Raw genomic sequence first — 278522 nt, 5'->3', positions numbered from 1 at the left:
TTCACTGTGTACTGTGGCTTGAATTCAGAGTTTGGGGGTCGTCTCACAAACTGCCTGTGGCCCTTGGACCCAAAAAGAACAATTTTACTCTCATCAGTCCACAAAATGTTCCTCCATTTCTCTTTAGGCCAGTTGATGTGTTCTTTGGCAAATTGTAACCTCTTCTGCACATGCCTTTTTTTTAACAGAGGGACTTTGCGGGGGATTCTTGAAAATAGATTAGCTTCACACAGACGTCTTCTAACTGTCACAGTACTTACAGGTAACTCCAGACTGTCTTTGATCATCCTGGAGGTGACCATTGGCTGAGCCTTTGCCATTCTGGTTATTCTTCTATCCATTTTGATGGTTGTCTTCCGTTTTCTTCCACGTCTCTCTGGTTTTGCTCTCCATTTTAAGGCATTGGAGATCATTTTAGCTGAACAGCCTATCATTTTTTGCACCTCTTTATAGGTTTTCCCCTCTCTAATCAACTTTTTAATCAAAGTATGCTGTTCTTCTGAACAATGTCTTGAACGACCCATTTTCCTCAGCTTTCAAATGCATGTTCAACAAGTGTTGGCTTCATCCTTAAATAGGGGCCACCTGATTCACACCTGTTTCTTCACAAAATTGATGACCTCAGTGATTGAATGCCACACTGCTATTTTTTTGAACACACCCCTTTCAACTAATTCAACTAATTGCCCAATTGCACAGCCTTAAGAGCGTGCATATCATGAATGCTGGGTCTCATTTGTTTTCTGAGAATCTACTGAACCTACTGGTAACTTGTTTGCCACGTAGCAATAAAAAAATATAAGAAAAACCTTGATTATTCTGGTTAGTCACATTGTACTGCTATTATTTTGAACAATACTGTAGTTAGCGATGATAAATATTGTGGTCAGATGCCAACTTTGTCTCCATCATTGAGCTTGCCTTTTGCAATAACAAGTACAGATTTTATATTCCTTTTTTATTTTTTGCTCTTAGCATTTTGTTTTTACATTTATACTGACATTTTTTGAGAGATTAAAACAGGTCACCCATAATCCACAACAATAAATCTGAAGTCACTGTATTATGTTATAACATAAAGCACGATAAACTTTCATGCCAGTCTCTCTATGCAAAGTCCTACCTGAACTCAGCCTCACAATTTTCAGTCTTCAACATTCATAATCATACTTTAAAGGAAAACTTGTGTATTTCAGATTAGAGTGAAAAATGTCACAGGCATACACTTCGTCTCTTATCAAGCATGCTATAAATACTTTTTCCATAAATGCAAATGTGAAACCAAGCACCAATTCATCCTTGTTTCAGATAAGTCTTATTACTTTACACAAGGCCTTGTTTAAACTGCAGGGTTTTTTTTACTGTTGCTGAGCTGCGTTACCATGATATTATGTAAAATACCTGTTTTTAACACTGTTTTGTGTGTATTAAAACCTCATGCTTATCTTGACACTTCCTGTATTAATCTTAAAGTGGCCTTATGTCTGCTTCAAGTGTACTTGAAGGGGTTTTATGATAGGTGAGGAGCAGAATTAACACCACAGAATGAACCAAAGAGATTTATCTTGATCTGTAATTGTCTTACTCTCTGCTGTATTTTTGCAGACAATTATTTGTGCTGTCATTTATGTGTATATTTGGTTGAACCTGAATTGAACTTGAATTGTCTTTGTATGATACCGTCTGTCGACACAGACCACAAACTTCATCTTATATTATTTGGACATGATCATGTTTTTATAAGTTGTTTTTACTGTAGCACAAATAATACAGATTTTTATAAATGGCACATTATTGGAAAAAGCAGATTATTGTCTTTTGGTTAAAAAAACTGCCCTGGTAAAATCTGCTATTTTTGACTTTTGTATTTTGCAACAATAAAAATTTTTCTGTGAAACATTATGTAAATGTTGTCTGCATGTTGTGTTATGGAGTCACTTTTATCTATGAATAATAATAATTATAATAATATAACCTTATACATGGCTGCACTTAATTCAAATCGCATGTAAATAGCATTCAAATTCAAGACACATCCACTTTTGAATGATGAAACACCAGAAAACAAGGATTCAGATTCTTTGGACTAAAATGATACTCGTTTTGAAATGTTTGATACCAAATAAGATGTATCATAAATTGTTTATATCATCTGAAAAGTAACTTGTACATCCTTGTTCTGACCACTAGGGACACCACAACCCATCTCGGTATACACTCACTGTCATTTGATTAGGTACATCTGTTAATTTGCTTGGTAACACAAATTGCTATTAAGCCAATCAAATGGCAGCAACTTTCTGAAGTTCAAACCGAGCATCAGAATGGGGAAATATGGGATTTAAGTGACTTTGAATGTAGAATGGTTGTTGGTGCCAGAGGGGCTGATCTGAGTTTATCTACTGGGATTTTCACGCAGAACCAACTTTAGGTCAGAAAAAGAGAAAATATCCAGTGAGCAGCAGTTGTGTGGACGAAAATGCCCAGTTGATGTCAGAGGTCAGAGGAGAATGGGCAGTCTGGTCAGAGATTATAGAAAGGCAACAGTAACTCAAAAAACCTCATGTTACAACCAAGGTATACAGAATATCATCTATGAACGCATAACACATCGAACCCTGAAGCAGATGAGCTACAGCAGCAGAAGACCACACTGGGTGCTGCTTCTGTCAGCTAAGAACAGGTAAGAACGGAGGCTACAATTCACACAGGCTCACCAAAATGGGACCATAGAAGATTTGAAAAACGTTGCTTGGTCTCAACGGCTCAGGCTGGTGTAATGGTGTGGGGGATATTTTCTTGGCACACTTTGGGCCTCAGTACAAACTGAGCATCATTTAAAGACCACAGCCTACCTGAGTATTGTTGCTGACCACGTCAATCCCTTTATGACTACAGCGTACCCATCTTCTGATAGCTACTTCCAGCAGGGTAATGCACCATGTCACAAAGCTCAAATCATCCCAGACTGGTTTCTTGAACATAACAATGAGTTCACTTTACTCAAATGGCCACCACAGTCACCAGATCTAAATCAAATAGAGCAGCTTTTGGATGTGGTGGAATGGGAGATTCACATCATGGATGTGCAGCCAACAAATCTGCAGCAACTGCGTGATGCTATCATGTCAATATGGACCAAAAGCTCTGAGGAATGTTTCCAAAACTTTGATGTTGAATCTATGCCACGAAGAATTAAGGCAGTTCTGAAGGCAAAAGGGTTCCAGCCTGGTACTAGCAATGTGTACATAATAAAGTGGCCAGTGAGTGTATATGAAGACATGTTTTTATACAGTCTATGAAGAAGACCGTATGTCATATTTTCTGTAATAAATACACCATAGATACATACTTAAAAAGGTTTTATTGGGTTGCATGAGTGATGGCGATTGCTTAGAAAGGAGATTATGAAACACATTTATGGCTTTTGCAGGACAAAGTGAAAACAAATCAGATAGCACCTTATATAAACATTTTACAGATATATTAACAGCTTCATCATAAATTCTTTTGTAAACATACCAAACTAATATAAAATATTCCTGACAATTACAAGGTAAATAACAAAGGTTATAACGGCAGGCAAATTTGGTAACTACAATAGTAACACAAACTACTTAAAAAAAAAAAAAAAAATTTAAAAAGGAAAGGAATTTTGTGACAAATCAAGAATGACATTCATATAAGAATGAGGATTTTCGCTCTACAACATTTTTACACCAGATTGGAAAGACTGTTGGATTACAAAGCATATATGCTTGGGAATGTTTGTAATTGGTCTTTTGTTGTGGTCGTTTAAAAAAAAAAAATGCTATTGAGGTCAGCACAGATTTGAAAGGGTTTGGGTTGTACTATTGATCAACTAACCTATGGCTTTTTGAGCAACCACTTGAAATTTTTTTCTGTACGTTTTTTGCCTGTAATCCATTTTTCTGGATTACCATCGTCAAGCGCATACATCGCACCTTGACTTGAATTGCACCAAAATGTTTTAGGCTGAAGAAATACGATGGGTTTGTGGGAAAAAAATCTGAAATATTTCCCCTCAAAAAAAGACTGCGTAATCAACATGAAACCTGGCCCACAGGAAACTACTTTCTATCAGCTGTGGAAAGATGCATAAGGCAGAGTCAGCATTATTACGTCAACATGAAGAAATCGTCAACCATCTTTTCAAAATTTGTAAGGAATGATTTTATTATTTTTCTCTCGTGTGTAGTCAGTCAGAGCCAAACTGGAATAAAAAATCCTGGGTTTAAGCTTTCTTAGCGTTCACGGATTGTAAGCAGGGTGATCCAACAATACAAAGTTCAAAATTAGGTCATAAACTACTGAGTCACATCATTGCAAAAACAAAGGTAACACAAAAAAATATGTCATGGTCAGATCTGTAGAGAACAAACTAACCTAGAGACGTACAGCGAGACATGTACACACAAAGTCAGGCACAGAGCGTGTTTGAACAGAACATAAAAGGAGTAACCAATGAAAGATGGGTTTTGTCTTACCACACTATTCAAAGAAAATAAATAAACGTAAATAATAATTCACATGGAACACTGTAGCTCTTTCTTCTAGGGATCGCACTTACTGTATGTTGCTGCTACAAGGATTTTCTTCTTTAAACACAATGAAAAGTCTATGGTTGATGCAGTTTTACACAGATGCCTTTTTTTTTCTTTTTTCTTTTCATGAAATATGCATATTAAATTAACTGAAAATCACATATATTAACATTCACTTTCCAATAACTTTACACAAATGTTACCAAAGAGTGTGTTGCACTGATGTTGCATGAGAACCAGAACATTCTGTGAGATCAAAAACTGGAAGACTGTTGCAATGAGCTTGGATTCGTCCTTGAAACGTAATTTAAAGATAATACGAGCTGAACACCACTACTTTTGCTAGCACTTCAAACAGAGAACACGAATGAGATGATATAATGGACTAAAATTACACCACCACAAACACTGTAAAAGTCCTCCTTCCGGCCATCAGGATAGAAATGTGGGTATTTCGTGGGTGACGTGGTGTGGGATTTTTTTTTTTTCGGTCAAAAAAATGGGTTATCCTGTAAGTATCCACCTTTGAAAAATATCTGGTGTCACTAGAATGGGGTTGGGGTTACAAAAAGTTGTACCTGGTTATCATTCAGTCTGAAAACACTTTCTTCAGCCTTGACTACCACACGAGGACAGGCTGTCATAGAGGGAATCGCTCAGGGACTCGGGAGTCTCAAGGACCTGGGGATGGCTTGGAGACAGGCCATCGTCAGGTCTCTCTTTCACCAACTCCAAACCAGTGTCCCTCACCATGTCTGGGTTAGCGGGAATCCGGCTTTTGACTCTACGTGCCTGACTGGGTTGAGGAAGACTTCTCAGGTCTCCCTCGCGGCTGGCTACCGAATCACTAGTCTTGTTGCACTGCAGGATAAACAGGCCCAAAAAGACACAATGAGTAACACTGAACAGTACAGGATAATATAAAATATGACAACAGATAATAATACTTTAATTATTTCATTAATCATAATATAACTTTATAACAGTTTATATGTGGCTATTTAAGTCAATTAAAAATCTTAATTCTTAATTCTTTTCAGTAAATAAATTAATTTGAAAAACTCAAATCTACAGTTTTGAATGCTACAAGTGAATTGATTTATTTTGAGGTTTGCTGAATTACATTAACAGTGTTGAAAGATTAACTTTCAGTGAACTTTAGAGGATGGCAAAGGTAAACTGAATGCAAGAAAGTAAACATGCTGCTGAAACATGCTGTGTGTACAGAAATACACTGTTCAAAATGTTTGGGGCCACTGATTGATTTGGTTTTTTTTCGTTTTAAATAAATGCACTACATTGATTTAAAGTGGCAGTAAAGACATTTATAAACAAAAGCTGTCCTTATGAGCTTTCGATTCATCAAAGAATGAAAAAATGTATCACGTTTTCAACAAAAACGTTATGCAGCACAAGTGTTGATAATGGAAGAAATGTTTCTTGAGCACAAAATAAGCATATGAAATTGATTTATGAAGGATCATGTGACACTGTAAATATCTAATCTTAACAATATAATTCACAATATTCCTGTTTTGGTCAAATAAATGCAGCACTGCTTACGGTCTATATATTCTGTCCTATCAAAATAAAAGAAAAAAATGGCCAAAAAGCAATAAGAAAAAAACATTACAAAAATCTTACAGACCCCAAGCTTTTGAATGGTAGTGCATATAAATAGTTTTAATAAAATAAAAAAAATGTTGTAATTGTTTTGTTGGGTGACACTAGGATCTAAGGTGATGCTCACCCTCTTAAATGAAGTCTTGTGACTCACTGGCTCCACTCCGTCTCCAACGCCAAGATAAACCTCAGACGGCTCTGCAGATGCTTTGAGGTTTGGGAAAGTCCAGTTCTTTGTAGGGCCTAATTTCATAGGTGCTCCACAGATATCAGTGTCTGAAATAAATAAATCAAAGCTGAGAAATAAAGGAAAAAATAAACACTATCTGGATAAGAAACGCTATACTGTACAATCATTCTATATTGAAAACTTACATAACTGATTAACCTTAAGTGACGGCTAAAAAGTACTATATACCATCATGAATGATGTTTGCAATCTGGCTGGATGGAATCTTGTTTTCCAAAGTGCTGTTGTGATGATCCATATCCTGACCCCCCATATAATCCTCTTCTAAACATGACAGCTCTCTCTCCAGAGTCCAGGTCTTGTGGGACATTTTCATCCCTGAGCCATGTTTTCCCTGGAGATGAGAAGGGTCACTCTCCCCATGGGCCTTCCCTTTGGGAATGCTTTTGCAACCAGCATTTGCACTATAGTCAGGAAGAGGGAAGGTGCCAATGCCACTGTCAAGGGTGTGTGTGGAGATTCCAGATCCTGAAAGAGAGGAATTTCAATAGAATATATTATTAAAACTTTATTCATTTAAAATACAAGAATGATTGTGCTTAATAATATTAATTAGAATTATAATGAAATGACTTAATATTAATTTTTATCTTATTTAAACTCTGCATGGAAACCTATCTTCAAGTAGCATTGCATAACAAAGGATCCCACCCTAAAAATCATGATAATGTTTTCCATACAGCTGTTGCTGGATGACTCGCATATGAGAGCCACAGAAATTCAGACGCACCTAGACTATTTATCATTAGTGACAGGTTAAAACCCATTTTGTCGCTACATGCTAACCAATTGAAATTCCTGCCTCTGGAAACACTGAAAACCATGATGTCATGCATTGTGATCATGCCTTACCTGCAAAGTGTTCATGATGAATCGTCTCAACCAGGTTCTCATCTGACGTGACATCTTTACTCAGTATTGCAGAAACCTGTGAAAAAATGTTTACGTGAAAAAAGTGCCATTTAAAGTGACGGGACATACAGCCAAGAATGGTCACCCATACTCAGAATTCGTGCTCTGCATTTAACCCATTATTATTATATTCATGAATTTCACTTTTTACCTTTTCCATGTCATCACTGCTTCTTGTCTGTGCAGCAATGCCAGCGCTCTGGTGACTGAATACAGGTCTGGATTTACAGTCAAACGAGAGGCGTCGATGTGCCATACTGATGCCACCAGTGTCCTTCCCATCAACCCTTATAGAGGAATTTGAATACAATTGATGTGAAAGTACTATTCGTTGTTTGTCTACAGTATATTTACATTTCAGCCTGTTCATCTGAGACAAAGTGTATGGCTTTGGAATACCTGGAATATAGCAGGTAGACTACTTTTATGATAACGCTATCTTCCTTTCTGTAGCTTTAATTTAATTTAAAGCATATTCAGCAGCCCAGCCATAATGAACTTCAAATCCACAAGTCATATTCAAATGAAATCTCAAAGCACATTTTCTCACCATACTGATTCATCAGATATTTCAATTAACTTTTAACACCTGAAAAAGAGATGTCAGAGTGCACTACAACTATGCACTTGAAGATTAAAGAATTAAGGATTTAAGTCATTAACTTGGTCTTTGACTTGTAGCTCTACTGTGGGTTGTTTTATACACGTTTTATACATGTATAAATAAAAAAAATTCTGAGAATACGACTGAAAATAATAATTAATTTAATAACATTCAATTGTGCTGAGCCAATCCAAATGGCATAAACCACTTTTTTTTTTAACCTCCTTGAAATATATACTTGTGCTGGCTTTCTTAAAATGTAAAAAAATAAAAAAGAAGTACAAATTAAACACGTTTTAGAGTTACTCTAGAAGTTGGTTTGTACGAACCGGTTTAGCAGTTGCTGCATGAAGTTGTCAGATGGCACTCCTCTGTACATCACAGACAGCTGGCCTTGGGCTTGGTCCATCACCACCTCACAGGAATGTCCCTTTCCTTGTCGGTCCAAGGCCACTCCATTCACATAAGCCCGTTCTTCTTCAAGAGCTTTATGCAAACCCTCTGCCTTCTCAATCAGCATGGAAATGTTTAGGCTCTCGCTCCCGGTCTTCTTTGTAGCCCCCTTGGAATCCTTGCCCACTGAGGATATATTGAGTTTCCATTCTCTCTTGTCATCCTTTACTTTTGATGTCTCTGGTTTACGGCTAAGAGCTGGAAGCTTGCTTTTTCTCAGACCAAACCAGTTGGCAATTCCATTGGAAGCCTTTTGCTTGACCTCAATCATTTGCCCTTTATCTTGCTCATGCAGTTTCATCATGTTTTCCTCAATGCCCTTCATGACCTTCTGCTCGATAGAGGAATGTGGACTGGGAGCAGAGTGCCTTTTTTCTTCAACAGACTCTACTGGCCTTGGTGGTGGAGGAGGAAGACTCTCTCCATAGGAAGAATTCTTCTTCTTATTTGCCCTGAGATGGCTCCTGTCCTCAGATTTGGACATGTACCTCTGAAACTCTTGAGTAGGTTTCCCATCTCGGTTCATAGAGGGTGGCACAGTTTTAGTTGGTGATTTGAGGGCGATTTTATTGGGGCTCCCAATATGTGAGCCAGCAACATTTTTTGCATTGAATGAAAGGTTATGAGGTGTCATACTCTTAGCATAGCTCCGCAAAGCCTGCGCAGCCTCTAAGTTAGTAGATGGTTGCTGCATCTTAGATTTTGGGCTCTCCTGCTTTGCTAAGAATGTTCTAGAAGATTCCTGTTCAAATTTGGAGACTAATGTGCAAGAGGGAAGAGACCTGACAGCTTGCTCAACATGCTGAAAGGCTGCTTGGTGTTTTGATACAGCACCATCAAGATGACCTGAATGGTATGATTTATCCTCAATGGAATCTGTATTTTTAGGAAGTCTATATTCTCCTGACTTACAATCAGAGTTTCTGTCAGCAATTTTGCTTTTATCGGTGGTTCGGGTTGATGTGCTTGCAGTGGACTGAATTTCAATCCTTTCTGCAAGTGGAGGACAAGTTGTGGGCTCATCTGGGTTCCTCAACTTGCCAAGTGCAGCTAGTCGTTCTTTAAAAGAATGACTTGATTCACCTGAATGTCTGCCAATCCCTGATTTCTTAGGAACAGGTGGTGGATCGTTCCTTTTCAAAGGTGATTCAGAGCTTTGTGAATCATTATCTACCATTTCATTTTTCTCTTGGCTCCTGGACCTCATGCTAATCCCACTCTGAGCCTTCTGGGATGACGACTGACTAGGCAGACTGCGATGATTGACTTGCTTATGCCACACTGGGCTATCTGAGCTGTCCTCTTGGTCTGAAGAATCAGACTCTGGTGAGACTTCCTTCTGCTTGAGACTCGATGGTCGTTCTATGCCAAACTTTGTCTGCTTTCCTTTCGCACCTTCATTAGCTGGGCTGGAATTTTGAAGAGATGAGCTCACTTCTCCAAGCAGCTGGGATACATCGGTGCTGCACGTTTTGGAGATGTCAGAGACATTTTCATAGTGTGGAATTTTCTGAGGGGTCTTTTGAACGTGAGAACTTTGTGTAGGCTTGGCTACAGGAGTTGTTTTAGGAATACCACAGCCAAGGTCCTTTGGCAATGGTTCAGGGACATCATCAGGCTGGGGTGGAGAAGTTGGAGCAGAATGTGACTCCGATTTAGAAGGGGGCAGCTGTCTTTGCCTCTCTGTCGTAGTGGCTTTTCTCGTGGCTACAGGTGAATTGTGCACCTCATAGTTGTTGCTCCGACAAGGAATCTTTGAGCTACGAGTCAACTGAGGACTGAGACGAGGTGGAGCAGGTACTGTAGTACGTTCTCCAAGAGTGGGTATCTTAAGGAACTTGAGCAGTTTGGAGGGGGAGGCCTTGACCTCTCTAAGGCAGGAAACTTGATTTGGGCTGACTGCAACTTTCAATCTAATGGACTGAGGATCGGATGGTGTGTCTTTCACAGGGACGGAGATATCATCCAGTACTTTTGAGGCAGTATGATTCTCATTAGGAGAAAATAACAGACCTTTGTGGACTAGTTCATTTTCTTTGAGTCCAAGAGTAGGCAGCTTTGAGTCTTCTTTTGTTGCAAACTCTTCTTTCTCGAGTCTTTGTGGCGCTAAAGCATTTAAGTGCTTCAAGTCCGAGTCCAGTAGCACCACATCAATTGTGCTATCATCACAAATCGTCTCATTGCAGGTGGTGCCGCTTGACCTGTTGGATTGAGATTCAAGCAGAAGGTCAGATAACCTGTTCTTGTCTCTTGTTTCTACCAACACGTGATCGGATCCTCTGGGCTGATCTCTTTCTGAAATGGTCAGTCTTGAGTATGCTTCAGGGACTTCTAATGACTGGGGATCATTCAGAGGGTTAAGACCTTGCTCTGCTGAAAGAATGGACAAATCTCCAGATGTCCTATTCATGAACAGTTCACTTGTACCTGTGGCAGGCTTCAGGAGGCTCTGCATTTCCATGCTCTCTTGGAAATCCGGCCGAGCCAAATTGAGGTTATCAATGGTAATGGGGGCTGAAGTGCAACAAATGTGGCTACTCTTGGCTAAGCTGCTTGAACCTTTATTGGACAGCATCAGACATGTGCTACAACTACCACATTTTACATTGCTGTGCTCTCCTCCATTCAAATGCTGATGTGTGCAAACATCTGGACAGGAATGGGAACAATGTGCTTTGGGTGCATTGCACCTGGATGAATTGTCTCTACAGGCTAATACAGCCTCCTTGGAGGCAAGAGCCTGGCTATAATCACAGATCGAGGGAATGCCAGAGGAACGATGGTACCGAAGCGGATCTGTTTCTTCAAGCTTGCGGAGGACCTCCAAAATGTGTGCTTTCTTCTTCAAGAATGGGGACATGGCCTCCATGGACGTGGATGAGCCTTGGGTCTCTGGTATGACATTTTGTGCACATTCACTGCTTCCCTGTGGAACCAAATCATAAGGATGAGGTAAAGTTGTCATACAAGACTGACTTAACAAAGACTTTGTGTAGAGCTCTTACCTTGGCCTGCGCATTCCTCTGAGCCTCAATCAGTTTGTTAGGTTCACTGTGCTGCAGCTCGCCGATGTGCTCCAGACAGGGTCCTGGCTGCTATGATAAGACACATCAGGTAAGCTTTAAGCTTCTTATATGAATTAATTTTTGGATTATGCAAAACACCTCATGTATAACAACTATGCATGCACAAGTTTTTTTGTTGCCTGTTTACACACAAATTCCTTGTAGTTACATGAAAAAATGCTGCCCAAGCAGCCCAAGAAAATTAAACAGGAAGAAGTTAATTGAGCCATATTTTCATTTTGCAAACAAACATAATAGAACATCCCTGTGGACTTTGAAGAATGTTTTGTGAAAAACAAATTTCAAACTAAAATCGGACCTGCACTGTGCATTTTGTCATTGTATGTTGAAGGATTTAATCATTTACCTGCTGATGTACACATGACTGACTGTGCAGTTTCTCCTGCAGGAGCTCACACAGTGTTCTGTTCTGCCTCTCCAAATCAAACACACGCATTTTCAGCTTAATGCATTCCTCTCTGAGATCCTAAAAGAAGAATCCATAGCTTTTAAAAACATTTTTAAAAAATATATATGACTAGAATATTTAAATCACTTATTAAATATACAACCAACATATAAATAATCAATAATTTAATAATTCAATAATTTGTAAGATATATGAAAACAAATATGAATTAAATATAAAAGTCTTTAAGACTTTGTAGTTCAAATGAAGTTTTTATAACTATGCTCCTGATGCAAAACCACAAAGTTTTTACCTTTTGATTGAGCAAAGCTTGGACAACATGGTTAGCGACCTACAAACAAACATACAAATTACACATTTAATGCTTTCCGGACTATTTTATTTATCATCTGAATATCTAATTGGCTTCTGCATTATACAGAAACAGCAAATATCCACAGGAAGGCAAATGCATGGGTTGGTATGGAACTCACCTCATCCAAGCATCGTTCATATGCTTCTCTTTGACTCTCGTTTGCTAATGAAAGGGCAGAGTTCTCGGCCTATACAAAAATAGAACAGTTTAAACAGTAAGTCAAGGAAGAAAAGTCAACAAAACTGCATTCTTGGTGAAAGTAGATGGTACTTACTTGAAGTTCTCTCACTCGCTCCAGAAGCTCACTGCTACTCTCTTCCTCTAGATAGGACTCCAGATCACCCTCCTCAGACTCAAAGTCCTCATCTACTCTATGTTGGGCCTCTTCCGACATCATCTCTACCTAACAAAAAGAAAGAGATTTTATTGTGTCTTTTTTTTTTTTTACAGTTCCCACTACCTAAACCACTCAGAGTGAAATAAAAGCTGTAATAAATAATTTCTTCATATAATCAAACTGTCAAATGTTTTTAATGTCGACATAAATACATTCTTCTGTCCCAGCTTGATATACAGAGAAAACTGTAAGTATGAGGCAGGGCTGTCTGTTTGTCCAACGGATAAAAGATGTGGGGCGTGTTTGGCCAAACTGGTTTGAAGACACATCATTAATGCAATTCTCTTTAGTGTGCCAATGAAGCAGAAATTGCATACTCAACCTTTAAAGAGTTTCAGATTCTTGCTTATTTTAAACTGGGTGTTTGCTTTTTTCAAACTGGGTGTTTGCATATTGTAAACAACTGGTTAAACAATCTGTAAACCAGCCTTCCATTCATTTCCAACATTCTTCTGTGCTTTCTGAGTTGCTACAGAACACACTCGCAGTGAGCCTTTTAATCTCGACGTAAAAGAGTTAGTGTGATTATCAAGCCTTTGAGACAGCTCTGAGTGATTAAGCAGGACTTGAGTCCCTGGCAAGACACATCTTCAGAGAGGATTAGACTGAAGAGGTCTGAAAAAACTTGAGGATTCCAGTCATCATGCAGATTCATGACCTACTGACTTACTGAATGGGGCACAGAATCAGATCCTCTTGACCTGCATTTAAATTAAGACAACAAAACAGTGTTCAAAGAAGCCTGTTCTAGTGCGTGCTAAAGAATATGAGAACACTTAAGTCTGAGGTATTCTGAAATTAAACCAATTACATAAGAAATGTTTGCTATCCAAAGCATTTGTGCATTTAATAAATTATTATGGTCAAACCTGCTTGGCAAACCAAGAATTACCCCAATTTTGCAGTGCACAAAGATATTACTTTATCAAACGTAGGGATGCACTGTATTACCCATATTGATAGGTATTTACATTTTGAAGCCATTAACCAATATATTGTCCAATATTCAAACTTTTTACTTATAATAAAACTTAATAAAATTAACATTTATGAGCTAAAAACAAGAGTGACCAAAAATATACTGGATACATTTTGAACTCCAAGTGATATAAAAATATATGTAAAATTTGCCTCTCGTGTTAAAGAGCCACACAGATGGGAAATCAAAAATTACCTGTATTACAGTGTATGATGTTGTCCATCAGTGTAAACAATGTGCAAAGTAATTAAAAATACACGATTTATAAAGTTATTGGCTTCTAAAGAAAGGAGTCGACTCTGAATCGCTGAAACGAGTCGTTTCAAATTATTTCAAATTCAGATTTCAAATCTTTTGCCCATCTCTATGTACGTCACTAGGAACACTTTGCATAATAATCTCCGCCTACCGTCTTGGGAGAAACGGAACTCTGACCTGCCCCACCCCCAAACACAGACGCTCTGGTTGGTGTGATAGCATCATGTCGAGGAGACGGTGTGTTTTATTTTCACTGCCAAAGAATGAAAATCAGAAGAACCAATGGCTAAAATTCATTTTTACCACAATACCAGAGCAGTACAACAAATCCCTTTTGTTGTGTTCACAACATTTCACTGATGACTGCTTTTCTAATCTCGATGAGTACAGCGGGATTTTCAAAGCGTTTGGTTCATTACCAACTTTATTTAGAACAACGAACATCTCCGAATCACAACGCGAAGTATGATTATGAAGTTATGTGTCTGTTTTCTCCCGAGCGTCTTATCAGTATGTGTGCTGTCTGCAGCCTTTGTCTGCGCTGATCTTCATTTACAAACACGTCATTAAAATGAAGTGTAACTCCGTGAATACTCAACGAAGAGACATGAGAGAGATATCTATAGAAAGCTTGACATGTCTACTTTAAAACTAAACAAGTGCTGCCGAAAACAGATATTCTGTGATAAAGTAACACATATGAAAACAACGTTATATCTAATGTGACCACGCCCCCGCGCTGAACGCGCTATTCAGATTCAAACTGAAGCACGCGGCTTGAATACAGCCACACAGAAGAAAAAGCAGCGAGACTGTTCAAGTTTTTTTATTTTACTGTTTGCTTCGCGATGAGAGGAATAAGACATAATTCACCCCAAACAGATGCTAACGCATAGTTTACCGTGGAGGTGTGTGCGGAACAACCAATCAAACCTGACTATGTTAGTTGACCAATCAGAACACAGGATGCTACCGAAAGGTGGGGTTTAAGGAAACTGAATCTTTTGAACAGCTTCGCGCGAACCGTTTGGGGATCTCTGAGAATTGAGGTAATTTTAAAATGATTGACAATGACAATGTTTTTTAACCTTGGATGGATTTAAACCTAATGTACAGGACTTATAAACAGTGATAGGAAGCTTAGAATTTTCATCTTACTGGCTCTTTAACAATCACATTTTAATGGCTAACAGTGTTTTTTTTGTTTGTTTTTTTTTTGTTAATTTAAGCGTCCTTATCGTTTAACTACACGGTAGCCTCCAGTCACCTTTATCCACCTATTCCCATCACTGCACTATACCATAATCTTGACCTTCAATATGAACACCGGATGTAGTCTATCACAGCAAAACTGAATCAAAAAAATCAATATGTTCCTGGGATGTATTCTTTATTGATCCTCTAGGCATTCTGTGTGCTCATTTATGTAGCAAGGTTATCCCATAGACTCTAAATGTTTGCTAGTGATTAGCTTAAATGAAAACCACATATCTGGAAGTAAATGAACACAAAGGCTATTGGGGTCAGAGGGTTGACAGGGTGCAGTGGGTCAGAGAGCACTGCTCTGTTTTAACAGTAAAGATGGCACATTTCGACAGGCTCCAGGCCACACTATAGAGCTGGTAGTTCCTGCATCGCCAGGAGGCTCCTTTCACATGACAAACTCTTTTCACAAGGACACAAGGCATAGCCTTCCGATTGAGAAAGATATATTTGCAGCCTAACTGTCAAACATTAAGCCATGCAAAGCAGAAGCATTTATATTATTCATACAGAAGACACTTTTAAGAAATAAAAAGACAATTGATACATAAGTGATAAATGATCATTTAAATCCAGAATTGAATTCATCTACAAATCCTATAAAAGTATTTTACGGCCAATGTACTAGATATTTAATAAATAGATAACTATATAAATACATTTTAAAATAATAAAATAAAATAGTAAAATAAAATAAAACTCACCAAGAAATCAATATAGTAAAAATCCAATGCACTGTAGAGTGAATAAAGCTAGAGGAGTAGTAGGTATTTCAGGTTAGTACTCTTGTTTCTTGTCTGAAAAGAAAAATCCTAAATAAAACTTCCCTCTGGACTTCACTGTTTCACGCTCGAGATGTGCATCTGTCTAAAAGAGTTGTGTGATAAAGATGATCTCGAGCAACAAGGAAGCTAAATCTGCATATTATGCGTACGTGATGGCATATTGGTTTCACAACATTTGCAATACTGGATTAGCTAGAACTGTGTCGCGTCTCTACATTTTTACCCTATGTTGTTAATGCTTGACCGTTTTCCAAATGCTGGAGGCCAGGGCAGGGCAAAATCTCAAGAGGATCACCACCAGCTTAGATCATCTTTCTTTTTTATCTACGAATCACTTGCAGGCAATAAAAAAAAATAAGTATCAGTAAACTGATTCTGTTGAAACAGAGCCTCAAAAGCCTATTTTAGAATCTTTATGATAATACTGTCAGTGGAGAGATCAGTCAAGAACTTCCCCTCTGTTGCTACTGTACTTTTGGGCCTTCCTCTAAAGTCTCCAGAGAGACAACATCCAACATTATGACCAAACAAAAACATTATTTACTGGCAATCATCAGTGAGCTATTAATCGCTGCAGGCAATGAGTGGACTAAACTTCAGATCAGGTTTAGTCGAATGCGTGAAGAAATTATTGAGATTAATGTGAATTTGATAAAATTATTAATTTAAAACATGGAAGACAAAATAATGACTCTTTTACAAAAAACGATGTCATTATCATGCATGAATCGCATGGACCATCTTAATGACTTGCAACATTGACAGTTATTGAACCGAAACAGGACTGAAGTTCTGAACTAAACGGAGCTGAATAATGATGATTTCATCTTCTGGTTAATTTTACAACATTATTATTTTCCTGAAAAAATCTGTACTATATAAAAACACCATATATAAATGATGTGACTTTACTTTTTTTGTTATTTTGGAACATGACAGCAAAATATTGGCAGCATTATACACTGAAAAGAGTGGCCGAGACTTGCACCTTTTGTGTTCATCAAAAGCCAAACAGGTTTGGAACAACACGAAGGTGAGTAAATTACATTTTCGGATAAAGTGTCCCTTGAAGAATCATGCACGAAAAATCCACATTGATCAACATCTATTCTGAACACACAGGATGGATGTGCCCACCATAATATCTAGGCTGGTTATAGCCCTGCTGTATATACCATAACATAGTGGAGTCGGTTTTAGCGACAAGCAAAAACAGACGCAAACAAGCACCCATGCCAACAGGATTCTTGGCAGTGCTCAGGCACAATGCAAGCCCCATAATCCACTGATATGCTGTATAGTAAATATAGCAATAAAGCACTGTGGCATACCCAAAACAGGGCCCCAAACTCATTTGTCTGTAAAGCAGTACATTTATCGAGGATAAGCTTCTGAAAGACTACTGTTAACGTTGGTAGGACTTATATTCTCACATACTTCTGAGTCACTGGCTTGGTATGATGCCCAGAGGAGAGAAGTCTACACAATGTGATTAAGACTAGAAATCAAAGCTATGCTCTGAGACGAGACTCAGACAAACACGGCAGAGTCAGACACCAGAGGCCACGGTCTCTTTTCCTGAATTAATCAAACACAAGAGAGCCACTCTTATCTGACAATGTAGAGGACACAGCTTCTTGAGAGGTTGATCAAAGGATGTAGAGGAGAATGTCTACTCCATCGGGGAGAATAATGAAGGAGTTTTAGATTGCACACAATGTTAAATGTATTTTTATCATTGAACCACAGGCATTCATTTATGGTCCTATCTGTACAAGAGAAGGGCGTCAAGACCAGCAGAAAATCAACAGCATGCCTTCTAGTTAATGTAATTTATATACTTTTCGGCAATTACAAAAACAAAATGATTGGTTGGCAGATTAAACCATTTGAATCTGGTAATTAATAGTACAAACAGTTATTATTCAAATAAATTTAGTACAAGCCTTTTGAACTTAGTCCTTTGAGTCGGTGCGCAAAAATATTCATGTTTCTACAACCAGCTTCATTGGAAAGCCGTGAATGAATGAACGGCTGCCATGGCGCTGCATTTTTTGGAGGTGTGACCTCGTACAGTTATGAATGATATCTCGAAAAATGCAAATTAGGATTTAAAGTGTGTCGATAGAAAAAGGGAAAGTGGATGTTGGGGGAGGCCCTGGATGGCTCGGAGGGGTGGAATAAAGCAATCAAACAGAACTAGGGCTCTCTGGGATCCCAAAATGTGCTGGGAGCTCCGCCTCCATCCCCCACACTCGAAGAGTTATTAAGAAGCAGCCAATCGGCATCTGCAGAGACGGTCTCTGATTATTCACACCCTGCACAATGGGCACAGAGCCCACTGACACCTTCATAACCCAATTATTGATCTTTTCGCATGATTTACGAGCTGATAAAATGATCAATCACAGAGAGAGAGGGAATACACAGTCTGCAAATGCACTGGATAGAGTTCTAATGAATACAAGCACTCTGTGGCAAAGCAAACAAACATATAGACCTTCCATCAAGTCCCTAAGGGCATTATTTTTTCTCTTTGATGTAAATTATTCCGGGGATAAAGAGTCTCTGAAGTACGGCGAGGAAGCTTCTATTCCTGAATGTGGCATTTAATATATATAAAATCTTGAATAATGCAGGTTTATGCAGCTGCGATAAAGATTTCCATTCCAATTTTCGGTGTGCTCTAAAGATTATTTCGTCCACTCGCTCGGGATGTCGCATCAGTGACAGCAAAGCCCTCCCCACCAAAATGTTTATGGACTCTCTGGTCCTCCATTTTGCACAAAACATAAAAGGCAAGCCATGTTACTCAGTAGCTTTCAGCAAAGTTACCATGCAGGCATCTGCAGACTCATGCACTATTGCTGTCCTTTGCGGTAGCACACCTATCTAGACGAAGTACGTTGTCTACATTTACACGGCCTTAACTGTAGAATTATCTACCTAAAAAGAGGAGTAAGCAAAAGCTTGAGCTTTTTCAATGTCTATTTTGATTCGCAGACTAACTGTGAATTAACTCCATCTAATTCTCAATTACTTACAGTCAGCTTAGAGTTAAATAAGGGGATCACTCACACCCAAACAATGAATCCTTCAGGCATCACACTGAACGATGAGCCATGTTGTCCCTCATCCAAAGCAAATAGATTTATTTTATTTCTTTACATTTTAGCATGCAACTGCTTCTCTAAACTAGATGGCGATGCAATAGACTTTTTAAAAGTCCATTTAAAAATGGCATCAGCTGTTTTCCGGGACAAGGAAAACTTGTATTGGTCATTTCATTACACTATGCAAGCTTAAGCAAACCATTTTGATTGATTAACACACAGAATCAATCAATGACCTACCTGCAACTTTCTAGAGCTTTCAAAAACATTAATGCAAATAGAAATATATTGTAAAGATTGCTGTTAAACTGTTTGCCAAGCGTTGAATGCATAGTTATTCCATACCAAGCCAAATCTGATATCCAACATATCATGAAACGCACTTCTGACAAAGTGCCTGCAAACACAAGTCAATGAAATACAGCGAGAAACATACAGACAGGATTCAGCCGGGGCTAAAAACCAGCGCTGTGAACAGCTATGGATAAAATTACCTTTAATTCCAGTCAGAACATCCCAGACGTTTCAGTGCAGCCCATGCAAGGCACATGTGAAACACGGGACCCGGATCCGCTAACGCCACAAAGAAGCCCGTTGCAATTTTTTAATGTTCCCCTTTGGAAATCCTCCTCACATTATTCGGTAAGTACAGTGCCTGTCATTAGGTAAGTTCGGGGAAGCTGTCTATGCTGTATGCAGTGGCCTCCATGTCCTCCCATTGTTCAAGGGAGTGTGAGGCAGGCATTCTACCCCAATAGACCCAACCTACTACAACAGCTGTGGGCCAGCCCCCACCACCTATCCTCTGAGTGTCTCTCCCTCCTCCAACGGCTGCAGCTAAATATTAACCCTACTACTGCTGGAGAGGCCATAAAATCAGAGGGGGTTATATTTCAAAAAGGCATCCCGAACAAAGATGAGGACAAGGACGGATATCCGAACGAGCACAGGGGAGAAAATGGAGTCACCCAGGCAACTCAGCCCCTTGTCAAGGAGCAGGAGCTTCTTTTCTAAGAGGATTGAGACTGCTTTATCAGACTTGCACTGATTGGATTGCGACTGCAGATACTGTGGAAGTTAATGTGGAGCTGCGTGACCAAAAGCTGACCTGGATAAAGAACACTGCTGCCAAAGATGCAAGTGTCTGGGAAAAGAAGACACATCCCGGATACATACTTGAAATAAAAAATAAGAATAGAAATATGTAAAATAAACATGGCAAAACTCATAAAAAAACTAAAACTACACTGAAATTATAATAAAAAGCTAATTCAAAATATTAATACACACTATAATAGTACATGAATAACACCGTGAAGACATAATACACTCATATTCAACACTAATATTCAATATACCATCTATGAAAATAATATCTTATGCAGTGTTGTTAAAATTATTTTGTTTTAGGAAGTTTTAGATATAAATAAGATCATTTGTGACTAGAAAACAAGAAAAGACCAAAATTAAACAAATGAACCCCTTTGAAAGCACCACTACATTAGCTATACACATTCAGACAGACGTATTTGGCCAGTAGATCACATCTTCCAATGTTTTATTGGTGTGCTTTGCCATGAGCATTAAGATACTTCATTAAAGTAGTTTTAAACTAAAAAAGATGTTCTTTTCCATTCAGTTGCGTTTCATCTAGCTGTTTTTGAAAGCATTTTATGTCAACAAAACCCAACACCAATTTATCAAAATACACAGGTCACCCTTAAAACAGATTAGGATGAACACGACAATCTCTAAACTCAGGTATATAGTAAATTTTCCATGTTTTGCTTTGCCACACACACTCCTTTGGCAGTGAGCATGGACAGACGCATCTAGTGGGCCGCTCTTTTTGAGCGCTTTAATCACTCGCACATGCACAATAGCCCCGGGCTGCACGTGGATTGTGTGCAAGGACATCAGCGAACTGTAACACTGACGAAAAGCTGTCCGCAAGCTGGAGCTATAGAAGTAAACATAAGGTAACTCACTGACTAGTCAATTTAGAAAATATGTCATATGTATATTACTTAAAAAGTGTTTTTTTTTGTTTTTTGTTGTTGTTGTTTTCTTTTAAGAAGTCGGACTAAAGCAAACTTTTTAAACTGTCCTGTAAATGCTTTAGTATGACTGTAATTGTACCGGTCTGGGTTAAGCGTCCTCGTATGGATAATATGGCTGTAGCTCACTTACACATTGTGTCATGCATACTTCAACAGACAGATTCAACTCTTGCTCAGTTGTAATTGTGCATGTCACTTACATACTCATTGGTAACTTGAGAGGAGATTTTGACACTTTCGTAATCCTCCCCTAATAATTTTTTTTTAAAAATCACATTGCTCAAAGGGCAACAAAATTCTTGCAGGCACTTAAAGCTTATCTAAATATCTTTGAGTTATGGCTACAGGGCCGTCTGCAAGGCCAAAGGGCTGAAAGAGCTCATCCTTGACTGTGAATGAACCTCAGATCATGACCCTGGCAGACACTAATTCATATGTGCATGCCTCTAGGAGGAATTCCACCTCAGATAGTGTTAGTGTCTTCACATGAGACGACCAAATTGGATGAAATGACCCAAATGCAAAGGGGGTCACATGTTGTCTTGGAGTTAACAGTCAAGGGGTGAGAGCTTTCTGGACAAAGGGCTATTGTGATCCTTTAAACTCCACTTTCACGTCTCTAAACACCCATGAGGGATAGACTTACGTCATTACATATGATCCGGATCCATAATGAGGTGTATTGTGACATGAAAGTCTTAAATGTCAGGCATTCAGAGTCTTATTGGGAGGTCGTCTTGGCTTTCCAATGTGTTACCAATTCACTACTCAGCAATGACATGCAAAGACGAGCACACTTGAAAGCGTCTGTAAGCCCCAGGTGCCAAGTGACATTAACATGCTTGTAACAGTTCTGCTGAACTACATCTCCTTAAACACAGCTGGACATTTGGCCCAATTAGAAAACCTCAAAGGAAGTAATGCAGGCAATTACATTTAAAGACGGTTGATTGAGCCTGACTGAGCAATATCTGGAGCTCACAAATGTTACATAACTACAATAATGTTGTGATTTGATAGAGCTGATTAAGGAATCTTGGATTCTGTGTGGGAGACTATCGGATGCTTGAGAAAAGCATGTTACTGAGATACCACAAAATTATACTCCACAGGATACAGAACAGAAAGTGAAATATTTTAAAAGACACATAATATATTACACTACATCAGTTATTTATTTTTAAAATTAGTATCTATTACTTTTCAACATATTATTATTATTAAATGGTATTATTGCATTACTAATAGTAATTATTGTGCAATATTATTGTAGTGTATCTATATGTCCATGGATGGATGGATGGATGGATGGATTTAAAATTCTACAACAAAATGGCACTAAATTATGAATAATAATAATAATAATAATAATAATAATAATAAATATTTTATTGTATTGTATATTTTATTGTATTGTATTTTTCCTTTAGCAGATATCATAATTAATATTAATTTCTATAAATACATCATGTAAATAAATATTTCGTAATGTAAAAAAATATCTAAATAAATAAAATGTAGGCATCACAACATTGTTGTGAAATTTACTGTTGATTTTAATAATTGATTTTAATGTGTTTTTCTTTTAGATAGTAATACCATGCAATAATAATAATAATAATAATAATAATAATAATTAATGACTGCTAAATTTAAAAAAAATATATCAGCTAATAGGTATCGGTCTGAATTTTAATACCATACCTAATAAAAAAAAAATCTTTGCAACAGACATTTGTTAGCGTTAGGTCCACTTCCATTTGCCAGCAGTTGGTCAATGACAAAGCCTTTGGGTGACTGAGGATTAAAGGAATAAATCAGGCTCATTGTAAAAAAAAAGCCTCCATTGAGAGTGAGACAGCTTAATGGGCGGTAATGTGCTGAACTCCAAGTGAGGTGGAGGGGATGATCCACCTTTTAGAAATGTGACACTAGTCCGAGGGGGAGAAGGAGGAGGGGTGGGACGCCACTGTGCTAAACTGACCAGTCCTTCTGCCCCGCGGGGAACAGTCTTCAGTATTACAGCAACAATTATGTAGCAGTAAACACTGAAAATTGAGTACCATGACTTTTTACAATAAACAATGACTTATCTAACAGTATTTATCCTCCGCATCTATTCAAGGATGAACACTAAATTCCAAATACACCATGCAAGTACGAACCGTACAAACACGGCGAGACAAAATAACCCGCCTGACAAAGCAAATTTGACTTGGAGGTCACAAACACACGAGTAAACGCTGTATCTACGGGACAAGGACATCTGGTAAAGCCAAAGCAGAATAATCTTGTAGTCATGGTTACCACCTTGACTAAATGTCACCCTGGCTACTGTATTGGGAAAAATGAGGGAGGGTCGGGATCGGGTTCCATTGATAAACAAAGGAAAGAAAAGCCGCACGTTTAACAAACCTGGAAAAATGTTCTTCCATTGTAAAATAAACAGCTCAGGATAATAAAACAGTGGGCTATATGCTTGGTTTAAAGACTGGCATGTGAGTTGCGCTGGCCGAGCCGGTGTCCTCGTGCCGGCACTGTAGTAAAGTGCAGCGAAGCCGGGCTTTCAGCAGACTGCAGAGCCAGTGAACATGGACACAGCCACTGAACATCTGGACACCAGGCGCGGTGGCTCAAAGAGGATGCCCTCCAGCACCTTCCAGCTGGGATGCACAGTCACTTCAGCTCCCTACCTTCCCTCTTTTGTTCTGCCGCATGTGACCGCAGTCCACTTAGAAATGCAAGAATTTATATTTAAGCGTATTAATGTGTTCTGCATTCCGTCCCACCATTAATCCTCTGTCCTACATACATAAGTAAAGTCTGTTGGTTGTGATGCCTAAACAAAAATGTTGATTCATTATTTTAAAGATTTTTATTTTAATAGTGTAGTTTTTTTTCCCTCTATTGTACATAAATAAATAAATGTATTCTGTCACCCAAAATCATTGTAATGCCTAAATCACATTGATTTGATATTGACAAAAACTTTTATTGATTGTTTTTTATATATAAATGTAGTTTTTGTTTTATTTACATTACGAAATATGGATGACCTCTTCTGTTCTGCCACACTGTCCACTTAGAAACGCTAGAATCCATATTTAAGCCATATTAATGTGTTCTGCATGTACTTATGTCTAGCCATTAATCCTTTCAGCTACATAAATATGCCAATTCTGTCAGCCAAAAGAGGTTGCAGAGATAACTGACCGCTCTTTTGAGCCAGATTGATAATGTGGGTGTTTTAAAAGAAGTGACCCTGTGGAAGGGCAGGATGCATATTTAACATAAACATAACATACATCAGCTTTGGTAAGCCTCTCAGGGGAATAGTTGGCGTAATTAACAGGCTAAAGGTCACTGGATCCTAAACCGCCAATGCTTTCATTTGGAGAGAAAAAAAGAAGGGAAATGAAAGCACGTGAGGCCATTTTTCCTGGCTTTCAAACAGGGTGGTGGTGTGGCTTTTCAAAGGGGGTCCGTGACTGTAGCCTCTTTGTGCCAGAGAAAAGGGACCCCTGCCATATCAAGTGTATGGTGCTGTACAACTGCCCCACTCTACAGCATTGATGATGAGGTTTGTTTGACTCTCATTGCTGCCCAACCAAATCGTAGACATTTATCCCCTCTCTCCCCAAACAGGATGTGCCATTGACCTGGTTTGCTTGAATTGATTAAGGCCACATTCCGAAGCATATTTCCGCTGAGTAAAACTATGAATTGAATGTTTGTTGCAGCTGAAGACTGGCGCACTGTGAGAAACCAAAGCAAATGTTTGCTTCGCTTTTTTTTTTTTTTTTAAATCTCTGCAGTGTGAATGTGAAGCAAAATAAATCCATATATTTTTGCAATGGTGCATTGCTTTCACTTGGTCACCACTGATAGGTTCTCTAAGCACCACTGTTCAATGCAAAAGATACTGTTACTGGCCAAGTATCCAGGAAGGTAATCTTGACAAACCCACTGTAATAATATATACATTAACATACATGGGTCATTGACATAGAAGACTGTCAATGAGAAAGAAATGGAAAAAACATTAGAAAAAATATAGTTTAAAATGCATTGGCCATGTTTCTGTTTAATATCAGTACTCAAACATCTTTTATATCATTTTCTACAAAAGTCTAATGAGTTAATGACCAATGCTGATAACAAAAACTATTACAAATAGTTATGTTAATTGAAATAATGCTAAAATGAAAATACAAATTTAAATATTAGATGAAAAACATAACTTCCAAAATGTTTAAACAGAAATGCTGGCAAACAATTCAAATAAAATAAGCTGAAATTGAACTACTAAATTTACTAAAGCTAAAATTAAAAAAAAAAAAAAAATAAATAAATAAATAAATATATACATATATATATATATATATATATATATAATAAAACAATATAAACATAAAAGCTAATTAAAAATATTAATCAATATTTAATTACTACAGAAATACTAAAATAACACTGTTAATGGCTAACAATGTCATGTGGTGTAACCAAGAAAAATAAAATATTTTCCTTACACCTTTTAAAAGATGTGACCAAAAATCCTAATAATCATCAAAAAAAATTTTTAATACTACTCTAAAGGGCTCCTCACCCTCCTAATTATTAAATCATAAATATGATTATGGATCGACCATTTACAAATTAACTAACCTTGCCTTGTTATTTTATCAGGAAATCTTGTCAGACACCCATATACATGTGAATGTGTAAAATACAGGTAAGAATTTGCAAGAAAGCCTCACTATGCACTTCAAAAACACAACACAGACTGGAAGGAGAGAATGCTGCAAGAGTAATTGCCCTCATCCAAATATCTGCAGTGTTTGTGAAAACAGTAGTAATGTCTTGGGGAGATGGCAGCCCACTTCCCTGCTGTATACAGCATATCTTTCCAGCATCCCAGAGTAATTGATGAGTTTTCTGCATTTATATGATCCCCCAATCCATAACCATGGTAACTGTTTTCCGGGGTGCAGGGTGAGGGGAAATGCACCAGCAGGGAAAACTGATAACAGACATTGCCGTCCTAACCCAGCATGGGTAAAACGAGAGCCTGCGTGTCTAGAGGGAGTTTAAACACGCTTTGTGCCAACTCTGGCCCATCAGTATACTTTTTAGCATTTTATGTTGACAAGAAAGATGCTGCTGTAATGACGGCTTCCATTTTCTCACACTAATGCAGGACTACTGGGCCTCAATCGGGCTGCCTGGTTATACAGTCACTGCCAAAGGTCCAATTTCATGTCTCAGCCCTGATTGTCCAAAGAGCCATGTTTAGATGATCAAGCGCAGCACGAATTAAACCGTGCAAGCTATAAAAACTCTACAGTTTCACATCTGTATTTAAGGAACTGTTCACTTCCCTACTTTCAGAGGTGTTTCCTTAAGGCGAGACACTACAGGCAAAAACTATTTTGAGATTTTGAGCTATTGGGCTATTTATAACATGATGTTGCAGACTACTCCAAAATACACTTTTAAGTGTTTTATTATTATTATTGTACCACATTTATTTGTATAAGTAGATTTCAATTACATTACATTTCTATAAAGGTTTCCCTGATAAAAAAAGGCATAATCTAGTTGGTTTTAGCTGGTTTTTCAGCCTGGTCATTGCTGGTTAAAGAGCTGGTCAGTTTGGGAGACCAGTGAGACCAGTTTGACCAGCATATAGGCTGATTTCAGATGATTTTATTTACTTTTCTTTCTGCAAGGTTCTCTTGCACTGAGCCAAAAAATCTCTAATTCATTAGCACCAATCTTTACAGTTTTACTCCCATCTATTTTCTGAAGGTTTTTACTTGCTAATAAATAATCTGCTTTTATACCAATTTATTCCCCAAATCATAGTGACATTTGCTGTTAACAGTATTTCCATGTTTCTAGATCAATAAAAAATACTCCAAATCCCCTCTGTAAAAAGTTCGGACTTCAAAACGTAAACAACATTTTGAACGTGGCTTTATCCGGTGCTCTGGAAATATATAATATCTGGAAATGACTAAGTAATGCCTAATTGACATATAATGCAATCAAACAACTAGGAAGGAATGGTGACTATTATAAATCTTTACCATATTCACTTAGGACGTCTCGCCTTAAAGCTGCACTGTAGGGCTGCACAATTAATCTAATTTCTAAATTGCGATTACAATTATGGATGGCACAATTACGTAATCGGACAAAGTGACAATTAATCGTTGCGTGCTTAAAATGTTTTTTTCTTCTTTCTATGTTATCTTAAGGGTTTTTCCCCATTATTTTAATTTTAGTTTTAGTATAACATTATAATACAATTCACATTTTAATTTTTTTTATAATTTAAAGAAGAAACAAATCCGATGTATATTTGACTTTTGAGGCGTAATACTATAGAAAAGCACTAAAGTTTTCAGTAAGTGTTTTCAGCTTGTTTTCATATAAAGATACGGCATGCAGTTGCATCAAACAATGGTATAAACATCATTCAATGTGATAATCGTAATTAATAAAAATCGCAATTACAATTTCAAGGGAATAATCAATAATTATGCCCTTCCACACCGAATAACAAATAAAGAACATAAACCTTTCAACAACAAAACATTAAACCTGGGGAAGGGAGAAATCTGAAAGGTATCACTTTCAAAATTTTCCCACAGCACCCTGTGTGATTTAATTTCTTTATCAGATGTTTCACAGGGGTTTTGTTTGTATGCGGCTCTGCTTTGTGATAGCAGCTGATCGGCATCTCTGCCGCGCACTACGATCAGGTGACCAAGCACAATCTCCCCCATCCATTCTGGGCTGCAATCCATGGAATAACATCATGAGCCACAACCTGGAAAAACAACGAGTGGCACTGTTCGCAAGCTACAACATAACAGAGAAACAACTTCAGGCCACATGGGAGCTGTACATGTTGAAATGTATGACTGATAGCATCTTATTTAAATATGTATATATGAGAACAATAGCTGCGCGACCTCTTTGGTCAGCGGCTTTCTGCAGAATTTGCTATATTTATTAGTATGGAGTCCATCTTTTCTGTGGGAGAACATAATGAATGAAATTTTGAAAGGTGTTTGCGATTCATTTAGGTCAATCCTATGTAATGTCAGAAATAGTTCAAAGCAGAAAAAAGTCTCTCCTATGTAATGAAAGAAATAGTTCAAAGCAGAAAAAATTTGCATCCAAAATTGTTTTGGTGACAGACATGAAACTAACTGAATTGCAGAGTAAAGATGCCCAATGAGGAAATCAGCTTCACATGAACTGCCTAGGGCAAAACAAGCATGTGTGTGTTCTACAGGTAAGAATACATTTTAAAAGTCTTTTAAATAAGCATAAAACAACACAAACTGTTTAGATATACTTGGACAAACAGATAAACTGGAGCCATGGAAACGGTTTCATAATTTCGCACATCTCTTGAGTGATTCCACGAAGGAAAACATTCTGAATTCCTCACTAAGTGTCTTGGAATCTTTAATAATGTGAACTTGCCTATGTCATCTGACTCTCATTAAGGACAATGCATGTCCTTCGGGCATGCAAAAACATCAAAAGCCACATGAAGATAATGTTGTGATCATGGGAGTAGTTCACAAAATCACCACAAGACCATGACTATCAGCAAACAAGGGAGCAAGGCCCCCTGCTGCCTCTGATGTCCTCTGTGGCCATTTGGTTTACAGAGCAATTTGGAGTTTATCTCGCCTCCAATTGCTGTCAGCTATTTTGGGGACCTTATTTATCTAATCGGCTGTGCATCAAAATTCCAAAAGCACTATGTAAGAATAAATGGGTGGATTCTTCAATTAGAGGGACTTTGGATTAAATGAAATCTTTAGAAATGAAACTTTCTTCAATCTATGTTAAGCTTTTGGCACATAAGGAACATCTGATCATGGTCAATCAACTTTTAAATAGATTTTGGTACAATGTGCGATTTTAATGATATTTTTCACTTTCTGGTAAAAAAAAAAAATTAAAGGATAAAACTTTATGACATCAATTTAACTAGCAGTCAATTAACTTTAAAGAAATCGACAGCTTATGACATACATTTTTCAAAAACCAACTTTTTTGTTTTTTTGTTCTTTTTTGTTTGGTTTTGTAATGACACCCAGGAAAAAAAAAATATTGTATTATTAACTGGAGATTTAATTATAATTCATTTCTGAAGTTTAAATGCTCATTTGTGCAGCAAACTGAACATCTCAACACTCTTACATATTAGGAAAATAAAAATGACCTTTTAAACAGCAATGCTTTGTTTTTTTTAGTTATATTAGAAACAAGAAAAATGACCCAAATATCTCTACTGCACTGCCATTGAAACTTGAACATTAAATGTAGGAGAATAGTAGGTTGTAAGCCAGTCTTAACATGCTTTTGAACATGGGACTAGCAAATGTGAAAAACATCTGTAAAATATTAAAGGGGAGGGGCTGGGGGGCATGTTTTTACCCTCAATTACTCTTGAATTAGTTGCTGTTTTAGGGTCTCAAGCAGAATGAACTGCCAAAATTAGCAGTTTTACAATGCAGTCTGCGTTCTCATCACACACAAGTAAACACAAAAGTTGCGGGTTGCCAAAGTGTGTAACTATAAACAGGCTTCACGTATGACGTAGAAAGAGGAAGGGCTATAACTTAAACTACATAAAACACAGTGATCCGGGGAAAACTGATGCAAAGGCTTAGGATAAAATCGGATTATTGTGATTTTTGTGCCCTGCAATAAAAAATATATGAATGAAATGTTTGTTTATATATGAAGCAAACTCAAAAGAAGTCGATTGATGCAGAATCAGTAATTAAAGAGCCAAGCGCATTGCTTTTCTGAGCAAAGCAGGATATCACGACAAGCATCCTCAGTCTACAGCCCCACCGGTGTCCCAGATAGCCGGATGGCTAATGCCCCACATTTCCCTTTCCAATCTTACACCACCCACTTCAACATTGAATACCACAATATAACCCTCTACGCCCATAATACATTGCACTTTGCAAATTCAGCATACTTTCGACATGTAAACGTCAAACTGCGTGCGATAGCAGGGGGAAAAAGGGATCTTTACCTCGCGCGGTCCTTGTGTTGATTCGGAAGGTGTGAAAATATCCCCGATGAATATCGCTAAGAAATACCTTGAACTCTACTTTTAAATTCACAGCTTGTGGACATTTTGATCTGTCTCCCCAGCCGCTGATTAGAGGTTTTATCGTCGTCTCTTCCCATCCGTCTCTCTTCCCGTGTTTAGGTTAAAGCACTCGCAGGAAAAGTGATGTCATGGCTTGAAATTGTGTTGCCCGCCCCACTTTTAGTAAAAGGGCCTGTCTTGTGCTCCACGTAGCGTTTTCAAAAGCATGTTATCATTCATCTTATTTAATAGTAGTTTTTATTTGCTAAAGCAGTTTATTTTATTAAGCTACTCTGTCATTGCATTTTTTCTCTCCCTTTTCTTCGCATCTGCAGTGATTTCATTAATCATGATTTGTGACTAAGCAACGATTCAGCTTTATTTTTTTCGTCAGGGCTGACATGCAGTTTTTAATGCTCTGTGTCCAATCTTTATTATCTGTTTTTAATTTGACTTGTTATATAACTATAACATAAATATTAATTTAAAACTTATTTTGAACTATGTTTTGTGTTATAAAGCTACCATACTCCTAAAAAACAAGTACCTGCATCATTTCCCAGCTTGGAAAGAAAGCAACTAGTAAATGTTCAACATCAAGACACTATTTCATTGTCTGGTGTTCCCGCTTTTTGACCGGTTTCCATGACCTTTCCTGTCATTTGTTTACTGGATACAGATTCCTAAAAATATCAGTTCACTGATGTATTACTCAGATCTTTTTTGTGAACCCCTTTGCCTTTATTTAACAAACAAACAAAAAAAACCTCGAAAGAACGGTTCACTCACATATCAAATGGTGTTTGCAATCAAGTTCACCCCCACACACTGAGCGGATCATTACTAGAACCTCGTATATCCACTATAAATATTTCCATTACTCTGAAGATAAAAACTCCCTGATGTTTCTAGGTTTTCCAAGACCGTGGGAACCCTGACTATCCCAGAGGAGCTCCTTTCATGAGTGCAAATTTATAATTAACAAGAACAAGATGAGATGTAAAGGTTTATTTTAGTGAACGAATCCCAGTTATGAGTTATAAATGCCATATGGAACCAGAAATGTACTGGATAAAAGTAGAAATGGTGCTCTGAGAATTTTTGTAGTGAACTATGTACCTCATCTTTACCATATAAAACACAAACCTCCAGCTGTGCATATAACTGTCCCTTTAGTTTCACAAGACACTAACAGTCTATATCAGAACATGTGCTGCTGTACTATTTTAGTAAGTAATGAGAATGTTAAAAATCAAAGCAAGCTTCCGGAAATATGGCTTTTAAATATATATGTGGCCTGTTTGATATATCAACAGTACGACAGCTGATTAAATCAGGTCACGAGGTGCTCAGGATAAGGCATCTGTTGTTTTCGTGTCAGAGTCCTTTGATGAATTCTGCATGGGAACTGCTTCAAGTATTTCAGATTCAACCTGAAAAACAAGACAGCAGTTTTGGGGTTTAAATGTCCACTTGTCATTGCAAGGAACAGACATACTGCCTCAGCTGCATTGTTTAATTATTCCGACAAGTGATAGTGTAACAATCATTACCTGATCTTCCACAGACACCTCGTCTCTCTCCGAGAGCTCAGCATCTTGGGAAGAGCCATCCAGATAGCCCTGCTCCGCCCCTGTCAGTATGTCCATGGGGGCCTCGGCGATCGCTCTGATGGTCTGGTCTTCTAATGCAAGCGCTGTGTCGAACAGCAAGGGGGACGGGGGACACTGCAAACCCTCATCTTCAGCGTCAAGATCCTGCACATTGGCAGACTTTAATTACCATAGTGATAAGGGATACACAAATATTTAAAATCTGGACAATAATTAGTTTACGCTATGGCAAATAACTGATACATTGCTGATATTAAAGCTCTTTGCTATATATATATATATATATATATATATATATATATATATATATATATATATATATATACTAATCAACAAATCATTAAAAATAAATCTTTTTAAACGTCAAAACTGAAATTAGGCTTCACACCATTATAATGTATAGTATTATATTTTGTGAATTTGTAAATTAAATATAACTATTGGACAAAATGTGTAATATCAAATGAGCCTGAATATTGACTGATAACTGGAGTGGAAATCAAAACATTGGCACTTTTGTGCCAAAAAAAAAGATAAAAAGAAAATATATATATATATGCAAAATATAGTATGAAGGGCCATTGGATTTTTTTTAAAGATACTTTCATGTTTTTGAATTTTTGGCACATTTCTTAAACTTAAGTCCATTCATTCACAGTAAATCTAAATATTTCCACAATCTATATTCAGGTTAAGTATTAAGTCAGTTAAGTATCAGTTGCAAACCCGTTTATAATCTAAAATATACTAATAAACATCTCTACATTGTCGACAAGCAAATAACCAGCAAACAAAATCCAGCAATATGGGTAAATTTGCAGTATTGTTTGTGTGCTTGAATGCAAGCAATGGGAACAAGTAATGGAAAAGCACATAAATAGTTTGTAGCATAAGAGGAAAATGAGACGTTTCCAAAAATGAGATTAAATTAGAGGTTTTACTGTGGGCACACAGAAAATGTCAGACACAAATTAAAGGAAGATGACTGCTGAACATCCAGATTAATTTGTTTTTCATTCATGCAAGGCTATGATATTTGATTTACACAGCAGGGGACATGTTTGAGCAGCACTGTTTGCAGGCATGTAGATACTTGATGGATACCTAAGCAATCTGAAGCGGGAGCAAGGTGTAGAAGAAATATAGTGCAGATTGCAGAGTTAACTGATCTGATAATATGAAACTTAGTATGAAGAAATGTGCCAAAAACACATGAGGAAAGCAACTGCACACAGCTAACTCTAGTTTTAATGAGGAAAACCAACACAATTCATACATCACTGAATTCCAGAGGTAGATTTTCTGTTGGCTGGAGCTCTGCGGCACTGAGGTACATGTCTGTGGGTGCAGACGGCAGCTGCTCCGGGGCAATAGACTCCTCCTGCTCAGGCTGGTACATGGGAGGAGGCAGGGACAGGTGCAGAGGACAGCGGGGCTCTTCTGACTGTCCCATGTGCACAGGACGATCACACGGAACGTCCTTCAGACCAGGGCACATTTTGAATAAAACCTGGCTACTATCTTGATAAATGTCTATGGTGAAGGGTTAAGGAGATTAGGAGAACCAACACTGGCATAGCTGGGAAAGAACTTTTAAATGTCAAAGATATCGAAGGCTGGAGGAGGTGGAAAACTTGAATTGTTCCTTCAAAGTGAATCGTCTTTACCCATTAGATAACTCTGGGAAAGTCAACATACCATAAGAAGACTTTTATATTAGCCGCTGTTTGAAACCAACAGCTACAGCAAGCTGTGGGCCTTGATTCAGGGCTACAAAAGTATATATACATCTGTGTCTCTATACATTTATACCCATATAACAAAGAAATATATACGTGTATTTAACAAATAAATACATATTCTTTAGCAGTAAAAACATATACAATGTTACAAAATATTAATATTTCAAATAAATGCTATTCAATTAAGTTATTCACTAAACAATCCTGCAAATACGTATATGTAATGTATCACATAAGGACACAGCACATCTGTTTTCAGCACTGATAAGAAGAAATGTTTCGTGAACACCAAAACAGCATATTAGATTGATTTATAAAGGATCATGTGATACTGAAGACTGGAGTAATGGCTTAAAATAAATTCATATACTTTAAAATTTAATTCATGTCATAGTATTACTGTTTTTACTATATATTTAATCAAATAAATGCAGCTTTAGTGAACATGAGACTATCAAAGAAGAAATTCTTACAACACCAAAACAGCAGTGTGTGTATACACACACACACATATACACACACACACATATATACACACACACACACACACACACACACACACAATATATATGTACGGAAACAATTAAGGATACGAGAGACACAATGTCGTGTCATTGGCAGACACGGATTTGAACAGCGAGTCCCTTCCACAAAGGAAATGCATCTCTGGCTTAAACGCATCGTCTGTGCAGAAAAATACACAAAATAATTTAGATGTGCATACACATTAAATAAATAAAAAAATAACGGAGCATGACAGTAGGCTCCGACTGTCTCATCTGACAGTATGGGAAAGCCAATAAAACTTAATTCAAGTCTGTCTCATTTGTCAGTGTTCAGTGTTTAAAACTTCTATGGTCTTTAAGACATTATTAGAAAGTCCATCCATACCTGTGGCGTTCCTCCCTCAGTAATTGCTTGTCTTCTTTGTCTGAGTTGGCGATGCAGCAAGGCCTCCACACCATAGCGACGGCGATAACGTCGCAGAGCCTTTAGTTTTTTCAGGTTCTCTCGTTCCTTCATGGACAGCCCCTCTGGACCCGTTAAAAGGCTGCTCCCTGAATCACACACACAAGTGAGTACACATTGATTGTAAATGTGACATAATGCAATCAAATGATAAAAGCAGCTGCCTTACCAATGGTCTCATGTTCAATCTTGCGGCTGTGCAGGTAACGGCGTTTCTTTTCTTTTAATAAGTGTTGCAGACGTTTAAATTGGTCTATGTAGAGAGACTGAAGTCTGATCAATTTTTCACGCGTGATGAGTGCTACTTCCTCGGCTGTGTACACCCCCGCATGCCTGTAGAAAATCTCATTTCAATCTCATTTTTGACATCTCAGGTGACATTATTAAACCTAATTTTGACAAAGCAGATAAGTAAAATAAATTGAAGAATATATCACTTTAAAGGGTCTTCGTGGTCACTGTCAAGACTTTCATCTTCACTGTCAGGGTCTCCTCTCCATGTCTGATCCAAAACAATAGGATCCTGCTCCTCTTCACTCCAACTCTCTTCATCTATACAAGGAAATAATTACAGAATAGATCACCATAAGAATCAAATGCTACACTGTGTCCCTTTATACAATTTTTTTATTATTTTGTTCAGATCTATTAAAAGTTATGTCAAGTAGTAAAACAAAATGGGTCTTATTTTAGTAACTTTATACAAAAAAAAAGACAAATAATGAAAAATGTCAAATTACATAAAAGAAATGTAAAAAAACATCAGTTATCAGTCTTTAGCCCTATTCGGACTGGACTAGTTTTACAGGGGGTCGTTAAGAGAAATCGGTGTTTCACAGACGTACTTGGTGATTTTAATCCAGTCCGAATCTGCCACGTCTGTGTTTTTCTCACACAACCTCTGTGATAATTCCAGAGCAAATTACCTGTTTTTCAGCAAACTCAGTGATCCTCTGAGAAAACTAATCCTGTCCGAATGCGAATGTCTGTGTTTGCCAGCGGTATTTTATTTCACAACGCGTTTCCTTGTATGTTTTGGCCAACGCGAATTACCGAATTATCTTACCTCCGCACGCATGTTTGATATATTTGCTTCCCGGCAAAGAAATAATAATAATAAAATCATGAGCCAGATCACGTAAACTTAATACTGATTACTAGCGTTCATTTATGCACTCAGTTACATAATGTTTTAATTACAGATGTACCTTTATGAAAATTAAACATGGGTTTAGCCTACTACAAAAATAAAAGGTAAACCAGTTAAACTAAAGACACCACACATTAACATGGTTTTAACATGGTGCAATGCACGCATACGGAGCGCGTGACCGTTCTAGCAGAAGCACAAAACAGACCCTCCCACCTCTGTAATAAACATGGAGATGTTAGTCCCGCCCGAATTGGTACATGAAAAATCGCAGACATCAGGTGGTAAGAATCGAAACTCAAACGTAGTTTGGAAAACTAGTCCTGTCCAAATAGTGCTTTAGATGCAATTTTCAATTGAGCAGAAAAAAAATCTTATATTAATCTAAATATTCTTGTATATAAATTAATAATAGTAATAATTCAGATTCAATTTAAAATATTTTCTAGGGTATAAATAATTTTAACCTATTATTCATAATTTGTTCTTTCAATACTTATACTACACTTTACACACACATGCACAGGTTTGTTTGCATCACATCCAGAGATTTAACGTTCACAAGAGCAAAAGCATGCCTGGTTAATTAGTAATGGCACAAGTTTAAAACCAAGTCACATCTCACCTAGTATGCGGCTAGCTTCACTACGGCCCTCTTGACCATAAGTTCCAGTTTCCAGCTGACTGTATCCACTGATCTGAGACAGCAAAACTTCAGGGGAAGGTCCTGAAGTGGATGCCTTCCGCATTTGAGCTTGTTGCACCAAAGCATTTCTGCGTGCATGTTCTGCACAGAACGATACCCTAAAAAAAAAAAAAAAAAAGTCTAAAATATCTCTAGTAGTTACTTTAAGGCCCAGTTTCATAGACAGATCTTAGCCTAAGCCAGTATTAGGCCATAGTTAATTTAGGACATTAAAGTAATTTTTATAATCGTGCCTTGGAAAAAAAAAAACATTACAGGTGTGCATCTTGACTCAAAAGATCAGTCAGTGCAAGTTTCTTTCATTTGAAACCGCTCAGACTTACATTTTAGTCTAGGACAAGGCTTAAGCCTTGTCTGTGAAACCAGGGGTAAGTGTGTTAAGGGAATAAACAAACCCCCTCACCCCTCTTTTTTCTCTGGTTTTGGGGCTGCATTGGGGCAGCGCTTGCCATTCTTGTTGGACACATAGCTGCATTGCCTGTAGGGAGCATTTTTATCTTCAAGTACATGTTTGATGCAGAACTCTAGGCCCTCCAGGCGAGGCTGTGAACATGGTCTCTGGGCGTAAGAGCAGGTCTGAGGTTCTTGGGTACGAGCAGCTTGAGTCACTCGACCTCTGCTGGACGGCAGCACGTGGATCCGAATCCTGTTCATCACTGATGCTGTGAGAAAGCCAACATAACCATTCAAATACAGGCACCATGATGATATTACAGTTCATCGTTACTGCATGAATACATTTAAAGAAATGTTTCCAGCTTAACAGAGGATGCATAGAACATAACCCCAGAAATATACATTTTTATTCCATCTTCTTAAGTTTTAGCACATCTGTCCAGCACTCCCTTAGTTTTTCAGATTTTTTATGAACTGATAACGTTATAATCAAATAGATACCTTACCGACCACGTCATGAACCATGCACTTCGTTGTCATGACTGTACATAAACATGAAGTTGACAAAAAGATCGAAAATGTAGCATACAACTTAATTATACAAATCTACAAATGATAAACAAGAACTGGTTCAAGATAATGTTACGTAAAGCTTTTACCGTATAAGTTACCAGCATCAGATGGATTCGATCATATTCCGTTAAAGCATGAATCATACGGTCTCAACGAACATTCAAATATTAAATTCTTCAACTTTGTATTAGCAAAACATGGAAACAATAACATAACAAAAGCTGTCAGCCCTAAAACTTTATTAAAGAAGATTGAGGTTTTAATCTTATGCAGAAAGCGCAAAGTAAGTTATGTTACTGCTGTTCGGCCATCTTTGAATTGGGAGGATAGGATACTCTTGGTTAAAACTGATATAATAAATCCATACTTATCATTCATTTAGTCTAAGACTGTTTTCGTGTGTTATAATTTGTCATTTATACGTGCAAAACTCACCTATAAAGTATTACTTGGTTATCGTTTACGTGAGACTCTCCTGCCGCCCCTTCAATGCACAACAATGAGCCGCGGAGGAACGTCATCCATTTTAGCGCCCTCCTACGTTTCAGTTGATTGGACCACAACCTTGAAAAGAACAATTTGATAGGAGGAAAATGTTCCATGATCGAGTAAAGTCCTTTATTATTGGCTACTCTATCTCAGAGCAGTGTTGTTGCTAGCAGCTGTATGCGCCAAAAGGTGATACATAATAAAAGCCGCCCATCAAGCAGAATATCTATATTAAAAATAATTTTATACAAAAGCGTAAAGTGCAGAATGCTTTTGCTTGTAAATTCATTTTTTTGTGCAACAGATAGATTTTTTTCCATGGAGCTGACAATACTTTTTTCTCAAGTTTCCTCAGATTTGGTTTGGAAAGATCCTTTGGGGATGAAAAAAATGAATACAATGAAACTATCCAAGAAAAGCTTTAAAAATATATGGGGGAAAATCAAAATATATGATATGCTATGGCTGATCATGATATGCTTATGATCATTTATGATACTCAAACCTGTTTATAGTCGACAAAAAGTGCACTTATAAAATCTGATTTGTTGTAGATTAGTTTAAACATTCCTGTGGATCTTCCAAGTGGTGAAGATCAGCCAGAGGGATGATTGAAAGTCTTCCGTGAGCACACTGAAATGGAAGCTGACGAGAGGAGAGCAAGCTCACCAGACTACAGCACTCCTCTTTACTCAAAATGTCATTGAACTTAATAACTCCTGGTAAAATGAATAATAATAATCATTATCAATCAAAGAAAATCTGAAAACATGAGTCAAGAGAACAAAATCAGTCATGTAGTAGGCCTATCCTTCGAGCTCTAAAACCAGACTGCACTTGTACTATTCGGTTCAAATATTACATACAAATCACATATGGACATGCCGGCTCACCTCAATGTGTTCTCGCAGATGGTCCTACAAAATAAAACAGTTAAGAGTCTAAACTGAGTTTAATTTAATTTAAAAATTAATGAATAATCAAATTCAAAAACATAAGAAATGAGTCTGACCTCTGCAATGGTTTTAATTACTGACCGTCTTCCACAGCAGAGCTCTTTGCTTTCTTTCTCTATAAAACATGTGGGAAGTCTCTCCAACATTCAGTGACTCACTCTTTGGGAACCTTACATCTAAAGTTAGACCCCTCAGAAAGGCCCGACAAGACCTTTTGAAGAACAAAAGAAAGATTTATGGCACTGTTAGACAAAGGTGCAGGACTAATTGAACACACATGTATGTTTCAGAGAGAAGATGACGGCAGAATCAGGAATGTTCACTCAAACAGCTGCACTGACCTCAGAAGTCTCAATTCCTCCTCAGTTTCATTACTCTCTAAGGGTGGGGTACCACTTGAAGAACACAGCCTAATTTTTCCAGGTGTGCCTGGATCATCTTCATAGGAGTCTACATCAGACAACAAGAGCAGTGTGGGAAAAATAAATGTATTGCTAATGTTTTACATGGAATTAATTTAGTTCTTATATACTAATAAGTTTGGGATCAGCACAATTTTCCAATTTTTTGATCAACCAGCATGTTGATCAACCAACACTAGAAGATTTCCTGCAGGTGAGAGCAATGACAGATGTTTAAGGCACATCAGACCATTCAATGTAATGATTTTCATCCTGCGGCACCTTTTATTTATACTGCTTTCAGAGGCTTCCTGCTCTGTTGTATTTATCAAACAAGCAAGGGATTTCTTGTCCACTTGATGGATGACCTGAGGTAAAAATACAACAACACAATCTTGGATTCGTTTTCACCACATAAGAAAAAGGCTATGCTTTGTGACATTGCTATATTAAGTGTCTAGCCATGCAAGTTCCTCAAAGCACAAAAAGAGCAGAAGGGTAAAAATACATACTCTCATTGTGTGGATCATATTGTTGGTAAACCGGTAGGGGTAAATAATGTTGAGGATTTTTACAGCAAGACCCTCAGCTTTTCAAAATAATTAATAGAATATGTGAGTCAAATTAATAATTTTTACATTTACCAGTGTTAAATAAGGATAAATTAATTTAAAATCTTTACATGATTTATTAAATTAGTAATCTTTTTACCTCTGGAGGCCATATGAATGCTGGGTTACTCCATTCTGAGAATAAAGTCGAGAGTGAATTGGGACCTTGAGCATCCTCTTAAAAGAGTAAAAAAGAAAAACAATTAGTTAATGTGCACTAAAAAGCTGATTTCAGTCCTGAATGTCAGTCTAGAGCTGTACCTCTGCTGTCTATCCCTGAGTTAAGGGCTCTTTCTGCTCTGGGCTTGGGCAGAAAGGAAGTGCAATGTCTGTGTGAAATGGATAACACTTGTACTCAAATCATATGAGCAAAGAAAAGCTAATTATACTATGAATATCTGTTACTGACATCTGTGATACATGGCACTTGAGTCTCCTCCAAAGGAGGAGAGTTGTATTTGCTGAGCCCTGTAACCTTGTTGTTGTAAACCAGTTTTCCTAGCAAAATGTCTGTTTCAGCACTTTTATTTGTAGTCTGACCTTCATTTACTTTGTTGCTGCACTAAGGATCATGCTGAGAGGTTACACTGGCTTCATCAACACCATTCACACTTCTTACAAAGGAAGCCACATTCTTGTTGCACAGGTGTGAGTCTCTGAAACGGAGGAAGTTTCTGGTATTGTGGTGTCTTGATCATTTACAGCGAAGCCTGGAATTTTTTTTGAAGAATCATGTACAACTGCACCAAGAGTTCCAGTGGATCTTCTAGAATGCTTTTTTCTAATTCACAGGACTTTTCTTCCGGGAAAGATGAATTTTCCATAGAAAGAAAGTCTGTTTCTCTTCTGACCTCTATAATTGGCTATTTGTCATGTTTTAAAAAGGAACATTTGGCAGCTAATGATAGTTTGTCTCCCTTGTACCATGATGAATATTCAGCAGAACATTCAGAACTATAAGGAGAATAAACACCTGAAATGTTCATCAAAAAGGGCTTGTCTAAATCATCTAAACACAAAGTAGATACAACAAAGCAAAGCATTAAAATAATGTTTTTCCTGTACTCTGTTGTTTTTTCTCAACATCCTTCCCAAACAACCTTTTGACCTTGTCAAGAGATCTCGTTTCACAAGACAAAGTTAATTTATGACATGATGTAGCTCTGGAAGTCTTTGTGTTGGTACCATAAAAACCATGTTTATCATTTAAAGGCAACTGCCTCTTTTTGGGGGAAATTTTATTTGGGAAGCAGAATTTTTTTCAAACGATCTTCTGCTTCTTTTCCATCCATAACTGAAATCCTTTGGTTTTCGCTTCCCATCACATTGTTGATGTTGTTAACTGCCAAATCATTCTGGCTTATATTTGGCAAACTGCATTTTCATCTTCTTTGTAATTGTTATTAATTTCTGTAGCATATGCAAATGACAAATCACCCTGAAGCACTTTTTCTGCTTCTGACTCTTCACTGGAGAAGGTTTCAGTGTTTGCTGATAACTCCTCCAACATATGAACCCCACCAGAGAGGTCCACACTTGCAATGTCCTTTTTCTCACATAGTGCATCACATGCTTCAAGAATTACCTCAGCACTGAGGTTTTGTACTGCCACAGGAGTCTTAGCATTCCTCAATGGACTGCTTGACGGACCATCCCTGCCATTCATGGAATACTCTGTCATCAGGTATTCTTTAGTAAGGAATGCTTTGACCCCTTCTTCAGTGCAGATGAGCACATTATCCCAGTCTTTGAACTCTCAAAAACTTGGCTGTTTGAAGCATATGTCATACTCTGAGTAATGGCATTTGTTATTCAACACATAGACACTATGGAGATCTCATCCACCTTTTTGTTTGGGGCTCGACGTTAACGAATATACAGCTGGGCTGTGGTTTTGTCTGGCAGCACTGCTTACTCTCTACAAAAGGCAGTTGAGTGTTTTATGAATGTGTGTCTTCAAGAAGAAGCCTGCCATATAGGAACAGGAACAGGAATTTCAGGCCGTTATTGTAGTGACCCTCACGGCCGATATGACCAGTTATTTTGAACTGCTCGTGGACGTAACTGACCTCTCCAAGCTTTTTAGCTCAGTTCAGAAAGTAACTGCTTGTTTTAGAGAGCTGCACCACCATGTGAGCTGAATTTTATTTTTCCACTGTAAATGACACAAGTGGGTGCATCAGAGATATGTTCTCCACTCTCTGACGGATGTGTTCGGTTTCTAAAACCGTATCCATTCTCTTTCTTTGAACTGGCATGTTGTGGAAGATATTGTAGACGGACACAGATGCCCTGCAGAAGGACAAACGGTTTGAGCTTCAGCAACATCAAATGCATTTGCTTAATTAAAGGTTTTAACATATGTCTTCAACAACATCTTAATGATATTTCAACCATTTCTGCAAGAATAATTATTATTATCACAGACTCTGTACATGTTCTCCCTGTACATTCCAGAGCCACTGTCGATCACCTGCAGCTTGCAGGCTTCTATGTCTATTTTGACAGCCACACATGTTGCTCCAGCTTCAATGCTGTTCAATATGAGCTCCTCCACACAGTGCTGCAATGAGAAAATAGTGACGCCAGAGTGCAGTGTGCAGTGCTTGAAGAACTTTGGGCAAACTCTTGATCATTATGAAAAACATAAATATTAAAACACTTTAATTCACAGAGGCAAAAAAGTCGACTGAAACATTTATGAAAAATACATATAACAACGCACGTGAGAGAATTAGAATTATTCTTTCATTTGAATGATTATTTAAATTAATACAATTAATACACCTCTTTGGTCAGTTGTGAGGTGTAATTTGTGACTGAACGAGCAGAAAGCTTTGAGAGATGCCATGGAACAGCACTGGTATGTTTGCTAGCTGTTATGGTCAAGATGCATTTCGGTCTTTTTAAAATGACGGTTTCCTTTACCGCTTACTGTGGTAAACTTACTGGGCGTTTCTGTAACTTGTGAAATAAACAATGTTTGTATGACATTTTATTGAATAATTCATTTATTAAGTGCCACAACATTTCTTTCTGTTATGTTTACAATGGTACAACATACTATTACTAACAACGCAGCGGAAATAACGTCGAAGGATAAGCCGCAGCGTGAAGCAAGCGACCGTAGCATAAGCCACATTCTAATGCAAAATAAAACGTAATGATTAAAAGACTCCATAACACAAATAAATAATAATTTCACACTAATATTTTGGAAATATATCATAATCATTATAGATTTTCTTGTAGAAAAAAAAACTAAAGTATTTGTGTGGACCTTATAGACATTGCTAATTTTGATACATAGGTAAAATAATAAAATAATCCCTGTTAAGATATGTGCTCATTTAATATAATTTAGGTAAAATATGTAAGAATAAAGTTGACTGTTTTGTAATAATTCTAACAATAATATGATATCATAATATGTCAGCAAATCACAGAACAGAAGTTCTTCCACTAGGAAAAGCTGTAGAATCTACTATGTTATGTTATTTGTCTTTTAAATGATACTAGGAAAACAAAAAATAATTAAAAGTATTTATCATATTTAATAATATAATATAATAAATACTATATTGTAATAAAGCAAATGTAATACTTCAAATATTTTATATTTTTAAAATATTAGAAATTTTACAAATATTTAATTTATAATTTTACTTATAAAAAAAATATTTATTTTTATATTAGATGTGGGGTTTGGAAAGGAAAAACAGTTGCAAAAAAGATTCCAAGTAATCTAAACATTATTATACAAACTCATTTCTTTTTCCATTTCATTCAACGTTATGTCAGCTTATTGAGTTTGATGGAGAATCCGAGAGAGAGAGAGAGAGAGAGAGAGAGAGAGAAAGAGAGAGAGAGAGAGTTTGATGGTGGTCAGCAGTAAATCTTTACTGTGCTGCTCTCCAGGGTGCTGAAATGTGTTGTTGCTGAATGTGGGGGGCATCGTGGCTTGTTCTCGGTGACCTTCATAAATAAACACGTGTCATCAGTATATTAGCTTTAATGAATTAGTGTATAATAGTTCAAACGAAAACAGCGTCATGTTCTGCATTAAAAGCTTGTTGAAAAAGTCACTAATAATGCATTTTCACTTGTCACAGCACGTTGTAGTACAACAGAATGGATTTGGTTATCGTTTTGGCTATCACTCTGCATTACTGCGCGCTCTGGAAAGAAACTGAAGTGCATCAAGTAGGAAATTGAATTAAGACTTAAAGCTTGAATTCCTGCCAAGTCAGTCAGTACTTTGTATATTCGGCCAAGGTCCTTTCACATGTGTTAGTTAACGTGCCAATCATCAGGAACATGAGATACAGAAGGTGAACAATCGTACGGGCTAAACGAAATGGCGCAATATGAACTGCAGAGCGCGTGAGGGGGCGTGAGGATGGGTTGGTAAAAACTACACGCTCCTTAGGGGATGGCTGTCCTATAATGGAGTGCATTTCGTTAATTGGAAAACATCGGCCGTGTTTTCACGGGAAAAGTGAATTGGTGAAGTCTCTTCTACCACTCCCCAACCAAACCCCCTCTCTGTCTCCCCCCTAACCCCTATCACGCGCACATTACGCGCACGCACCTCCGCGAGATTGGTAAGAAACGCTCATGGCAGCCTTGGACCAAATAGCAGGTTATAACACTGTGATGGCAGATTCTGCATATAAACCCATATGGATATTTAGAAAGAATCTAATCGTATGCTGACTTAAAGAAGCCTACTTTACCAAAAACCTAAAATGTGTGGCAAGCCATTTTAATATTATTCCTTAAAACTTAAAATTAACTAGTATCTTTCTGTTCTCTGATTTGCACCCAAAATTACATGCAGTCCAGGAGCTACTATATTTGGTTTGAAACTTACTTCATTACTTCACTCAATTTGTATGTACTACATACACCATGCTGTTATACTGTCGCCTGACCTACCAGCTTTAGTTCCATTGCTTCAATGACATTCAAAAATCTTCTCCCATGGCTTTATGGGATCTCGGTAGAAGTATTAGGTCATATGGTTCTTTTCACATACTGTTTGTCAGAAACTATGAATGGGAACATACTACTTTTTTTCATATAATTTTTCATCTACTGTTTCATATACTGATTTCATTTTCTGAAATCAGCAATTAACATTTCTTATCTTATCTCCAGTTGCTGCTGGTACTTGTTTCAGTTTAAGTAATATTTATTTATTATTTAATTATTATTTAGCTGCATGCAACTACAGGTGCTTCTCAATAAATTAGAATGTCATGGAAAAGTTAATTTATTTCAGTAATTCTACTCAAATTGTGAAATTTGTGTATTAAATAATTTCAATGTACACAGACTGGAGTAGTTTAAGTCTTTGGTTCTTTTAATTGCCATAATTTTGGCTCACATATAACAAAAACCCACCAATTCACGATCTCAACATATTAAAATACTTCATAAGACCAATTAAAAATTTAAAAAATTAAAAAAGAATTGTTGGCCTTCTGGAAAGTGTGTTCATTTACTGTACATGTACTCAATACTTGGGAAGGGCTCCTTTTGCTTTACTTACTGCCTCAATTCAGTGTGGCATGGAGGTGATCAGTTTATGGCACTGCTGAGGTGGGATGGAAGCCCAGGTTTCTTTGACACTGGTCTTCAGCTCATCTGCATTTTTTTTGGTCTCTTGTTTCTCATTTTCCTCTTGACAAAACCCCATAGAGCACCCTTAGCCCAGGTAAGACGCCTCTGACGTTGTCTGTGGTTCAGGAGTGGCTTAACAAGAGGAATACGACAACTGTACCTAGGCTCTTGATGCCTTGACCCCAGCCTCAGTCTATTCCTTGTGAAGTTCACTCAAATTCTTGAATCGATTTTTGTCGACAGTCCTCATAAGGCCGCGGCTCTCTCTATTGGTTGTGCATCTTTTTCTTCCACACTTTTTCCTTCCACTCAACTTTCTGTTAACATGCTTGGATACAGCACTCTGTGAACAGCCAGCTTCTTTTGCAAAGAATGTTTGTGGCTTTCCCTCCTTGTGTCTTCTGGACAACTGTCAGATCAACAGATTTGAATGAATGTGTAGCCTAGTGAACTAAACTTAGAGAACATTTTGAAGGCTCATGATACCTTTGCAGGTGTTTTGAGTTGATTAGCTGATTGGCATGTGACCATACCAATTTGTTGAGGTTTTTGTTAAATGCGAACCAAAATCATCACAATTAAAAGAACAAAAGACTTAAACTACTTCAATCTGTGTGCACTGAATTTATTTTATACACAAGTTTCACAATTTAAGTTGCATTACTTAATTAAACTTTTCAACAACATTCTAATTTATTGAGATGCATCTGTATGTATTCCAATTTTTAGCTGGTAACAGTTTTATTTTTGTTAGATATTTTAAATCTTAACTTAAAAATAGCCATAAATATATTTTTATAAAGAATGTGTCTATATATACATATATTATATAGTTTCCATACAAATATAAAGCAACACAACTGTTTTTTGAATTGATAATAATAACAATATTTCTTGTTTGTTTGAGCAGCATATCAGAATGTTAGTATTATTTCTGAAAGATGATGTGACAGTAATGGTTGCTGAAAATTTAGCTTTGCCATCACAAAAACAGAGAGCAGTTATTTTAAAGAGTAATAACATTGCACAATATTTGTACAGTTTTTTACTTTTTGATCAAATAAGAGAGAAACTTCTTTCAAAATCATTAAAAATTGTTACTGACCCTAAACGTGTTTGCATGCATGCGTGCGTGTGTGTGTGTGTGGGGGGGGGGGGGGGCATGTTTTTGTGACATATCAGGACACAACTCTGTATAATGACATGGGTATGACACAGGTATTACAAGGAGAGGGTGACTTATGAGGACATGAGCCATGTCCCCATTTTTCAAAACACTTATAAATCATACAGAATGAGTTTTTTGAGAAAGTAAAAATGCACAAAGTTTCCTGTGAGGGTTAGGGTTAGGGGTAGGGTTGGTGAATGGCGATAGAATATACAGTTTCTACAGTATAAAAACCATTACGCCTATGGGATGTCCCCACCTTCACAAAAACAAACATGTGTGTGTGTGTGTGTGTGTGTGTGTGTGTAATACATTTTATATAGGCCTATGTAAGCACTAGTGCCATGTTAAGAAGTGAATGTCAAAACGGCTTGCCATATACAGTGTGGCGATCACAGCAGATGTAAAGACGACTACACATTTCTACAAACAAAACCTCGACGACGAATCTAAGGTCTACTAGATGTCAACACCTAGACATATATATATATATATATCAGAGAATTAGCTGAGCCTGACATCGCTAGTTTTCGCAAGACGTTTCCAACGGCGTCGGAACGCGAAGGAGGAGAGAGGCAGCAGCATTAGTAATCAGACTAGGACGCGTTCCTCAGCTCCCTCCCAACCGCACAGCTGAGGCGGATTCAACTGCAGCACTGGGGGAACGTATCGCTGGATGTGGGTGAAGACAGTGTGAATGCGCGTGTAGGCTCATCATACGTTGGGATAGCGAGATCTGCTCATCCTAACCCTATGCGCCTTAAGAACGCTTCCCAATCTGGCGGGTTAAGGAATGAGGCAGGTGTAGCGGTGAGGGCGCATCCATGAGCGTCTTCTCCCGGGACGGCATGTTTTTAGTTTAACCGGATTCGTTGAACAGACTGGGGAAAAGGAAAGGCGAGTTCGGAAGTTTTGATGCATATGATCACAACCACCATGATTTTTATGATCCTCGGTGCTTCAGTTGTCATGGTAAGTGCCTAAGCACTTCATAATTGTGCATTTCTGTCATTTTCAAAGTGAAATCGGGGGTTAACAAAAGCGTGGACCGCTTAAAGTCCATTTAAAAATCTCATTAAGACAGCACAACCGTACTCATGTCTATTACTGGCTGATGTGGGAATGTAATGTGTATTTTCCCCTGCAGTGGTCACAGTACCAGGTCATGTAGCGGTTGCTGTGTTCCAATACTGCTTGTCATGTCCCGGCTGACTCGAATGGTTCTTTGCAGGCGATAGCGTGTTTAATGGACATGAACGCACTCCTGGACCGTTTTCACAACTACATCTTACCGCATTTACGAGGGGAAGACCGCGTCTGTCATTGCAACTGTGGAAGGTAAAAACCCAAGCGTTAATAAAGAAATGAATTCTAGCACGAGAGCCAGAAATCGACAGGTTTCCCCTTCTATTACTAACAGTTTTTAGGCCTGAGCTATTCTCCAGCCCCTGAAACACTGTCTTTTCCATTTCATCTCATTTATCCAATCGGAGATTGTCACATTAAGGGCCTCATATGTGTATTCGCGTGGTTTATGTCATAATTTAGGCGTAATTTAAATGGCTTTTCAATACTGAGCAGCTACTGTTGCTTTGCGTCGGTGTGAAATCTCCTTGATTTCTCTTCTTGTGTGTGTGTGTTTTTTTTTCTTTCTGCGTATCAAGATGTGCTTTTTCTCCAAGCACAGCCAGAGATGTTGTTCTTTTCGGTGTGTGTGTTGGCCACAAAATAACGTTTATATTACTGAAATAAAATATGATTTTAATACAGAAGGACTGCGCTGAGTTAATGCATATGAGTAACTACAGTGTAAATGCAGTTTTTTGTTGTTGTTGTTTAGTGTAGTACATGAATGGTTTAGAAAAATATTCTTATTTGTATTTATACACAGGATTATCATTTATTTTATGTCGAATAGTATCTGAAACTTGACTTGTTAGTCAGCCTTCATTTGCACAACAGTTTCTGTTCAAGCTGTCTGTTGATTACAAGTTGTTGATGTAAGAACATCTGAGGGTAGTAAATGAGGTCAAATCATAATTGTTCTCAATTAGAATTGCATGTTTTAACACTTTATTGTTGGTGAAGAACTGTTAATAACTTAATGACTTTGTGCCACATCTCTCTTCAAACATATTCTGTTTGACATATCAGGACCAAGTGCATTATACAAATAGGTCATGGTCAGTGAAAACTTGCTTGGTGTCCTGATATTAGCAAGACAAGGCATAAAACTCTTATGTGAATTATTTGTTCATGCATGAATCGTAAAGCTAATTTGTAGATAACCAGAGGAAGCATACTGATATGTGTTGATTATTGCCATAAATAGATATCATTTATCATTCTTCATCAAAATATTAATCTATTCATATAGTTCTTTAACATCTTCATATCTCTGCCTATCAGTATCTAATGTGCAAAAGTTGAGCTCTCGTAATTCATTTTATTTCATGTAAATTAAAATCTTTTTGAGATTTTTTCTACTTTCCACCCAAATTTGACACTGTTATAGTTTTTCCATCCCGAAAAAAAAGAAAAAACCTATGTCAAAACCAGATAAAGATTTTCAAATGCATTACATCGTTTAACCCTTATCCAAGACACATTTGTACAATGAGTATTTTCACATAGACCTTCATAAACAACAGAGTGTGACAAAAAATATATATGGTATTATTTGTAAAAGCTGTGGGCCAAACCATATATTTAATGCATTTACATGTTCCAAGACAACAAACCTCACTTGACTGAGCTCAGTTGGATCCAAACAGTGTCAGTATAGAAATGCTGGCGTTCCCACCCTGCTGAGAGCATTATGAAAGCAAGCATTTGTAATTGACATAATACTGTATGTCATCATTGTCTATCTCTTAATTGACTGTTTTCTTTATCACTATATATTTCATGTTCTTTTCTGTCACTTTTTGTTGCTGAATGTAAACCTCTAAACACAGATTTCCCCTTTCTACCCTAGGCATCATGTTCACTACGTAATTCCATATGACGGAGACCATTCGCTCGTGGACTCATCTGAGAATTACTTTGTGAGTGACAGTGTGACCAAACAGGAGATGGACCTCATGCTGGGGCTGTTGCTGGGCTTCTGTATCAGCTGGCTGTTGTTGTGGCTGGATGGAGCTTTGCACTGTGCTGTGAGGGCCTGGAGAGCCAGTCGCTATTATGGTGAGTGGGAAGAACATTGTAACCAAGAGTATATGGAAAGCATATATGTGGATACATGTAAAAGACAAAGGATTTGCTTGTGAGAACAGTATGCAGACCATGATTTGGTTACAGAAAATTACATTTTATGCATTGAAATAACACCAAATCAAGATTTCTTCCCTCATGTGACAATTTATTTAATGTTATGAACCGAGGTAATGCTATTTGTAAGTCTGTTTGAATTATATTTCGTTAAGCATGATCATTTTGAGTTTGAATGTTGTTTCCTTGCTCAATAAATGCCATGTTTTGTGTGCAAGATTTAAATGGATGTATTCAGGTACTTACTGGTTACTGTATTTGACAAAACTAAAGAACTGACAAATTCAATTGGTCAAACACTTTACTGTGAAGAATAAGTGCCTTAAATGTTAGTGACAATATGAACACAGCTTGTGTAGATAATAAAACATACACTGAAAGAATTTGGTGTCAAAAAAGTTTTAATTGCCAGCAAATTTCTCAATTAATTACAAAGAAACCAATTGAAAAATTACATTTTAAGGTATAAAGGCTGAAAACATATATTCTTGTAAAACATACTCTAGTAACCTTTGTTTTATTTTCTAACTTTGTTAGCTGTGTCTCAAAGAGTAAAATACAGTAATTAAATGATTTAAAATTGTACATTTACTTATTATATCAGTGGTGTTTATAATATACCATAATAGATCAACTGATCTGACAAAATGATTAGGAGTTGGTGTGTTAGAGTGCTATATATACCCAGATTTGTATAGGATTAAATCCTCATAAATTTATAAAACCATCTTTAAAATGCATGTGTCCCACTGTATTGGTTTTATGTTAATAAACATATTTTTTTCCAAACACTCACAAAATTCAGTTTTCTTTCCCCAAACATTTACACACCTACATTTGTCATTTTCATCAGCTGTCAGCGGTCCCCTTCTGCCCTGTTATTATCACCCCCAGTAATGAATGTATTAAGATGAAGACTGTGGCTGCAGAAATTAACAGCGGGCTTTCACTTAGTGTAACTAAATCGCAGGCAACACAGCAGTTGTTTATAACAGTTGTCCATGGTCCTTTGAGGGCAAAGTGGCAAAATGTGTAAATAGTGCATTAAAAGGGAATGCTTTTAGTTTGAATACAGTTATTGTGTTCATCAGATGAGCATTTGATGGTTATTATGGGTCAAGGAGAGTCACACATAAAATAACTGCTTGGAAAAACTGAATATATTGAAAAAGTAGGTTATAATGTGGCCACTAGCTATTTAGTAATTAAATGCTCCATGTCAGAGAATGGTTAGTCGGTCAGAGGTTATTTAGCGAATGAGTGGTTAAATGTGCATTACCCCACTATACTCACCAAATGAATAAATACGTGGACATGAAATGTGAAGGCTATTTGATCTATTCCATCTGATTCTTACCTGTATATTCTTAAAGCTTCCATTACAATATACAAAAGCAATAAGACGATAAACATCACAAAAATCTTTAAATTAAAAAAACATTAGGTTATTTGTGCTACAATCAATAAATGAAATGCACAGGGATTCATATGAAATTTGAAAAAGAGTGAGTCAGTGGTGTGATATGAGAGAAATGAAAGCCAGTTTTAGTACTGGAGGAGTGGACTGATGTATAGAGCTGGACGATGGTGAAAATTGGGAAATATCAAAGTATGGAATGCAGTTACTGACCATTCAGAATCAAGTATTAATTAAATCTCGATTCTAATATATATATATATATATATTCTATAATAGTATTATAAAATATACTGAAGGCATAGTTCAACGAAAAAAATGCATTGTTGAAAATTGTTCACCCAAGAATGAAAAGTTTATGTTTATCTGCTTACCCCAGGGCATCCAAGATGCAGGTCTCTTTGTTTCTTTATTAGAACACAAACAAAGATTCTTAGCTCAAACCGTTGTAGTCTATCAGTCTTATAATGTAAGTGGATGAGAAGCACGGCTAAAACATACAATAAAACAAAACAAAAAAACATGCACAAACAAAACCAAATTAATAACCCTGTGGCTTGTGACGATACACTGATGTGTAAAGAAACAAAACGCAATGTGCAAACTGTTAGAACTCTCCTGAGCGCGTCCTGTTGTGCGCATTCTCAGCAGCAGGCGCATGAGGCATCTTCTTTTTCTTTCTTTATGGCGGATTGCAGACTTATGAGTGCATTACCGCCACCTATCTCTCAAGTGGACCATTGACACATAAAGCAAGAAAAAGAAGATGCCTCATGCGCCTGCTGCTGAGAATGCGCACAACAAGACGCGCTCAGGAGAGTTCTAACAGTTTGCACATTGCGTGAATTAAAGGGGAAAAACAGTATAAACACTGTTCAGTTTCTTGCACAGACCGACCATTTGTGTCTTTACGGATCAATGTATCACTACGAGCCACAGGGTTTAATTTGGTTTTGTTTGTGTATGTTTTTTATGTTTAGTTTTATTGTATGTTTTAGCCGTGATTCCCATCCACTTACATAGAGTTTGTGTTAAAAATCTTGGTTTGTGTTCTACTGAAGAAATAAAGTCACCTACATCTTGGATGCCCTGGGGCTAAGGAGATTAACATACAATTTTGGGGTGATCTATTCCTTTAAGATATTTGAATGAAACATGAGAAGTTTCTTTCTCTTAGAAAAAAAAAAAAACACAAAAAAGGCATTGTAAAATGAATCCATATTTATTGAGTGGTTTAATCCAAGTCTTGTGAAATTATCACTTTATATGAGAAACAGATTTAAGATGTAAGCTTTTACTTACATCTAAACATTGATCAATGCAAATTTGTAGAGTAAATCACAATATGGTAAATAACAAAGCTTTATTCATGTGTTTATATGGGAATAAAAGCCTAAATTAAATGTTTTTAATATAAAGCAATTGTATGTATTCACAAGACTTGGATTAAACCACTCAATCCTATGGATTCATTTTACAATTCCTTTATGGCCTTTTTGGATCTTCTAAGTTTTGGTTACCTGGACTCTATGGAGGGACAGAAAACTCTTAGGTTTTATTAAATACATCTTAATTAGTTTTTCAAAGATTTACCAAAATCATACTGGTTTAAAAGACACACAGGAACCAAAGAAAAAATATATTCACTTCAGTTCACATCTAGATCCAGAATAGCATTGAGGAAAATTAATACCACATATATTTATCTGTATCCAAGAAAAAATGGTATCCATATGATATGGACTAGTGAAAAATACTGGGGATGCCCTTCTAGTAAAGCACACCACAGCTGTGAAAATGTGACGTTGATTGCAGGTCAGCCTCATTTAGCCTCACCAGGATAGGGAGTGAAGGTGAGGTTGATGGAAACGAAGGCGGGAGGGAGATGCTGTCATGGCCCCACCCCCACCAGCAGACACACACACACACACACACACACACTGACTTGCACCCTTGCACTGTTCGAGCGCTAAAAATAGACAAAGAGCAGCTGCATAGAGAAGGCAAGTTGGCGAGACGTGTAAGCGTGCAGTCATACACACACACACACACACACACACACACACACACTGCACTGCATTGAGGCACATACCTTGAACTTTTCATTTCCTATTTTAGAATTACATTCAATTGCTTTGACTTTTTCTGTTTCTGTTTTGTCTGTTCAGCTCAGGAGTAATATATCTGATAACCGATTTATACTGTCATAACTGAAATAATCAATATTTGATACCTTTAGCTTTATATATTTTATAGTATATATTTTTTATATTTGATTAATCTTATAATATTAATAATATATTGCAAACATTTTATAATTTTTTTCACATTTTAATTATAATTTTCTGTTCAGATCAAGAATAATATAAATGTTAACTGACTTCAATTGTATTAATAACATTTTATATATTTATACTTTAATATATTTTATATTATGAATATGCATATCCATATTTTTAAGAACAAATAATTATTTGTACAGAAAATCCTGTTTTGCCATTTCAGCATCTCCTAAATAAGCCTTAGAAGAAGTAAATTAAATGGTTACAATCATGTAAAAAAAAAAAGCAACAAAAAAGAAAAGAACAGTAATAATACAATTAAATATTACAGTAAAAAAAAATATTTAGGAGGGAAAACATTAAAAAAGAGAGAAATAGATTTAGATTTTTGAGAGAGAATAGATAGATTTATCTTTTTATATATTTTTTATTAAAGGGCTAAAATGACTGTTTACAACAAACATCCCCTATACCTTTCTTTTTTTTGTTTTTTAAAAAAGGAACTGATACTGAATCCCTTTAATATTAAGCTCTTCACTAAACTCATTCTTTTGATCCAGCTATAAGACTTAAAAACCCTTATTCACCGTCTTCCTCTGTATACCCTTCACGACAGTCTTAGTGGATGGCATACCCATGGAATGCTATAAATAACCCCCCGCTCCCCCATCGCCTCCCTCACACACACACTGACACACTTCCAACAGGGCTAGTTCTGAGGGGCCGGGCTGTCTGAGGAACTCTCTGTGGTTTCGTTATACCTCTACATCCCAGCGTCTGGACCTACATGCTGTTTGCATTAACACTTTGTGTAGACGTGCTGGTTTATTGAAAGCTGTACATTTTTTTTCCTTTCCTTAACCATCTCATTAGCTTAGTCATTAAGAATGTATGGAACTCCGCCGTTTGACTGGTGCTAATTAGTTTTTCTCTGCACCACTCACAGATACTCCTTCCTGGTCGTGGTTGCCACAGTTCTGCAACCTCCGGGACCTCCGTAGACGCGCACAGCTCCGGCAGCTGGAGGATTCCAGCGGAAACATGGTGCACATCAAGCAGAAGCTCTATCACAATGGTCATCCAAGCCCCCGCCACCTCTGACTGTAACGGCAGTTTCCCCAAAACTGCTCCATTACCAGCTGCTGCCTCAGAGACCCACTTTAATTGTCCCACTACATTTTTTAGACCTTAAAAACCCACTTGAGTAGTTACCAAAAGAAGAAAGAAGATTATCGTTGCCAATATGCCGATCTGTGTCCACATTCGCCATGTTTGGTGAATGGTTTAGAAAGTTTTTTTTTTTTTTTTTTTTTATGTACAGGCATTTTATTTTCAATTGCTGAATCTAGGCATGCACTTTTAGAATGAGGGAGGATGCAAGAAATGGTTTTGTGAGACATTGGGAGTCGTTTCATGTTTTTTCCTTGCTTTTTAAGCTTTTTCATTAGGAAACAATTTTTTTGGGAGTGGGTGGGGTGGGTGGTTTGAGGTTATGGATTTGTGATGGTGTAGTTAGAGATTAACGCTCTTGTAAATAGTTATACATATTGTTTTATGGGATTTAAGCAAACACGGGAGTCGGAGGTTCTTAGATAAGAGTCAAGTAACTGAGTAAAAAGACTGAGAGGAACATAAAGAGGAAAGAATTTTGAATGCTGATATGTGAACTTTTTGGATGGATGAGAAAACAACAAAAAAAGATTGATTGGCTTGGTTATCATGTGAAATAAATGAATGTATTCATTTTTTTCTGTAAATAAAGGAGCGTGCAGGAATGTTGAAATGAGGGGTCAGGGCTCTTTTTGCTGTTTTGAACGTCATCCGTCATATGCGAGGGAACCGCTAGCACTTGCCTTGTCTTCACTGTGTCCAATAGCCCTTTCTGGTCTGCTTTTAAACTACTCCAAACTCAAACAAGAACAACCAGCCTGCCAGCACACAGAGTCCTGACCCAATTTTCTCTTCCTCTTTATGTCCAGACATTGCTGTTGTGAAGATAAAATGTCTGTTTTATTAAAAGTGCCATTGCAGCACAACAGTGACCCCTAGGTTTGGGATGTGTCATTTCTCAACAACTGAAGGTGGTGTGCACGGGACAACAACATTCATGCTGAGGGGAAAATTTCAACTTGAAAATGTATGATTAATGATATAAAACAAGTAGAATTCAAACAAAATATTGTATAGCAACTAAAACCAAAAGAAATGACATGCCTGTCGCTGTCGAATGAATACTATTGTGTTTAAAACCGTTCAAATGCTGTATTAGGTGGAACGAATCAATATGAGGAAGTGAAAGACACTTTGATACTTTCAGGAACAACTGATATGATACGATATTAATATAATATGACAGATATAGCCTACGATGTTTAATGTTTTTGAAAGATAAATCAATGTTATGCTCACCAAGGCTGAATTTATTTAATTAAAAGTGCAGTAAAACAAAATGGTGAATTATTATTACAGTTTAAAACTGTAATAATAATAACTGTTTTCTATTTTGATATATTTTAAGTTGCAATTTATTTCTTTGATGGCAAAGTTGAATTTTCAGCATCACTGCTCCAGTCTTCAGTGACACATGATCTTTCAGAAATTATTTGAATATGCTGATAATATAAGATAATAAGAAGATCTATTAGTATTTGACAACCAGTAATAATTGATTATAATTGAGCACCAAAGAAAGACTGGGGAGTAATGACTGCTGAGAATGCAGCTTTGCCATCACAGGAATAAATTAAATTTTAAAATACATTGAAATTGAAAAGAGTTCTTGTAACAACTTTACCGTTTTTATAGTATTTTTCAAATAAATGCAGCCTTGGTGAGCATAAGAGACTTTTTTCAAACATTTCATATTTGACAGATTTACAGTGACTGACATTAAGCCACATAAGGCTATAAATGTGCTCTGTTTTGGGTGGCAAATTAAATATCTGAATTGTTTAACTTGACTGAGGACACTGACGGATTTACATAAAATCCTTTCCAATTTGCCTGAGTATACCCTACAGTGACTCATAAGGTCAAAGGGATTTATTAGAAGCTCTTCTGGCAGAAGTGGGACTCATTTGACAGATAAACGTGGACTACTCCACTTGAGGCCTGAATAAGATTGCTTTTGATCCAGGAGTCACTGCAGATCTCTGGAAATGAGACAAGACTGATGAACACCATTCCTGTTTTCCCTTGAAGGGATGTTTTAATGCTCCTTCAACCGTAATTCTTGATGTCTCTCAAACTAGCGAGGAAAACCTCACTCAAGATCGATTCGCATCTCGGGAACTCTACAAGATTAAATACACGTAGGCCAGTTTTCCGCTGTTATAGCCATGGAAAAGTGTCTGAGCTTCTAAAACGGCAGACTTCTATGTCATTGTGCTCTGTTCCTATGGGTTTATCTCAAAATGCTGTCAAATGTGTTTTAAAATGCACTCTACCCTGTTTTCACTTCTAAAGTAATGGGGGGGGGGGGGGGTCAGCAAAAACCTGAATAATTGTTTGCACTAATGTTTTCAGACAGGTTAAGCAACAAAATACTAAGATAAAATGAACCACATCACAGTGCTCAACATAGTTGGGTTTGAATCAGGGATATATATAATATGAATATCTGTGGGCCTTTAACCTAAAATAGTATTTAGGTTAATACTTTGAGAGAACAGTTCCCTCAAAATGATTTGAGGTTTTGACCTGCATGGCACGTTTGACTATTTCTCTAAATGTAATCAATGTCTGAATGAAAAGAATGAAGATGTCAGACGTTTCATAACTATTATGATAAAGTCTCAGAAATATGCAATATAATGGTAAATTTATGCGATGTTTCTCAGTTTAGTTTAAGTATGCCTATTTATGTTTAGGGCTGTTTAGGTTTTTACTGTGCGAAACCTGACCTTTGTTGATCCTTATATCATATACAGATTGTGGCCTTTGCATCTGCTTATCATTTTTTTATATGGATTTTAATATCAGCAGCCGATATTTACAGAAAAGTTTATTTTTTCATAGTTAAAGTCATGGGGGATCTCACATTTTAAAAAATTAAGGTATTTATATTTTTATTATAATCTATATAAGCAAAAAGTGCTGATCAACTAAAAATAAAATAAAATAAAAACTCCATTTATAATTATATGAATTTTAATACCTGGAAACCATAATGTTTCCACATTGTTTCCAAGCTTTACCTAACCGTGGGATGCCTGAAAGACGCTTCAGCTTCTTGTTGCGTACGAGTCTTTGTGTCGCTCTTTATTGACGAAGGACAAATTCACGCCCAGCTGGCATTTGGAGGAGGAGCAGATCACAGCTTACATATCTGAAACTGCTGAAGCCGCTCATGCGAAGAAAGTAACTCCTACAATACATAACAACACAGAAGTGGAGGATGTTAGCTTGCATTTCTTTTACTCGCAGTGCTGTTGCTTTTCGCAACTTTAGGACGTTGGTGGTAAGTTGTGTTAAGAATCCGCATCTGTCAGCATCTTATGCGTGTGCAAGGTGATTATGTGAAAATGTACGAGACCATCGTAATATATTAGGACGTTTTCGTTGTAACGAATTTGTCACGTGTGAATTGTGGGCTGAGCTGGTTAGCTGACAGATAAAGCGTTAACCTTTTTAATCAAGTTACATAACCGCTGTTGATTAGCTTATAAAACATCTGCTTCATCAGATTACATAAATGTGACGTTTTTTTAATTAAACTTATCTTCTAGTATGGAATAGTGATATTAATACTCAATTTTACCTTCAAAGTGAGTTGAGTAACAAGGTGATATAACTCCCGCACACTTCTCTATTACACCTAGAGGTGGCGCTCAGTGGCTTATACCAGTGGCTTCATTTTTTCAGAACAAAGACACCTTGGATAAAAAAAAAAAGCATTGGTATATTAATGTATTTACTTACCCGACAAAGCCATGAAAAAAAATATAAAGTCATCTGTTTTAATTTTACCAAATATATTTTAAGGTTGGAGGGATGTAATGTGTTTTATATATGTGATCTCAGTAAACTCAGCATTGAGCATCAGCTGTCTTGTGTTGAGCTCATCTTTTGCTTTCCTCTCTCTATATCAGCTGGTGCGGTATGCCCAGACAGCAGCTGCCCCTGAGCCAAAAATAAAGACATTTCAGATTTACAGATGGGACCCTGACACACCTGGAGACAAGCCCCGCATGCAAACCTATGAGGTTGATTTGAACACGTAAGCTACAGATATTTACACCGTTGTTACATATCAGTTTACTTGCTTTGAATAAATAAATAAAATTGGACCGAATTTCTGAATAACACAAAATTTTAATGCCATTTTCTTATCCTAGATGTGGTCCAATGGTTCTTGATGCTCTCATCAAAATTAAAAATGAAATGGACCCAACACTCACCTTTAGACGCTCATGTAGAGAGGGTAAACAAATTAAAATAGAATTAAAAATAAATACATTGTACTCTTTTGAGCAGTCTGTGTCCTGTTAAAGTAATAGCCCACCCAAAAATGAGAATTTGCTGAGTATTTACTCACCCTCAGGCCATTTAAGATGTAGATGAGTTTGTTTCTTCAACAAAACAGATTTGGGGAAATTTAGAATTTTTGGGTGAACTATTCCTTTAATATATTACATCATTACGCCAGAATGTTATTGAATTTCTTTGTATATAATTTACAGGTATCTGTGGCTCATGTGCTATGAACATCAATGGGGGCAACACCTTAGCCTGCTTAAACAAAATAGATACAAATACCAGCAAAGTGATGAAGATTTACCCCCTGCCTCACATGTATGTGGTGAAAGATCTTGTTCCTGTGAGTAAACCACAGTTAACTGAAAATCCCAGTGACAACATATGACAATATGACTATTTATTTGTCAAATAGAATTAACCTACATTTTCAAACTGATCCTATTTCTTGTTGTTTTAGGATATGAGCAATTTTTATGCACAGTACAAGTCCATCGAGCCGTATTTAAAAAAGAAGGACGAGTCAAAGCAGGGAAAAGAGCAGTACCTCCAGTCAATCGAGGACCGCCAAAAGCTGGTTCGAAACCTTTTCTGAATATTCTGCTGATTTTTGTTAGTGTGAAGGATGATTGTTATCTTTGCTAATGATTTTTTAAACACTTTTTCCCATGCCTATAGGATGGTTTGTATGAATGCATTCTGTGTGCGTGCTGCAGCACTAGTTGTCCGAGTTACTGGTGGAATGGAGACAAGTACCTTGGTCCAGCTGTGCTCATGCAGGTTTTTTTCTTTTCCTTATAGCACTGCTTATATGGACAATAAACAGCCATTTATCATTGTTGATTAATTTAACAATAATGAATCTACCAGTTAAGTCTTTGTTAGTCTGGATCACAGTGAGTTTTACATCTTTGCCCTCACATCTCTGTTGTTTTGTATCCAATTCTCAGGCGTATAGGTGGATGATTGACTCTCGAGATGAGTTTACAGAAGAGCGTCTGTCCAAATTACAGGACCCTTTCTCCCTCTACCGCTGTCACACAATAATGAACTGTACAAAGACATGTCCAAAGGTATGCCATCTTCCCATTAAACTGGAAAACAACACTTTACTTAGATGAACTAGATTCTCTGTTATTGGAAATTAAGGGACAGTTCACCACCTAAAAAATTGGCATCATCTTATATAGTCATCATTTCAAAATTGTATGACCTGCTTTCTTCTTTGGAACATTAAAGAACCAAAGCAAACTTTTTTAATTTACTATAAACTTCTATTGTATGGACAAAATCTACAATGGAAGTCAATGGGAACAGATGAAACTATTTGGATTTTTGGGTGGACTATCCCTTTAAATAAATGTTTATATGCAATAGCTTGTGTTTTGTGTCTCCCGTTTTTTTTTTCCTGTATTTTAAATTGAATCCGTTTTGTCCTCTCTTCTGTTTAGGGACTCAATCCTGGAAAAGCCATAGCAGAAATTAAGAAAATGATGGCAACTTATAAAGAAAAGAGATTGTCTGCCATCTGACTTGTAAATGCAGAAAATATCATGTACATGGTTTAAATGATTGTGTAAATTCAGCATGGAGTGTTTGCTAATGTGGGATATTCTTTGATAGTGGAGACCTGTATTTACACCTGATGAAGTGTAAATCTACAACAAGAACTGCTTTTCATTTCCATTTGAACCTGATTGTAGTTATACTGTACATGAATGTCTGAATAAGAGTATAGGCTTTAGTGCTCACTCTGTTGTTAATAGATGAATTCACCAGGTATGAGTTAGTCCTGTTCGCCTGTCTGTAAAAACAAGAATAAAATGCTACTAGAGCTGAGCTTGTGAATCAACCGCATCACTTAGGTATTTTGCTGATTACAGTTTAATCTTAAATTTTATGTATTTACAAGCTGTACATTTATTTTGCATGAGATATGAATAAAACTGGATATCGTACATTTGTTTAGTTGATCTGATTGTTGATCAAGAGCAGAAAATTTTATCTGTAGATTGCTTTTGTTTTAGTCATGTGTTCAATGTATGATGTCAGAAAGTTAGATTAATTAGGATTTTAATAAAATAAAACAATCTCTGTGTGTGTGTGTGTGTACAAAACGAGCTTAATTTTACATAATGCAATGGGTTTTAAACATTTTATCAAAACGTCCAAAAAAAAAAAACTTATCTGAGTGATGTAAATATATTAGTATTGTATAGGCAACTTACAGGTTCTAAGTCACTTTGTTTTTATTAACTGATCATTGCTGCAAAAAAAACAAACAAACAAAATAAACATTCAAGACTGAAAACCTAATAAAAAACATTTGCATATACATATTGCCTAATAGAAAGTTTTCTTTTTGTTGTTAAAAAGAGACAGACTTTGCTTTGGTTTACCTGGACAGGAGCATTTCCTATGCAGTGCCTACGTAACTTTTTTGTGTGTTCAAATTGTACACAGTCTGTATAATAAGTGAGTACACCATTAATTCATTTTCAAAACTTGTTTTGGCTTATCCTGAACCAATACGGTACACCTATATTAAGTGTTTATATTCGGACTGGTTTAGACTGCGGAATAGCCGGTATCTGCGTGATTCGTTACAGACATAAACAGAGAGAAGTAGCACCGGCTACAAAGTTCTTCCGCAAGACGCACGAAGTCCGGTTTAGTAACCGCTAGAGCGCCAAAGCTTACGGACTGTATTACTGTAATGTGGGTATTTCAGCCACAAGAATCTATATTTCTTAGACAAGTCTTGTGGTAAATATTTTTGGACCTTTTGTTAGGAACTTGCATCAGGGAAAAGACCAAAGGTGGTAAGATCTTTTGAAAATTACACCTGTAAAGTTATTCGTTTAGCATAACGTTATACAGTTAGTTTTAAACATAGTAACGTTAGTCGTTTCAGCTGTTAGAACTGACTGAAACTCTAATTAGGCATATTTTACATTATGTGGAATCAAAGTCAGTTGACCTCAGAAATAGTGTTGAAAGGGGGTATTATGTTTCTAGCACATTTACTGCTTGATATTTCCTCAGGTCTTTTGTATTTTCTGCTGTACTGAAGTGGATGAACCTGTTTTTCAACCTCTAACGTTACTAAAAAGATTAAAAAAATAAAAAATAAATAGCCCAGTATTTTATTGTATTGCAAAGTTTCTGCTGCTAAAATACTTAATTTCTTAAGAATATCGTTCAGCCCACCGTTATAAATATTTAATACAAGTATGTTTCAACACAGTGTATGACGAAATTATAATTACTTAACAAACACCATTAAATCTTGGAACGTAAAAAAAAAATCAAGTTGTTTGTGATAAAAGTTTGCTGTTTCGTGGTTTCTCACTCTTATTTGAAGGAAGCATTTGCAATGTAAAAGTCAGCATTTTTTATTTTGGTTGTGTAGAAACATCACAAAGCAAGCACATGACCTGAAAAAAGAGGAAAGATATGTTTTCAGTTTGCTTCTTCCAGTTTAAAATCCTCCATGACTTTGGATAAACTCACAAGTGTCTCTGCCTTAACCTTTTAAAAATCTCTTTACAAACCTTTCTTCAAAACATATAAAAGCAAATAGCCATTTAATTCATTTTTCATAGCTAGAAAATGACAATTTGCCAGCATGTTAATCACAACGTGGATGTGTTTGATCTCAACATTACAATCAATGTCATATCCTACTGACGTCAGATGGTAGAGTCTCTTCTTGTATTTACAAAAAGGGAGTGTGCACTACACAGGTTATGTAGTGTGTTTGCACTTATGGCTTAGTGCACTTAAGGAACTACTGCTCAACAGGACCAGTTGCGGATCTTGTCTTTTAGGGAGCTGTGGTCCGGGGCTGGATGGGGTGACCTCTGCAGACACAGAACCCCTCATAAAGGATCCAAGACCCAAGGAGCTCAGTGCCGTCTCACACATGGTACTATGTTGGAAAACTACACATATGTTTCTTGTTATGTCTAGATCTGATTATTTTATCATGTTATTTGTTTCTCAGGATGTTCAGGGGTACAAATGGGTGTGCTGGAAGGTGTGGTTGTGTCGTATTGGGGCGGTATGTTCTTTAGGCCTGCTACTAGTGCTCTTCAACTGGCGCCCTCGCCTCAGCATCCTGGCCCGCTGCAAATCCTGTCCCATTTCAATGGCGGATGTTTTGCTATTAAAGGTATTAAAATTTGTTTTACTCAGACATTAGACACTGGATGTAAAAAAAAAAAAAATTTAAGTGGGAGAAGAATTTACAGAAAATGACAGCTTTTCCATAATAAGGAAGGATATATTTGTTTTATTTGGTTATGACAGGACCGATATGGACAGCAGTTTGTAGTAGATGTGCTTACAGAGGATATTGAGGAAGGCCGGTGAGACCCACAGTACATTTATATCGCATGCTTTCCTTTTTTGTATTTATGCATTATTTTAGTTTCCTACAGAAAGGATCCAGCTACTTGTGTTTAAACATTCTTTGCATTTTAAAAACATTTAAAATGTTTACTAAAAGTCATGAAAGTGCAAACCTATACCATAGCATGATATTTAGATTTAGATTTATACAAATATTGAATTTCAGTCCAAAATCAAAAGAATAAAGTTGCAATTTTGAATGTTTTTTTTTTTTCAGTTTTTTTATTTTTTATAATTGAATGTAACAATGTGATTTCACAGTATTTGAATCTAATTTTAAATAATTAGAATCCCATTAAATTATTTTTCATTGTGACAATATTTTCATGACAATTAAGCACTTTCTCACCTAAACTGCATTTGCTGTAATGTAGGAAAAAATATATAATATTTCAATGGTCAAATATTGTTCCATGTAATTTAAAAGCTATTTCTGTGTCATGGTAGTATTTGTTGTACTCAAGATAATTTGTCCTGGGTTTAATAAAAAAATTAATGCCCAGACAGTATATTTTCATAACTGTGTTTTTTACTGTATTTATTTATTTATAATATTAATTTCATATTTAAATGATTTTCAATAACATAGAGCTATTAATCAAACCCTTTTGTTGAACTTTTCCAGTTTGGAGTTCGCAGTAGGAGAGACAGATGAGAATGAATGGAGAGACACCGTGCAGCTACACAGTGAAAAGGTAACATAAGGGCAGTCAAAAAAGATGGTGTAATGTACATTTCCGTTGCATCTGCTTGATTGTGTCTTGTTTTTCTTCCATCTAGAAAACACAGCTCACATACTATGTGTTTGAGGGCATGCGCTACATATGGATTGCCAGGAAAGGAGCCTTTTGCAAAGCAAGGTACTGTTTGATATTTATGTATGTATAAGTTTACTCTAGGCAACCTGAAATTTAGTTTTAGTAAATGATCTTATGTCTACAGCATTCTCAATGAAGGCTGGACCTGCGCTGACTTGCATGGCCAACAACAAGGACTGAGTAAAGCAGACCAAAGCACAAGGTCTGTACCCTTTCAATGCCTACATGAATTATAAAAAAAATGTTGTTTGCCTTACACATTTTTTTTCCTACAGAAAGCAGATTTTTGGGGCCAATGTCATTGATGTACCTGTGAAATCTTACTTACAGCTTCTCTTTGAGGAGGTAGACCTGTTCTTTATTACTTTTTTAACACTATAATGATTTACAAATACAGTGAAATCTGTACCTTGCAATTATAAACAGTGTGTGTTGATTAAACAGCATCATTCCCTGGATTTTTTAAGTGAAATGCTTTGTGAAAGGTTCATATATTGATCATATATTGATCATATTTTTTTTTTTCAGGTGCTCAATCCATTCTACATATTTCAGGTGTTCAGCATCATCCTGTGGATGTCAGACAGATACTATTATTATGCTGCTTGTATCCTAATCATATCCTTAATTTCAATTGGCGTGTCTCTTTATGAGATTCGTAAGGTATGCGAATATTATTTGTTCATTCAAGTCTTCAGAGCTGTTTTGTTGTATTGTGAATTAAAATAGTAAGTAGATGTATTTTTGTCTCTGCAGCAAAGCACCACTCTCCGCCGCATGGCCCGGTTGATAGTGAACGTGACCGTGCGTAGAGACACGGGAGGTGAAGTTGCTTATCAAACGCCAGAAAAAGGCTCAGTGTTTTTAATGTGGCTTTTAATGTTTGTCTGTTTTTCCAGAGGAGGAGTGTGTGAGCTCTGAGGAGCTGGTTCCAGGGGACTGTATTGTGATTCCAGCCGAGGGTTTGCTTCTGCCCTGCGATGCCGCCCTGCTGGCAGGGGAGTGCATGGTGAATGAAAGCATGCTGACTGGTGAGAGAAAACAGACCGCCTCTGAAATTGTGTATTGCATTAATTCTATGTGCATTAAAAAAAAAAATTCTGTTCTCATGTTTTGCTCTTCACTCACTGACAGGTGAGAGCATACCAGTGATGAAGACACCATTGTCTGTGTCTGAAGCCACATACAGTTCAGAGTCTCAACGCCGACACACATTATTTTGTGGCACACAGCTCATCCAGGCTAAAGGAGGCGGTCCTGCTAGGAATGGGGCCATTGCTGTTGTAACATGCACAGGTGACTTACATTTACAATATATTGTTTTTTTTGTTGTTGATTATACACTACTGTTCAAAAGTTTGGTCTTTGTTTTAAAGAGAAAAATTAATACTGGTGTTGTGCAAGGATGCGTTCAGTTGTTCAAAAGTGAGGTAATGTTACAAAAGATAACTCTTTTAATAGTATATTCTGTTCTTTTGAACTTTCTAATCATCAAAGACTCCTAAAAAATATTACTGTTTCCACAATCATCTTAAGCAGCACTATTGATTTCAGTATTAATAAAAATTAGATATGTTTCTTGAGCAGCAAATCAGATATTAGAATGAACTCTGAACGATTGTGTGACTGGAGTAAAACACATAAAAAAAATTCAAATTTTTTTTTTAATAATATATATACATTAAGCAAATGCAGCCATTAGTGAGCATTACAGGCTTCTTTCAAAAACTTTCATTTTTAACTTCCTTTTGTTGTTTTATCATGAAACTTTATGTTCCTGTTTATGTTCCTCAGGGTTTTTTACTGCCAAAGGAGACCTTATTAGCTCTATCCTTTACCCTCAGCCATTAGACTTTCGCTTCTACAGGGATGCTATGAAGTTCCTACTATTTCTAGGACTTTTGGGTAAGTTGGGTTATTTGCAAACTTAAAGGAGCTATATGTAAGAAATCTATTTCAATTAATCATAAAATGGCCCTGATGTGTTACTAGACATTAAGAAATCATGTTAATTTCAAATACTTATATTACTGAAAACAGTAGTCCAGCCAGGATATTGTCATTTAAAAAGTGGACTTGCAGCCCTCAACTGATGTTGATTTTGTCATTTTGTGTTTTGGCCTAACGCGCCTCCCTCCACCTATCTACCAATCACGAAGTCAGTAGTGTTTCGGGATCCGTGTTGCCAGCTTTGCTGTAACCTACCCTAACCCCAGTCGGATAAAAATGTCTAATGTTACTAAATCAAAAAGACCTCGTTATAATTCAGAAATTCGTCGTGACAAAGTCCGAAATAAAACCAGAATTTGTATTGGAGATGCTTTTGAAAGATGGAGACGGCTGAAAACGGAGAAGAATTTGAACACAGACGCCAACGTTGCTAATTTTCTCCCGGACAGATTATACTGTCACATACGAGCAGAAATCTTTCCGATTATACTGTCACATGCGAGTATACATTTTTACGATTATACTGTCACATGCGAGCATAAATCTTTACGATTATACTGTCACATGCGAGCATAAATCTTTACGATTATACTGTCACATGCGAGTATAAATTTTTACGATTATACTGTCACATGCGAGCATAAATCTTTACGATTATACTGTCACATGCGAGCATAAATCTTTCCGATTATACTGTCACATGCGAGCATAAATCTTTACGATTATACTGTCACATGCGAGCATAAATCTTTACGATTATACTGTCACATGCGAGCATTAATCTTTACGATTATACTGTCACATGCGAGCATAAATCTTTACGATTATACTGTCACATACGAGCATAAATCTTTACGATTATACTGTCACATGCGAGCATAAATCTTTACGATTATACTGTCACATGCGAGCATAAATCTTTCCGATTATACTGTCACATGCGAGCATAAATCTTTACGATTATACTGTCACATGCGAGCATAAATCTTTACGATTATACTGTCACATGCGAGCATTAATCTTTACGATTATACTGTCACATGCGAGCATAAATCTTTACGATTATACTGTCACATACGAGCATAAATCTTTACGATTATACTGTCACATGCGAGCATTAATCTTTACGATTATACTGTCACATGCGAGCATAAATCTTTACGATTATACTGTCACATGTGAGCATAAATCTTTCCGATTATAATGTCACATACGAGCATAAATCTTTCCGATTATACTGTCACATGCGAGCATAAATCTTTCCGATTATACTGTCACATGCGAGCATAAATCTTTCCGATTATACTGTCACATACGAGCATAAGTCTTTACGATTAAATTTAACTAATGACAATTAGTACATTTTTAAAATACATAATTACTTATAAAAATATCTCTCATGAAAGATTAACAAAATTAAAAGAAGAAAAAAAACTTACTGTGTACGTCTGTTCGTCACTTGCCATTGGAAGCTCATTGAAGCAGCCTACGTTTCTGCTGAATCCTGCAGCTCATCTGGCAACGTCGAGTCAGGGGGTAGGGGGAGGGCAGTGCTTTAAGTGGCCCAAAAGAGGTGCCGGTACTCTATTTTAACATATATATATATATATATATATATATATATATATATATATATATATATATATAGTTTTTTTTTATTTATATAATTGTGTAGCGGAGTATTTTTTTGTACACAGTGCCGCGAACTGTCAATCACTCCTGTACGCGTGCATCACTGTCCTCCTCGCAGCTGCAGCAATTTGCGCTCTCTTCATCAAGCTTTAAAACAAAAAGGGGATAAAAAGGTTGTATTGTCTTTGTGCATATAGATTATTTCGATAAATGAATATCTAAATTCGTGCCTAGCCGCCTACGGTATTTTTTTAGAACTTAGAAAAAAGATCCTGCAGCCAATGAGCAGCCGGCGGGGGCTGGCTGCAGGACGACTCAACCTCCGCGGACAGTTTTTAATGTTTATCAGACAATAACTACTCAAGGTTTTGCTTTAGAATAATTTTTGGGACAATTAGGGCCAGATTCGGGATTCGGGACAACAGTTTTCGATTTTGGGACTGTCCGGAATTATTCGGGACACCTGGTCACCCTGCCTGAAAGAGCTACTGCATTACTTCATTAGTTTGCGTCTGACCTGCAGCGATATTGCGGGGTGTCAGCGAGCGAGTCATCTGATTTTGACTGTTTTGTTGTAGTTCTCAGAATCTGAAGCTAGGAGAGCATATTGAGTGTTGTTCATTGTATTTGAATTTTTGTGCGCGTTTCACAAATTCTCTCCGGTCGCGTTAAGTTGATACTGACAGCGACAAAAGCAACGCATGCGCTTCTCACTTGTAAAAGTGATGGGTGTGTGGGTGATGTAGTCTCTATATTATGGAAGTGGCGGTACTGAGTACCGGTGCGTACCGGCCCACTTAAAGCACTGGGGGAGGGGATACACCGCTCTACAGTATTTTTATAGTGATTGCAGTACCAGTTTAGGCCACAATCCTACATACAGCTCCTTTAATGTATGTATGCGATATAAAGATTGTTTGTGAAAGTTGTATATTTGTTTCTATTAGTCTCATAATGCAGAATATGGGCCTTCATTGATGTGAATTTCTGTATTTCAGCTCTGGTCGGCACTATTTATAGCATTGTGATACTTTTAAAGAGTAATGTAAGTATTTTTAAGTACATATAAAAAAAAATTCCCTTTAATGTTAGTCAAGAGTTCTCTCACTACATCAATTTGGATTTAGATGCTTTCATCCTCAATAAAAAGCTGTTGCTGTTGAATTATTAACAAATAATTTAAAATTCAGATTCTTTTTAATTTTGTTGTGCCTCAGACAACCTGGCAAGACGTAGTCATCCGGTCTCTGGATATTGTGACAATAATAGTTCCACCTGCTCTTCCGGCTGCTATGACTACAGCCACTATCTATGCCCAGAGTCGCCTGAAGCATCACGGGGTATTCTGCATCAGCCCACCCCGCATTAATATCTGTGGCAAGATATCACTTTTTTGTTTTGATAAGGTGAGAGAACAACGTTTCTGGAGATCCTTTGATGGGAACAATCTTTATTGTTTCATTAAAAATGCTGTGATGATTCATATCTTGAAGATGGATAGTTTAACTCAAGTATATTGAGATTAAATATTTGCTTCATCTTATATTTGGTTATTCAAAGCCTAAGCTTCAGGTTGTTAAAATAAACTTTGTTTAATTACTCAGTGCAGACGTTCTGTTTGTGTAATGATTACATCATCAGTGCTCTGAGCTAGACCAAAAGACAAAATATTTCCTTTACTGCCAGTTTGTGACAACTTCCCGTGCTACATAATCTATTTAACATGGATAGATTTATAGACTAGATTATTAACCTTGGATTGCTTGCATTATGAAATCAATTATATATGTAATTTTATCTTTTTTCCATAATCTATCTGTAAGTACATATTCTTACATTTTATTTTAATAAATTATCATTCATATTTATGATTCGAAAAAAAAATTAGAATTCTCAAACCATATTGGTTTCACACTGCACAGCATTATGCAAATAATTTAAAATGACTAAATCTTTTAAAATTTACTTTACTCTAATATAGTTTATATTTTATGGGAGGTTAAATGTAATTAAAATTAAATGTTAAAAAAATGCTTCTTTAAGGGTGGTTTTCCAAAGCAAAAATGTTTACACCCTTTCCAACAAGGTTTTTTTTTTTTTTAATTCTGAAGTCATCATTATTAACCATATTATTGGCGTCTTGCAAGCAGCATGTGCTTTCAAAGCTGGGAAAATGGGTTTGTTAGAGGTTAGATTGTGCAACTGAGGGTTAGCCATGACCGATAAAGATCTCTTCTGCTTTCTTGCTAAATATCAAGATCCTGTCAAGTGAATGAGAACTCCCTATATGTGCTCCAGTCAAACATCCTCATCACACTGTATATATATATATTTTGTGTCAACTACAACATTTGTTTATAAAGGTGTTCCTGTTGATTTTACAGTGTTTTAAATGCCATTTTAAAATTAAGTTAGACAGTCAGACAAATTGTGTCTGATTTTCATTTGGTTCAATGAAAGTTTTGATAAAAGATGGCAATGTTTCTGTGTATTGTTATTAAAAACGGACTGAATGTGATCGTTTCAGACTGGTACTCTTACGGAGGAGGGTCTGGATGTGTGGGGCGTGATGGAAGTGAGTGGAGCAGTATTCGGTGAGCTGGTCCCTGACCCTCTCTTTCTTCCTCCTGGACTGATGCTCTCTGCGCTTGCCTCCTGCCATTCTTTGGCTTTGTTGGGGGGTCAAGCACTTGGAGACCCACTAGAGCTCAAAATGATAGAATCCACTGGATGGGTAATGACTGGTTACTCAAAGTGTTTGATGTCTTTAAAGAGATAGTTCAGCCAAAAATGCAAATTCTTTCATTATCTACTCATCTTCATGTCCTTACAAACCTATTAGACTTCATTTCTTCTGTTGAACATAAAAGAGGCAGTGTTTTGTTTAATTGATTTGATGGCAACTTTGATGCAATCTTGCATTCAACTGACAGGAACTGACAGAGCCGGAGAATGAGATGGGGCTGGACTCTGAATTTGGCAAACACAGAGTACTAGCAGTGATGAGACCTCCTGCATCTGAGCTCCCGTCACAAGGAAATGTAAGACGATTCATATACAGAACAAGAAAATGGTCATTGGGTGTGAAAACACAAGGAAATGTCTTGAAACTTTGGGTCTTGGTTATAAATTAAGCGGATAGTTCACTCAGAAGTGAAAATCATTAACTCCCCTTCATGTGACTTTCTCTCTTCTGTAGAACACAAAAGAAGATATTTTGAAAAATGTAAACACAAATTTGTCCATTCAATTCAATCAGTGCTGTCAGTGCTGTTTGGACCCCAATGTTCTTCAAAATATCTTTAGTGTTTTACAGAAAAAAGAAAGTCTTCAGGTTTGGAATGGCCTGTCGATGATGTTCATTTTTGGTTGAACTCTTCATCCCAGACACTGGATAAAGATAACGTGATTTGAATCTGTTTTTCAGTCCGTCAGTCAGCCAGTGGCAATCATACGGCGATTCCCATTCTCCTCTTCTTTGCAAAGGATGAGCGTGGTGACCATTGGTCCAGGTGGAGCTTGTCCTGTTGCATTCATTAAAGGAGCTCCTGAAATGGTTGCCAGCTTCTGCCTTAGAGAAAGTGGTGAGGACCTGACTCTTAAAACTTGTCCTGGTTCTCATTTCACCTAGAGATGAACGATCAGGAGTATATGGAACACTGCCTATTTTTGCACTCAGTGGTGTTCTGTCTTTGTGCTCTCTGTTACAGTGCCTTCTCATTTTTCACCCACTCTCCGGGAGTATGCGAGCCAGGGCTTCAGAGTCCTTGGATTTGCCTACAAGCACCTCACTAAGGAGACCAACCTAAAAACTGTTGAAAGGTCAGCTGCTCTGTTTTATAAGCATTCAAAGATCTAGGGTCGGTAAGATGTGTTAATGTTTTTGAAAAAAGTATCTTAATGCTCAACAAGGCTGCATTTGTTTGAACAAAAATACAGTAAACACATTGTGAAATAGTATTACTTTTTAAAATAGATATTTTCTATTTTAGTATAATTTAAAATGTGATTTATTCCTGTGATAACAAAGCTGTATTTTTAGTCTTAAGTGTCACATGATTCTTCAGAAATCTTTCTAATATGCTGATTTGGTTCTCAAGAAACCATTATACTTTTTTCACTGTGAACAAACATTTTTTTGTACATTATAAATGTCATTGCTGTTACTTTTTAAATGTATTACATCCTTGCTGAATAAAAGTATTATTTTCTTTAAAGAAATTGTACTGTTCCCAAACTTTTGAATGGTTCTGTGTTTAATTACTAATTATTTATTATTATAATTATAATATATATATATATTTTTTTTTATTTAATGCATTCCTGTTGAATAAAAGTATTATTTTTGCTAAAGAAAAAGTTTTTAAAAATCCTACTCACCGCAAACAAAGTTATTCCATCAAATATGATAGATATTTCAAAATAGACAGATTCATGCCTGTTGCCTCATGTTTACAATAAATGTTTGCTTGTAGGGTGGAGGTGGAGAAAGACATGAACTTCCTGGGTCTGTTGGTAATGAAGAACCAGGTGAAGCCAGAGAGTGCAGAAGTCATTCGCACACTTAAATTGGCACAATTACGGCCTGTTATGGTTACAGGTATGTAGAAAAATGCATTGCACATGTTGAATTGTCATTGAACATTCAAATTATTGTTTTTGTTGGCCTCTCTACTAACTTTATAGACAAAAAAAAAGAAAATGTAAAAGTGAAAATGATTTGTTAAGGGCTCTTTTTTTTTTTTTTTTTGCTTTGTCAGGTGACAATATTCTCACTGCTGTGAATGTAGCAGGTGCGTGTGGAATGGTGCTGTCACATGAGAAGGTTATTTTTGTTCATGCATCGCCCCCTACCGCCAGTGCAATGGCCTCACTGCAGTTTCATCAGGGAGATGGTGCAGTAGCCACTATTGATACTCAGGAGACTATTGATATTTCAGCACAGGTTTGCTTATTTGACCTTTTAAGTGCTTTACAGAAGTAACCACTGACATACCACGTAGTACAGAGTTTTTATTAATGCAGAACAGCAAGGAGATTAATATGTCTTCTTCCTGTACCATAAGGGTCTCTACCAGAACGGTGCCGGCTATCATTTGGCTATAAATGGCATGTCCTTTGCGGCACTTTGTGATTATTTCCCTGAATATCTGCCCAAGGTGACTTAGATTCAATTTTAGGCATATTGATCTATTCAAGTTTTAGACTGGTGGCACCAGAGTTTTCAAATGCATTAGCTGGAGATTAACAGTGCTCATTGTTTTTGTGATACAGATTCTGATGAGGGGAACAGTGTACGCCCGCATGACCCCAGAACAGAAAACCCAGCTGGTAAAAGCACTTCAGAATCTCAAGTGAGTCCAGTATTTGAATTGGGCATAAGCGCGTATTACTTGAAAATAATATGACAGCCAAAAATGTAGGATGATAAAATATCATTAATAAATAACCAATGAATGAAGTAATCTTGTTGGAAGCTGTTGGCAGGGCTTTGTAAAACTGAATATAACAGCCATATCTTCTGAATTGCATGCAGTTACAGGGTGGGCATGTGTGGTGATGGAGCCAATGACTGTGGAGCACTGAGGGCTGCCGACGTCGGTGTGTCGTTGTCTGAGGCTGAGGCCTCTGTAGCGTCTCCTTTCACATCCAAGTCTGACAACATTAGCTGCGTGCCTCTACTCATCAAGTAAATAACACACTTTTACCATTCTTATTGATGGACTTTATCCATAAATTGGATAATAAATATTGTGTTTTTGGCTTGAGGTATTATAATAGGAGTAATAATTGTATTAACCGTGTATAATTTAATCAATATATATGTTTTTTATTTTTATTTATTATAATTTGTTGTTGTTAATTGCTTTTAATATACTGTTATTATTATTATTAATAATAGTTGTAATAAGAGATTTTTTATTCAATGTTGTATCCTTGACATAAATGATTATAATAATATCAGTATATAATGAAGCCATTTATATTGCTGTTTTATAATATTATATACTTTTAAATTATTATATTATATACAATTAATAACAATAACAATACTTTTTTTATTCAATATTGTGTCCTTTTTTGTTATTATAACATCAGTATATAAAAGCCATTTATATGCATTGCTATAATAATAATATTTTATTGTTTTTATTATTAATAATAATAACAATGATGGTGATTATATTATTTTTAATAAATAATAATAATAGTGATAGTAGTCTTTTAAATTGGATATTGTATTCTTGACTTAAGTTGCAATGTATAATTATGTTATCTATTAGTATTTATATTTATTTATAGTAATTAAATTATGATGGTAATGATTTTTACTATTATTATTATTATTATATAACAAAATATAATGTCTCGTTTGAAATAAAAAAAATGTAAACAGGGAAGGCAGGTGTTCACTGGTGACATCATTCAGTCTTTTCAAGTACATGGCCTTGTACAGTCTCATCCAGTTTGCCTCTGTACTTATTCTCTACACTGTGAGTGTTTGCATGTCCATTTTACTTGTTATATCAGCTAAAATCAATATCCTAATACAATTATGTAATTAGGGCATTTTAACAATAATGTTTTTGAATTATTTTATCTATTGTAGGAGAAAACAAACTTGGGAGACTTGCAGTTCCTCTTCTTTGATTTAGTTTTGGTGACTGTTTTGGCTATAGTGATGGGACGGGGAGGTCCCAGCGATGAGCTCCATCCCCAGCGACCCGCTGCCAGTCTTCTGTCTCTGCCAGTCCTGTCTAGTTTACTGCTGCACACTGTGCTGCTGATCCTAGCCCAGGTGTCTGCCCTGCTTATCACCATGTCACAAGACTGGTAAGCAGCTAACTAGTGTTCATTTAGTCTTAGTCTTAGTCCTGGGTCAAATGTACTTTTTAGTTATTATCGTATTAAGTCAATCGTGTCCTGTTTTGTTTAGTCAAGTTTTAGTCGACTAAATAACTGAGCGTTTTAGTCAGTGAAAACGTTTTTGCCATGCTGTGTAATGTTTAAACTGATATTTTTAAACGATTTAATATATAAATTAATGTCAAAGACTTGATATGCACTCTCTCTGTCTACATTGCGAAAACCGGTAAAAACAAACCATAAATATTATAACCACACACCCGAAAGCTCACTTAGTAGAGGCACGTACAGCAGTCCACACTTATATTTTGTCTTTCTTTCTATGAAAATAAAGAGATTTTTGTATAGTTTTTATTTTTTTAAGTACATTTAAATACACAGTTTTATCTTTTGTTGTTTCATGACTGTTTTCAGGTATGTCCCTGTAAATTCCACTGTGACGGGAGCTGCAAACTTGCCCAACATGGAGGACACAAGTATATTTGCCTTATCGGGATTCCAGTATATCATCATGTCTATTGTGATCACCAAAGGATACCCTTACAAAAAACCACTGTATTACAATTGTGAGAATTTAAACTTTGACCTTGCTGTGCTCAGACAGATCTGTTCAACACAGCAAACACGAGCTTGTTTTACAGAAAAATGCTTTGAAAATTGACCTATTTCTCAATTTTTTATTATATAGGTTTTTATGAAGCAACATTAAATAATGGAGTGAACAAATAACAGTTTGTTTGAAGAAGTTTCTATTAAGTAAATCTGACTGAATCCAGATGATTTGAGCAATTTATAGCATCACTTTGGGGTTTGAGTTCCCTTTTATGTTGACTAATTACCATTTAGATGTAAATGTGTTTCCCCTTTATATAATATTATATAGAGAGGTATAGAACAAGTAATACTTTTTAATCTTTCAGTCCTAATTTTCAGCCCTTTTTTAACCATTATAGTGATTATTAAAGTAAATTCTCACTGTGGCCGTGTCTAATATTTATGTTTAGCTTTTTTAATGTTTTTGTCTCTTTTAGATTGGTTTGTAGGGGCACTGTTGGTTTTCTTTGCACTTATGAGCTGGCTGGTTCTTTTCCGTCACACCATCATCCATAAAGTGCTGCATCTGTATGACATCAACGATATGAACTATAAACTACTGCTGGTGGCTGTAGCAGCGCTCAACTTCTTCATATGCTACTTGCTTGAGGTAAAGATAAATAGACGTATTACCACATGGGATCTGAAACATGCTGCCAATATCAGTAATTGCAAATTTATTTTTCTTCACAGATTCTTATTGACCGAGGTGCCCTGAACTGCCTTCAAAACCTCAGGGGAAAACGCGAGTCCAAAAAGCAGTACAAACGTCTGGATGCCCATCTTGCAGGAACACCTTCATGGCCTCCCCTGAACCAGCCCTTGTTCCCAACTCAGTGCTCCGTCATCGGTGTTAGCTAACACCTACCTCCTGCTTTAGAATTTCAATTCCCAATGCACATATCCAGGATTGCCAAAGATCTGATACCACCTCTCAGTGCACTAGTGAGGTATGCGTACCAGGTGTCATCCTTGTCTGCCTATTATATATGGCACAAAACTTACCATGGCAACAAAGAATGGACTGTTAGCAATGGTGTTTCCAATACAAAACATAACCGAAGAATAAAATCCTTTAAGTATTTTGAAAGGGTGTTCTGATTAATTAAGAAAAAGGGTAAAAACACATTTCCCCAGAATATTTATTATATTTACCAAAAGATTTTTTTTTTTTAAATCATATTAATTCAAATAGAGGGCATATTGCCTTGAGAAGTGCTTGATTCAGTTACTAGCTTAAATACAAAATACTGAGTATTTCTAAACATATGTTTTTTCCCCCCAAAGTTATTTTATACATGCTACCTACCGTACTTTATTCTCTGTGGCCTCTATGACCCTTAATTAAAGTCACAATGAAAAGAAAGTAGCAACAGATTCTTTGTTCCACATTGTAACATATATCCAAGTAAAACACATTATTGAAAAAGAAAATTAGAGCAGAGCTTGGTTTGGTGTTGATTGAATATCAATGGATCTTTATGCAGACTAAATGTTGTCAATATTTTCAATAAAACATAAGCACAAATTGTTCAGAAAAAGATCAATAACATGATCTTAGGATTTTTTATTAAATGCTTCCTTTAAACAATTTTGACATAGAGCGGTTACTGGAAGGACTAGTTTGCATCATGTGTCTGCAAACCAAGGATGCCATTAGAAGTGAAAGTAAGAAAATTCCCCATTTCAAATCATTGAAAGAACTGAAACAATTAAATTATTTAAAAAGTCTTTATTAAATGGGCATTTTGAAAAGTATTTACAGACAGATTTCCGTGTTCTCAGGCAGACTGTGACAAACCCGTCTGGTCTGATTGGTTACAGCACAATGGGTGAACAATGACATGTCAGATTAAAGGGTATTTCTATAAACTGCATGAGGCAGAGGTATCACTCATGGATAGCACAAGAGAGTAAGGTTTAGGAAGAAAATTTAAAAAAAGCAAAAAAAAACAGGGAGTTACAGTCAAGAAAGGTAGTATGGCTCTTCATGTAGACACTGTATTGCGAGAGCCTAAGCAACTAGGTCAACTTAACACTCTATTAAAGTTGCGTTGTTAAGTGCGGTGTGACACACTTTTCTCTTAGGTTTTAATAAATGTTAAATAATCTCTTATAGGATATTCTGTAATCCAGTCATGGAGGTGTTTCTCAAATGATCTTGAAGCCATACTTCATGTAAGCTAAACATTGCACCATAATTCAGTTAGAAACCTATCCACTGATACACAACTTCATTCATCCGCTCTTATTTCCTCACAACAACCTGAGTTCCTACATGCGTTAAAAAAAAATAAAAAAAATACGAGAGAAAGAAAAGATAAATGGCCAACAGCAGATTTGATGAGAAAGTGGGGTGAGAGGAGCTAGCGAAATGATTTCTCCCCCCACCCCCCTTTCTTCTTTCCAGCACAAGGAATATTAACACAAGTCATCTTTCCACTCGATTTCACTTTCAACGCAGAGCTCTAAAAATGACAACCTTTTTAAATCATATGAAAGGCATAGAAGCGGTTTAAAAATGTGATTTACTGCACTCATTTAATACTCTACTAGTTCTTTTCTTATTCTTACTTTATGTAGAAATCAAGACAGTCAGAGGAAGACCCATGAGTAAAACAACATTAAAAAAAAAGAGAAGAGAGAGAAAGATAACCGTAAACAATAAAGAACTTAAAGTCAGTTTGAGTTTCCACAACATACCCTAACTGTTTCTTACCCATTTAAAAACATATGGAAATAAGCAGACCCTGCCGGTAATAACCAAAATTAAAATAAAAGACAAACACTAGCAATACAAAAAGCTTGAGAAAAGAGTGTGGAAGGGAGGTCTGGATAATTAGTGATATTTCTAGAATTATTGCTGAAGGAAGCTGGTGCCTCAAAACATCCTTTTAAAGGTTCTAGCACATCCAGCGCTTGTTTTCTTCCGTTTCAAATGTTTCTTCAGAGGACTTGACTTGACAGGCTGGCTGACACGAGGAAGGGACAATAGTTCTGCAGTTTGTTTCATTTCTCTCTATATATTCGTTTTGATTTTGGCGGGTGGGGGCTGGACATCACAGTGAGCAGTGTCCGGATGCGAGGTCCTCATCACAGTGTAAAAGCGGGGAACGTTCCCCATTCGCTCCTCTGGATCGTGTTTCTTTCCCCAGTTACATTCCACACATGCCGTGCTGGATTCAAGAGGGTTTCGTACTTACTTGAAAAACATCCCACATCCTAAATATTGATTTAAAAAAATTTGAATTTCAACAGTATTCTGGGAGACCCACTGTAGCCTCTCCTTTTCTCCCAGGAAAGGCTGCTATTCCTATCTGCGCTGGTGGTGAAAGCCTTGTGTACCATCTGGACCTGCTGGCTGTCGAACCACGTGGTTTCCTGAACGGTTTTCCTCTGAAAGTGTATGGCTGCTTCCACGTGGGGATCTGATTGAGGATAGACAATATGTAAAATACACAATCAAAAATATACTGAGCATTTTAACATTTTAAAAGCAGCCGTTTGTAAATAACAAAATGCCCTGAGCCTTGGTTCTAGAAGTCTCCACAGAGTTTTCTTAAAGGGGACATCGTTTGCATATAAATGTGTCTTAGCAGCGTGTGGACACAAGCATACTAAAATCATAAAAACCATTCACTGCTTTTTTTTCATCCCCAAAAAACCCTACCCACTCTCAATTATCAAGTCGTTTCGATTATCAGTCTCCGCCCACAATCACTGATGGACCCCGTATTAGCATATTCCTCCAGTTGTACATTGTCCCCCATTTTCTCTGTGCTGGAGCAGCTATAGCGACGACGATGTCAAATAAGCAATGCAGGGTTTTTTTGTAGTTGGATGTAAAAGTTAACTTGGAGTCAATCTTCATTTTCTCCTAACATGAGAACCACTGAGGACACGGTGCATTAGTTTTGTTACACAAAAACAGAAGAGAGGGGTGGACTGAGCAGTAGCTCATTATCATTTAAAGAGAACAGAGTTGTTTTTGATGGGGTAAAAAAGGGTGTAGTTTTACATGACCACTGAGGAATTTTGAGCAAAGTTTTTTGCAGATATTTCATGAAGACCCTAAAGAATCATACCAACTTGTGGAAAACGGACCATTCACACAGTACATGTTATTGCTTTGAAAAATGTGAGATGTGGGCAGTGGACTCGGGAAAAAATGCGGGGTCAAGAGAGGAGTTCTTTAAAGGCTGAACTTATTTTAACTGGAAAAGTAGCACAGTAGAATTAAAAAATGCATCCTATCTAATCCAGCCTGAAGCCATGAACAAAACAAATCAGCTCTGCAACAAATTACAACTTTAATAACTCTGATAAAAATATGTGAAAATTGTCCACAATTCTTTGAATGAATTAACTATATTACATTTAAATAAATGTATGCCTTTAACAGAAGCTTTTATCCAAAGCGACTTACAGTGCATTCAGGCTAACAGTTTTTACCATACATGTGCTAATAATGTTAATATAACATGTGCGAACTATATGCAATGAAACACTGTCAAATTTGTTACCGATTTAGAAAAAAGCTTATGGGAAGTATGAACAACACATTTTGCTAAAAATTATACATACACTACCATTCAAAAGTTTGGGGTCAGTAAGATTTAATGTTTTTAAATTGATTAAATAATGTAATAGTATTATAAAACAGTAATATAGTAATAATTAAATATTACAATTTGAAATCACTTTTCTCTTTTAAAAAATTTATTACTCCAATGGCGAAGCTGAATTTCCAACAGTCATTACTCCAGTGTCTTCAGCGTCACATGATCCTTCAGAAATCATTCTAATACGCTGAATTGCTGCTCAAGAAACATTTCTTATTATCATTGTCGAAAAACAGTTGTACTAAATATTTTTGGGGAAACCATTCATTCTTTCAGGAATCTTTGATGAATATTAAGTTCAAAAGATTAGTATCTATTGGAAATAGAAAACTTTTGTTACATTATAAAATCTTTACGGTCACTTTTGATCAATTTAATAATATTATGCTAAATAAGCACTCTATATCAAGGATCTTCCCATAATCCACAACATAAATCGAAGTTGTTGACTCAGCTATTATGATGCTCACTTATGGTCTTCTACAGTAGCTTATTTAGCTCAGTCTCAGAGCACATGGAAAAGTTTATACAATATCATACAAAAAATACATATTTAACTTCCAGAACCATGAGAGTTTTGCTCTAATGAGCGTGTCAGTATTTTACCGGTCTGAATTGGGTCTCTCCTGTGGCGTGTCATCAGGAGTAGCACTGCCAAGGATTCTCTTCCTGGCCTCTGCATATTCTGCCTCTCGCTGAGCTAAGGATTTGACTTGTGGGGAAGGTCGAGTCTGCGTCACAGATGATCCTAAAGATCCATTACTGGAGGGTCGCTTTAAAATACGAATCTGAGGTGGGGGTGCTGCGGGGAGGGAGTCATCCTGGATGACGATGGCTGTTCTCATCGGAGAACGGCTCGAACTGCCACTTGAAAGTCTGGAAGAGCATCCAAAAAAAAAAAAAAAAATGATTAAGAGTAAAACAAGCTACACTGAGCAAAATATGGACTCAAAAACTAAAGGATGAGCAGACACACCTTTCTTTCTGACTGATTCGAAGCTTTTCCTCTAGTCTTCTTTCCATTTCCTAAGTCAAACACAAAAACATGAACACTTCTACTAGAAGAAGATCTCATAACATCTTACCTTATTAAACAGTACAGGCAGGCCACTTCAAAGAGCCCCTGAAGCAGCAGCACGTTTTCAGTTTCACAAAGTTATTTATATATCCTCAGTGCAGTGGCTAAATTAATGACAAGGCCGAATTACAGAGTGCTGCTTGAGTAGGTAGACAATTTTATGAGGCTTTTCTAAACAGAGACTTTAGGGAAACATTGAAATGTGTTTACAGAGCCTAATGGCTGGGGGCTTGACTTCACTGCCAGACAAATACTGACATCAACTCTTTATGTCTCAACGTTTTAAAAGAGCTCAATATTTGAAAGCAACCATGGTACACGGTAACATTCTGCGTGATCGCGCTCTCTCTATATATGCTACTAAATGTTAATTCCAGTCACGTATTGAGAGAAATGTCAATGAAAGTGAATGGGGACTGAGACTGGATATTGCCTCTTCGCAGTACGGACGAAAAAGGGCCAGAAATGCGAGTAGACGACAGCTTCTTTTTTAATTGAGTGAGAAATTATTGTAAATGTATCTACAAAACAATGTTAACTTAGCCCTCATGAGATCCACACATATGCACGATACGAAAGTTGTGACAAGAACGGGGCTTATTGAGATAAACCTTCCATTTGTAATCTGAATCACTACAAATACTTAACTAAATTGAGATATGCCGATTTGCAAATACATTGTTCCACAGTATCATTGACAACAGACCCCAGGACAAATTGAGAACTTGTGAAACCGCCTGTTGACTGTCTGAATGCAGACTCTCCCACTTCGATACTCCGCTGCTTTGAATTCGTATTTCCGCATCAAATAAACTCATAAAATTCTACACATCAAAAACACACAGACCCTTCTCTACGACATCCAACTGGTCTCGGCCGATTCGGCAGCCAGCTATGTTTTTTTATGCGGTGGCAAAGAAAGATTTTTTATTATTCATCTGAAGTTGCCCCTGCTAACTAGTTAGCAGACAGTTTTATTTTATTAACTTTACGTCAATATTGCTTAGAACACAAATTGTTTTACGCGACGCACGAACGCGTCACTTCACCAATTGCCATTTTCAAAATCTCCTCTAGTTTACATACTGGTTTAAATTAAGAAATATCCCACAACATCTGATATGGGACCAGTTTCCCTTTAACTGCGGCCTACCGCACAACTCTAAATATACAGGCGTGACTAGCGCGCTAGCATGAGGCCGGTGGAATGAATCAGAATAATGCTCCACGCGAGGCTATCTACGTTGAAAATACTGTTTGTAGAAGACAGAAGAAATGCGCAGCTGTCGCATATTTACCCCACTGTCGGCAGCCTCTTCCCAGCTCTCGGCGACCTCCTCATCATCCATGTTTCCACTCTTGGCTAACTAGGGGCTTCCCTCAGTCCACACGCTAACGCACATTTTCCCTCTACAGCGTCAATGAGCCGCTTAGAGTTACACAGTAGCGCCATCTGCTGCAGGGAGGATAGAGTTACACAAATGCTAAGAATAATAAAACAGTGTTTACACAGGTAATAGGAATAATAAAAAAAGTACTAGTTTAACAACAAAAGGCAGATCACGTGCACGGGCTGCTACACTCCAGGTTTCTCAAAGTATCAACTTACAAATAAAAAACAGCGGATAATGGTTGCAAGGTTAGAAAGTTAGATTTCATGGGCTGTATTGAAAAATATGCTACTATGTGAATGCATATTAATTTTTCCATAGGTTACATAGCTATATGGCCCATAAACAAAAAGACACTGTGGTTTCATATTATCATTTTGACCCAATGAATCTTCAGCGAGCCTGGCCCTTTGCCACAATAACAGGAAAAGTCATGCATTCTGCAGTTGAAAGATACTGTTGACCACAGCAATTGCCTTGTTTTGTGTAAAATGTGAATGCACTTAATTATGATCTTGAATGAACTCCTAATGACTAATCATTTTTTAGTGAATTGGGGATCCTGGTATGACCGCGTTAAAGGATACTGGAGGGAAAGGCATAACAAGAGAATCCTTTACATATTCTATGAAGACATGGTCAATCAGCTTTCATTAAAACATTACATATTATTTTCTTATTATAGAATTAGTTCAGCCAAAAAAAAATATACATATGTATAAATATATAGAGATGAGTTTGTTTCTTCATTGGAACAGATTTGGAGAAATGTAGCATTAGCCTGCTTTATTTGCTCACCTTTGGATCCTCTGCAGTGAATGCATGCTGTCAGAATGAGAATCCAATCAGATGATAAAAAATCACAATAATCCACAAGTATAAGTAATCCACAAGATGCATGTTTGTAAAAAAAGAAAGAAAAATTAATCAAAAAACATTTTGAACTACAAACTTCTGCTACTGTCTAAAATATGAGTACTCTGTACATACTATTGCTTTCTCCGGTTAAAAGTTATCTTGTCTGAATCAGGAGAAAAATATGCACATATAAAACATTTTTTACAAATGAAAAAAAAAAAAAAACTTTTTAACTGGAAGCGCTGAGAAACATGTTATGATTAATTTAAATTGGATTTCTATTCTTTTGCAGAATTTAAATTGATTTTATTTTATAGATGAGGATGGTGTCTAGAAGAAACAAATAATGGCTGATTGTCCTATTCCAATACGGTTCACAATATGAAAGACTGAAATGGAGTGTGTCTGTTTTCTAGTCCAGAAAAGATAATTACAATTTTCTAAATAATTTCTAAACTATTTAATCCCATATATGTTTCTATTTTGCCTCATAAAATACATTGTAATGTTGGGCAACAAACTGTACAATAGATGTACTACTCTGGATGAGTGGTAACTGTTGACTGTTCAAAGCTCTTGAATGCAGTGTAACGTTCAAGCCCCCTTATAAAATCTCTGGAGAGTACACATAATATTTGAACGAAAATGAAAATAATCCCCAGCAGAGGGCAGAATTTAATGTTTCTTTATTTCATATTTTTACCATTTTGAATCAGGAACAGGCCTCCGAAATAATTATGAAAATACATTAATGGATTAATATTGTGTGGCTGTAGAGAAACAAATCATACAGTTGTAAAAGCTGATCAAGGACTAAATGACCTTTGAGACTTTGCTACCAAACCTCCAACTCTAATATCTTGATAAAGGTTAAACGTGAGTGAAGATCGCAAACGCAACTGAAAATAACAAAACAAGGTCAGTAATACTTTTGATTTAAGATTTCAAATTTTCTTTTCTTTTGTGTGTGGCCAATTAGACCAGTGTCTATGTAAGCTAATCACTGGCGCACTAAACAATTTCTCACTACATAGGCATGTTGTCCTTCATTTCCCGGTTTGTGCCAAGTGTTCCTTCTTGTCTAACACTAAGTGCTCTTCCTCTACATAGCGTTTTACAAGGTGAGTAATTAAATTATAGTTCTGTCACAAATTTCCAATAATAAAGGCGTTCATTCAATATAATTCTGATAATATATTTATTAACTTATTCACACACACACACACACACACACACACACACACACACACACACACACACACACACACACACACACACACACACACACACACACACACATATATATATATATATATATATGTCCTCTGTTGTATGTTAATCACAGGGCTTGTGGGTGCTTGTGGAATCTGGGTTCTTCGTAACCTTTTAAAAACTTACTTGTATGTTGAGGCACAGAGGTTAGTTATACTTCATGTTCTATGTTGTTTAACTCATGCTTTATGGCTGGATATAGTAGATATTTAATATTATATAATATTTAAATAATAAGATGACAGTTTTTGTACATTTCTCTTGTCTGTCTTTTAAGTAGTATCACAGATCATGAAACAGACATTAAACGAAGGAACAGACTAAATGGCGGACTAAAAGAGAAAATCCAGTTCTGGATCCTAACTGTGGTTCTTTCTGTTGTGGGCTCTCGTGTTGCATCACTAATAGTTTTAGAGTTCTCCCTTAGAGCCATTTCAGCACGGATCACAGGAGGATCAGTACGAGCATAAGTGATTTATGACATTTAATAGATTTGTGCATGACAACTCGTTATCATTCTAGATAAAATGTTCTTGTTCTTTTTTTTTTTTTAGGACTCAATAATGGACCCATTGTTACTGCTGATTATCCAGTGCCAGTTCTCCTTGGGCTGCGCACTAACCTGCAGCCTAAATTTCCTCCATGAGGGGGCACCGCAAGGCTGGCTAAGCCTTCTCCTTGCAGTTGGACTGAGCTGGTTCTTGGCAAACAGGTGCAGCAGAGTATGGCGACATGTTAATACAATGTACCCAATACACAGTTCACAGCGCTATTGTGGACTTTGTATTGGACTATTAACCACTGGCACTTCTATATTAGCCTGGCTCTGCGTTGCCCTAATTATAACTTTTAGTGTATCTGGAATTGCTGCCATATCAAACATAAACCAGCACTTTCTATCAACCACTGAAGCTCTGAAATTTTGGACCCCACTCACAATCTGCTACACTCTTCTGGTTGTGAGCATGAATGGTAAGACAATCAAATGGCAACACTTAATAGTTTAACCACTTTTCTTTTCACTGGAATTCAAAAGCACAGCATTTATTTAAAATTGTATATATATATATATATATATATATATATATATATATATATATATATGTATGTGTGTGTGTGTAAATATAAATATATATAAACAACATTTTAACAATATTTTAAATTACATGTCAACACTGGCCATCATTTCTAATCTAATCATAAGTATATAATCAATCTTTCAGAGGATCGACATCAACCGCCCGGCCAACAGATTCTCAATACAGTCTTTGTGCGCCTGGGTGGGCTTTTTGTGTTACTGATTACAGTGGGCAGCTGGTCAGATGTGCTCCATGTTCTAATCTGCTTCATTGGTGAAGCTGTGTGCCTGTTACCGTCTCAAGACCTTTTGGAAGCCATATATCAGGTTAGAACTAATAATTAATTGCATTTGCTGATCTCTTCATCTGATCCTCAAGGCATCAATTAGCTAACTAAGATTATGTGCATAAAATGTAACCACATACTGTATTTTCACAGCATGTCACCTATGTGTCTAAAGGCCCGTTAAAAAGCCACAGAAAACGGGAGGAACAAGGGACATTGGAAAGGAAACTGGAATAGGCTTGGATGAAAACAAACTTGACTTATGTATAAGCCTATTTATATACTGTACACACACACATTCTCTTCAAAATACAATCTAGGTCGTAAACATAATCCCATGAGGGTCTGTTGTTTGTCTGAAAAATTCACATTTTAGTAAAGATTATTAATATTTAAAGTCCATTTAGCTTTACTCCAGTTGCATTTTAGTACTGCCTGAAAAATCTTATGAATAGCTTCCATTATAATAAATATAACTATTCAGTGCAATGAATTGCATTCCCTCTATACCTAAATACTTTTTTTTAATCAAATATATAATTAGAGAACTTAACGAGATTAAATTAAATTTCATTTCTTGCCACAAACGATATTTATTCTGATTATCTAGCCTATGCCTTGAATAGGTACAGATAGTTGTATTTGCTAGGGTCACCCAGGCATTATAATAAAGGTAACTAATACAACAAAAACAGCTCAAAGAAGCAATTACACTCACTAAATAAATGCGTGTTGTCTTGTAACATTTTTGAGCCCTTAGAAGCCTCCAAGTGCTAAAGAGGTTATACTAAACTTGAACCCAAAATAGCTCCACTGGAAACAAAATGGCCGTGGCGCTGTTATTTCTTTTGTTGTGTTTTTTTTTCCTACACTAGGTTATGCTCAAAATGGCGTCATATTTCAAAGAACATTCTTTCAATAACTGGCGCCAAAAATTAACATCTGAACATTCACGAACATCGAGTGTGTGGTCTGTTTGTGACGCGGGCATGCAATCTGCAAGTGTTTAATTCTCCACGGTGAGGCTGTTCCAGGGTGTTTTAAAGCGCTCCAACACACAAGCTCAAACCATTTCTCTCAAACGCATTCCACATTCTGTCGCTGTTTTGTTTATAATCCCGTTGTTTCCTCTGTCGAATAAACACATTATAATTATTTTTTTTTTTTTAGCAATTTAGCAGTAAATGTCTTCATGTCCTTAGAAGTTTGCCACACCGTCTTGTGGTGCTTGGAAACAGGAAGAAGAAAAGAATATTGTTGTCCAAGTATCCAGGGGATTCATTTATTGTATAACATGCAACAATATTGTTTAGGCCTAACGTGCGCGTTTGTATTTCCAACGTGCAACCAATCCCAAATCCACTGTCAAAGAATTACATTTTATTAGTTCTACTCCATAAATATTAAGGATTTAGGCAGATCCAGAAAGTCCATGCAATTCCAGTGAAGCCTCAAGACTGAATCTGAAGATTATGTGGCTTGCTCAAGATCCAGTTTGAGAACCAGCTCCACCTCAGTACAAGTTCCAGAATTTTCTGCCAGTCTGAGGGTTTGTAATTGCTCTTTGTCAAAACTCTATGTGGGCGTGTAAAGCGCACGCGCCATTCATCCATTGCAGTCCCTGTTTTGCCGCATTCTAGCGCATGCGTACATCAGATCTCACGCCTCGTGCATAGTTGGAAAACTGTCAAATGTTTGTTTTAATAAGGAAATGTTATATGATTGGACATTATATTTGGGTGTTTCTTCAGTACAGCATTTGATTGCAACAAGGTGATTAATCATCGCCTTTATTTACATTTTGGACAGTTGATCCTTTTATGTAAACAGGCTGTACTCATTAATTATTAAGCTTACATTCTACGCGATGCTTGTCTTTTCAGTAACTAATCACGCTAAAGGCATCGTTCTCGTTGTAGTTAAGACTGGGAGATGTCCGACCACTAATATCCCACAGATACAGATTAAACTATTATTATCATCATGAGAGAATCAAGTTGAATAAGTTATTTCTTCTAAATACACTACTCCACTACAGAGGACCTCGCCATGTCTTTGGTTTTGACTTGTAGATCGTATATCAAACAGACAGTCCCCACCTGGATTTTGGGAAAACAAATGGATGTGCAAACGTATACAAAGCAGCAGTAACTTACTGAAACTAATAATACTGTCAACACCGTCCAGCCACTGACTCGCAGATAAAAAGTTTGCGGTAAACCACAAGTCTCATACATTTACAACCCACGATAACGATTAACTTGCATTTTAAAGACACATTCTACAAATAGGCTGTCAAATTTCAAACTAAAGCAAATGAAACCAAGTCTGACTTTTACATTGCAAGTGTACACAGGGCATTTATCCAATAAATGAATGTTTGTATATTTCAAAGTGATTTACAATAAAATATGTCATGTCCGATTTTATCCATGTGGAATTCCGAGTGCTTATTGCATATGCGCGATCTCGTCATGAACCGGAGCGCGCTCCTCGACAGCAAGGTTCAGGCTCTCGTAGTCAACACAGCTTTCAAGTGCAAGCGGGTCCAATCGTAGTGTCGAGTCAGAGGAACTACTTGCCCCACCACACTCAGTCAGTCGGATTTAACTCTGTAAAATCTTCTGTATGATCGGGGGACACCAAAACGCAGTATGGTCCGGGAAACCAGACATTTATGGGTGGGGAATTTACCAGAAAACGTACGAGAGGAAAAGATTATCGAGCACTTCAAACGGTAAGTGACGATTTGCCGAGACAACATCCAGCAATGTGCTTCCTTCAAGTGTTTTGGGGGGAAACAATAGCAGCACACCGGTGCAGAGTTAAACAGCTTAAATGTGTGCTACAACTTTCGCAGCGACGCTGCTATGGAGTTGGCTTGTTTTGGCTCACTTAACGTACGCTGGCTAGTGAGTTAGCTTTCGAGAGTCGCAGTCGTCGCTAGGTTGCTAATTAGCACGGAGGGTCGCATACAAGCGCATTACTTGTAGCTGCATAACTATTGGCTTCGTCTTGCTTTTTAAAATTTGCAACCCAGATGTTAGTAGCACATCTTAAAGGTAGTAACGTTTATTGATCGATGGTTGAAAAAAAAAATACTGCGAGCGAGTTGAATGGGTTAAATGGTGTCTGTACTACTGAAGGCATTACAGTGGGTGTTGTTTTGAGCTTCCTCGGCTCAGATGTCATGAATGTCAGGCGAGCGCTGACCGTCAGTGGCTGCGTCCACAAGAAGTCAAACAATAGCAGTGTGGGGATACTTTCAAGACCAGTTTATGTTTGAAAATGTGCCAACCTGCAAATTAACGTGGCATTATATAAACTTGGCGACGGTTCCTATTACTGCACCAATTACGACGTTTAAGTTGTCAGCCAGAAGTTTGTGTATGAATGGCGGTGAGGTGAAATGTTTTGTTTAGCATGGCAGCAAGATGTGATCTTTAGTGTTAAAAGAAACCTCTAGAGTTCAAAACCATCCATATCTACACGTTATACCCTCATATCTGAGGGGGTGTTATGCCCATTTCTGACCTGTATGGATTCAGGTAATGCAAGGTGTCGTTTTTCAATGAATTCACTCATAAGTTACAACCTGGCTTCGGTTGGAAGGCGTAACTAAATCAGAATAGCACGGTTTGTTGGAGCTAAATGGTGCGAGTCTGTCTTCATCTGAAACAGCGTGGTGAGATTTTTCCCTCAGTAGTGACATCGCAGTATCGTGTATTACACGTCGAACACATTTGACTTCGTATCGTCCCAAAACATTAACTATATCGCACAGTTCTCTATAAAATGTTGGATTTTTACATACATCCAGCTTTATCCGCATTCATATACATGCAGTATGGCCAAGTAAAGCGAAACTGCATTGCAAGTATCAACTACATGATTGTTTGCAAAATGTAAACTATATAATCGCCCAGCTCCGTGCGACGAATACATGAAGGTATTATAAACATTAACGTTATATTCTTCTGTAAAGCTGCTTTAAAACCATGCAAATTGCAAAAAGCGCTATACATATAAGATTTACTTGACCAAAGGCTGTATAACGACGTTAGTGACCACACATGCATAATCTGTTACGTGTTTGTACAAATAGTCAAAACACACAGATGTAGTCTTTGAAAAAAAATGCAGGTGTGATCGAACTCATCACAATGGTGTTTTTGTTAGGTTGTATAACTAGTTTGTATTGTGCTGGAGATTTCCAAGCTGAAGTTAATGAACATAACACTGAATAGCAAGATATTACTTTGCGAGTCGAACCCGCATATGAGATTTGTGTAAATAATTTATTCATCTACCAACCGCTTTGTTGTCTCAACGGCAGGCTTTTGTTCTATTTAGCTCTGAATTGTGGTAATGACGGTCAGCCCCTTGAACGGGAACTAAATAAATCGCGCTCACGCTCAATTGTGACGGAATATTAAAGGAGAAATTGTTTTTTGTTGTATAAAGGAAATACATGCAGATCTATTATGCTTCTATGTAAATAAATGCAACATTTAAGTACCCCGAAGTGATTTGTGCACGGTGACTGTCAGAGCTCAGGTCAGTGCTGCAGAGGTACTTCTTGAAGATGGGGGACGCGAGAATGAATAAGCAGTGTGAATAGGTTTGTAAAATGGCGACGGAGATGTGAGTGTGTGAACTGGTGTGTCAGACAGCTGCTCACCTAGAGCTGCCATTTGAATGCCTGTTGTTTATTACTCATTTTCATATTTTGCTTACCAAGTGTTGTTTTAACCCCCCATGTACACCTGTAATCGATTTACGCATGTTTTATTTTATTTTTTTGATGATTGACAGCAAATTAATGTGTACTATAGTTACTTGAAGCTTATGTAAGCACCGTGTTTCAAGGATTTGATAAAGTGAAGGATTTTAAATAAAGTGAAAAATAACGTACATTTGTTAATTATCCAGAGGAGGTACATAGGGAAGATGGAGTGTTACCAGTTTGGTGCCTAAAGAAGATCTGTAAAGCTGCAAAGACTAAAGTCTCAAATCCAAAGAGATATTCTTTATAAAAGTTAAGACTCGTCCATGACTTCCAAAAACGGCTTGTTTAAACACGCCCCCACATGTCTACATCACAATGTTGTTGCCAGCACCATGTTGTGGAGAAGCTGTGTTTCATTATGAACGTGAAACTACTTTTTTTTTGTTTTGCTTTCCAAAAGTGGACACGACTAGAAATCAGTGGTTAAGTTGCATTTACAACACTGTTCCAGAACAGTTTAAACCTAAATATTCGAATGTGTGCAGCAGATTTTATGGAGGACTGTTTCTTGATCCTGGGATTGTAGACTACATGCTGGCTGTTCTGACTCTCAGTCTGTAAGTACGTTTTCATATGTAAAGGATTTGCCACTGATGATTCAAACGTCGTGTCGCACCAGTGTTCTGACTGGGACAGGCATCGCAGTATGGCAAGGGGCGTAACAATTCTGTTACACGCTTTTGGCATACAGTTTTGGCATTCACAATCACAGCACACTGGTTAGCTGGCCAATCAGAGCTCTCGCTTTTTTGCGATGAGTTTTGTAAAGAATGATGCGTTTCAGAAAGGCGGGACATAGAGGTGAAACAATAATGCACAGTATGTTGAAAATGTGTTTTTTGAACCATAAACTTCATAATCACATTACATTACACCAAACACACAAAATAATGTTATTTTTAGCTAAATCATATTACCCCTTTAATGCTAGGAAGAGGCTATGTTGGTTTTTTTGCAACTCTGTGGTGCACCAGAAACAGGTTATCAAAATCTGATATTTGTTTTCCTGTCATGATTATTGGATGTATTCAAATGAAGGGAGATATTACTGGCATATGGTTGATGCTACTCATACAGTGGTACTTTTTTGTGGGATGATGCAGAAGGCAGGCTGTTTTTATTTGAATAGACTTATTTACATATTGCACAAATGACTGGCATGCAGGTTTGTTTTTTATCAGCCCTTTGCGTATTGGATGTAGATGGTTATTCATATCAGCATAATTGATTGCAAGTATCATGCAGTGCATCAGTGTTGGCTACAATTAATTTGGCAATTTTTGTTTTGCTTTTTTAGGTATGGACGTGTGGAGAGTGTCAAGGTGCTCCCGAAACGTGGATCGGAGGGTGGAGTGGCAGCTTTTGTGGATTTTGTGGACATTAAGAGTGCTCAGAAAGCTCATAATTCTATCAACAAGATGGGAGACAGGGACCTACGCACCGATTACAATGAGCCAGGAACTATTCCCAGTGCAGCTCGAGGCCTGGATGATAGCCTGTCCATAGCCACTCGTGGGCGGGATGTTTCAGGGTTCACAAGGGGGGCGGGGGGCCCTGTGTATGGGCCTCCTGTGTCACTCCACAGCAGAGAGGGACGCTTTGAACGCAGACTAGACGGGTAAGTGGACATAGTTTTTCTGAAGGCAGGGGAACCATTCGTTTCTCGTAACTCATCTCTCCCTCCCAGTTATTTCCGTCATTAATTGGGCTGATTTATTGTTTTGGGGGTGGGTGACATAAGGGAAATTAAGAGAACACTCTGGAGAGTATTAATTTGGGCATCAAACTTTGATGGTCGAGGTCTGTCATCAATCACCATGTAAAGCGAGCCAGTTTTGAAGTTTGTCAAAAGCATGGTGATCATGCAACGAAATTCATTATAATTATGTAGAGATTAGCGTACCTCTGCATGGGGATTCTCTCAGAGTTGGATATCGCTGCGAAGAGAATCCAGGGCATGTTTTGGATATCAAAATATTCCGGGATTTCTGGAAACCAATGTGAATCCTTGACCTGCGGCCTTACCTGGAATTGCCCTATTCTGGAGTACTGTACCGCCCAAGGTGGATTAATGTCTTACATCATGTGTTTTTGCTCCGTTATTGTAACACGATTACGGTGTTAAACAATTAAGACCCATTGATTGGTAATTGGATTATTGAAATGGGTGGTTTAGGATCAGTTCCCTTCCATGATCTGGAGTGCTCTGGATGGTATTCTCTGGATTCTTAATCACACTGGATTAATACGACCCAATGACAAGGATATTCTATCACTACGGTTTCTTTTCTATATATATATGTTTTTGGGGGAATTATTTGTGGTGTTAGGGTTTGGCTGTTAATTACATGGGAGACTTCTGCCATTGATCAACATGGTAGAATGTGACAGAAACATAGTGAGCAAATCTCTTTATTTATCCATTACTTATTTCTCAACCATTTAAGTTCATTTTTGCTTTTTTCGTAAACGCCGAAGAAAAAAGAATGGATTTAACGTAGTATTTGGTCTAATATACTGAAGAAAGAACTGTTTTTTTTTTTTTTTTTTTTTGGATTTTGGATCCACAAAGTAAAGCATGGAGGTATTGCTGTTGTGGGGCTGAAGACTTCTCAGTTTGGATGTGAAATATGTCTTTGGATTACAAAGCCCCATAATGGATCTGGGACTACAGCAGACTCTGGATACATTACAATTAAGAAGAAATTGGTTTCTCCTAATGGACTATTGCAATGCCAATGGATTATCTCTTTTTCCAGACATCAATGAAGATTCCACTGGGATTTGTAAAACATTTACCGAATCCCCATGTTTTCAGAGTTGACTTGGATTATTAACATTCACAGCGATTAGAACATTGCTACCTTGTTCTGATGGGATATGAAAGAACTTAACTGTTTTCACCCTTGAGGTGATGGGATAAGATTTAAATAATTGAATCAGATTTTTTTTTATGCACTGAAGAGGGATTTAAAAGGACAGAGGCATCATGCAGATTTGAAGTTTCAAGTTTTGCATTTTCATATTTTTTAAAAACATTTTCAAAGACTTTTCGTTTTAAAGGACCAATGACAATGAAGAACACAAGTAATGCTGAATGAAGAACATCATTATGGATTTATATGTTTTGACGACTTTCGCCTGCCTGTTTTTGATCTGATGGGGATTTTTTTGCACTTACCTGAGTTGGACATTCCACCTCCTCACTTTTACCTCCATACGCTTTTTGCATATTGATATTGACTTATTTTTTAAGACGCATGGATTCTTTTTTGCCAAACTATTCTGTTGGATCCTGAAAGATAAGGATTACTTCGGTTTTTTTTTCTTACCATTTTTTACATTCTACATTTTTAACCCCTTTTTTTGCTCACAAAGTTCTGTCTCCCTAAATTGTATTTGGAATTGTAGGTCGGGTTACCGCTGTCTGAAAAGGTTGGTATGTTCTGCCCTGTGTATATTAGCTGTTCTCTAACCCCTAGTTTGATCCCCTGTCTTTTTCCCATCTCCCACTAACAGATGTAGCTGTTAAACAGGCTGTTTTTAGTAGCTTGTTGGCATTTGCAGATTTTTACCTCACTTTGCTGTCCCTTTCCTGATTCTCACTCTTTTTCACACTCCCTGGCCTTTTGCCTCTCTGCTTTACCTATGTGAATAATTTGAATAGTGTTTGAGGCATATTAAGAAAAAAGCATACAGCAAAGCTGACCAAACACATAACAGCTCTATGGAAATGGAGGAGATGGCAAATGAGCTGTGGAGTGTCGTGATGCAATGTGTCACCACTGTTTGTCAGTTCTTGTGGAAATTACAGGAGTGGACTATATGTACTGTAAAGGTTGATCACAGTCAAGTTACACAGCTGGTTTCACTAAACAAAAGCATCTGTTTCTAATGGAAACCAAACTGATTTACTAGGTCAGATTTGTTGCTACATGCTCATTATCACTCACTGTCAATGACTAACAAATGCTTATTCTGGAGAAGCTGCATCTCAAGCTATAAATGTAATTTGTCAGGTGTCATTTCAACCTTTTAGTGATTAGAAATGACAGAATTTACTTATAGCTAATATATTAATGTGTAAATTTGTTTTGTTGCTTGGCAACCATGCAGTTATTAATGGTCAATATAACGTTGCAAAATATTAGTTTATTTTCATTATTATCTATATTATTAATAAGATTAATAGATCATTTATTTGTCCTCAAAGAGGAAATTAATTTTCACAGTGGGTGTGTTTATAACACCGACAGCTGCACAGTACATATGAACTTATAACAATAAAAAAAAAAAAAAGGAACTATTGGTAGCTCTGTTGCCAGGTTGAACAAACTTTAGACACACTGCTTCTAGCCGTGCCTAAGAACACTTCTTAACTATGGTAATATCACTGTAACAGACTACCTTTTGTAGATTATTGGTTATTAATATTTTCTGTTGCACACTGAAGACTATTAAAGTTTGAAAAAGTAAACAGAATAATTTGTATTTGTAATTTGTACATTTTATTTGTTATAATTAAATTGATAAAATTATCAATGTAAGATTCTGAAAAACCGGCAGGTAGATTAAAACAGTTATGCATTTTATAAAATGAGCAGAACTCATTTTAGTAAATATATCATTTTTAAAATATAAAAATATTACTGCTCAAGCAGGGTTGTGGAATGATTGCATGTGTTCATAGTTTGCAAAGGACTACTGAAACTACAATGTTCATGCATTTCAAAATGGCTGTTAAAGTGAAGCTAGAATAGTTTAGTGTGCTTCAGCATCCCCTTCACTAATTCCATTTCTTTACGGTTTATTTTGTTCCTCTTTAAAAAAAAAACAAACAAACAAAAAAAAACCTTGGTTGAGAATTGCTCTCCACACGAATAATTTTTAGGGTTGCTCCGATCAGGATTTTTGAGGCCGGTCGCCGATCACAGAAAGCAGTATCTGCCGTTACCGATCACAGATACTGATCTTTTTAAAGCCATCTTTTTATCATTTATAACTATATAAAGTGACACTCCAATCAGGATTTTTAGACATTTATTCAGGGGCTGAATTTCATTTTTGAAAATGGGGGGAGTTTTCTTCTTAGGTGACTCTTGTGAGAGGGGAATCGGCACAAACTGTGCTTTCACACAGAAGTAGGGCTGCACGATATTGGGAAAAAATGACATTGCGATATTTTATTTTTCTGCGATAAATATTGCGATATGAAATCTAATCAAATTTTTTCTTACAAAAATGGGGTGAGCAGATTTACATTCTCATTTTAAATGATTTAAACATCGACACCATCATGTCAATTGATTAATATGCACAATGGAGAGAGAGAGCAAGATAGCGCTCATGTTGTTTGAAGCGCGCGCTCTCTCTCTCTCTCTCTCTCTCTCTCGCGCGTGCGTGCGCCTTCTCTCGCGCTCTCTCGCCGCTCTCTTTCTCGCGCGCTCTCCGTGAATCACATTCGTCAAGGGCCGGGGAGCAGCTGGCCCGTACAGTTAATGAATAACGGATCAACTACGACAGCCTACATCGCACATCCTGCGATATGACTATCGTGGATTCGTACATCGCGATAACGATGCTTAAACGACACATCGTGCAGCCCTACACAGAAGTCCGCTACTGACCCGTGACTGTTTACCACAAACACAACATTTGTCCATTAGTTTGATTTCAAATCCAAACATTGTCACTGAAAATGTTTTTTTTTTAAACAGTACAGTTATACAATCTTTAACAGACATGTTTAAACACAATAAATATAAATAACACATTATTCAATGCTTTTTACTTTTGCATTTACTTCTATATATTAAGTTGCTCAAGCAAGGTGGTACATTTCTTTTTCGTATCCCAAACTTACCATTGACAGAAATAGTCAGCCCTACTGCCTTTCCTTTAGCATTTAAATCTTTATTACAAGCAATCCTGCCGTTCATATAGAACTTTGTTTTTCTACCTCCATGAGTGCCATCTTATTGCTTTGTTAATCTAAAAGTGCTCTTTCCCTTTAAACCTAGCCAAAAGGCCATGTGTTGACTGTGAAACACAGTGGACTTTACTAATATTAATTTATGGTGTAATTACTACATTTTTGTGCCAATCAATGTTCATAGTTACTAAAAACAATGCGCTGTTACTTTTAATGCAGTGCTTGCAACACAGCAATAGACTTACTAAAACGATCACTGCACTGTTACAGATGTTTAATCTGCTAACATGAGCGCAGAAAAAATACGCACAGCATACGCACCGCAAATGGAGTAACGTCAACTAGGCATTATGTGTGCTCGCCAGGAGAGCCTGTGAGCACTGAATGGTTAAAGAATAAAAAAGTAATGCCATTTATAAACTTTAGTGATGATATGACACTGCCTCGATTGTGCAAGTGGCAATTCCTGTGTCAATGCTTCTAGACGGATGCGATGTGTGGTGATTTGAGAGAGAGAGAGAGCACTTACTTTAAGTTATTAATAATAATTTCACCAACACTGGACAGAGACTGAGATGATGCTGCTGCATGTCATGCCAAACCTCTCATGGCAGCGTCATAAGCTTTAGATAGTGTTTTTATTTTTTTTAGATCGGCCATTTTAGAGACCACCGATCAATCATCCCAGTCATCAGTAGCCGGTCAATAGGAGCAGCCCTAATCATTATTCTGCAGAATTACCAGAATAAATTATGTTTAAGTGTCTCATCACAAAATACCTTTATTCAAAAATAATGAGTTTTTATAACCTGTGGCTTTGATTTTATTTTTTGAGATCGACTTTGTTGTATTCATGAAACCTCAGTCCTGATAGTTAATTAAATCACAAAATGAGTTGGTATTACGCAGTTATGTCATGCTATATTGGAGGGAAATAGGTCTAGAATTTCTAATAAAAATACATAGTTGCTTCATTATATTCATGGTAATACAGAAGAAGTTAACTGTATTTAATTGGACATCTATTACTGTGATGTAATTACAATTTCTCACTAAAAAGACACATAAAAAACAGTAGGTTAATGAATAAGAAAATTAAGCACATTTTAATTATATAGAAAATTGTAAATTGCCATTGTAAAATAAATCTTCTTATGAAAAAAAAACAATTCTTTACCCTGTGTAACTTGGAATGTGACTGACCATGACATGCATGACTTTTTCATGCATAATTCTCTTCCTCTTTCAATATGGAATCAGTTTGATTTCCGAAATGCCAAAAGAGTAAATTGCAAAAAAGCAAAAAAAGACTTGAAGCAATAAAAATAAAATAAAAATACAAGTTGTCCTGTCCTGGTATCTATATTTGTGTTGAGTGCTACAGTAAAAGAAAAGTCCAAGACAGCATCTTTCCAACATGCACTTGCAGTCTGTGTTTTGATTAAATCACTCTTCAACGCATGTCACTTGACTCGTATGCCTGTCAGGAATAAAAATAACATTCATTTCATTCTTTCCATTTTTCTTTGCCATCCTCCATCCCTTTTCTTTTCATGTAGGGCTGCGGACGGTCGGGAGCGCACTTACGATCACAGTACCTATGGACACCATGAGCGTAGCAGCAGCAACAGCAGTGGTTTCGATCGCCAGCGTCACTATGAGACTGATTATTACAGAGACTCTAGGGACCGGGCCCTCAGTGGAGCCAGCGGGAGTGCCAGTTCTGCCAGTGGCAGCATTGGAAGCGGCTCATCAGGGGCCAGTGTAGGTGTTGCAGGGAGTGTTGCAGGAAGCACCGGTGCTGGTGGAAGCAATAGCAGCACTGCTGGAGTAGGAAGTGGCGGCTCGACACCGGGAGGCATTGTTTACTATGGTTCACGAAGCCGGAGCCCTAGTCGTTTTGAGACTACAGAGACTCGCTATGAGCCCCGTGCCCGTGAAGCTTTCACAATAGCCAGTGTGGTCCATCGGGATTTATACAGAGAAGAAAGAGGCAGACGAGGAGAAAGGACATACCACCACAGTCGCAGTCGTTCGCCACACTCTTCGCATTCACACAATCCATCACCACAGAGGCTGCCGAGTCAAGCAGCGCGGCCGGCACGCTCCCACAGTGGCTCAGGATCCCACAGTCGTTCCTCCAGCTCTGACTCTGTCAGTAGCACCAGCAGTAGCGGCAGTGGCAGGTAAGTGCAGTAAAGCATCTTGATGCATTACCATTTCTTTAGCATATCGATGGCAGTATATAAATGTGTGTGTATGTGTGTTATATGTGTATTTATAATATGAAGACTTCAGATGCAGAAACCTCTGTCTGAGATTTTTCTGAGATTTTGTTGCTGTTAAATAAGCATTTTTATCAGGCTACTTTGTTTAGGTTCTGTAATTTCTCTATAATCCCAAAGAAGAGGTTACTCGTCAGTTATTGAATACCTTATTTTCATAGGAGCCTGATAAAAGTCTCACTTAACAGCAACCGAATCACAGTCAGATTTAGAGGTTTGAAGTCTGAAGTACACACACATGCGTGACCCTGGACCTGGTCTTTAGTCGCTGGGGTATATTTTTAGCAATAGCCAAAAAACATTGTATAGGTCAAACCTATCCATTTTTCTTTTATGCCAAAAATCATTAGGATATTAAGTAAAGATAGTGTTCCATGAAGATATTTTGTAAATTTCCTACTGTGTATATATATATATATATATATATATATATATATATATATATATATATATATATATATATATAGATAGATAGATAGATAGATAGATAGACCAGCAACTGTTTGCTTACCCGTATTCTTCCGAATATCTTCTTTTTTGTTTTACACAAATAATTGAAACAAGCTGGATACTTATTTACATAGTAACTCTATAAAATTATAAACACTTTTGCTGGAAAGTGAAAGCATATTATGCAAAACATTGGTCTATATTTTCCAATACTTCATAACTGAGCTTTCAAGACTACCACATCACTTTTGCAATTTCAAGCAAAACCTCATCTGTTAGCCAGCTAGATAGTATTATCTTTCTGTAAAATCTGCAGATTTTTCTAAAGCGTTGTAGATTACATCACTGAAAATCAGACATGTAAGTGTGCAAGGCATATTAATGGATGCAAAAGATCTACAAATGTAAAATTTTTAGTGGCAAAGCACCACTGACTGGAAAAGACAAAGTGACTTCCGTCAACTAGCTCAAAGCTTGTACTAGCTCCAAAATATTTCATTTCTTTCTTTTGAAGAATAGGCACTAAATTATTATGTGCTTATGTACAATTTTCAGTGTTAAAATAATTTGTCCTAAATTAATCTGAATAGGTGAGTAAAAATGTGTAGGTTGGGGCTCTATGACACTATAAGACATTGCTTTATTTGTTTGAGCATTTCGATTAGACTGACACAGCCACTTTGGCTCACCCAGCAGCGTCAGTTTGAGTCAGGACTATCTCTTCGGCTAATGTAGGTTTGGGCAACCTTGTCTTAGCATTGCTTCAATTCAAAAATGATCTTTCAGAACTTGTTGATTTTTGGACTCGATCCACATGCTGATGTAATGGCATGTGATAGCTTTGTTTTTGTTGGTCTTGGTGATCACCTAGGTTTTTCAGTAACAATGGATACTGATTACAAATGAAGTAGTTATTCAGCAACAGTAAACATGCTTCTGCTGCCATTTATCATTACTTATCACCCAGTCAACATTTACTGTTTATACAGATGTTTGTTGCCTTTCCCTTTTGTATTACATTTTATAGGATGCTAGAAACTATAGTACCTATAAAAAGAAACCAAATAGATTTTAAATGTGTTATTCACTTATGAAGAATATTGTTCTGCTGATCAACTTTCTACTAAATTTATTACAGTTCTGATGAGTAGCCTATTCACCTCACTGTCACGTCAATGCACAGTCAATATGTTGATGTACCTTTGGTCTGTGTGGAAAGGTCTCGCTCTTTTATGATCAAGCTCGGGAGATTACATAAAAATCGCTAGTGTACAGTGATCCAGTGTTTGAGGACAACAAGCATTACAGTCGGTAGATAATAGCTGTGCCACCCTTTTTCCGATTCTTAATCATTGATTTAACTTTTATTTAACTTTAACCTCTTACTTGTGTAAGAGTACATTGATTGAATACATTGATTGTGTTGTACTTAAGGCTGGACCAGAATATTAGATTATTGGAATATTCATTCGGTGGGTTGTCATTCGATTTTCAGTTATGAAATTCAAATAATCTTTGAGTATGTGCAGTGCATTTAATGGAGGAAAGCTTCCTAAATCTGGTAAGGGGAGAAACTCCGTCACATGCTTGAGGTTTTCGACCAATCACAGTGCACTAGATAGCTGGCAAATCGGAGCATATTGCACTTTTCACAGAACAGTGAGCTTTGTAAAAATCAGCATGTTTCAGAAAGGTGGTGCCCAAAGGAGCAACAATAATACACGTATATAAAATGTGTTAATTGCACCTTAAACTTCGTAAACACATTGCATTATAGCAAATACACAAAAATTATTTTTAGCAACGTCATATTACCCCTTTAATAGAGTTCAAGTTTTTTACAGTTTTTTACCAGTATGTGTGTTCCCTGGGAATTTAACCCATGACCTTTTGCACTGCTAACGCAACGCTCTACCATTGAGCCACAGGAACTCAACAACGAATTGATAAGAATCAGAATCGATAAACAGAATCGGAATTGGAATTGATCAAATTCATTCAATGATACCCAACCCTAGTTATCAGTAAACAGCTGGGTGAAACATAAATTCATAGACTTCTTGGCTTGCACCTCTGTTTTGTTGACTCTGCATAACCAGGAAATATATCAGTTAAAATGATGTAAAACAAACATGTAGATGAGGTGCTTTCTTAGTAAATCATTACCAGTTACAGGAAGTAATTTCTAAACCAGTTTTAACAACAATGACATCATATGTAAATGGTCCAAATGTAAAAAAAATATATATATATTTTTATAATTTTCACTATTTTGAACTGAACTAATTATTAATGACAGTGGCAATGTTACACAGTCATAAAACTCTAAAGGCTTTTTTACACCAAGAAGAATGTTTGGTGTGGTAAACAATTTAATTTGAATTAATTCCAAACCAGCACAAACATTCACATTCAGAATACCAAATTTGCAAAAATGTAAAATCATGTGCCCCTGTCCTGTGTAATGCTGAATTCTTGCTGTTTCATCATTCATCATGTTTGCTGTTTCTTTTGCACTTGTCTGAACAATCAAATAACATGCAAATTATAGTGCTGGGCGATTTTACAAAAAAAGATTTTTCCAGATTATTGACTGAATCTGTTGTTGTTGTTGTTGTTGTTGTTGTTGTTGTTGTTGTTTAGATTTTTAACTAGTCAACTTGAAAATGTAACTACAACATTATTCAAGCTACTTTTTCTTAAATAACCCTCTAGTTATAGAAAATTCTATTCCAAGTGCACCACAAGTTGTCATCATGATGTAAATGTTAAACAAATCACTTGTTAAATATCTGCGCAGAAAAGATGCAAAAACTACAACTACATTTTGTACAAACTTGTCTTATACATATTATGTGTTCAGAAATAATACAAGGAAAATTCTTTTAGAAAATCTTACAAGTCAAGGTAATTCAAATTCAAAATGGCTGAAGGTAACACCAGTAGACTTTAATAAAAGTCACACAGTGAAAATGACACGATTATGACTGGGTCAAATGCATAAAGAACAGCATTATTTGAAATCACAATTTTAAATCATCAATTATAATGTTTGCCTTTCTATTACCTATAATATAAAAGCAATCGTTATAATACTTTCTGTGTATACATTAATTCCTTTGTTTAACCGTTCTATCTGATTATTAGACCGAACTGTTAACAACGAGAGGAGATAAGAGGGAGAATGTAAGCACTGTGTGCTCAGGCGCTGCCTTTCTCAACACCGTCAAAATTCAAATCCCGCCTCGAACACATCGGCCTAGCAGAAAAAACATTGTCGACCACTAGTTTTTTCTATGTAAACATGCATGTGTTTGACTGTTGCGCTCACGTCTCCTGCATAAAACGCCATTCCAAAAACACTGCGCTCAAGTTCAAATAAGTTCACTCCCATCTTTTAGCAGATTTTACCTTTTCCACTGCCTGCATTGCATCTTTGTCAAAACATAAGCAATGTGTGAATGACTCCTCTAAATTTATGGTCATTCACAGAACAACACACGCGAGCGGTTAATCATGTGCGCTGACGTGAGGTTGAAACGTTCTCAACTGCTGGAACTGTTTCCACGGCAAATTGTCATTGTCTAATTCTAACATTTGGTAATATTTCTATTCAAAATCGTCATTCCTCTATTTATAAAAATTTTAATTTTGTCAAAACAATCAATAGTGTATGTCTTTTTGTCAACAAGCCTTAAAGTGCCCATTTTATGCCATTTTTAAGGTTCCTAATATTGTTTTGGGAGTCTCCTACAAAAGGTTTACATGCGTGCAAAGTCAATAAACACTTTAGTTATCTCAAGATAAGCATTTATATCAACTGATTTTCCAACGATTGGTTTGAAGCAGTTCTTAGATTCATCTCTCTAAACCCCTCCTTTCTGTGAGCCCTCTCTACTCTGATTGGCCAGATGGCCCAGTATGTTGTGATTAGTCGATACAATACGCCCATTGCAATAGTTCCCTATTTTGAATGTTTGATTGAAAATATAAATATCTATTGTTTATCATTTGTACAGTTTGTGATTCACTGGAGCCAGCTGGTCAAAATTAACTGGGTAATGAGGCATCTTTCAAGACAAAAAATATTGGGCTTGTACTGCTGTAAATTTTAACCACTGATTCTTTACTGCTTCATCTTTCATAATTGATAATAAATGAATTTACCATCACAGTGTAGCACACGGCATGATCATATACAAGCTACAGTGTTTGAGGGCAGGTCAAGTTATAGAACATATAACTATATTTTAGGCATTATGTCTTACCCCATGATGTGTAGCCATCAGGCAAGTGGTATTCGAATTACTGACATATCGTTTTGGCTGTTAAGAGACAATTCTCAATAACTTTATTTATTGTTCACATTTGGCTTTATGACTTTGGCAGATTGTTTACATTTACATACAGCTACATTACACACATGAAAGGCAGTATTCAAAATGGCATAATAGGGGCACAATAAAATGTGATATGTTGACTGACCTATTTGATGTTGCGTTTTTTCATCCTCTGATGTTGACTGGGCCAGAAACTGGCTACAGGCATTGGGTCAGCCATCAATTACTGATACTTCAGAACCTTTTATGTGCAAGATGCATTTTGAGAGTGACTGACAGATAGCCCTTTGGCTTTAGGACATCAACACAGAATGCAAGAATGCAGCATGCAACAAACAACAATTTTTGTATTATTTAGATGTGTTTCCATAGGAATTGAGTGCTGTCATATTTATATTTATTTGTTAACGTGGAAGTAATCCTTTTTTTAAATGAATGCTGAGTTGTTTCTTTTATAAATAAAGGACATTGTGCATGAAAAAAGCATATTGTTTTCTTATATGTTAGTTGTATTGTACGCGTCTTGAGGAGAAAATGCTGTAGGGGAATTTTAAGAAACAACGGCTGGTGTATTTTCACACTGCCCACTTGAACTCCCCCCACCCCCGTGAGATCCAGTTGGAACTGGAAATTTCTAGCCACTGCTGGCTCCCTGCCCACTCCCACAGGCTAGCCCCTATCAGCCGCACTTCTGAGAGAAAGAGCGAGTCAGAAAAGAGGGCAGTGCAAAGATGTAAACAGACAAAAGGAAAGTCGTGTATATGGCTGAATCATATTGAGGAAAGAAGTATCCACTGTAATGACAAAGTGTCAGTGTTAGCCAGTGAAGATGCATTCATTCACTGCTTGAAACTTGAAAATAACAAACACCAGTGTAGTATATATGTGGATTTAGTAAACGGCCTCATACAAATAAGTGTCAGTTGTGCTTGTCAGTCCTTTGTGTGTGATTAGAGGAATTCGATCTAGATATCAACCTTTTTTCCTCTGTAATACTCTGTTGCAGAGGCCAAAAAACATAACCTAGAGTGTACATATTTTTCACCATCATCAAGAGGCACTGTGTCTTTTTTTTCAATACTAATAGAATTTCTTTGTTGCAGTAGTGCCTCTCTGAGGTGGGAAAACAAACTGCATGAATAAACAGTATCTCTCTCTCTCTCTCCCTCTCTCTGTCATATATATTAGTTATTTTTTTTTTTTTTTTTTTTTTATTCCCTTAAAGGATTGACCTTTCTTCTGAGGCTGTATGTTTGCCTATGTTTGTTATTGACTGATCATCCTGTTCTGCAAAGTTCTGATCCACAGTTTTTTAATGACACTATGTATTTGTTAGTGTTCACCTTTTGTTACAGTCTACATTCTAAGCATGTTTGTGTTTTTCCTCTCTCACAGTAGTGATTCCAGCAGTAGCTCCAGTGATCAGTCTCCAGCTAGATCTGTTCAGTCAGCAGCTGTACCTGCCCCTTCTGCTCAGCCCCTACCTTCACTGGACAAAGATGAACCTCGCAAAAGTTTCGGTATCAAAGTGCAGAACCTCCCTGTGCGTTCAACAGGTGAGGCTTTTATGAGTTTAAGTCCAAATGAAGACATGCACTTTTCAAACAGCAAAACAAAAAACATATTGCCCAACTAATTTAACCATTATCTTGGAAGACACTTTGGTGACACAGCAAAATCTAATAATAATGTATTTATGATCTCCCTGTCTATTTCAGATACAAGTCTGAAGGATGGTCTTTTCCATGAATTTAAGAAACATGGCAAAGTTACATCAGTTCAAATTCATGGTGCCTCTGAGGAACGATATGGATTAGTGTTCTTTCGCCAGCAAGAGGATCAAGAAAAAGCTCTAAGTGCATCTAAAGGGAAGCTGTTTTTTGGCATGCAAATTGATGTCACTGCTTGGCATGGCCCAGGTGGGTTCCTTGCTTTTAGTACAGAATCTGTTGTTGTTATTATAGTAGATTTTGAAGTAGCATTGGACCCAAAATTGTTCTCTATAATCTATTGCTCAATAGAAACAGAGAGTGAGAATGAGTTCCGACCTTTGGATGAACGAATAGATGAGTTTCACCCAAAAGCTACAAGGACATTATTCATAGGAAATTTGGAGAAAACCACAACCTATCATGACCTGCTTAACATATTTCAGCGTTTTGGAGAGATTGTTGTAAGTAGACATTTGAAAGTGTGATTAAAAATTGTCTTAAACGTTTTTAAAACAGTCACTGTATTAACACTGCCAGTTTATGTACATTTTCTGTTTTTACCAGGATATCGATATAAAAAAGGTAAATGGTTCCCCACAATATGCATTTCTCCAGTATTGTGACATAGCAAGTGTCTGCAAAGCAATTAAGAAAATGGATGGTGAATACCTTGGCAACAACAGGTTAAAGGTGAGGATGAGATCAGATTATTATTGGACTTTTTTTTTTTTTTTCTTTTTTTTATGTTATGTTACATGTAGCTAACATCCAGTTCTCATTTGGTACAATGAGAAATTTTTAAAAAAAAAAGAGTGTTTACAGTTGTAATTGTATTTTTATTTGTACTCATTGTAATTAAAAACTATGGATTACAAAAGACATATTGGTTTTCTTAATGTGAATTTTTCTTTCCTTCAGCTTGGTTTTGGCAAGAGTATGCCTACAACATGTGTATGGTTGGATGGCTTGTCCTCCAGTATTACTGAACAGTATCTCACAAGGCACTTTTGTCGTTATGGACATGTTGTAAAGGTGATTTACATTTTTAAAAATTGTTGTTCTGTTTGTTTTTGTTCTGTAGAAAAAATGCATTGCATTTTGAAGTTCACTAGTTTTCTTTATATAATTATTATTATTATTTTTTTTTAGGTTGTGTTTGACCGACTAAAAGGAATGGCCCTCATCTTATATAATAATATAGAGTATGCGCAGGCCGCTGTCAAGGAAACAAAAGGTTGGAAAATTGGAGGAAATAAAATAAAGGTCTGTAATCTATTATGAATTGTACCACTGACAAACCCACAGTTTTTTTGTTAACACTGTTAATTAATTAAATTTGTTTGCAGGTTGACTTTGCCAACCAAGAAAGCCAGATGGCTTTTTACCGTTCAATGCAGGCATCTGGACAAGACATAAGAGATTTCTATGAAATCACAAATGAACGAAGGTGAGATGTATGGTAACACCTCTTTTATTTTGTAGAATCCTTTCATATTTATTCACTTAGTTAATTTATTTATTTAAATATTTTTTTTTTGCAGAGATGAGCGCCGGCCGCCATATCATGAGTTCACAGCTGAACGGGCATACTATGAGAATGTACGTGCCCCAGGTTCTTACACAGAGGATCCACGTCGAAAATATCCTGCCAGAAGTCGAGAGTTTTATTCAGAATGGGATCCTTATCAGGGAGATTATTATGATCCACGATACTATGATGACCCCCGTGAATACAGGGATTATAGAGACCCATATGAGCAGGATATTCGAAAGTACAGCTACTTACAAAGAGAGCGTGAAAGGGAAAGAGAACGGTTTGAAACCGATCGTGAACGTGACCACAGTCGACGAACAGTCGAACACAATCAAAGCCCTTCCCATCCACGTCGCCCTGTTAGTCCTGCTGCTTCCCCATCCCATTCTGAACGTCCTCCCAGTGACTCTGAACATCATGTTTACAGCCGCTCATCTGAGCGAAGTGGCAGCTGCAGCTCGCTTTCTCCACCACGATTTGAAAAGCCAGATAAAATTCGTTTGGAGAGGCACAATAGGAGTGATAAATCAGAGAAAGACAAATCACTATTTGAAGCAGAGCGTGGAAATGGAGGAGAAAAAGACAGACGTGCTGGACGTAAGGAAAAAGGAGACAAGGACAGGACTGAGAAGCAAAAGCTGAGGAAATTAAAACTTGCATCCCCTACGGTTCCATCATTAGAGCCAGACCTTGAACTTGACAGGGAAACTAGCCCAGAGGCTAGCTTAACTCTTCGAGGTAAATCCAGCAAATCATTGTTCAAAGACAAAGACTACTCTGGAAAAGGAAAACTTGATCTGCTACCTTGTGTTGTCCAGCTAACAAGAGTAAAGGAGAAGGAAGTGAAGTTAATAGACAGTATCCTCAGTGAGAAACAAAAAACAAAGGTTGGGAGTGACCCTGTTCGGTCTCCAACCAGCCCACCCTCTGCTGATCACAAAGGTATGCATTTCCGCATAGATACTCAGGCTAGAGATTTCTTTAAGCATGGAAAACATCTCAAGGAGAAAGGCTTGGCTAGTCAAGTTGAGGTTTTGGATAAAGAGGGCAACGTGAAAAACAAAAAATACTCCAAAACTGATCTTGCATATGACACTAGTTCTTCTGTGGATGCTGACCGCTTAGCTGCACGAAAGAGGCGCTTTAAAGAAACTTGTGGAAAGGCTGACCATGTAAAAAAGATAACTCAGGAGGAGGATGAAGTGAAGTTAAGGAGAATTATTGATGAACCATTGCTGAAAGACTTTGATTATGATGTAAAGATGCAACGAAAAGAAGTGTATAAGAGAGAAAAAATTAAGCCAGAGAGAATGGTAACTGTTAGTACTACAGAAGAAGAGCTGGAAACTGTATTATCAGTAGGCCCCAGTCTAGACCTTCAGGCTCGGCTTCGGGAACCAACTGAGGAGGCAACTGATCCTTTAGATAGCCTTGATCAAAAGACACAAGGGACAATTGAAGCTCATAGTCAACCAAGTTTCAGTCTTGAAGTCTCTGATGATGGAAGTGTAGATATGGAATTTTCAAAAGACCAAGAACAACAGCACATAACAAGCTACCACATACACTCCTCAAGGATAGAAAGAGATTCTGAAAGTAAAGAAAGGTTGCTCTCAGACATTGATCACTCGCAGAGTTGCAGAAAACAAATGGAGCAGAACCGTCGCCTACAGCAACAATTGCTAGAGTATGATAAATCTGATAAAACTGAAAGCACACCCAGCACCGATGCAGAGGACTTTGAGCATCGAAGTCTTGTGCATGAGGTAGGAAAACCACCTCAAGATGTAACTAGCAATTCACCACCCAGCAAGCGAAAGAAGTCAGGACCATTTGAATTTGATTTTGGCACTAAAAGAGAGCGAGATTATCAGAGGTTCAAACACATAAATGATGAACCTGAAAGGAGACTTGATTCACTTCCAGGGACACCCTTTGCTGAGGATGCATCACAATTGTTGGAAAAAGAGCCAGATTCTCCAGTAGCAATGAGTAAAAATTGCTTGCAGTTTGATGTATCAAAATACAATATTGGCAACACAGTGTGCCAAGGGCTTTCATTGCATGCTGAAATTTTGAAAGTGAAAACATCAGTGACAGAAGAGGAGTTATGTTGGGAGAGCAAAATTAGGCAGGGCACTTTCAGAGGAGAAATGAGCTTCCCCACCAGCATTGTTAAACGGGAAAGTATCCGAAAACGTCCAGAACGTGAATTGGAACCTGGAGAGGTTCAGTCAGACTCTGATGAAGATATTGAAAGCAGACACCTTTCACTAAAGCCAGACTCTTTCAATAGAGAGCACGAAGAGAGGCTTTCAGATGTGACGTCTTCTGAGTCACTTGAAAAGAACAAGTTCTATGAATTTGCATTGGATAAGACCATAACACCAGACACAAAAGCTTTGCTTGAGCGTGCTAAGTCCCTGTCTTCATCTAGGGAAGAAAATTGGTCTTTCCTTGGTCATGACTCAAAATTCAAAAGCTTTCGGAATAGCACAGACAAAGAGAAGTCTGAACCCACTCCAAGGCCTATTCCTTCATGGTACATGAAGAAAAAGAAAATCCGTTCTTATTCTGAGGGAAAGCTTGATGATAAAAAGGAAGATGCCAAGCACATTGAACAAGAACGACAAGAGCTCTTTGCTTCACGCTTCCTTCATAGCTCTATCTTTGAACAGGACTCAAGACGACTTCAGCACCTTGAGCAGAAAAATAATGACCCTGAAGTTAAAATCAGTAGAGATCATATTACAAGCAATTCCCAAGAGGAACAAGCTGGACCAGGAGGATCAGACCTCTCTCAAGAACCAAGAGTACTTTTTCATAGCCGCTTCTTAGAACTTCAGCAGAAAGATAAGAATCAACAGTTGCGAGTTTCAGAAAGAATTTGTGTAACTGAGGAGGAGGAGGAGGAGGAGGAACAAACATTGGATGAAGAATTTGAGCCATCCCCCAATATATCAGAAATTTCCCAAGAGTTAACAGTTAATCATATTCCAGCTACAACATCACCAACATCTCTGTCTAAAGTTTCAGAGATTTCTGTGCAGCATGATAAGCCAGATTTGTCCTCTACATTTACAAACAAAGATGGTCCAGAAGTAGTGAATGAGCAGTCAGAAGATGCTCCAGAACATTCTCCACCATCAGTCAGCCTAAAGGAGCAGAACATAGCTGCCCCAGTAAGTTCTACGTCCACTGGACTAAAGGAAGATGTAACTGTCAAAGAACCTAATGAAAAGCTGAGTGAGTCCATAATGACTGTGAACCCAAGTGTTGAACAGAATATTGATGTCAAACCTCCTACTCCTGGTGCATCTCTAAGTAATATTGTGCCAGAATGTGATCCTTTTCAGGCAACTTCTCCATTGTTTTCAAACCCCAGTCAAACTCAAGAGATCACAGAGCTTCCAGAAACAAAATCAGAAAATGTTAATGCTTCTCTTCACAAGATTGCATCCCCACTGGATGTGGAGTTGCCAGAAACAGAACCTGAGCTTGAACCGGAACAGCCACCACGTAAACAACCCAGGAATAAAAAAGTAAAACCTGTCTCACCAACACCAATCCCTCAGGTTTCTAATGAGAAACCAGCTACACGAAAGAGTGAACGAATTGATAGAGAAAAGCTGAAAAGATCCTCATCCCCCAGAGGAGACTCTTTAAAACTCATTGCTGACCCCAAAAACTCAACAAAATCTCCTGTTCATGCAACCGATTCGGAGCAGGGCCTGGAATCAAACACAAACCATGGCAAAACACGACAGCGACGGAATGTGCGTTCTGTCTATGCAACACCCCATGAGGATGAGGCTCCTCAACAACCAGGAAAAGAGATTACCGAACCTTCTCGTTCCACACGTAAACGCTGTACTGATAAGGAGGCTGCAACACAGCAGATGGCAACCACACTTGGTAGGAGAGGTCGTCCACCAAAAACTCGCAAAAGAGATGATGATATGTCTCTAGTTAAGGGAGATCAGACCAAAAATTCTGAGAGTGAAGACACTGAAATTAAGGAGTCAACAACTAGTGGAGAAATATCTAAAACAGCTGATACATGGCGCTCTCCGCGATCCCAAAAGGGGCAGTCTTCACCAATAAGAGCAGGACAAAGTAGAAAAACATTGAAATTGGACAAAGTTTCAGGTAGCCCAGAACCTGTTCAGTCAGATTCAGCAGCGGTTGATGCATCACCTGCCCTAGATCACCAGAATGAATCCAAAGATGAAACTTTAATGCAAGTTGGACAATTGTCACACAATACCAAGCAACATAACATATCTAAAAGAGAGAAGGAAATTGCACATCCTGCTGAGGAAAAATTAACAGATATAGAAATCACATCTGTAGAAAAAACACAGGCATTAGATCAGAAGAAGGTCAAGGCATCAAGGTCAACACGGAACACCAAAATAATACCCGATGATAATTCTGTCAATGTTGTTAATCTGACTTTGGATACAGTTAAGGATGCCCTTCATTCAGGTGATAATAAAGCTGTAAGTTCGGAAGGGTCTTTGAAAACCAAAACCGCAGTGTTAGTAAAAGAAGACTTAAACGTCCCAATTTACCACAAAGAGGAAGATATTCACGGTCTTGAAGAAATCGAGCCTCCTACTGATCCTGTGGCTGCCTTCCTTGCCCATCAAATGGAACTGGAAAGGGCAGTGGAGAATATTTCAAGGCTTACAGATGAACAGCATCCAGCACCTTACAAAGAACCTCGTGCTGAACCAGCTACCCTAACTCCAGCTGTTATAGTACAACCTGCAGATGAGACGGAGGTAGAAAAGCCAGCCAATCCAGCAAGTGAAACTGAACTGGCTGCTGCAATTGATTCCATTACTGCTGAGGATATTTCAGGTGAAGCAGATGGATTCTCTACTCCAACAACATTCACAGCCCTCCTTCCCACACCAGAGGCACTTGTTTTGCCAGTATCAAGTGAGGGGATTGAACCTGAGACAGACTTAACTGTAAAGACTATTGTAGAATCTGAACAAGATAGTGTTATGATTCCAGACTCTAAACCTTCTCAAACAAGTAACACAGATACTTCACTAACAGAATCTCCATTATCAGAGGCAGCCAAAAAAGGAGGAAGAGCACGGCCAAAAACACCAAAGAAATCCAGAGGTCGAAAGGCTTGTTTAAACAGAAAATTAGAGATCAACGATGATGCAGTGCTGGAACCTGAATCCACTATAGTTAAACTTCCAGAATCTATCCCAGAAGAAATTCAAACTGCCAACCCTAAGGCAGCGACATCAGCAGCAGCAGCAGCCGTAGTTACTGTTGCTGCTGCATGTAAACATGAAGCTACAGTGACTTTAGACACACCAAAAGAGGCAGAACAGCCTGCTGTTGACCAGCCTGAACCTCAAGAATCTGCCTTCCACTCTGGGAATAACAGTCCTTCTTATTCTAGGACTCAACAGCCATCTCCTGAACCAGAAGCACCTGCCCACATTTCACCTACAACTTGTCTGAATTCACCTGAATCATCCAAAACTCCTCTCACACACCCTGAGTGGAACACTAGAACAGAGGAGAAAGGAATTCCACCTAAACCACAAGTTAGTATGGCATTTTCTACACCAGGAGTTGCGGGACCCCCAGCAAATCCTCCCATGCCCCCGGACACAAAGGCCTCTGATATTGACCCAAGCTCCAGCACATTGCGAAAGATTCTAATGGAACCAAAGTATGTGTCTGCTTCAAATAGCAATGCAGCCCCAAGTATGCAGTTCACAACCACAACAGCAGATGCACGGATATCTGAAAATGAAAATTCAGTTGAGGCTGTGCTGCCTTTAAAGACTTCTCTACTTGAGGACAGACCTAGCCCTATTACTCAACTTGTACCCCGTACAGCACCACCACAGCCGCAACCTCTGCTACAATGTGAATCACCACAGATCCTAAAGGAGAAACTGGGTATAACTTCAACCGCTACTTCAGTCATTAGTCGGATCCCTATGCCTTTTGATTCTGAGGACACTCCTCGTATCTCGTTAAGCAACCGTAGCTCTGGAATGTCCTTACCCAAGCAGAAGTATCGTACAAGCTTGAATGATAATAGCAGGTATCATGGACTTAACCCCTCTGATAATGGTGGAAGTGTTGGGCGCCCTGTTGTTGAAAGCACACATTGTAATACAGGATCAAGTGCTGGTTTGAGGGTCAATACATCCGAAGGTGTGGTAGTTTTGAGTTATTCTGGACAAAAGACAGAGGGACCACAGCGGATCATTGCTAAAATAAGTCAAATCCCACCAGCCAGTGCAGTGGATATAGAGTTTCAGCAGCCTGTAACAAAATCACAGATAAAACAAGAACCACCACCTCACCCCTCTACTCCAAAAGGATCACAGACACCCACAGGTTATGGACATGCCGGGGTAGTATTAGCTGGCCAAGCATTCAGTGCTCAGCCTGTTATTTCTTCAATTAATCAGGAAAGTCCTAGCTTTGAAAAATCTGAACCATCCTACCACACTGGTCAACAAGGTGGTTCTGTGAAAACCTTCCAACAATCCACAAGCCATTCTCAACTTCTGAGGTATAGTCTGTCAATTGCACAGCAGCAGCATATTAAGAAAAATGGAGCAGCAGAAACAGTTTCAATTAAAACTGATATAAAACCATCACAGACATTCAATATTAAACCAGTTTTAAGCCCACACCATCCATCTTTGGCAGTCAATCACATTTTAACTCCTAGTGCTCAACATGAAAGAGTGGTCTCACAACCCAAGCATGATTCACATTCTCCAAGGGCGTCAGGCCATTCCACGTCACCCTTTTCAAAGGTTTGCCCTCCTAGCAGCTCAGTTGTTTTGGGACCATCTCGTCCTATATCTCAGTTTGTGTCAAATATACACCATGCTGAGCAGTCAGTTATCATGCCCCCTCATAGTGTCACCCAGTCTGTGCCCATAGGTAATTTGTCCCAAGGAGATGTCAGAGCCAGTACGCCATTATCTGGAATAGGTTATGGAATCCATTCAGAAAACCTATTATCACCTCGATCTGCACCTCCACAGCGCTCCACAACACCTCAGCCTGCAGTAATCAGAGATGTTGTACTGAAATCACATGCAAGTTCATGTGGTGATGGTCAAGTTGTTGGGACAAGCAATGATGACATGCAAAGTCTCCCTCAAGGACTTCGTAGAGCCTCTGCACCACAGTTACAACAGGAAAGCATAGTAATGCAGGCTGATTTCAAAGGTCTGCATCACAGGGCATTGCGTCTAGATCAGTATGCCAGAGATGTACGTCTGCTTGTGCACCAGCATTTGACTGACCATCCAAGTGTTGTTGAGAGTCGCCAAACTCGAACACCAGAGACAATGCAGTCATCTTCACACATATCATCTGCCCCTTCTAAAACCTCCCCTGTGGTAAAGAATACACCACAGACTGTGAGGGATGCATCAAAATCAATGGATCTTAAGATGCCACTGTCCCCTCACTCTGACAATAGGATAATAGGACACCCACCTGGCTCTGTGATGGTATCTCCTCAAGGAGTTCAATTGATTCATCCTGGAAATGCAAACTCCATGTCTGAATACTACAGAGAAATGCGTGGCTTCCATCCTCAGTATCCAGGTCATTCAGTAATTGGAATTAACTTAGCTAATCGTGGAATTGTTTCGTCACAGGTGAGAGTTTGTTTTGTGCTCTACAATCCTAATTTGAGTATTACAGTTAACAATTATATTAGCTATGAACGTTTTTTTTTTAATCTTTTTTTATTTAAAATGTACTTTCTTTATCAGGTCTCACAAATTGATCATTGTCAGAGGCACAAGGTGCCCTCTGTCTCTTCTATTGAGTCTGTGGGAAGTTTTGGCGAATCAAAACTTGATGGTTCTCACATTCGACACCCAAGCTCCATGGATTTGTGTCAGATATCACGAGTTCAGGGTGAGACTGGCTCCCCCTCTTACACTTCACCAGTAACTATAACACCCAAATTGGAGATGCCTATCACTGTGCAAAAGGGACCTCAAGGACCTATTTCTAGCCAAATGCCACCTCCATCCTCAGTCAGTTCTCAGATGCGATCAGACTTTAAACTTGACCACACCGGACTTCGGTCTGTTGATATGGTGCAGTTGTTGACGGTTTGTAATCTTTTTTTTAATTATTATTATTGTTTCTATTTCTTTTTTATTTTCATGATAAGTTAAGTGGAAATAATTCTTAAGGTTTTAACAGCGTTTTTGTCTTCCTTTATGCAGAAATACCCAATTATTTGGCAAGGTCACCTGGCACTTAAGAATGATACTGCAGCAGTACAGCTGCATTTTGTGTCTGGTAACAATGTTCTGGCTCACCGTTCACTGCCATCTCCAGAAGGAGGTGCTTTTCTACGAATTGCCCAGAGAATGCGCTTAGAAGCCTCACAACTTGAGGGAGTTGCAAGACGTATGACTGTAAGCATCCTGTCGACTTTTATGGCTATGAGTTTTTTCTCAATCCACATTAAGTGTAATTTATACATGTCAAGCTCATGAAATCTCTGGACAGTATTACGAATTTAAAGGAAAAACCTTTTTCCTAGGCTGAAAATGAATACTGCCTTCTGTTGGCATTGCCTTGTGGACTGGACCAAGAGGACGTCCACAACCAGACCCATGCTCTTAAAACTGGTTTCATCACTTACCTGCAAGCAAAGCAAGCTGCTGGAATTATCAATGTCCCGAATCCAGGTTCAAATCAGGTAAGTCCTCCCAAGAATGTGACAATTATAATGAAAATAAAATAAAAAAAGTGAAAATAAATAATTTAGCCAGCTGCTTACTTAAAATTGTACATTCCACTAACAAATATTTGTCTTCTGTTTTCCTTGTATAGCCAGCCTATGTTGTCCAGATTTTCCCTCCTTGCGAGTTTTCTGAGAGCCACTTGTCTCATCTCGCTCCGGACCTTCTCAACAGCATCTCCAGTATCTCTCCCCATCTTATGATTGTTATAGCTTCTGTATAAGAGGGAGATCCCAGCTTCCAACATGCCAACACCAGCCTTTGGGACTTAACTTTTTTTTTGTACTCTGGAAATCACCCAAATGTTAGTCAAGTTTACTCCTCCTTGGCCATGTATTCACTCTTTTTTTTTTTTTTTGTTCTTTCACCAGCCTTTTAATCCATTGACTCATTGCCGCATCTGTTTAACTGTGTATCACCTTAAAGTACACAGAGATAGATGGAGCTATCTACAACGATCAATTTTCTGATCTCTTTTTTTTTTCTTCTTCTTCTTTTGGAGATTTGTATCTATGGTTTTTAAAACACTGAGGATGTTTGGGATTATTAGGACTTCAAGAAACCTTTTATTGATTAAGAAATGTTTTTTTTTTCTGAAAAATATTCAGACCAATCATTGCACTATGTTATGAAAATCAAAAAATTTGTACAAATTTGGTTATTGAAACTGTACTTTTACTTTATTACTTGGACATGCTTCATTCACCAGCCATTTTTGTGGTAGAGACTAAAATGCTATTTAGTCGAAGTAGTTCAGTTGAATTCCTTTGACAAACTTTATATAAAAAAATATAATGTAATATAAAGCAGCTACTGTTCAATCATAAGTAAAGAAGTTACTTCCATGTTATTTGTAGAAATGGCTCTCAATATAGTCCTTGTTATCTCTGAAAGGGACTAAATGTGGGAGCATTGTGAGTTGTACAGTTTACATTTGATGCCTCAATTGGGGGATTGTATGTATACTTTTTTCGCTTTCCTCTTAATATTGCAAAAGTGAATCAGGCGAAGGCCTGGTTGTAAATATAATGTATATTTAAAGACTTTCAAAGCAGTTGACAAGCATAATAAGATTGACAACCTATTGCCATCAACCGTGAAAGTGAACTGTCAGTTACCACTTGATTATCATTTCAGATTATTGTTTGGTTGACGTTTTTTGAAATCAATCCTGTGCCATAATTTTTAAATGGAGAAAACAAAATGAATCAAGATTCATCAAGTTTTATTTTGATACTTGACTTTGTATTTGTCACTTGATCTTTAAAGCCTGATTTTACATTGCCTTGTTTTATGATTTGTCCCCTACCTCTATTTCTGCCTTTTTCTCTGGTAATTATTTCTAAGTTGGGGGTGTCTGGACTGATGATGATGCCCTTTAAGACCCCTGAAGTGTAAAATTCTGTTTTCCCACTGTTCTTTCTTGGTTTTTTGAACATACCTCAAAATGTCCCACAAGAACAGTACAATGCAAGTGGTGGATATACTTTGTAAAGAGAAAACTAAAAACTAAAAAAATGAAAATCTTTCAGGAGACATGATAGAGACTATCTTTTTGGTCTCCTTTCTTGATTGGTGTCTTCTTGAGCCAAACTGTAAATAATCATTTTCATTTTGTCACTTTTCTTTTCTTCATTGTTTTGTTTTGTAAAACGAAACAAAAGTATGTAAAGAAAACCGATGCAGAAAGTAAACTATGAGTCTTAGTTTTGCAGTTTCATTGGGTTACTACAAATTCTCATGGTCATTTTGAAGGCACTTACATTTTTTGATACACCAATTTAAAATATTACTATACCACACGAAAGAGTAAAAAAAAACAGCCGATCTTAAAATTTTGTCTGATTTATCTTTTCGTCATTTTGATTGTATTTTGCTGTTCCTCTATGAGGACATTTAAAGATGTAAAATAAATTTTGTTTAACACCTTTGCAGATCATTAAATGGTCATTCACTCTCTGCCTGTTGGTGTTTTTTATTTATTTATTTTTTTTGGCGTTGTTCTGATTTCCATTCACTATGAATTGTACACATTTTATACTTGTTTATCATCATGCACTGCCTGGTGTTGGCTAACTTCATTATTTTAAGAATAGCCTTTTTGTAAAATAACAGCCTTTGAAAGTAGAGACGCAGGAATTCAACATTCGACGTAGAACGTTGAAGATCAGTGACCTACAGTGGAAGTGGTAGTGTGAGTAACAGCCACTTGATGGCAGTATTGTGATAATAATAATAATAACGTTCTGTATTTTCATCTGATGGTTTATTATGGGTTTTGTCTTATAGTTCACTACAGCCTTTTGTTTGGTTATACAGTGAACGTAAAAAAGAGTTATATCTAGTTTTTTTTTCCTGAGGCCCATAATATGACACCCTAAACTTTTTTCTTTCTTTTTCGCTCATACAGTAGAAGTCAATGGTAACCTGAATGGTCTGTTTCATTTTTTAAAATATCTTCTTTTGTGTTCTGCATAAGAATGAAATGTTTACGTTTGTGGAATGACATGACATTATGGAAAATGACAGGACTTTTAATGGAACAATCCCATTACTTTTATAGATACAGTTATTTCAATGTTTTGCTGCTTTCCAAAACATTAGCAAAATGTTGGCCAAGTATGCTTGTATGTAAGATGAATATAAACAATTAAGATTGAATGTTTGTGTATTTGTAGGCTTATTTAGGTGTGTGTGATAGAGAGTAGGAAAGAGGTATTTTTTTGTCCTGACCAGCTCTTGGTTTGATTTGCATGATCCCGTATCAAATTTACAAACCCGCATGATGTTCCAGAGGGAATTCATAGAATTCCCAGGGGCCGTGTTTTGTGGTCATGCTGGCATGACCCTGAAGATCAGGAAATTTGTGAATGCTGTGATCTGGAAGATACATCACAGAGAAAATAGACTTCATTTATCTAATGATCCAAATGTTTTCCATCCCGACCACAGTGCACATTATTCAGGAATACTATCTTGCTCCAAAGCTGTGGCTTTTATGTCAGGTTTAATCATAGAATATATACATATTTTCAAATGTACTTTGGAATGGGAATGAAAGAAAGTTTAGCTGGATGCAAATCTGATAAACTTTGTACTATCTATAAATCTGAAAGACAAAATGAGGGGCAAGTTGGAGACAGGTTATGCCAAAGCCCTCAGACATATCACTCTGCTCATCTTTCTTTTCATCCCAGTAGGAAGAGGGTGTGATCATGCAAAGAAAAGGAGGTGAAGTATATAAGATTTACAATGCCATGACAGACCAAGACCAGGAATGCTAATTAACACCCACTCCCAGCAAGCAGTGATGCATTTGCAGGAAGTGTGAATCTGGAGGGCCCAAAATAATGAAAGGATAGAAGCATCATCCATATTGTTCCTTTCCAGTTATAAACCTGGCCGATGGCAAACGTAACAGTAGAAAGTTAGGTATGTAGTAAAAACCACAGTTGGAGGACATTGCAACAAGTACAGGCATGCAAATATCTAGTTCATTCAAATTGCTGGGAGGGTTTTTGACTGCTTTATTGAGGCCATATGTCGGCGGCCGAGTACATGTGATATGATACTTAGATGGTATTTTTATAAACACATCAGACCACTTTAGAAAGATCTGTTTTGCATTTCTCCCTAAGCCTTTACTCATGAAAATCGGAGTACAAAAATATGAGAAGTATTTGATTAGGACCACTATACAGTTATCCAGTTATACATAAATGCTTTTATTATTTTGTACTTATGGTACATGTAGGCATATATGTGTGTATGCAGGTGCAGGAATGCATTGCAAAAATGTCTCTTCATGGCACGTGTTTGTACTGTCCTTCCTCTTTCTATCTCTCTTTAATTCTATGGTGATGAACCACACTGACTTGGCTCCAAAGGACGAAATTAGAAAGAGAAGGAAAATGTTAAGAATGCTGAAAATACTGGGGTTGGCTTTTCTTTTTCTGATAAGTGTCCACTTTCCACTAGTCATCTGGGCACGCTAAACATCCTTGCGATTTAAATTATCTCACAAGCTGCTGAGCTGATGCATTCCTTATCAGAAATAGATTTACACATGCAGTGTGTGCATAGTCCTTTTGTTTCTTGAAAACCTATGCAATCATATATTTATTAACTATAACCTACACATTTCAAATGAGATGACAGGGTGGGAGTTGATTGTGGAGGAATGTAACTTTGCTCAAATGGTAGCACTGAAACATGAAGGCATTCTGAGGATGTAACTGAGTTACTAGGTTTAGTTACAATAAGAGGTCACGGAAGCCCTAATGTAGATTATGCTATATAAATTGTATGTAACAGATCATTTACAGTCAGCCGGTCTAAAATAAAAACAAGAAACCTGAAAAATAAAGCACCACTCGCACAGCAGTCACTTACAGACTAAGCAGCTTTTGCCAACTTGAACATGAGCAACATCTGTGCAGGGAACAGGGAGTTTGATTGACAGGAGATCTGACCAATCATAATGACGAATCTGCCATTTTGTCCAACAAACAAACCAGACAGGAGAGTCGATTTGCATTGGTGGACTTGAACTTGAAAAATGGTGTGTATTTACGTTTTTCCGCGATTTAAACAAGTTATATTCTGTTGTGCATTCATGCTTATTTTTTGCTGAAACTAGTAGTCTCAGCCTCAGACGTCACGCCCACGGTCCGGTGGCTGAACGTCTGATGCGGCCAAAGTCCTTTTAGGCAAGTCATGCCACTCCGCCGCCATCTTGGCAACGCCTCCGGGCCGCTATTTCAGACTAGCAAGACCAGGCTCCTATCTAAATGAATGGGCATAGAGTCAGAACTGCACTTTCACTGGTCACCGGGACATAAAATTACATGTATAGAAATGTATGATAAAAAAATGATAAAAATTGCTGAAAAATGTTGATGACTTTCCCCAAAATAAGGTTTAAAATGCCTTTTTCCCCACAGCTTATACTTTTAATACGCATGCGCAAGGGTTCCTCAACTGTGCGCGTACGTCAGTGGAATCAGACGATAGGCTTAAATGTTTCCCGGCTTGAGTGTTAAACGCAGATGATTGGCTTTCCAGCGGAGGGGCGGGACATGGGCATGTCTTTTATATATTGTCTCTGATATGGCACACAAAAGTGGAAACACTTCAGGAATGTCGAAGTTGTCATCGGATTGGTTGAATTCTATAGGATTTCCGTGAGACGTGTGTGTCGCGTTCTTTAACGTTCTGCCTGGAAACAAAGATACTGTGGCACCAAACCCTGTCATTAAAGAAGAAAGCCATCGTGTTTACATAACTAACAAGACGTTTACACGACTTGTTAGTTATGGTGGTCTTCTTGACCTCCAAAAGGCTATTACATATCATTTAAAATATCTTTTACAGAGAAGAAAAGCTGCCGAAGACACTTTTGGACGATTAAACCTCTCTTTACAGTATTCCTCTCTTAATGTCACTCTTCTTACATCATGCTTAGACATTTGATAACATAAATATAGGCTGCTTTTATATAATCGCTTCACTTCAATGACATACTGTGTTTATCTGATATGAACCTCTTGCGTGATGGCAAATTCAAACCAGACGTCGTTTTGGGGCCCACTAAAGCTTCGTGTCAAGCTTCAACACAGTTTACTGTGAATAGCTGATTCAAAACAAAGCAACAACAAAAAATTGTGAATATGAGATCCTTCTGACCTTTCAGTCAGGGAAGACTCAATAGAATCAGTTTGAATGGGCGATGTTCCATTTCTATCTCTGAATTAGTCATAAGAAAAAGGAGACCTCGCTGAAGATCACGCAAAATGCTCTAACAGATGACGTATGTCCAGAAGCCATGCTGTTGTGTCTCACTTGCTGGTAGAATAGTTTGAAGAAAGCTTTAGGATTTGATGCAGCTCTTCTTTTCATACCCAACACAATGGCCAGGATGTGTTCAGTGCTGGATCAGATAGCACTGGGGTCAGCTTGCTGTTTGCGTAGCAAAAGACTGGAAAAGGTCATTGCTTCTGTGATAGTATTCACCTGGTGACTAAAACCATGAAAACGTGTTACCTCCTCCGTGACATCATCTTCTCTTCTCTGAGGCAGAAATATAATCTCAGATGCAAGTAAAGATGGGCCTTGCACATAATAATATCTCACTGCAAAAATGTTTCTCTTTGGGTCAGTTGGGCAGAGCTGGCATCAGATCAAGAAGGTATAGTGTCGGCTGGGATCTGGTTGTACTTTTTGAGATTGGTTTGGTTTTGCATCTCTCGGTTTGTGACAGTCGTGATTACCACATGAAATCATTTCCACTTGTTCCTTGTTTTCTTTGAAAAATGAAAACAAAAAAAAGAGGTTTCTGCAAGGTTCCTACAAAGGAAGCGAATGCGGTCAGTGAATGGTGTTTTTGTTTAGTTTAGAGCATGCATGGATTCAACAAATCCAGAACTCCCACAATGCCTGCATGAGTTTTGGGTGAGGCAGTATTTGGGCATATCTGTTTGCCTGTGAATTTAATCCATTAAAGTCAATGGATTACACCAAGTTTGACTTGTTGGAATTGTTGAAACAACATAAGATGAATGCAGTCCCAGCAAGGATGTTTTATTTAGAGCGCTTGATTGATGTAGGTGCATTTATCTGGATGTTTTGATTAAAGGGAGTGAATTTCATGGCATACACTGTCAAGCATTATTATTTATTATTTTTTGTCAACCTTTTTTGTGAGAAAATTCAATTTAGCATTTTTATATTATATTATTTTTTATTTTATATTATTTTATATTATTTTATATTATATATATTATTTTATATTATTATTATTTTATATTATTACTGTATTGACAACTGCATTACTGTTTCTTTATTTTTTTTCCCCTATCATCTCAGTAGCAAAAAACGTACAAAATACAATAAAAAATAAATAATTTTTATACGGTGTATATATATATATATATATATATATATATATATATATATATATATATATATATATATATATATAAGAACGGTTCCTTGACTATCAGAATTAGCAACTTGCTGTTCGTGTGCAGTGGGCATGTGTGGTCTTGAAAGAATCATGCATGCAGGACGACAATGCAGCATTTCATATTGCATAAGTTGTTCCTGCCTATTGGAAGTCTCTCACACACACCCTACCAACACACATGGTTTATTTGTGGTTAAGGTGGAACTTTAGGGACATGTAAGAGCAAGCAGACGGAGCAGAGAAAGAGAAATAGGGCATTAAAAGAGGAAGAGAGATGCAGTATAGGAGTACTGCAGTACTGGCACCAATTTAACTCTCACATGTACCGCACCATTGCCTAAAGCACTCATAAGAGAAAGAGACACTTTCTGTAATATGACATGCTCTCTTCAGCTCCACACATTTGACAATCTGAATACTTATCATGTTCAGTGAGATACGTTTCGGTAAAACACTTTTGAAATGTTCTGAATCATCATAACCGATAGTCACACTACGTCCAAACTAATTCAACAGAATGAAATAGAATAATGATTCAATATTAAAGTGCTCTCTTTTAGTGATTAATGGTTGAAGTAAACTGTTTTTGTTCACCTGTGGATTTTAGTGTGTACTTGTTGGGAAGGGGGTGGGAGAGAGAGCATCTGTATCTTTAAATGTGCACACATGTGCCAATGTGTTTAAATTGAAGAGGGCTGCTGTCATCTGGTGAATCATTCTGAGGGTGGTGTTTAAGTCGGGCCATCAAGGACAGACATGTTCTCGTAAGCCCCCCATGAGAAGATGATGGGTCACAGATTCACAGCAGCGTGTAAGATGTGACATCTGTCAGCAAATTAAATGATTTGCAGCCTTTCTTTCCAAGCCTCTACTTACCTGTCAAAATAGAGGAGCTTTCTCTCTGCCCACCTGTCAATGTGATAGGACTTCTTGTCTCAGTGAAATTACTTATTTATTAAACATTTAACCTTTATTAAAAATGCCGTTCATTAAACAATGAATAGACCTTTTCTATGATGTATGTTATAAATGTCTTTATTCAATTTGTACTTTTTTTTCCTGGGTGTGGATTGACTCTCCAGAAATCTGCATTTTTGAATGAATAACTCATGATATTTATAAAACAAAAATTTGTTTTTACCTCAGAAAATATACGTTTTTGAAAATGAATGAATACGATTGGCTAATGTACTTATGACTTAGTAGCACAGGAATTCAAGGTATAAGAAAATCATATTTTTTGATGGTTACGACACATGACTTTTTCTTTTTTCTTTTTTTTTGAATCGCTAAATTAACATTTTCTTGAAAATGGTGTACAAATTTTCAAAGCCACATGAAACCAACGTAAATACAAAGAAGAATACATTTCTAAAAACCTGGCATGTACTGTGTTTTAAACATCTAAAAAATGTAAAATGTAAACTTTATTTAACTTAATTTGACTTTTAAAAGCTTCCCAGAACAAATATTTGCGTTTAATTTTTTTTGCTCATTTTTGTTTTGGGAATGGTTTTGTAAAAAAAGACAAAGTATTACTGACTTACAGTTTTTGTTTCAGCTTTGTGCACAACACACTACACAGTTCTTTGCCACACATCCAAACTGTCTCTCATTTGTTTTTGATTGTTATCGTGATAATGAGGCGTATGTGACCTACATATCCATGCAGCAAATCATGCCTAAGCTGCTATTTTGAAAATTAGGGTCCCTCATTCTTATCAAGAAAATAACACATTTCCACATGTTGTTATCTTTTTTATCTCATTTTTGACCAATTTCCACTTTGATCCTCCTCTTTCCTCCTTTTCCTTATGTGATACCACTACATTGTGAGTTTCCCCCTCTGTCAGTAATTTACACAGCTGCCTTCCACTCTCTCTTGGCTCTGGCCCCTTTGTAGGGCGAGGGAGGAAGGAAGGGTCAGTCAGCTGGTTTTGGGTGACATGCCTTACGTTCCTAATGCTTACCTCAATAAACCAGTGTTAACCTCCTGGGGCTCAGACTGCTGGAACAGGTGCCTTATTGCCGTCTGCTCACTTATGACAGAGCAGTGAAGCTGTAACCCATTAACCACTAAGAATTCAATCACGCGGTTAGGACACACAAACCTGTGCATATTATAAACTGCCCTATCTTTTACTGCTGCCATGCTCATCTGATAGGACACATGACTGAATACACTCAGTGTTGGGTGGGTCGTGAGCACTGAATCAACAGCTGGCCATTCAACAAGATTGGCATTAATACAGTAAGTAAGCCATGATGTGATTTATGCTAACTTATTTTGAGTAAGTAAAACAAACCAGTAAACTAACGATATCTGTATTCTCTCTTCATTTCTTAAGCACATACAAGTTTTCTCGCATAGATAACTTTGCTGAAGGATGAATTCCACACTGACAAGGTCATTTAACTTCAGTGAGCATCTAAAACATCGCTTTTGCTGGTCTTGTGTTAACTGAGCCTTGAGCATATCTAATTAAACAGGAGGTATATTGTTGTAAGTCAGAGCATTGGAATGTTGTTAAAAAAGGCCCTTGGTGCCCAGAGAGCATTTATTCATTCAAGTGAATATATGCTCTGCTTTATGTAGTCTTATGATCATGTGATTGCCCGGCTATCGGTGGCTGCTCATTTCCCTGCCGGTCTCGACTCTTTGGTCTGTTTGTGTTAGGGTGTGTCAGTGAAATGATAAATGAGATTTATGATATCAAGAGAGATAATTAAAATTGCTGTAATCCACATGAATGTTGCATCAGGTTATCTAAACTGTATTATATATACAAGCATAATATAAAAAGCATAGTTCTGACTCTCAACTCCGATTGGATAAGACATATTCATAGTTGGGAGATGACAGTATATGTGACAGCACATTCAATATTAAAGGGATAGTTCACTCCAAAATGAGAATTCTATGGTCATTTACTTAACTTCATGTCATTCCAAACCAGCATGACTTGCTTTCTTCTGTCAAACATAAAAGAAGATTTTTTTAAAAACTCAACCATATTTTAAAACCAAACCATCTTGGTTACCATTGATATCTATTGTAAAATTAAAAAAAAAGAAGAATAAAAAAAATAAATAAAAAAAACCTGACACATTCTTTTGTGTTCCACAGAGGACAAAATGAATCATAATGAGATAAATTACACCCACACCCACAAACACACACACACACACACACACACACAGTTGTGTATAGAAGCAGGAATGAAAAGGAATGACAAGTAACACATTGAATTAAACAGGAAAAAGGTTTGAAGTAGAAAGACTGAAATAGATTTTTCTTGTAAAACAGTTCAATAATCTTTGTTTTATTTACAACTCTGAAAAATCTATTTTACATTTAGTCTAAAACAGTCAACATTTCTTTGTCATCTTGTTTACAGTATAAATAAGTGAAATGTTGAATAGTCATGCATTAAATAAGTTTTGATTTTGTTTGTTTTTTTACTTGTAAACACTCTTTACTGTATGCAGCTCTTTATTGAACACTGGTGTTTTTAATATAGCGCTGTTGCCACAATGAGTCTGTGTTTGCGTAATATCTTTTCATGGTTAAGGTAGTTTTAGGCGTTCTGTTTTGTTTAAAATCACTGTAATGCATCTCTCATGGCTTATTGCTTTAATATAACCTGATTAGTTATAATCATTTCATTGTCTTGATTACACAGTTGTGACTCTCTCTCTATACATTTGAAATAAACATATGATCCACGAAGAAGATGTGATGCAAAGGAAAGAGTGAAGACCCCAACTCCGAATCAACAGAACGGACTGCATTTCAAAAATGCTGAAGCATCGGAAAATTGGTCAGTGGAGTGGAATTTCTCTTATGTCTCTTTATTCTCTTATTTCTCTTATGTCTCTTTCTATCGACCACACAGTTTTGCAAGTAATTTTAGGGTTAGGGCTGCAGTGGCATCTCCTCTATTCCCATCATTATCTGTTTCTGCAACCACATACGGTAGAGTCTACACTGCAGCTAAACCAAAGATGCTGAAACTACATTTAAAGTGTTGGCTGTGTGAACTAGATACAGTGAATACTCTCCCTCCAGTTCAATCATTCAAATGTAGACTAGTCGTTGATCTCACTACCTAATTCTGTCTATCTTTAAGAGCTAAAGTGACCACACCTTATGTTTAGTGCCCTTCGTAGTTATCCTCATTCAAATTCTCTGTTTTATGATTACGTATGTTATCACTGAAGTCGCTTCATAAACATTCTGTGGTGATGGTTCCCAAGCGAAATCTCTGTTCAAGCCCCTTCATGTGGCTTTACTGTGTGTGTGGTCTTTCAGAATTGTGGCCCATGGTCTGTGATAGTCTGTTACAGTAAAATTAACTCTGACCATGATCAAAGTAATTATATTGCCACGCACTTTGGGTCGCAATAAAAAAAAAAAGTAATTTTGAACTTTTGACCAATTATGTTAATTTACCTGCTGATGACCCTTATCATGTTGTTACACGCTGTGTGCTGCTTCAATCGTTACCATAACAAACTGAAAGCCGTATAAAATTCACACCCTATTCATTGTCAGCTTCAGTGTTGAAACGGAATATTCATTTAGAATTTCCCTTTATTATTCAGATATCACTGACAATGTTATTTTAGAGTGTTTGATATACTATTACAGCATATCCATTTTTCACTAATTATTTTATATACATTTTTTCTATTATTATTAGAATTTTAGTTAACGTTTAGTTGTTTTGTTGTTTTTTTGTCATTTTTACACTACTACTAATTATTATTAGACTTATTCAGTTATCAAATTGTGCTATTTTTTTGTCATTTTATTAAATATTTTATGAGATTATTTTACATTTCTTTTTTTTAATTTCAGTTTTTATTTTAATCCGTTAAACTAAACGAAAAAAAAAAATATTATTGCCTTGTCAGCTAGCTGAAATAAATGTTTATTTTGTTTTAGGAGTATACATCATTAGTAAGACTTTAAAGGGATATTTAACACAAATATAAAGATTCTGTCGATTTACGCACCCCCAGTCTTCAAAAAGAATATAACAGTGATTTTTATATTTAGAAAAATGTACTTCTTTTGTTTTCTCCAGAGGAGAGGAAGTCCTACAGGTTTGGAATGACACGAGGGTGAGTAAATGATAGCAGATTTTTCATTATTGGGTGAACTGTCCCTTTAAGAGCAGGAAGTCCCAGTGTTTCCACAGAGGTGATACACTGAGATATACATTAGCTCACACATGCGTCCTTGAGCAACACTTGCTGCTGTATGTTGATGGGCTAAGTAACAAAAGACCTGTTGTTTAAGTGGACTACCACCTGTCCTCCAACAGCACTCCGATCAACTTCCCCCACACTTTCAAACCACTCTCCATCCATTCAGGACTTAAGTTTCAAGATTTACAAAGTTATTTCCACCTGGGTAACTAGTGTATTTTAAGTGCTTTATATTTTAATCTCAAATTTCTCTCATGTAAGAAAATAAACAGTCACAAAGAATACAAAAGAAGAATACTGCTCTCATCGTTCACATAAAGGCCTTAAAATGTAATAAATATAACTATATTCCAAAATATGTTGCAAAAGAAGTGCAAGAGTAGCTAGTTCTACATTTTAATTCTGGATTTGCTTTTTCAAATCAATCTCTTCAATTCATATGCATGTGTGACAATGGGTGTGAGGTGAGAATAGTGGTGTGGGGAAGTTCAGGAGATGCCATTGTGAACTAAACAAATCTGTGAAATGTTGGGAGCAGCCCCTGGTGTGAAAGATTCTGTGGATATGGTGTCGTCAGAGGTGTGGAAAGTGGATATTTTCACAAGAGCAGTGCAATGCAGCAATGTACTCCCCAAAAAGGGGTTGCACATAATTTTCAGCGTTTGTTCATTTCAGTAAGAAAGACATTTTGAAAAACAGATCTATATTTATGAGTTTGAGTAATTTTGTATAATAATATATCAGTTATGTGCAAAGAAAAAGAAACATATTATTATAGCCCTATTATAGCCATTTGTTGCTGTTTTTAATGAATTGTACAGGAAGTATAGGGTGATTGTCGTAAACTGTTCTCTGTCAAATTAACTGTGTGGCTGTAAGTGGAGCAGCTAAGGGGTCTCAAACACAGGGAGCTTGACTCCTAAATTCATAAGAGTTGCTATAGGACACTTTGGTCATGATTTAAGTATTGTACTCAAGCTCTAGTTCTGCTTTTCCAACCATACAGCAACTTTCATTATACATTTTTTAACCAATAAACATCAATTAAATGTAAAAAAAAAAAAATGTATTTTAGTGTTTCATATAACATTATATGTTTTATTAATATTTTGAATTCTTTTTTCTTTATATTTTCCATTATCATTTTAATTTTAGTTCACATTTTAGGAATTTTCTTTATGTTTCGGTAGTTTTTATTTTTTACTTTAAAAAAAAATCTATATATATATATATATATATATATATATATATATATATATATATATATATATATATATATATATATATATTTTCTATTAGTTTTAGTTATTTATAACACAAAATATATTGCCTTGGAAAGTAGCCTAATAAGATCAATTACAAAATAAGTTTAGGTTTTATTTCAGTCTGATTTTTATTTTTAAGGTTTCGTTTATTTCAAGTAAAATAGTTATGGTTTTAGTTTTAATCAACAATAATACCCTAACGTCATAATTTAAAAAAGGAGAAAAGGTTATTTATGAACTGAAAGTAAGAGCACAAAATAAATTTCGCTTCTTTTCAACAATAAACATGACAGAAATTGTTTAAATAAATTAAAGACATTACACAGAAGTTTATTACTACAATGCATTGGAAATCAGTTTAAAATATAATGTAAAAATGATGGCATTTGTTGTATAGTTTTAATTTGATGTATTAAAAGTTAAACATTTGGCCTAAGTTACTGTAAATTTTACAGGTAATCTACTCTCTGAAAGAAAGGTCCGAGGCGGGGTCCCAACAGGGAACTCGTACATGTCAGTGCCCTTGACCACCTCCTTCCTATAAAGACGTCGATCAGCTTCCAGCAGGCGGGGTTCATGAAGCTCCGCTCGAGAGCGCAGCTGGAACAGCAACTGTCTTGAGCGTGGAGCAGCCGACTTCACTGTCCACTCCAAAATGGATTACAGCCGGATTAAGCGTACTTTATTTGTCAGTGTATTTATGAACTTTGTATTTATTTCTCTTCAGAAAAAGCAAGGTAGGCTACGTGGAATTTATCCTTCGAACCTTTCTAAAACTTACACCTCAGATTCACACACACATGGATTAAACTGTGTTAAAGTTCTGTGCTAAATGTCTCTATGGAGATAATGTGCGTTGTTTTATTACCAATGTTTGGCATCGTGTTAAATCAACCTGCGCGAGAGAAAAAAAAGTGATTTACTAACTAGACAACTACCTACGTCGATCTGGTGAAGGTTGTGCATAGAATTTCAGTTTAAGTGTGAATATGCTACCTCGTATCGTTAAAATTCTTTTAAATATAGTGCATGGCTTAAATAGGCTGTTTTAGATATAAATATAAAAGCATTTGATGTAGCCTATCATACGCGAACGTAAAACAAACTCTAGTTTTGAAGTAAATCTGTAAGCAAAGTGTGAAAGTTACTTAGCGACGAAAACAACTGGACCGAGTCTTTCTATGAATTGTTAATGTTTATTTAATTACTATAATTTTTCTATGGATATTTTTTTTAATGAGTAGTATCAGACATAATTTCCACGTTTGTTTCTAGTATGAATGTTCTTGAATGAATCATTGGTTATAAATTACTGCTATGTATCCTGACAAAAATATTTAATATGCAAGTTTTTATTTGTTGCGTTGTGTCACAGAGGTGCTGTTGGATATGGTGGCTTCGGGAGCAGAGTTGGGTTGGTTGACATCTCCTGTTGAGCACGGGGTGAGTTTACTGAAGCCTACTTCTAGTTCTTACCGTAAGAACCTTCGAAGTTCTGCTGGCTGGCAGGGAATTCAAGGGATTTTTGAATAAACAGGTTTTTCGTTATTGGATACGGATAATTCCGTGTTTACACTCAAAACATTCCTGGAAAAGTTTATAGCATTGCACATACTTTGCCTGCTGAACACTTGTAGTCCCGTGCGATTTTAAAGCCCCGTGTTAGCGACTGTAAAACTGAGGGTGCAATTAACTTTTAAAGGTCGGCGCATATGGTGCTTTTTGTGACGTGAGCTGAGGCTATAATGTTAACTAGAATTTAGAAGCCTAATCAGAAAGGATGTGTTTTAAAACATGGTAGCTGGGTGGTTTCTAACTGGTAGACCAAATTTGGACCAGCAATAAACTATAGGGGTCATAGAATCTTAGGGTAGTCAAGCTGGGTATTGAAGAATTATAGCTGGTTGAAAAGTTTAGATCAGCTAGTGTATTTTTAAACCATGTTCCAAAAAAGCTACTGGGCTTTCCAGCAGGGAATGTTCTGGGATGCCAAGTACCTTAATATGTGGAAAAAGTAAATGCACAAAGTAATTAAATCTAAAGCATTTTACTTCAGCCAGTAATACAAAAAGCTGAGATATTAAGAATGTGAACAAAATGTCAGCACGCTCAGCTTTATAGAATGTTATCTGAACTCTTATTGAGCTGCTGTTTATTTAAAGAGTTCAATGTCTTTCAAATGTATGCAATGCTTTAAACCACAAAGTTCCTTTTTTATGGAAGCATTAGTTGCAGAGACTGTTTTACTGCCGTGCCACACACTACGAAAACAATGCACATCTCCTGTAATTAATATCATGGTGCACATGAAATTAGAGCTAAGAACACACATGTACACCGCATGTGAACAGATATGTTTCAGCATACGTCAGTCATGCAAAAGAAAGACTGCTGCATTGTTCCTTGCCAGAAGCTGGTGCATGGGTAATTGACCAGCATCCTTACTACTACTTAAAATTCCACGGTTAGGGCATTTTGTGTTATTTTTGTCCTCAGCATTCACTGGCATCTTTTATTGAATTGTTTTTGTCCACAATCTTGGTTTTGACTTTCTTGCTAACATCCTTTTTTTTTATTTCACATTGTAGTGGGAGATAGGCCAGAGGGCTGTGAATGGCTCTCTGTTGTATAACTATTATATATGTAACGTGGAGGAACGAGAACAAGACAACTGGCTTCGTACTACGTTCATCCAGCGCAACCCCACCGCCTCTCGGGTCTTCGTGGAGCTGCAATTCGTAGTCCGTGACTGCAACTCTTTCAATGCAGACTCACTTACCTGTAAGGAGACCTTTAACTTGTATGCCTCTGAGGCTGATGCAGACATTGGCACAGCTTTCCGCAAGGGCCAGTTCCGCAAAGTGGCCACCATTGCTCCAGATGAAATATCCAGCCTTGGGGAAATGAAGATGAACATTGAGACAAAAGTAGTAGATAATCTTTCTCACAAGGGCTTCTACTTGGCCTTCCAGGACATTGGGGCCTGCGTTGCCATCTACTCAGTCAGGGTTTACTATAAAACATGTCCTGCAACAGTGAAGAGCTTGGCAAAGTTCCCTGAGACTGTAGCAGGGGGAGAGAATCAAGCCCTGCGGGAGGTGACTGGAAGTTGCGTCTCAAACGCTGTAAGTGAGGACCAACCTCGCATTTATTGCACCACGGATGGGGAATGGGTCGTGCCTATGAGCCAGTGCCAGTGCATACCTGGGTTTGAAGCAATGAACGATGCATGCCAAGGTAAGACATACGTTTCTTTGTTTGGTTTCCACAGATTGAGGCCAGCACCAGCTGTTGTCACTTTAGATCTCTGGTTTAAGTCAGGAATTTGAATATTGATTAGACTTCCACAAAGAATGTGATTAGCATTTTGGTTGTAGGATATCATTAAATGAATTACAGATTTTTTTTGGTGAATTTTGTTTGTCCTTACCATACATGCTTGTGGCTTGCGATTATTTTTTTCGGTGCTATATATAATAAGTATTATAAGAAGTCTTATGACTCTCATTTCATATGATAGGCATTCTTTTCACACTATATTTTTCACATTTTAAGATGCTTACAAGCTGTTTACTTTTCTACACTGTACGTTTGACTCCCATAACCCCCAGCATTCTTTAAAACACCAGTTCAGATATCAACGACTTTTGCAAACCTACTGTGCTTAAGGCAGAACGTTTCAATGACTGCTTTAAATCTCACATTGAGGATGTGACAATTTTGTATGTCACAGTCACCTGTTTTTCTTATCTTCTTCTCTTGTGTTCTCGTCCCTGCCACACCAGAGCAAGATCAGCCACGTGACAGTCCTAAAGTGTTTAGCGATTATAGAAATGAGAGAAATGGCATGTTGGGGCTTGTTTAGAGCAGGCCTAATTCTGTTTTAAACGTCCTCTAACCTCAACACTTTAACATATTTCCACAATTCAGCCACATGCAGTGACAGGTAAAATACAGGCAAATGAAACTCAAAAAAAAAAAGCAAAGGCAAAGCGATTACACATTACAGTTGCCAAGCTCATGCCCATGCATTTTTTTGGTTCGCTCACATTCCTTGTTTTACAGATCTGGAATTGTGGGAACAGGTGTGTGCATGGTTTAGAATGGGAAAAATAAAGTGTTAGACTTTGGAGAGGGAGGAGATTGTATTGGAAAGGTGGAGAATGGCATTTAAAGGTAGCAGAACAATGTAGTGCTGTGTTCAGAGACAAACCCCCCTCCGCATTCCCCCCCAAGCACCTCTTTCACTTGGCTGATGCATTCTTGCTAGGTTTATTAAGGAGCCTTCCCAACTACTGCCGGCCTAAGGAATCCCCTGAGGAGAGCTCCAGGCAAAAGCTGACTCACATTGATGGATGGACTGTTGATTAAAGGCAATCATTGTCAAATAGCCAGATCAGGGGAGTTAACCGTTCATTCTCTAAAAACGATGGCAAAGTATCCTTCGGTGGTGAAATTTTTAACAATATGTATATTAGACATGTACGCAGCACTGCAGTTTAACCAGTATCGATGCTGACACAGTTTTCCACTAACAAAACACACCATTTCTCAGACATAATGAATAAAAGAGTGCCTTTGTTGACCACACAGAGACGTGCTGCCTGACCTATGCTAGATTGCACTAGGAATTCATGCCCACACCCTGTCACTCGCAGTGAACCGAGGTTGCCAGAGTTGGATAGCTATAGTTTCTGGAATGTATCAGAGTGCTATTGGCCTCCCTATTGTTGATCTGTAGGAACAATATGACACTGATGATGAAGCCGGATGGTCTTGAATCTTTCACAGTTGCATTTTTCAGGACAAAAATCCTTGTGCCTTTCCTGCACTGGAACATGTTAAGCCGAGAGTTATGGGTGACAAAGTTAGAGTTTTGCGCATATAATGTGTGGTGAGTGACTGGCTGGGTAGTAATTGACTTGGGTGTGTGTCCTCAAGAGCCATAAGTACTGGTTTTGGATAGATCTTCTTCCTATCCTGTTACTCTTGTCTTTTCTTTCTTTTTTGCTTCCTTGTTTTCTTGTACTTAGTTTCACAGTTTTAGATGCACTCCCAAACTGATCGTGATCCCTAGAGTCTTCCCAAATTAAACCAACTAGGCATGGTTTTGTATTTATTGTCTTTAACTGTTGCAATGACAATATGTTGTCTTTGGCATTGACTGCAGGTCTTGGAAGTGATATGTACTAAAAGTTTAAACATCCACTTTCACACGGCCCTGTAAACACTGTTTAAGCTCTTCTTGGAGATTTCAATTGGTATCTTGTAAATAAACAGCTTTGCTTATCCCCATCTGTCTCGCAGAGGCAAATAGGTGCTTTTAGGTCATCCCAAGTTTACATGCAAAAACATTTTGAATAAACGTTAGCTCTGACTCACATACATGTATGTTTATGATCAAAAGGTTGTCAAATTTTGGATTTCCTTGCTTGAGAAAGTGCACAGAGCACTGGGATACCTCAAGTCATTGGGTGACAGTGCAGAAAGGGAATAAAGAAATCACCCAAAAGTGAGATATCAGAGTTTGCTGGGCTACAAGTAAACTAAATTAAAAATTAGATGTTTAGCTAAAATATTAGCAATTGTACAAGCTTAAAATCAGCGCTTAAATAGTTCAGCAGTATTCCACCAGAATAGAGCTGATGAAAGCTGTGATAATCTGTACCCTGAGGTGTAATTATTCTCTGCTTTATGTGATGCTAATGCCCTCTTCTTTTGGCTTATTTAATTCTTGTATACCCGTTAAGCCACAGAAACCCTTTATCTCCACCTATGGGATTCTTAATCTTACTTAACTAGCAAGCAACCACAACAATTCATTGCCGGTTCTTTCCATTGCGGTACCATTTGCCTGGGCAAGTTTAGATAATGATGAGCACTTCCAAATGGGTTTGGTTGACTTCTCTGATCCTCTGTCAACCTCAAGTGCCAACATCAAATGAAACGAGAGTGGATGACGTGGTTGTTCTGATCATTTCAGGATAATGACTGCTGAAACATTCAGATCAAATTAAACTATGCTCACTGGGACTCAAAATGTTTGCGTTGACCATGTAGGAGGAGGTGAGCAAATGATAAAGTGAGTCACCATATAAGGAGGGATTTCTGTGGCCATTTTTGCGTATATAATTTTGTTACTTTTTTTAGTTCACTGACCCATTCGGTCCACCAGTGAGGTGGAACATTTAGGTTTGACGCTCCAAATACACTGCGGCTCATACATGACAGGAGTTAAGTTTAGGATTGTGTGCATGTGCTGAGTGTATTGTGCCGCTAGTATGTGAGATCAGCAGTTTCCTGACTCCAACTCAGCTCTGTGTCCCCCGAAACAGGACAAGCTATAGCGGAAACCGGAGGCCTGCTAATCCTTGGTGACCCTTCAATTCATCCGCTCAGGGATTTCTATGGTCACTCTCAGTCACTGGCTCCATTCGTTTATTCATTTCCCACTTAAGGAATTTTGTTTATGCCTTTGCTTAACATTTTTGGCCTTAACCAGACTTTTCCCATCTGTGTTGCCATCTCAAAGTTTGGACAATGGGCTGATGTTTTGTAAAGGCCAGAGCGAGAGCAAACCAGAGCACTAGTTGTGCTCATTCAGTGGAGAGCTTGTTTTGGGGGTTTTATCATAGTGTTTTTAGGTTTCTTAGTTAACTCCTTTCTTAATGGACAAATATTTCTGGATGAGTCTCAGTGTTTGTGTCCTTTTGTGTTCTGTCATCTCTTCCTCTTGCCCTCTTTCCTTTAGAATGAGTGAAAAGTGTGAAAAGAGAGGGATTAGAGCATTTATTGTGAGTGTTAAGGACTAGATGAAAGAGTGAGTGCAATTGTAAAGCGTAGATGTAATTCTCTTACAACTTTTCCATTGGGCTGATAATCCCTTGCACTAATGCTCTCACCACACCTAGAGACCATTCCCTCCCTGCTGGCTTCATGTTACCACTGCACCCCCCCCCCCCCATACATACAAACACACACACACACACACACTCACAGCTCTGGCTTTGTCCTGTCTGACCATAAGAACCATTCCACTGACCATACATCTTTTAATTTGCATAAACCTTTCAGCACACCTCAAATCTGGTAAAATCAAAAATATTTAGAATTGAACTGATTTAAAAAAAAACTAGCCGATAACAACCTGAATTTATTTTAATATTTAGTATTTTATTTTCATGTCTGATAGTACTGACTAGTTTTTAGCTGGTGTCTTTTTTGACATTAAATCAATGTTATGTATTGTTAAGTGAATTAAGCAATCCCAAAATATTAGTTACATTTGTGTATGCATTTAAAAAATAAATACTCCTGAAAACTAACAGAAAATCTAATAATAGACAGAAAAAGACAGTAGACCATCCACCAAAAATATCCAGTGTCAACTTAACATTTTCAAAATTGATATGCTAAATTGATATGCACTGATATGATAAATTAAAATCAATACTATCGTCCAAAACTTGATTTTGTCTTATATTGTGCATCCCTTAAAAAAAGTTAATTTTATTTATTTGTTAAAAATGAAACAATTACACTAATGTGTATACATAAATATATAAACACACACCTATAAATAAATGTTTTTATACATAAATATATAAACATACACACACAAACATTATATATATAATATATATACTTTTTAAACTGTTTATAATATATATCCTTTTTATAATATATAATATATATTGTTTATGCTTTATTTATGTATATAGATATATATATGCACACACACATCTTCATTTTCTAATGCGTGTGGGTTGTATTTGTTCTGCGGGGCTCTGTCTGAATTGAACCTCTTCCCCTGTGAAACTAGCCCCTGGCCGCTGTCCGCACTCACTCTGCTCTGGTGTTTGTTTTACTTGGCCATCAACACCTGGCGGAGCAGCACACTTTAACTCAACCATGCCTAGGGCTACATGTAAGCCCCTCCGTGCCTAGGTTTAAATGACTAGGCCTTTTGTTTTTCTTTCCTTTTTCTCATTTGAAACCCCTTCCGTCAAACTCTTGTCCTGGAGGGGTTTGCGCTGTCCCGCCGCCATGTAAACACTCATTCATTCAGGCCTCCTTCCCCTTCTCTGTCGACCCATCCATCCATACATCCGTCCATTAACGTCACCCTCTCATCAGTCTTCGCTCTGACCGCTCCACTCAACCCACATGGCTCACAGACCCCAGTAGGTCATCGGCGAGCAGGATCCAGCTACTCTCACAATAAACAAACAGTCACTCAGAGGCTCTTAAGGCCTGGGCTCTTGGTGCCAGATAGCGAGACGGGGCCCATGAAAGACAGCCGACATATATCCTTTGCATCTCAGCTGGGAAATTTGTATTACATAGATGTAATCAGTGTTCCTCAAAAGCCATAAGTTGTTGTTCGCCTCTGACCTCTCGCTATGATTTTTGCGAATGAGCCAGTTTCTTCTTTCCAGAGCGTGTCTAACATTCACCTTCTCTGTTCATGCATGCTTTGATTGGCTGCTTTAGGAAGGAAGCTACGTGTCAGCCTTGTGCTTCCTGCTTCCTGTTGTGTGCAAAATGTGAATACAAAGCCCCTCGTGCTGAACCACATTCCTGCTGTATTTTGGAAAGTGAAACGTTGGCTAAAATTACCACAGAAGCTTTAGAATTCAATCAACTATTTAATTCAGTGTGTTACTTGCATGTTCTTTGTAAACATTTTAGTTTTTTTTTCATTAATTTAATGCAGATAAATAAAAAATCCATTTTTTTTTCTGAAAAACAAACAAACAAACAAACAGTTGATCTTAGTTCTGAGTTTTTTTTGTCAAGTCAATGTTGTTAAGTGAATTTAGGAATCAAAAAATAACCACAACATTTATTAGTTATTTTGTTGATTAAAAAAATCTCAAAATAGGAAGAAAAACACCATCCTAAATTATATATCTATTTTTTTTATTAGTAGTGAAATATCCTAGCAATTGTTGAGTGAAAGTAGTTCCAAAGTAAATCCTACACCACATTTATTTCAGTGTGACTTGAAAAGTTTGATTTGTTATACACAAAGTATTTTGAAAAAGTATTTTGTAAACTTTTTGTATACACTGTCAGGTTTTTCTCTGTGGCTGTTAAGAAGCCAGCCAGCGTATTAATGTGTCGTGGCATCTACACTGTTCAAAACAAGTGTTTTCTCTCTCGCTGCCCTGAGTGGCATTCCGTGCCTGTTGTCCAGACTAAATGGGTCTTCCAATGTTGTGCTAGACGCTTGCATGTGGCAATGCGGCAAGCATGGGGTCTTAAGAATTTGGAGATTACGAGTGGCGAGCCGAGAAGGGGCCGATATGAAATGGGGTTCGCAGCAGCAGCTGTTTGGCCCCCTTTGCTGTGAATAGGACAATTCTTTTTCTTCCCCTACTCCCCCCTTTCCTTTCAAATCCCACCAGGACTCGTTATCCCTCGCTGTCTCTCCCTCAGTCCCCCTGTCTCCCGCACTATCCCCACCTCCGCAGAGGGGCGCGTTAATGAGTTGCAGTAAAGTCCCCACAACAGCTGGCACAGAAACAAGACGAGGAGACAACTTGAAAGAAGGAATAAATAACACATTGGCCCGATCTTCGCTGCCACGCTGAATTCTTTTCATGCTGCGAGTTTTCTTTTGAAATAAGAGAATGCATGCTCTCAAATATTAGAGGTAATGTATACTACCGTTAACCCCCTTCCTGTGAGGGAGAGCAAGTGGCTCAACCCAAAACAAGGCCTCCATTGATAAAAAGCATTCAGGAAGGAGGAAGCACCCTATTCTGTAATTATAACTGTTTGGCAAATCTTTAGATAACAAACCATTACAAAATGGAAACAATGATTTGGTATGAGGTCACTGTGCTACTGCAATACAATGACTGCAAAAAGTATTTTTTTTTCTTAATTTTATTATAATTCTATATTTATTGTCTTAGTCTGTTTTATCTACATTATTTTCTAATATGATTATAATGATTACAAATAAATATATATATATATTTAAAAATTATTTATTTTTTTAATATTATATTATAACAGTATATCTAATAACGTGACTTATTTTACACTAAGTTATAACAATAATAATCGTAAAATGAAAAAAAAAAAAAAATACAATTAAAACTTCAAAAACAATCAATTCAGAAAATCAAATGCAGTACCGTATGTTATTATACTGATAAACTTCCTCATGAAAGGTATATGTTTTTCACTTCTTTGAAGTGTCCTAATACTGATTTTCTTTTTTGGCTAATATCTATAATCATCTCTCTACTAGTATTACACAATCTTTGCCTCTTTGGCAGTATTTCAACACACAAATACAGATATTTCTCCTGATCAGACACATGGTGTACACGGTTGTGTAATGTTGCAACCAATAATCTTAAGTCTTGCGTGTGTCTGAGCTTGTCTGTTGACTGATAAGACTTGCACTTGAAACTGAAAACGAGATATCACAGCACATCATTGTGAAGATGAATAAATGGTCCTGTATATGGCTGCTCCAAGAAATGAAAGAGCCAGATTCAGAACGGAAGCAGTGTGTGTTTGTGTGTGCGTACGGTGGTGGTGGATTGTGAATGGATAGCGGAAGGACATGAGCTGGGCATGCTAGAATGTTTCTAGACAGATTCCTAGGACACCTTTCTTTTTTCTTCCTGTTTGTACATTTACAAAGTCTGATTGATTAAATTTATGCTTGCAAATAATTTTTTTCTTAATGTTTTTTTTTTTATTAATCACAAATATTTTGTTATATAATGCAAAGATTTTCTTGCATTTTTAAGTGTGGCTTAGTGGTCCAAAGACATTTAGGGACCATTGTATGTCTATATGTATAATGTCTGTATGTATAATATCTACTGGACTTAATTGACAACAACATTCTTCTTTACTGAATTCGTAGTTAGATACAGCTTGTATGTTGTTTTTATGCAATTTGTTCTGTTTTCTCTCGTGGTGGAATTTTGAGAGCCAGAGGTCCCGTGCTGGAATGTGGGATGACTGGTCTTGTTTGTAGAGAATTGGGGGGATGGTTCACACAGGATAAGTAGGAGTGTGCTTAGTCTTGCTCTGTCAACTTTGCGCACTCTTGCACAGGGCTTCAAAAAAAAAAAAAAAGGATAAGAAAAAAAAGCTATACAGAGAGAGAGAGAGAGAGTGAATCTTCAAAGGAGTTTAATTTAGTGCTTTCATATGTAGATGATCACTTGATATATATACTGTGAGCAGTTTAATTGCACAGTTTGCTAATCTTACATGTGCTTTTGTACGCAGAATGTCAGCCTGGCTTCTTCAAACCTTCAGTGTCCAGTGAGACCTGCAAACCCTGTCCAGAAAACACCCAGCCCTCTGGTTCTGGCGCCATCAGCTGCACCTGCAAGGACGGCTTTTATCGAGCACCTGAGGACCCCGAAACAGCCGATTGCTCTGGTGAGAGCTGCCTCCCTTAAACTTGTATATCTCACCTGTCATGAGCTAGTTGCTGTCATTTTGTAATTACATACGACATCCTTTCTCAGTCACTCTTTTCTGTCTGGATTAACTGAACCAGTACAGGTGAATGGGTTAATAAAAGGCTTTTCTGCTGTTTGTCTGTTTAGGTTTACCCTCCGCCCCTCAGGATCTGGTGGCCACCACAGCTCAGACGTCAATAGGCAGGCTTCAATTGTCATGGAAGCCCTCTGCGGACACCGGTGGGCGCAGTGATATCAGATACACTGTGGTTTGCGAGCGGTGCGAGGGGAGGGCATGTCAGCCTTGTGGCGAGAAAGTGCGTTTCGATCCAAGCAACACTGACCTGAAGGAGACCAGAGTCACTGTTAGTGACCTGGAGCCCCATCTGAACTACACCTTCACCGTGGAGGCACGGAGCGGAGTGTCCCAGTTCAGCAATAAGAGAGCCACCAACAGCATCATCACTGCTCTACCTTATACAAGTCAGTGCACTATAATTACAATATTACTGTTTTTACTGTATTCTACTGATCAAATAAATGCAGCCTTGATGGGAAATCTTTAAACAATAGTGCTTTTTTAATTCTCATTTCATTTTCAATCTCTCATTTTCAGCTCTCTTTCATTTCATTTTCAAAAACAAATAAATATATTTTTTTAATTGTATCAGTAGGCTTTAATATAGGCATTGTTTAACCATGGAACAGAAATCAAATCCTTTAAATTTTTGCAGTATAAACAGCAAAAACAGACTCACAAAGATGTTTACCAACCTGATTCAAACCACATCCATTTGTGGTTTGAAATCCGATTAAATCTGATATTTTGAGAATTATGGTCTGTACGGTGATTCCAGTCAGATCATATTTCAGTTTTTACCTCACCGAAAGTGCAGTGTTTACTGGGACTGTTTCCAATTACACTCAATTTTCCTCTCACTCTAGTGAACCATGTGACATTCACTAAAGATCGGATTTAAAACTTTTGGGTCTACGATATTAACAAACTCATATACTTCAGAGACTCAAATTTAACTGCTGTTTTACCTCCAGGTCCCATAAAAGTGACTGCCATGTATGTTGTGGACAGGAGCTCCACCAGTCTGTCGCTTCAGTGGTCTGTTTCTCATCTTTCCAAGCCAGTTGCCACACGTTATGAACTGATGTTTCGCAAAAAGGTCAGTAGCAATATCCATTTCAGCCTTAATGCGTAACTGCAAATCTTGATCCATGATAGTGGCGCTATTATTCTCCATTTCATCATCTTCCTTTCATTGTCATGTCTGCAGGAAAATGATGAGGAGATCACTGGAAAGGTCACTACCTACACTGTGCTGGTGCTGGAAAAGAACTCTGTTCAGATCAGTGATCTGTCTCCTTCCACCGTCTACTTGTTTAAAGTTCAAGCTCTCAGCCCAGAGGGAAACCCAGGCAGCTACAGCTTGGAAAAGGAGTTTTCAACACTCCCCGAAGGTGCACAAAGTTAAAATGTTTGCTTTTATTTTAAGACCCTACAAAATCAAAATGATATTTTTATGGGTTTCAGTTCTCTGGTTTTAAGGCCATTTATATGCTCACACACACCTAAATATTAACAAAATTTACTATTAAAAATCTACAGCCTATTTGTAATACTGATGATGACTCATTCTGCACTACACAGATATTTGTACATAGTCCAATCAAATGTTCTCTAGAATGAGAATGTCCCGCCCCTAATACCACCAGCAAGACAAGTTCATGGCTGTTTAAAATCAGGGTCAGAATGTTTTTTGTTTTTTTTGTAATAACCTATTTGTTGTGAAGTAACGGATAATGTTTCTTTGCTATGGAAGCCCGTTTCCTTCACTGGATAATAATTAGTCAGAATTGCGAGATTTAAACTCGCAATTCTGAGAAAAAAAGTTTTTAAAAAAAGTTTAAAAAAAAATACATACAATTTTGAAGTTAATATCTTGCAATTCTGACTTTATAACATGCAATTGAGAGTAATAAAGTCAAAATTGCGAGTTATCAAGTCAGAATTGAGAGATATAACCTCGCAATTCTTACTGTTTCTCAGAATTGCAAGTTCATATCTCGTAATTCTGACTTTTCTCAGAACTTGGAGTTATAAAGTCAGAATGGTGATATAAAAATTAGCAACTACCTTGTTTATTTTTTATTTAGTGGCAGAAAGGGGCTTCCGTCCTTTGCTCTTTTTAGTTATGTTGTGTGTTTTATTCTTGAATGCTTCCCAGCTTCTCAAAAAACAGGAAACACAGCAGTGATCCTCGGGGCTGTGATCGGAGGAGGCGTCATGCTTTTCATCGTGGTAGTGGTCCTGCTTCTGCGAAAACGGTTAGGAACAAGCACTTCACACACACACACACACTCGGCTTTGTACCTCTCCCCCAGTCAGTCCTTCAAGCCGTTCCTTTTCTTTCTCCTTAAAAACCATTCAGTACTTCCTTTTCACCGCTCTCACACTCTTTATGAAATGGCGCCTTACCACTTTTGAGGAAGAATCGATTCGCTGACTGTCCACTGACTGCTCACTACGTGTATCTTAACAAGAGGCATGTTTGAAAGGAGATGAATCAGAGAGGCATATTGTGTATAGGATAAGAGGCGAAAGGATTGTAGGAGGTTCTGTGAGGGCGACGTGAGCCCCTCATGGTTCCCTGTGATAACCCAGACCTCTGTCACCACTTGGCAAACACAGATGCTTTTTTTTTTCTCTAAGCACTCCTCAACTACTCAACCTCACTCTTCAAACTCAAGTCTGAAAAGAAATGTGTCGGTTTGCTGAAAAGTAGAGTACTCATTGAGTTGTTTTTCTTCTACAGGCGAAGAAACTCTCACACCAGACAAGGGCCAGAGGACACCTATTTCTCCAGCCCAGGTTAGTGGCGTTGAATTTCATTTGGTGGCGCTCTTCGTCCCTTTCCTTCTCTTAAATCCTCCCTCAATTCTCTTCATTCCAGACCAGTTGAAGCCATTGAAGACCTACGTTGATCCTCACACATATGAAGACCCCAACACGGCAGTGCTCAAGTTTGCCAGCGAGATCCATCCTAGTCACATCACCAAGCAGAAAGTCATCGGAGCAGGTTGGTAGATCCATGGCAGTTTGACAAGCCACTGCGGGGCTCTTTTGAATGCATTCTGGGGGAAGGGAGTTTCAACACTCATTGATTTGAAGTTTGAAGTTACGTTACAGTTCATTGAAAGTGACAGCTTTTTTACAGTTCATTGGAGTGACAGCTTTAAAAAGGCACACATCAGAAATTATCTGATTCGAGCTTTACATGTTAGAGCTGGAATATTTTTAGTGTAGTGATTCTTTCCCTCCAGAGATGTTTCTTCCCCTCCCAGTGTCATTCAAATTGAATTAGTGTTGTTTTCTTAACCCGCTCTGGAGCATTATTTCATGTCCCACATGGAGGAGTACTGCTATTAAAGTTAATTAATCATGACTGAAAAATAAAGCAAACAACCGCTAAATTAGTTCTAAGTCCTAAAGTGTTTATAGGCTTTATATCAAACGGCACATTTAAATGAGAAGATCAGTGCACCGTGGTTGTGTTTCCCCTCTCAAAACGCCCACAGGACATGGCCCTTGTCCACTTTCTGTCTGCTTGTTGTACACAGATTCTCATGCCCCCTCTGACCCCACACACACATGAATCAACTCAATAACGTTCATAGGCTTCTCCATGCCATAGCACCAGATGCATGCTGCTCATCATTTCAAAGCACCTCCTTCATGTTTTTAAATAACCCCTATATGTCATGAGGCACGATTGAAGCATTGTCATTTGGTATGTTGCTTATCTGATCTGATGCCTGTATGCCTCTTCCTTTGGTGGTTTGTGTTGCTGTGCTGTAGGTGAGTTTGGAGAGGTGTATCGAGGAATTCTGAAAGTTTCCAGTCGGAAGGAAACAGCGGTAGCAATAAAGACACTGAAGCCAGGATACACAGAGAAACAGAGGCAGGACTTCCTAAGTGAGGCCAGTATCATGGGACAGTTCTCACATCAGAACATCATCCGACTGGAGGGGGTGGTCACCAAATGTGAGTGCCCTATAAATTGTAGCCTACACCTAGTTTTATAACAAACATGCAATTCTTCTAAAGACAAATATGTCATTGTGTATTAGATAATAAATAATTTGATTTATGATTACATAGTCAAGTAGATTAAAAAATATTATATTATATATATATATACATGCACCTTTTTATTTGATTCAAGAAAATAAGGAATAAAATATAAACTTTATAGTATATGTAAAAAGTGTGTATATAATAATTTTTTTTATTATAGGTTTTATTATTTTTATACACCTTTTATTAAATTCAAGAAAAAAATATTACATTTATAGTAATGAATTATTTATAATTTGACACCTGAAGCCAGACACTTTAAATTTCCAAATGGCCACGCCCACACTTACGGGAAATATGCAAATATTTGTATTAAAGGTATAGTAATAATTATAAATAACTATTTCAATAAAACATGCTATATGTGTGTAAAAAAACATAAAAATAACTGTATTGTATTCAATATTAATAGGTCTTTTTGTTGAATGAGAACTCCTATTTATTATACTTTCCGTTTTGTAAAGCCGCTTTGTCTTTGTCTGTTTCTTTTCAGTCAAGCATGCCATGATTATTACTGAGTACATGGAAAATGGCGCTCTTGACAAATACCTGAAGGTAAGTTTGTCAAATTCATTGCTCGGTTCGAAAAATGATGACAGATGGTACTGACATAGTATTGCATAGTGATTTAACATAGCAAATCATTTACTCAAGAATTCCCTTGTGTGGTTTTCCTTTCACAAGAAAAACTCGAAACTCTTACTTCTTCACAGGACCATGACGGCGAGATGTCATCCTTCCAGTTGGTCGGTATGCTCCGTGGCATTGCGGCTGGAATGAAGTATCTCTCAGACATGAGCTATGTACACAGAGATCTGGCTGCCAGAAACATCTTGGTCAACAGCAACCTGGAGTGCAAGGTGTCTGACTTTGGTTTGTCGCGTGTTTTGGAAGATGACCCTGAAGGAACCTACACCACCAGCGTAAGTTCTCTTTATTATACCATTACTACAACCTGGTTATTATTTCAGGTTTTTCTGAAATTACATGGGATTACCTGACACTTGTTTAAAAGTTATTTTATTCCATCAGGGAGGTAAAATTCCTATTCGCTGGACTGCTCCGGAGGCCATAGCTTACAGGAAATTCACGTCAGCAAGTGATGTGTGGAGTTTTGGCATTGTCATGTGGGAAGTCATGGCCTTTGGAGAGAGGCCCTATTGGGACATGAGTAACCATGAGGTATGGACTGGCCTCACCACATCGGCTACGAATGATTACTCTGCTGTCCTTTGAGCAGAATGTCTTATCTGACTACTTTTGTCTCTCTAGGTAATGAAGGCCATTAATGAGGCTTTCCGCCTTCCTGCTCCGATGGACTGCCCCTCTGCCGTCTATCAGCTGATGTTACAGTGCTGGCTGCAAGATCGCTCCAAACGGCCCCGCTTTGGTGACATTGTCAGCATAATAGACAAACTCCTCAAGAGCCCAGATTCTCTGAAGGCCATTGCAGATTTTGACCCTCGGTAAGCGCTCAACACATACTTTGAATTCTTAAAAGGCTCGTATGAAGCATCACAAGACGTGAACGGCAGAGAGAAGTCGAGGCATGTACTGTCTGTTACAAAGAAAGTTATGTGGCAGTTCAAACAAAGCCATTCCTTGGTAAAGTTAAGACATGCAGCTCATACCAGTAGTACCGCTGAATGATTTGACATCTTCTGATGTTTATCACATTGCATGCGTGCAGGAGGGAAAAATCTGACAGTTACGTATCTACAGTTACTTATTCTTGAACCTGATAAAAGCCTGTCTGTATCCCAATCAACAATTGCAAAAAAGTGTGGTTTGTTGAATGTATTTGTGTTCTGTCTTTGTCAGGGTTTCCATTCGGCTTCCCAGCACCAGTGGCTCAGATGGCTCTCCCTTCAGGTCTGTGGCCGAGTGGCTGGAGTCCATCAAGATGAGCCAGTACAGTGAAAACTTCAGCAAAGCTGGAATCGTCGGCATGGAGCAGGTGCTGCAGATGAAGAGCGAGTAAGTGCCCCTCGTTCTGGACCTTTAGCACGCTATACAAAGGAAGCGTGGTTGTGAACAATCAGATGAGATCACGCCAACTGTCCAAAGTGCATTTCTGCACAACTGATTTCTTCTTTAGTCGGTGTGTCATATCCTGATGTCCAGATAAATGGAATGTTTGACTTTTTAAATTTTACCGGAACCAGCTAACATCTAGGGTTTTCAGTAGGTTAAAGTTATATATTTGTCTATAGTTAATTTAGTCTCTAAACATATAGAGACTGGAGTCATAAAAAGTGTTTTTCTTGTTCTGTTATCATGACCATTTGCCCATAAATGGTGTTTCTGGCATGCACAGACGTCAAATTACCATACTTTTGTTAAACATCTTATTAATTTAATTTATAAATGTTGTAATAGAAAAAAGAACTTAATGAAAAAATACAATTATACATTTTGAATCTTTATTGTTATTATTTATATTATATTATAATTATTATTATTATCTCACTATTCAAATATGTAATTTTGTTCATATTTATGTGTTTTATTATTTTCAGACATTTTTCCTCTTACATAATACAAAATTAGTATTAAATATAGTAAAGTAGTCCTTTGAATAAAACGGCCCAAGGGAGTTCTGGGAATCTGTGAAGGAATTCGGAGTGTTTGGAGAGCTTCCTTTCTCGCGGCATACAGCCTACACTGAGGCTGATTGGTCAGGACAAAATCATATTTAAATAAGATGGTATCTTTAAACTTTTAATAATTCCTAGAACATATAAATATTTTCCATATTTTTGTTTTAGGGATCTGGTAATTGAAAGTGGCTGACATTCATGCTTTGGTTGCAAGGATAATCTCGCACAACCGCAGACCATTTTTGATTTACTGTATCTGGCGAGCTCGGAAACCACATAAATTGCATAAACTATTTAAATTTGTTAAGACTTATAATCGAGTCAAGTGATAACTTTTTACATAAAATCATAAAAAGCTTTCAGGGTCTTTTCAGAAAACACCTTAAAATGCTACTGGTTGTTTCAAGTTTGAACGTAACACTGTGGCAGCAGAGAAAGAGTAGACTTGGCTTTTAGTGGCCTGGATGTGGTGAATTGTGGCATGCTGTTACCCCTCCCCTCTTCTACCATCCCTCCCTTCCTCCCACTGTTTCGGTAGACTCTCTCTTCCCTCCCATTCCCAACAGAGCTAGTCAAAGCCTGTGCTTTCACTGTAGCCAGGAACCACTGTTTCTGCCTGCTGGGGCCATGAGGCTATGCGGCTGCTCCCCTCACATTAACACGATTGGACTAAAAAGCCAGGACATGAGATGAAAGAGTGTAGGGGTGGTGAACGAGAGAGCTGATGAAGATGTGGAGGTAAAGACGACAGCTCTGGACCTCACAGAGGAGGCACTGTGACTGATGAAGGGGTTGGGAGTGTAGTAACAGCCTAGCTCCAAGACCTCTGGCTCTGCTCCCGTGGGTGTTTTTAGCTTAGAAGCTCGCTGAACTTTGTGTGGAGGACCAGAAATGTCTTTGATGTGTTTGTCTTTTATTTTATGGCCGACTGTTCCATCTGGTGTCATCTGGTAGCACTCTTTAAAACCAGAAACTTTTTACAATTCCCCCGCCGCCTGTGCCGGCCAGCTCTGATTCATGGTGGGGGAATCCTTTTTAAAATCATCAAGGCGCTAATTTAAAATGTAATTATGACTCTGATAATCTTTCAAACGCTTCCTCAGAGTGACTTTTCAAAAGACATGATTATGTATCATTTTAAAGCACCCTACCATGTTATTATCTTTGATGACAACTAACTAAAATTGTATAGAAATAAATAAATAAATGAATTAATTAATTAATTAAAAGGAAAAAAAAAGTCTAATTAAAATGTAGTGAAAATGAAAAAAAAAATCTGAGTTTTAGTTTAAGATTCATAGTATATAAAAACTGCTCAAAAAGTAAAGGGAGCACTTAAACAGCACAATGTAACTCCAAAGTATTTAATAACACTATTTCATTCATTCAGATCTAGGATGTATTGCTTAAGTGTTCCCTTTATTTTTTTTTTGAGCAGCATATATACAGTCATGCCCAAAAATATGGACACCCTTGGTAAATATGATCAAAGAAGGCTGTGAAAATTAATCTGCATTGTTAATCCTTTTGATCTTTTATTTTAAAAAAATCACAAAAATCTAACCTTCCATTGGATAATATCATTATGAAATAAATGTTTTTCTCTAATACACATTGGCCACAATTAAGGACACCCTTTTATTGAATTATTTTTTAAACCTCCATTTGCCAGTTTAACAGCTCAAAACTGTCTCCTATAATGCCTGATGAGGTTAGAGAACACCTGACAAGAGATCAGAGACCATTCCTTCATCCAGAATCACTCCAGACCCTTCAGATTCCCAGCTTCTCCTCCTCAGTTCACTCCTCTCATTTTCTGTAGGGTTCAGGTCAGAGGGCTGGAATGGCTATAGGAGAAGCTTGGTTTTGTGCCCAGTGACCCATTTTTGTGTTGTTTTTGAGGGTTGGGTTTGGGTTATTGTACAGTTGGAAGATCCAAACATGGCCCATTATAAGATTTTTAACAGATTTTTCACTTTTAGATTTTTTATCTGTTGGTATTTAATATAATCCATGATGCCATGTATCTAAACAAGATGTCCAGGACCTCCAACAGAAATATTGACCCACAACATCAAAAATACCGCAGTATATTTCATTGTACACATGGGGTACTTTTTAGCCCTGTTTTCACTAAACCCATCTTGAGTGTTTGCTGCTAACTCAGCCACTCAAACTGAGCTCCTCACCATGCAATATAGACACACATCCTCTTCCAGGCAGTTTCGTTACAATTTATGTTGATTGGAAATTTCTTAATTATTGCCCTGATGGTGGAAATGGGAATTTTCACTGCTCTGGCAAAATTGTGAATATGAATGGGAATATACTTTAGAGTTATTTTACTCATAAGAATTTCTAGGGGTGTCCTTAATTGTGGCCAATGTGTATTAGAGAAAAACATTTATTTCATAATGATATTTCCCCTCCATTTTAAATTGTTATTATCCAATGAAATGTTAGATTTTTGTTTTTTGTTTTTAAATAAAAGATCAAAAGTATTAACAATGCAGATTAATTTTCACAGCCTTCTTTGATCATATTTACCATATTTTGATCATTTTAAGGGTGTCCATATTTTTGCGCATGACTGTATATATATATATATATATTTGGTTTGGTATATATATATACAGTCATGCGCAAAAATATGGACACCCTTAAATATATATATATATATATATATATATATATATATATATATATATATGAATATGAAACTACAGTAAAACTGCAAAATAATCAAAACTAAAACAGAAACTAAAAAATAAATATTCAATAAAAATCAAAAATGTATTGGCAAAATTTAAACTAAACTAAAATATATTTCATGACTCCAAAACCAAATCAATCTAAAAATAATGTATGCCGATTTTTATTTTTTGAACTTTTTGTTAACAAAATCAAAACTGAAAAAAAAAAAAAAAACTGAAAAGACAAATTTAAAATAAAACTAAAAGTTACCTGGAAAAACTGAACATATACTAAAATAAAATGAACAAAACTTAATTTTTGTTTTAGTTTTTATAAATGGTATATTATAAAACTTTAACTCCTATTATAAAACTATAAAAAGCATTTGCATGGCATGTTATAATATGTTGCTAAAACAATATAAAAACTAAGACTAAACTCAAACAGAAACTAAAGAATAAATATTTTTTAAATAAATAAACGAAAATAAGAAAAACAACTTGGCAAAACTGAAAATAAGCTAAAATACATTTTTATGACTCCCAAGCTAAAATAAACTAAAATCAAACCAAAATGGACATGGAGCTAAAATAAACTAAAATCAAACCAAAATGGACATGGATTAAATTAAGATTTAGTTTTGGATACATGCTGTATTATTAAAATTTAGCGTATTAAGTTTGGCTGAAATTAAGTAAAAATATAAACAAAATCAAAATGTCAAAACCTTAATAACCCTGCCCTCCCGTTCTCACACACTCTTCCTGTTCTGTTTCCCAGGGATATCCATAACATTGGCGTCCATCTGCCGGGCCATCTGAAGAGGATTGCCTACAGCATCTTGGGGCTTAAAGACCAGACGAGCACCCTGAGTGTGTTTGCAGTGTGAACTGTCTTTAAAATGCACCGAAGGGACCAAACCCTTTGGCTGTGGACTGAATAAACTCTCAGCTGCCTCGGGATTGGACTGCAGGGACAGCCCTTGAACAGGCCACAACCCTCCAGTCTAACAAGATGAGCTTTCACCGCTGTGGAGTCGAGACGTGTAGCATTTGATGTACTTACCAAAAAATGCAGGAAGTGTAAAACAATCAAAAAGCTATTGATGTATGCATCAAACCTTGTATATTAGATCTATTTTTACCATATGCATATGTTTATTTTTTTAGAGAAGATATAGTAATTTCTTTAGTTTTAGTTTTTTATTTTTGGTTTAGTTTCATATGCATGCTTGATTTTTGCCGGAGAGCGATCAATGCTAGTTAGCACTCACGTTATGCTCAGATCTTATGCGTTGCTCCTCCAATGCTGATGGCACTGTATTACTCTGTACTTGACTGAACGTTTCAGCAATACGAGAGAAAAGCAGACCCACAGGTCTTTTTCTACCAGAAATGTGGACTCAAAGCTGGCCGTTATTGGTTTAACGTAAGACTTGGCGACTTTCTGCTGAGATCAAGGTGATTGTAATGCGCTCTGGTTTCTATCATGCTTGAATTGGCCATGATTTGATGTCTCGTGTGATGACATTTCTTTACAATTGCACTCTCAGCGCTATATGCTTTGGACCATCAAGTTTAAGGTCTCTGGTTTAGATGAAACAGAGCAGCAAGGCGTTTCTTAAATCCTGTTTTCTCTGCAAACAAGAAGAGCGGAGGCACCGCTATGAAATAGCACTTAAATCAGAAATCTCAGCAGCTGTCTCATCCCTTATCATTATGAAAGGTTACAGCAATAATGACATTAAGGATCAAAAGGAACAAAGAGCTAGCGAAATGACAAAATGGAAGAAGAAAAAACTTTCTGGAACAGATTGTCGGACTAAATCAAATGGGAAAATGCGATCCGGCGGTGTATTGCAAACAAATGCACGGTTCTGATTTTCAGATATTTGCACCAAGTGACAGTCCTAGCAAACTAAGAAAATGATCAAACGGACAGTTATGTGGACCAGGATATGTGGATGATATACCAAAGTCTGTTATTCATTCTGTATCAGCAGATTAAAGTCGCCTGGAGCTGTGAATTGCGGAGACTCATTTTGGAAAATCTGGTTTATGATTAACTGCTGGGATGAAGCATTCCTTGATTATTTCCTCAGACATATAGGACTGCAATATGATTTTTGATCCCCTATCTTGGTTACGACCTTTTTCTAATCATTGAAATTTGAAATGCTTCGTACAAACACGTATTTCCAAACAAAAAACAGTTTGATTGGGTTTTGTACTATATTTAATAGTCTATTTATTTTTTACTTTATTTATTGTTTTAACACCACTGATTTGGGATTTATTTGTAATGGAAGTTTGTCTTTCAGTCACAATTAAATCTTTGTAGCCTTGAAATTCAATGCCACTTGTTTCTTCAACAATAAAAATGCATTATAGAATAGAAATGAAGTTGCTGCTCCTAATTACAGCTTCATTGCCATGCATTAAGTGCTGCCATCAATATAGCTCTGATGTACTCACAGATACCAAGAGCTTAGCACGACTGCATTATCTAATTGGTCAAAGCAGTCCCTATTTTATTAGTTGCAAGTTTGCAGTCCATTTTTAAACTATGACAGAAACCTATGAACCTTATAACCAGTGCAGGACAATTAACTTTGTTCTCAGTTTGAAAGCCTCCTGTCCTTAACCTCAGCTACACTGAACCCAAATTAAGAGAGGCTTTAGTCTGGTGCCCAGAGTGTTGAATTTATCAGCAGCTGTTGAGTGATGTAGGTAACAGACACTAATGCACCCTTTTGATAAGGTGGAAAATGTCAAGGTTGGAATGTAAATATTTACAAATGAAAATAATCGGACAGGGGAAGCTGGCTAAAGAACGAAATGCCATCATGGAAGTCAAGACAGGTAGAGAAGGGAAACCAAACGCCCCACATCCGTTTCTTTGACCTGCATTATGTCTGCATATCTGTCATTGTCTAAGGAGCTTTGTCTTCTTTTGTCCAGATGTTCTTGCACACATGGCCTGGGATTACTGTTGTACGTGATATGTGCCTCATGTGGTTCAGTGTGTATGCTGTAAAAAAAAAAAAAGGGCACACTGTACTACATTAATATGAAGTAATTCGATTTTCTACAGGTCTTTCACCGGTGTTTTGAATTTTGCACTTCATTGTGTTTCAAGAGCAACTGAATTGTCAGTCAAATTAATGTATGTCTGACCCAGAAGAATTAAAAAAAAAGAAGAAGAAGAATGTGTTAACTTGCTTTCACATCTGAAAACACATTCATGTTCCTCTGATGTCACTTAAGTCACATGTGCTTTTACCTTTTTTTGCCCCCAATACTAGTATATACAAAATATAAAGAGAGAACCAGTGAAAAGAAAGTGAATATCAGAGTCAGGTTGCTGTGAAAGTGAGGGGAAGATATTTTGAAAGCACTAACCAGAATATACAAATTAAAGTACATTTACATAAGTGTGTAAACAGGACCATTCCTGTCTGTGAGCAGAAATGTCCCAGAATGTGGATTATGGGAGGCACATTGCATTAAGATAAAATTACAGGCTACAATAGCATAGGTGAGGACTGTGTTGAAGGCTGTGCTGCGGTGCTTTATGCACTGTACACATGGTTTAACCTTAATGGTAAAATGTCCTGTGTGAGGCCTGTGGCTTTCATTTGAAGGTTTCCTCCGTCTTTACAGTGGCTTTGAAAAGATCCCTGCTCTTTAAAGAACTCCCATTGTAAAAATCATCATCATACAGTTCAAGTAAGAGTTTATTTCTTGTCTTTTCCATTGCCCTCTTTTTCATCTGAGCACACAAAGCCAGAAGCGTTATGGAATTTATATCCCTGGCTAATTTTAGGGATGGGTTTCTGACCATAAAACACATCCTCCAATTTGGGGCTATACTGGTCTTCGTCCCTCAGTTTTTTTTTCCCTTACTTATCCTCACTCTCTTTCTCCTCTTCAAGTCATTCTGTTTGTCTTCATGACTTTTCCAAGTTTTTAGGCTTCGCTACCGCACTCACCAACTTTTTCTCTTCATAATTGGTGTTTTTGGTAACTTGCGCTCAACCATGTGGTCCTCAAAGTTGTTTAAGGGAGAAAATTTTGCACTGAGCATTTAAGAGGTGAACTAAATCCAATTTTAAAATGGTTTGATACACAAAAGTGAACAAAGTGTTCTGAAGTCAAACATCACAATGTATTAACATTGGACTGCATTAACCCAACAATGTGCAAAATGACTGACAGTTCTCGGTTTTTAAATGTCTTTTTAATTTCGATGGTTTCATGCTTTCTGCAGTGCGCAACCAATAATTTACCACACAAATCACACTGTACTCAGCACAAAACCATCATTTATCATTGCCATGCGTGTTCCTGCAGAGCATTACTGTGATTTTATTCATCTTTATTATCTTTATTTTTTGAACTAGAGTTTTAAAATATATTCACTATATAGCCTACAATGATTAACATATGTATTAAAACAAATGTAAGGTTTTTAAGCAGTTTTGTAAGGTCTGTGCCACTGCTGATTCCTAAAATATTTGCGTTTTGTCTTATGACAGCTGGTCTACTAAACTGTATGTTTTCATAGCATTCAGTTGGCACATTTGTTTTAAGGACAATGGACAGAATGTGGAATAGTGTGTTTTTTGTCAGTAAAATTAAAATAAAGAAAATAATCAGATTAATCGAAAAAATAATCGGCCAACTAATCGGTTGTCAAAATAATCGTTAGTTGCAGCCCTTGTAACCCAATTGAGAACCACTGGTTTAAGTTATGTATGTCTTCATTACTATGTGCAACAACTTGCTTTTATAGGCTTTTTTCCTGTAGTGTGTAAACACGTGTATTGTGTATATGTGTAAAAACATCTGTGGACTGGGAAAAATGTAAGAGGTCTTTTTTTTCAAACCTAGTTATATACAAAGGCCACAATGTTTGTTCTCAGCTCTTGAATGTGTATTATATTATAGGGCAGCATGTGTTTTGCAAAAAGATATCCTTTCCTTCTACCCTAAAAACGTTAGTGTTTTTGTTGACGACTTTATGGAAACAGACTGAACTGTTTAACTATTGTGACACATATAAATTTGTTACAGTGCCTAATGCTGCTTTGTAATGGAAGTGTCCTTGATGTGTTTATCTTTAACACAGCTTATCTTATCACCATTTTTACAATGTGCAGGAAAGTGTAGTTTGGTTAATTATGCTTACTAGACTGTAACTCATCTATCAATATGCCGTAAATACGGTTCTTTAAGACCTTGACAGCTCGACAATGAAATGTGAACTTTTTCCCTTTGTTTCCCCCGTTACGCTTTAAAGAAGACATCTGCAAGCGGCACAAAACTACCATGATTGCTTCCTGTGAAGTTTCTCTGTGTTGTTGTTGTACGTTTTCAGGTCAGATAATTACCCGCTCGACAACACAAGCTCTATTTTCAGTTGTCTGTAGTATTCTTTCAATTAGATCTGTTTTGCCTTGTCCCTGAGTGGCCATGACAGTCCTTTCAAACTTGATCGACTCTCTTTCTGCTGGAGTTCTTCAGCAGTTCCCTTCTCTTCAGCTCCTGTCTGCATGTGTTTTTGAAGCCATTAATCGTTCCTGCCTGCAAATTGTGAACCCCTGTAGATAATTACAGTAATTAAACCAATTAGGCAGCATATGGAACGAGAGTTAACATGCCCTGAGGACACTGAGGTCTGCTATTCACCCCCTGCATGAGCCTCTGCTGAGGTGGTCCCTGTATCTGGCACTGCTTAAGGAAGGGGCCGGGGAAATTGCTTCAACCCAATTTTGGATTAAAGCAATTTCCTTTTAGCTGAGCCTTGAATACAGTGCTGCAGATGTATGCTGCTAGTCTGCTGCAAGATAGGAATTCAAACAAAGAAGGAGAACTTAAAGACAACCAATAAAAAGATACATGAAACAGCATCATCATTCTGTATTGAAACACTAATGTGTTTTATTTGTCCCCCCACTTATTGATGTTTTCAACATCATTTTTTGTTTATGCTTCCTGGTCTGATAAATGTTTGTTTTATTATATTACTCTACATGATCTTACCATTTCTTATAGAAAGATCGGATCATAGTAAAATGAATCCCTAACCCTAACCCGAAATAGAAATCTAAAAACATAAAATATATAATAACAAATAAAATGTTATTCATCTATTGCACGAAAGCAAATAGAACAACTCATATAAAATTAAAAAATGATACAGCATTTTTTATTACACGTGTTTGCAGCGTTGAGCAGTGTAGCCAATCACAGACATCTGATCTGATGATTTGTGGAACGGCACTGGCCAAACAAGGGTTTGAACGGCTGAGTTCTTGTGCAGCGCTGAACTTTGCCTGCTCACGAATCCTCTCATTATAACACACAAGTGTAGGCATGAAAGATTCATCGTGCGCATATTCATTGTGTTATAATAACAGAGATTTGTGAGATCTCGATGAACTCAGGTGCAAGCTTTTTAGTGATTATAAAAAGAGAGCGCTGTTTTCTAGCATTCTGCCATGCCAAACCACAGTTAGCTATGTGTTTTTTTTGCTGGCTGCATCTTTATGCCAGTCTTTATTAGTGAGAATAATTCACTAAACTGATTCAAATTCATTAATGAATTAAACATATGAATATGAGTGAATCATTAAATCATTCTTAACTGTTTTGTTCAAAACACAAATTCATTCAGTAAAGAAATGAGTGAGTCATTGGATCCCCTACACAACCGATTCATTCAAAACACTGATTCATTCAAGAACCAAACACCACCATTGTGTGTTTTGTGTGGACGGGCAACAGCTGATTCTGGTTTGGCTTCGTGTGAACCAGAACACACAAACGCACTTGATACACTCCGATAACAAACTGCATGTAATGTTCATGTAATGCTGGGTTCTTGGGGAAGCTGAACACTGTAAACTTTCCCTCACAACCAAAAATGCACTTATTTGGAGACATTCTCAAACAAATCCTATGCAGCCGCTGCCGATTTCCCGATGAAGCGTGTTGATGTGCGCGGTCTCCCTCTTCTCTAGTCAATGTGTGTGTACACGGGTGCGCTTTTCTTCTTCTTCTTCTTCTTCTTCTTCTTCTTCTTCTTCTAGGATTTTATGGCGGTTGGCAGACCAACCGGGCGCGCTTTTCCAGGAGAAATGTTCATATAAGGACTTCCGTTCTCGTCTACGTCATTAGATCCCATTCGAAAAAAATTAAAATAAAAAAAACAGCCGAAACTTGTACCAACCCAGAAGTAAGATTTTCAGCACAGAAATTCTCAGTCAATCTTCTAAATAATTTTTTTAAACTTTGGCCATGTTTAGCATGAGAATCCATCTCTTTAACACTGTGAACAACTTTGCATACATGAAACACCCTTGTACCCCCCCCCCCCCCCCCCCCCCCAAGACCATTAGACTGTATATTTAAACGTTGCCACTGAAATTCAGTCTAAGCTCAACTAGTTTGACTTCTTATAGCAGTTAAGGTCTCCTTCTCAAACATAAAAACAATAATAAAAATATTTCATGCTAATTGACTTACTTATTTGGTACGTTGTTGTGAAATTAGTGGTATACTGTGCAGTTAGGCTGTCATTATTGTAAAACAAACCCCTTTAGGACGATACAAGACCTCAGCTTGTCACGAGACACATGCAGTGACTCTCTTCACTTCATATTTGTTTTTATTGTGAAATGCATTAGTCAACACAGTTACAGTTTTGTTTAACAATAATACACTGGCTTTCTTATGCTGATATTATGATCTTGATTCTTGCATGTATGGGCCTCGTGAGCTACATTTTTGTGGTGCTGCAACACAGTTGAAGCATGCAAGCCCTCGCAAATGAGTTTTCTTATGTTTCAGTACAAGATTTACTGCAATGAAAACAGTTTAGTTTAATGGTATTAGCCAAGAAACAGGAACTGGAAACTAGATCCTTCCTCTGCTTCTTCTCTTCCTGACAGGCATTTGCAAGCACTGGACCGAACCTCTGAGGTGTTCAGCATCAGTAGAAATGACAAGAAATGCCACATGCAGATCATATCTGTGAATCCACCTTTCAGCATTTTCTTTGGAGCAGATAAAGAATGTGGAAGGTTTTCTCTTTGACGGCAACAAGTGGGGGGTCTCGGAGGATTTGCTGGCAGCAGTGGGTGAGATTATCTTTTTTGTCTGTAGTGTGAGAACAGCAGACAGTGGGAGGGAGTCAACAGTAGTGGGAACCTGCTGAGCTGGTGCTGTGGAGCAGGGATGTGCCTCTACAGCGAGAAAACACTGCACAGGAAGAGCAGATCGGGTTTCTTTTGAGTGCCGATGGACTGAAGCTGTAAATGATTGAGATCATCATCAATAATGACTTCTGGCATAATGAAAATATGATACTTTGAACTAATGAGATTGAATTTATGGGTTTGTGATGATTTATTACAGTAAGAGTGTGTTGTTTCACAGCACCAGCACTGGAAATCCCCTATACTGGCACAATGCAAGGATGTTGATGAATTTTAGTGACATAAATTGTTCCATGTTTTAACATGCTCAGAAAAATAGGGCTTGTTGAACAGCTTCTTTGATCGCCATTATAAGCCTATTTGTATTGTCCTCAGATGACTCAAAACTCAAAAACATTTTGGTGGCTTTATCATTAAATATCATCTTGCATGAGTCAAATTTTTGCTCGTGTCACCTGTTATCTGGTTATCAGGGGAAATAGTTTTGTTTTTAAAGATTTCGTTTTTTTAAAAGGACAGAAAATCCTGTCATCATTTATTCACCCTCCTTTTGTTCCAAACCTGGATGACTTTCTTCGGTGGAACATGCAGCAATTTGAGTTTTATTTTTGTTATTTTTTATGTTTTTAGTGCTTACAAGTTGAATCAGTGGTAACCAAAATAGTTTGGTAATCAGCATTCTTCCAAAATATTTTATTTTGTGTCCTGCAGAAGCAAGAAAGTCATATGAGTTTGGAACAACATGAGAGTGAGCAAAAAATGGTGGGATAAATTGTCTATATATATATATATATATATATATATATATATATATATATATATATATATATATATATATATATATATATATATATATTAAAGTCAAATTATTATTATTTTTTTTTTTATGTAGTCTTTTTAAAATATATTATTTTTTTTAATTAGAGGTGGACTGGAGCAAATATTTAGATATTTTGAAAATGTCCCCTGATTTCATCTCTTCTTAAAGGAGTTAACCCTCTGTCCAAGGCCACTGAGTAAAGCGTTCAATCTAGCCTCTCCAGGGCAATAACCACTGACAGCTCATAAAATGGATTATTGCTTTAGTTATGTTATTTATGGTGACAGAGGTATGTAAACTGTATGGAGACAGAGAGGAGAAAAAACACTCAACCAAAGACCTCCAAAGTCAGCAGCCAAAAATAAAATCTGCGGTGTTCAGTGTGTTATTGTGAGCGACGGGATCAAACTGACAAGTCCCACGGGAAAAGGAGTTTTTTCATGAACTGAAGTGAACAAGACATTGCTTTTCGTTTTTTATTTTTTAATGGGAAAGACTTTGAGAACTCTTTTAAAAGGAAAGAGCAAGTAGCTTGAAATCATTCAAACAATATTCATTTAGCATAACAATATATAAATATTCAATTTACATGAAATGAGATTATGGTCGACCACAAATTGATTTCATAATTATTTTTACTATTTGTTATACAATGAAAAACTTTGCAATGAAATCGCTGAATTTTAAAAGTCATCTTCAGAAAAAGGCCCTTAATTTTCTAATTAACTCTCAAAAGAACAACAATTGAATTTTCACTCATACATCATCAAAAACTGTGCCTTTGTCCAATTTCAGTGTGCTGATGTCATTCTTTCATATACTTCTTAAAACCATTGCAGTGGCTAGTGTTACAATTAATTATTCAATATTCATGATAAATCTGATTACTTAGGAGAGATAATCAGAACACAAAGCATGCAGATGTGATGGAAGTTGTTGAGAAGATCCTGTGGAGTTGTTAGTTATTTATTCAAGATTATATTAGCAAATATCCAAGCGCCCAAAACAAAACCCTGAACACACAAAAACACACAATCCTCTCAGTCAGCGTTCCCTTTATTAACCTCTTTAGTGACTATTTGAGGCTTAGATTTTTTGCCCCAGGGATTTTTGGGAATTCAAATATATTCATACACACACAAACACACACAGACACACACACACACACACTATATTTATTATATATGTGTATATTTTTGGTGGAAATATTAAAAAAGATATTGTGGTAAAATATAAAATGCATGTTAGATGGTAATAATATGTCATTTTTCCATGCTGTGATGAAGCTGAGAAATAATTAGAGCTGGTGTGAAAGAACAGGAAAATCTGTGGGAATAGTAAATGGATAGTTAAATGCAGAATGGAAATTTATGTGCCCACAGAAGTCAGAGACACATGTGCAACCTCAGAGAAGGATAGAAAACCCCCTTTTGACATGGTGCAGTTAGTGTAAATCTTTAGTATTTTCACATATAAAAGTTTGAACCAAATCTCACTTAAATCATGTACTATTTTGTGTGGGAAAACCTCATGAAAATGTGTACAGTGCGCGTACATTTGATTACCACAAGGTGTCAGACTTTCCTCAAGCTAAATTATTATTTCTTCTGGCTTTGAGCTAATACTACAAAAGCAGCAGACAAGTAGTTTTACTCGTGTATGTTATACCGAGGTAAGCAAGAGATTAAGTTATGTTTGCATTATTTATTCCCTTTTTTTATTTTCTTAGAGGCCCTCTTCTATTCACAGTGCCACTGAGAAAAAAAAAAAAAAAAAAAACACTGACTTGCCCATGTGCCAGAAAAAGACTTGACATGATGTCAGTAGAAAACAATTTGAACAATGTTTGCTTACAGGATTACAGGTTTACAAGAGACAAAGAGAGTGAAAAGAATTTCTTTTTGAAGCCACAAGTTCAGACATGTGTCACTGCAAGCTCTGAGACATGAAAAAAATCAAGTGAGAGTGTAAAAATACAACCCAAGAGACATTTCCTTTCATGATTACACAGAAATGACCAACAGACATTCCTTGTTTAGTTAAATAAAGCTTTCAAAAATACTACTTTTGCAAAAACTTTATCATGTCAGGAAAAACCTGTATATATGGCAAGCTGTTTTAGCTTAAAATACTCCCTGCATTACTCATCATATTTGCATTTTAACTATTAACAATTCGATTAAAGAGCTATACAATGAAATTCTTACTAGTAACAATTCCAATTAGAGAGCTATACAATTACATTTTTAATAGTCATATGTTTCCATTGACTTCCATTCATTTTTAATTGCAGAGCTCTACAACTGATTTTTCTTTCTTGTCAGAATTACAATTAGAGAGCTCTCTAATTCAATGTTAACTAGTAACAATTCCAGGAAAAATGCAAATACAGAGCTCTATAATAACATTTTTACTAGTAAAAAAACACATTAAAGATATGTTTAATTGCAGATCTTTGTAATGGAATTCAAGAACTCTCTAATTTCATTCTTACTAAGAATTGAATTAGAGAGCTCTATAATAATTGTTACTGGTAAGAATTGAATTAGAGAGCTCTATAAAAATAATTGTTACTAGTAAGAATTGAATTAGAGAGCTCTATAATAATTGTTACTGGTAAGAATTGAATGAGAGAGCTCTATAATAATAATTGTTACTAGTAAGAATTGAATTAGAGAGCTCTATAATAATAATTGTTACTAGTAAGAATTGAATGAGAGAGCTCTACAATAATAATTGTTACTAGCAAGAATTGAATGAGAGAGCTCTACAATAATAATTGTTACTAGTAAGAATTGAATTAGAGAGCTCTATAATAATAATTGTTACTAGTAAGAATTGAATGAGAGAGCTCTATAATAATAATTGTTACTAGTAAGAATTGAATGAGAGAGCTCTATAATAATAATTGTTACTAGTAAGAATTGAATGAGAGAGCTCTATAATTCAGTTCTTACTAGTAACAATTATGAATTAAATCAGAGAGCCCTCTTATATTTTAATTATAACTAGTAAAAACAGATTTAGAGAACAATCTAATTGGCATTGTTACTAGCAAGTTTAATTGTAGAGCTCCCTAATTTAATTTTTCTAGTAAAAATGCAATTAGGACAAGTTATATATTTTAAGCTAAACGGCTTGCCATATGCATGGGATATAAAATACACTTAAACTATGTGGATTATTATTATTATTATTATTATTATTTATTTTTTTTGTTGATAAATTAGGGTGCATTCAGTAAAATGATTAGTGTGCCGTACAAACCAAAATGTTTTTTTTTTGTGTGTGTGTTTACTCAGATTTAGCAACATGTTCAAATGAGAATTGGTAATCGATTAAAATGTACTGTAGTTTGCCAGCTTTTGCTGTCTTAATGAACCCACATTCTGTATTTATTGATAGTGATATCTGTCTTGCATGAATTAAGTAAATGTCAAAGAGTAAAAATGACTCATCTGCTTTAAATAAAAATAATAAGTTGTGTACAGTACATTACAGATCACCACTGTTCAGTCTTTTCAGAAAACATTATTATTATGAATTAGTTTTTAATAATAATTAATAATAATAATAATAATAATAATAATAATAAATAATAATAATAGCAGCACCATAAGTATTTGAAAATCCATGCTAAGATCATTCTCAGTCCTTCCTCTTAACTTTTCTGCAAGATTATATCCTCCGTCTGTTTAAGATCTACTGAACCTCTAAAAATCGTGACATAAATATTTTTAATACATTGCTGTAAATTGCATATAGATGTTTAAATAAGCTAATAAATAAATATTTATATTTTCTACCATTCATACAACTTTACCTTTGAGACACTGGAGGGCAGTAGAAAGCTATAAGCAAGCAAACCTTTTATTCTCTTCTGCTTTTCTGGAAATTTCAGCTACCTTGCATAACCTCACCTGAACAGATCTAATTATAAACACAACTTTAAATTCCATTTTATCTCTATAACAATTTATCTTTTTTCCATTATTTCATTTTCAGTCTTTTCTAGTTCCAATTTTCAGTGATGATATACCCATAACATATCAGTACCATATTAGAGATTTTTAACATATCATTGCCTATTGATATTTAATTATGCTAATTAATAAATTAATGATTAGATATTTAATTATGTAAAAATGTGCATAGGCTCTAGTACATGTAGTTGAACTATGTTGATTTAGTTTTTTGTTTTGTTTTGATAAATCTCTTATTTATTGTCTAATTTAACCAATGTGTGGACGTTTGTCATCAAGTACCAATGATTCACATGCCATAAAAAACAAAATGTGTTTTTGTGTTTACCTAGATATAGCAACATGTTCATATGAGAATGTGTAATTGACTAAAATGTATGGTTGTTTGCCAATGGTTTGCCATCTAAATGGTATATCAGTATAATATTGGTTATTGACTGATATCAGATTTTAGATTATTTATGCTTATTGTCCCTATATTTATATGCATTTAATATATATATATATATATATATATATATATATATATATATATATATTTTAAAACACTAATAATTTAATAAAAATATATTTTTAGCCAATCACACAATAATGATTAATTTTCACACTGTACATTAGAATATTTTGATGCCTACTTTTGTTTGTACCATTTAAAGTAATTGATTTGCATTTTGAAATGCACTTTGAAATGCAAATTTTACTATAATATTATTATAAATATAATTTTATTATCAAAATCATTTTATTTCAGTATCAGACATTTATCAGTTATTGGTCATAAAATAAAACTAATTGTCAACTTAATGCCCAAAATGTTAAATCGGTGCATGTAAACTCAATAAAAGGTAGTCATTTCAGTATGTAGATGGTGTGAAAGTTGGGTCTTAGAGATAAAATGAGAGCAGAAGGGGGAGGAGAAGAGAAGAGAGGAGGGGAGGGACTGAGTGCATGCAGTCTCAGTGCTGTTTTCCCCACTTCTCTCTCTTTCCCTCTCCTCACTTCCATCCCCACATGAGAAACAGTGCTTCACTGTACCGGATGGACACCAGGTCCCTTTTCTCCTCCTCCTGGTCCAATATTTTCCTTCCCTCTTTTCTCCACCTCTATCATCCAGTAGGTTCTCTCTGCCTTCTCCAGATCCCCTTCTTCTTCCAAACACGCACTCATCTCTTTCTCTCTGTTGCTAATTTTCCCCCGTCGCCCCACTCTCAGTCAGCATGGTGAACAGATAACTGCTAAGCTGTTGAACATGGGCTCCTGCCTCTGCAAAGGTCACCAAGGTCAGTCTGTTCCTGATTATATCTGAGTTTGTCTGTCTCGGTCTGTCCTGTGTCCATCAGCTTAGCTGTTGGTCCGTCCGCGGTCTTCACTCTTATCTCGTTACCCACCTTTCTGCTGATCTAGAGCATTTACATAAAGTATGAATGTGAAAAAAAATCACAGCTTATTCAAATATAATGCAAAATGAGCACATGCAGTTGTGAGTGACTGAAATAAGTGCAGTTTATATGAATAAATAGTTCTATTGTATGCAGTTTAGTTTCTGATACTGATGCACTTCATTTTCTCAGCAGCAAGAGTATGTTGCTTAGTAAATACCGATGCTTAGATACTGCACTGTAATTAAATATTACACAGCTTTCTGGAATACTTGATTCTGATTGGTCAATCGTGACACCAATGTTTCCTAATATTCACTGTAGTCCATGGCAACGCTGGATATCAGTTGGCTTCTCCCTTCTGATTAAGGCATTAATTCAAAATACATATAATAATACAATGATTTTAATGAATTTATATATATATATATATATATATATATATATATATATATATATATATATATATATATATATATATATAATTACCTTAGGGGTCCTTGTTTTTAATACTGAATTAATAACACATATAATATGATTTTTATATGTACTGTTGTATTATTATTTATATGTATATGCATATGCAACTGTACATTTTGCAGTTTGTCTTGTAGGCTATTTGTTTTGGACATTATTATTGACTATTTTTCTTGGTGAAATGTTTAGAATACTTTACCCGTCAGGTTATAAAATCATTCTCAAATCAAGATTCCATGTCCACATATTTATATATTTTGTGAGTAGCTGTTTATTAACTGTTTAAACTTTCTCAAGGTTCATTTATTTTGCTGTCAGTAGCTTCATCCCAAATTACATACTATAACACTGTGCACTTAAACACTATGTACTTATGCACTATGAACTCAACCGTGTAGTTTATGAATTATATAAGGTTATTTTGTCATTAATGTCTGATAGCCCCTCCCCCTCTGCTATGTAATTAAAGCTGAGACAGTTGAGTGCATGAAGTGTCCAACATTCCACACTTTTTTTTTTTTGGTGCATCATCCGTGTGATTAAAGTGCACTTTTACTTTTTGGAATTTCAGTGTGAACACACTACTTGCACTATTTATACTACAAAACATCACAGAATAGTGCATAAGTACTGCAATTGGGACACATCTATACTGTACATTATCACTAACATAATAACTTTATAAATAATCATAACATTTTTCTCAAATTAACATTTCATACCTTCTTATGTACATTGTGGATAGATGTTTATTTAGTATATAAAGATGTATTAAATAGCTGTGAAATAATTCTCATGAATATTTCATGTCCACATTTAGTGATTTTGTGAGGATCTGTGTAACATTATGTCTTTCATAATGACTGTATTCAGTCATTCTTTGATAGTGGGATTTAAAGGGATTTATTTAAGTTATCTGGTACAGAGTTCACAGGCCAAACAGAACCAGTTATTAACTGTTGCTGGAACAGTTTCCTCTGAGCGCCAGATGGAAATAATTCTGTTCTCATTTGTATCATACCATCTGAATATGACAAGTGTATTATGAATTGTAAGCCAGCGAGACAGCTCAATCTTGGTACACAGGTGTAGTGTCACAGTATTTACAAATGGAGGCTAAGGTAGGAGGTGACATTTCATCCTCAAGGTGTCCTCCAAGGAAATGGCACAGATGAAGTGCATGATTTGTAACTCCCAGAGAGTGGAGAGTAGTGTTTGTTTGTCTGAGCCCTGTGGGGTTAGAAGGTCCTGGGCTCCGTAGCTAAGGCGGAGCATGGAGCGCGAAATGCCAGGGTCAAAGCTGATGTATAATGCATATGTGAGATGGATGGAGTTTCACGGTGATGAATGGGAGGTGGGTTGTAGAGGGGGAAACACGCACAGCGTGTGACATTGTAAAGGTCACACATTGTCTGTTGATACCTGTTAGCAAATAACATGCTGGCGGGAACCTAAAGCTCCACAGGTCTGAGATTGGCTGTCCTCTTTGAGGTCTAACCTCAATGAGATGCGGCCGGTGATGAAAAATGTGCTCTTGAACATTGGGGATCCCCAGGGTAGTGTTGTCAAGACAATCTCTTGTTGCTATGGAAACATGAGAGCATCAGAAGTGAGTCCCATCCATCCACTCCAGTACAAACTCAATGCACTCTGCTACATGCACACTCACACTGTTATTTGACATTGAAAAACATATAAAATAAACAGTGGCATGCAATAACCAGGAAACATTTTGTCTCTCTAGAGCTGCAAAGTGGCCAGCAGCACCCCATGGAAGAGCTTCACTCATATGCTGAGGGACAGCCAATCTTTAAGGTGTGTGTTATCACATAAAATCAAAAGTGGGAGACGTATGCAAGTTTATGAATCATTCAGAATTCAGTATATGAAAATGTATACTTTTCAATGATACATGGGAGTGCTTTCACACTCTGAATGTGTAAGGTCTGGTAAAAGTGTCTTGTTAGGTGTAATTAGCACCTGTGATTCACTTGCAAATGTGATTTCTGGAAGGTTTTATTTGGTATGTTAGGCTGTCTTATGTGTTTCCCGTCTTGTCATGTTATTCAGGGTAACCATCAGTCCTACAATGGCAGCATGTCAGATAAAAGGAGCAGCAGCGGGTATGACATTGGAGAATTGGCTAATTCTTCCCTGACGGGTGAGGAGCAAAGAGTGCATGTTAGGCACTGTCACACTGTATGTTGTTTTTCTAGGTTTTGGCTATCGTTCAGAATAATTTGTTTGAATCTGAAGAGCAGTAGACCTTTACAGAATCTTGCTAATGTAATTTCCCTCTGCCTGCATATCTCTCATTTCTGAACAATCTCTCTCTCTCTCTCTCTCTCTCTCTCCTTCTCTAGTGCCTCTTTAGCCACCTGTTTCCTTTTTTTGCTTTACTTCTCCAGGCCCACTCTTTTCAGAAAGTTAATTACAGAGACTAATAATGTTTTATGGGTTTTTAAGTTTTTCCAAAGAACATTTTCATTTCATTCTAATTATAAATGCAGTCACCAGCTGATGAATATCTATAATAATTCAAAATAAATAAATAACCTCCCCCCCCCCAAAAAAAAAATAACAAAAAACCTGCGAAAAATTATGTCATGGGGGGAAAAAAATTATTGCTACTTCCAGTAATAGGTTCGTAAGGACTTGCACGATAATTTGGAGCCCTGTTTGCAAATGTAGAAATGTTAACTTTCCACTAATGCATTGGGAACAAAAAGTTCAACATTTAAAAATATAGTTTAAAATGTATTTATAGTTTTGTAATTTACAGTAAATATTACAATAAACATTAAACAAATAAATAAACATGCAAAAATAAAGTGATTGAAAATTAACCCTATATCACTCGGTGAGGGTGATCAGTTTGAACCAAATGTTGGTTTGTAATTATTATATTTCACCCAAAAATGAAAATTAACTCACCTCCAGGTGATCTAAAATGTAGATTACTTTATTAATTCAACTCAAATTGTGAAACTCATGTACAGTATTACATAAATTAAATGCTCACATACTAAAGTAGTATAAGTCTTTGGTTCTTTTAATTGTGATGATTTTGGCTCACATTTAACTAAAAAAACCTCAACAATATGCCAATCAACTAATCAACTCAAAACACTTTCAAAGGTTTCCTGAGCCTTCAAAATGTTCTCTCAGTTTGGTTCACTAGGCTACACAATCATGGGGAAGACTGATCTGACATCAGAGTGATCAGAGTGTTGTATCCAAGCATTTTAACAGAAAGTTGAGTGGAAGGAAAAAGTGTGGAGGAAAAGATGCACAACCAACCAAGTGAACCGCAGCCTTTTGAGGATTGTCAAGCAAAAACGATTCAAGAATTTGAGTGAACTTGACAAGGAATGGACTGAGGCTGGGGTCAAGGCATCAAGAGCCACCATACACAGAAGTGTCAAGGAATTTGCTGAACCACAGACAACATCAGTGGCATCTTACCTGGGCTAAGGAGAAGAACTGGACTGTTGCCTAGTGGTCCAAAGTCCTATTTTCAGATGAGAACAAGTTTTGCATTTCATTTGGAAACCAAGGTCCTAGAGTCTGGAGGAAGGGTGGAGAATCTCATAGCCATTTAAGTTGCTTGAAGTCCACTGTTAAGTTTCCACAGTCTGTGATGATTTGGGGTGCAAAGTCATCTGCTGGTGCGTTTTTTTTTTTTAAACCAAAGTCACTGCACCCGCTTACCAAGGAATTTTGGAGCACTTCGTGCTTCCTTCTGCTGACCAGCTTTTTGAAGATGCTGATTTCATTTTCCAGCAGGATTTGGCACCAGCCCACACTGCCAAAAGCACCAAAAGTTGGTTAAATGACTATGGTGTTGCCACCAGACCTGAACCCCTGAAAGAATCTATGAGGTATTGTCAAGAGGAAAATGAGAGACCAGTGACCAAACAATGCAGATGAACCGAAGGTCACTATCAAAGAATCCTGGGCTTCCATCCCACCTCAGCAGTGCCACAAACTGATCACCTCCATGCCACGCTGAATTGAGGCATGTAATTAAAGCAGAAGGAGCCCCTACCAAGAATTGAGTACATGTACAGTAAATGATAATACTTTAGAGAAGACCAAGAATTCAAACATTTTTTGTTATTTCTTTTATTGGTCTAATGATGTATTCTAATTTTTTGAGATATGGTGGGTTTTTGTTAAATGTGAGCCAAAATCAAATCAAATCAAATTAAAAGAACCAAAAACTTAAACTATTTCACTCTGCGTGCACTGAATTTATTTAATACACGAGTTTCACAATTTGAGTTTGAATTACTGAAATAAATGACCTTTTCCACGGCATTCAGATTTATTGAGATGCACCTGTATTTATGCTAGGACATAAATACAACAAAATGAAAATTAATTCAAAATTATGACATTGTTTTATGGTTTTAATTGAACACAATTGTAAATGTCAAGACCCCTGAGTTATTGCAAGCAGCCAAAATGAAAATTTTAAAGGAAAAAAATAGAGACGATTTATCCATTCTCACTTTTAACACTCTTTAGCATCACCTCTTCACCTCCTTCCTTCTTTTCATTTCCTTTATTTAATTTGATTTGTCCCAATGCTAATCCCTCCAATCTCCTCAGGACTGCTGGCCACTATTAAAGACCACATCACTAAGCCCACTGCAATGGCCCAGGGCCGAGTCGCCCACCTGATTGAGTGGAAGAGTTGGGGAGGGGAAGCGACGTCTGGAGGAGGCTGGAGTGGCTGGACGAGAGATGGTGGAGGATGGGGAGGTGTGGGAACCGCACTGCAGGAGGACGAGCAGCTCTACTCCCACCTCACTGATGAAATCAAAGAAGCACGATTTGCTGCGGGTGAGACAGCATTTATATATTTAACATTTAACTATCCAGGTTTAAGCTAATCTCTAAACCTTAGCCCTGCATAATAAGTATAAATACAGTAATACTTTGATTGTGATGTCTAATGAACCTCACAAGTTCAGTGTTGTGGTAAAATGGTATGATGGACAAGAACAGGAAGACAGCATTTTTCCATTAATTTTTTCCACACTGATGATAACTCTTGTATGTCTCATGTTGATATGTTGATGCTCAAATCAGTACTGTAGCAACCAATGTATATATACCAGATATTGATAACATCATGTACAATATGACAGAGTCATTGGGGATGGTAAACAACTAAACAACCAACTAAAGAAACCACAACATGCTAAAAACAGGGCTTGGCATTGTTTTGTGACTTTGTTACTGTAAAAACTGCTAATATTTTATTCACAAGTGTGCATTTCCACTCATCCTCAGGCCTTCCAATATGCAGAGGAGTTTGTTTCTTCATGGGTGCAGATTTGGAGAAATTCAGCATTGCATCACTTGCTCGCCAATGGATCCTCTGCAGTGAATGGGTGCCGTCAGAATGAAAGTTCAAACAGCTGGTGAAAACATCACAATAATCCACAAGTATGACTCCAGTCCACAAATGAACATCATGACAAGTGAAAAAGCTGCATTTTTAATAAAAAAATTCACCCTTAAGATTATGCTTCAAGCCAAAATACAAGTCCTCTTTCCATAATATTGCTTTCTCCAACGAAAGAGTTGTCAGGAGAGAAATATACACAGATTAAGCACTGGTTACTTGTAAATACAGTCTAAAACAGAAGCGCCAGAATCGACAGTTTAAAGTAAAAACGCCTTAAAGATAGATTTGTTTCTAAATATGCAGCTTTTCCCTTCACAGGACGTTAAATGATGGACTGAAGTCATGTTGATCACTTGGATTATTGTGATGTTTTGTCAGCTATTTGGCACACTAATTCTGATGGCACCCATTCACTTCAGAGGATCCACAGGTGAGCAAGTGATGTAATGGTAAACTTCTACAGATCTGTTCTGATGAAGAAACAAACTCATCCACATCTTGTATGGCTTGAGGGTGAATACATTTTTAAAATATGTTACCACTTTGGTCATTTTTATGAATATTCGTTTAAATGTTAAATGATTATTCATAAGACATAAGTGAGAAAAACCGAGTAGATATAAGTCCATATTTCTTATGGAAGTATACAATGTTTTTTTATTTCCTGGCACTCTGTGTATCTGTGACCTTTATCTCTTTTTCCTCTCACAGGTGTGGCGGAGCAGTTTGCTCTGGCTGAGGCAGCGATGAATGCCTGGTCCACACACGATGCTGAAAATATAGCCACATCCAGTACAATTCCATTACAAGGTATTGCCCCATATTTGGTTCCCCAGAAAACCTTTTAGTGAACAGCAAAAATAAAAAAAAATTTCTTAGCATAAAGAACATTTTCAAAATCTAAAGAACCTTTTTTCCACTATAAAGAACCGTTTTTGCTATGGAATGGTTCTTCGTGGAACCATAGATGCCAGAAAAGAACCTTCATTATAAGAGTGTAGACGTAACAATGATAAAAAGATCAGCTTTGCTAGTTATCATTATGTGAGCTGGTCCATGTGAAATGTACTCACTACTGGTCAGATTGCAAGCCCAGGTCTAAACTAGTTTGAATGGAAATAAGTCTTTATGAAGAAGCTCTCACAACTTCCTTTCCCATATATTATTAATTATATTATCTCATATATATTTTATTTATACATCTATTGAATAAAAGTATAGCACAGCACTTAGGGAGGTCATTCTGACCATCTGGTTCATCTCTTGCTGTCCCAGCTTGTATAAAAATACTGTTATTTCATTACAAGGGGATGATAACCCTTGTGTGGTAATAAGCACAAATGGCCTGTTTACTATAAGCCTTGTACACGAATAATTGACTGCAAAACAGAAATGTCTGAATGTGTCTGGGACACGATGACTCATGGATCGAGCAGATCAGACCGAGATATGAGTTTGGATTTAATGGGCTTAATCATTTACGCTACAATTTTCATCCTAGAGGATGTGTGTGCATGAGGTCTTTTTAATTCCTGCTCTCACAATGATGACGATGTCTTCACAGACCCCGAGGGCCCTTATCTTTCTCAGTTCCTGTTGGATGGAGGGAGTTTGAGTGTTCCTCGGCACATGTACGGAATGCACATGGAAGCTGATGACACCAGCTCTCTAGCACCTTCTCATCCTCCTCAGTCTCAGGTGCAGAGGATCTCGCCTTTGGAAGGGTCTGTAAGACACGCAGACAGCATCTCCCTGTCAGAGGATGAGGTTTTTTATAACTGAAATGTTGATGACACTGTGGAACGAAAAGGTTCTTTGTGTTCACTGATGTGGGAGAGATGCGGATGAAGTTACGTCTGGGGTTATCTCTTTACTGTTAAAGTATGTAATAGCCACAGCTGAGCCTCTTTGACAGGCAGTGAACACAGGGATTATTGTACACACGGACATGTTATTTCCATATCATGTTGCCTTTTCGCAAATGAAAGCATCTCTGTTTGTGGTAATGATGATGGAGATTGGACTTTATGTTAACAGGGTCAGACCAATTACTTCTAGAAGTAGGTCATCATCGCACATGAATGCACATGAATCTAAAATGAAACATTGACTGAAGTGAGATCAAGACCATCATGACCTTTCACCTTCAACTGAGTGTTTGTAGATATTTGCAGCAGTCTTTCACAAAGAAGCGGAGAACTGTTAGCACTATAGACTGAAGAAAAAAAAGCCAAAATAAAACACGCTTTTATCTCCACAGACATTTTCCTGCTGCATTTCCACTAAGAACAGCTCAATGGGGCTACGGGGTTGAATTGGATCCTTTGTGAGGACTCAGGAGAGTGAAAGTGAATTATGCCTTTGGGTAAAGCTGCAGTCATAACTTGGGACAGGGAGGTGGAGATTGTAACGATTTTTCATATTGCTAAATGTTTCCATGAAGATTTTGAGTATAAAACGTCCAACACAGCAAATGACTTCTTGTAACTTTAAAGATGAAGTGTGTCATTTTAATAGCCTCATCAAACAGAATTGCTAAATATGAACTGTTTTCAAATACATTTTCTAAACACTCTCATCATCTGCTATTGGTTGGAAAAAAAAAAGCCCACCCAAACTCACGCCATTGGTCAACCCAGTATCACTGGTTTGAATGCTTACAGATGAAATTGATCTACAAATGGCTTACTTATAGTAAAAATATTCTTGATATTAATAATATTCATATTATGAAGATGGAATAAGTGATCTATAGACTTGCAGCAATTAATTGATTTATCAATATTATCTTAACATTAAAGCTGCAGTAGGGAACTTTTGACGCTCTAGTGGTTAATAAACAGAATTGCTTGCGTCTTGCGGAAGAATATTGTAGCCGGAACTACTTCTCTCTGTTTATGTCTATGAAGAATCACAAAGGTACTAGGTTACTCCACCGCAGTACCCCCGAAGCAATCTAAAATAGTCCGAATATAAACACTTATTATAGGTGCACCCTAGTGATTCAGGAGTCAGGACAGGCTAAAAACACGGTTTGGAAAATGGATTCATGGTGTACTCGCTTATTATGTTCATTTTTCTAAATTTTGAACACAAACAAAGTTATGGACCGCAGCTCTGATTGGTTGTTTTTTACCGGGAGCGCATGACTTTCTGCAAATGGCAATAGGACCACTGGGAGGAGCCAGAGGAGCTTGATTTTTTCACAGATTATCTGTCTCATGTTCTACTGTCAGGACATAATGACAGGTTTAACAAATATGTAAAAAATATATTTTTACAAAAGTTCCCTACTGCAGCTTTAACTCACATATGACTAACTTACTGAAAAAAAAGTACATTATTATTATTAAATACATTTAATTATGAAATGAAATCAAACTATGAATGGCTTACTTGTAGCAATTAATATTATTAGCATTTATGTAAACTTTTAGTAATATTACACACTTTCAAAAAAAAAAAAAAAAGTTAGTACACACTTCAACTTTGTTTTTGTTTTTAAAGAGGGTATGGTCACAGTTGCCACAGATTTATAAATCAAATAAGTAGAAACTGAAAAAAGTATTACCTAAGATACCTTTGAGAAACTTGCCTCCATGTTGTGTTAATTAATGTGTCAAGCATTTTGTGCAGTCTTTTGTATGTATAAATTATGATTTAATCTTTAAAAGATCTATTGCTGCAGAAATCGCTTGCTAACAAGAAAATTCTTGAGTGTTCTTGCGAGTGGCAGAGACAAAAGAGAGAGATGGAATAACAAACGTCTGCCTTTTCTCCGTAATTAGCCCTATTCACACTCCACTGACGAAGAAAGATGACAGAAAGAGAGAGATAATGAGGGATGAGGTAGAAGAGGGGAATCAGCGGCGGAGGGCATTATAGTGAATGCAGAAGCAGGAGAGGACGAGAGAGGAGGGCGTTGGGAGGTGGAATGGTCAAGTGTTATCATGCATCAGGGTCTTTTAATAGAAGTTTACACAGTGTGATCCTCGTGTGCGGGGTCAGATAATGTGTGTGACTGCTCTGGTGCTCCAGCGGAGGGTTTGAAATAGGAATTAATTGTGTTGATAGAGGCTCTGGGGCAGTGAGCAGAATTGAAATTGTGTTTTTAACTGGAATTCAATTTCAGCACAATATGTTAAGGAGCAATGCACTGAATTTAAATGAATCCTTATAAAACCTTTTCTGTGAAAAATAGCACAAAGAATAATGAGTGAAATACAGAGAAAAGAGCAGAATTGGGATGGCTGAGAAATCAAACGAAGGTCATTTATTACTGAAGCCTTTGTTCTGTTCTTTTCTCTCTGCGTGAGGCTCATGAAGCTAACAAGCTGCATGAGGTTACAAACAGATATCTCATTTCAAAATCATATTACACAGGGTCAGTTTTATCGGATCAGTCCATACAGCATGACAACAGTAGGGTACGACAGGACTCTGAATTTCTCCCCTTTGTTTCATCTGATCCTAAAGTGTAACGTTTCGAGAATATATATTTCACTATATTGAAAAGTGGTGGAGAAGCACAATTTGTGAAAAAGGGATAATTAAAGAAGTTTGCTTTGATGTTTGCTTTTCACTCATTTGATGGTGAAGGAATAACTTGATTTAATCACCCTGATGAAAACTAAAACTCATAATTTAGAATTTCATTAGTCCTATAAATCTACATAAAAAAACAGTTAGAAACATGTTTGAAGGTTAATCGGTGTATCATAAAATTAACCTTCTGTCCAATTCTGTCATAAACAGATGTTCAGCAAAGGGTTCTGTTGGTGGTTTTGCTATTTTCGCTAAAAAAAAAATGATATATAAAAATTTTACTTTGGAGGAACTTCACCCCTGTTGTACCCTATTAAGTTGCTGCCTCATTTCATAAGATTTCTTTATTATTTCACAAGTTAAATCGCAAGCAGATGAAATGATTATAAAATGGTAAGCACAAATTGATGCCTGTCCTGGGTGTGTGATTTCTGATGTCTGAGTTAATTGTCCATACATTAGACTGCCTTTTTCATCTCTTCGATTATTTTCTTCATCTGGAAGAAAAATCAAGTGTCATAAGAACATGCCTTTTGCTATTCGTACATATAGTCAGTGTGAGCGGTGTATTCAGAAGTGTATTTGGTTCATGTATGGATGTTGTCTTTGTGCAGGCTGCTCTTATCACCTCTTTCCATGTGATGACGCCTCACGGCTGCCCACTCTCCGTTATAAACAGACGCTGCTCACCCGTGACACTCATGATGTAATGAGCCTGACAGAACACACACACACACACATTATGTAGAGGAACACAGAGAAAAAAACAGCCCCAACTGAGAAACCAGCCTCTGAATTTACACACTTGAATTATTCTTTCATTATTTGTATTATTCTTTCAGTAACTGTGCACAGTTCTTGTTATGACCCAGCACATTATGGGTTCAATTAATTTCCTAATTTCTATGCTGATGCAGACGCTCCCGCAGCTGTGATTTGTTGATTGTACCTAAGAACGGGGGAGTCTGGGAGACAAGATAACAATTAAATGACATGCCAAAGCCAGAGCCTCAAACTGTCAGTCTCATTTCATTCAACAGCACCGTTATTGTACTGTATTGTGCAGTCTTGAGTATTTCTGTTCATCAGCAAGTAATCGTTTGTCTTTGGCCCTTATTGGCACACATTTCATTGGCTTTCACTCTCTTCTGTCAAGCACCAAGGTGCTATTACAGTCAAAGAGGTGCGATTGTGTCACTGAGCTGCTGATATTTGTTAGTCTCACCGTGAGAGTCCACTACAGGAAACTGGCCATCTGCACTGTCGTTTAGGATGTGCTGCAGACTTGCCAGTGTCTCTGTCCTCTCCAGCACAACTCCTGCTGGGATCACAAACTGCTTGATCTGAACATTGGCCAGCCTGTGGGAGAGCATTCACGATGAAAGCTATTTACTCTCCAGCCATCACTGCCTTGACGTCTCCCCTCAGAATTTTGATTTGCAGACAGAAATGCAAGAGAAATGCAATTTGATTTCAAATCATAATATGGTGGAGCCTGAAAGCAGATGAGTAGAATGTTAACTCACTTCGGACAAGCGTGGATGAGAGATGGCAAATGCGGGAGCTGTTTAATAAGCGATATGCCATCGTAGAAAGATGGATGGTGCTTTGCACGTGCCACTGCATTGGATACCAGTGTAGCAACCAGAGTGGGGACGGCATGAGAGCACTGTCTGGTCATTTCCAGAGCCAACAGAGCAGGAGAGAGTGTGTGTGTCACAGCCCCAGAGAAGGCAGCTGCTCCTATACACACACACACACACACACATATGCACAGCAAAATATGGCCCCATCAATACATTTAGACAGGCCTTATCATCTCTGAGAGCCTGCAGTGTTGATAATACCCCATCAGAAAACTGACAGTATAACAAGTTTGTTTACCTGCTAAAGCGTAGCCACCCGGGTTTAACAAAGTTTTTGCTGATGAGATTCCGTCTGAGAACAAATAGGCCGAACCCTCGACTACCAAACGCCCCACCGCAGAACCTGAAACAGACCAATGCTGTTTCAATGGTTTTTTTTTAAACATCTTTTGGCCCACTATTCACTGGTTTAAACAATGAGAAACTATGATTTAAACTAATACATTATAAACTATTATAACTATAATGCCAACTACAATTAAGTGGCTGCAGGTATTTACCAGAACAAAATATTTCATGTGTTTGTTTTATTTCAATATTTTAATTATAATATTTTATTATTATTATTATATTTAATACTCTTTTGTAAATTTTCTAATCTTTAATTTCTTTTTCCCCCAAATACTCAAATATTATTTCTTTCTTTCAGTATTGTATCATTCTATTTACTCTAGATTAATTTTTTTTGAATAATGATGACAATGACTATGGTTTATTTTTATTTTATTTGTGTCAATACTTTGTCATATTTAAATTATACAATTCTCTTGCATCTTAATAACTGTTATATATTCGTTTGTGTATAATATGATGTAAACCCCATGGTATGGTGACCTAATTACTTACCGTAAACAAATACTGGCATGAAATATCCAGCAGGTAAAGACAAAATACAAGCCATGACCAATTATCCCACCTTACAGAGAGTTGTTAGAAATCATGAAATCAGCTTGAGATCTTTTTAAAATTCTTGAACAAGCAGTTTATGAGCACAATAATAATTATTGCTACTTAATTGCTACTTTATACTTATAACCCATTTTATTTCACCTTGGCAGTAATGAAAAATCCTAGTGTTTGGAAGTAACTTGTGCCAGGTGGGTTCCATGCATGCATGTTTTCTGAGGTTCAAGCAGGACAGAGGCATTCTGGGAAACGGTGTACCAGGAAGTGCTGTCTAACAGTGAAGTAAGTCGCTGCTTCATTGTGAGCTATTAGAAAACAAAGAGAAATTTAAAGTAAATACAATGGATGAACGGTGAGCACATAAGTTGGACACACTGCCAATATTCTAGAAATAGGCCTGTCCTCACCTCAGCAGCTATGAAATATCCCGCCGAGTGAGAAAACGTAAAGCAGGCGAGGAGAAATGCCACTATGGCTGAATATAGTGACTTTCTGGATAAGATTATGAATACGAACAAGAGGCAGCTCTGGGTTAGATCACGACAAATATCTCCAGGCATCCAATCAAAAGACATACATCTGCGGTCACCATACAGTGACGTCCATAAATCGGAGACCAGAGGATTACAAATCTCATTTTAAACATTTTATGGAGGAAGACATGTAAATATTTGAAGCTAACCTTTTCATTCACATTGTTATTCTGAATGTTATTCTATTCAACTAAAGAAAAAAAGAAAGAAAGAAAAATAATTGTGTCAAACTGTACAGTATGTCTATGGGAATAAATCTTTCTCACTCTGTTGCCAAAAATCTGCTGATGGGTTTGTTTGTTTTGATGAGACGCAGAGCCCAGCGATGACAGAATAAATGAATAAAGCTGAGAAAACTGCAGAACAGCCTGAATCAGAGAAAAAAATGATGATAAGAACAATTACTGCTTCATGAACATATAATCTAATATAATATAATCCAAACCCTGAGGTAACAGATGAGTGAGCAGTATCTAACTTATGACTATCCATCACCAAAATGAGAACTTACCCAAGCAGAGCGAAAATACATATTTAAAAAAGCTGGTAAGGCAGATCAGAAGAAAAGCTGGTTTTAAACAGGGCCTGGATGGTTTCTGTGGACATGGGTCAAAGACACGTTCAATCAGTTCTTTCATATGTCCCTTTCTGGCTCTTAAATGAAACCAGATTTGATATCTTAATCAAATTCATAGCGTCCCATATATCTGATGGCCGTGGAGCACTGTGGTCCGTGAGATTACTATGAAGACAGCAGCAGCATCCATTAGGGGGCGCTATAGGTAGTGTAAACCTCTCACCTTGATCTCTACTACAGACAGAAAGCAGTCTGAAGGTGATTGCACCGCAAGCCGCTGCAAAGAAGCAGGGACAAAAATCTCTGACTGAATAATGAGTCCCCATCACTTCTATACGGAACAGAACACGCATGAAAATAAAACAGAGATAAATCTACAGGGAAAGGTCAACTGACAGACTGACTGACTGACTGAAGAGATACAATAATGATTATTATTTTTTTTTTTTTGTACTAAAGGATATTACAGACTACAGTGACATCAGCTCACTACTGACTGGAGCCCCTATACAGCTCGCAATGCCCACCGCTGATGCCACAACCAGCATTTCTCCTTTAGCTGCTCTCTGTGAAATATGAATCAATAAACTGATCCACAAGAGTCATTAGCATAATTAGCCTTCTATTGAATTTACATCTGGTTCTCATTAAGCAAAATGAAAGTGGGCTTTGCGGTTCATGTATTGCAGTGCTGTTCAGCTACCTGCTTTCTGCCAGGGCAGGAAGCATGCAGGCGACTCATAAATGCACACACAATGATAGATAAATGGACAAATGGACGCTATTGAGATGAGAAGTTGTATTTCAAAAGGTCAATATATTGAGACCGTCCATTTACAGTATCCGTGAGTTTCACATCCTCATTTGCATATAAGATTCTATGGTTCTCACCACTTTGCCAAGAAACACTGTGCTGCCTGAAGCTAGTGTGCATATCAGGCCAAACAGTTTAGTGAACAGATTGGAGAGGGACAGGTAATCTGGCATGTCCATGCATAAGAGAATTTTTGTATTGGATGCCATAGTCATTGCACTTTAAAACAAATTTACCTACGGGTACAATAAAAGTAACCTAACCTAACCTAACCTCACCTCAGGAACACCAGAGCCTGAGGGGTCAAGGGTCAGTTATCTCCAAATGCACCAGACAGCCTATTTATGATTTAATGTGTCTGCGTTTATTAACATCAACATAATCCCAAAGCAGCCATCTTTGGCGCTGTTAATAAAACTTTGGCAGCAGAGGCATCATGCTCATTAAGAACAGTTTTTTTTACATTTTAAATTATATTAAAATTATATATATTTTTATATTTGAAAATAATTGCTTACTGTTTGGACAAAAAAAAAACTTGTCTAAAACACTGTGACAGAAATCACATATTCACATGTAGAAATTAGGTTAGTCCAGTGTATATATATATATATATATATATATATATATATATATATATATATATATGTGTGTGTGTGTGTGTGTGTGTGTGTGTGTGTGTGTGTGTGTGTTACTACATAATACATATATTTTATATATTAAATTTTTTTGTTTTGTTTTTGGATACTAATTATATTCATAAAACTATTCATAACTTTCAGGGAATATCAAAAATGCATCTCATTCTTTCAATTAGGAATTTCAATTGCTTTATTTCAAATAGGCTTTTTTCTTTTCTTTTCTTTTCTTTCCTTTTTTAACAGTTTGTTGATTGTTTAAGGCACATAATATTTTAATTATAAATGAAACAATAAAAAAATAAATAGTCTAAATAAACCACAAGCCATGTATGATGGCAAATAGGCCTAACTGGAATTTAAACTTTTAATTTCAGTGAGTATATTTAAATCAGAAATATACCTCTTTTTTTTATTACTGTGTAGAAATGAGCGTGTAGCTGACCTGCAGAGAATGGGCAGATGCTGGTGGACAGAGCACACAGACAGGCTGGATAAAGCGTCCAGCAGAGGAACTGCAGCAGGTGGTGACCCTTCAGACATTCATACAGCCGTTGGTGAGCTAAAAAGAGAGAAGGACAGTGCTGAGGTTTAACAATGCATGATAAATGCAAAAGCATCTAATTTCAGGTCTCTTTTTGAAAGACTTTGCCCTACTCAGCTGCTAGAATGCTACATTGATCAAACACTTAACCCACCAACCTGCATCTTTATGTAAGTTTTGTAGTAAACGTTTTTTGAGTGACATGGTGGAACCGCTCACAATTCAGCAGCTTGGATACAGTCATATCCATGAAGAAGCTCATTAGAGCGGTGATGATGCCTAACAGGGCATAGCAGGACCACTCCATGCTAGCAAAACAAACCAGAACCTTCTTTACATACAGCACACACTCTGTCCAAATGTTAAGAACATAAATTACAGTTGGGGGTTATTATATTTTTGACTTTACTGCACTGAGGATTGATAGAGTGTGATCATCGATCATGGGGAAAATGATCCACCTCACCTCTGATTCGTGACTGCGATTGCTGCCATGGTTTCCTTGAAGGCTCATTAGAGCTGATTAGCTTTTCTTCCGCCTTATCTCGGTCTGTCTTATCTGTGCACTCTTCTTCTTCTTCTTCAAGACACTTTACATTTACACAACTCTCATCCATTGTCTAAAATACAACGTGCGCTCTTAATTACATTTTCATTAAATCATTAAAACAAAACAAAAAAGTAAATTATTAAAGGGATACTAGTTCACGAAATAACAAATAAAAAACAACAAAACTCTAGGTCAATCCAACATTTACTCCACGCTGTGTATTTAAGTTTGGAGTCTTCTAATACAATGTCTCTGGGCCAAAAGCTGCATGAATGTGAACGTTTGACACAAAATTTAAAACATGTTTACAAACACAACCCCGAAAGCACAGCTTTTAAGAGGTCATTTCCGGTTTATGATGTCACAGAATTTACCTGTATTTTATTTTCAGACGTGTGAATGGTGCTGTATCTGTAACATGGGGAACGTTGTTGCCTGTATGAACAGTGCACCTCTGTATTTAAGTCAATCCAGTAATTTTACGGCAATTTACTGGTATTGCTGTGTAAAAAGTGGCTATTGACTTACAAAGTATTTTTTCCATACTATGGAAGCCAATCGATGGCTACCGTCAACCGTCTGGTGACTCGCATTCTTCGTAATATTTTATTCTCAGCAGAATAAACAGACTAATAAAGGTTTTGAACAACTTGAGGGTAAGTAAATGATGACAATCCTTTTGTTTTTTGGGGGAACTTTACGTTTACCGTAAGAGCAGACATGGCAATTTGTAACTTGAATGTGCAAAGCCTCCGGTGTCATTTGCTTTAAGTTATAGGCTATTACCTATTCTAAAACAATCCTGTTTAATGAGTGGTTAAAGGTATTTGTTACCACACTATTTTAATTTTTATCATAACCATAAACATATTTGTTTGTAGAGCAAAGGTTCAGCCATTTGCTGCACTAGTTATTTACCTTGCACATTCAAAGAAAATAGCTTAATAAGGTGAAATGGCAACGCTGTCCAGACCACTCATCATGCTATTAAACCACAAACTCTTTATTATAAGTACAATTATACCAGAGCTAAAATCATAAAAATAATTAAAAACTAATCATGGTTTCATGTCCATCCATTGATTTATTTGGTGAGCACCCATGTAAGAAGCAGGATATTGTAATGTCATCGAGAGTATGTATAGTATGTCTAACTGCACATTATTCAGAATTCAGAATCATGACAAAACAGTTACTTAATTTCCAAAATATTGCGAATGAAATAATGCACACCCAAAGTCATTTGAAAGCTAAAAACGAAACTTTAAACAGAGCTCACCTTTCAGCCTGTTGACTCATTCCATATGAAAGACCGTTGAGGTCAGTATCAACTTTTTACCCTGGCATCACCAGATGTAGCATGAAAGGAAAATTAAGCTTTAACTTATTTATGGTGCACGTCCTCTCCTGCTTTGCCTGTGGACAGCCACTGAAATGGAACAATGTGAAATTGAAGTTTCCTTTTATTGTTTTCTCTGAAATTCGTTTTGATGAAAAATCAAAATGTCATTGAGACAAAGCTGACTGTGGTCTTTTGGAACTTTTAATTAGGTGGTAAATGAAAAGACCTGTGCTGTGTTATGAATCTTTGTTGTTAAGTCTGAGAGAGCAGAATGTGATTGTCATCAGAACTCAACTCTAACACTTTAATGTGCCCTGACGACATTTCTTAACAGGTGAATAGAGAAGCTTGAATTAAAAAATATGTAGCCAACTTTTCATAAATTGCATAAATTAGAATGTGATTGCCCCCTTGACTCTGTTTAAGCACTGATTCATGTTGCATTAACCTTCATTCAAGGTTAAAGCAATCACACACCACACAAATCATTCAGTTGACTCAATGTCGTGCACACAATCCCTCATTATCACTGAGCTTCTTCATTTCACACAGAATTACCAAAATCACACAGTGCTGTGGTGGAAATGCTTAATATTATAATTTAATAATGCAACAGTGTATTGGATTAAGCTATTTCAGACAATAAAAACATTAATGCATCATTTGGGTCCTGTATTTCACATAGTCAGCATCTTAATACATCTCGTCCCATGCGAAACAAAAATATATGGTAAAAACTGAAAGATAATGTAATATATTAAATTATAGCTATATCTATATTATGTCTATATATTTATATGTAGTTATACAAATAGATTTATACACGAACAATACCATATTTGATCAAATGTGTATTAGTAAGTGTATATAAAATGACATTTATAACAATAAATGAAAACTGGCATTTCTTCATGAACTGGTTAATGCATTCCGATATTTTAACACAATATATTATTCTGTCTATTTTCAATATACATATACAATATACAATAAATAATTGAATATAATAATCATTAAAGTATAAGTAAATTTGCATAGATTCTTGCCCCCTGGAATGTACTCTATTATAGTCAAAAGATCAGCATTAACACAGATGATAAATTCAACGTTTCAAACAAACAGCAAGATGCATTATTAATTTCCTTGTTGTTCACACACAACGTAGTGCAAAAAAGCCATTATTGTTGCACATGCTCATATAATTTCACTATTGACTAATTTAGTGAGGGCTTGCATGGGCTACTGCTTTAATTATGATGGGACCACTTTCTCTGCACTCTGAAAACACAAAGTAATAGATATCTCATCGACTTGAAACAATTGAAACTGCAAATTTAAGTTTATTTAAACTCTCTGATCATTTTGGAATTGTTTTATCCCCAGTGACAGACTCAGTCTGTTACTCCCAGAGGAGTGACTGGATCACAGGGTGAATATGTGTCAAATGGCACAATAACCAAACCATGATTGATGAGCGGCTACCCTTTGTCATTCCACATTCTGTTCCTTTTCCCTGTCAATTTCAAATCGTTTTTCTCAGATGGGTCTAGATGTCAGTGGTTTTATAAAATGATGAAAACTGCAAATGAAAATGCAAATGCAAATGCATATATATATCTGTGTGGAGGCCACTAAGTTATTTAAATGCATTTTATTTCTCATCCCAGCCTTTATTATTGTATGATTTGTTTTGGAATACTATAATTTGAGTCTCTGTTTTTTTTGTATTTACAGCTGCACTGTTTGTCTCTCTTGTACAAAACAAGCAATTCATACTGAGCGACAATGATAATCCTATATTATGAAAAGATCAGCAGCTGACAGAATCACAAATAGTGTAACAACACAAACTATCTCTCTCCCTGTTCATTTCCAGGTTGAATAAAATGTGTTTCATCATGCATACAGGACCAATAGTAATTTATAAACAGACAATGAAAGCCTAAGCTTTCTTTAACTTCTTTAAATATCATATATACAAGAATAATTATGATTTTTATGTTTTTTAAAGGAGTTGTAATGCTCCCCAATGGCTGCATTTTTTTTTATTCATCAAAACACAATTAAAGAGTAATATTGTGAAATATTATAAGAGTTTAAAATAACTGTTTTCTGTATATTTAAAAATGTAGTTTAATCCTGTGATGTGCACCAATACTTGAGGAGCAAATCAGCATATTTTAAGCATGATTTCTGTAGGATCATGTGACACTGAAGATGGAGTAATAATGCTGAAAATTCAGCTTTGCCGTCACAGGAATAAATTACAAGAAATTGAAAAACTTTATCTTAAATTGCATTAATATTGCACAATTTTACTTTATTACTGTATTTTTTTTTAATGAAATTGTTATATATTATTATATATAAACTCACAAACCCTTATGTTTATTCATGCTGTTACAAAACCATTCCCTGAGGGCTGTCCAGTGACATCCATAAACTAGCTGAATACTTTAGAGGATATCAAGTGAACTTTCTGAAGTGAGCTCACACTAAGCCTGAGGACAAACTGTGCTGGTCGCGATTATACTGTTGACTGATTAAAGGCTCTCTCCGGCTCTTGCTCTCTCTCTCTCTCTCTTTCCCTCTCTCAGTGTCTCTCTCCAGAATCAGATTAGAAGGGCTACACTGGTGACAAGCTGTAGGAGTTAATGTTAAGTTTCTCAGCTAGATTTAGACAATCTGTGAAAGTCTTGAAAGTGATAATAGTGTGATTCGATGCCATGAGAGGACACTAGATTTGTCATTCTGGACAACACAGAGGCTCCAAAGAAATGCTGTTTATCATTTGACACCATTCAATGCATCAAGTTGCAATTATAAACATCTAAAAGGGATAGTTTACCTTAAGATGAAAATTCTGTCATTTACTCACCCTCATGTCATTCCAGACTTCTATGACTTACTATCTTCTGTGGAACACAAAAGATTATATTTTGAAAAAATATTGTTAATCAAACATCTCAAAATATCTTTTTTTTTAATGTTCCACAGAAGGTTTGGAACAACATGACGGTAAGTAAATAATGATTTCATTTTCATTTAGGGCTGTATTATCTTAAGACAATAGGGAAGAGCAATATAAAAATCACCAATAATTTAATAACACTGTTAAATGCAATCTTTAATAAATCAATATCCATTTTCATATTGTACATTATAATGCTGTGATGCCTAAATTCAATATATATATATATTATAGAATTGTAATATTTGTCGTTGATCAGTTATTGACCATAACATCAAAATAATTATAATTCATTAAAAAAGAAAAAAAAAAAAATCAAAACACACCAAATCATCTATTATTAGCAACTCTCCTTTAGAAACAAATGCCTCCTGATCCATTTTCCTAACGTCATCTGTCTCTCAGCTTCACGATCTCATTAACATTCCTTCCATCTTTCTGTTAACCCTCTGTCTGAACTTGCATTCCACAACATTATTGTTTATGCAGAAATGATGAACACCCTTGGGACATGTGTTATAATTTTCTGATTGACAGCCTCTGACGTCTCTTGTGAGAGTGAGTTTGCAAATCACAGCAATTTGCTGTGGATGGCAAGCTGGAGAGAAATGGATGGAGAGCACACGGAACGAGAGAGGAAGGGAGCGTCTATTTCAGGGAGTGAGTGTCTGGAATGCCAGCTGTTGACTCAAACCCCCTCTCTCTCCCTCCGTATCTCTCTGCCTTTCCTATCTTTGAGTTTTTGTCAGAGCCCCTTTCTCAACCTCAAACCCTCATCACACAAAACTTTTCCGACCACAGAGCCCCTCTCCGTCACACGATAATTATAGCACACTGTCATCCCACAATTAACACACACACACACACACACACACACACACATAGAAGTAAAAACTCTCAGGCTAGACCCACCATATAAAAGACAAGAGCCACACCAGAGAGACATAGATAACACAAACAGTGAGAACGTTTCTGAGGCTTGAGAGTGGATACATACAGTGTTTTTAAAACAACTTTATTTATAAACTCAGTGCTCACTGTATCACTTCAAAGCGCTGACTGGATATCGATTTGAGGCGAAGAAACCTTCTAAACACTAATGAGTGCAACCAACTCCTCTGCCTATCGATCGGAGCGCAGTTTCCACCAGACATCCTCCTCATCTTCATCCTCAACCTCAACAAACCCATACATGGAGAAGAGCCGGGGACTCTTCGCTGAGGACTTTGGATCTTTCACGTGTCCAAAAGATGCTTTGGCTTTTCCAAGTGAGTTAACAAGCCTGATTCCTGTTCTTTCTGGATCTATACAGCCTAATGTAAAATAAACAGTTCATTAAAAACTATTACTTGTCTTGGGTAAGAATCTTGTCGTGGGCTTATATTCACATTTTAATTACATTTTCTTCTCTTGGAATGACAGCAGATAAAATAGTGGATACTGACTTTGCATGAGGCCTGAACATTTATTTATGTAAATGAATTTCAAGACTGCATAAGACATTTGACTGTTTTTCGGTGTGGTATGTGAAGGCAGATGTATTTTATATTCACAGTTGCATTCTGGTGTGTATAAGTATGTGTAAACACAACATATTGTTCAAATGTGCTATACAAGGACACCTGGGGGCCAGAGAGAGGGTAACATAGGGAATGTTTTGGGCCAGCGCCAATGCTGTGATTTCACTGTTGCGGAATGATTTAACAGTGCAAGGTCGGTCTGCTGCTGAGTGCAGTGTATATGGATATGAAGTTCTGGTCTAAAATCCACCAGGCACATTTTCGCACATCATTAAAAAGTAGGGATGCACGATATTGGATTTTGGCCGATATTCGATATGACGATATTTTCAAAATAATTTTGGCCGATGCCGATACCGATATCGATATATATACAAATATATACTGATATATTTAAACTTTAATTTTACTGAAGAGAAATCCATGTATCTCTTCTGTACTGATTCTACCATAAATTTATTATTTTACAAATGTAGACAGACATTCACATCTGAAAAACAGGTCAATTATTTCACTTGGAGAATATCGGTTTGGCTCATCGGCAGAAATATTCATATCGGCCGATACCGATAATGGTCATTTTAAGCTTTTATCGGCCGATACCGATATTGTGCCGATATTATCGTGCATCCCTATTAAAAAGTGATATTAATGCACAAGAATGCCCATTTGGACATGAGGTATAATATGCATGAGATTTAATTAACTCTCTGGTGGTCTTTGGTCATTTTATACAGAAAACTTTTATATTGTGACTTCATCAGAATTATGCAAACCTTGTTGATTTTTATGGCACTTTCTACATGAACAAACACACATAAAATCATGGACATGATTAGAAAATGTTGAATGGTCTTGAAAAATAAGTTACACTCATCAAAATGACCACCTTAGAAATTAAGTGGGAAGTATGAATATACAGAGCAATAATCTGTGGTACAATCTACAAATCAGCCATATTAAAGTTGATAATGTCTAAATATCTATGTATGTGGGGCATGGACACTGAATTTAGATTTGATCTGATTTAACTCTATATGCTTGGCTGTATATTATTTTTAAGGCTGTATATGGATTTTTAAGTAGCCCATTATTGTGCGGTCACATTAGCGAAATTTCAAAAAAGGTCCATAAAGTAATTAATAGTATAGCGAATCAACCAAGCGTGACAAACAAAATCACTTTCAAACCAAGCAGCTTTCTGTTAGTCATTACCAACTGTAACCTGTCGCAAAATCTGCGTGGCGAAATCTTTCGCTCTTACAAAATTACTGCTTGTGTGGATTTGTATTGAAATTATTGGATTTGGCTCGTTAAAAAATTCGCCCAACAGTGGTACATGTGACCTAAACTTTACAATGTAGGCTACAAAACAAAATGCTTAGCAACAAAACTGCAACAATTTACAATAGGCCAATTAATACTTAATCACTAACATTTTTATTTTATTTTTTATACACAATACATAATTGAGATACAAGAGCGCACCTGTTGTGTTTGTATGAAACAAGACAGAGCGAGTTGCTGGCGATATGTATTCCTGAGAGCCATATAATAATCTTAGATTGAATTATTTTTCCCTTTAGACAGAACAGGGACAGTTGGAAACATCAAGACTCTGGGAGACACATATCAATTCACAGTGGATGTCCGAGACTTCTCTCCTGAGGATGTGATAGTCACCACCTCAAACAATCAGATTGAAGTTCATGCTGAAAAGGTAAACAGTCAGACAAAGGCCTCTGCATAATCCAAATTAATTTTCAGAATATAATTTACTCTCCTATCTATGTATTTTATTCAACAGCTTGCTACTGATGGAACAGTGATGAACACTTTTACCCATAAATGCCAGCTACCAGAGGATGTAGACCCCACCTCGGTGAAGTCATGTTTAGGTGCTGATGGGACTCTCACTATAAAAGCACAGAGAAACACTGCAAAATTGGAGCATGCACAGACGTTCCGCACAGAGATCAAAATGTAGATCTTTCCTCTCCTGCTGTATCTGTTTCTCTGGGATAAATGACCTTAATAATAGTTGGTTAGTCCTGCTTTGTCATTCCTCCATGACCTTCTCTTATTTCTTTCATTAAACTTGAGTGGAACTTAATCCTGTCACATGTATTCGAAACATTTAAGACAAATGCACTGCTAAATACATATCACCTTAAAATATACAGTAGGGTCCAAAAGTCTGAGACCACAATGAACATCTGTGAGTCAAAATCCAATTCAAATCTATACAGAAACAGAACATTTTAGGGTTTTGACGGTAAGAAAGAAATGAATGAAATAAATAAAAGAATTAAAAAAAAAAAATAATTCTGCATTTTGATGTTACTAAATGGAATAAAATTTGTTACATTGATCATGTGGCTCTTTCTGCACACACTAAATATTCTTACTTCTATTGAAACTCAAGATGTTCTTTTAGTCATTAAATCATGCTGGAGAACATGATCATCAGGTTTTAAACAAACTGGTGAAGTTCATGTAGCTCAAATACTGCTGTCATGAAATCAAAAGGAGGGAATACCAAATACTGAGTTTTTTTGCTGATAATATAATTTGTTAAGCATTGAAAAGCAATGTTAGTAGTAGTTGTCTCACTGTAAGTATGACAAACAATCAGAAGAGAAACCTATTAATTGAACTGATTGTTATTGAAAGTTATATTTTCTGATTGTAAAACTGTGTTGTGTTGGGTGAATAAAACACTGTGTTAGAACAGAATAAAACCAGGACACCTTTGATGAGTATTTTGTGCTTGTGAGTCATTGATTTGGGTCATGTCCACTTCCATTACAGTGGACATCAGCAAACGACAGGTACTCTGTGTCTCTGAGTACTTCTTCTATAAATAGAGTCGGCTGTTATTATTCAGTCTTATCATCATCTACTATTTTTGTGCTTCATGTCATCCATCAACATGTCACTGTGTTGTACCACGTACACATGTATGTAAATAAGCACCAATTTTACATATTAAGACATTACTTCTTTAAAGTTCTTTTAAAATCTGTCTCCAACCCTAATTAGCTAAAAATCCCCAAACCCCTTTAAAACCAGACCAGCTGAGTGAAGAAAACCAGCTAGTTTAGGCACTGCTTACCAGCACTGAAAGCAAACATTATATAAACATTGAGTATTAAAATACAAACCATAAATATGTATTGCAGATCTGATTTGATTGCGAAGTCGGAATGTAATAACTTTAATTAGCTTAATTTATTAGTAAATCCAACCACCTAAATAAGAAAATTAGTAGGGCTGCCATTTCTGCCCAAAGCGACATGTTAATGGTTAACTGTTTAGTTAATGACTAAAATGTACACTAGAAAATGGACCCCTTAAATTTGCATATATCATAACCATATTTTAATAGGCTATGTAACTCTTGGTGGTTTAAAATGCACTAATGACCCAATTCATAACCTAACTGCGTTTTATTTTATAGACATTTCCTCAATCTGGTCTTATGATTTGAACAGTGTTTAATAATAGCTAAAGCTCGCCGTCATGTGGTGAAAACAATTACAGAAGAAGTTCGCGCATGCGCGCTTGCGCTTAACTTCCAGCCCTTCGCCAGGCCACTATCAATCGATCAGAGAGCAGAAGATGGCGGCGCGTCGAGGCTGAGCACTGAGATCGATCACCGAAACACTCGATTGAACGGATCAGCTGAAGTCGGAGAAAGCCAGAAACTCGCCTATTATATGAGGTAAAGAACGTCAAACGTAACCTAATTTTCCGACAGATTTTAGGACTAATATACAGATAAGTCTCTAAATGAACACGCAGCTAAAAAATAAGCAAAGAAGAGGCAGGATTATTGCCCGCCTCTGCCAGCGCCATCTTGCTCCAGCAGGGCCAGGCAAACTGAATTAATCCCTGATCTGAGAAACAGAAGGACTCCTAATCAATCCGCAACATCGTCACACACACATTCTTGTTGGGGAATGGCGCAGTTGCTCGTCAAATCACTTGACAAATGTATTCGCTAAATCAAATCAGACAATCAGACATCATTGTGCTCGAGTCTTGGGTTGATAATAATAGATTAAATTTGACTGCAGGCCAAAATGTCCCGAAGGAGCTCGAGACAAACGTTTCAGTGTCGCACAGAAACACACACGAACTGTTACATAATGATGTTGTTGATGATTGTTTATTTGAAGTAAATAATGAAGTCTGTTGGATGATTAATGTCTGGCAATGTACATGATGTACTGATTCATAATGAGAATATTATATATATTTATATGTTTATATAGACAAAAAAGCAGTACAGTTCTGATCAGATACATAAAAGAACAAGAATATATCAGTTATAGTACTTAATACTGGGAAATTACTTCAAAAAGGACAAAGAAGTTGAATTGTGGCTATAATCACTATAGATACTGAGGAGGAGACTTTCCCCGCATTATTCAGATAGGTGGCAGGGTTATTACATAAAACAATAAAAAAAAAAAAAAAAAAAAAAAAAATAAATATATATATATATATATATATATATATATATCTATATCTATATCTATATATATATATATATATATATATATATATATATATATATATATAGTTCCTTTAAATAAATTAAACATTTACTGACAAATATAAAAAACCTTAAACTTATTTTCTCCATCTAGTTTGTTAAGGCAATATTTTTCATTTTTATTCCATTTAACTTGATGAATTACAAATATTAAATCTGAACAAAAATAAATGGAAATATATATACACATATGGAAAAAAAACATACAATTGTATTATAACAAAATAAAAAATGTAATATAAGTTAAAGCTAATTCTGGGCAACAATAATTATTATTTCAGTGGCACTAAAATAACACTGATAAGTAGTCAGCCAGTTATGGTTGTTTTAAACATTTACTTTTCTTTAATGGTAAAATTCATAGGGGCAGGGATTGCAATTTTATGAATATGCTTGGGACAGTGTTGACCAGATATTTTGTTTGTGAGGCTCAAACGGAAAACAATAATATTTTTCGTTTTCTTTTCCTTTATGATCAGCATACTGTTGCCTAAAGGGCTCCACTCCATCAGTTATGGACTTTCCTTGGCATAGCGGGAAAGTCCTCGGGCAGCTTAATGAACAGCGTCAGTTGGGTCTTCTGTGTGACTGCACTTTTGTGGTGGATGGAGTAGACTTCAAGGCCCACAAGGCTGTGCTGGCAGCATGCAGTGCTTACTTCCGCACACTCTTTTTGGACCAGAAAGATGTTGTTCATCTTGATATCAGCAATGCTGCAGGTAGGCTTGCATTCTTACAGAAAACTTTGATTAAAGGGATGGTCCAACCTAAAAAAATATCAATACTGTCACCATTTACTAACTCTTATGTCATTCCAAATGCTTTTGTTTCTTCTATGGAACACCAAAGAGAATATTCTGAAGAACGCTGGGAACCAAAACACTGAAACATTTCTTAAAATCCTGTCTTTTATGTCTTGAAACAACAAATTACATTTTAATATTTCTATTTTTTATTGATTTCTGCGTTTGTCTTATATGTTCAATCTCTTTTTTTTTTCAGGTCTTGAGCAGGTCCTCGAGTTTATGTACACTGCAAAGCTGACTTTAAACCCTCAGAACATAGAGGACGTTCTCGCTGTGGCTACTTTCCTTCAGATGCAGGAAATTGTCAATGCTTGTTCAGCTTTTCAGTCCTTGACTGTCCCCGCGACGTCTAAGCCTGGTTAGTGTTGAGTTTGTACTTTCATAAGCCATTAGTTAAAGACGGTACTGAAGTTATAAGTCTCTCACGCCACCAATTTCTCATTTATGGCCATGTAAAGTAGTAGTGACCGAGCCGGTGGAGGAACAGCCGAGATCTCTGAGAAAACCAGAGGATTCGAGTTCCCAGGAGGAGCAGGAGAGTCATTCAGTGACACAGGATGCAGTTTCTGAAGTGAAGGAAGCTCCTGTACAGTCAGAGACAACAGAAAGTGACACGACTGAGAAGCAAAACACAAAGACTCTCAGAGCTGTCAGCAAAATCAGTGGGCCTTCCAAAACAAGACCAAAAAAACCTGGTGTTGTGAATCCCAAGACTGAAACAGAGGAAGAAAAAGCCACAAAAGAGATTCCCCAATACGAAGATGACCCTTCTGATGCTGACTACACTCCCAGTTAGTTTCCGTTCTCTACTCTTAATGCTTTTGTTAATGTTAATCATCTTTTAAAACACTTTACCGATCCTACAGAAGTCTCTCGGAGGGTAGCAGCTAAACGATCATATGTTAGCACAAGGAGAAGCAAGTCGAAATATGCCACTCTTCACACGACCACAGAAGGTAATTTCTGCCTCATGTAACTAAGGTATACATTTACCTTTACATTTTTATGTTTTCATAACTGTAAACATTTTTGCTGAAAGTTGATGACGCCAAGGAAAGTATGTCAAAAGCTGAGAGCGTGGAGAACATGGTAGAAGAGGAGGATGTAGAGGATGAAGGAGAAGAAGAGGAGGAGGAGCAGGAAGAAGGAGAAGAGCAGATGGAGACAGACGATGGAGAAACATCGGGTTCGGCCGAGCGCAGTGAGTCCAGAGCGTATGGCTCTGTCACACACAAATGTGAGGTGAGAGATTCTTCAGTTTTGAAATCCTTATGGTCTTTGTCCTAGTTATTAGTAATTTTCACATCTTAACATTTGTGACCCTGGAACACAAAACCAGTTTTAAGTCACTGGGGTATATTTTTAGCAATAACCAAAAAAAACATTGTATGGGTCAAAATTATCGATTTTTCTTTTATGACAAAAATCGTTAGGATATTAAGTAAAGATAATGTTCCATGAAGATATTTTGTAAATTTCCTATTGTAAATATATTAAAACTTAATTTTTGAATAGTAAAATGCATTGCTAAGAATTCTTTGGAAAATTTCAAAGGAGATTTTCTAAGTATTTTAATTATTTAATTTATTTTAATTTATTATTTCTCGGATTCCAGATTTTCAAATATTGCCCGATCCTAATAAATCATACACCAACGGAAAGCTGAATGTACACTTAAGGCTGGTTTTGTGGTTCAGGGTCACATTTCAGAAAGTAGATTTTGCAAAATATAAATATAAACCAATATAATATAAAACTAAAACCAATACATACAGTACAACTTGTAACAAATATATTTGTTCTCATAAATCTGTCACGGTTTCCACAAAAAACTGTTTTCAACATTGATATTAATAAGAAATGGTGACATTTTTAACCAGATCAGCGTATTATATATATTATTATATCTGAAGGATCATGTGACACCGAAGACTGGAGTAATGATGCTGAAAATTACATTTAAAAATTGATAAGCGTTAGAGATTTTTCAAAACCAGTCAAAAACTTAATATTAATTTAATAATGTAAAAAAAAAAAGATGAAGTCTTGTTTATTAGTCAGCTGTTCCATTGTGTTTTCATAATGGAAATTGAATTCTTGCAGGACTGTGGGAAAAAGTTTACACACACAGGCAACTTTAAACGTCACATGCGCATTCACACTGGTGAGAAGCCATTCAGGTGCAGAGACTGTAATAAAGCCTTCTCCGACCCAGCCGCTTGCAAAGCACATGAGAAAACACACAGGTGAGCATTTTAGAGTCTAGTGCTCTTCCTATACATTGTATAGTCTATTGCTCCTCCTTTACAGCCCATATGACTTGTCAACTATGAGAGGAAATATGAAAAACATATTTACATGAAAACGTAACCATGTGCAATTTACCTCTCACTTGTTCCTACATGTTTCTGTTTCTCCAGTCCTCTAAAGCCATACTGCTGCTCCACGTGTGGAAAGAGTTACCGGCAAGTCAGTCTGCTAAACCTGCACAGAAAGCGACACACAGATGAGGCGCGATACAGCTGTGAGGACTGTGGGAAGCTCTTCACCACTTCTGGAAACCTGAAGAGGCATCAGTTGGTGCACAGTGGGGAAAAACCCTTCCAATGTGATTACTGCGAGCGGGCCTTTTCTGACCCCACCGCTAAGATGCGACATCTAGAGACGCACGACACAGACAAAGGTCACAAATGCCAACACTGTGACAAGAAATTCAACCAGGTGGGGGATCAGTTTACATTAAATTTACCACAGTACATTTATGCATTTAGCAGGTTTTATTCAAAGGGACTTACAGTGCATTTAGACTATAGATTTTTTTATCAGTATGTGTGTTCTCTGGGAATCAAACCCACAACCTTTTGAGCTGCCAACGCAATGCTCTACCACTGAGCCTGGTTTTAAAGTTCAACGCTTTTTTTTCTTTATAAATGTAATTATACACTGGTATAATAATGTCAAAAGAGTCTTAATTGGATTATATATCTAGATGTTAAATTATATGTAATATATGTTCTACTATTAAAATGTCTGGGGTAAGTCTCTTTTTTTCAGCAAGGGCACATTAAATTAATCAAAGGTTACAGTAAAGGTATTTATAAAGTTACAAAAGATTTTTATTACAAGTACATGCTGTTCTTTTTAGTTTTCTATTCATCAATACAGTCCTGAAAAATATAGATCACAGTTTCCACGAAAATATTAAGCAGCACAACGTTTTTAAAATATTTAATAAGAAATGTTTCTTGGGCAGCAAATCAGCATATAAGAATGATTTCTGAAGGATCATGTTACACTGAAGACTGGAGTAATGATGCTGAAGATTCAGCTTTGCCATCAGAGGAATAAATTAATAACTGTAATATTGTGCAATATTATTTCAATGTAAAATAACTGTTTTCCATTTTGATTATCTGTATATAATTATCTACATCTATATTTCAAAATATTAAGTTTAAATTGTATTAAGATTTTATAATATGTGTGAGATATTGCAGTGGGGTCAGAAAAGGCCCGCTAGCATTTATTTTTAATGTATTTTTTATGTATTTCTAGTTCCTGTGGCAGTGGTAGGGAGTTAGAGCATTGAGTGGTAGAGCATTGCATTAGCAGCGCAAGGTTGTGGGTTCGATTCCCAGGGAACACATGTTAGGTAAAAACTGTTAGCCTGAATGCACTGTAAGTCGCTTTGGATAAAAGTGTCTGCTAAATGCATAAATGTATGCAGCCATAGCTACAATACTATAACACAAACTTTGTTTTTACTGGGCATTACAAATACAAATAACTCATATAGAATTATTATATAATTGTTTTATTTATTTACTTTTTTTTAGTTGGGAAACTTGAAAGCACATCTGAAGATCCACATTACAGATGGGCCACTCAAGTGTAAGGAGTGTGGGAAACAGTTCACCACCTCAGGTGAGATTTACACATTGAGACAAGGTGTGGCTATAATATATGTGCATGAGGGAATTTTAATGTGCCTCCATGGTCTGTTCACAGGTAACCTAAAGAGACACCTGCGTGTACACAGTGGTGAGAAGCCTTTCGTCTGTATGCACTGCCAGAGAGCATTTGCTGACCCTGGGGCCTTGCAGAGACACGTGCGCATCCACACAGGTCCTTAGCCATTTCCCACATCCTCAAACATAGTTATGTGTACAAATGTATTTCAATGCGTCTGTCTCACTGTTTTAGGAGAAAAGCCCTGTCTGTGTTTGATTTGTGGAAAAGGCTTCACACAGGCCAGTTCGCTCATAGCTCATGTTCGCCAACACACTGGGGAGAAACCATATGTGTGTGACCGCTGTGGAAAAAGGTCAGTAAGAAATCACATGAATGTTTCTGATTAGATTCATTATGGCGCCACATATTAAAAGTTTTTTTCATCTGTCACACCTCGAAGGTTTGTCCAGTCCAGCCAGCTGGCCAATCACATCCGTCATCATGACAATATCCGACCGCACAAGTGCCACACCTGTAACAAAGCCTTTGTCAATGTGGGGGATCTCTCAAAACACATCATCATTCACACAGGTAAGATGCTACATTTAGAGCATTGGCTTATGTGTTTTTCTCTTGTGTGTTTCTAATCACTTCCTGTTTACAGGGGAGAAACCTTTTCTGTGTGATAAGTGTGGCCGAGGATTCAACCGTGTGGACAATCTGCGTTCCCATGTGAAGATGGTGCACCAGGGGAAGGCGGGCATGAAGAGACTGGTGGTGGCTGAGGAGGACGAGGAAGAGGAGAAGATGCTGCCTGACTCCACACCGGGCTCAGAGGTCAGCATCGTCACGGTCACTACAGATGACATCGTGACTTTAGCCACCGAGGCTCTAGCTGCCAGTGCTGTAGCACAGCTCACAGGTGAGCGTTACACTTTGTAAAAAGGTTGTTCCTCAATACTAAGGGAATATGTTGAATCTAAAAGTGACCATAATGGCGGTTGAATGGTCTCCTGTTAATATTTATCGTCTTTGACCCCTGTAGTGGTACCAGTGGCCACCTCTGTATCTGCAGATGAAACAGAGGCACTGAAAGCAGAGATCACCAAAGCAGTGGAGAAAGTACAAGAAGCAGGTGAGTAATATATTATCATTTATTGATTTATTTGTATTGTAAGTTATAATAATATAATATAAATGTATAGAAAACAGCAAAAAAAAAAAAAAAAAAGATTATTACAAAATATTGAATTTTAAAGTTTTTAAAGTGTTAATTAGTTCCTGTGTGACATTTACTCCAGTCACATGATCCTTCAGAAATCAGTCCTAATATCCTGATCTGATCCTTATTATGATCATTATTGAAAATCATAATGCTGCCTATTGTTTTTGTGGAAACTGTCGAATATTTTTTCAGGATTATTTGATGAGTAGAAATGTAATGAAATCTTAGATGAATAGAAATATAATGTTACAATATTTTTTTTGAAATATTTTGTTGCATTATAAGTGACTTTACTCTCACTTTTGATCAATTTAATGCATCCTTTCTGAATAAAAGTATTAATTTTTTTCTTTCCAAAAAAACTAAAACAACAACAACAACAAAAAAAAAAACTCCATCTAAGCAATACTTTGCATATAAATTATACTAAATATAAGCAAGATTTTTACTTTATATATATATATATATATATATATATATATATATATATATATATATATATATATATATATATATATATATATATATATTATACCCTTTAAAGCGGAAGCTGATTTTTGTTAATCATTAATTAAAATCTAATAAATTATACAAGATTTATCGTATCGTATTTAAGCTAAAACATGCAGCTCTATTCCTTCAGATCCCAACACCCAGATCTTGTATGCATGTGACTCATGTGGCGAGAAGTTCCTGGACGCCAGCTCCCTCGCTCAGCATGTGCGAATTCACACTGCCCAGGCCCTGGTCATGTTTCAGGCAGACTCTGACTTTTACCAGCAGTACGCAGGAGATGGCACATGGCAAACCACCGAACAGGTCATCCAGGGAGGCGAGCTCTTGTTCCAGACTCGGGTGGAGGACGGTGAGGAAGGAGAAGGAGCTGTAGCCCAGCCAGAATCTCAAACTGAGGGGGTAGAGGAGGAGACCAGTACACAGGCAGAGACAGAGGAAGGGTCTGGGAAAGACTGAGAGCCAAGGACAGTGAAGACTTTCTCACCTGAATCAGTCCAAAGGATGGAGAGATCCACATGGAGTTTAGACTCACAAAGTGTAATATTTCACACCAGAGTGATGGTTATTACTTCTTAATATTCTATTATAAAACACACTTGTATTTTGAAAATAGTAGATTGATGTCTTATCTCAAACCACAGCACAATAGGTGTACAGCATATTTAAACTACATTGTATAGTTAAATTTAGATTTAAAAAAAAAAAGATGACAAGAAAAATGTAATTTAAGTATGAACAAAACAAACCTAATTTGTCAGACCTTTTAATAATAGTGTTTCCCTGAATGTCCTCTGCCAGATCATGTTATCTCTGTTACTGAACCCAATTAAACATATGACTGTCCTACAGGTTTAAGTTTTCAACAAATCAGCTACAGTACTGAACTTTTATTTATTGGTTGATTTTCTATTTGAGCTTAATCCTGCTTGACATAAACACAAAAGACATAGAACCGCTGATTTTTACTGTATGCTTATTTTCATAACACGTAGAAGCTGAAGAAACTTTCCAAACTTTTTTAATTTTCCATAAATATTGCGAGGGGCTTATGTTTAAAATGCACAATTTCTGATTAGTATTTGAAATGCTCTGTGTTTTAGTAAATGGACCATCAAAACTCATTGCCCCATTAGATGAGTGATGTGTGATGCAAGCAAGTTTCTGTTTTTTGAATATCACAGATTTCATTGTCAGACACTCTCATTTAAACTAGTACTGTGAGTGTTCCAGGTCATTTTGGTCCATTTCTGATGTAGTTTATCAAACAGACAATTGTATCATAATTACATTAAATAGTGACTGTTTAAAATGACATAAGCCAAATTCAGTGCTTGATGTTCAAAATAACCTAAAGTTTGCTATTTAATTGTTTGTTAATAAACCACTGTCTTTTGGTTGCTCGATTTCGGAGTTCTTTTTGGTCACTGGAATAAATGTCTGTATATTTGCCAGGAAAGCAAGGCACTGAGACATTAATGACACCTTTAAAAATACAATCAGTATCAAAGCATCACTGGAAGCAGATAACCAAGCTTTCTTTTGAACTCAGTAGACATGGACAGCAGGTATCAGAGGAATAGGTGCTTTGTAGTTTGAATGTCTTATGTTCAGTAATGGGGTTCCAGTGGAAGTAATTTCACACTGCACTTTCATGTGGTGTTTCAAGTTGCTTGCTAATTTATGGCCAAATATCTGCTTCAAAACAAGTTTCAAATGTTTTTTGTATCATCGCTCATGGAGCTTTACAAATATATATATGTATATATATATATGTATATGTATATATATATATATATATATATATATATATATATATATATATATATATATATATATATATATATTATTTGATAATTCATACTTATTCTTTTTTAGGAAATAAGTATTATGATCAATACAATTATAGATACAGTTATAGTAATACAATTATGTTTAACAGGTTTCATAACAAAAACATCATCATAAACTTCACAATCAGTAATTTTTTTTTTTTATCATCATGCAGAGGCTTGCGCTGTGAAAAGCACATAGTTGTGTTGCACTGACCCCTGCTGGATAATGGATAACCTGCTTTCGATAAAAGTTGATAGAAAGATTCGTAAAACCGTCTGTAGCCTATGGAGTATGGAGGACCAACCCTACAGAATTTATAAATAGATAAATAAATAATTAAACATATGTAATAAAATAGGAAAACAAAGAAATTACTTGATACAAAAATATAATTCGTTTGTAATCAAATTTAATCCGGAATTATTATTTTAATGACTTTTTTTCCTTTATGTATTATTTGGGTCATTATTCAGTTGGGGTGGCAAATGAGAGGCAGAATTTGTAAAAACGCTTGTTAGTTTTTTTTTCTAATAAAATATATTGCTATGCATTTCTAATTAGTTTAATATGATATATCAATTAAAATGAAAGCTTAAGAACATTTTGATTTTCAAACAGCCACTTATGTCTATGTCATTTTTAAAGTAACTCCACAGACTTTATATTTCAAGTTACTATAGGCCCTGTGGTGTTACCAGAAAAGACAGTAACACCACAGACAAATCAGCCTAAATCCAGACTTTTCTAAAATAGAGACTGCCATCATGATGTTTTCAAGATCAGAGGACATTTTGGAAAATTAATAAGTATGTATTTATGAAAATTTTGATTAAAAAGTTATCAACATGACACCACAGACACTAATAAAGTGTGACACATTCAGTTGTCGGACATTGCTAACTTTAAGAAAACTAATAAGAAAGAATGTACTCACCATGCACCCCTCAGATCAACCAACACCTGCAGTGTGACCTTTACACACAAGTAGTAGTCTAAATAGATTTCCCTTTTCTTAAATATAACAAAATATATATATATATATATATATATATATATATATATATATATATATATATATATATATATATATATATATATATATATATATATTTAAACAATTTAATATAATTATACATATTTAAAAAAAAAAACTATATTCACATTATAACCACTTTAGTTGCGTTAAAAATGCTGTTGCAATTACATTCCATGATACATGAATATTTTGTCTCCCAAACTCAATTTAATATGTATTTTAAAACAAAAAATAACTATTAATAGTGCACAAATTGTGTTAACCCTACAGAATACAAACATGCAAACTTTTTTAAAAATAATTTATTGGTATTTACAGTTTATTTCAACTGTAGTAACGTAGAGGGACACCACTTGCCACCGCAGTTGATGAATGACCCATTTTCAATATTTATTTTGACATTATTTTATCATTTTGTAACTTATTTACATTTTTTATATTTCTGCAGGTTTGGTCCTCCATATGTTTTTACCAGGTTATGGTTATGATGAGGGCTGTCTTATTATAATATTTATGAGTCCATGAGGCAGCACGCGATTGGCTGCTGGCTGGGTCAGAGTTCACGTCCGCGTTAGCGCTGACGTTGTCCAAAGGAGGAAAATGGCGATGGGTTGCTTGTTAATGAGGGACACCGCGACTCCTGCAACATTAACCTGCAAAAGACGGCGTGCTACAATGTTTCCCACATTGTCTGGTGGATTCAGCCGAAGCGCTCTGCTGGTTTTATCCGTGGCGTTAATGTTGCAGGCAGTTTTAGGAGACGGAAAGACGCTCGTTCTCCTGGACAATCCCAACATCAGAGACACTCATTCAATCTTCTTCCGCAGTTTAGCAGGTGAGCGTGATCTGATATTTACCTATTTTAAACACTCCAAAATATTACATTAGCACCTGAAAATATGGTTAGCATGTTCGCTTAAATGCTATATGAGTAGAAGAAGCTTTGTGAGCCTATGAGAATCAGATTGAATAGTTGCACCAATATACGTTACCTGTAACGTTACAGACCATGAAAGGTATTGCACGTTTTTTTTTATTTTATTATTTAACCCACAACTACATTCTTGTTCTCAGATCGTGGGTTTGACCTTACTTTTAAGACTGTTGATGATCCTGGTCTCTCTTTGATCAAGTATGGCCAGTTCCTCTACGACCATCTCATAATATTTTCTCCATCAGTGGAAGGTGAGTCCTGTTATAGTGAACCTAGATTTCATGTCAATCTGCCATTTTTATGTTTGTATATCCATGTTTGCATGTTTCCAACGGAACAGATTTTGGGGGCAGCATCAATGTAGAGACCATTACAGCCTTCATCGACGGTGGAGGAAATGTTCTGGTTGCTGCCAGCTCTGATATTGGTGAGTGCTGTATTGGTTTTGTATAAGTGCTCACTTATTGGCCTGTTGACATCAGTAATCTTTTTAACACCGTGTCTTTGACTCTGACAGGTGACCCTCTGAGAGAGCTAGGCAGTGAATGTGGGATTGAATTTGATGAGGAGAAAACTGCTGTCATTGACCACCATAACTATGACGTTTCTGATCCTGGCGAGGTCAGTAATGGATGGAGGAAAAAATTCAGCTTAGAGCAATTTTTGAAATGAAAAATTCAATATTCAAAGTCAACAACGAATTGGTTCCTGTTTTTACTTAATGTTACAATGTAACACACATATCAACAAATCCTCTCTTCCATATTGTTATGTGGAAGAGAAGTTGATCATTGTAAGAAAAGGCAGGACTTAAATTTGACCATCTGTTTGTATTAAAAATCATGAGCTCAAATATACTAAACTTTAATTTAAAAAATGAACCATTTCCTTGATTTAATTGCTTGGTAATATGTCTTTGAAATCCTGAAATATAATAATTTACATTCCCTCTAAAATTACTTTCCTTTTTGGCTGTTGTCACCTAGACTCTTTGACTTTGTTAACCCTTGAAAAATTCTACACTGAAGGCTACCTGCAACTGTTTTGTTCCCAACATTCTTCAAAATATCTTCATTGTGTTTCACAGAAGAAAGACTCATTTTTAGCTGAACTTTCCCTTTAATGTAAAGAAGATTCAAGAAAGAATAGCCAAATTAAGCCAATAACAGTAAATGAACTTTACTTCGTGAATTCAAGTGAATTGCCATTTCATGATGTCATATTGTGTGTTTTACATTCTAAAACATACTTTTAAAACAAAATTCTTTGTTCGTCATAATTTCAATTCATCAAATCATTGTTTGAAGTTTGTTCATGGGTTATTTTTATTTTACAGCACACTCTGATTGTTGCAGATCCAGAGAATCTTCTTAAAGCCCCAACTATAGTTGGCAAGCCCACTGATAAACCAGTCCTGTTCAAAGGTGTTGGGTAAGTGGTCTTGATAGCCCTGGTCTGTCATCATCTTATTCTGAAATTTTAACTGTTAAAGTTATGAGTTGCCTTTCTTTTTTTTCAGCATGGTGGCTGATCCAGATAACTCTCTGGTGCTGGACATACTGACAGGATCCTCCACCTCTTACTCCTACTTCCCTGATCGCCCCATCACACAGGTAAATATTTCAGAGCTTTCAATATTCTTTTTGTTGTTGTTAAATCCATTTGCATTCACCTCAATCTCTTTTTTTTTTGCTCTTCAGTATCCTCATGCAGTTGGAAAGAACACCCTCCTGATCGCCGGTCTGCAGGCAAGGAACAATGCACGTGTGGTTTTCAGTGGGTCACTGCAATTCTTCAGTGATGCTTTCTTCAACTCCCCTGTGCAGAAGGCCACCCCCGGTTCAATGAGGTCTGTTAATATATATTCATATTATTATTATTATTATTATATATCAGAGATGTTCACAAGTCTTTAACATGAAGACTGAGTCAAGTTTGAAGTGTTTGTCTCTGGAGTTTGAGTCAGGTCTCGAGTCTTTGGACTGAGTTCTCTTATGTTTTATTAACTGTGAAGTTCAGTCCGTTAACAGAATGAACGGTGGCATGATGAAAAATATATTTCTAGATTTGTTTAGAGGTTGTTTGATGCATGATGTGTATATTTTTAGGTATGAACAGACTGGTAACCAGGAGCTGGCTGAGGCCCTGTCCCGCTGGGTGTTTAAGGAGGCTGGTGTTCTTAGGGTTGGGGCTGTTACCCATCATCCAGTTGGAGAGAGCACCCCCCCTGCTGCCTACACCATCACTGACCTTGTGGTGAGGCATGCCATATACTTATATAGGCATTATATATAATTTAACAGTTAACACATGGTTTGTGACTGAGAAACAGGCAAATTCTGAAGAATTGACATTCAGTTTGAAAGAAGCATGGCATGCTCTGAGAAGCAAAGCAGTTTGGCTTACTGCTGCTGCTTGGATTGTCCTTACAGGACTACAGCATCGTGATTGAGATGTTGTCTGGTGGAAAGTGGGTGCCTTTTGATGGAGATGACATTCAGCTGGAGTTTGTCAGAATTGATGCATTTGTTAGGACCTACCTCAAGAAAAATGGTATGTTGTTGTCATTATAATCAGCATAATTTCATGCATGTAGATTACTATTCAAAAGTTTAGGGTCACTGAAGAGTAATGGAGTTAAAAAAAACTCTATAATAGTAGTGTTTGTTAATGATGTATGCCATTAAAATCATGACTGCTGGTTGTTTAGGTGGAAAATACAGTGTACAGTTCAAGCTTCCAGATGTATATGGAGTTTTTCAGTTCAAAGTTGACTACAACAGACTTGGCTACACACACCTGTACTCCTCAACCCAGGTAAAATTAAAAATTCATTGTAAAACTTGCTCCTGCTCCAACATTTCCTTGATATTAACTGATTCTTTTGTTATTCCACAGGTTTCTGTCCGCCCCTTGCAGCATACCCAGTATGAGCGCTTCATCCCCTCTGCCTTTCCATATTATGCCAGTGCCTTCTCTATGATGGCAGGACTCTTTGTTTTCAGTATCGTTTTTCTACATATGAGAGAAAAAGAGAAGTCTGATTAAAATGAGTATCAGTGAAGAGGAGTACTAGAAAATGTAAGAATAAATAAATAAATAAAAGCTGATGGGCTTTGGACCTCTGGCAGTCATGATAATTGGAGATCTGAAATGTTGGTATGGGCTTGTTTTGGTGAGTGCCATTACAACAAAAAGCAATGCTGAAGGGGGGTTGGGTAGTCTAACGAAAGATGTGTTTTTGTTTTCCGGTTTGCCATTTGTTAATTTACAGTGATTTGGGGCACACTTCATGTTTTATTTGACATGGTTTTACGATACAACATGCACTGATGCTTTGGCTCTTGCTATGAGAAGTTTGTTTTGAAAATTACCATTTGTAAAAAGGAATGGATGCTCACAATGTGGTTAAAACACCTGAAGATAGTAAAGTTTTAACATTCCAACACTAAATCTTATGTCCTCTGTTTTTCAATTTCATCAGATTTCATGATTGGTTTAGCAGTTATGAATATGGTTTATACAGATTCAGAACCTCGTCTCTCTAATGTAAACTACATGGGCAAGTTTATTTTTTGTATTTGTGCATTTTCAGTTACTGAATTCATGGGATAGAATGTGTGACAATAGAGTCGGCGCAATAGAGTCACACACACAATATATACGAACACCCTGTTTAACTCCATGGTTTTCCATATCAGGACATAAAAAAATAAATCATATGGTCCTTGGCAGGTCTTAAAATTTTGAAATAATATCTCAGTTGAATAAAGACACATGACATCACATGCCATAGGTCTGGTCTTTTTCTAATTGTACTGTCACAAACTTTATTATTAAACATGTTAACTGAGGCCTGTAGTCTGTGGTGTAGTTATTGGGTTATCTACAATTTCTATTGTATTTACTGGTCTCACCATGGGGTAAATTTCCTGGGAATGTCATTGTGTATCTTGAATGTCTTCCACTTCTGAATAATCTTCCTCACTGTGGAATGATAGACTTCAATTTGTTTGAAAATGCCCCTTCCCAGATTGATGGCAGAATCAATTGCTTTTGTAAGATCATTGCTGATGTCTTTCCTTTTTTAGCATTGTGTTAACTCGCACCTGAAGGCTCCTGTCCAGCAAACTGCCAAAACTTCTGCTTTAATGGGGTGCTCACACTTGCTGATGATCAGTTGATCAAAGGTATTTTATTAGCAGTGCCTTACTGTTACTTACCCACTGCATTCCCATTTTAACAGTCCAGTTTGTCACACATGGTTTTTCCACTATGGCCTTGTTTATGTTTAATAAATAATGACAGTGTGTAAAATGTCATGTGTTGTTGTTCATCTGAGGTTTAATTGTCCATTTTTTTTTTAAGACCTCCCAAGGACCAGATGGTTTTTCATGTCCTTATACGAAAAACATAGTAAGATAGTACATAAGATATAGTAGTGCTAAATCATTTTAGAAATTACTTTTATACACTACAGTTCAAAATTTTGGGGTAACATGTATATATATTATATATTAAAATATATTTTACTTTTATCTTACTGATCTCAATAGTCTAAACCGAAGTGGACATCTTTGCACCGTTTTTGTACACTGTGTACATTTAGGACGTCAAGCCTTCAATTGTTTTTTGTGAGAGCAGTTTTTTGTGTGTGATCCAAATGGTTAAAATAATCTTTGTATGCTTTATGTCAGACAAGGACTGGAAAAAAATCTGGATAATCCTGCCTTGTGTTTAGAACAGACCGATTTCTTGAAGGCCAACAGCTAAATGTAAATGAATAAAAAAAAAAAATCTCTCTCTCTAATTTTTTTAATGTATTATTTTAATACTTTGTTTAATACAATAGACAACGTTAAATATATATATATATATATATATATATATATATATATATATATATATATATATATATATATATATATATATATATTCGTTCAAAACAAAGACATCAGAGTACGTGCTCGACGACTGACGTAGAATGAAACCGATAAGTAGGCTTTATGTAGCGACTTGTGTTTTTAAAACAAACTACTGTTTCAAAAATACAGTTTGAGGTATGATTGTGTATAGAACAAAACTTGAGTCTCCTCGAGTAATGTTAACCACAGAGCATATGGCGGAAACCCATTGCGAATACAGGGTTGGCCTACAAATTGACGTCATCACTGAACAGCTCGTGGCCTGTGTGTACACAAGTCGGGAGCGCGTCAGCTGACATCCGCGGCGAGAGCAGCCAGACATGGATCAACTCAAAGTCAAAGACAGGATCCTCGAAAACATCTCTCTCTCTGTCAAGAAGGTAAAAAAATCTTATATACATGCAGTAAGGATAAATATAGACCTTTTCTATTTTATAATTTCACGGATAGTTTGAGGTTTCGTTGTTTACGCTATCAAAATATTTGGGCCTCCCCCCTCCTGCTGTCTTTTGAAGACAAAAGCCTTGACATCTTATGAAATAACATCCAGTGTTTCCTTATAAGTCAAGATTTAATAAATATCAGGCTAGACAGAGAGCTGTCAGTGCACTACATTGAGTTATTCTAGGTTATATTGTGTACTTTTAGCGTAGATAATATCTGTTTATCAATAAAATAAAATGAAAAAGTCACTTTAGACATGTGTCAAGTAAACACCGTTTATTGCATCATGGACACGTCTGACAGTGATACGATGCCCCTGTAAACAAGTCCTGTTATCAAATGAGATGCTATTATTAGGGCAAACAGAGCTTGATACTTATTTTATGGGGCCATCCTGCATTTGTCTGGACTGTTTTTTTCTGCAGTAACTTACTGAATCTTTGCTGATTGCAACATCAGAATATTTGTTCTTTCTTTTTTTCTTGTTCTGTCTTTGGCTGCTGTGTTATTTTGACTATTAGCTGCTTGCATACCCTGAAATCGTTTGATTTAGTCATTCAGAATTTAGTCTGTCAGGAGCTTGGCATTAGTTAGTTTTCATGGTTTTATGATGGACTTGACCACCAAGAAGCTCTGCTTTCATCAGCGAATCACAGAACTGTGAATTCTGAGAATGCATTTCTTATCAGAGATTGTTTATCTAGAATGAAAAGGATTGCTTGGAATGTCGTGGCTGTGTACATGCCAGAAATTTACCAGATATTCTTCTTTCACACTGAAGTGATTTTTTTTTATTTTTTACCAATTAATCCACAGTTGCAGAGTTACTTTGCCGCCTGTGAGGACGAGACGCCGGCAATCAGGAATCACGACCGGGTTCTTCAGCGGTTGTGTGAACACCTGGATCATGCTCTGCTTTATGGGTTCGACCAATTGCACCAGAGTTTTTTTAAAACCGAAACCCTTTTAGTGTAGACATTTGTAGGCTCACTGAACTTCTCTTTTCTCTACATCTCGAAGGCTGCAGGACATCTCATCGGGTTACTGGGTACTCGTATTACACTTCTCACGACGAGAGGCTGTCCAACAGATAGATGAGCTCCAGCACATAGCTACCAATCTTGGCCGAAGTAAGATCAAACCTTTACCACCTATGATGACTTGTTGATCTGCTTTCATAATAGTTGAGAAGTACAGTACCATTCAAAAGTTTGGGGATGGTAAGATATTAAAGTAAATATAATTATGATGTTACAGAAATTTCCATTTGAAAAGTGCTCTTCTTTTGAACTTTCCATTTATCAAAGAATCCTGAACATTTTTTCAAATAATAACAAAAAATAATAACTGTTAATAATAACTGTTTTCAGTGTTGAAATTAACAAATCAGCATATTAGAAGATTTTTTTTTATTTTAAGGATCATGTGACACTGAAGACTGGAGTAATAGTAGCTGATGAAAATTCAGCCTTGTCATTATAGATTAATGAAATGGAAAGCTTTATTTTAAATTGTAATTATTTCACAAAGTGACTGTTTTTACCCTGGTCTAAATGGTGACCAGAAGAGACTTCTTTCAAAACTTTAAAACATCTTACCAACCCCAAACGTTTAAAATGTAAATATAAAGTATTTGCAGGTATTTTCAGATGTTGAATATTGTGGCGCTGTGTGGACTTTGTTTCATGTAGTTAACTATGTTCTGAATGCTATGTTGTTGTTCCACAGGTCGTGCCTGGCTTTACTTGGCACTCAGTGAAAGTTCTTTAGAAAGCTACCTCCGACTTTTTCAAGAGAATCAAGGACTGCTCCAGAAATATTATTACAAGTGAGTGACTTTGAAATAATATTATTGTCCTTCTGTGGTTTCAGACCACAAATGAAAGCTGATTTTTGTGATGTGTGAACACTGCTTCCTCCTTTACAGAAATGCACTGGTTTGCAGTCATGACCATCTCACTCTGTTTCTTACGCTTGTCTCTGGGCTGGAGTTCATTCACTTTGACCTCGAATTGGTATGACTCTTCATTGATTTCTCCTGTCTAGAATTAGACAGGCTTTTCCACCGTATGTCCTAGACCTGATGTGTCTCATACAGTTTATTGCTATATAAACAACTGACTTCTCTGTACAAGCTGTAGAAAGTATATCTTTAAGGTGCTCTGACTGGTCAAAAAGTTTTGTTTTAGTCAATCTTGCCTTCAGTAGCCCTGCAATGTGACAAATTATTTTATAAAATATGAATATCCCATGTTGTCTCTCAATGTAAGGCATATAATAATGGTAAAATAACTAGCAAAACTATTTAAAATAGTTTTAGATGGAGTATTGAATGCCATTTACAATTACTAAACATATTTATACTAACTACTCACTTATAATATCAAAATACTGCTCTTCCATTACTACATTTTATACTGTTCTATATCTTCCATGACTGAAGATTTCAATATTTTCACTGCTTAATTCTTAATTTTTTAATTGGTGACAGGATGTGCCATATCTGGATGTTGCTCCTTACATGCCAGAATACTACAAACCCCAGAATCTGTTGGATTTTGAGGAGAGGTTGCCAAGCTCGGATAGCCTGTCTCTGCACTCTTTCACGTCCCTCACCTCTACTAACCTTGAGTGGGACGACAGCGCTATTGCCCCATCCAGTGAAGGTGAGCTGCTCAGCTTCAATTCACCATTTAGTTTTCTCCATCTCTCTCTGTCTCTTACTATTCCAACTTCTGTCTTATTTTCACTCTTTTGGATATTATTGTTCACTTTTAATCTTTTATTTTACAAGTTGGAATATTTAACTTGATGTAATTGATTATTCTGTAATCTTTGTTAAAGGGATACTCCACCCCAATATGAAAATGTTGTCATTAATCACTTACCCCCATGTCGAACACAATTTAAGATATTTTAGATGAAAACCGGGAGGCTTGTTGTGACTGTTATTGACTGCCAAGTAAATTACACTGTCAAGGTCCAGAAAAGTATGAAACACCTCTTATGAATAGTCCATCTACCATCAGTGGTTAAACTGTAATGTTATGAAGTGACGAGAATACTTTTTGTACGCGAAGAAAACAAAATTACCTTATCGCCATTTTGGAGAATATGAGAATATGGTTTCATTCAAATCAAAGCGTAAATACTCTTGAACAATGTATCTTTGTGCCTGGCTGACACAGAAGAGCGTACGCTGCTTGCGTTCAGCTCATATTCTCCAAAATTGCTCAACAGCGATGTGGAGAGTTACTGGAGACAAATTGTTGAATAGAGTCATTTCTTTTTTTCACGTACAAAAAGTAATGTTGTCGCTTATCGTTATGGTTGAACCACTGATGGCAGATGGACTATTCTGACGATGCCTTTCATATTTTTCTGTATCTTTACAGTGTAATTTACTTTGAAGTAAATGGGACAGTCAGAAGCCTCCCAGTTTTCATCCAAAAATCTTAAATTGTGTTCCGAAGACAACATTTTCATTTTGGGGTGGAGTATCCCTTTAAAGATTGTTTATCGAAGAGATGAGGACACTGAGTGTTCAGAAATCTCAGTGACCCTTTATGATCACACATTCATGCTTTCATTTCATTCAGTGACACATTTCACAGCTTTTAGTTCCTCAAATGCCAAGTTTCGCATTCACTTTATATCTCTTTTAGTTTCTGTTGTTCTTTCATACACTTCATAATTTTTCCTGCCTATTGATGAGTCTTATTTCTCCTTTTTTTTAGATTATGATTTTGGTGACATCTTCCCTGTGTTGCAGTCACTGCCAAGTGCAGACTGGGAAGGTGGGACATGGTTAATTTCCCCCCTCCCCAATCTAACATTCGCAAACCCAACCAGTCCATCGGTACAAACCTACTAACCTGCATTGCATGGTCTTTTCACTCTGTGCATGTTTGTTTAATGCACAGAAGCTGTTATGGGCTGTGTGCTTTTGGTGATTTCATTGATGGGTTACTGGTGACCATGTTCTGTATTAGACTAAACAGAACCAAACCCTTTTCTGATGGATGATACTAAAACATACACAGTGTCTGATGCAGATGGAACTTGATGTTTATTGTCAGATTGTGTTTTCTGCTTTTGCACCTGTGGCAGTGTGTGGCAGCTGGTTTGCATGTTAGCTGCTTCCAAAGCTTTACATTCTGTGGCAGATATTCTTAAGTTATTGTAATTTATTGATTATGAAATGCTGACCATAATAATCAAATAGGAGTCTTTTATATATAGACATATTTTTTGTTGCTTGAATGAAATAAACTTTTGTCAGATCTACAAAGAATAATTTATGTTTTAACTTTTGAGTTTAGTGTTATTTAATTCAGATACAACACTTACAGTACTTAATGAAGAAGTTATTATGTCTAATTATGGTTCATTTTCTTTCTAAAAAATGGTGCAAGATCACATTCTTCTTTCATCAATACTACAGTTTTGCCACTATACTGCTTAATAATTTTGGGTCACTAATATTTGTTTAAAAGGAATGAACACTTTTATTCAGCAATAATGTATTAAATTGATTAATAGTGGCAAAGATTAATAATGTAACAAAAGGTTCTAATTCAATTTAATGCTGATGCTTTGAACTTCATCAAAGAATATGTAAATAAAAAATGGATTTCCCTGTTTGTGATTATTTGTCAGAATTTCAGATACATAAAAGAATGATTTGGAAATAGCTAGAAGGCTAAGTTTGTGTTGCAAAACAGCTTATGTGTGTTGTATGTCTCTGTGCATTTGTCATGATTCAGTCTCAGCCTAATACTACTACAATGAGCTCCTAATACCTGCATGTCCCTTGTGTTTTCCCATCTTGTTCTCGTTTTCTGACAGAAGGAGAATTTACTGATCCAGTCAGTGGGCCCCACTCCTCAGGATCGGACCCTCAGACTGTCGTCAGCGACTGCGTTGTATTGAGGGCCTCTGCATGCACCATCAGAACCACAATTCTGTCGCGAAGCCCTACAATTCAGCACAATCCCTTCAATGAGGACTCAGGCACTAACACTTCCGCTGACGTCACCCCAGTGCACATGGCTAGCCGGCATGCTTCAAAAACAGGAGAAGATGCTGAGATCACCAACACTGAGCTGGAAGTCATCAGGTGTGTCTTGAGTATTAGGTCTTATGGTCTAGGGTTGTAGTAGCATATCAGTCACACATTATTAGTTGATATGGGGAAGTGTATAATTTGTGTGTGCGTGTGTTACCATACTTCCCTTTCCGTTTATATTTCAACTTCTTAAAGACTAGATGCTGGCATTTTAAAAAAAAAAAGCCAGTTTGTAGCTCAACCAGTGGTGTGAGCTTGTCTAAACCAATTAAATCTGTAATACTTGGAAAAAGAGATCTGTTAGCATTCCCTTTTATCTTTATGGCAGTTACATGAATAGCACATCCTGGAGGAAGTCTAGATTATGGTTTAAATGGCTCTCTAAGACAAACAGTCACTGGCAAAACATTTTTACATTACGGAACATGTAATAAAACATATTTATAATTTTGTATGTTGCTTGAAAAAAATTATTTTATCAGAATAAAAGGATACTTTTGAATGACCATCAATGGAAATATAATTTTGCAATACTATTTGGTCCCTCTAGTCCCTCTATGACCAACATGACCTTCCAGCTCCACTTAAATATAATGTTCTTGTATATTATTTCACAATGACATACTGCTACATAGTTTTAACATTTAGGTATACTGATGTATTTTTCTGTTTGGTTTTCCTTTGTTGTGCTACAGAATGGCAAGGCGCAGAAGACATTGTAAGAAACGACGGGGAAGAGGGTTGACAGACTCTATGAGCAGTGAGCAGAATGTCACCTCTCCAGACACTGAGAAATGCCTTCAGGTTGTAGTTGAGAGAGACATTGTATTAGACGATGTTAATATGGACAGTCGGGGTCCTCTGGAGGGGCCAAATGGTCCTGTCTCAGAGTCTATGAGGAATGGGAGACAAAAAGGAGATGATGAAGATCCGGAGGCAGGGCTGAGGCTCCCTGAAATGACGGACACTTCTATGGACAGTGTGGGCGAACCCCTCCGTGATGTCATGGACAGGCTGAATGGTTCTTTGGATGGGGAAAGCTGGCAGCGAAGTGAAGGTGAGGAGGAAGAGAATGGAACTTGCACTAATCACTATGGACTCCCCCATCAGCGGCCCTTTCGAGAGGACTCGGGCAGTGAACCTCCAGACCCAAGACATAGCTTCCTTCAGGCCCCCCTGCCACCCGCAGACTTCTACTGCTTTACCTCCCAGAGTCCAGACCCTGCTGCCTCGTGTGGTGGGTGCAATGACTCTGCAGGGAATGGCGAGTCGCAGGATGTTCCTGTTGGCGATGAAGATGAGGGAAAAGCAGAATCACCAGCTGCAGGGCAGGATCCCTCCATCCCCGTAGAAATGTCAGCTGAGGAGGAACGGAATAAAGAAGAAAGGCAGGAGGAGGATAAAGACCACACAATACAGAGCTCTCATGCTGCAGAGTTTAAGTGAGACTGTAAACGGATTGAAATCAGTGACCAGCTTGGTTTGGAATAGCTTTATTGACACTATATGTGAGTTATTAAGAGGTTTACGTATTTGTTTTTTTGTTGTACAGGGTGGATAACAATCACCTTCTGCTACTCATGATTCATGTTTTCAGGGAGAATGAAGAACAGCTCTTTAAGGTGATACTCTGCTTGATTTAACAGCACTGAATGAATAACTTTGTATTTACGGCTTTAAATTGTGTCCATGCTGCAGGCTACCCATTTACTCATTGCACCCTTTTATCGTACCATTTTGTGAAACAATCACTCAAACCACATTCATTGGTGATCAGAAGTGACCACATCGCTTATGTTTACATTTTTTCTCAGAATTCTTTGATGAATAGAAAGGTTAAATGTTTATTTATTTATTTATTTGATATAGAGACATTTTGTAATGTTATCAATGAATGTAATGCATCCTACCAAAAAAAGTAAAAAAAAATAACATGTACAGGCTCCAGGAATGTGGTTGGGGACCCCTGTTGTAAACGAGTGTTACCTATTGATTGGTTTGCATTTTTACATTTAATTTCAGATGGTGAGGATGAGCACAGGCCACATGGAAGGAGATTTGCAGCCTCTGTTTCTGCTGTTGACGGACTGCTACATTTACCTCTTACGAAAAGGTCAGCAAACCTTCATTGGAAGAGCAGGACATTGCTATATGTGTACAAAAGCACATGTTTGCAGTTGTTGTTGTGTCCCATTGGTTTTCAGGGGCAGCAGAGAAGCCTTATACTGTTGAGGAGGCGGTATCTTATAATGAGCTGGACTACATCTCTGTGAGTAAATGACCTGAATCCTAAATGATCAGTTTGACTTGCTGCAGAGAGATAAGAGCCTTTGTTTGTGCCTTAGGTGGGACTTCACCAGCAGACGATCACTTTAGTGTGCACTAACAGAAGACGGCAGTTCCTTTTAGACACAGCTGACTCATCTCTGACTGTGTAAGTTTTCAAAATCAAAGGGCATCCCCATGAAGTTGATTAGAAGACGTCTTTGAAGAGGATCTGTTCATGTTCTCTCCTCAGCTGGTTCCTGACTGTGCTGAAAGCGGCCTTGGAAAATGGCTGTAGGGAGCTTCCCTACCCCTCTGTTCTCACTGACGCCACCATGGAGAAACTTGCTCTTTCTAAGTTTGTATGCCAAGAGACTCCCTGTGAGGTAAATGGGGGAGATCTATCACCCTAAATAATTCACAAGAGTCTGGCAGACAGTGGCTCAATTTGATAATCTTAGTTCCTCATGCTGACTCTTTCTATAAATACAATTACAATTAAACCATTTACATTGATTATACAGTTTAGACCAGTGGTTCCAAGAGGGGTGCAGGATGACTTAAAATTATTGAAATTAATAGATTATTATTAATACATTGTTGATACAACAATATAGTTAATACATTAAAAAAATATAAAAATATAATTAAAATTAATTGTGTACATTTATTTGTTTATCCCTCTTAATAAGTATTGTTCATTTTTTCCAGTTTTTTTTTCCTGTTTACAAATAAATTAATTCACAACAAGCAGCTTTGTAATAATTATAGCACTTTTTTTTTTTTGGACTAATATCATTTTAAAGTAGTTACAGTGCTTACAGGATAATTATTCTTATACAGTATTAACCCTTTTGTGTATATATTATGAACTAACTATCTCAAAGAGAAAAAAGATAATTTGACATCTCACAATAAACTTTATGAAAAAATATATAAATCTCAAGACCTTTGTTTCTGTTCCACAAACCTGTCTTTGAAACCAGCATTACAAAAGTACTTGGTGCATCGAATAGTTAATTAAACGCACATACTGGGACTTGTCTTATTGACATTGTGCTAACTGTCTGTGTAGTTACCTGAGATGAGCATCCGCCTGTATTCTCTGGTTCACTGGGAGGACCCAATAGATGCAGTGGTGGCTTCACCAACATCTCCATTCAGCTCCAGAGAATCCAGTAGCACTAAAGAGGGGGCACTGTTGTACCGGGCCGGGAGCACTTATTTGGGGAAGGAAGTGTGGAAAAGCTGTTACTTGGTTCTCAGGTACAAAATGGTTTGGTGCTTTAAGCTATTCAACAGTAATTCAGCAAGCTGTTTGGGTGTGCTGAATCTAAATCTGCTGTTCATCTGGCAGCAACGGCATCCTGTATCAGTATGCAGAGAGAACAGATGTTACACCTCTGATGTCTGTGACCATGGGGTAAGCAGTTTACACTCTTAGCAATGTGAAATACATGTTCTTTTCAATATGAAAGGTGCCCACTTATAAACATTTGCTGTGTATTTGCATGCGATTGTGTTTGTTATAGGGGAGGGCACTGTGGAGGCTGTAGGCGTTCAAACAGCTCCGAGAAGCCTCATGCTTTTCAAGTGATTCTGACTGAACATCCTCCATTAGTGCTCAGTGCAGAAAACGAACTGGAAATGGCCGAATGGATGCAGCTGATTTGCCAGTCTGTCTCTAAAGGGGTAAGCTGCAATCATACACACATTAACTTTTTTTTTTTTTTACTGGAAGCATTTCTACGTCCATTTTCTTGCAAACAAGATCTCTACAGTTTTTGGGTAGTGTGACTAAACATAGTTTTAAGTTTCAGACTTTCCATTCAAATCTACTGTCTTTTTCGGAGCTTGTGGCATGTGAGCAAAATGTGGGAGTGTGCATTTTACCACATGACAATGTGTTGTTGTTCCTCATTAGTTTCAGACATGCCAACATTTGCATCTTATGGATGAAATATACTACACAACATTTAAATTCTAAACAAATTTTAAAACGGTCACAAAGTGGCATCATGAGTGCACAGTCATACACTACATGATTTTCTGTCAAATCTGTCAACTCAAATCTGCAGACTGGCTCTGACTAGTATTGACTCTTCTAGACTGTGGGGCAATAAATTATCTAGAGTATGCCAGCCTATAGTGGATCCTGTAGATATTTTTTTTTCTTTGTATAGCCTGTCCAGAATTATCAGAATGATTCCCCAGATGTTGACCGCGGTTGTTTATTTTTGTTTCTCAGATTATTCCACAGGGAGTAGCTCCTGCACCCTGTATTCCATGTTGCCTTGTACTCACAGACAGGAAGTTGCTCACATGTCACCAGGATTGCCAGACCAGTTTTTTCCGTTCCCTAGGAGGGGCTGATCTGAATGATATCACAGCTGTATGCCTGGAAGAGGATAAAGAATACTGTGTCATTGTAAGAGTCCGTTCGGATTGTTGTGTGACAGATGTTTCTGTGAACAGATGTTTGCTCTTAATATTTTCACATCTACAAATAAACTCATCAACTTTAGGGTGTTCCCTGGATTCTTTTTTCTTGAAATGTTTGCTTATTATGAATCACAATTGTAGAAGCTTTACTTGGTGGTGGTTTTTTATTTGTATGTGCACTAATCACCCTTTGTGTCTGCAGGAATTTGCAGAAGATCGTGCTCAGTTTCTCCCACCCTGGGTTTTGTATTTTAGCGGATGTGAGGAGCGAGATCGGCTACTAGGAGAATTGGGTAAAGCATGGGCTGCTGTTTACCAGGTGAAGAAAAAGCTTTTTTCATAGCTAGCAAATCATGGATTTTTAATAGATCAGTAAAATTGTTTGTTACAAAAGATTTCTACACCAAAGCACCAAAACAGCATATTAGAATGATTTTTTTAAAGATGACATGGCACTTAAATGGCTGCTAAGAGGCTGCTAAAATTCATCTTTTCCTAAATTACTATTTTGTATTTTAATATATTTTAAAATATATTTTAAATGTAGTTTAGCAATATTACTCTTTTTGCTGTGTTTTTGATCAAATAAATCCAACCTTGGTGAGCATAAAAAAACATCTCATCAATTTTCTTATTAATATAATTTGTTTGTTTAACAGCATGAATTTCTACATATGTGTGTCCAGGTAAGCCTACCTCGTAAGCCGGTTTCAGACCCATCGGTGCAGAAGAGGTGTAGAGAAGCGCAGGAGCTGATGAAGAGTGCATGGCAGAGGAGTGACAGCCTACACAGAGGTCGATCAGAGAGAGAACCATGGTGCTGATGACCGGTCTATCACTACAGTGAGCCCAGGATTAAATAATACAGCATGGAGGAGTCCGCTCACCAGCAAACCTACTGTTTATATAGGTACAAACAGTCACTGAGAGCTCTCCAGACCAGAGTCAATATCGAGTAACATGGTCTCATGATATTTATCTACCGGTAATGAGGCCGGACCTTGTTTACACTTGCCATGCACAAATATTTAAGGAATTAAGATTAAGGCTTTGGCTATTAAAAGTGGAAGTCTGCAACAGGCAATCAAAAAAACAAGAGATCTAGCAGTTCTCTTCCATTACATGTGATTATACTATATAGAGTGTAAATGGTAATAACTCAAAATCTTTTTTTTTTTTTTTTATATCTCCTCCTTGTATAAAGTCTTTGGACAGATACTGTACATCATGCTTGTTCTACGTATATAAAGAGGTACAAACTGCTTTGTGAGCACTTGGGAAAGAGAAGTTTAGTTATGTTTACACCATTGGTATTAGCTGGCTAACTATTTGAAAGTATAACGGTTTGCATGGCAGCTTGGCACAGACACTCAAAATACACAGAGAGAGAAAAAAGGGGAATCGGTCCGGCTTTCTTTTAGATATCTTATATCAGTCAGCACTGCTAACAATGATGGTACGGTACCAGCATGTAATCGCTTTTGTTATATTGGACTGAAGTCTTTTGATAGGATCAATCAATAAAATACTGTTATAAGGGTCATACAATTCTATAATATCATTAGTCTAAGATATACTACTTTTATTTATATATATATATATATATATATATATATATAAAATCTAAATAAGATATAGCTCTTGCAGCTATAATAGTTTAGAAGTGAAGGTGTTGGTTACAGGAGAATTGCACAAGGATCAGTGTTGCACGTTCATTAAAAAAAAAAGGTTTGAGGGTTTTTTTTATATATTTTTTATGCCTTTAAAATGATTTTCTGATCATGCATAAGCATTCACAAATTTTTCGGTTTTAAGAAAAATGTATTTTTTTTGCAATTGAATGCAGTCAGTCAAGCATTTGTTTAAGGTCAAACTCTCCAAAAGGTGTTATCAGCTGTGTTTTAGCTTAAATATCAAATGCATTCCCTCAAATGTGCAAATGTTCCTCACTCAGTGATGCATTTAGGTATAATATACCATTTCCAATGAGACACTGTAAAGTTGTTTTAAGAATGTAGAGTGGTTTTAAAGAAAGCAGACTTGAGTAAACTGGAGTAATGTGGATCTGACAGACTGTGATGAATGGAAGCAGAATCTCAGGTATGTTGAAGTTTGTTCCAGTCAACAGTGACTTTAAATAATACATTGCTGGACAATGATGGAATACAGTTGTTCGTTAACAATTTAAATGTGGTTTTATTTTTTATTTTTTTATTTTTTTAAATGAGAGTGACCTACAGTAGTCAGTTATGTTGTTCTAACACGCTGCATGTACATTTTGGAAGATGTTGTCATATCTGATAACAAATATAAATAAAATGTGTTTTTTTTTAATCATGAAAACTTTTGAATAATAACATTTGCATTTGTAATGACACTGACTTTGACTTTGAAAGGGAAAAAACTTGTGGTCGTTAACTGTGAATCTTTTTAAAACCGATTATTGTATAGAAGAACAAGAATGTCAGAAATATAAAGATTAATACTAAAATTATACAAACAATCCCAATAGTGGCATTTAAATAGACAATTTAAAACCGGTGTTTAAGGGATAGTTCACCCCAAAATGAAAATTGTCATAATTTACTCCTTCCCAAAACAAAAGGAAGATGTTTTGAAGAATGTTAGTAATCAAACAGTGGCTAGCAGCCATTGAACTTCATAGTATTTGTTCTACTATGGAAGTCATTGGCTACCAGCAACTTGTTTGGTTACAAATATTCTTCGATAGAAATGATTTTGTGTTAAAAAAAATAAAAATAAATAAACACTACAGGTTTGGAACAACTTGAGGGTGTGTAAATGATGAAATATGAAAATAGAGAAAAATGCATTCATCAAATTACTACTTTATAGATAAACTAGAAACAATAACACAAAGAAATGGCACCATCTAATGGTATCTGTGACATTACTGGACATAGTTGTTGTTAGCATTTAATTCAAACTAAAATTGAACAAATGGCATCACCGCTATAGAACTTAAGTCCTCTTGTAGTTGTATAACTTTTAAACTTTTTAAAATATATTTTGTATATATTGGGCCCATATTTCCAGTTATATTCTTTCTTGTCGGGTGGCATTGCTTCTTTTCCTTTTCCTTGCCTCTTTACTCCTGCGGTTCACTTCAGTGAATGGAAGGTACTCAAACCCTCCTCCCTCTCACTTTAACTGCCAAACCCTTTCTCTTAATTTCTCTCCTCTCTGCACTGCTGCAGTAACATCAAAATATTAACGCACCACAGATATTGGGGGGATGGGATGGGGAACATATCAAGCAAAAAGGATCACATGGTACATACAGAGATTTTTTATTTTATTTTATATTTTGAGACCGTAAAAAGTCATTTGTGCTCAAAATGTTTGTCTCACAAATGCTCTTGCACTTGAATAGTGAGGAATATGAGCTATTTGTGGCTCTCAGCCAAGCATGCAGCACGTAAGACTGACCCAGTAGTCTGTAAATACCATTCAAACGGCTAATGGTAGACTTTAAATAGCTGTCAAGTACTAATGATTAGTGCAAGATACAAAATGCAAATAATGGTATTGCAACTAAAGCAATGTAAAGCCTGCAGCAGAATTCTTCTCTGATTCAGCCAATTTGTTTAGGACAATTCCTAACTTTCAGGTGGCATTGCAACATTTTACCTCTTTGCACTGAATATTTTTGAACTTTGATGTTCCATCATTCCAATAGATCATATACTACTTTAGGCCAGAAGATTTATGCTCCTTTTGAAACACAAAATTTAGTGCATCTATAGTTGATCTGAGACTGGATTTATGTGCAATTCTAATGCATAAAAAATTAGATCTTCACCTCAAGAGGCTTTTGATTTAAGTGAATTGCCTACCTGTACATGACACTGTGTTAAGTGTTGCATAGTATAATCTTTCTTTAACAGGAAATGGAATATATGCATTCTTGTTGTAAGGTGTTTTTACATGTGTTCCTCGCGAAGAGAAAAGTATAGGCTCGCAAGCCAGAGGATTTATGGTAAGTAACCCTCTAGAGTGCTGAGGAGACAGTGGGTTGCAATGAATGAGACAGGGAGACAGAGTGCAGAGATGCTGCAGAACCACTTCTGCCCCTGTTTTGTCTCATCCGCTTAAGAGGCACTAAGTGCTTTTGCTTTGTCTCCTTTCCTGCAGCTCTTCTTTGGGGGAGGAATGCACTTACACTTTTATCTCAAATTTAATTAATGTGCATGATTTATTGGATTCTGATGTTCTGCAGGAGTGCCTGGACTTGAACGTGGGACTTTGTATATAGATAGAAGCTCTGAATGTGAGTTAAACGACCTAGTCTCTACTAGCTCCACCTCAGCATTTGATTCTAGCTGTCTATCATGCTGAAGAAGAGGAACCCTGAGGTGCTGATGGTTCTGCTGGACCTGGACTACAGTGGCGAGACTCATGGTCCAGACAGTTATGGAAGCCTGCAAAATGGGGGCTTCATCCCTCCTAGATATGTGAGTGTACTGATATGTGTTAAAAAGCATTATGTACTGATGCATACGTTTTGAGATGTGTTTGTTAATCGAAACAAGTTTTAGGTGCTGTGTGTCATCAAAGTCATTGCAGAGCTGTTTGGTTCTGTGCTAAAATTGCTGTCTAATTAGCACACGACTGCTTATTTGTTAAATCCTTAAGGTTTTTACCTGTCACATTTCAATAAAACATACAATATAGTTGTAATTGTTGTCAGATTGTCATTTACAACAGTTAGTTCCAGACCTTGAATTTGATTTGCCAAGCAGCAGTCCAATTCCTGGACTTTTCACTGTTTTGTTGTCTGTGTTTGTGCATTCTAGAAAGACAAGTGACAGCCTTTATTAATGAGTCATTTAATCATTCACTCAACCTATTCCTTCAAAAACACTGATTAATGTCATTATTTTGATTTCATTCTTTTCACGTTACACCACCTGGTTATCGCCAGTGATGTTATTTCCAGTCAGAACACATTTTATACTGAATTGCAGTTTATATGCATATAAGCCAAGATATTTAATGCTGTCCACAAACTACTAGTACTGATTTTTCAAAATAGTTCACCCAAAAATGAAAAATTACTGAAAATGCACTCACACTCAGGTCATCCAAATTTAGATGAGTTTGTTTCCTCATTAGAACTGATTTTGAGTAATTCAGCATTACATTCTCACCAGTGGATCATCTGCAGTGAATGGGTGCCATCAAATGAGTCCAAACTGCTGATTAGAACTGTAAAGTGAAAAGCTTCATGTTTGTAATAAATTAATCTTCAAACAGTTGTTTCCTGGTTAAAATATGAGTCCTCTATCCATAATACTGCTTTCTCCGATGAGAAAGTAATCTCATCTGAATCGGGAGAGAAATATGCAGAGATCACTGTTTACAAGCATTATTACAATATTTCTCACTTTTTCACTGGAGGAAGTGTTATGACTTATGGAGCATTTTGACGGCATCCATTCACAGCAGATGATCCATAGGTGAGCAAGAGATGCAGTGCTGAATTGCTAATGATCATCATGGTATGTGTTGCTTTAATGTTGTCAAAATAGTTGACCACTGCAGCTAATGATGAGGATGACCACATATATGTTTATTGTGAGCAGACCTCAAGCCCACCTGTTCAGCCCCCAGGCAACTACTTCAGAGACGGCCAAACAAAATCAGGTAAGGGTTTGAAGAAAGAGCTATAAATACACCATATGTATGTGTATATATATATATATATATATATATCTCAGCCTATTAGGATATTTTCTGAAGGATCTTGTGACCCTGAAGAGTGAGACTGAAGTAATGGCTGCTGAAAATTGAACTTTGCCATTTTTTTTGCACTATATATCTGACTATATAAAATACATTTATTTCAAAAATATGAATAAATGTGTATTTGTGATTGCAGTGCGGGCCAGGAGGTTGTCTGATAGAACTGGCTGAGCAGCTCTCCATCATCATGGTGGGAAAACAACTTAACAACAACATTCAGGAGTTTGTCATACCATACGTGTCTCTGTCAGAGCCTGACTCTCCATCATACTAGTCATATTTTTTTGCAGCTGCTTATTACATTGTAGTAAACCACGTAGTATTTGAATGAAAAGACTTAAGTCTCAATACTGCAAAATCAAAATGATTTAACTCGGTCCTCTGAGAAAAGAAAGCCAGCACTGTAGTTCAGTGCTGCAGGGTGGGCACAGCAGTCTTCTGTGGAAGTGTATGTGTGGGTCAGGCTTAGATGAGATGAATTAATGAACATCTTAAATGCAAAATCTTTCCTGTGAGGGTTAGATTTATGGGTAGTGGATAAAAATATCAAATTAGAAATAAAACAACTGTCATAAAACAGCTACTATCATAGAAGCTGTGTGCTTTCATGCATCAGTATGAGAATAAAAATGTGTGTAAACATGAGCTTTATTTAAACAATAGCTTTATGAATCCTGATTGATTTGATTATTGATGCATCTGTATATATCACTGTAGGGTGCAATGAGCAGGCAGATGACTGTATAACTGCCAGTACTGCAGCATATCTCTTCTTTAATGTGGCAGATCTAGTGGTTTAGCAGAATAAATGCCACACAGGAGAAGCTTTTAGCACTCCCTCATCAATAATGCATCACCAGAGTCAAACTCGGGCAAAACCGAATCTTTCTAAATGAACACAGTTGAATTTTAGACCTAGAAATAGCCTCAGAAGAGCCATCATCATCATCATCAACAAAACAGGGTGTTTATTGCTTTGGCTGTCTAATTCTCTCTTTCTCGCTCACTGCTTTTCAGTAAAATAAAGTCTTGTAGACAGAAACAGGCCTTATCATCTGTGAAAAAGGCCCAGAAGGCAGAGGAGCCCAAGCGCTGGGAGCAGGACTACGAGTTGATTCCATGTGAGGGGCTTTTTGACGAGTGTCAGGAGATTGGTAAGATGATAATATTTCACTTTTTAATGAGATTTCTGCACCAAGTTTCAGTCCAAAAAATTTGAAGCTACTGACGCTGAAACATCATGACTCTGATTTCTTGAGGAGCACCAGTGGCAGTCCTGGCTCACTTGGTGTTCAAGACAAGACGAGACATGACAAATAAAATAACATTTCTAGCAGCCAATCATTATATAAGAGTTAGTACACTACCATTCAAAAGTTTCGGGTTAGTAATTTTTGAGTACAAGTGAACTTAGCAATCCAAAACTTTTCAACAGTATCAATTTTATTTTTACCTACATTAATCATGTAACTTATTATAAACTGGATGTGATGTTTTTGTATAGATGCTCTTACTTGTCATGATCTTCTTTGCTGCCAGTCCTGCAGTTTGGCTTCATCACCATTTTTGTGGCGGCCTTCCCTCTGGCTCCTCTCTTCAGACTGTTGAATAACTGGGTGGAAGTAAGGCTGGACGCTTATAAGTTTGTGTGTGAATACCGGAGACCTGTGGCAGAGCGAGCCCAGCACATCGGTGTGTGGTTCATCATACTAGAGGCGCTGTCCCATGTGTCTGTCATAGTCAATGTGAGTGCCAACAAAAATTTGTATTTTTTTTTTATACTTAAAAGTATCACATTTGGTTGGCAAAAAAAGGTCCTTTTGAAAGGTCGTAATTCATATTGAAATGGATTTGCCAACAAAATTTCAGAGTAATGTTGGATGTGACTGCACCTTTGGTGTGGTACTTTTTGGTAAACACATAAATGACTACACATGTAACATTACATAATCTAAAATGATTCTTCTCTTGTCATGACTTTTCTTTTGTTGTGTTAGATATAAAGCATTACAGGATGAGAATGGGAAATACACACTGTTGTATTGGAAGCTTCTGGCTGTAAGACTGGGCTTTATCATTGCCTTTTGAGGTGATCATTGATCTTCCTCCTGCGAACCACAACACAGTCTTATTCTTTCATTAATTTAAACTCCCCAATATATGCGGTGACCAATTTAAAATTAAGCCCATTTACTCTGGTAGATAATGTCACACTTTCATTAAAGATCCAGCCTTGGTATTTGTTGAAAACACACACACACATATATTTTTTTTTATTAAATAAAATTATATTGTACAGAAACATTCAACAAAGAGACCTGGAATTGCAATCGTAAAATGCCAGTGTACTTTGTCTGTATAATGACCTTATTGTTTACGATCTCTTTATTACGATCTAATAATTATTTCTATTTTGTGATCATCTTAGTAATAAAGTGTGTGTATTTATCCTCAGCATGTGGTGTTTTTTGTCCTGCGTGTCATCGACTGGATGGTTCCAGAAATCCCTGAGTCCTTGGAGCTGAAGATCAAGCGGGAGCGTTACCTGGCTAAGCAGGCGCTGGCTGATAAACAGGAGGCCCTGCGGGTGAGTAGCTTAGGTGATGTTAGTGCACACCATCCAGTGCCTACTCACTGTGAGCCATGCTTGTTCTCATTACCACTCTCACCAGAGAGCTCAGAGACTTGAGCAGCTGACCTGATCCCTCACTCCCTTAGCAGGCAATGACTCTGCAGGCAGCATTTGTGCACGAAGGTACATCACAAAACTAATTTCATACCAACTTCTGAGGAAGCAATACGGTTTAGTGATCTACAAGAAAAGAGAGAGAACTTTGGTGAATTTGGTGAATCAAGCTACAGTTTTACTGTATATTTGATCAAACAAATGCAGCCTTGATAAGTATAAAATACTTCTATTAAAAAAAATTAAAATATTGGAACGACCCCAAACTTTTGAACAGTAGTGTGTAGTGGAATTTAAGTTAAATATATAAATGTCATGATCAGTTTCATGCTATTTTCCTTTAATTTGCAATATATTTTTATTTGTATTCCTGTCTATTGTCACAAAAATATAATGATAATAATAATAATAAAAAAGAAATGTGTCATCGTTTTAGCACTCTAGTGAAAGTGGAGCAAAGACCTTCGTATTACCAGTACTTATTTTACTGCCCTGGTTTATGCACTCCACATATTCTGTAGAGTACAGGGAAAAAAAGATCAAAACATTTTCAACCCACTTTTCTGGAAAATATGTAAAGATGATGCTCTGTTTTTGGTTGAGGTCAGAGAGTGTATATTTGGCTACATGCACTAGATTCTGTGCAATGATGTAACCAAATGTTCAAGATTTTAAGGAAGAGTCTACCATTGAAAAACTCATCAGCCATCATTCTGAATATTGCCAGGATTTCAGTGTTTGCGGTGGTTATGACCCTGTTCTAGGGCCATATTGTTTATAATTAAATGGTTTTTAAAAATGTATTTTACTCCCTTTTATAATAATTTAGAAACATTGTGTCTTTGGTAGTGTGGTGTGACAGGGCCCTTGTGTTTGTTGTCTTTTACCCAAAATAAAATTTATTAAGACTTGTAGTTTATATTTGTCTTTCGATATTAAGCTAAAATAGCAGAAAGTTTTTCAATACGTATATAAAAGACCAACTGTACCTTTAAAAAAAAAAACACATAAAAATTATAATTAAACATGCTTGTCATCATTTACTCAAATTGTTCAAATTGTTTCTTTTTTCTGTTGAGGACAAAAGAAGATGTTCTGAAGAATGCTGGTCACCAAACAGTTGCCAGTAGCCAATGACTTTCATAGTATGGGAAAAAAATACCATGGAATTCAATGGCTACCATCAACCATTTGGTAACAAACATTCTTCAAAAATATTTTCTTCTGTTCAGCAGAAGAAATAAAGGTATACAGGTTTGAACAACTTGAGGGAAAATGATGACCATTTTATTTTTTGGGTGAACCATCACATTAATAAAATATTCTGACTAATTGAGGATATCTCTAAACAATGCACTTCTTTCTTTCTTCTTCTTATTTCTCTGCTTTTCTCCTTGTATGCTGGTCCTTGAAGCAAGCAAAGCGCCTCCCTACATGAGACTGACCTGCAGGGCAGGGGCTTCTCCAGAAGGGGGCTTAGTCACTAAGAAAATGCAAAAGTGATCCCAAAAAGACTTGTTTTGAAAAAAAAGAAAAAAAAGAAATTGGACTGAAACTGGGCTTGGTTCTGTGGTGTTTGATTGAGCGGATGTGCATGTGTTTGTGAGCATGCATTTCAAAATGTAGAGGTCCATGCCAAAACTTCTAGATTACCACCTCTTGAACAAACTTGAACTTGAACAAACAGCTGTTTGCATACTGTATGATTTCCTCTGGCTCCATCTATACTAAGACATGTGATCAACTACACATCTCACTCTTTCTGCCCTTCTGGTAAATTATATATGCCTATTCGGATTTAGTGGGAGGGCAGGGAGATTTGCTTTTCTACATGATTACTAAAGTATATATTTGTACTAATGACAAAATGAAAATTGTGAAAGAAATCAAGAAGCTTATTCTACATTGTGTTAGTCTGAAATGCTTCTCTGAATAATACCTTAATATATTTGCATTTGTCATGTTTATCTCTGCGCTGTTTAAGGAATTATGTTTTAAAATAAAGCTAGTTTCAGTAACTGTTGGAAAACCATTGAAGTGTTTACATGCTGGAGGACAGGATTTAAAATTATAGCTCAGCCAAAAGTGTAAAACTCATGTCATTGGAAATAAAAATGACTTTCTTTGTTTTGTGAAACACAAAAGGAAACACTTTAATGTACACAATGATCTGGGCTGTCAAGCTTCAAATAAGCAATGTAAAACGAGATCATAAGTGGCCAATGAGACCTGCGCGTTATATTTAAAATTTTCTGAATAGAGATGCATTATTTGGACAAAATATTTAATTGCAATTTATTTCTGATAAAAATTAATTGTGATTTTCAAAATGTGTAAAAAAAAAAAAAAAAAAAAAAAAAAACAGGTTGATTGTTTGGAGGTCTGCACGATTTGGCCAAAAAATAGTAATTATCAATATAATCATATCTTAATAAACAGCCTTATGAGCATTTATTTTTTACAAATTTTATAAGGATGGTTGGCTCATATTGCATTTTTAAATGAACATCATAAGCAAGCCAAACAGTGTTTGCAAAAAACAGTTTGTATAGATCAGCATTTCCTGCAAACCAAACTCCTCTGTGCCACGCTTCACTCTGAAATGCACACATTTAATTAAATCACAGCCTTTGATTTTTTTTTAATCTTTTTATTTTTTAAGTTACTTGATCACTTGCAGCCTTACTTCTTGTATTACGTAATAAACATTATGAAATGTAAATCTTGAGTCACTGAAAATTTCATGGTCACCATTAACTTTCATTGTATAAAAAACAGCAGCTTGAATATCTTTCAAACATCTCCATTAGCATCCCATAGAAGAAGAAAAAGTTGGGTTTGGAACAACATGAGGGCAAGTAATTTAATTGTGATATGAATGTGATTTTTGACCAAACTACTCTTTTTAATTCCTAGTTATGCCTGTCCTGTCGAACAATGCCTATTTGTGCAAAAATATCAGCTTGAACGAGAATGAAAATGACATGCTTGAACAAGTTAGAAAGGTGAATAAGACAACACTAATGCTAAGCCATTGAAGTTCTGTGTTCCAAAGCTGAGAGCCACTGCCAGCTGGCAAACGCTTCAGATCCTTAATCTTTGGTTAACACGTCCATGTAGGCAACTTCTGCCCTACTTTTCAGCTCTACTTTCTGTAGAAGATCTCTGGTTCTCACATTCCATTTAATTTGATCAAACCATCAAGCTTTGTGCGAGCAACCTGCCCCTTTGAAACCCTTTACAACCCAAAAATGCACCATACTTCCACTACTTTTTTGTAGTGGAATGGATCAAGCAACTCTGATTTATTGAAGTCAGAAGCAGACAGGTGTTCTGATAATGATTTGTCTCTAACCCCACCCACTTAAAAAATGAAAAAGAATCTCCATCACCTGAGGCTCTGTCTCTCTCTCTCTCTCTCTCTTTTCTGATTATTGTGATTGCAGTGCGTTCCTACACCATTCAGCCTGCAGGAAGAGTTGGTTGGTACTTGTCAAGGTACTAAAGTATGCAAAGTGGACAGCAGCTCTTTTGCTTATTAATAATGCACTCCGTGTTCTTCAGTGACCCAGAACAGCCTGTTGCACAAAACTGACACTTTAATGTGCTTTTGCTTCTGAATAAACTGATTTCTTAGTGCTAACGCATCAGTAATTGGCTGGAGATTAATGTGAATAGGTTTTGTTTACCAAAGAGTTCAATGATTTTATTTTTTTCTGATCTTCTAGAATTTGACATGAGCTTGCTTGATAAATGACTCTTTCAGTTATTCTTAAAGGGATAGTTCAGTCAAAAATGAAAATGTGATGTTTATCTTCTTACCCCCAGGGTCCTGAGTGCGTTCTCTACAGAATGCGCTCAGGACAGGTTGGAGATTACAGTGAATCAGAAGTAAAAAAAAAATAAAAGATATAAATACTGTTCAGTTTCTTGCACAGACCGATCGATTCACGTCTTTACACATCAATGTATCGTCATGAGCTGGAGGGTTTAATTTGGTTTGGTTTGTATATGTTTTTTTGAATCTCAAAACCTTCCATTGAATAACTGATAGACTAACAGTTTGAGTTAAAAATCTTGGTTTGTGTTCTACTGAAGAAACAAAGTGACCTACATCTTGGATGCCCTGGGGGTAAGCAGATAAACAATTTTTGGGTGAACTATCCCTTTAAGTGAATAAATGAGGTGTGTAAAAGGGAGAGAAGTTAAATTAGATTTAAAGAGCACATCTGAGTGAGTTTTGGCATGCCCTCTCAGCTACTTGCTGTCTTCAAACTGGTGATACTTACCTAATTATACACACACACTTACATGCACTCACTCGCATGCATGGAGGGTTATTCGCATACAGTCTTCTTCCCACCCTCTATCTCACGCCCCCATCAAACTAACCCTCCTATCCGACTGCCTGCTATCCACTTGCAAAGTACTGCTGTTGACACACAGGAATCCAGACCCACCCACATACACGCACACACACTCATGCTCTTTCTCCCTCCTTGGCAGGAAGGACTCTCCTATGAACCAGACGACAACTTGCGCCTCTCTCCTTTTTCTCTGCTGGCAGGTGTTAGAAATAAAACCATAAATAAGTGCTAGAGGGAGCAAAGACAGCAGGGAAGAGAGAGAAGGAAATATGTCTGGCTTCATTTTTTTTTTTTTGCTGGAGAGAGGGGGAAATATGATGGAAAAGGAATGATGAGGAGTAATCTGTATTTTTGAGTAGCTAGAGCAGTTATTAGGGTTTTATTTCTGTCAACTGTATTTTTGTGTGTGAAGGGGATTGATAAGAACACTTGGATCATCTTGGCTCAACGTTGTGAGTTGGAGAGCATTTAAGCGGAAACAAAGTAACCGAGAGGAAAACAAGGCATTCATGGACACTATAACACCTCAGCCACAATCCTGGATGAGTTGGATTCGCACACTGGAGTTGGACCCCATCCAGCCCACAGTCCACTAATACAAATGAGGTACGGTTTTATTTATTATTGTTATTTTTTTTGTGCAGTAAATCCCAATCTTTGGAGAACTGTTGCATTTTAGAAGATGTTACCAAAGACTGTATTTTGGGTTAAACTAGCTTTATATATGCAGTGGACCAACAGTCTGAGACCAAGTTGGAAATCTGGGATTCAGAATCGAATCTAGGAAATAAATGAAAAGCCTCAGGATTTTAAAATCAAAGAAACAATGCAATGAAAAATAAATATTTCAGATGCACTATTTCTAGGTCACTAATCAAGTTAATGTAGCATTGCTCTTGTGAACTACTTTGTGCAGACAGTCAGATGTTCTTGCTTCCACTGAAGTTTAAGATTCTGTTAAGATCATCTTAAATCATGATTGAGAATATCAGGATTAACACAAACCTGTGGACTTCATGCAGCTTGCGTGCTGCTTGGCATACTAAGGAGGTATGAAATTCATATCAGTTTTTCAATTCAAATTCACTCACATTGTTGTTCATATGAAAATATTCACAATAAATTAATTGTATTACATCTGTATTTTATACATGCATTTCTATTTTTACTATATAACAAAACTCAGCTTTAAATGTATTTGTATTTTTATTTTTTAAACATTGTCACTAGTGATCTCCGATTTTTTTATTTGACCTGGTTGTTAACTTCGGCTGAATTTTTATTTTGTTTATTGGTACTTCTTAAAAATGTAATATTGCTGCCAAAAGAATTATGACTGCTTCCTGTTTACTAGGTGACACAGTGATTGTTTAAGGTGACTAAACTTTTATTATATCTTTTTTTTATATCTGTCCTGCTGGTTTGTAATGCCAAACATTTTTTCCTTGCTTGAACAGATGCTCATGCATTGAGTATAATGTTTTGATTTGCCACTTACCACCTGCATAGACAAATCTCATGATACGCCTGGGATATAAAATCCTAGTAGAGCAAGCAGAAACACTGTCCTCCAGCGCTGCTGACAGATATCAAATCAGATGCAAAATATACCTGTGCTACCGATCGCTTGCAAGCTACTTAATATTGCATGCATAATAGTGTGATAGATTGCACAGGATATGAGCCCTGAATATTCTACTGCTTCAGGGAGCAGATATGGTAAGTGTGTGCATACGTGAGCTTCTGTTGAGGTGAGGGGCAGGTGACTGCATGTCTGGAACACTGTAAAAGAACTGCAATGGATAGATGGCAGCAGCTATGAACTCAATGTCAAGATTTCTTTACTCTGTTTAACTATAGAAATGTCCGTTTTTTGTTGGGCTTTGTGCTGGTCAGGTATCCTCATATAAACAGTTGATTATAAAATACTTAAAAATACACAATTAATTGTTTGTTTGACATAGGAATGAAGACATATGCATTGATTTTGCATTGATGAACGCGTAAAACCTAATAAAGTTCCCGGATGTTTGTCATTTACATATTAACTTTGTCCCAGATCGGTTTATTAGGAGAATAAAAAAATGGACACAAATGAGATCATTGTTGATCTGCTGTAAAAGATTAGAAAGCTATAAAATATTTATGGATCGCAAAGTCCAGATGATTTGCTCTTAGGAGAGTTTGTTAGAAATGTTTTTCATTTTGATAGGGTTTAATATTACTTTTTAGTTTAATTGAACTTTTTTTTTTTTTCTGAAAGAAAATGACATAGTATTATATGTATATGCTAAGCTAGGTTTAGTAATTTTAGTAATTACATTTATTTATAATCATTCATATATATATTATGGGATGTTATGAAAATAACATGGCAGTTCATCCATTAAAATCACTATTACATCTACATCTGTTTTTAAACAGGAGATCTGTCTACTTGCGTGATTGTTTACTTACAATATGATCTTCCATCAAAGTCATGATTAATAGAGTCCTGTAGCATCATTATTTTGTGTCTGTTAATGTGTGTTCCTTGTCTGTTTTCCTATAAGGTCATACAGACTGATTGTTTCATGCCATGTGCGGAGCATGTGTTTTAGAGAGTGTTTTCTTTTCTTTCTGAGCGGGAGGGTGTGACATCCTCTTTATGACCTAGCACCTGTCTGATGGAAGGCTTTATGATCTCCTCTACACTACTGTTCGGGGATAGAAATGATCCCAGCTGCCCAGAGGAAAATATTAAAAAGCAGAAACCTTGTGGCTTAAACTGGCTTCATAACATCCAAGTTTAGACCATTTGCCTGGAAACAGTTCCTTTTAATGTGAGTCATGAAATAATGCCCACATGAGGATGTGGCGTAAAAAAAAAGAAAAAGTATCATGTCACAATAAAATCTCCCTGCCTTATTCATTCTCATCCTGCATAGCCTCAGAAACCATTGTCTGCATCATTGGACGTGTAAGAGATATCCTTTTAGTATTAGAGTGATTATATCCCTCAAAAATGGGTTCTTTTTGAATGTAGTCAGATCGGGTGATTTTTTTATATGCACAGATAAGAAGGACCTGGTGACCTTTTTGAATTCTCTGTGAAACTATTCCTTCATCTCCATTGACATCTGACTAAAGAGCCATGAAATCACTGAATTTGTAAGAGGGGTGAGCTTTTAGGATGTGTGTTTGAGCATGGATGGATCTCGCAGGGTGTGGTTTGATGGTGCTGTGCTTTAGTCATTTTGGCAGATATGAACATCAGAGAGGTTGTGGGGGCGGCCAGACCCTTGGAATGTCTATCGTAACCTGTGGCTTGCCACTCCTCAGCTGTGCCAGTCTGTGTGTGTGAGTGTGTTTGTATGACTCATATGGGCTTTCCAGACCTGTAGAGAACTATGAGGATGCAATATGTCGGGAGAGATAAGAACCGATTGGAGGGAGCAATAGATAGCACGGCATGTTTGGTAACAATACAACTTATCTGGCACATGTACAAGGAAAATGCACTGTTTTTTACTCTTTAAGGTCAATGTTAAGATGTCAGATAAATTAATTGCTTAAAAATGCATTAAAATTGCAATGAGTATACATCTTCTGCGATGAGCATGTTTGTAATTTCTGAATTAAAATTCATCTTGGATTGACGACAAAGTAAATTAATATCAGGGTGATATAAGTGTCTGGGTTTCATATTGAATAAAAAAAGAGGGAAAAAAAAGGAATCTTATTAGGTACTGTAGATTACACTTGGAAATGCATCTAATTATGAAAGTAACGGTAGTATTTCTTAGAATTGTTCATATACATATATGATATTTATTTGATTAATATTTTTTTTAATTGAATGATTATTTATATACAGTATATGTATATTTAAAATATATATAAATATATAATATATTTTATTTACATTATATATAGAAATAATGATTAAGATATACTCACGTGAGCTTTTTACTTTGACATAAATTTGCTTTTGTTTGTTACACCACATTTTAGGGACATTTTTACTTTATTGCTCTTTTACGCCATTGACCCACATGCCATGATAAATAAATATGGTAATAAATCAGTACCATGCTTTCCATTGTATTCAGTTACCATTGTATTGGTACTACTAATGTCATTTCAGAAATAGTTACTTGTATTTTTTGACCTTAGAGTAATGCATGCAATTTCTGAGACTGATTTTCAGTTCATTCTATTCCAAAATGCAAACTCGAACTCCTCCCCGTCCCTCCTGGTCTGTCCTGTGTAAGGAGCACCTGTCAGTTGGAGGCAACAGCCTGATTCTGTATCTGCACCTACATGTACCAGAGTTGCAGTCTGGGGAAAAGGACGCCATGCCACACCCAGTAATATTCTGTTCTCGCTCTTCACATGCAACAACGTTCTCTCCTCACTTACCTTCAGCTTGCACAGTTAAGGTCAACAGGGCTACTCGGGGTGGAATGGGTATCTAAAGCCCCTTCACTCAACTCCGTTAGACTGCCTGGCCTTAAAGGGCTTCTAACAGCTGAACAACGACAACAAGAAAAAACCAGCAGAGCTCACCTGCGGAATGAACAGATGGTGACGGAAGAGGTTTGGGGAGCAATAAGAACAGACGTTGTTTGTGTGACTGCACGCTATTAGTGCCCACCCCAATGGTCAGCACAGATAGGATGCAGACACACAAATAAGGCCTGTTCTTGTTGCTTGGGCTTAGACAGACGAGACTCTTTGTTTGTACTCTGGTACAGCTTACTGGGCAATTTAAGTGGAATGACAGAAGCGCAGTTATTTGGAGAATGTGGAAAGTGTCAGAGATCTTTGTTGGGAGTGGGGGTTCACCATGATAATGAACTTGCTTTTCTTCGGCCAACAAAAGGCTTAATGGTTAACCATTTAAATTGTGTCCTCATTTTGCTTTTACAGACGACCATTGGATTGCAAGACTATATAAAAGAAACAGGTTATGATTGTTGTAATGTGTTGAAAGGAACTAGCCTTCCAAGGAACCTTTCATGTTTTTAAAACACATGAACGTTTAGAAGCTAATCAGTTCTTAATGACAGGAGGTGCGGATATCTTGACATATTTTTATGTATGATTGCACAAATGTGTGTCAGTGCAGGAGTGGATGAGTTTTGTTTTTTGCATGGTGCACATATTTGTGTTTGTCTATGAAAAGCGGTCCTGAAAAAAGCCAAGCCCTAGGGGTATGTGTAAAAGGCGTTTTTTTTTTTTTTTTTTTTTTGGCTCTGCTCTGCACACACCTGTTTGGTTACGCAGCCTGCAAGCTTTTCAGGTGCTCGGCTGGCTTGGCCCTAATGTGAATAAAATAATTTGTGTGAGTTTTATTACATGGACTGACCTAAATAAAGTCTCTCACAGAAAATCTTAAGGAATACCAGCAACGCATGTATTATGTGTTGATTTCCCATTCTTTTTTTAAAACGCATTGAAATAAAATTTAGTATAGCACACACTGTTTTTGTTTTTGGTTAATTTAATGAACCATTATTTTATCTTCTTTATTTTACATAATATTCATGGATTAACTATAATTTATTCTTCGTAAATTATTATTATTATTTTTTACATTTTAATAATAATAATAAAAAAACGTTAAACTATTGATACTGCACCACTTGTGCATTAAAATTGTTATATCTGCATGTTAAAATGTCACAAACACTGATTTTGAAGGTGTATGCAGTATAGTGATCACACGTCAAAACAAGCTGTTCTGAGTGACTAGTCTTTACCTGTCTGTCCATAATAAAGCAGAGGGAGGGGGAGCATTTGCCTGGCTCCGTACACCTCCTGAGCAGTGAGTGAAAGAAAGCAGGAAGTTGAGTGTGAATGAGTGTGACGTAAATGGCCTGGTGAAAGTAGGTCATCTTTTCAATGTGACAAATTTAACGGCATGTTAAAGAACTGATTGAGCTGTATAAATCTCACAAACATCAACAGGGATAATGAGTGTCATGTCAGTTTTAGTTGTAAATCATGATACTTAAAACAAAGAGAAGTTTTTAAACCCATATATGTACATTAAGAAGTAATGCTTGCAATAAAAAGCATAAGTTTCTACAATTAAACTGTCAAAGAGATGTGAAAGCTCTGATATTTTAGTGATAGAATAAGCAAGTGCCTAACCAAACCTAGACTTATTGTGCAGCAATGCGGTACCTCCTTTAATATCCTACAGATGGATTATTCAGTCTGAATGATGTTAAATGTAAACAAAACTTAAAATCATTGTAATAATTGTTCTCAGCGCTTGTGCATGTGTGCTTAACACTCCTGTATTTGACTGGGTTGTGTCTAGTATGGGAAGTGTTAATGTTGAGAGAATGTTGAGTGCACAGATGTCCTAAAGATCTGGTAACATTTTTCTTTAAGATGAGACCGTGGGGTTCAAGGTGGTCTGAAGAAGCTCCGCTTGTTAGAACAATACCTTAATCCAGGTATTGTTACACCTATGGGTTTTTCTCTCTGTTGTGTTGGAGTTGATAGGGTTGAGGGCAATTCAGTATCTGTCTTGATGGAGTAGGTAGAGGAAGGCCTCAGGCACTTTGAGGGATCAGGCCCCACACCAAACATAAACAAAGAAGTGTTCTTCACCTCCAGATGTCCTCACCCACCCCATCAGAATTTAACGCTCCTATATAATCTGCAATGAAATGATAATCTCTGCAATTTTGAATGATCAAAACCTGAATGACATGAAGTAATGAAGAGCATATATTCTTCAGTGGACTATCCTTTTAATATTTGACTAATTATGCCTGTTTTTTTGTTACCCCTTGCATATTGCCATCAAGTTGTAGCAGCTGAAAATGAGCTGAAGTGTGAGTGTGAAAGGCAAATGCCATGATGCACTTGGGTCTGAGCTCTCTGTCACAGGCCAATTAGACCAGCAATGTAACATACAAACATAAGCCTGTGACACCACACTGTTAGACCCTGCGTTCAAACAAGCAAAAAATTCTAGAAATTAAGGACTATAAAAAAGGCTATTTGCGGTCTTTTTGGTGCTTTTGTTGTGACTTTAGAAATTGTGCATACTGTAGTTATTTCTATCATGACATGCTGTGAGTATTTAAGACATACAGCTGCCAAAAGATAGCATATAAAATAACCCATAGCAGGTGGAGCTGGGGAAGGTGGAGGGTTTCCTCCAGTGGATGCAAACCAGCCATTTAATTGTAAAGCAGCAAGCTTATTGGCTGTGTAAGCTACATGAAACAATCAGCATGTGCCAAGTAGTTTAAGGCTGTAAATATCATTAGTTTGCATTAATGACCCATCTGTCTGCGCTGTCACTTTAATGAAGGAACCTGCCATTTATATAAAAAAATATATTTTACCCTTGTACTTAATATGACTTAGTGACAGCTATACGCTGTGGTAAAAAAAGGAAGATATTTTGCTTAATTTCAAACATTTTTTTTTTTACCTCATTGTGATTGTTGACATTGCTGGATGTTTCAGCTATATTTGTGGATTCACGTGGTTCCTAACAGCCTCCATTGGCTTTTGCAGCATTGTTTTCTTTAATTATATACTGTAGCTACAATGAAGATGGTTGTTTTCTATTCATTTACTTTGTTTACACCCTGACTTACAGGAACCCTCCAAAATTACAGGGTGAATGTATACAACAAAGATTAAAACATAAAGAAATAACATGTTGAGAACATGGAAAATTACATGGTGGATTTGACTAAATATTGCAAAATGGGTATGACATCAAACTGAATGTATGGAATAGCTGTATTGTAATGGGTTGTAATTCAGTGTATTATTGAATTTATTTTAAAGTAATAGCTATGCACAGCCTTCACACAATTACTCCTGCTATTTGTACAGTGCATTTCATTCGTGTAGCACAGTTAGGAGTTTTACAGTTACAATTTACCACATGCATTTTTTGCATGCATGATTTGACATACTTCTAAGTCATATAGGATTTTTAGCAAGAAAAACAATAAGGCAAATGTGAGATTGTTAAAGCATTGCCTTAATAACTCTTTGGCTATTGGCTTACATTATCTAAAAGCCTGCAAGATCAATACATGAGCAGAAAAGAAAAGTCATTTCAGACATTAAACGAAGAATAACAACTTTTTATTTATTATTATAATTTTTATTTCAGTGTGCATGTAAAGAATGCAGATTCATTCCTTAAATCTCACATCTCCTGTGCACCTAACAGCATTCTCTATCTGGAGAAATAAAGGGACCTTTGTTTAGAGTAGGGAACAGGAAACCATTTGTGCAGTGTGTTTGTTGTACAGGTGTGAGTATAGTTTTTATCAGGAGAGGATCATATTGTGTTTTTTTTTTTTTTTTTTTTTTTGTGGATCATGTTGAATCGTGCAGTTGGATTTAGCTCATTCAGCTTTAAAAGAGAAATTGAAATTGGAGAGACTCAAAAAAATAGATGTACTACAGATGTTGTTTGAGGGTTTAAAGATTAGCAGCATATTGTTTCAAAACAATCACAATAAACAATAATTTATATAGTTTTAAATGATATTTTTTTGGTTGATTACATGCAGACACCTAAATTGCATGTAAGGAAGAGTTTAAGGCACCTAGGGGCAACCCAAAAAGCTAAGTTTGGTGCATTTAATCTCCAAGTTTAGAAAACATCTTTCTTTATTTCATGGGTCAGTGAATAAGGCAGATATGGATCATCAGCACTGACAAGTTGTTGAGCCTTTATTGCTTTAATAGCCCAGGAAATGTCATAGCTCAAGCTATCTCAGGTTTGCCTGTCCCTCAGGGCAAGACACTGAATACTAATAAGTGTTGCTTCTCCCATGACCTAGATTTGTTTGGGTAAATAGAGAGGTGTTTGGAAACATGGGAAATATGTATGGAAAAAAAACTCTTCCAAGATGACCTTCTCAGTCAGGGTCCTTTTCATGAAGCATTCCATCATAGATATAAGCTGCTAGCAACACTACACACTTGACCATTATCATAGTTGGAGAGAATGGAGTGTTCTCGTATGACTGCCTTGATATCTTCATGCAGAAGCTGCATTACAGAAGCAGTTTTGAGTAAGGAATCCAGTTGTAAATGATGTAGACAAGTACAGAGGATGAGGGTTGCGTGCTGCACTCTTTAATTAGAACAGGAAGATGCAGAAGCAGCGACTGAGCCAAGTCTGCCACGGGGAAGAGCAGAGGCTGTCCAGAGAGACTTAACTTTACCCAGTGGAACACCAAATCCACTAAGAACTGCAGAGATGAGCCCAGCTTTACTGTGTATAAATCTATGCTGGCACAACAAAAACATTGGCAAGAGGGATCTACTCCACTATGCTCAAATTTGGAGATGCAATGTCTGTCAAGACAATAGTTATGTGGGTGATAGTTATGCAAGTTATAATATCTTAATTTGTTTCCGTCTGTTTTTGTTTCCTAATTTTCTAAGCAGTACCCATGTGCTTTCTGAGCTATGCTTCCCGGCTATGGATTCTCTCCTCTCCTTGATGTCCAGCCTCACCTCCAAGCATTCCATTGCAGAGGCGAGAGCTCTGACATGTGGTACCCAGGCTCAGTGGAGACCCAGGCTCTGAGTGACTCTAGGGAAGGTAGGCCTCTCCTGCGACAGCATCAACACATTGCTGTGTGTCAGCAAGAGACATTGGCCTTCATTGACCTTCAACAGCAAAGCGTTAATGGTTTCCAATCACAGACATTGGAAAACTGTAGTTCCTCTCTTTGCTCCAAGCCTGTTAGATGCAATGGAAATGGTCCAACTGATTTTGTCGAATCTGGGAGTACAGACACAACACTAGACAATTATTTAACCCAGGATACCAATAATGTGGAAGGGGCTCAGGATCAGATGTGGACACCCATTACTGCCTTACCTGAAACAGTATATGAAAAACCTGAACCAGGAGTTGAGGGTCTCAGTTCTCGGGATTTGTCTCTGCCTCTATCCCCTACATACGATCCTGAGAACAGGAACTCTTTGGAGCCTCAGCAGCTGAGCTCCCCCCCTTCCTCCTCAGATTTCCAGAGTCGGGATCCATGTCGCCTTCAAAGACGAACCTCTTTGGGATCCATAAAGGAGAAGTCCATAAGTAAGTGCCTCTTTCAATTTAGTCTTGCCACATTGTTTCTACAACAAATAGTTTGCCACAGTGCAGGGTTACTTTCACCAATCTTTAAACTGTGCATGAAGATGATTCTGTTTAGTGCAGTCCTTACTAGCATGATAAGCTTCTTTCAGATGTTTTAATACACTGTGACAGTGGTTCCTAAGCCTGTCCGTGAAAGCTCCTACATATACAGTACACATTTTGGATGTTGGAATCTCTGGAAACAGGTTAGATCAAGCTTGTAAGATAAGGGAGATGTCCAAAATCTTTGCTTTTGACAGGCCTCCACCAACATGGCTAAAGCTTGTACTACTGTGCAAAGTGATTGTGTCTGTTAAAACTAGAGATGAATGTACAAGTGGATAGTTCCACTCAAGATGCCTTTTTGTTAACAGGGCGCAAGATGAGGGTGTACTCTCCAGACACTCTGAGTGATGGGTCCATCAGCAGCCCAGGTGTGGAGTGTGATTACCTGCTTCCAACATCCTTCGAATCATTCGTAGAAGGAGGCCTTGGCATGGTGGGTTCTACCATACCCACATCTCATAGTTCCAGCTCTCTCCCAGGGGTAGATGAGGACCTCTCTCTTCTTACCTTACCAATGCCACCAAAACCTTTCTTAGACCCCCCTCAGGAGGATGCCAGATTGGAGGGGGACACAAATGATGGGGGGAGGCAGAGGTTGGGCCTGGAGGACCGTGGGTCTCTGGAAGGCCCTGCCGTTAACAGTGGGACCTCACTGTCTCTGTCCCGCTCTCGCTCAGCAGACGAGCGCCGGCGCTTCTCTGCCTCTGAGCTCATCTCTCGTCTACAACTCTCCCAGAGGAAAAACTCTTTTACCCTTAAGCTGGGCAAGTCTCTTTCTGCTCGTGTGGCCTCCCGGGACCGCCATCTGTCTGGAAACCTCAGCTCAGACTGTAAGTGACTCATCAGGACTGATCTGACTAATGAAAGACTTTATTGTGAAAGTCTTGTGCTGTGATGTCATGATCACACTTCAGTGATATATTTTCAGCTCAATTCCTTTTGTATACCTTCTCCCTCTCTTGTCTGTTTGTAGACAAACCCAACTCCAGACATCACTTCTCAGGGGGATCAGGTGACAGTGCACCACACAGTCCAGTGGGGTCTGCGCCACCTCTGCCCTCTGCTGACTGTAATCTGCCACAGCAAAGGAGGATTTCCAAGCAAAGGTGGCTCTAAAACTCAGCTAGAGAACAAAAGTAGTGAGTAGAATATAATACATTCTGTTTTAACATTTAACATTTGTACCGGTTTTTTACAGTATGAGAGAGGTTTCCATTGATGAGGATGGAGACAGTCCTCCCAGTAGCTCTAAACGCTTATCACGCTTCCTGCCGAACTGTAAGTTCAATAAACAACAAATCTGGAATTTTAAATATATATATATATGGTCATGGCCAAAAGTATTGGCAGTGACCATTTGTGTTTTGCAAAGTTTGCTGCTTAAAGTTACAGTAGTATGTAAGTTTTGCCTCTTTGTCGCCATCTACGTTTGAAAACCTGGAATTGCAGTAAGTTCCTTGCGGAATTATATTTCATGCGTGGGTTGTGATCTAGCGAGGATGAATCTGTTTTGAGGTGAATGTGTCAGTCACCGCACCAGTGTGGATATTCACTGTACTTAGTAATTACAGATTCTAGCCTACATCTTGCTATGACCCAAATATATTTCACCATATATTTTCATCTGAACAAGTAAAAAGTCTGCCATGCTTTGTTCTGACCAACTGAGGAAAAAAACATTACAATAAATCGCGCTACCAATGGTGATTTAATCTAACAATTGATTAGCTAATATCACATCAAACCCTGCAAATTATTATTATTGTTATACTTTATTCTCAAATTATTAATGTCAAGTTGCTTGACTTTGAATATAATGTGTATTATCATGTAGATTTCATTAATTCACTAATTGTCACATCATTCGAATTTCATATTAAGAAATTATTTTAACCAAAAAAGCAAACTATGCTCCCATCGAACTCGTTTTGTCTTTAAAATACACATCTTCTGTAAACCCAGGCTATCTGTAATCAGAAGCACATTTAAAACTGGAATATAATTGTATCTAATTCACATGTTTCTCACATAATCTTTCTTGATTACAATCTGCCATCAAAATGATTTTTTTTTACATTTATTTATTCCAGCTGCTGTGGGAATAGGCTATAATTAAATGATCCGCCACCTGCAGGATCCTCACATGCGATGGCCTAGTATACGGGACAACTTCTTTAAGGTTACAGACCTGACATAATGATGCAGTGCCATGCTCGAATTTCCCGTGAAAACCTACCCGAACCACTCAAGTTATAAAACATTATTATAAAGTAACAGTTGTGAATAGGGCTAAAGTAAGGCGATAGTTTCTAACACTGGCTGGTTATGTGCTTGCTCAGATATAGATTTTGGATCATTTTTATCCCAAAAAAATTACGGAGTGTAGCTTTAAGTTGTTGTGGTGTTCATTCACATTATTTCTAGATTATTGTTAAGAGTGATCAGATGTATTTTAATTTATTGCTAAAAGCTTCATTGGCCAAAAAATAAATCAAGAAATAATTGTTTTTCACTGTTTTTTGATCCTTACACAAAATGACTTGCTAACATTAATTGACTAATCGAATTAGCAGCAAATGTGAAAGTGTGGGTTAATCACTATCATACTAATTAAGTTTTAAGAGTGGAGTGATTGCTATAAAAGGAGGGAAGAAGTGCTTTCTATCATTGTGTTCTTGTTAGCGCTTTGCATCAAAATGGCCTCACATGCAAGGAAATTGCTACAAAGAATATTGCACCTGAAAGAACCATTTATCGTATCATCAAGAATTTCGAGAGAGGTTCAACTGCAGTCAAAAAGTCTTCAGGACGTCCCAGAGTGTCCAGCAAGCACCAGGACAGTCTCCTCCTGAGGAGTCGGCTACAGAATAGTGTCTCCACCAGTGCAGAGCTTGCTCAGGAATGAAAGCAGGTTAGTGTGAGAGCATCTGTACACACAATGAGGCCAAGACTTTTGGACAATGGCCTGGTGTCAAGAGCAAAGAAGCCATTTCACTCCAAGAAAAACTTCAAGAACAGACTGTTATTTTGCAGGAAGTACAAGGATTGGACGGCAGAAGACTGATAAAAGAGTTATTTTGTCTGATGAAGCTCCCTTCTGACTGTTTGGGACATCTGGAAAATTGATCGTTTGGAGAAGAAGAGGTGAACGCTACCACGAGTCCTGTGACATGCCAGCAGTGAAGCATCTTGAGAACATCCATGTGTGGGGTTGCTTTTCAACCAAAGGAGTGGGCTCTTGTAATTTTGCCCCAAAAAAACTGCCATGAAAGTGAAGTGAAAGTGACATTCAGCCAAGTATGGTGACCCATACTCAGAATTTGTGCTCTGCATTTAACCCATCCAAAGTGCACACACACAGAGCAGTGAGCACACACCCGGAGCAGTGGGCAGCCATTTTATGCTGCAGTGCCGGGGAGCAGTTGGGGGTTCGATGCCTTGCTCAAGGGCACCTAAGTCATGGTATTGAAGGTGGAGAGAGAACTGTACATGCACTCCACCCCACCCACAATTCCTGCCGGCCCGGGACTCGAAACTCACAACCTTTCGATTGGGAGTCCGACTCTCTAACCATTAGGCCACGACTTCCCTAATGAATAAAGAATGGCATCAAAACGTCCTGCAAGAGTGACTTCTTCCAGCGATCCATGAGCAATTTGGTTATGTGCGTTTTCCAGCATGATGGTGCACCATGTCACAAAGCAAGAGTGATAAAGAAATGGCTCGAAGATCATTTCTTTGAAGTTTTAGATCTGTGGCTAGGCAAGTCCCTGGATCTAAATTCTATCGAGAACCTGTGGTCAGTCCTCAAAAGGCGAGTGGACAAGCAGAAGCCCACAAATTGTGATCAATTACTAATAAGGCAAGAATGAATCGCCATCATTCAGGATTTGTCCCAGAAATTAATTTCCCGCATGCCAGAGGTTATGAAGAACAATAGTCAACACTGTGAATACTGACTAATTATATATTTTTGGCCAATTAAAGCTTTTAAAACTTATGATATTCTTATCATTGTTTTCCAGTATACCATAGGAACATTACTGAAGCAGCAAACTTTGCAAAACACAAAATTTATACTTTTGGCCATTACCGGATTGATAGATGGATACATTTTTTTTTTTTTTACCAGTTTTCTCTTCCTCTCTCACTTTCAGTGATTTTGTATCAGGAATACAGTGACGTTGCTATTAACAGAGAGATACAGAGGCAGCAGGGGGCGGAGCCAGGAACCGATGAAGAAAGAGGAGACTCTGTGTCCTCTGGCAACCTTTCCCCATCCAGTTCATTCCGCTCATCTCGAGGCTCCGCCTTTTCCCTTTGGCAGGATATTCCTGATGTTCGGTCCAGTGGACAACTTGACAACTTCAGCAATGAAGAGCGTAAACTGCAGGAGGTGACTCCACATTCAGAAAGTCTGTTTTTTTGTTTTGTTTATCAACCAGCACATTTTGCTGAGGAAAAAAAACTATTAATTTTATCTTGACTTGTTTTCTCATTTCAGGCCAAGTTTGAGTTGGTGACGTCAGAGGCCTCATACATACGCAGCTTGTCTATTGTAGTTGACCACTTCATGATGTCTCCTGAGCTGTCGGAGTGTCTTGGGACACAGGAAAGGCAGTGGCTTTTCTCAAAACTGCCTGATGTCAAAGAAGTCAGTGAGAGGTGATTAATGAAAATGTTTGCTATGTTTGAAAGAGTAAGCCTTCATCAGACACGTAAACTATCCCTGTTTTTTCTCTCTCCCATTCAATTCTCCTTATGTCCAAAGATTTCTTCAAGATTTGGAGCATAGGTTAGAAGAGGACATTCTGCGTTTTGATGTGTGTGACATTGTCCTGAACCACTGTCCTGCACTGCGGCGGGTTTATCTGCCTTATGTCACCAATCAAGCCTATCAGGAACAGACCTATCAGCGGCTACTGTAAACAGTCTTTTACCGTAAAACAGTTATCTAACAAGCATAACAATCCGTGTGTTGCATATTGCATTATTGACATTAAAGAAGTTTATTTGTTTGCTTCGTTGTGTTTTCTTAGGCAAGAGAATCCCCGTTTCCCGGGAATCCTTGCCCGTCTGGAAGAGGACCCAGTGTGCCAGAGGCTGCCTCTTACATCATTCCTTATCCTTCCTTTTCAGAGGATCACACGCCTCAAAATGCTTGTGGAGGTATTCCACCACGCGCTTCCAAAAGTGACAATGACAGAGAGCACAGATTCCATTTTTAGTATTTTATATCTTAACAATTGAAAACTTTAAAGCTTTAGAACAAGGCTTCCAAAATGTATTAATTATCTTGTGATAATGAATTGTCCATTATAGAATATCCTAAAGAGAACAATGCCTGGATCACGAGATGAGGACACTGCCACCAAAGCACTTAATGAGCTTAAAAAGGTGAGTAAAGTAAGAGAGGACCAGGTTTTAGGAAAATATGAAAATGAAAACTAAATCTGCTCTGTTTCAATAGATTATAAAGGAATGTAACTCTAGTGTGCAGAGCATGAAGAGGATGGAAGAACTAATTCATCTAAACAAGAAAATTCACTTTGAGGGCAAGGTATAACATTGGGCATTCATTTTAATGTTTAATTAGATATCTATTGTACTGTATATCATGCAGGGGCATCTGAAACCAATTTTTAGTTATTTATTATTTACGTGCCAGTGGCAGCCCTGGCTTATTTTGAGCCATTCGCAAAATTATAATTTTTTGACTACTTAGATTTACATTTGATCAAAGACTTCACTTACAATAATTATCAAGTATAACGTACAAAATAAATAATTGGTTTTGGAAGTTGCATTCAAAATCCTCTTCGAAAGGTGCAAAAATCAGTTGGAATGAGCAAGAGAATTCTGGCATCATGTTTTCATATTATTGGCCTGTGTGTGTGTGTTTTTTTTTTTTTTTTTTAGATTTTTCCTCTAATCTCTCAGTCTCGCTGGCTGGTCAAACATGGTGAACTGCTCGAAGTGGACACACAGAACTTGAGTATTTCTGGGTCTAAGTTGAAAGTTACCACTCGGCCTGTGTACCTTCACCTGTTTAATGACTGTCTTCTGTTGTCCAGAAGGAAGGAGTAAGTCTGATGGGAAAGAAAGAACTTTTTTTTTTTTTTGCAAATGTGTCAACCCATTTGAAAACCTTGTGTAAATGATAATAAGTCTGCTACAAAATATATCCCTTCTCTACCCTGTCACAGCACATGGAAGTTCATGGTGTTTGTACATGCAAAGATTGAAGACCTCAAGGTGAAAGATCTAAGCCAGAAACTTCAGGGAATCCCAGGCTTCATCTTCTATCTGCAGTTATGTGAGGGACAACAGCTAAAACACCAGATTCTGCTCAAGTCGCCCACAGAGTGAGGACATCCACATCATTGCAAAATATTAAGATCTAAAATGAAACAGGATACAGGATGCATAAAAACCAAGTCTAAAGCTAAGTCAAGAACATGTTGTTTTATATGTAGGAGCAGCAAACAGAGGTGGATAACTGCTATGTTTCCCTCCGATCTAAAGACAGCTATTGAGCAGACCAATGAAAATGATGGTGTGTAAATTCTGGGTCTCCTTCTTGTCATGCATTTCAGATTTAACTACATTTCAAACTCAAAACTGCTATTTAAATGGTATGTAATATGTGAATCGTGGCTGGTAGCATTAGATGGATAATCACCCAGTTAAGCTGCACTGTGTACCAGATGTTTGGCTTTGCTAAACTAAGCAGTTTGGACTGACTGTTCTGTCTGACATACAGAGTCATTAGTTATTTCACTGACAAAACATTGAAAACATAGTGGAATACACAGTTCTGCTCAAGACTATTCTGTTTACTTGTGAACTAAGTGTCTCAGATAAAACTCGAAAAGGAACAGTTCAGCCAAAAATGGAAATGGTCTCATTATTTACTCACTCACTTGTGACTTTCCAAACCTACATGACCATATTTCTTCTGCTGAACAAAAACATTTTTTGAATGTCTTTTCAAAAAGTGGATTTTGCGTTCCACAGCATAGCATGCGGGTGTAAACAACAAAAGACTGAGTAAATAATGACTGTTAATTTTGTGGAAAACCATTCCAAAAATATCTTGACAACAAATCCAGTGATCATCAGTTCTCATTATTACCCCTAACGTTTTGTGGACAGACTGTCTTGTGATGCTAAGACTTATGTTTTCGTAGAAAATATTTCAACTTCATGTCTGCGTTTGTCTGTGCAGATCTATCTCAAGTCCAGTGCATAAAGAGCTACCAGTCTCAGGAGCACGATGAGTTAACGCTGGAGAAGGCAGACATCCTTCAAGCTGTAACCATTACAAGTGATGGTGAGGAAAATCATTTCCCTTCCTCTGGCTACACTCCATTTTTCCCTTTGAAGAAGAGAAGCTGGAGGACTGCAAGGTAGAGATAAATGACCTTTTATGTTTTCAATTCACAGGGTGGGTAGAGGGGATCCGGTTGTCGGATGGAGAGAGGGGCTGGTTCCCCAAAACTTACGTGGAGGAGATCACAAGCCGCAGTGCTCGTTTGCGAAACCTCCGTGAAAACATTCGCATTAAATGTGTCTCACAAAAATTAGAGGGAGAGACCCTCTGAGACCTTGAAGTATGGGACATTGTTTTACCTAAAGCTTGTTGGTTTCCCAAACCAGAATACATTTCTGTGAATATTCCAGATTTCCATGGCTAACATTTTAGATTTAGTAAGGTATGCTGTAAAAATCTAAAATTGATTGCTGATAGGATAAATAAAACTAAGCATCGCATCTATGGAGGACTTAAAGTGACGCATAAAACACATCTAATTAATTTATTAAATTGAAAATAAAAATACATATAAATCACTTTGCAAAGTTTTACAAATATATTTAAAAAATATGTAATTAATGATTACAATAATGTTTGAATATTAAGAAAAAATTATATAATGATGCATTTCAATTTTACAAATGAATTTTGATGAATGTTTCCTTGACAATGGAAAAATGGTTTCATACACTGCCGTTCAAAAGTTTGGGATCAGTAAGATTTGTAATTTTTTTTTTTTTTTTTTAAAGAAGACTATTCTGCTCATAAAGGCTGCGTTAATTAAATCAGAAATACAGAAAAAAACTGTAATATTGTGAAATAATATTGCAATTTAAAATAATGTTTTTTTATTTTAATATACTTTAAAATATAATTTATTCTTGTGATGCTAAGCTGAATGTTCATCAGCGTCATTACTCTAGCCTTCAGTGTCACATGATCCTTCAGAAATCTTGCTTAATGTGTGTGTTTTTGTTTTTTGTTTTTGTTTTTTGGAACCTGTGATATTTTTTTTTTCAGGATTCTTTGATGAATGAAAGGTTAAAAGGAACCGTATTTATTCAAAATATAAATCTTTTGTTACAATATACACTATCATTCAAAAGTTTTTAAAGGGATTTTTTTTTTTTCATTTTGAAATAAATTAATGCTTTTATTCAACAAGGATGTGTTAGATTGATAAAAATGTATAATAAAGACTTAATATTGGAAAGGATTTTAAATAAATGCTGTTCTTTTAAACATTATTCATCAAAGAATCCTGAAAAAAGCATGACCGGTTCCAAAAAGAAGAAAAATAAAAGCAGCACAACTGTTTTCAACACTGATAATAAATCATATTGGAGCATATTTGAATTATTTCTGAAGGATCATGTGACACTGAAGACTAGAGTAAAGATGCTGAAAATGCAGCTTTACATCACAGAGATTTTAAAATATATTAAAATAGAAAATCATTATTTTAAATGGTAATACTAATTTACAATATTACTGTTTTTCTGTATTTTTAGTGAAATAACTGCAGCCTTGATGAACAGAAGAGACTTCTTTAAAACATAAAAATCTTACTGATCACAAACTTTTGAACAGCAGTGTATCAATTTTCATTTTAATGAATTAATTAATTGATTATTGATTTCCTCTGGATCCTACTAGTCCTCCTTAATCAAGTTTTGCACTTCAGGTTTTAAGTACGGTAGCTCTTCATGCAATATTATCTTGATTCTTTTCTACTGCTCGCTTGCAAAGAAATGCATGTGTTGTTAATGCATGTAGCATACGGTGCTGTGCTTTCTGACAGTCCACAGACGCACACACACTACTCAAAATACAGCTGCCCCGGGCTAACCATGTGGGTGGAGGAAATTTGGATATGTCAGCTGTTAAAATGTTTAGCAAAATAACAAGATCCAATTTAAATGCCTTAGTTTTAGGTGGCATAGCAGCCATTTCACTATCAAGTGTTTTTATGAGGACTGAAAGTGAGATGTCTAAAGAAAATGAGAGTTAAATAAAATGAGATGTCGTGTTGTTAGCAGATTCACTGAAGTCACACAGGAAAGCTACAGTAAAATGCTTGCTTTTACTAGTGAAAAATTTGACCCAAATATTGAACTTTTTGACTTGCTGTTGCAACATAAATATTAGTTTATCCCACTATTCTTCTGTAGATAATCATTTACTTAATAGTGCTGGCATAATAACAGGAAGTGTTTCTTTCAAATTATGACCATTATTTATGTCAGTGATTACTGATGTTTGTGAATTTGTTGTTTTGGCAAAGCAGATTTTTTGAGCAGTTTCTTTGTGGAGTACTGATATCCTGAGCATGTTAAATCGCATTTGAAATATGATCCATAAGGGTGACTTTGTAAATAAAAAAAATGCATATATTGAAGCTGAAAAGTGTCTCATGTCTGTCTGAGACCAATGGAAAAACAAGTTGAGCTTTCAGGGTGTGTAAAGTTAACCTTGCTGTAACCAGGATTCCCAGCCACGTATGCACACAGCTACAACAAAGCGTGCCTCATAAACATCAGTTTCATTCCAGGCTCACCTCATATCCCATGGAGCAATAAAGCAGGCGGGTAGCAGGTAAACAGAATAGTTCTTTGTCACAGCTGTTCTTAAGAACCTTGAATGGTTTCCAACTGCTGTAAATCAGAGGTGAAAGACTGCTGAAAAGGAGCTGCAGTTAGAGACAGATAAGAGACGGCTGCAGAGGCCCAGGAATGCATTTCTAATTAAAGCCATGTATCACAGTGAAACATTTCGTATCAATTTTATATAATGCACTGTTATTAAAATTGTAGTATTGTAGTAGCGAAGTAGCAAATCCATTCATGCAGGTTAAAGTTACTTCTGCTACAGAGTTGCAGCAATTATTAGTTACTGTATCTATCTATAGTTTTTTTTTAAGCAATTGAAACCGTAGTGGTAACAACTTTTTTTTTTCGTTCATATTGTTGAAGCAACAATAGCAACCAATGCCTTGTGAGTGCTTTTTTACTGGCAGATGTTAAAATGGCAAATAATTATCCGCCAGGCCATCTTGCCTGGAGTGTTTTTTTCCCCCCACTGACCTTTAATGAGTCCAATGTCCAGTCTTAAGGGACATTTTTGGAAATAACACACTACCAGTGTCAGCGGCTAAAATTATAATGCTGAATCTTCTCAATGTATCGGTGTATCGAAATGAAATTTCAGAATTTGCACTGCTACTGTGTCCTAAGGATCCCTACTTTAGAGTTGATCATATAAGGCCTAAATTCATAACTCCATATAACCATATTTTTAGAGTCTGGCATAGTGCATGTCCACCAATTGTCACCAATCATTTTCTCTCCTTTCTCGTCCATTTTTAAAAACACTTAACACCATCTGCCATCTGCTGACGGTAACATGCAACTACACAGAAAGCCTCTCAGGCCAGAGGAACAACACATCTCAGGGTCGATAACCCATTCTATTTATATACCTGGTTGTCTTCTGTATCTATCTTGAAATCTTTCATGGAACCTAGCTTGTATAAACCGCAATGAAACGATTTAACAAAGAATAAAAAGAAACTTACACCTATCCACCTTTTTCTTGTAGTAAAAATGGGCACGGCCATTTGTAAATTCCGGTCTCATCTGCTTGATATTGAAAGTTGGCGTCTCTTCAGATTATTTTTATATATTATCTTAATTATGATCACATTGGTTTGTAGTGTTAACATTTTTACCGTTTGCAGCACGTTGTTATTCTCCTCGTTATTCACCTAGATAGCGGCTAATGAACCGGAAGTCACACCCGCTATACTTCCGAGTTGAAGAAAAAGGTGGATATGATTTCACTGTGGATGCGCCCCCTTCTGTCTGTTCTGTCCCATTGTCTGAAACGAAGTCATTACAAATAACTCATTGAATCACTTGAACTTTGTTTGATGTATTTGGAGAAGAAGAAGAAAGATTCTTTAGCTCAGATATATGAGACCCTGGAATTAAGTACTAATTAAAACAATGTATTACGTCACATTTATACATTTGTATTAATTGTATACATTGTACTTACTGTATGTGTGCATGCATTTGAGGCCTGTTCCCTACCTCAAAACAGATATTTATGGAGCATACTGTAATAGTTACTATCTAAACCTGCACATTTCCTAGCTATTGAAGATCCTTCCTCACAAGCAGTGAAGAGGTTTGTTACTTAGGAGTAAAATGCAACAGTACTGTTCATTTGTAAACAGCAGCTTTCATTCGGCACAGTATATGGAGTTCACAGCCATTTTAATTTCCATCTGTCACATCATCCTCAGCTTCTGCGCTTCTTCGGTATCAGAGGTGGAGGGGTATGATGTGGCAATGAATCTGGCAGATTATCAGGCTGTGGCAGAGGGAGAAAGAAATCTTCAAATGTATTGTATCAGTATGTTTAGGATGTATGACTATTTACACTGAAGTTATTTGTTTTGCTATAATGGTCATTAGCTAAAATACAACAACTGCACGCTTGCCTGTTGTAACTGGAAGATCCAGCTTTGATAGTCCTCAGGGGAGGTACAGGAGACAAGCAGAGGCTCCATCAATTCACCTGGAAAATACATCACTCTAGATCAGCATAAAGATTAGAAAACAACAGTTTAGAAAACAGACCTGGCGTGGCGTGACACTGGTACTGTAAAGTACATGGCTTTAAATGTATCAGAATGTTGATCAGAAGAAGCAATAAAGCCACATGAATCATAGTTCCCATATTTTTTATTTAAAAAGGGCATTCGCAAGATATTTCCATAACTCTTAAACAGTTTCAAGTGATAAGAGGAAGACACTGAGAAGCCAGTCTTATCATCACATGGCTCTATTCTGAAGCTGAGTCACAAGCATCTATGACTACCAGATCACTTGATTTCTGACTCTTATTTCAAAATATGAAATGTATCCAACTTTGGCTTTTATATATATATATATATATATATATATATATATATATATATATATATATATATATATATATATATATATATATATATATATACAGTGGGGATCGAAAGTTTGGGCACCCCTTGTAGAATCTGTGAAAATATGAGTAATTTTCAAAAAATAAGAGAGATCATACTAAATGCGTGTAATTTTTTATTTAGTACTGTCCTGAGTAAGATATTGTACATAAAAGATATTAACATTTAGTCCACAAGACAAAGAGCTGGGGGGTGAAAACTTTTGGAATTTGAAGATCAAGGTAAATTGTACATAATTTGTGTACCGGGAAACATACAAGTATCTTCTGTTGCTAACGAAGGGCAGAACTAAATGGTAATAAATTATATTTCAACAAAATAAGACAAATTTGGCCATCTTCATCATGTTCAAAAGTTTTCACCCCCCAGCTCTTAATGCATCTTGTTTCCTTCTGGAGCATCAGTGAATGTTTGAATCTTTTTAAATAGTTGTGTTTGAGTCCCTCAATTGTCCTTAGTGTGAAAAGATGCATCTCAAAATCATAAAGTCACTGCTGGAAAGGGTTCAAATATGCAAAGATGCTGGAAAACTGAAGAATCTGTAGGACCTTAAAGATTTTTCTGAAGAACGCTGCTCAGTTTAACTGTTCAGAACAAACATGCACAACCATCACAAAACAGAAAGACAGTCGAGGATCATCAGGTGACCACATCTTACTCAGGACAGTACTAAATAAAATATAACATGCATTTAGTATGATCTCTCTTATTTTTTGAAAATCACTCATATTTTCAAAGATTCTGCAAAGGGTGCCCAAACTTTCGATCCCCACTGTATATATATATATATATATATATATATATATATATATATATATATATATATATATATATATATAGATAGATAGATAGATAGATAGATAGATATATCATAATATATCAAATATCCTAATATACCTCCAACAAACTAATGAGTGAGACCAATGGTTAGGTGTTATGCAAGAGTTATTTCTTTGTTTCTCATTGCAATTCATATAGTGAAATGACTGATATGACAGTTAAACATAGCACAGATATGTGCCTAAAAGAAAGTAAAGTACACTACCACATCCTCCACTGAAGTGCAGTGTGTTATGTATAGAATGCTAGCACAGTGTGACAGTATACATAGCTGTATGTGGAGGCCCAAACAGAAGTGAATCAGTCTCTTTACAAAGATCTTTGTTTAGAATTACTTGCTTCAAGCATTTACATTTTATGCATATTCATTTATATACAAATTAGAGGTTTTGTCCAGATATTATGGTAACACTTTAATTTGATAGTCTACTTTAGACATTCAACTACCAATAAATAACTTTGCAACAACATGTCAGCTAACAGTAATTAGAGTATTTGTAGACTGTTTGCTTAATAACTGTTAACACTTTACTATATTGATGGTTGCTCAACAGATGTTTTACTGACTATAAGTAACTTTGCAAATATGGCAACTTATTCTACTAACCTTAACCTGACAGTCTACAAATGCTCTAATAAGAGTTAGCTGACATGTAGTTGCAAAGTTACTTACAGTTAGTAGAATGTCTAAAGTGGACTATCAAAATAAAGTGTAACCACAAATGCAAGTGCAAACTGCATAATGTTTTTGGACACTTAATGCAATAAAAGCAGATATGTTAAATGCAATTAAATGAACATGTATTATAGTTTTCATTTTTATTTATATGCAGTTAAAAGTGCTTTTTGGTGATGTAATAACTTTGAAAAATCATATTTTGCACTACGTCTTTTCATGAAATTTCATCTTGCCTCCGAAATATGGTTACTGCCGAATGCTAATTAGTCATCACATCAAACGTCTTTAAAGCAGGACAAAAAAAGAGGACAAAACATAATTGTTTAAGATATACTTTAAAGGTAAATGATTTATTTGAATGTGTGCTATGAAATTATATTTTCTGCAAATATTTTTCTTCTTTGTTTTATATACATTTAAGATTTGAGGTATTACAAGTGCACATTAAATGCAACTGAGCACAATTCTTTTTAACAAGGGTTGTTTTGGAATTATATCAGTAATATATAAGGCATAATAAAAGTACACCTGTTCAGAAAGATACTTACCCTTGAGTTCAAACTCCAGTCTGCCAGGTAGTGCAGATTTTTCCATGGCTTTAATGCTCTTAAGTGGCAGACGACCCTTTAGTATAAAATGATACAACTCAGTTAGTGTTGTCATGCTGTATAAACATGTGAATAGTATTCTATTTTGAATAGAAATTTGGTTTAATTTCACTAAAATTGAGGTCAAATAATAATTATTCTGGCCAGAAGGTCTTTCATGAAAATGTCTTAAAATGCACTTGATACATTAATATTACTCACTTCATTTTTAAAGGAACAGTGTGTTTATACCCCACTGTCAGCACTTTGTCAGTGACTTTTTAATGAAGCTTACTTTTCAGTCAAATAGGGTTCACCATTTGAGGCTGCCAAATAGGCTACATTTTAATGGTTCACACTAGCAGACATACTGCTGATAATGCAGTGTTCTGCAGAGCTCATTGTTTAGTCAGCAAAATCAGCTTACCTCATATTTCACACGTATATGATGACAGTCTAGAGACAGAACGAGGAGGTCACATGGGAAGAGCACAAGCAAACGCTCCTGAGGTTCATGCAAACGCCGGTCCTGTTGTTTGAAAGAGGTCTGTTACCATCATGAATTACATGGACACAACTCTCTATTTATAGTCTATACTCTTACCTGTGTGTATATGTTGGTGATGTGCACCAGTGAAATGTATCTTGGATAGCCCATGTGCTGAATGGGCTTCCCCTCCCATTCCAAGATGGGAGACCGCAGTAAGTACCTTTTAAGCTCCTCCCTCTTCCAGTTTTCATTACATGGCACCTGGAACAGTGAAAATAAAATGTATAAGCAATAATAAAGATCCTTCTCTGGGCAAAAATAACCAATGCTTGATTGATTCATTTTAATTTGTCAATGTTTTATGAGTTCTATATAAGATATATATTTCAGTTATATAGTACAAGACTGAGTACCAGGTATGAGAGCGTGCTATGGGACGGGCTCAGCTGTTGCCTTAGGGATTTGTATCTCCTGTCCTCGATATTTTCCATCCAGGTTTTGGTTTCAGCAGCAGTAGCACAAAGGAAGATCTTTGAGTCCACCATAGGCCCTAGAGTATGTCGTAAATTAATCTGCATTCTCTGACCTCAACATTTTCATATTTAGTGATATATATATATATATATATGGGCTCTTACCGCTGATCTCAAACATATGTTGAGAACTGTGGTCCTGCTGTGAGATCAGACGCACCTCAATGGCTGAGAGAGGAAGAATGCCCTGTGATGAAACATAGATCACAGTTTAGAGTGGAGCTCATGCAATTAAGTATTTGCTAATACTTATAAGAGTCTTACCTCATAAATAAAATCATGATTAGAGCTGTCCAATGCGAGGATTAACAAATGGAAGGAAAATAAAACCAGATATCTTTCACTCATAGCCTGCAGACGGAATAATAATGTACACAAATTACAGTTACTCAATTAGTTTGGACATATGGATTAAAAAATAACAATTTGACTCAGTTTGACACATGAAAAGTGTGGTATGAAACAATTCAGCTGAATTGTTACCTTTGTGTATCCACTGTGTAAATACACTGAAGAGGAGTGGATAATGTCTCCATAGGTGTGTGGTGCCTGTCCTTCCCATCCTCTGATTGGTTGAGTGTATAGCCTATGATGGAGTTCATTTTTTGTCAAGCCCCAAAGCACCAGCTGACAAACAGGAATACAAATAAAATATCACTCTACTTTATGTTACAGTAAATGAAGAGCATATCATGTTGATAAATGCACAACTGATGATTGAATTTTTTTGTATCATTGTATCGTTGTTCCTTTATTTTTTAAACTGATGAAGACATACTTGTGAATTGTTGCGTTTTGTTGTGTCCGTCACAGTCACAGAGACAGGTTCTGGATTCTTAAACAAGACACAGATGTAGAAAGCAGATAAAGTTGATAAAACTCTTATTTAGTGCAGACATTGTTTTAATCTACTGTAGATGTGTGTGAACACAGTGGCCCCAAAAAGTTTAGTTAATGCATTTAAGCCAAACCTGTCAGACTGTTATTGCCTGATTTAAAATATAAAGCCAGGTGGCATCTGCACACCATTTCTTTCAAATAACTGCCAGCAGGTTTGATAATTTGATATAATTCAGAAACATTAATAGATTTTTAAGTGTCAAATTTTGCTTTTTTTTGGCAACTGTTTACATACACACATGCTTTCTTTTGTTTTCTATTTCTCTTTGTTAATGTCTTCTGTGGAAACATAGCTATTTCCTTTGCCACTTCCTGTTTACTGGCTTACCTCCTGCTTCAGGTGCCTCACAGTGGGACAGCGAGGACGACCTTCATCTGTGCCATTCCTTGTGGAAATCTGGAGCCTGCTTTCAGCAAGATTCCAGATCCTAAAACAACAGATGGCTAAACACTGTCAAATCACTTTATCTTGCAGCATAACAGACGAGGATTTAAGAAATGGAATGCAAATTGTTGTCCTCTGCACAGTGTGATTGATTTAGCGGAAGAGAATTTCGGCCATGGCTGTTTTATCCAAGAATCATGTTTGACTGGTTAGCAAGTGAATGCTAATGCACTTTAAAATTAAGTTTGCTAGAATTTTTTTGAACCATGGCAATAACACAAAACAATGATATATTTTTATGTATTTACATTTATTTTATTATTAATTGTATATATTTGCTTCATGTGGTAAAATATAAAAGACATTAGTTTATAATACTAATATCAAGACTGGGTTATACCAGTAAAAGTAATTTGTAAGTTTCAAATCGGATAGACAAATCTCCTTAATGTGACAGCCTCAGTTTTCTATATTTTACCATTTGTATAGTTTTCCTTAGTAAAAATAACCATTAAGATCATCCGAATCTGGGAAACCATATCCATTTGGACACCATATATATCAAATTATCAGCCTATAGTGAGCCTGAAGCCATTGTGTTGTCATCACACTTTAACAAACACTCTGTGTGAGATTTGTTCCCTAAATATCACTCATTACATCTCCAGACCCCCTGTTCCCGCTGATTTACCCATGCTGCTTTCTGGGGAAGTGCCCAGACATAAGCTGCTTACTATGGGTGGTGAATGACTAGCAGACACCCTCCCACCATCTGACCCTTATTGTTCCTGTCTCTTTAAAATACATCCACAAAACAGGTATATTGCAAGACCGTTGTCCACATAATGAGAGATTTAACTTGATTATAACTCAAAAAGACAATGTTTTTACCCCGATGCAGTATCTGCATATTAACAACCCGTGTGTATTTCCCCAGACTGGCCGTTGTCTGATCCCCGTTTTTCTGCTAGTTTGGCCACATAAAGCTTATGAGCTCTGATCAACTCCCACTCTAATCCCTACAGTCACCTAATGAGAGGATTGAGGCTTCCAGCTTGGAGTAAGACAACAGACTGCTCAAACACACTTGGCTTCTTTAATTAGCTATACTAGTTGCATTAGTTCTGCCTCATTTGGTGTATGAGAAGCTCTAATGAGATCTGTAGCTGCAAGTCTGCTGTCCATCCACAGTAAACACCACCATTGTGAGTGGCTTAAAACAACTCAAACTCAAGACGTTTCACACAGTTACATCAGATCCATTTCAGACGGACAGAACTGAAGCAGAACCGTTTGATGTAAGAATTTGCAGTTAGAAATGGCTTGGCTGAAACAGTCACATGGTTTTCCACTATAAAGAGCATTGCTCTTAAAATATAGCCAGCAGATATAATTGACAATGCCAGTGGACCGCTGCTTCTATTTTAACATGCACATGATTATGAACAACTGACCTACTCATCTCTTTCTTTCTTGCGGTTTTCGAAATGTTATCAAACATTACCTACTACACTAAATAGAGGAAGTTACGCTACTAAGTATTTTCCATCTGTCTAAGAGCCTGGTTTCCAACTTAACTGTATTTGCAAAGAAACAATCATACAGCATTTGAACTCTTACCCTCCATTGCTGATTTCCAGGAGTTCGATCTCATCTGGGCCCACTTCATCAATCCCTGTATGCCTCTGGGTCACACTGCAGCATCCCATAGCTTGTCTGCACCTTACCTCTCTTTTCCACAAACACGTTTCCAATGGCTTCTCCTCTAAATTACACACTGAGGGCCATCTGGTCACCCCCACAATCCCCACACCCCGCCGGTCTATAAGTAGGGTTCAAGAATGAGATGCACAGAAGCCTAAATGAAGTTTCTTGCAGTAAAAGACAAAAAAAAAAAAAAAAAACATTGGACAGAAGTCGACAAAGTTGAACAATTGAAGAGGATCCAGAGAGGTGTATGAAACTTTCAAGGACAGCAGTTATACACAAATACTGTTGTATTTCTTCCGGTTGGTATCAGTGGTGACGCAGCAGCAGCCAGCACAACTTCCTCACCTCACTCAGTTTCATTTGTGAGTGAGCTTGAAAGCACTGAACAGTTACTTGTTGTTGTTGTTTTTTTACTTTGATTGTGCACATGGGGGTTGCAAGCAGCATCAATAAAGCAAATCCCATTTAAGATGATTACACCTCATGAAGTCAACACACAAAAGTAGGCAAAAAGTAGTCACAACAAAAAAGCCACAGGTGAGTTAGAGACATGTGTTTACTGGTAATGAGGAGCGTGTTAGCATGCACAGAGGTCTAATCTGGTGTTTGTTTTGTCGCATGTGTCACAGATGGAGGAAGAAGGAGGGTTCTGTGGCTGAAATACCACAGACAAAAAAAAAAAAAAATGGTGGTTGTCTAATCTTCACTCAAAGAGAACATTGAAAATAACTTCAAAACTTCATTGAAGAAGTAATGGTAATTTGATGGAAAAAAATAAGGTGGTGAGTAAGAGCATCATGTCTGATTCTTTGTGAGATAAGAAATAAAAAAATAAAAAAAGGAACAAAAAAGCAGCTTAGCAGTTCTCTTCAAAAACATATGGTTTTTTATTTAATTTAGTATGCCAGAAAACCCAGGTTCAAATTGCAACATTAAACATAATATATGTATATATATATATATATATATATATATATATATATATATATATATATATATATATATATATATATATATATATATATATACATATTTCATATATTTTTTAAAGAAATACCCTTATAAATGTTTTTGTGCCATGTATAAATGTTCTTTTGAACTTTATATTCATCAGAGAATCCTGGAAAAAACAGTCATATATAACATTTACTGTTTAGATGACCTTACTTTGAACTGTAAACCTTTTTCACAATACTTGTTTCCACATTACTGCTCTAATGTATTTATGTGGGGGAAATGCAGCCTTGGTGAACAACCAAGCAAAACACATATGGTTTTGAGCAACTAAGGAAAAAATAGACGAGAAAGGTGTGAATAAATTGAACATTAAATAGATGTGTAAAAGGGGGTGACATTCAAAAAAAGAAAAAAAAATACATATTTTTTTTTGTACAAATAATTTTTTTTGCAACGTTAAAAAGTTCAACCTTTGAAGGAGTATCGATTTGAATGGACATTATGCTTCTGGTGATCAGCAACATCATTAGTCATAACCAGAAGCAAACTCTCATTATTCGTAGAAAAAGCTCTTATAATAACAATGACACCATTGCTCATTTGTCATCTATCACCTTCCTGTTCCTTTACTTTGGCCTCTTTCATTTCTGTCCTTACAGTGTGGAAGGAGTATGGCTCAGCCAAATGAATCTTTGATGTTTTTAGGTTGCATCTCATGTGCTCCATTTTGTCTGTTTGGTGGCCTTGAGCTCCAAGTCTTTGTGTGGAGTTTGAGCCTTTGCTCAGGGCTGGTGTAGACAGTGACCTGATTGCACTTCTCACTGGCTGCAGAGGCACGCTGAGGTTGGATATCACTGCAGGATGTTGCCAGGTGCACTTGCTGAGCTGAAGCACAACACGAGAACGCACGGCTTTGGCCTGGTGTGGTCGAAGCTGATTTGTTTCTTGAGCTTTGGATGTCAGAGGCTTCTGGGATATAGGTGAAGGTTGTTTCACTGGTAACTCCTCAGGCTGCTCTGAAGGTGGGATGGTATTGGACGAATCAGAGGAAGAGAGGACAGCGGTGGAAGGGACCAGACATTTGGCTTGAGTTTCAGAATGTTTGCAGGCCCTATTGGTCGATTTCCCTGTTTGTGTTGCAGTGGCAACAGTTTTGTTGGTGTTAATGTGGGTGGAGCTGCTCTTTGAGTGGAGGGTCGAGAAAGGTCCAGTGGTTTTGTGTCTCTGTTTCGTTATGGTCACAGTCTCACCACTATACAGCAATAGAAAGTCTCTTTGACTGTTTAGCGGCAACAGTTTCAGTCCACAGCAAGACTTATGGAAGATTTCCAAAGTAAGATCTGAAATGAAAGCATGTCACATCTACAACAAGGGTTGTCACACCTCATCCTATCAAATGCTATCACAAGCAACACATTTTCACACTTTCATACATGCATTATTCAAAAAAGTTTTTATCTCATTTATAATGGCGCATTTCACACTGTTGATGCATCACATTTAAAACGAACAAATACAATAAAACAAAATTGATCAAAGTGTGGTTTAACTGTCTGAACATTTATGTATCTGTGTAATGCATACAAAGCTATTATTTACTTAACTCACCAAGTGCCTCGGTGACTGTCTGTGGTATCACATCTTTCAGTACTTCACAGTTAGTATGCAGTGCAGGGTTACAATTCATCTCGAGCAACCAGACCTGCCCAAAATAAACACATCACACTTCAGTTTAAGTGACTTCTCAAGCTATGAAGATAACGATAAAAGGAGCTCTTTCTTCAAGTGACACAAATTGACAATATAAATATTTAATAAGTATTTAAAAATTTAGTTTTTAATTTCTAAATGATTATATTCATTTATAAAAGTTATGTTTTTGTCCAGTTACTCTGATGAAATACGCTCTATCATAATCTCTCATACTACTAAATATCCATCAATACACATCTGAACTGTTCAGAGTAACTATCAAACAATTCAATGTCGACTGACAACAAAATCAGCATGCATCCAAAACAATGCATGAGCACAACCAGTTGAATTGCTGTGTAATGTAATGACAACTGGTAATGAGCTGAATAACCATGCATTAATCGAATGCAATAAAACAAAGAGAAACCAAATAATAACTATATGACCTTCAATACTTTTATACATGTGTATTCAGCCTTTACCAACAAAAAACCTACAACAGACTTTCGCCAGTAGATGGCACTCTTACCCAACTCAAATTGCTGTTTATTTTACAGTAATCAAGCACAAGTATATTTTGCATAAACTACAAATATGTATATCAAACTACTTTTTGTGCTCATTCTGGAGATGACAGTGTAAACATATGACAATAATAGAGTGTGAATCACATTTACACAAATCAGTGAAACAAGTACTGAATATTTCTAATGCAAGATTCGTAAGGTACTGTTATAGTTTTATGTGTCCAGTACTATAGAGTTTATACCGTCAGTGTAAATGTTGTTGGTTGTTGTGTGAATCCATAATGATCGTGTAACCTGGAGACCAGAAATTGCTTGGCCTGGGGACAGGCATGTTTACACTGACAGTACATGGGTTGCCTGGAAACTGCTAGGCAGGGACTGAATTTAGGATGCTCCATAGGGGACAATTGGCCTCTGAACATCATGTTTGTAGAGAATCATTCCAGCATTAGAAAACTGCATTATAAATGTCATGAAGAAACTAAGGAGATTACAGAAGATAAATAAAGAGTTTATATTTGTAATGCGTCTTACCACGTCCGGTGGATAATTCTAAAACTAATCTGCTGTGTCTGACTCTGTAAGCCTTTCAGGCTTTAAACACACACACGCACACACACACACACACACACACACACACACACACACACACACACACACACACTTTATTTTTTTTATTTCTCTTTTGGGTCTCACCTTGAAATCCTCATCAATCAAGAAGTCACAACCAATTAAGTCAAAGTAACCAAGTTTGCAGTCCAGCTTGGCTTTGACAGCTTGAAAGCACTGCATGATAATATGTTGCATCCTTTTCTGCGGAATATTGAAACATCCAGTTTTAGAGTTCATATTTGACAGACAATAAAATGTACTGTTTTGAGCTCCAAGATAATATACTGCCCTTAATTTAACATTTAACATTTTTATTTTACAAGTTGGTTTCATCTTTCTCAATATATCTGATGAGCTTCCCTTTTAATATATACTCCCAAAACCGTTGTTACCATGACAACGGTATAGCTGCATCCTTTCAAGTAATTTGAATAAATCTACATGCAAAAAAGATTTGTTCATGATTACTTTAAAGATACATTAATATTAACATGTATTATCAGTTAATTATTCTTGATAATATTTATTATATAAAACTATTATGAGGCTCACTGCAAAAGGACCCAGAGCCCAATCTTTAGGCAGCCCCTTTGGCAGCATGTAAGTCTCGTTAATGAATACATTGAAGCGCTCCATGGACCAAACGGTTTCCTCTTTTAGCAGACTGTAGAGAGGATTTTTCTTCTGCATGTACTGAAACAAAATCGAAATTGTAGTATCTTAAAGCCTGAATACAAGCAATATACATTTTAATATTAATGAAGGTTTAAAATACACATAATCTTACTTGATTGGTCAGGTGGGCTGTTATATTGTCAGAGTTTGGGTCATAAAGGTTACATGTCAAGCGGATGTAACCATGACGAAAAAACACCATGTACGGCGAAGTGGAAGCAATCAGAAAGTATGACCGCACATCAAATTTCCGTCCTTTTAGTAGCAAAGGGTTCTGGATGTACCTTAAAAGAATCAGAATAGAATAGAAAAACAATCATTAGTACTGATTAAACGTTTATTATTATTATTAAATTAATGTGAATATGCATCAAGCTTTTTTTATTATTTAATAAATAGCATTCAGTATATTGATAGCGTGACAGAAACTAGCCCATGACCTGATCGCTTGTTAACTTACTCTGTGGTACAGCCACTGTGTTTTGTAATGCTGACTGATTTCTGAATGGAAAGTTTAGAATGTGGACATCAAGATCTGTTTGATTGATGCCTGTGTCGATGGCCATGGATTGGTACAGGACCGCAGCCGTGATTCACAGTAGGATAACATATAATCAGAGCATGTGACCTATTGAAATTGTCCGCTTTACTCACTGTTGAACAATCCGAGCTTGTGGCACATTGAAAGGTGACTTCCTGTTGGACTGCTGCTCTATTGTGTTCTGCAGTCGTTCTCTGAATGCTGTGATGTCTTCTGGTGTCCGCAGTAGAAAAATACCACGGCCTTGGTTAAGGCCTGTGGGCTTGCAGATCCACATGCTGGATTTCTCATCGCATATTCCTGAAGGCCACATCAGTTTTGTATTTATTAGATGCAGTACTGTGATTATTTCCAAAGTTAGGATTTTATATATATACACTACAGTTCAAAAGTTTGGGATCAGCAGTTTTGGGATAAGAAGGATCTTATACTCATTAAGACTGTTTAGTTGATTAAAAATACAGTAAAAACAGCAATCTTGTGAAATATTATTACAAATCAAAATAACAGTTTTTTTAATGGTAATATACTTGAAAATATAATTTATTCCTGTGGTGGTAAAGCAGATTTTTCAGTACCCATTATTCCAGTCTTCAGTGTCACAATTCCTCAGAAATCATTCTATAACATGATGATTTATTATCAGTGATGAAAACAGTTGTGTTGCATATTATTATTATTATTTATTAATTTTTTGGAACCAGTGATACTTTAAGTTTTTTATTAAGTTTTAATCAATTTAACATATCCTCGCTAAATAAAAGTTCATTTATTTATTAAACAACAACAAAACCGTACTAACCCCAATTTATAGTGTATATAAAGAAATTCATATTTATAAATATATATATATATATATATATATATATATATATATATATTAACAGTATAATGTGACATTTAAAACTGGGGTAATGGCTACTGAAAATTAATATTTGCCATCATAGCAATGCATTATTTAAAATATAAAATGAATAAAAATAGAAAGCAGTTACTTTAAATTGTAAATTGTGTTGTAAATTACAACTTTGTTTTTTTTCAATATGTTTATTGTCATTTCCTCATTTTATAACCACAGAACAATTACACATACTTACACCTTTTCACATATACATCTTCAATTAACACTTCTTAAAGGTAAAGAAAATAATAATAATAATAATAATAATAATAATAATAATAATAATATATATATATATATATATATATATATATATATATATATATATATATATATATATATATATATATATATATATATATATATGAATTTGCTACAGACAATGTTTACAAAGTGTTTTTCTGTAAGGTCTACATTGTAAATTACAACTTTACTGTATTTTTGATCAAATAACTGTAGCTTTGGTGTTTAAACATTTTGTATACTTCAGTGATCTTTAGTCAGATGCATTTACATTGTGACTATTCCTCAGAGTATTTGCTATCAACTGTGTTGACTGTATTTGTGTTTACAAAAGTGTGACCCATATGGCCCATATAACACTATCATTGGCTCTCCGTGGGCTGTTATTGGATTGTTTGTAGCACATTTGTTACCAGGTATAAAGGTCTGATCTCACAGACAGTATCTTGGGTTAAGATTGTTGGAAGGATGACATGCTAACATCACTCCTGAAAAACTGCTACACTGCTACCTTTAGTAAAAACTTCTCCCCACAAGAACTCCATTTTATGTACAGTATAAGAGATATCTAGTACATTGGCTAGCCACACAAACCACTGCTCAGCCAAACAAAATCTAAATCTAAATCTAAAACAGTGAGTATAAGAGACCTCTGTCAAAATCTTAATAAAATCTGGTATCTGTATCTATCTAAATATTTAACCTGTACTGTAGTCGTACCATTAAAGAAAGCCTCCCTCTCAACCTTCATATCCATTCGAAAAGTGACAGGACAAAAATCCTCCAGCCGCATCCTCCTGCAACATGTAAACAAATATTGTATGTAGATGCAGTGATCAAATAAAAATAATAAGAAGAATATACTCTGGTACTATCAGAAAGTCTTTCCATTTATAACCTGTTTGCACATCCATAGTTGACCTTGTTGCTGACTCTGTCATACTCTCTTAGGCTGTTCAGAAGACCTATCTTAGTGGTCAGAACCTTATTATTGGGTATCTGGTAAATCAACTGGCCTCCTGTTTGAAAATAAATAGACAGTGTGTAGAATTTGTATTAATTTTTTCATGATTGCTGTGAACTTGACATAACGAAACACATCACCTGCTTTGAAGCTGTAGTAGGAAGCAGGTGATTTCGTTTCACACCACTTCAGCTTGTAGTCCGTCCTGGTCTTGTCATATATGCGCTGCCAGCCTCGACCCTCACAATATGACACAACTCTAAATATCAGATCAGACCAAGATATCATGTCATGTTTGAATGGTTTCAAAAATGGTTTGATAAATTATCAAAAAGTGGCAAATCTCCAAATCTCTCATGTTCCTCTCATGGACCTCTTGCAAAGAACCAAAACTGCAGTGTCATATACTTTAATCAAATACTTTAACACATCAAAGAAAACTCAGTGTTAAAAACACTTATCTATCAGCTATATCCCACCCCAAACACCTTGGTCAAAGTTTTTTTTTTTCACTCACATGGAGGCCCCATTGCTCCCCCCAAAGTAGAAGAAGGGTCCAAGGCCCCGTGGGTCTTCAGGCCGCTTTTCTCTGTCCCTCTCAACAAATGAGACACTCACTGATCCTGTACACACAAGCAATACAAATTAAACTTCACTTAAAAATAATGACCTAAAACAATACAGGTACTGTATTTTACATTATATATTGAGACAAATATTGGATGGAAAATTGTAAACTGTCCTTGTAAAAACCGTGTTGTCTGCTGGGGCGATCAAAGTTGCATTAGTGGGAGACACCTGATCGGAGAAGGTGTTTAATTAATCTCACCTCCTCTTCCTGACCCATGAATACACGCCTGACTACACTTAACCCTGTATCATGTTGACTAGTTTGTTTGCTGGCACTGAGCCAATACAGTCAGTACTGATTAAATAAGTCATTTGACAATTACTGTTGAATTTTAGTTTTAAAACGTATCAATATTACCAATACTACAGTATATTAAAATGAGTGACAATTGTTTTTACGTCAATTATTAACCAGAAACATTATTACCTTTTAAAATTTTTCTTAAACGTAAAATATTTTACAAATAATATAATAATAATAATGATTTAAAAAATCATAACTAAAATAACTGTAAACATTCATTTCAAACATAAAATAAATTTTACAAGCAGAATTTATTTAATTTTTTATTATTGCAGTTTCTTTGTATTTATGAAGTGTAAATTTATTAATTGTAAGACCATATATACTATTCCAAGTTACAGGTTACATTGTTTTATGGGTGCACTCAGTAATCTTTCCCTTATTAAACAAGCTGTAGACATAAAGAAATAAATTATACTTATAATATACATAGTCAAATCAGTAGAGCTTTTTGCCTCATGGGGGCACCCATGTTGAGATCAGTCAAATACTCACTGTATAAATGGACAGACTTTGCATTAAAACAGACTTTGCATTTCTCATGTTCTCATTTCTATTTTAACAATGCATTTATGTGCAAAGTAACCATTATATATATATATAGTGTCTCTTCATCCGCAACAACACAAATACTCTTACACACCTGCTCCATCTGCATGTTTTACTCTGTGTATCTTCTGAGTGACCCGCCTTCTGCTTCGTGTCTCCTTGTTCTTCTCCATCTGCATTTCAGCTTCATTCCCATGTTGCAGCACCACAAACTCGACCCCAGCATTCAGCGGGCTGCCCTTCTGCTTCTCGTCTGATTGGCCCGGGTCATCCATCGTCTGCTGTGAGACTCCAAAGACATGCTGTGTGTCCTGTCTCTGTACAGCACCTGGCTCTCCTCCATGCTGACGGGGCTCAACCCAGCTCTCACATGACATCACAGTCACAACCCTCTATGGAGAGAGAGAGAGACAAAAAAAAAAAAAGGATTTTCCACCAGTGCTGCCCGACTGACCTCTGGAGAGCCAGTGATCCAGCAAAAAAGCAACATCAGATATGCATGGCTACGTTTCAGCTTGGTAAGTTATTTATTGTGGTCACTGGAAATAACCTTAAAAGTGCAGTATCAAAAATGTTTTGAGCTTGTTTTACCAAAACAATACACTAATATCATGGTCAAATGTTTTAAAATCATTACTACAACTAAAAAATGCATAATTAAAGACATTCTGTACTTTTAAGACACATTATATACTATTAAAACAAAACAGAAATTCAGCAATTGTATACTTTGAATGTAGTAAATAAATTTTTTAATGAACTTACACTGATTTTGGAGTTAACAAAATATGTTTTTTTTTCTTCTGTTCCTCTTTTTAAAAGTTCCTGTTTCCTCTGGACACAGCTATGCTGTTCGTATGATATAGCAGTCTATCATTGTTTGTTCAGTCCATGTACTTAGAAGACTTTTGGAGCATGCTAACTCAATGCTCACCAAACTAGCCAAGCCAATGTAAACAACTACTTGTTACCTAGGAAATGGGTGTCTTAGCAACAGCTACTACTGGAGGCTAGAATCTCAGAACAAAAGAATCACTCCAGGAAATGATTCCCATCCATTATTAATTGTCCTACAGAACACTGTTTTGGCATTATAGTAATGTGAGAATGCATTTTCAAGCACAATGAATAGTCTGCACTGAAACCGTTTGTTTTATCTCTATTAAACTATTGTGTTTAGTTAAGTGTAAAACATACTAGCCATGCGGAAATTAGATATGTTGTTGGTTAAAACAAAGCACACTCAATCCTTACTGGTTCTTCTTTTCTTATTTCGTTCTATAGCATTAAATCGATGAATGCCCTATTCCAAATTTTGAGTCACTGGGTTTAATTTATTGTCTGTTTTTCTCTTTGTGTCATCATGAGCAAAAGTAAAGCCATCAAACAAAGAACAAACCCTTAATAAATATCAAACCCAAACACACCTGTCTCTATGCAATTACTCTAATAAGAAAGATAGACGCTAAACAGAATTCACATTCTAATTGTGTTAACAATATTGTGCTGCATAAGACTCCTAAAAACAAGGATTCAATCTATATTTGCACATGGTGATGTAATGATTAATAGTAGTAATGAATAGAAGCTCAATAAAATGAATGTTAGAACGTCCCGATCAACTTCACAAATTTACACGGACCTGGAAAAAGTGAAGAATTTTGCATTGAAGACAGAGATGTGAACCTGTATATATTCAAGTCCTGTAAAGGCAGACAGAGATTTATTCTATAGGTTTTATTTCCAGAGGTGCTAGTCTTTTCCCACATATCCTAAATTTCAGGGTGTTTCCAAGAAAGTGTGAAAATGACTGCTCTTTATAACAGCTGACTCTGGAAGACACACCCAGACGGCAGTGGCAGTTAACTGTAATCCCACTCCTGACACTCCCCCCTCCCACAACCCCAATAGTTTCGTCCAGGTCTTGCTCAATGGGTAGAATTAATCCAGTGTGAATAGGAATTCACGGAGGGAAAGCACTGATTCTACACCACCCATTTCAAAAACATATACTTGCTAGCAGAATAAATACTCAAATAACGCAGATGATAAATACATCTCGAAAATGTCAGTGGTGTGTGCCTGTGCAAGCCTTTATAGGTTACATTATGAGAGTCAATTAATTAAATTTGTATTTTTAATTTCAATTAATTTCCTTATGTTTAATAATCTTGTACAAACCAGTTAAATTGTACAAAGTAAAGAAAGAAAGAAAAAAAAACCCATTGAATCTTGTATCACGTGAATATGTTTGTGATCGTCTTTTATTTCAGGTCACAAGCTCTTAATGCAGTAGCTTCATGTTGTCAGATATGGCTTGTAGTTATGTATCTTAGTACATTGCTGGTTTCAGCCACACCTTGCCAGTAGGCTGCAATCTGATCGACGCTGTGTACAGAGTGCTGTGTAGGTGGACAAAGAAAACAGGTTTGTTTTACAGCCATGTAACTCCCCTGGCGCACCATCTGCTTATGAGTATGCCTGTATGTGTGTGTGTGTGTATGTGTGTGAAAGAGAGAGAGAAAGACAAACTGTATATTTGTTTTTGGAGGACTGACCCATTCCTTATCATTGCCACCAACCAGGAAATATTGAATCATTTATGTTTAAACCAATGAGCACTCTTTAAAGAATATTCTAAAACTCACCATAAGTTTGAGATACAATGGAGTGTGGAGGAGGGGACTGGAAAAACAATGCATTTTTATGCCCTCAACAGTTGGTGAAAGAGTGATGTCATCTTTTTTTCTCATCATGCTGTGCCAACAATTACTTGTTTCTCAGTCACCAGAACTGGATTAACTAGCATATTACTGAAGTAAATTAGAGCTGACATGATTATTTTGTACAAGTGGAGCATTAATGAAATAAGGCACAAAAAGCCCTTTAAAATGTAATCTTAAAATGCGCAGGAACAAAATTCAGATACAGATAAAAAAAACCCAAAAAAAAAACGCTAAGGCTTTTGTGTTTGCTATCGCTGAACATAGAAAGTTCTTAATAATCGTGAATATGTGGCTAGGAGTTGTGATAAAAACCCTTTGCAAACTAATCGGGGAGTTCCCTATCAGTATTACTACAACTTATCCACCCTAAAGCTATGTCAGCCGTTTAAACACGTGTTCATCTTGACAGCCCCGTTCCATTTCATTAGCAATCCTAGGTTAACCTCACCCTTGTTGGTTGGAATCTAGTTGGACTACATCTGAGCAAGCACAGACCGGTGCTGGAATTCTCCTCTGTGTTCCTAGCAATGCGGAATTCTTTTGTGATGTCACGCGATGGCAGGCTCTCCTGCGGTCTTCACTTGAACTTCTGAATACTTGTTTAACAAAATTCAATGCTCAAAAACATTTTAATGTTTTATAATTGACCTAATTTTTATTTCAATGGCAAACAAACTTTAATAAATTCACAATTCTTCGTATGATTATCAAAATACCAATGACTGGATAAATAGTTTCTATTATAAGGCTGATGTACTGTTTTACATTATAAAAAAAAGTAACGGTACTGTAAGTGTAACTTACATGACAGGAGAAGACCTGGGAAACACCTTTGCTACTGCTAAGAAATGTTTCTAATTGAATGCGTCACCCGAGTGCTTGGCAGCATTTAAGATCCTGTCTGGGTGTATCTCAGCTATAAATATTAAATTATAATTATGGATTTAAAATAGCATCTCACCCTGAAGCCATGTGACTTTTCACAAAAATGTGATTACTCTTGAAATTTGCATTAACATAAACCTGAAATTCTGGTGACATAATACAATGTAATATTCAGCATTTTTTTGTTTTTTACAGAATATTTTATTTACACGCACACACACACACGCACGCATTAAATTAATCAAAAGTGACAGTACCTTCATTTAAATCATTTATTCAGTATTGATAATATCAAGAAAAGTTTCTTGAGCATCAAATCAGGATATTAGAATGATTTCTGAAGGATCATATGACAGTGAAGACTGGCCTAAAAGCTGCTGAAAATTCAGCTTTTCCATCATAGGAATAAAGTACATTTTTAAGTATATACACAAATACAAAACGGTTTTAAAATTTTCATAGTATTTCACTGTATTACTGTTTTAACTCTATTTTTGATCCAATTAATGCAGCTTTGGAAAGCATAAGGGGACTTCTTTCCAAAATAAATTTTCTGAAATGTACATTCAGAAAAAACAAAACAAAAGGTCCTTTGTAATCCTGAACATGGTTATTTTTAGTTTCTGTACTACTACTATAACTGATGATAAAAGAGATTTAAAGGTCCTTCCATGTCATAGTTTAAAGTTAGGTGCCAAATGCTGCATTATAGCAGCAGACAAAACCCTCTGTGACAGACTATTTCAGAGATAACAGAAATGGCAAATAAAGAGCCATTGTGTTGGTTTTGTAACAGAACTTTATTGAGCCATTGTGTCATTTTACATTCAAACTTCAAATGAATCATTAATATGACCATTCACAGCAGTTTGAGTGCATAGGTGCATAAAGGTAAAAAGCTCTTTTATGTATCATTGTCCTGCTGTCCTTGCACCTCACTAAGATACAACAGGGGCCTCATTGGCAGCGTGCTTTCCACAGCAATACAAAGGGGTCCTGGCAGAACAGGGCAAATTGAGGTAGTTAAAAAGGAGCTCTGTTCACATGTAACTGGATCTTGCTTTGCTCTGAGGCCAGGCATTCCGGTCGACCCACTGAGGAGTCACATGAACACAATGACCAGGCCAGATTTACTGACAGCCATTAGCATACGCCTTACCTGATCGCTGAAAACATGCCTGACTGACCTGATACAATCGAAAGAAATGTCTCAGACACACTCGATTAAAGTCTGAAGTGTTCGCATTATTTCTGTACCTTTCAACACACTACAATTGATGTTACATTCGCTTCCAATGCTCCAAAGTCCACATATTTGCAAATCAGTAGTTAGTTGGAAAGAAACTAGTCAACATACTGTGACAAAGTGAACACTGTGGGCTTCTTTCCATGCGGAATTTAGTTACCATGGTAACACTGGAGGACTGTTGCGTCGGGTAATCAGCAAAATCCTTTTATCATGCCCATTTCTGATCTAGCTTTTTACACTTGGTAATAATAGTAGCCTACATAAACATACTCATTTTGCAGTATATATCAGAGGAATTATGATGTAATTCCTTGAAACAAAATGCAGTGAGCAAAAACATAAAACATACATACAAGTGAATGTCCCAGATGATTTTTCTTGCCAAGGCCAAATTACTTTTCTTGCAGGTTTATTGCAGAAACTTTGACTCATAACACATGGAAGAGAATTGCAAAATATCAGTCTTCCAGTGCAGGATTCACAGTTTCTTATAAAATTACTTGTATACATATAAATATATTGCCCATTAACAACATATGTGAAGCCTGTTGGGAGATATAGCTCAGGTTTGCATCCTAACGACACGTTTCTTGATAAACTCTACCATGACAGGAGCTTAATTTGCATATATTGATAGGAAAATAACATTTTCAACATCCTTCTATCAAGCACACTGAAGTTATTCTTTCAAGAGGGCCATTCGGTGGGTTGAGATGTGAAAAGATGACATTAGCTTGTAATGGACGGCATTACCAGACAGTATTAGACACGTATTATTAGATCTAACCGTGTCTGGTAAGACGCCCATCAACAGGCCTGGCTTTGTGACCTTACACCTGATAAAGAGGGAATGATGTTAGCTCACAAATTAAAAATCATGGAGGGTTCATGCCATAAAACAATATTGTTCAGAACAAACAATTGCTGAGGTTTGAATTCACAGCCAAAAAATGGACCTGCTAGGATTTCAAAAGGCATAATGGGCCTAGATTGCGTGGTTATATAAACACAGGTAATAAAAACACAAAAAAGGGGGATGGTGATTGACAAACGAGTTCATTTCATACATAAGAGAAGAATAAAAAAGTACCCCAGACAAGCAAATATGGGTGTGGTCCTGTATTTGTGAGTCAATTCATCCACCTTAAACAAACATTCAGTGCCTCAGTGACTTTACGACCATTGCCTCTGCCCACACATCATGTTTTAAGTGAAGGAAAAACAGGACTTTCTGTTCCCTTCATAAATGTAAAAGTGGCAAAGGAGATCATAGTTCAAATTCCCATTTCCTGTAACGCAAATCAAATTACTCAAGGTAAAGCTGTCAAAGACCTGTTATCATAAAGACACTATACCACTGAATGTTTAACATGGACATTCACCAAGAGGATTTTCTGTGGGAAAATAAATAGTCAGGGATAAAAGATGAAGGGGGAAAAAATGGGAAGAGGAGGAGTTGAGGATGTCATTATGTCTATTTTTATCATGAGGGTTATGCCGAGCCCATGTGTCGGTTGCAGGATGTGCCACGCAGGTAAAACGAGCTGGACCAATCACAGCTCACCTGCTATCACAAAAGCCACACTGAACATAAGAGGGGGAGGGGACGAGGAAACTTTCAGCAGGTCTGGTTTAACAGTCAACCGACTGGTATTCTTTAACTAAGGCTGGGTGGGGTTCAGACGTCTGAAACATAAAATAGAACAAGGATATGAATGAAACAAATCCCCCCGAGTCTTTTCTTAGATCATTTCTGAAGGCTTTCATCCAAAGCAACATATCAGGATTATAAACTTTCCAACTGCTGATACCTCAACATGCAAACTGATTCCCATGAGTAAAAACATACAGTACAAAATGTATATCCTAGGTAAGTGTAGATCAAGACTACACCAGGAAGTGCAGGGAGGCCTTTATGGTTTCTGTGGAAACATGGCTTACGCAAACAGTGTTTACCTATTGTCAAACAAACTCATGCTCTGATGTGGCTTTCTCATCCCAACGGTGGAAACAAAGACAAAACAAATGCTGTCAAGTATCGAAGTAGTGATAAGAATTACTGCCATGACAACAGTAGAGTCGTTCCCATATCATTTAGCATTTAAGGACATGTAAAGTAAGTTGCAAGTCGACTAGCATTATAATATTTGTACTTGAGCGACTGGAGTGAACTAACATGAGGACTTACCCTTGAAGCAATGAGGTCACCCAACAAACATCGTTACCAGACAGTGTTAGAAAACAGATAGACAGTCCAGCACTGTCCGGTAAGATGTCTGCTAAGCACCAGCGGAGAGGGTTAATAATTCCAGGACACTGATACAGAAAGATCTGGATCTGACGTTAGCAGACAGCCATCATCATCATTACCAGGCAGTATTAGAGAAAATGATGAAATCCAATGCTGCCTCGTAAGATGGAGAAGACTACCCAAATCAATCTTAATAAGCAGAAAAAATCTCAGTCTTGTGAAATATATCAAATGCCACACCAAATCGTCACCAAAACTTTGCTGGAACATACTACTAACAGAATTATATGCTACCAGTTCCTTTGCTTAAAGCTGGATGGTACTATTTGGGGAGTCAACCATAGAAACTACAACAGTTCTTGATAAGAGCTCTGACTCAGTCAGTCAACTGTCCCAGACAAAGGGTATGCCAGCAAAATATCCTGCTTTGCTCAAAAACAGGTAGAGCTAGTACTGCACATGGCTTTGTTCATCTGAAAACTGCAGCTGAGGCACAGAGTGGGCCACTGAGACAGTTAATAATTGCCCGAACCTGTTCTGACTGGTCTGATTTGACATCAAACTGGGAGGGCTGTTCGCTTTAACAATACAACGTTAATGGAACAACATATGAATTTCTGCTTAACAGTGGCCCCCAAACCCAACCCCAACCCCTTGGCGCTGAAAGCAACAAAGGCCTTGCTGGGTGGCGCCGAAAGATTCACTCATCCTCACAGTGCATTATACAAACCAAAACCCCCAGTTGTCTTATTAAACGTGAGGGAAACGGTATTACTGCGATTTTGGAAAGGTTTAACTCACTATGTAGTGATAACAGTGTGCAGGAATGTTTTCCCGGACTGACCTGCCACCGGATTCAGCATTGAGCAGGTTAATCTGGATACTTCCTGTTTACTGAGTAACATCTGTATAAACTCCATCTTTAGCATACTCCCAGTTGAATGTTTCTTCACAAATGTTAGCATAACAGCTAAAAATTGGAGAGATGTGGTAAAGTTAACTACTCATCTGATTTTATTGCTAGAGTTGACCAAAAAAGTACATTTTATCTGACTGCGTAGTAGTCTTTGTTGTGATTATACTTTTCAAATGCCCAATTGTAACTGTTAAAATGGGAAAAGCAAACTCAAAATCGAGCAAATTCTTCCAAACTATATCCACAAAGCAAAAAAGTGTTACAAAGAACTGAATTTATAGATCTTGTGAGAAAATGAGAAAGGAGCAGAAGTAGAGACAGTGGGAGGGAAACGTAAGGGTAGAGAGAGAGAGTGCCTGAAACCTTACCGTCATGAAAGGGACCCTGGTAAAGTAACACAAAAAAGCAAGTTAGGGGGAAAAGCAAGAAAAAAAATCTCAAATTTCCAGCAAGTGCCTGAAAAGGCTTCAGCTTCCTCTTGCTCAGTCAGGACCCATGAAATGAAAAGCCCAAGCAGAGCTGCTCTCCCAGACCGCAGCCTCTATTTGGTTAATCATCAGCATTATAAACCAGTGCAGCAGGCCTTCTGAGAAAGAAAGAAAGAGAGGAAGAGAAGAAGAGAGTGAGAAAAAAAAGAAGTCAGAAGCAGAAAACGTTTTAAGCACATACTTGAGGGTTCTCGTCTATCATCAAAGTCCGTCTGTGAGAATAGCTCTCCCCTGTTCTGTTTTTTCTTTCTCTTTCCCTCACATTTCAGCTGCCGTCAGGTGCAGGTTTAACCTTTCCTGGCTGTCTGCACGGGTCTCTGAGTTGAGAGTGAGCTGTGATCAGGTAACCCTGCCCTCTTGGTTGGAATGTGACTCCATGCTGAAATGGACAACCTGAGGGGTAAACTAGGCTTGGATTTAATCAATAGTTTGCGAACAACAAAGACAAAGATACCCTAAACCTTACTTAAAAACGGGCCTCACTCCGACAACTCTAATTGCACTTCAAAAACTCCCCGAGATCGTGCAAAACTAGGATATATCCTTGCTCAAAATAATTCTTCCTGATGGGAATAGGAAGTGGACATGGGTCATTTGCATATGTGGTACATGTGGTATTTTTCCATAATTTCCAGAGAACTCCTTTTAATCTTTCAGCATAATTATGCTAAACATCTTTCTATTTTTCAAATGATGTTAAACACTTTTATTTAAAATGTATTTATTATAACTTTATTATAACAATCTTCTAAAACATCTAACATTTTCAAAAATGCCTAAAAAAAGGCAACACCAGCTTATGATAAGCATCCCATGAACATGCTTAATGTGCACAGAGGCAGATTGCTGGTCTTAAGTACGCAAGTTCAATGTGCCAGACTTCCGTGACCTCTCACCCATGCACAGTAATTAATACGCCATTTTCTTCCCTCACACCAAGGAACAAACAGTACTGCATGAACCACTGCCCACTTCCAAAACTAACGGCTCTATGATAAAGGCTTCATCGGCCTCCAAACGTGGAGATCTGTTACCTTTCCACATTGTTCCGGGGAGAGCTCAACTCTCAAAATGCTTCAGTTGGGTTACAGAACTGTGACAAATGACTCATTCAGATGAGGGAATGAAACAGACTCATTTTCCTCCACCCACCAATCAAAACCCTCCACCTCAATGTGCATCCATTGTGCTGCCTAGCCGACATTTTCCTTCCGCTGCAGACAAGCTCTTTTAAAATGCATTTATCAGCAATAATGAAATAATTGGACGACATAAGCCTGCCTTTAGAAGCAATATCAAGACAGTGTCACTACAAGTGAGGAGTTAGTATTAATCTAATCTAAAGCAGTGATCGTTACTATCAAAAAGAAGGATAAAAGTGCAGACGACAGCTTAGCGCATACAAGCTAATAGACACTTGTTTGCGTTTCGCATCAGAAACCGACAAAACAGCAATCATCGTCTCGCTTCCTCTGAAATAATGGCAAAACGACAAGCAAAGACAAGTCTTACTACAAGCAATCAGGAGAGCAAATGCAATGAATCTTTATATGCTCATAGAATAAGGAAAATATAAACTAAATACTGCTCTTTTCAGCATTTTACCACTATAAAAAAGCTTTAAAAAATATAAAAATATTTGCAATAATTAGAAATAAGTCTCAAACCCCTTTCTTTATCAACATAGGCCTTTTCGGTCAGTTATTAAATGTTAGCGAGAGTCCTTCTAAAGCTGTACTTTTTTCAGCAAAAAAAAGAGAGGGCTCCTAAGCCCCCTATTTATCCCCTTTGACAAGTTTGGCGGTTTGCCTCTACCTGCCCAAACTGGTCTATCCAGTCAAGGAATGACGGTTTGTGTCTATTGTGTTCTCTTTTTCTTTCCGTTTAAACAGATTGGAATTTGATACAGATTATCAGAGCTCTAACCAACATTAAAAAACATCTATGTTCTATGTCACTTATGAGTGCTTTACTTTGAATTGTACGAACTGCAAATACCCCTATGTGGCTACCATTACGTGGTATGTTAGCAAACAGGAACATAACGAAGGGTGGGGACAACGAACGCAAACAAAAACTCAAACAAATCACGCAATACAAAAATGAATAGTTTTAGTTGATAAAAGTTACCCGTTTCGTCCTCCAACTGATCCACTAGATACCAGACACACCACACTGTGTCAGTTACGCTGCTTTACAAGCACGTCCTTCTCTTCTCTCTTCGGCTGAAGGACGCCCTTAAGATTTCTTCAACCCGAAAGCCAGGAAGGAGACCATCTTTAGATTGGAAATCGGATTCACAACACTGGGCGTAGAAACAAACAAGTCGCAAGTCAGGTCAGTCTTTGTCTCCATGAAGAGGCTCTTCGGCGGGAGCTCGAGGTGATGCTACCTGTTTAACCTCTTTGAGAAGAGAGACAGAATTTGTAAAGAGCTTGCTTTACATGTAACAGCCCCCCCCTCCACCCTCACAGGTGTAATTTTCATGCCTCAGCCAATCTCCTTAGCCTCTAGCGCTTGCAGGTGTGTCCCAAACTCCATGATAGGTCAGCCCCGCCCAGGAGAGCCTTCTCCAACCACCTGCCCCCGCCCAAACTGCTTTGTGCTTATGATGTCATCGCCAACTTTGCGTGATCGCACCTTCTTTTCCTATTTCAACAGATATAGTCCATTCATGTCTATTCTAAAACTAAAGAATAGAAATTGCATCTAAGAAAACAGGGCCTGTACAAGCACAGAAGTTAAACAAAGAAGCAACTGCCCTTTGCCCTTTTCGTATTCCCACACCCATCTGAACTGTAACCTCAATCATATAAAACAGACTAACAGTGAGTTAGACATTATGAGCCGAGGGGACACAGGTACACTCAGGGTTGTGGCTATGTATCGTCAGACCTTGAGGCATCTGCTCTAATCCACTGTCTGCTGCAGGCTTGTGGACCCGACTTTACAC

At 36.9% G+C, this 278522-nt stretch overlaps 17 protein-coding genes, 1 long non-coding RNA gene, 1 other non-coding gene and 1 pseudogene across 41 annotated transcripts; 13 read left to right on the top strand and 7 right to left on the bottom strand.

The window, feature by feature from the left end:
• Positions 1-3345: 3345 nt before the first annotated feature.
• LOC127944190 (nck-associated protein 5-like) lies at positions 3346-30455 on the bottom strand. 3 transcript variants are annotated; one of them, XM_052540016.1, is made up of 12 exons: positions 30192-30455; positions 12532-12660; positions 12376-12444; positions 12195-12233; positions 11840-11959; positions 11413-11499; positions 8284-11333; positions 7502-7637; positions 7291-7366; positions 6607-6906; positions 6316-6464; positions 3346-5426 (listed from the first exon to the last, which is right to left on the bottom strand). In XM_052540016.1, the coding sequence occupies exons 2-12, from the start codon at positions 12652-12654 to the stop codon at positions 5175-5177; spliced, it is 4401 nt and encodes a 1466-aa protein (XP_052395976.1). In that variant the 5' UTR covers positions 12655-12660; positions 30192-30455; the 3' UTR covers positions 3346-5174. The 3 variants fall into 3 exon arrangements, with proteins under 3 accessions (XP_052395976.1, XP_052395974.1, XP_052395975.1); XM_052540014.1 differs by having other exon boundaries at positions 11413-11502; positions 30192-30453; XM_052540015.1 differs by lacking the exon at positions 30192-30455 and adding an exon at positions 19547-19909 and having other exon boundaries at positions 11413-11502.
• Positions 30456-31244: 789 nt separating this feature from the next.
• On the bottom strand, positions 31245-37976 carry LOC127944192 (KAT8 regulatory NSL complex subunit 2). The gene is made up of 10 exons (XM_052540017.1): positions 37836-37976; positions 36835-37093; positions 36351-36529; positions 35013-35127; positions 34745-34908; positions 34498-34664; positions 34200-34290; positions 33141-33397; positions 31805-32008; positions 31245-31684 (listed from the first exon to the last, which is right to left on the bottom strand). The coding sequence occupies exons 2-10, from the start codon at positions 37083-37085 to the stop codon at positions 31601-31603; spliced, it is 1512 nt and encodes a 503-aa protein (XP_052395977.1). The 5' UTR covers positions 37086-37093; positions 37836-37976; the 3' UTR covers positions 31245-31600.
• LOC127945693 (small nucleolar RNA SNORA2/SNORA34 family) lies at positions 33502-33638 on the bottom strand. The gene has a single exon (XR_008150943.1). It is a non-coding gene; the product is annotated as a small nucleolar RNA SNORA2/SNORA34 family (small nucleolar RNA).
• Positions 37977-38331: 355 nt separating the features above from the next.
• Positions 38332-42493, bottom strand: LOC127944328 (DNA mismatch repair protein Mlh3-like; annotated as a pseudogene).
• A 4550-nt stretch (positions 42494-47043) lies between these two features.
• LOC127944423 (transmembrane protein 240-like) lies at positions 47044-55661 on the top strand. 2 transcript variants are annotated; one of them, XM_052540330.1, is made up of 4 exons: positions 47044-47622; positions 47882-47988; positions 49628-49836; positions 54566-55661. In XM_052540330.1, exons 1-4 carry the CDS (start codon positions 47566-47568, stop codon positions 54718-54720), a joined length of 528 nt encoding a protein of 175 aa, XP_052396290.1. In that variant the 5' UTR covers positions 47044-47565; the 3' UTR covers positions 54721-55661. The 2 variants fall into 2 exon arrangements, with proteins under 2 accessions (XP_052396290.1, XP_052396291.1); XM_052540331.1 differs by having other exon boundaries at positions 47798-47988.
• A 2205-nt stretch (positions 55662-57866) lies between these two features.
• Positions 57867-61192, top strand: LOC127944258 (succinate dehydrogenase [ubiquinone] iron-sulfur subunit, mitochondrial-like). Its single transcript, XM_052540135.1, has 8 exons — positions 57867-58078; positions 58710-58837; positions 58956-59041; positions 59301-59437; positions 59555-59671; positions 59773-59874; positions 60045-60167; positions 60546-61192. The coding sequence occupies exons 1-8, from the start codon at positions 58016-58018 to the stop codon at positions 60624-60626; spliced, it is 837 nt and encodes a 278-aa protein (XP_052396095.1). The 5' UTR covers positions 57867-58015; the 3' UTR covers positions 60627-61192.
• Positions 61193-61757: 565 nt separating this feature from the next.
• On the top strand, positions 61758-76737 carry LOC127945009 (polyamine-transporting ATPase 13A2-like). Of its 5 annotated transcripts, none has more exons than XM_052541497.1 (29): positions 61758-61913; positions 62899-63022; positions 63101-63268; positions 63406-63464; positions 64133-64202; positions 64288-64367; positions 64450-64527; positions 64601-64670; positions 64854-64988; positions 65082-65148; positions 65225-65356; positions 65460-65621; positions 66120-66230; positions 68906-68952; positions 69125-69313; positions 70435-70641; positions 70841-70948; positions 71335-71491; positions 71618-71729; positions 72383-72507; positions 72668-72852; positions 72974-73066; positions 73182-73261; positions 73444-73596; positions 74305-74401; positions 74518-74741; positions 75189-75340; positions 75806-75978; positions 76062-76737. In XM_052541497.1, the coding sequence occupies exons 2-29, from the start codon at positions 63020-63022 to the stop codon at positions 76227-76229; spliced, it is 3405 nt and encodes a 1134-aa protein (XP_052397457.1). In that variant the 5' UTR covers positions 61758-61913; positions 62899-63019; the 3' UTR covers positions 76230-76737. The 5 variants fall into 5 exon arrangements, with proteins under 5 accessions (XP_052397457.1, XP_052397454.1, XP_052397456.1 ...); XM_052541494.1 differs by having other exon boundaries at positions 61758-61916; positions 62925-63022; XM_052541496.1 differs by having other exon boundaries at positions 61758-61916.
• Positions 76738-77085: 348 nt separating this feature from the next.
• LOC127945013 (SUZ domain-containing protein 1) lies at positions 77086-82532 on the bottom strand. The gene is made up of 4 exons (XM_052541501.1): positions 82367-82532; positions 80967-81016; positions 80597-80866; positions 77086-78796 (listed from the first exon to the last, which is right to left on the bottom strand). Exons 1-4 carry the CDS (start codon positions 82415-82417, stop codon positions 78682-78684), a joined length of 486 nt encoding a protein of 161 aa, XP_052397461.1. The 5' UTR covers positions 82418-82532; the 3' UTR covers positions 77086-78681.
• A 1496-nt stretch (positions 82533-84028) lies between these two features.
• Positions 84029-88383, top strand: LOC127945011 (transmembrane protein 82). The gene is made up of 7 exons (XM_052541499.1): positions 84029-84235; positions 84352-84438; positions 84663-84735; positions 84870-85047; positions 85144-85561; positions 85813-85994; positions 86108-88383. Exons 2-7 carry the CDS (start codon positions 84354-84356, stop codon positions 86189-86191), a joined length of 1020 nt encoding a protein of 339 aa, XP_052397459.1. The 5' UTR covers positions 84029-84235; positions 84352-84353; the 3' UTR covers positions 86192-88383.
• A 36-nt stretch (positions 88384-88419) lies between these two features.
• On the top strand, positions 88420-117735 carry LOC127945008 (msx2-interacting protein). Of its 6 annotated transcripts, none has more exons than XM_052541490.1 (15): positions 88420-88691; positions 92041-92361; positions 98235-98861; positions 105146-105306; positions 105469-105669; positions 105772-105923; positions 106027-106152; positions 106381-106494; positions 106612-106725; positions 106809-106909; positions 107004-114669; positions 114787-115134; positions 115252-115446; positions 115575-115733; positions 115868-117735. In XM_052541490.1, exons 1-15 carry the CDS (start codon positions 88609-88611, stop codon positions 115997-115999), a joined length of 10500 nt encoding a protein of 3499 aa, XP_052397450.1. In that variant the 5' UTR covers positions 88420-88608; the 3' UTR covers positions 116000-117735. The 6 variants fall into 6 exon arrangements, with proteins under 6 accessions (XP_052397450.1, XP_052397451.1, XP_052397452.1 ...); XM_052541491.1 differs by having other exon boundaries at positions 88442-88691; positions 105149-105306; XM_052541492.1 differs by lacking the exon at positions 88420-88691 and adding an exon at positions 88703-90575.
• Positions 117736-124917: 7182 nt separating this feature from the next.
• LOC127944810 (ephrin type-A receptor 2) lies at positions 124918-152455 on the top strand. 3 transcript variants are annotated; one of them, XM_052541093.1, is made up of 20 exons: positions 124933-124991; positions 125089-125147; positions 126424-126561; positions 129675-129907; positions 130595-130662; positions 131808-132456; positions 140485-140640; positions 140811-141146; positions 141717-141841; positions 141953-142136; positions 142904-143003; positions 143492-143547; positions 143630-143755; positions 144535-144720; positions 145307-145368; positions 145527-145736; positions 145846-145995; positions 146086-146279; positions 146635-146790; positions 150888-152455. In XM_052541093.1, exons 5-20 carry the CDS (start codon positions 130609-130611, stop codon positions 150994-150996), a joined length of 2853 nt encoding a protein of 950 aa, XP_052397053.1. In that variant the 5' UTR covers positions 124933-124991; positions 125089-125147; positions 126424-126561; positions 129675-129907; positions 130595-130608; the 3' UTR covers positions 150997-152455. The 3 variants fall into 3 exon arrangements, with proteins under 3 accessions (XP_052397052.1, XP_052397053.1, XP_052397051.1); XM_052541091.1 differs by having other exon boundaries at positions 129675-129956; XM_052541092.1 differs by lacking the exon at positions 125089-125147 and having other exon boundaries at positions 124918-124991; positions 129675-129956.
• Positions 152456-164105: 11650 nt separating this feature from the next.
• Positions 164106-172880, top strand: LOC127944252 (protein FAM131C-like). Of its 2 annotated transcripts, XM_052540127.1 has the most exons (7): positions 164106-164244; positions 164344-164411; positions 166732-166802; positions 167058-167148; positions 169602-169835; positions 171118-171216; positions 171971-172880. In XM_052540127.1, exons 2-7 carry the CDS (start codon positions 164381-164383, stop codon positions 172186-172188), a joined length of 744 nt encoding a protein of 247 aa, XP_052396087.1. In that variant the 5' UTR covers positions 164106-164244; positions 164344-164380; the 3' UTR covers positions 172189-172880. The 2 variants fall into 2 exon arrangements, with proteins under 2 accessions (XP_052396087.1, XP_052396086.1); XM_052540126.1 differs by having other exon boundaries at positions 164110-164411.
• A 13508-nt stretch (positions 172881-186388) lies between these two features.
• LOC127944353 (heat shock protein beta-7) lies at positions 186389-189754 on the top strand. The gene is made up of 3 exons (XM_052540230.1): positions 186389-186740; positions 188579-188712; positions 188800-189754. Exons 1-3 carry the CDS (start codon positions 186572-186574, stop codon positions 188977-188979), a joined length of 483 nt encoding a protein of 160 aa, XP_052396190.1. The 5' UTR covers positions 186389-186571; the 3' UTR covers positions 188980-189754.
• Positions 189755-190565: 811 nt separating this feature from the next.
• LOC127944997 (zinc finger and BTB domain-containing protein 17) lies at positions 190566-199454 on the top strand. Of its 2 annotated transcripts, none has more exons than XM_052541477.1 (15): positions 190566-190716; positions 192033-192272; positions 192556-192717; positions 192821-193150; positions 193226-193315; positions 193399-193601; positions 194463-194605; positions 194780-195080; positions 196196-196283; positions 196368-196484; positions 196563-196683; positions 196771-196901; positions 196975-197232; positions 197356-197445; positions 198179-199454. In XM_052541477.1, exons 2-15 carry the CDS (start codon positions 192068-192070, stop codon positions 198505-198507), a joined length of 2568 nt encoding a protein of 855 aa, XP_052397437.1. In that variant the 5' UTR covers positions 190566-190716; positions 192033-192067; the 3' UTR covers positions 198508-199454. The 2 variants fall into 2 exon arrangements, with proteins under 2 accessions (XP_052397437.1, XP_052397436.1); XM_052541476.1 differs by having other exon boundaries at positions 192818-193150.
• A 2026-nt stretch (positions 199455-201480) lies between these two features.
• On the top strand, positions 201481-205640 carry LOC127944903 (dolichyl-diphosphooligosaccharide--protein glycosyltransferase 48 kDa subunit-like). Its single transcript, XM_052541317.1, has 11 exons — positions 201481-201755; positions 201995-202105; positions 202195-202281; positions 202372-202475; positions 203191-203285; positions 203374-203467; positions 203555-203703; positions 203963-204110; positions 204287-204407; positions 204565-204671; positions 204753-205640. Exons 1-11 carry the CDS (start codon positions 201521-201523, stop codon positions 204900-204902), a joined length of 1401 nt encoding a protein of 466 aa, XP_052397277.1. The 5' UTR covers positions 201481-201520; the 3' UTR covers positions 204903-205640.
• A 1346-nt stretch (positions 205641-206986) lies between these two features.
• Positions 206987-219341, top strand: LOC127944793 (pleckstrin homology domain-containing family M member 2-like). 3 transcript variants are annotated; one of them, XM_052541057.1, is made up of 20 exons: positions 206987-207159; positions 208040-208146; positions 208244-208353; positions 208952-209051; positions 209151-209238; positions 209715-209889; positions 210961-211020; positions 212072-212342; positions 212987-213733; positions 213844-213913; positions 214314-214404; positions 214496-214560; positions 214637-214725; positions 214810-214942; positions 215632-215822; positions 215914-215979; positions 216089-216248; positions 216805-216984; positions 217201-217317; positions 217685-219341. In XM_052541057.1, the coding sequence occupies exons 1-20, from the start codon at positions 207100-207102 to the stop codon at positions 217820-217822; spliced, it is 3018 nt and encodes a 1005-aa protein (XP_052397017.1). In that variant the 5' UTR covers positions 206987-207099; the 3' UTR covers positions 217823-219341. The 3 variants fall into 3 exon arrangements, with proteins under 3 accessions (XP_052397017.1, XP_052397018.1, XP_052397019.1); XM_052541058.1 differs by having other exon boundaries at positions 207015-207159; positions 212075-212342; XM_052541059.1 differs by lacking the exon at positions 210961-211020 and having other exon boundaries at positions 207015-207159.
• Positions 219342-225127: 5786 nt separating this feature from the next.
• Positions 225128-227479, top strand: LOC127944794 (uncharacterized). The gene is made up of 2 exons (XR_008150432.1): positions 225128-225351; positions 226865-227479. It is a non-coding gene; the product is annotated as an uncharacterized LOC127944794 (long non-coding RNA).
• A 2419-nt stretch (positions 227480-229898) lies between these two features.
• Positions 229899-249730, top strand: LOC127944760 (rho guanine nucleotide exchange factor 19). Of its 4 annotated transcripts, XM_052540984.1 has the most exons (17): positions 229899-230423; positions 230734-230867; positions 239250-239904; positions 240318-240839; positions 240983-241115; positions 241208-241287; positions 244167-244405; positions 244514-244674; positions 244781-244933; positions 245049-245178; positions 245332-245406; positions 245480-245569; positions 245929-246092; positions 246216-246374; positions 246486-246565; positions 247238-247342; positions 247456-249730. In XM_052540984.1, exons 3-17 carry the CDS (start codon positions 239271-239273, stop codon positions 247611-247613), a joined length of 2883 nt encoding a protein of 960 aa, XP_052396944.1. In that variant the 5' UTR covers positions 229899-230423; positions 230734-230867; positions 239250-239270; the 3' UTR covers positions 247614-249730. The 4 variants fall into 4 exon arrangements, with proteins under 4 accessions (XP_052396944.1, XP_052396942.1, XP_052396943.1 ...); XM_052540982.1 differs by lacking the exon at positions 230734-230867; XM_052540983.1 differs by lacking the exon at positions 230734-230867 and having other exon boundaries at positions 239247-239904.
• A 1504-nt stretch (positions 249731-251234) lies between these two features.
• Positions 251235-258876, bottom strand: LOC127944761 (uncharacterized). The gene is made up of 12 exons (XM_052540986.1): positions 258367-258876; positions 256690-256789; positions 256240-256296; positions 255945-256088; positions 255726-255812; positions 255567-255648; positions 255342-255478; positions 255043-255189; positions 254866-254967; positions 254400-254475; positions 251829-251905; positions 251235-251698 (listed from the first exon to the last, which is right to left on the bottom strand). The coding sequence occupies exons 1-12, from the start codon at positions 258453-258455 to the stop codon at positions 251627-251629; spliced, it is 1170 nt and encodes a 389-aa protein (XP_052396946.1). The 5' UTR covers positions 258456-258876; the 3' UTR covers positions 251235-251626.
• Positions 258877-259519: 643 nt separating this feature from the next.
• On the bottom strand, positions 259520-277968 carry LOC127944288 (protein polyglycylase TTLL10-like). Of its 2 annotated transcripts, XM_052540174.1 has the most exons (12): positions 277700-277968; positions 267149-267446; positions 266089-266194; positions 265712-265830; positions 265506-265626; positions 265328-265404; positions 263577-263763; positions 263035-263206; positions 262800-262940; positions 262332-262448; positions 261022-261115; positions 259520-260753 (listed from the first exon to the last, which is right to left on the bottom strand). In XM_052540174.1, exons 2-12 carry the CDS (start codon positions 267429-267431, stop codon positions 260017-260019), a joined length of 2154 nt encoding a protein of 717 aa, XP_052396134.1. In that variant the 5' UTR covers positions 267432-267446; positions 277700-277968; the 3' UTR covers positions 259520-260016. The 2 variants fall into 2 exon arrangements, with proteins under 2 accessions (XP_052396134.1, XP_052396135.1); XM_052540175.1 differs by lacking the exon at positions 277700-277968 and having other exon boundaries at positions 267149-267680.
• Between the last annotated feature and the right edge of the window lie 554 nt (positions 277969-278522).

The sequence above is a fragment of the Carassius gibelio genome, chromosome A23 (assembly GCF_023724105.1).
Source record: "Carassius gibelio isolate Cgi1373 ecotype wild population from Czech Republic chromosome A23, carGib1.2-hapl.c, whole genome shotgun sequence".
In the NCBI taxonomy this organism is placed as follows: Eukaryota; Metazoa; Chordata; class Actinopteri; order Cypriniformes; family Cyprinidae; genus Carassius; species Carassius gibelio.
The sequence above is the reverse complement of the archived record's forward strand: the minus strand, read 5'-3'. Positions and strand labels throughout refer to the sequence as shown.

Bases quoted from the DNA above. Each gene is read 5' to 3' on its own strand.
- LOC127944190 (XM_052540014.1), bottom strand. From the start codon at position 12,654: ATGATGTCGGAAGAGGCCCAACATAGAGTAGATGAGGACTTTGAGTCT. The intron at 11,960-12,194 runs GTAAAAACTTTG...TTCTTCTTTTAG, and splicing joins AAGCTTTGCTCAATCAAAAG to GATCTCAGAGAGGAATGCAT. The intron at 7,638-8,283 runs GTTCGTACAAAC...TTCCTCTATAAG, and splicing joins ATGCAGCAACTGCTAAACCG to GGTTGATGGGAAGGACACTG.
- LOC127944192 (XM_052540017.1), bottom strand. From the start codon at position 37,085: ATGAACAGGATTCGGATCCACGTGCTGCCGTCCAGCAGAGGTCGAGTG. The intron at 32,009-33,140 runs GTATGAATTGTG...GCCAATGTGCAG, and splicing joins TACCTCTGGAATTCAGTGAT to GATCTTGACGCTGAAGATGA. The intron at 31,685-31,804 runs GTAATGATTGTT...CTTGTTTTTCAG, and splicing joins AGGTGTCTGTGGAAGATCAG to GTTGAATCTGAAATACTTGA.
- LOC127944423 (XM_052540330.1), top strand. From the start codon at position 47,566: ATGCATATGATCACAACCACCATGATTTTTATGATCCTCGGTGCTTCA. The intron at 47,623-47,881 runs GTAAGTGCCTAA...GGTTCTTTGCAG, and splicing joins TCGGTGCTTCAGTTGTCATG to GCGATAGCGTGTTTAATGGA. The intron at 49,837-54,565 runs GTGAGTGGGAAG...CACCACTCACAG, and splicing joins GAGAGCCAGTCGCTATTATG to ATACTCCTTCCTGGTCGTGG.
- LOC127944258 (XM_052540135.1), top strand. From the start codon at position 58,016: ATGTTAGCTTGCATTTCTTTTACTCGCAGTGCTGTTGCTTTTCGCAAC. The intron at 58,838-58,955 runs GTAAGCTACAGA...TTCTTATCCTAG, and splicing joins TATGAGGTTGATTTGAACAC to ATGTGGTCCAATGGTTCTTG. The intron at 60,168-60,545 runs GTATGCCATCTT...TCTTCTGTTTAG, and splicing joins GTACAAAGACATGTCCAAAG to GGACTCAATCCTGGAAAAGC.
- LOC127945009 (XM_052541497.1), top strand. The intron at 65,357-65,459 runs GTGAGAGAAAAC...ACTCACTGACAG, and splicing joins GAATGAAAGCATGCTGACTG to GTGAGAGCATACCAGTGATG. The intron at 71,492-71,617 runs GTGAGGACCTGA...TCTCTGTTACAG, and splicing joins CTTCTGCCTTAGAGAAAGTG to TGCCTTCTCATTTTTCACCC.
- LOC127945013 (XM_052541501.1), bottom strand. From the start codon at position 82,417: ATGGATGATGAGGAGGTCGCCGAGAGCTGGGAAGAGGCTGCCGACAGT. The intron at 81,017-82,366 runs GTAAATATGCGA...TGTTTGACTTAG, and splicing joins AAGAGGCTGCCGACAGTGGG to GAAATGGAAAGAAGACTAGA. The intron at 80,867-80,966 runs GTGTGTCTGCTC...ATGCTCTTCCAG, and splicing joins CGAATCAGTCAGAAAGAAAG to ACTTTCAAGTGGCAGTTCGA.
- LOC127945011 (XM_052541499.1), top strand. From the start codon at position 84,354: ATGTTGTCCTTCATTTCCCGGTTTGTGCCAAGTGTTCCTTCTTGTCTA. The intron at 84,439-84,662 runs GTGAGTAATTAA...TGTTAATCACAG, and splicing joins TCTACATAGCGTTTTACAAG to GGCTTGTGGGTGCTTGTGGA. The intron at 85,562-85,812 runs GTAAGACAATCA...TCAATCTTTCAG, and splicing joins TCTGGTTGTGAGCATGAATG to AGGATCGACATCAACCGCCC.
- LOC127945008 (XM_052541488.1), top strand. From the start codon at position 91,059: ATGTTGTTGCCAGCACCATGTTGTGGAGAAGCTGTGTTTCATTATGAA. The intron at 92,362-98,234 runs GTAAGTGGACAT...CTTTTCATGTAG, and splicing joins TTTGAACGCAGACTAGACGG to GGCTGCGGACGGTCGGGAGC. The intron at 106,726-106,808 runs GTCTGTAATCTA...ATTTGTTTGCAG, and splicing joins TTGGAGGAAATAAAATAAAG to GTTGACTTTGCCAACCAAGA.
- LOC127944810 (XM_052541092.1), top strand. From the start codon at position 129,875: ATGGATTACAGCCGGATTAAGCGTACTTTATTTGTCAGTGTATTTATG. The intron at 132,457-140,484 runs GTAAGACATACG...TTTTGTACGCAG, and splicing joins AATGAACGATGCATGCCAAG to AATGTCAGCCTGGCTTCTTC. The intron at 145,996-146,085 runs GTATGGACTGGC...TTGTCTCTCTAG, and splicing joins GGGACATGAGTAACCATGAG to GTAATGAAGGCCATTAATGA.
- LOC127944252 (XM_052540127.1), top strand. From the start codon at position 164,381: ATGGGCTCCTGCCTCTGCAAAGGTCACCAAG. The intron at 166,803-167,057 runs GTGTGTGTTATC...CATGTTATTCAG, and splicing joins AGGGACAGCCAATCTTTAAG to GGTAACCATCAGTCCTACAA. The intron at 171,217-171,970 runs GTATTGCCCCAT...ATGTCTTCACAG, and splicing joins CAGTACAATTCCATTACAAG to ACCCCGAGGGCCCTTATCTT.
- LOC127944353 (XM_052540230.1), top strand. From the start codon at position 186,572: ATGAGTGCAACCAACTCCTCTGCCTATCGATCGGAGCGCAGTTTCCAC. The intron at 186,741-188,578 runs GTGAGTTAACAA...TTTTCCCTTTAG, and splicing joins AGATGCTTTGGCTTTTCCAA to ACAGAACAGGGACAGTTGGA. The intron at 188,713-188,799 runs GTAAACAGTCAG...TTTATTCAACAG, and splicing joins TTGAAGTTCATGCTGAAAAG to CTTGCTACTGATGGAACAGT.
- LOC127944997 (XM_052541476.1), top strand. From the start codon at position 192,068: ATGGACTTTCCTTGGCATAGCGGGAAAGTCCTCGGGCAGCTTAATGAA. The intron at 193,602-194,462 runs GTGAGAGATTCT...GAATTCTTGCAG, and splicing joins CTGTCACACACAAATGTGAG to GACTGTGGGAAAAAGTTTAC. The intron at 197,233-197,355 runs GTGAGCGTTACA...TGACCCCTGTAG, and splicing joins TGCTGTAGCACAGCTCACAG to TGGTACCAGTGGCCACCTCT.
- LOC127944903 (XM_052541317.1), top strand. From the start codon at position 201,521: ATGGCGATGGGTTGCTTGTTAATGAGGGACACCGCGACTCCTGCAACA. The intron at 203,704-203,962 runs GTCTGTTAATAT...GTATATTTTTAG, and splicing joins GCCACCCCCGGTTCAATGAG to GTATGAACAGACTGGTAACC. The intron at 204,111-204,286 runs GTGAGGCATGCC...TTGTCCTTACAG, and splicing joins ACACCATCACTGACCTTGTG to GACTACAGCATCGTGATTGA.
- LOC127944793 (XM_052541057.1), top strand. From the start codon at position 207,100: ATGGATCAACTCAAAGTCAAAGACAGGATCCTCGAAAACATCTCTCTC. The intron at 214,405-214,495 runs GTCAGCAAACCT...ATTGGTTTTCAG, and splicing joins CATTTACCTCTTACGAAAAG to GGGCAGCAGAGAAGCCTTAT. The intron at 215,823-215,913 runs GTACAAAATGGT...TTCATCTGGCAG, and splicing joins AGCTGTTACTTGGTTCTCAG to CAACGGCATCCTGTATCAGT.
- LOC127944760 (XM_052540982.1), top strand. From the start codon at position 239,271: ATGCTTCCCGGCTATGGATTCTCTCCTCTCCTTGATGTCCAGCCTCAC. The intron at 241,288-244,166 runs GTAAGTTCAATA...TCTCACTTTCAG, and splicing joins ATCACGCTTCCTGCCGAACT to TGATTTTGTATCAGGAATAC. The intron at 246,566-247,237 runs GTGTGTAAATTC...TTGTCTGTGCAG, and splicing joins GCAGACCAATGAAAATGATG to ATCTATCTCAAGTCCAGTGC.
- LOC127944761 (XM_052540986.1), bottom strand. From the start codon at position 258,455: ATGGGATGCTGCAGTGTGACCCAGAGGCATACAGGGATTGATGAAGTG. The intron at 255,649-255,725 runs GTAAGACTCTTA...GTTTCATCACAG, and splicing joins ATCATGATTTTATTTATGAG to GGCATTCTTCCTCTCTCAGC. The intron at 251,906-254,399 runs GTAAGTATCTTT...TGTATTTTCCAG, and splicing joins ACTGGAGTTTGAACTCAAGG to GTGAATTGATGGAGCCTCTG.
- LOC127944288 (XM_052540174.1), bottom strand. From the start codon at position 267,431: ATGTCATGTGAGAGCTGGGTTGAGCCCCGTCAGCATGGAGGAGAGCCA. The intron at 265,405-265,505 runs GTTATAAATGGA...TACATGTTGCAG, and splicing joins AACTATGGATGTGCAAACAG to GAGGATGCGGCTGGAGGATT. The intron at 263,764-265,327 runs GTACGACTACAG...TGTGGCCTTCAG, and splicing joins GAGGGAGGCTTTCTTTAATG to GAATATGCGATGAGAAATCC.